Genomic DNA, 268,593 nt, shown 5'->3' with positions numbered 1-268,593 from the left:
AGAGAAGAGAAGAGAAGAGAGAAGAGAAGAGAAGAGAGAAGAGAAGAGAAGAGAAGAGAAGAGAAGAGAAGAGAAGAGAAGAGAAGAGAAGAGAAAGAGAAGAGAAGAGAAGAGAAGAGAAGAGAAGAGAAGAGAGAGAAGAGAAGAGAAGAGAAGAGAAGAGAAGAGGAGAAGAGAATCTCCAGAGGTGGGGTGGCCCTAACGCTCCGAACCTGGAAATAAATCACCTGAAGAAACAGCCTTTGTAAAGAAATCCCCGCGGCCCCAGCGCTTGTTTGCAAACTGGCCAAGTTTCGCCTTCGCCGTGACGTGGTTTCCCAAAGAGGGAGGCGGCGCTGGCACGGCTCCCGCAGCTCAGCCCCTCCACGGCGCGGGCTGGATGTGTGCCCCCCTGCTCACGGGGGGCCACTTCCCATGGCATGGGCATGGCTGGGCTGGAGGAGCAGGAGCCCTGCAGGGCTGCAGCCCCCCCCCGCCTGGACATGCGCTGGGGAAGGGGGTGGGGTGTGGCGGGGATGAGGAAGAGGAGGAGGAAGGGCAGCGTGCCGAGCGTCTCCTTGTGATGGCATTTACGCAGGGGCTGTTGCATTGTGGCTCCCCCCGCCGCAGGGCAAGCCGTGGCCTGCCGGTGCATTGTGCTGGCCGAGCCGCCGGGAACGGCCGCTGGCAACAGCCCACTGACCCGTCCCGGGGCTGCCCGGGGTGCGGAAGAAGGCAGGGAGCTTTGCTGCTTGCACATGGCCTAAAAACACGGCTGAACTGTCGAGGGTGCAGGCACTCTCCCGAAGTGCTGCCCCAACATTACCTTGGGCCGGATAGAGCCCCCGGCAGAGCCCTGCTCCCCATAGAGGGACCTAACCCAGCTGCAGCAGCGTGAGCTGGGGAGCAGGGACCATGGGTTGAGGCACGGGGGATTGTCCAGAGAATGGGAGCTGTCCCTAAGGTGGTACTGCTTTTTTCCACAGGCTACTTTGGGTCAGATAATCAAGTTCTGGTCTGTATCAAATCACTGCCTTGCACATAAGGATGCTGTAAGCCATCCAAGGTCCCAATGGACTCTACTAGCAGTCACTGCTGGAAAAGACAAAAAGGGGCTTCACCCTCTCTGTCCTCAAAGCCACTTTTTCCAGAGCCCCTGAGACCCCACAGAAAGGTGTTTGCCTCCATCCTGATCCCTCCAGGCACATCGGAGTCCAACTCTGGGGCCTGCTCGGGCTTTGCTGTGGCACCTCCACCCTCATAAAGCTGCTAAACATCAGTGTTGCAGGGGCAGGGAGTGCCCGAGCTGTCCCCGAGCTCTGCCCCTCGTTGTAGGGCTAGGCTGCCAACCCCATCCCTGTCCTTCCCTGCCAAGGGACCTGCAGTACCAAGGATGGAAATCCCTGCCCGAGTGCAGTTCCCATAAGACTCCTCATCCATGTGAACTCCTGGAAGCACATTTGGGAACCTGTATTTTTTTTTTCCCCGAACTTTGGAGGTTTGTTCATTGCTATGCAAGGCAAGTCCGTTCCCTACCCTCCTCCATCGTGTCTCCCCCTTTCCCTCCCTCACCACTCCAGCCATCCCAGCCTGGGATGTTCAAACGGGATGGATTTTGCACGATGAGGGGAGTGGGGAAGAAGAAGAAGAAGAAGAAGTAATAAAGAATAAAAAAACAGAGAAATCTGGGGGTGGAGGGAGAACCCAGGGAGCTGTGACCTCCTCCAAACTGCACAGCACCAAATCCACACAGGGAAAACAAAAGGCGGTGAGATTAGCATTTCCATACAGAGCAGAGATGGCCCCAATCTTTGAGCTGTTTATTCTAGGCGTTGATTTTCAATATTTAGGATGATTAGCAAGTGAAAGCCGGCTGTTGCCAGAATGGCTTCGTGCCAGCCCCGCACTCAATGCAGGAGAAAAGAAAGGCACGGCAAGAAAAGGAGAGGAAAAAAAAAGGGCTTATGTGTATATTTTTCTCCCCCTCTGTGAACGGGAGATTGGTTTGAGGTGTCAATGTTTGCCCATCAGAGAGGGATTGATGGATGAAGGGGATGGCTGGAGAGGGAATAGCAGAAATAGATAATGAAGGAATAATTGCCATGTGCTTAATAACCGGCCGGGAGAGGACCTGGATTGGGCTGAGAGGGAGTTTGTGGAGCTGGGTGCTTCCCAGGCCCTCTTTATGTGGGTGCTGGTGGTGCAGTGCCCCAGAACACAACCAGCTCCAGCGGTCTGCATTTTCATTACAATCATAAAATCATTCTGGTAGGAAAAGACCTTTCAGACCACCAAGTCAAAGACCTGTAAGACCATCAAGTCCAAACCAGCACTGCCAGGGCCTAGTTTTACTGTGCAATGATAAAGCAGCTGAGATGTCAGCAGCTCAGAGGTCCACAACCCATCACCGCCCCTGTGCTGGGCGAGCCGGGGCAGCCTGCAGAGCTGGACCAGCCCTAGCCACAAGCTGCCACCCCACTGCCACCGGCAAGCCCGGGCAGGCCAAGCAGTGCCGGGTCCTGACCTCCTTCCTGGCATCACACTTCACCCCGGGCACACACAGGCTTTGTGCGGGGCAGCAGCGGCAGCGCGGCGTCCTGCCTCCGCGCCTGCAGGAACCAATGCTCCACCCCACAGCACCCCCACTGGTGCACCTCCTGGCTGCTTAGAAAACAACTCTCCCCCCCGCCCCAAACCATCTCATTGAAAGGAAAAAAGAAAGAAGAAAATCACGTCCAAGTTGGTTTTGTTGCTTTCAGAAGCTGAACAAAACAAGGTTGTTTCAGGCCTCGCCTGCTGCCTCCTTTATATTCAGCCTTTCTCACTTTAAAGCCCTTGACTGGCTCCAGCAGGCTGGAATATTTTTTTCCTGGCAAGGTTGGGTTTTTTTTCACTCCCCTGGCAGGGTGGAGCTGCTGGGGGCTCCTCTTTTTCCCCGGGGTTCAAAAGCAGAAACTATTTGGCTGTGCCTGGCAAACCAAAATCAGTAAGTGGACCGAGGGACAAGGGGGCTGCCATCTCTTTCCAGCCTTTCCAGTGCCACCACTCTTAGGGGGAAGCAGAGAGCAGCTCCCCCAGTGCTACCAATGGGGAGCTGAGAGGAGGAGAAGACAGGACAAGGAATTCCTTGTTGCTTTTTGGGGTTCGTTGTCCCCAGTGCCCCCAAATTGAAAGGAGAGCCCAGTTCTGCCCCCAAAATTCCCTCCCCCCCAGACATATCAAAGCTGTGCCACTACAGGGACAGCACTACCTCATCCCAAGGGATACATCCTGCTCTCCTAAAAGCACACAGGAGCCAAGGCCAGATTCTGTAGTGAGCCCAGCCCATATTTTGGGTTGAGATTGGCTGGATTGGAAGCAGCTGTGACCAGGCAAACAGGCAATGCTTGCTGCCAGTGGGATCCAGCAGATCACTGGGGGGGTGATAGGGGTGCTCCTTGAGTGCTGCAAAGATCACAGTATCACTGTGAAAGGTATCACAGTATCACTGTGAAAGGTATCACAGTATCACTGAGATGAGAGGGGCTGTCTGTTGTGTAAGAGACATCTTGGAGTGGATCCTTCCAAATCAGCAAGGAGAGTCTGGAGGGGGATCTCTGTCCCTGGAGATGCTCAGATGTGACAAGGGGTGCTGGACAGCCACCAAGCAGAGGCCAGACCAAGCTGTGGGCACAGGGAGGTACCCCCAGTCTGGCTCAGGCCAAACCTGTGACCCCCATGCCCACTGGCCCCCTCCCTGGCTGCTGTGGGCTGGTTGGCAGCTGAGTGTGTGCTGCTGTTCTTCCCTTGCCTGCCTTGGCAGAGCCCAACTGCTCCTCAGCGTAATTGGCCTCGCGAGGGCTCAGCTACCCCTGCAGCTCCTGCGCAGCTCCTCTTGCCACCCTGTACCCAGGAGAGCTCCCAAGCCGCTTGTGTTTCTCAGGGCTTCTCCAGGGCCAGCTGGGGACGTGGCACAAGCAGAGAAGTAGTCCCAGGCACTCACACTATGCTGCCTCCAGGAACTTGTCAGGTGGGCAGGGAAGGATGATCCAGGGGTTGGGAGCAGCTCCCAGAACTTGAAGCATTGGGCTTAGCCACTCTTGTGTGTCCTTCTTTCTCCCTCTCTTTCTTCTTTCCCTCCTTCCCTCCTTTTCAATTTATGGATAATTTTACATGAAAAAGTTTTAATTGCAGATGTAGCTCTAAAGTTCTTCAACATCAGTAGAGGGGCCCTGAACCAGGAAAATATAAGAGAACAACCCCCAAGACAGGTCTGGGAGCACCCCACTTCCCACAGCTCCTCTCCTGCTGGCGCAAATGCCTGGATGCTTAACAGGATTCCTGCCGGAGTCCTCCCTTGCTTGGTCTTGGTTTACAGAGCAGCCAGCACAAGCCTTTGAGCAGTGAAAATTTAAACCAGCTCTGTCCTGGGTTAAGCCTAGCAGCAACTAAACCCCACACAGCCATTCGCTGTCTCCTGCCCACCGGTGGGATGGGGAGGAGAAAAGAGAACCAAAAGCTCATGGGTTGAGACAAGGACAAGGACAAGGAGGGAGCACTCACCAGTTATGGTCATGGGCAGAACAGACTTGCCCTGGGAGGAAGAAAAGGCAATTTATTTTGTTAACAAAAAACCAGAGTAGGGTAATGAGAACTAAAGCTGGATCTTGAAAACATCTTCTCCCCATCCCTGCCTTCTTCCTGGGCTCAGCTCTGCTCCTGATTTCTCCACCTCCTGGCCCCCAGCTCTTCAGGGGGACAGGGAATGGTGGTAGCAGTTAATTCATCACTGCTGCTCCATCTTTTCTGGCCTCCACCTAACCTCTCACTCTCTCTGCTCCAGCATGGGGTCCCTTCCATGGCAGACAGTGCTCCACAAACTTCAGCACAAGTCCTTCTCATGAGCTCTTCATGAACTGCTTCAGCACGAGTCCTCTCCATGGGGTGCAGTCCTTCAGGAGCAGACTGCTCCAGCATGGACTGCTCTCAGAGTCACAGTCTCCATCAGGCACAGCCACCTGCTCCAGTGTGGCATCCTCCATGGGCTGCGAGGGGATATCAGCTCCACCAGTAACCTCCATGGGCTACAAGGAGATATTGACTCCACAGGTAAGTTCATTGGGCTGCAAGGGGGATACCTGCTCCACAAGTAACCTCCATGTGCTGTGGGTGGGACATCTGCCCCACTATTAACCTCCATGGGCTGCAGGGGGCTACCTGCTTCCAACCTTCATGGGCTTCAAGGGCACAGCTTGCCTCACCATGGTCTTCACCAGGGGCTGGAGGGTACTTTCTGCCCTGGCACACCTCCTTCCCTCCCCTCTCCAGTGACTGCACACCTCAGAGGTGTTTCTCTCACATCCCCCTCCCCTCTCCAGTGACTGCACACCTCAGAGGTGTTTCTCTCACATCCCCCTCCCCTCTCCAGTGACTGCACACCTCAGAGGTGTTTCTCTCACATCCCCCTCCCCTCTCCACTGCTGATTTTCCAGCAGTTTCTGGGTTTTTTTGCCCTTCTCAAATAAGTTCTTGCAGAGTGTGTGGCACTAATCATCTTGGCCTTGGAGCTGGGGAAGCTTCTAGCAGCTTCTCACAGGAGCCATCCCTGTAAACCACCCCAAAAGCCCATCACCCAAACCCAGTGCAACTCCCAGAGGGCATTTCCCCTCTCCCCTCAGGATGGGAAAAAAAAAATGCCAGGGCTGAAAACAGAAGGGCTTTAAAATATATAATATTTAATAGATTATATAAAAACATCTAAAGAGGCCAACTTTGTGAATATATATATATAACATTTAACAGATTGTATAAAACCACCTAAAAGAGGCAAATTTTGCATATATAACATTGAACAGAGGATATAAAAACATCTACAAGAGGCAAATTCCAATAGATGGAGCTTAACAAACGAGGTAAAAACAGCTGAAGAGGCAGATCTTAAGAGCCAGCATTGAACAGAGGAGATTAAAAACCATCTAAAAGAGGCAAACTTTCCTAGATAATGTTTAACCAATGAGATAAACACATCTAAAAGAGGCAAACTTTGGATAACACCTAACAGATTATGTGGGGGGGGAAAAAAACCCCATCTGCAGAGGCAAACTTGGAAACAGATAAGGTGGAACAGATCATCTAAAAACCACCTAAAAGAGGCACGCTGACTGAACTTATAAACCTTTCCTTCTTCCCTAGGCACAAATCAGGAGGGAGGGTGAACTCAGAGAAGCCAGAAGGGACTTCTATTTACTTGCTAGCTAATTATCACACTAGACCTACCAACTACCCTAGGCAGAGAAAGAGAGAGAGAAACAGAAAGATGGAGTGAGGAAATTGCACTTAGCCTATCAAGTGCTAAACTACCAGGAAGGAGCATATGCCATGCCCTTTTCCATGGAAAATAAACAACCCCAAATCCCACCCCCCCCCCCCCAGCCCCAAATATTTCACATTTCTTCTTTGAAAAGTAAAAAAATAAGTATTATTATATTTCTGCTCTTGAGTTAAGCTTGTGGTCTAGAGTCTTCTCCTTTAAAGATGTATCAAGCAGTTCTCTTGGTGGTGGTTTGGTTTTTTTCCCTTCCCCCCCTCCCCATCCCCAATGTTTCTGTGAATAGTTTACAGTGAAGCTGGTTAAAAGTCACTGTGGATGTCTCTGTCCTTAGAAAAATCTTGTCCCTTATAAGTCCCAGCAGCAGGAGGGGAACATGCTGCTAAAGTCTGATGAGTGCCTGGCCTCTTACAAGAGGGCTGTCAGATCACTCCAGTTGCTGGCATCCTCTGGCAAGGTGGGGTCGCTGAACTCGAACAGCTGCTCGATGTTGATGCAGTTGGAGAGGTAATCGTTTGTCTCTTCCTCCCAGGGGTGCTGCAGGAAAGAGGTGGCCATCAAGGTTTCCTCAAAGTCCAGGTTGTCCTGGTTGGCTCCAGTGAGGACCTGCTCCTGCTCCAGCTGCTGAGGAGGGTCAGTGTTGTGGCTCTGTGCTGCCAAGTCCAGGTCTTGTGCTGTGGTGCTGATTGGAGGCACAAGCTCCAGGTCCCCGAAAGTGGAGAAGTCACTGTTCAGGTTGGTGTCGAAGATGGCTTCCCAGTCAAAGTCACCTTTCAGGGAGCCCAGCTCAGTCTGCTCTTCCTGGGTCAGCAAGGCACAGCTGGAGAAACGAGGCACCTTGGCTGTTCTCTTGGGCAAGGGCTGCTTGCGCTTCTGCCCTGCTTTGCCCTCCTTTCCTGCTCTGCCCTCCTGCCCTGCTCTGCCCTCCACCGTGTTCCATTTCTGGCTGCCGGTGACTTCTTCAAACTCCTTCAGCAGCCGCTGCGACTCCTTGTTGACGTTGAGGATGCTGGTGGAGGCGGTGCAAGTGGAAGTGGCTAGGCTGGCAGGGCAGGGTGCCTCTTGCTGGTCTCTCTTGGTGAAGGCTGGGTGGATCTGCACTGGGGACACCCTCCGCTTCTTGAAGGCGCCGTTCTTGAGCCGCTCGGCGTACTGGGGGTCGAGCTTCCAAAACCCTCCCTTGCCTGGCTCGCTCTTCTCCCGAGGCACCTTGATGAAGCACTTGTTCAAGGAGAGGTTGTGCCGGATGGAATTCTAGACCCAGAAAGAGAAAAGAGGAGGGAAAAAAAAAAAACCAAAACCCAAGGCTGAATGCTTGTCTGCTGCCACAGCACCTACCTGTGTGAGGCAGCTGGTGGCAAAGCACGTTTTCAGCCAGGGCCTTTGGGAAAAAGAAAGCTGAAACGGTAATGTCAAGACATCCTGGGCTACGTGCCCAGCAGAAACTCCTCTGCCCCAAGCCACCAGCAGAATGTTCTTGGCTCCTGTCTAATCCAGCCAGAGGTGGCAGGAGCCAAGGGGTTCAAGCTACAACTTGCCAGCCCATGGAAAGCTTTTGGGCAACTCTCCTTTGCTGTAAATTGGGACCGTGGGGCCTTGGATCATAGAATGGATCAGAAGGGACCTTTAAAAGTTGTTTAGTCTGAGTCCCCTGCAGTCAGCAGGGACATCTTCAACTAGAGCAGATTGCTCAGGGCCTTACTGAAGCTCTGCTACAGTCTACTAAAAGCATGTCCCCATCTTTCTTATCAGCCCCTTTAAGTACTGAGAGGCTGCAATAAGGTTTCCTTGGAGCCTTCTCTTCTTCAGGCTGAACAGCCCCTGACTCTCACAGCCTGTCCTCATGGCAGAGGCCCTCCATCTTCTGATTGTTTTTGTACTCCTCCTCTAGATCTGCTCCAGCAGGTCCATGTCTTTCTGCATGTCTATCATGCAGACTACTGGGAAAATAATAGCCAGACTCTCTCTAGGTATGGAGCTAAAGTAGACAAGATTGTGTCCTCCTTCGTGGCTCGGAAGGAAGAGAAGGGTCTCTGCATTGAGGTTACTGTGACCCTATTACAAGTGGCAACACATGGCAGCACCATGAGGGAGGGCATCCTCAGGGCCCTCCTTGCACCTCCTTCTGAGCCTATTGCTTAGTGTTGAGGGGAAAATATTTGGCCAATAAGTAGGCACTTTGGCTGGGCTGGCACAAACCAGACAGGCAAAACCAGAGAGACACATGGGCTGTTCCAACACCGCCCTGTGTGTCCCCAGAGGTGCCTCCTGGCCTGGGGAAGCTCGGTGTGGAATTGCTGCATCTTCATCAGCTACTGCAGAAACAAGCTGAAGGGAAAGGCAAGAGGAAAAAAAAAGGGGGGGTGGGAGGAAGAAAGAGGAGTTTCTGCTGCCATCAAGCTGTTTCTGAAACCCTGAATGTGCCTGGAGTGATGTGAATAATCAGAAAGGAAACTCAGTTATGGGGTAAATAACCCAGCGTTGGACTCCACAAAGCCAAGGCTGTATGAAGAGATTGGATATGGTAGAGGGTTGGCTTTTTTTAATGTTGCCTGGATATCTTTATGCTTATTCATCCATAATCCGTGGTGCAGAAAAGGGAAAAACAAGGCTTGAATGCTTGGAGCTGTTGAAAAACACACACATACACACACACACGCACACACACACACACACACACACACCAAAACCCTCGCTGGGCTGAAGCTCCTTGGGTGTGTTGGCTCCTCTCCAAAGCACTCAGCTCCCACAGGAATATATCCATCTCCCCCCTGGAGCACGGGTGGCATGACCTTTCCAGGCTGTCTTCATGTACGGGAATCAGGACGGGGGATGAGAGCACAGGAGAGGAAAGGAAGGGAGAAGGGAGAGGAAAGGAAGGGAGAAGGGAGAGGAAAGGAAGGGAGAAGGGAGAGGAAAGGAAGGGAGAAGGGAGAGGAAAGGAAGGGAGAAGGGAGAGGAAAGGAAGGGAGAAGGGAGAGGAAAGGAAGGGAGAAGGGAGAGGAAAGGAAGGGAGAAGGGAGAGGAAAGGAAGGGAGAAGGGAGAGGAAAAATAAAGGAAAAGAGGGGAAAGGGGGAGAATAAAGAGAGAAAGCAAAAAAAAGAGGGGGAAAAACCAAAGGAAAAGCAAAGGAGCAGCAGGAACACAGCTATCCCTGCAAACATTCCAGGCTGTGGCAGCTCCAGATTTACAGTTTAACGTTTTACAAGGGTCAGAGACTCACCAGCTGAATTCCCTGCTCCCCATCTCCCCAGCCCTCACGCAGCCTGGCTGCCCTGCGTTATTAGCCGGCAGTTAACATATTTATCATTCCTGCCTGCAGCAGTCCCGTGAACCCCCTGCATCTCCACAGAGAGGGCTTGGAAACCTTCTTTCTTTCTTTCTTTCTTTTTTTTTTTTCTTTTTTTAATAAACACATTTTAATTAAAAACGTGATTATCCAGCCGTGAGTTTGCAGCAGAAAGGCAAGCCACAAGCTGGCACGCAGCTCCTCCTCCCAGACTGCTCCCGTAGGCTGTCCCAGCACAGGGGAGGCTGGGGGGGGACAGGCGGCCCTGGAAAGAAACCCTGGGCTGGCTGTTGGAGAGGCACCTGCCTGGAGAGACGCTGGGCAGTGTCTGGGCAGGGGGTTTGAGGTGGGTTTTGCCCAACCCTTCCTGGGATTGCCACTGGGATCTCTGGCACACGGTGGGTTTGGGCTGGGAATAACCTGAGCCCAAGGGACAAGCCACCCAGGTGCCTCCTGCCCTGCCACATCCTTGAAAGCCTCACATGCCAGAGGTCCCCTGGCATGATGGAGGAGGGCAGTGAGCCAAGGTGGCTGGGAAAAGCCCCTGTGCCACATGCTGTCGCCAAAGCTGGTGAACCTGGGGGCTGTCCCCTACCCCCTGGGGACACACTCATGCTAGCTGGGGACAGTAGCCCTATTTGGCCTTCCCTCTGAGGCCTCACCAGCTCATCACAGCAACAAGTGGAATCTCCCTGGGGGTCCTCTCCATCCCACTCCTGTGCCTGGTCCTCAGCACTCAGAGATAATCAGCCTGGTGATTTCATGTGTTTGCAGCTCTAAGGGACTCAGGACCCCACAAGAGCCCCAGAAAGGTGCAGCTGAGGACAGAGTTGTCTTCACCCCAAAGCCAAGAGGAGCTGCAGAGACCAGCAGCCCAACAGGTACCTCCCTGCTCCCAGGATGACCCTGGGCTCTCCCCTGTGAAGGCTTCTTCCCTCTGCTGCCCTCCTGGCCCTGGCATTTCCACACACCCGAGTTCTCTCCTGATCCATCATCCCCAGGACCTTGCCATGCACCGGGAGAGGGCAAGGCAAGAGGTCTGCAGCTCTCCTACCTGCCAGGTGGGATCAGCATGCCGAAAGTAGCAGAAGTTGTCAGTAATCCACTTGTAGATGGCCGAGAGGGTGATTTTGGGCTTGTTGCTGGCTTCCATGGCCATGCAGATGAGGTTGGCGTAGGAGTAGGGCGGCTTGACGTGCGGGTTGGTCTTGTAGTCAATGTCCTCTGCCAGGTGAGGGTGCATGGCCATGGTGTGGTGTATTGTCCTTGAGGTGGAGGAGGAGATGGGCTTGCAGGGGGTGTGGGGAATGCCCATGCATGCTGGGTCAGCGGCCATGGGCGAGCATGGGGCAGCAAAGCTGGTGAGCTTGTCCTGAGGGTCCGGGCCGCTGGGGTAGCAGGAGGCTTCGCCTATGACAGTGTTTTTAATGCAGAAGTCCTGCAGCCATGTGAGGCTGGGCAGGGTGTCATCGATGTCCAGCAAGTCCTTCAGCTTTCGCTGCTGCTGTGCCCACACATGCCACTCTTCAGCCATGCTTTGTGGAGGGAGAGGACGGGGCAGATCCTGCAAGGACAACAGGGAGAGGCTTGAGGCTCCTGGAGGTGCAGCTGCTCTCCATCCAGCACCTGGGCAGGGCTGAGCTTGAGTGCTCCTGGTGCTGCTGGGTGAGACATATCCCAAGGGTGCTGCCCACCAGAACCACCACACCTTCCCCAGGATTCTTTAGCAGCCCTGAACCTCGGGGGCATTCGCTCAGACCACTGTGCCCTGGTGGCACCAAACTTTGGTGTCACCAAATCCTGGTCCTCTAGCAGCCTGAAACCTCGGAGACGTTCCCTCAAGCACCCAAACCCGGGGGGGGGGGGGGAGCCGTGGGCGGTGCTGCCCAGTCAGCCCTTGGCTGAAGAAGGAATTAAAAAACCCCAACAAACAAGCAAACAAAAAAAAACACCACCAAAACCCTCAAACTACCGAAATCCTGCCAGGGCATTTCTCCCCCCAGCTGCTAACAGAATAAAATATCTTAAAATTCCTCCCTCCGGTACCAGTATCTGTCCGTTTCAGGCTGTTTCTGCTCCGCCCATCAGCCGGTGCCCCAAAGCAGCCCGGGGTTGGGGAACGGGACCCACCCCCAGCTCACCCTCACTCAGCCAGCCGGCAGATTCCCGTCTGGGTTATTCTCGGGATAGGGATGCGGCGTCTGGGTTCTCTGCTGGTCTCTAACCCCGCGGGTTTGGCGAGCGGAGAGCCGGCGGCGGGAGTCCCGCACCGGTTGCGCCCCGGGGCTCTGCCGTTTGAACGTCCCCGCGCTCAACAACCCGGGGGCCACGGGTTGGGAGCGATGCAAATACGGACACCAGCTGCCCCGATCGCACAAAACGCGTTGTTATCCCCTCAAAATAAGGCTCAGGACAAGGACAGCTTGGAGAGATGCTTGGTCCCCGTGTCACCAAACCCTGTGCCCGCAGTGAGGGAGAACCCAGCAACGTTCGTTGCAGTGGACGGGGGGAGGGGCGGGGGCAGGAAAGGAATTAAAAAACTAATTAAAATTAAATGACATTAACATCCTCATCCCCCCCTCTCACACACACAGCCTTGAGATCCTGCCGGCCCTGACAGCCAGCCGAGTCCCAGCCCCCCTGCCGAGCTCTCGGCAGTACTGAGCAGGAGCGGGGGCTGTTCCACCGCCCTCCCCATCACCCCACCGCCTTCCCCCCTCCGCTGCCATCCCTTACCCCGTCCCGGCGATGTCCCCCAACTCCCAAAGTTCACGAGAGAGCAGGAAGCTTCTGGAAAAAGATGGTGGAGGAAAAAAATAACAATAAAAAGAGGGAGGAAAAACCCACAACACAGTAAAAGCTCTCGGAACAGCCCGGAGGGGGGCTGTGGAGGTCAGGGGGGATCGATGCTGTGCCCACTGGGGTCAGCGCTGGCCCCCCGAGCCGAGCAGAGCCGCTGTGATTTGCCGCAGCCCCGGCACTGCCGTTAAGTAGCTGCTCCACCGGCTTCGCGCGCTGCCATGACGACGCCCCGCCCCGTCAACAGCTTCCGGCCACGCTATTGGCCAGCGCGCTGCCATGGAGAGCCGCAGGGACCCGCCCCCTTGGGGCTGCCAGTTGACGGCTGGGGACGGCGGCCGCGCAGGTGTGGGGCACGGCCAGCTCCCGGCATGGGGACAACGGCCCCACCGGTATGGGGCACAGCGACCCCCCTGCACAGGGACAGCAAGCCTCAGGCAGGGGCACAGCAAGCGCACAGTATGAGGAAAGCAGCGATCCCCGGCATGGGGCACAGCGGGGTGTGGGAGCTGGGGTTTTGCAAAGAGGAAGCAGAACCACACCAGACACCAAACCCAGCCCCAGCAACTCCTGCAAACCCCAAACCTGTGTCCTTAGAATCAATCACAGAATGCATCAGTTTGGAAGGGCCCCTCGGAGGTCATCTTGTGTAACCTCCCTGCAGTGAGCAGGGACATCTTTCAGTACCTAAAGAGAGGTACAGGAGAGCTGGAGAGGGACAGGGCAAGGGGCAGAGGTTTGAAACTAGAGCAGGGTAGATTTAGTTTGGACATTAGGAAGAAGTTCTTCATTGTGGGGGTGGTGAGACACTAGAACAGGTTGCTTGGAGAAGTTGTGGATGCCTTATCCCCAGAAGTATTTAAGACCAGGCTGGATAAGGCTTTGAGCAACCTGGCCTAGTGGGAGGTGTCCCTGCCCACGACAGAGGGACTGGAACTAGATGATCTTTAAGGTCCTTTCCAACTCAAGTCATTCTATGATCTTTAATTAGATGAGGTTGCTGAGGGCCCCATTAAGCTTGACCTTGAATGTCTCTGCCACCTCTCTGGGAAACCTGTTCCAGTGTTCTACCACCCTCATAGTAAAGAACTTCTTCCTCATGTCCAGTCTAAACCTACCCTGCTCTAGTTTCAAACCATTGCCCCTTGTCCTGTTGCTAAATGTCCTTAGAAAGAGCCCCTCCCCAGCTTTCTTGTAGGACCTCTTTGGATATTGAAAGTGTCTCTTTGCTTGTGCCTGTACCCAGTGGGAGCAGGTGCTGGGACTGGGTGTGGAGAAGGAAGAAGGCAACTCCCAGGGGAACAGAAGTTTCTATCCTGGTTTTCAGCAAGTTGATAGCCAGAAAACAACCCCAAAGATCATTTTTCTGCCCTTCTAACACATCAGCTCCTTCAGAAGTAGGACCTGCCCCTGCAAAAACACACCCAAGAGCAGTGAGAGCTCAAGGGCTTTCCTGAGCAGTCTGGGGCAAAGCACATTTATGTGAGCCTGGGATGAAGTGCTTAGGGACATGGTCCAGCAGTTGTGTACAACTAAATGCTAGGTTATAGGATCAAAGAATGGTTTGGGTTGGAAGGGACCTTGAAGATCATCCACTTCTAACCTGCACCATGTGCAGGGCCACCTTCCACTAAACCAGCTTGCTCAAGGCCCTGCCCAACCTGGCCAGGGAGGGGGCATCCACAACCTACTTGGACAACTTGTTCCAATGTCTCACCACCCTCACTGTGACGAACTCCTTATCGTGGTTGGACTGGATGATCTTAAGTCTTTTCCAGCCAGGCAATTCTATGACTTCAGGCCTCAACTCTTGTTCCTATCACCCTCTTGGCAGGGTCTGGCCATCTGCAAGCCCTCTCCCTGCAGCTGAAAGGTGCTTCCCCCACCTCCATGTAGCAGCCCCCTTTGTTAAATATAAATTATATCCCCCCTTATAGTCCTCCTCACCTTCAGGGTATTGGCTCCCAGCATGAGTTTTCTTCCACAGCACTGGAGGGATTTCTCCTGCATGAGCACCCAACTCCTCAATGCTCTTCCTCCTCTTCAAGAAAAGTCTCCTCTGGCTGTCCTTGTGCATCCCAGCTGTGCCATGAGCCACAAAGCATGGATCATCTGCCTGGCCATGCTGGGGAGGTGCCACTACCTCAGGCCAGACTTGTCCTGCAGAGGTTTTGTTTGCATTTGCACCTTCTCCATCCTGGCAGCATTGAGGGTGGTTGAGCAATAGGGTTTGGAAGGGACCTTTGGGAGAGTTTCAGGAGGTTTGAAAAGCAGCTGGGCTGGTACTGGGGAGGTGCCTGGATGATGGGGGGGATGCTGCCAGCCAGTAAAGGGTTTCAACCCACAGAGCCCCACGCTCTCCCCCTTGTAAGCTCAAAATGACTCTGGACACTTTGTCAAGGTAAGATACCCTTTATTGAACATACTCTGAAAATCCAAAACATGCTCAAAGCAAAGTCATAAGCAGCAATCTGGTTTCCTTCCATAAATCCCTGATGGGTGGAGCTCTGGAACCAGGAGCTGCCCATGAGGCAAGGGGCTGCTGCCTTTCACCCCACGCTGCTGGCATTGGAGGCTTTTGCCTACCCTTTGTCCCTTCTGGGTGGCTCAGGATGGCACTGGTGTCACCCATGCCCAAATTACGTCTCTCTCGTGCCATGGTGGAGGATTTCTTTGCTCACACTCAGGCAACAGCACATCACTCAGCTGCAGCACCCTCCCAGTTCCCATGCTCTGCACCAGCAGCTGTGGTCCCTCTGAGTGAGCAGCAGGTGCCCGCACGCAGCCACCCTGTTCCGCAGCCACCCCATGAGCCTGCTTGGCCATTCCTGCAGCCCTGGGGGAACACAGCTTGGAGCAGCTAGAAAACCTTCCTGGTTGCCTCCCAGAACTCTCCTGAGCAAGGACCTGCCTGTTCTGCCCTGACCTGGTGGAAGCCAGAAGCACAGCCACAGCCATATGCCATGGTGTCTGCCAGGCCTGGAGAGCTCTCATTGTCCCCTTCAGAGCCACAAGGAAGGTTGGACTTTGGTAGATGAACCACCCTGGAACATCAGCTCAGTATTCCCTGCCCCTGCTGGAGGCTGGGGGAGCACCTGGCCTCCTGAGGCCCTCCTGGTTTTCTCAGCTTGACATGACAGTGAACCCCCAAAGCTCTCCCTGTGCCTGGTGCTCCTCAGGGCTGGGACCCCCAAAGCAGGGGCTTACTCCCATGTGGCAGTGTGCCCCTCAGTGGGGCACAAGGCTTGTGGCCACCACTCTGGCTCTCTCTGCTGTCAGGGGATGTCAGTTCACAGATGTCACCCCACATCAAGCACCCATGTTCCCATGGAGAAATCTGGGAGCACTGAGCCGATGGGAGACATGGTAGGGTGGAGGGAGCCATGGGGTGGCCAACACTGACTCCCTCCTCCAACAGGACTCCCACCAGGGCCACCTAGCAAGCAGCTACCATGGCCCTGGCTGTGACCAGGTGGAAGAAACATTCCCTGGCCCAAAAAAGGGCTTTATGCCCCTTTAGGAGCCATGGCCATTGGGGACCTGCTCCTGGCACACACCCCACAGCCACTGTGAGACATTGCTTTCATGGCATGAACTTCTCTTCCTAACATAGCTCTGAAATGTGGTTTTCTCCTGCAAAGAGGAGGTGGCTTTGCTATCACATCTGTGTCAAGGTTATGTCCCTGGGCTCATGCTGGAGAAAACCAAGTAGGGGGAAAAAGGAGGGCTCAGCCCCCACCTCCCTGGGCTGTCCCAAACAGCTACAGAACTTGTTAGGTTAGGACGCTGCTCTGATGCTCCTCAAAGTGGCTTCTGACTGTCCCTGATGGTCTCTCAAGCAGAGTCCAGTCTCTGCCAACAGCCCCAAGGTGTGTGGCTGCATCCCTACCCCCCTGGTGTCCCTGTGTGCCTGTCTCCTGCAGCAAAACCTGCTTACACTGTCAGCCCAGTGCTGGCCAGAGAAATGGGGATGGAGGGGTGGGGATGGAGGGGCTGTGGGCAGCTCCCACACCCTCATCCACCCCCTGCTACAAAGTGCGACGGAGAGGGCAGGGAGGGTGGGACGGGAGGTGACACTTTTGGCACTTGGTCCAGAGAGAGGGCACAGCCCCAAGCCCCAGGCTCGCAGTGGGGCGGAAGACAGCGAGGTTCAATCAGTGATACCCCAGGGACTGGCGGTTTGGGCAGGGGGAGCAAGTCCCCTGCCCACCCCTGCAACCCCATTCCATCCCCTCGAGAAAAGCAACCTCATGGCCTTTCCCAGGGGCCCACTTGCTACCCAGGTGAAGAGCAGAGTGGGGAGGGAATGGGGGGCTATGGGGACACCACCACCAGCAGTGCAGTAATGAGGACACCCCACGGCACGGCAGGGCCATGGGCTAGCAGACCTGGGAAGGCCCAGCACCTATGGAGGCCGCTGGCTTATGCACCAAGGATGCCAATGCCAACACTCAACCCACACCCCTGGCCACCCCCCTCCCATCACTTGCCTCTGGCTATGACCCAGGGTCCCCCTTTGTGGGGCAACCTCATCCTATCTGCTTTGCATGCTGGCGGAAAGGAGCCCAGGAGTGTAAGGGCAGGGGGCCAGAGGAGACCCCAGCCCATCCCTGTGAAGGCTGGAGGATAGGAAGGTGATGATGGGGGGCCTGCAAAGTGACATGGCTTTTGTCCTCCCCCTCTGCACAGGGGGCTGGGGAGGAGGTTACCGTCTTGTCTTTTGAAAATCAGTCCTGTTGCAGCCGAGGGGAGGGGGTGGAGATGCCCACAGTGCCCAGAGACCAGGGTCCCTCCAGGTGGGCAAGGGGGTGTGTACCCCCACCGAGGCTGAGCCCTCACATGGGCAGGGTGGCCGCTGCCCGCTCCAGGACTCAGGTGCTGGGGGGGTGCCGGGGTCAGGGTGCCTGCTGCAGCAGCACGTTGTTGTTGGCTGCCTCTGAGCCTGGGGGGAGAAAATAGGAGGTTAGGGGCTCCCAAAGACCACTGGTGTGCTTGGTTCATCTTTCCACGGGGGTATGCAGTTCAGTCTCCCCACATAATGCCCACCTGCCCAGCCCCACTCGGGGTTTTGGCTGCAGCGAGGGCTGTCAGTACCTGCACTTACCTCTGTGGGGCTGGGGAGCCCCTCAAGAGCCCCAGTCCTTGGGAGTGCCAAGGGGCACCGGGAGCACCGTGCACCAGGGCCGGGTCTCAGTAACTCAGAGGGAAGGGGCTGGCCTCTGCCCCCCATGCCCACCGAGAAGGCACATGCAGATGCCCTGTGTGGGCTGCAGGGATGTCACCCTGGCCAGGACGGCAAGGGGACCACCAGCAGGGCTGGGGCGGGGGGCACCGACCTCCCCCGGGTGACGTGGCGCGAGGCGGGCGCGGGCTCTGGGGGTCTCATACCTATTCCTCAATGTTAATGGGGCAGGAGTCCGGCCTGGCGGCTGCGTGGCAGGAGAGACCAGAAGGCACATGGTGAAGGCAAGAGCAGAGCTGGCACTGGCAGTGGGAGGCATGCACCCGAGTGAGCAAACAGGGGTGGCCGTGGAGGGCTGGGGGGACTCGCCCCCTGCCGATGGGGCCGGGGCGAGGCCGGGGAGCTGCCGGTGGGCTCGGTGAGAGGAGACTGTCATGCGAGGTGCCCCCCAGGGTTTTCAGGGGGGGGCATGCTTGTGGCCGGGGGAAAAATGGGTCCCTGCACGTCTCCAGTTCAGGCAGCGCCCTCCAGCCGGGGCAGGGTGATGGGCAGAGCTCAGGACGTGCCTGCCCGTGGCTTGTGTCCCACCACCCAAACCATCAGAGGCTATGTGGTGCCCCTAGGAAGTGGATGCACCCCTACAGCCGGGCAGCTGCTCCCACCGGTGATGCTAAGCCCCATGTCCAGGCGGGGGGACAGCTCTGAGTGTGGGAGGGTGGGGGGCCATACCAAGGGCACCCCAAGGCCAAGGGCAAAGTACTGAGGCGTCCTCAGAAAGGGAGCAACAAAGCCCTGCTGCCTGCTGATTTACAGGAGCTGACAGCTGCCATTCCAACTGGCTTTGCACGGAGAGCTCAGGCTGGAGAGCAAGGCACGTTTGGTCTGCAGGTCCCCGAGGGAACAGACAATCATCATACACCCCCTTACACATTCCCCCTTCCCCCAAAACCCCACCAAGAGCTCAGTATTGCAGAAGTCACTGCAGTGCCCTGGTGCAGAGACCCAGCACAGCTCAGCACACCTTTGGAGGCTGCCAAAGAGTGGGGCTGGAGGCAGCAGGACACGGTCCAGCCCCGCAGCAGGGACCTGGCCCCGTGTCCACCTGCCTTGTCTCCCCTTGGGCTGCAGGATGGGGCTGCCCACCACTGTTAGCCACCATCGGAGCTGCCCTGCACAGAGCAGCTCCCGGAGAGCACCGTGGTGAAACCCAACCAGCTCGCCCAGCCCACTAGGGTATCACTTACAGCTCCCGTCAGCCACCGGCTGAAACCAGCCAAAGCCCTCGGGGGATTTCAGCTTTTCTGCCACCTCTGACCCTCCCCCACCGTGCTGCCAGCCTTTTTGCAGGTGCCACCCCCCACCCCTCCCGTTTTCTCTTTCCAACGTTACTCTCTTCTTGGCAAACACTGTGGCTGCACCCTGAGGATGCTCTGAGCCCCAGGGTCAGTCCCTGCAACCCGCTGCACACCCTGGGATCCCCTTGAGGACAAGGGTCTGTGGGTTTTATTTAAACATGTGTCCTGAAATCCCTGGGGTGTGAATTCTCAACTCCTCCCAAAGCCCCTTCCCACCAGACTGAATTCTGCACAGATGTCACACCAGCACTGGGGAGGAGAAAACCCTTTCTGCTCTGAGGAACCACATCCTGCACCTTCATCCACTGCAGAGAGGGCAGCACTCAAGCCCTGGGGCTGTTCACAGCAAAACCTCCCCACGAGAGAAATCAAGGGAGGAGGAACAGTTAATATAATGTAACATAATATAATCTAATCTCTGGCTTGCAAGACAACAGCAGCTGGCCCCAAAGAAAAAGTTCAGCCTGTTCTTGCTGGCCCTATGGATGTGATGACATCCAGCCCTGCAAGAAACTCTGCCAAAAGAGGACTTTTTCAGTGCATACAAACCAGCCCTGCCGCTGCCATCCAGCGCCACCAGTGCCAAATGGTCTCCATTGCAAAGTGGCCCAGTCCTGACAGCAGGTGGCTGATGGGGGAGCAGATGGGGCCAGGGAAGGAGGGACCTGCCCTGAGCTCAATGAACAAAACCAACACTGCAAAACACGGAGTGCAACCAAGAAATGACCACCCAGACATTACAGCCCCCTGGGCAGGGCTACCTTCCACCAGCCCAGGCTGCTCAAGGCCTTGTCCAACCTGGCCTTGAACACTTCCAGGGATGGGGCATCCCTAGCCTCCCTGGGCAACCTGTTCCAGTGTCTCACCACCCTCACTGGAAAGAATTTCTTCCTAATCTGCTCTCTTGCAGCTCAAAGCCATTGCCCCTCGTCCTGTCACTGCAAGCCCTCGTAGAGTCGTCCCTCCCCAGCCTTCTCGTAGGCTTCCTTTGGGTACTGGAATTATTCATCCCTGGAGTTACTTCCTCTGGCCCCTCTGTCAGCCCCAAAGCACCACTCTGCACCTCCTTGTCCCCACACAAGCAGCAGCCCTCCACTTCTCCCAGCAGTGCCAGGGCCGGATGCCCCTTTCATGCCCAGGGCTCCAAGCAGTGCAGCCGCAGGACGCAGGGACAGACGTGGTGGCCAAAGGATGCAGAGCACATCCTTGGCTGGGCTTGGCCCAGGAGCCAGATTCTGCACCCCAGCCCAGGCAGGGGACAAGGCCGTGGCACTCTTCACAGCAGAGCAAGGAAGTGACCCCATGCTGGGGGCATTTGGGCTGCAAAGCTCCCCCTTCCTCATCCTCCTCCCGGTACAACCAAGGGGGACACAGTCAGGGATGGCTTTGGCCAGTGTCACAGCCAGGGGATGCTTTGCCAGGACTTCCAGCAAAGGCATGAATGCTGCTAGACACCCCCCAGCCTCCTCCTCAGCCCCCCCAGGGTGGTGGGGCTCTGCCAGCTGCTGCTGGAGGGTGATGGAGGGGACATGGGGCATTTGTGGCAGGTGCCTGTTCCTCCCCAAGAGCCTCAGATGAGTTTCTCCAGTGCAGAAACTGCCAGGAACAGGTGATGCAGCAGGAGGCAAAGCTTTCCTGGAGGGGAAGAGGGGGAAGAAAGGATTTCTCCTACCTCTGGTGGGTTTCACCCACACTCTCCCCTCCAGCACCTGCTGCAGGTCTGGGACCTGCCACAAATTTAGCTGAAGGGACAAGGCAGGGGCAGAGTTGCTTTCAGCTTATCCACAAATGTATTGATGGAGACCTAGACACTCATCTAGCTCATAAAGAGCTTTGTCTTGGCTTTTTGCTGCCTGTTTCCCCCCCCCCCAGGCTGATGAAAGGGAGCCTGCAGCACTGGGCAAAGTCCCCAGCCCACTGCCTCCCTTGCCTGCACAGGGACCAGGGGCCACCAATACATTTGTCACCTTTGGGCAACTCTGGGCAAGGAGGAGGGACGAAAGCACAGGTTGAGAAAACCGTGTTGGCACAGAGTGAACATGAACTTTCACAGGGAGAAAAGAGCCTGGGGGGGAGGAAGAGGTGAAAAAAGGGATGGAGGAAGGGGAAAAAGGGATGGGAGGAACAGAAGTGGAAGGAGGGTGGGACAGAAAGCATGAAGAAATGGGAAAGAGGGATGGACTCTGGGACCCTGCAGAAGGGCAGCTGGACCTGACACACCCCAGCTCCTTGGTCTTGGAGGAAGAGGAGGGGGAGGCAGGCAGCCCCAGCCATAAGGCTGGACTGGCTGGAGCTCACATCCCAATCCAACATACTGCTGTGCCCACCACAAGTCCAGACCAGGCTACGGTCATGCCACACAACAGCCTACAGAGGGAGGGCTGACACCCCAAAGGTGCCAGCAGCCCCCCTGGCCAAGGGACAAACATCCCAGCAAAGCAAGGGACATGCCAGCAGAGACAGGTCACCCTGAGCTACGAGTGACATGCCTGGTGCCCAGCCCCACAGCAGGACGTGTGGTGGGGTGCAGTGAGGGCAGCCTGGTGGTGGGGGGGCTGGGGAGGATGATGATGGGAGCGGAAGGATGGATGCAGGGGGCTGGGGTGATGCAGGGAAGGGTGGCACTGTCCCCGCCCACCCCAAGTTCATGTTCAGCAGACGGCCACTCACCAGGTAAGCAGGCCTCAGAGCACAGCTTATTGTCCAGCGCCCTCACGTGTGCGATGCCCAAGTCATTGTTATTGTCACACCTCAGACCGAGGAGGGCGCCTGTCCTCGGGCCTGGAAGGGAGTTAAGGCAGTTAACGCCGAGGCACCGGGGCTTTGCCTTCTCACTGCTGGCCTGGGGCATTGCTGTGGCTCTGCTCCTCTCTCCCTCCCCCCCCGGCTCCTTCAACAACACCACAAACACCAAACCAAACCAAACCCCCCAAAACCACAGAGATAAAAGCGATGCATCGAGGTGGGGGCGGGTGGAGAGTGGACAATAACGCCTGGGCACAGCCTCCAAGCTGCCCCTGTCCTTGCAAAACAGCAACAATGCAGCGGTGGGCACCGGCACACGTCAACCTGCTCCGCTGCCGCCTGGCCTGGGGCGCAGCCGAGCCTTCCCCCCCGGCACGGCAGAGCTGGCCCCGCTTGGCAGAGCCGGGGCTGGGGTGGGCACCTGCCACCGCCCCACCGCAGCCCCTCCGGAGCGGACAGTGCCTGCCCCAGAGATGTGGGGATGCCAGGAGGAGGCAGCGACTGGATGTGTGGGGGCAAAAGAAGCTGTAGCCAAGCTTTGCAAGGCGGGGATGGAGGCTTTTGGGGCTTGAGAGAGGGAACTCTGCTTCTTAGCATCACCTGTAGGAGAGATCAGCCCCAGGCTGCTCCCTGCGTCCGTCAGACACAGGTGGCTAAACCACAGGAGGGATGCTCCCAGCAGCCCCCCCTGAGAACAGGCACAGGGCTGTGTCCTAAAGAGAAAGGCTGTCCTGCCCCCAGAGTTGTTGGGGTGCCCATGGATGTCCACCACAGCCCCCAGCTGATCCCCAGCTGTCATCCATCAGAAAGAGCCTCCCCACAGGGCACAGATCACGATTTGGGGATGAGTGTTCCTGCTTTCCAGCTTGGCTGAGTGTCCAGATTGGATGGGAGAACAATTTTGACATATTTTTTTGCTAAGCAGAGCCTTGCAAATGTGGGAGTGGCACACTGGGGGCCTCCTGTCACCCAAAAGAAACCCAAAGGGGCTGGTGGCTGACAGCCAAGGAGAGACCTGGTCACCCCTGTGCCTTCTGAGCACCAGAGAGGAGGGGGAGAGCAGCCCTCAATGTGCATATGCTGGCTCGGGAAAGCACATTGAAGAGGGCCCACAACAGTTGAGGGAAGTATCCCAAAGGGAAGAGTTTGGCAGCCCCTTCACATGGGAACCAGCCCAGACAGGAGTGCCTAAGGGAGAGACTTTCACAGACTCAAGGAGAGACCTTCATGGTGAGAGGGAAGCCAGAGAAGAGCCTCTTTCATACTCGACCCATTGGAAACACCATCAGGACCTGCACACCAGCCACTGCTGGCTCTGCTCCCCACTCACTGGGGTCCCCGTGGCTGGTGTCCCCCCACCCACTGCTGTTCAACCCTCCCATGGATGACCCCACTGTGACAGATGCTTTCCTAACCCCAGTGACCACAGAGTCACCCAGAGCTCTCCCTGAGAGCAGCTGGCAGGCAGGGGAGCTGGGGACAGCACAGCATCTGTCACTGGCTCAGCTGCCCACCAGTGACACCAAACTGAGAGCGAGGGGACAGCGACAGCCTGGGGCCTTTTACCGTCTTCCTGCGTGGGAGAGGCGTCCTCATCCTCCAGCACGTCGTTGCCCTGTGGCACAGGTGAGAGGCAGCCAGGGTTAGCACCCCAGCACCGTGCCAGGAGCTGCTCCCACATCCCTTTAGGACAATGTCCGTAGCCCCAGGGGGTGTCCATGGACCAGGAAGTGGATCCTGGATAGGGCACATCCTCACCACCCCATCGGTCCCCAGGGCAGCCCCACAGGGACATGGATGCCTGGGCAGCCTCTTCCCAGCCCAGCCATGGGGGAATGTGGTGCTGGTTCCCTCCAGGCACCTGGAGCTGGTCACAAGAGGGGTGCCCCTGCCAGGCTGGGGGGCAGCAGGTGTGGCAGCCCTGTGGGGTGGGGATGGGTACCTCTGCGTCGCGCTCCTCCGCCGAGATGCTGACAAAGTTCAGGTCTGGGGACTCCACAGGTGTCGACTGCAGGGAGGTGGGAAAGAGGGAAGGGAAATCAAACCAACACAGAGCGGTGCCAGCGGGTTTGGAGCAGCAGCCACAGTCCAGGGGCCACCATCACCAACACCCCCAGTCCCTACCTCTCCATCAGAGGCTGTAGCACTGGCAGCCACAGGTGAAGGGAGCATGTCCCCTTCCTCCTCCTCCTCTGTGCCAGGAGCCACGTAGGAGCCAGACATGGAGGAGACGGTGTCAGTGCTGAGCTGGGAGTGCTGGCTCTGGGAGGAGGCCATGGACATGACGGACTGAGCCAGGCTGCTGCTGACGGGCTCTGGGGGAGAGCAGGGGCTGAGCAGGGCTGCTGGACCCCCCCCAGCCCACCGGGGCCAGTCGCCCTCCCCCAGCACCAGCTGATGGACAGAGGAGCTAAGGAGCAGGGGCAGGGCACAGAGCAAGGACCAGCCACATGCCATGGAGGTGTGCTGGGGGGAAAGCTGCCAGCAGACTCCATCTCTGGGTCGGTGGGGTGATGAGGCAGAGGCCAGTTGTTGCCCCCATGCTCTCATCACCAGGTCTGTGGGGTGATGAAACAGGGCTGCTTGGTGCCCTCATGCTGCCATCTCTGGGTGTATGGGGTGAGGAAGCAGAGGCAGCCAGTGCCTTCACACACACACACCCCCCCCCCTCCAGGTCTCTGGGTGACAAAGCAGAAGTGACACCCGGAGTCTTCATGCAGCATCCATGGCAGAGCAGGAAGGGGCCATGCCAAGCCACTCACCACCCCCTCTGCCACAAGACAAAGACAAGAGCTAGCCCTGCTCTCCTGCCTTGCCAAGGCCAGCAAGCCCCACCATGTTCTACCTTCTGGGGATGAGATGGTGGAGGAGAGAGGAGTCCCAGTGCACGAGGACTGGTCGATGGCTCCCGAGGACGACAGGGTGAGGTTTTCACTCTCTGGTGTCGCACCACATTCCTGGAAGGAGAGCCAAGGGGAGGGATGCATGGGATGAATCCACCTCCCCTGGGTGTCCTTATGGATGGAGGAAGAGCCAAGGAGGGGCAAACACCAGCCAGACCCTCTGGTCCCATGCCTCCCTGCGACGTTGTGCCCCCTCAGCTCCTCAGCAGCACGTTTCAGAGTGCTCACCTCCTCACACCGCCCAGGGGATCTCCTCCTGGAGACCCTCAGCTCCGACTCAGTGCAGGACTTCTCGTCCTCCTCTTCGGGCAGGATGGAGGAGTTCTGTGAGACAGACCTGCCCAGAGGGTGCAAAGCAGAGAGTTTCAACCCTGCCCACAGGCTCCAGCCCTCCATGAACCCCCGTGCCCATCCCAGGACTCACTTGGAGAGGCTCTTCTTCAGCTTGAGCCCCGGAGGACCACAGTCGGGGAGACGCTCGAGGGGTGAGAGGGCCCTCAGGGGGGGCAGGGGACCCTCGCTGCCGTAGGAGGGTAGGGTCCCTGCTCCCGGGGGAGGATCCCCCAGCGCTCGCAGGGGCAGGGCAGCCGGGGAGGGCGTCAGCGGCCCGTTGAGGGCCTCCAGCAGCGACACCACCTCATAACCTGGGGGGATGTTCTCCGAGGACTGGGGAGAAACAGGGTGAGACAGGTCACTCCCAGACCGTTTCCTTGTCCCCCATTCCCACCTCTGCTCCCAAGGGGACCGGGACGCCCCGGGAAGAAGTCGAACCCCAGAGAACAAACTACCTGTGCAAAGGAAAGCCCCAAATCCACCATCTCTCCACCCAGCTGAAAGCCCTCTTGTTTGCAGAGCCAAACTTGCATTTCTTTAGCAAGGTGAATTGGCATCAACTAAATCCCCCCCGGCCCCGGCCCCGGCCCGGGCAGCTCCTCCCCCCGCCCCACACCTCCCTGGCCCAACCCACCGAATGCTCCTCGGAGTCGGAGGTCTGCGAGGCGATGATGGGGTTGAAGCTGGTGGGTGAGAGGGGTCCCAGCTTCTTCCTCATGGCTCGGATTTGAAGCAAGGCTCGGAAAGCTGCGGTAGCAGGGGTGGGGAAGGGAGGGAGGAAAGAAAGGGGTGAAAACTGGGCGCCAAATGGAGACGTGAACCCATAAAACACCACCCTGCTCCCTTGCACCTGGGGCTGGAGGCACCCAAACACCCGAGGAGATGCCAGCCCTTGCCTAGAGATTTCAGTCACTCCCTTAGCAATGCCAGCTCTCTCCCAGAGATGCCAGTCACCCCTTTAGAGATGCCACCCACCCTCCTAGAGGTGCCAGCCCCCTCCTGGAGATGCCATCCACCCTCGCAGCGGTGCCAGCCCCCTCCCGGAGATGCCATCCACCCTCGCAGGGGTGCCAGCCTCCTCCTGGAGATGCCATCCACCCTCCTTGAGGTGCCAGCCCCCTCCCGGAGATGCCATCCACCCTCCTTGAGGTGCCAGCCCCCTCCCGGCGATGCCATCCACCCTCCTTGAGGTGCCAGCCCCCTCCCGGAGATGCCATCCACCCTCCTTGAGGTGCCAGCCCCCTCCCGGAGATGCCATCCACCCTCGCCGGGGTGCCAGCCCCCTCCCCCCGGGGTGAGGCGGTGCCGGTCCTCACGCAGCCTGCAGATGGGGCAGTTGTTGGCCTGGTAGCGCAGGGTGTCGGCGCAAGTGCTGCAGAGGCAGAGGTGGCGGCAGGGCAGGATCAGGGTGTCGCGCACGTCCGACAGGCACACCACGCACTCCGCGCTGTTGTCGCTCACCTCGTCCTCGGCCACCTGACCCCGGGGCACACGGGGGAGCTGCTCAGCCTCGGAGGACCCCAGCCCCCCACGTGGCGCGAGGGTGAGTGCCCTAAAATCCCAGCTGGGCGCCCCGCGGGGTCCTGCCTGTGCCCCTGGGCTGCCTGCGCCCCTGGGCTGCCTGCTCTTGAAATACTTCCCCCCAGGACCTTATCCCTAGGAGAGGGTGGCACCAGGCACCCTCCGGAGGGATGCATCCATCACCCAGCTCTTACTGGGGGTCAGGAGGCAGGGGCCAGGCTCTGCCCAGTTGCAGCCTGTGATAGCACAAGGGGCAGTGGATATAAACCCCAGCACAGGAGGTTCCACCTCAACATGAGGAGAAACTTCTTCTCTGTGAGGGTCACAGAGCACTGGAACAGGCTGCCCAGAGAGGTTGTGGAGTCTCCTTCTCTGGAGACTTTCCAGACCCATCTGGATGTGTTCCTGTGTGACCTGTGCTGGATTCTATGGTCCTGCTCTGGCAGGGGGGTTGGACTCCATCTCCTGAGGTCCCTTTCAACCTCTAATATCCTGTGAGCCTGTGATATACAGAGCTGAGGGAGGCATGTCCCATGCTTCCAGCCTCTGACCCCCTCCCAAGCCAGCAAGATCCATCCCAGGGGACCACAAAGGATTGTTGCAGAGGGAAAGGCTCAATTATTCATCTTTCTGTCTCTGGCAGCTTTGATGCCAAAGCAAAGTCCCCTCCAAATCCATGCATGCCCCTGGCAGCTCTCTGTCGTGCTGCAGACTCTTGTCTTGGACATTTTTTAGTGGCCAGGCCTGTGCTGGGTAGGGGAAGGGGCAAGGGGCTGAGGGAAGGCCTGGGAGATGGAAGCAGATACCTTGGAGTCCTGCGTGTTGTACTTGTTCTCGATGCCATAGATCTCCTGTAGAAGGTAGCTCACACCATCCACCTGCAGCCCCATGGGGAAGGGGTGAGGAGCAGAGACATCCCCCCTCAGTTGTTGTGGCTCCCAGCCCACTCCTTGCCCCAGTGTCCACAGTGCCTCCTTGCATCGATGCACTCAAAACTGCCCTCAAGAAGCTCCCCAGGAGGCAGAGGCAGGACAGGGGCACAGAGGTTTGCTGCTGCTGACCAACAGCCTCTCACCACCCTCCCCTGGCATGTGCAGGGCAGCAGCTGCCACTGCCTCAGGGACACCCAGACACTCACCACTTGCTTCTGCTTGAGGGGCTTCACACAGAAGGTGCCATCACTGTGCTGGAGGGAGAAGAGCACACAGGTGGGCTCCATGGCTGAGCAGCCCAGGGTCTGCCATGCTTGAGCCACCCACCCTGGAGCTGTCACCACTGCCACCTCACTCCCACAGCCCCTATGTCAGCAATTTTGGCTGATCCCCAACACCCCAGAACCAGGCAGGTGCGGGATGTGCACACAACATAAGGCTGGAGACTTGCTGGAGCAAGGAAGGTGGTGGTGAGACCAAACACCTCAAAAGCAGGTGCTGAAAAGTAGGGGATAGTCCCAGAATTTCAGGAGCAGCCCCAAAATAACTCCAGCCCAGCAGCACCATCCTGAGCCCCATGGGGTTGCTGCAGGCTCTTGCACCCCGTGGGTGAGGGGGCAGGAGGGGGAAGGACAGCCCCAGGCTGGCACTTACCTTCTCAAAGGTGGCCAGCAGCACGTGGCAGTGCCCGATGTGCTCTGCAAGACACAAAAGGATGGGCAGGGCTCAGGGGATGGGCAGCAGGAAGCAGCAGACGGCTCTGCCTGGTTGGTGCCAAGAACTAGGCCAGCCCAACCCAGCGAGGAACCCCCTCCTCACCCTCTCCTTCATCCACCACAGCTTGCACCACCATGGGGTACACCTCCCGGTCCATGTCAAAGCCCAGCTGGAGAGAGACAGGAGGAGAGGCTTGGTGAGACAGAGCAACTGTGCAGGCTTCATCCCACATCCCTAACTGTTCCCAGCTCCAGGGCTGATGCCTGGGACCCACCTCCTCCTCGCTCCATTCGGAGGGGTCGACGGTGTGGGAGGGCACACAGAACTGCTGGCACACCCCCCGCTTGTAGTGCACTGTCTCCGACTGCAGGCTGTTGTCCCTGGGAAAGTAGCTGTCCCGTGGAGAGAGGACAGAGTCAGGGTGTCCCCATGCTCCTCCTGGACCCCCTGCCTCATGGCTTGGGAGAGAAGAGGTCACTCCTCCCCTCTCCTCCTGGATGGCTCTTGGGGCTAAAGCAAGAAGTCCTTTAAAGGGCAATAATAACCCCGGGGCAGCCAAGGTGGGACACGAGGTGACAGGGACAACCTCACAGGCAACCTGGTAGGGACCAGGAGGGGCAATGGTTTCTTCTGGTCTCTGCTCTGACCTGGAGGCAATTAAGAGGGAGCAGGATAGGATGGGGAAAGGCAGTGGTGGGGACTGGTAGGGTCTTGGTGGTGGTGCTTTGGGGAGGAAGCCTCCTCCATCCTCAGTTCCACCAGCAGCTGCCTCGTGCCCTGAGGAGAGGCTTCGGGGAAGAGAATTTCCATGTCCAGCAGCGGAGGCCCCACACCCTGGCCAGTGGGACAGACCAGGCTTGGAGGGACACAGGGCAGGCAGGGGCTCCTCACCTTGCCACCCCATTGTGGAACTCCTCGGTGGCTTGGTAGTAGATGGTTATGGCCACGCGGGCGTCCGTGTCGAAGGTGAACTCCACGTTGTAGTGCACCTTGGCTTTGCTGACCTCTTCCCCCGGGGTCTTCACCTCCTCTGAGCACCTGGTGAGCATGGAAGGTCTGGGAGATCAGCAGCCCTCAGGGACAGCTTGAGGCGTCCCAAGACCATCCCCCAGCAGAGGCAGCTCCCGCAGTGCGAGGTTCCTCTCGGCACCCATGGCCCCCGAAAGGGCTGTCCCCACCTCCAGGGGACACTGAGGCATGGCAGGAGCGCCTGGCAGGCTCAAGGTCATGTCTGCAGCCTGGCAAGTGCTGCAGGCAGATTTCAGCCTAAGCCCAAATATCCCAGCCCAGCCACCATCCCCAGCCTCCCTCCAGCAAAGCCTTTGGAAGGTGGGGGAGGAAGAAAAATCCAAAGCACTTCAAAGGCAGCTCTAAGCTCCTTAAATGCCGCAGTGGAGCCGGCGCAGGCGGTGCCAGCACGCCGGCAGGGGCACATCTGGACAGCAGCGGCTCGGCCCCTCTCTCTCCACCCACGCCAAGGCAACAGGATCCCTGTGCTCAGCATCCCCTGGGAGCAACCGGCCCGACCCTTCCCTCGCTCTGGCTCACAGCCATGGGGGGCCTGGCCCCATCTTCTGCCCCCAGGACTCACTTGACGAGGCGCAGGGTGTCCTTGCGGATGTTGATTAAGCTCCTGAGGGTCTTCACAGGTTCCTGAGGAGGTGGAGCAGCGTAAGGGAACTAGGACGAGAGAGACACCAGTGAAGGCAGACGCATGCAGGGGGGTTATGGTGGCCACAGACTTTGTCCCCAGAGCCCCAGTGACCTGCGCTCAACCTGACACCCTATATAATGCAGGGAGCTGGGCCCTGGGCCCTGTCTCCAGATGGGTGCTGAGCATCCACAGCTCACAAGAGCCAAAGGGCTTGGGAGAAGGAAGAGGTTGCCTGGGTCCCTTTGTCCCCCCTGTTCCTAGGGGAGGAACTGGGGGGAATTAGGGATGGAGAGGCACTTGCTGCACCTTGCTACTGAGGGGACAAGATTGAACTGCAGATGGCCCTGGGGGATGCCCTGTGGGGAGCCAGGTGCCCATTTCTCATGTCCCTGGCACCCTCAGGTGGAAAGTCACCACCACCTTCCTTGCCCCCCAGAGCCATCACCACCTTCCTTGCCCCCCAAAGCCATCACCACCTTCCTTGCCCCTAAAACCATTGTAACTTCCCCCTGTGCTCAAAGCCTCCAACACCTCCCCTGTGCCCAAAGCCTCGGTCAGCCAGCACGGCTGGGGGATTCTGAAGATGAATCCACCTTGGAATTGCTTCCCAGTCCCTCTTCCCCGGGAGCAGAAAAGGGCAGCTGAGTCATTAATCTGCTGTTAATAAGCTGTTTAACCAGCAGCACTAAGCTGGCACCTGCAGAATCATCCCTTGCAGCTGGAAAGAAAGCAAGCCAGAAAAGACCTCCGGGCTGGAGCTGAGCCGTGTCACGGCACACCCCATGCTATGTCACGACATGCCACACTGCGCCACATCCTCTGCCGTCCAAATTAACGGAGCAATCCAGCCTGGCTCACTTGCGCCTTGCCCGGCCGAGCCATACCCAAACCAGGCTGTGCTGAGCAGCAGAGCTCACCCCAGCGGGACCCCAGCAACACCCAGGGCTGGGTGGGATGGCAGAGGAGGAAAGGGACACCTGGGGGCCCTGGGGGCAGCCCCGGGGGCCGTTGGGGCTGAGCTGGGGGGAAGCACCGCAGGCAAATGTCTTGCTGCAGAAACAGCTTTGCCGTCTCGGTTGGGCTCTTTTCACACCCACGGCTGGGCCCTTTGCAGGGGAGGGGTTTTGGGGTTTGTTGGGTTTTCTTTTTGAATGAAACTTTGCAAGCCGGATTTGCACATCAGAAAGGAGCTGTTCGAAGGACTTTGGGCAGCCCCTCAGTTTAAATCGAGTTGAAAATCGACAGAAAACAAACAAACAAACAAAGCAACCCTTCCCTGCCACCATTAGCCATGCATCTGCAGTGACATTTAGTCCAGGCTGGCTGCTGCTGCTAAAGTGAAATAAAACCTGTGAATACAAAAAAACCCCACCCCCACCCCCCAAAAAAACCCCAAACTCACCCCAAAAAAACCCCCAAACCTCAAAAAGTCTTTCTTGTGGTTTTTTTTCCCTCCCCTACAAGCAGACCCAGGCAGGTTTGCAAGGGCAGGGAATCCAGGTGGCACAACCCAACAGCCCTTGGCTTCCCCGGAACACCTCACGTTCTCCAGGTGCCCCAAGCAGCTTCTTGGCTCCTTGGCCCCTGCAGAGCTGTTCCAGCACGGTGGCCAACTACTTAAACCTGCACCACCCTTCCCAGCCCCTTGGGAGCCAGTCCCAAGCTGGAAATTCCAGATTATCCCGTATCCGTGGAGGGGAGAGTCTGCACAGCCTCTGGGTGCTTTGCATGTAGCTCAGCCCAGGCACTTGGCTCAGAAAGGACTTGGGACACAGTCTTCCAAGAGCTCCTGGCCCTCAGCACCCTGAGAACCCAAAATAAATCCTCCACCAAGCATCACTGCCCATTCCCAACCTTCCCAGCCCAGCCAGAGCTCTCCCCACGTGCCAAAAACGTCAAACCATTGCAGCCAAGCAGCATCAGGACAGGTCTTGGAGGTAGCATCAGGGATGCCCAAGTGGTGCCTTGGCACCAGCTTGGGCCATGAACAACAGGAGTCCTCCCTGACCCCTCCCTGAGCCCCCCAAAACTGGCCTGACCCAACCCCACACCAGCTCCTGCTCCCCAGGGAGCTGGGGCCTTGCTCACAGCTCTGCAGCCCAGAGCCCAGCAGTGCAGTTTGGTTTGCCATGCTGCACTCCGCAGTTCCCAAGCTGTTCCTTCCCTTCCCTGCTGCTTCTGCTGCCAGAGCTCTGATGGGAACTGCTTGCTGGGCAGTTTAGAAGCTTTTACTGGAATCAGGAGGTCTTGTGAGCTCTCACTGCTGGAGGCAGAACCCCAGCGATGGCTTTTCACTTTCTGGGGGAGCACAGAAGATGCAGGGAAAGGCACTGGCTTTGCCCACCCAAGGTTCACAAGCTCTGGGGCTGCTCCTGGCCCTTAGCTCTGCTAGGATCCCCACTCTGGCACAGCCCAGGATGGCTGGGCAGGGCTAGCCAGGTGCAGGCCAGGGCAGTTCCCTGCTGAAGGACCAGACTGTGCTGCCAAAATGCTGCTGGAGCCAATTCAAGCAGGAAACACAAACTGGGAGGGCAGCAGCCTCACCAGCCCAACACCAAGCAGGTGGCATTGGAGAGCTGAGCTGTTAGCACCAAGCAAGTCCATCTCAGCTCAGTGGAATAAACTGGCCCAGTTTCAACTGAAAAACTTTGGTGCCTTACTTCCTGGCCCCCATCTGGGTTGCACACAGCCCTCACCAACTCCCCTCTTTTTTCCAACACTTTGGGGAGTAATTTTGCCTGCTGCTGTCCAAGCTACTCTGCCCCATACCAGCACTGCTCCCAGCATGGTCTCCATCCCATTCCATCTGGGCTTGGAGATAGCTCCTCACTGGGCTGGGAGATGGCAAGAGGCAAAGCAGCTCTCAGAGAAGGAGCAAGGGAGGAGCACTTGGGCTAGCTCAGCCCATCACCCCAGACCATCTCCATCACCACCTGATGTTTTTAGCTGGTGGGTTTGTGAGCAGCCTTTGCAGGGCAGGAGGTAAGTGCAGGTCTGATGGCCAGCAGCACCCAAATCAGCCCTCACACAGTCACCCAGCTCCTTCCCAACCACCTCTTACAGCCCAAGTTTGGCTGTGAGGTGAGAGATGCAGCAACAACACAGTCTCAGGCTGCACCAGGGGAAGTTTAGGCTCGAGGTGAGGAGAAAGTTCTTCACTGAGAGAGTCATTCACCATTGGAATGTGCTGCCCAGGGAGGTGGTGGAGTCACCATCCCTGGAGGTGTTCAAGAGGGGACTGGATGTGGCACTTGGTGCCATGGTTTAGTCATGAGGTCTGTGGTGATAGGTTGGACTTGATGCTCTTTGAGGTCTCTTCCAACCTTGGTGATACTGTAACACTGAGACCCAGGCTGGTCCCCAGTGGGGGACAGGTTGCAGCAAGCAGTCAACTCTAACATAAGACAGCAGAGAAACTACTCAGACTATCATAGGTGTGCTTGGCTTGCTCTGGCCTTGGGGGGTGACAGCCAGCAGCCTTATACCACAACCCTTTTATACCCCATGACACACAGAATGGTTTTGGTTGAAAGAAGAGACCTTTGGGATCATTGAGTCCAACCACTGACCTACCTCCACCATGGCCATTAAACCATGGCCCAGTGGGCAGTGTCTACACATGCTTTGAACCCCTCCAGGGATGGTGACTCCACCACCTCCCTGGGCAGCCTGCTCCAGTGCCTGACCACTCTTTCAACACAGATTTTTCTCCTAACATCCAACCCAAACCTCCCCTGGCACAACTTGAGGCCATTTCCTCTCATCCTGTCACTTGTCACCAGGGAGATGAGACCAACCCCCACCTCACTCCAGCCTCCCTTCAGGGAGCTGTAGCAACACAAAGCCTCTGCTCAGCCTCCGCTTTGGGAAGGGGCATGCCTGGGACTCAGATCCATCCCTGAGCCCCACGTCCCCTGCAGCCCCGCTCCCCCCAGTGCCCACCACCACGGGCCGGTTCCCCAGGAAGTTGAGGTCGCTGTTCTCGCCGAAGAGGTAACCCTCAGGGTGTGTGGAGTCGAACTTCTCACCGCCCATGATGAAGTGGTTGGCAAAGTAGCTCCCTGGAAAGAAAACAGAGACTGCCTGAGCTGGGGGAGGGGGAGGGCAGGCTGCGAGCGGGTGGTGGAGCGGCACGGAGCCACCGGATCGATGGCTTAGAGGTGGCTTTGTCCCCAGGGTCACCTTGCTGGGAGCCTTTCAGGTTGAGCTCACACCCTGCCAGCCCCCAAGCAAGCAGAGACAAAGGAGGAGCTGGCCAAGAACTGACCCTTCCTGGCTGCCTTCTGTCTGCCTGCCTTGTCCCCTCCGTTTCACGCCCACAGCCCTGGTCCTGCCCGGCCACCACCATGGCCTGGGCAGAGACAGCTGGCACGGGGAGAGGCTGCTGCAGGTGTCCAGCCCCATGGCTGCTGCTCCACCCAGTGGGATTTAACAGGAGCAGACTCACACCTCGGGGCTCCAGCTGCATCGCCTTTTGCCTGCTCCCTATTTCCTGCCTGAAAAATCCCTGCGAGCTGCAGCCCAGCCTGAGCCACCCAAGGTCACCCTGACCTTCAGCCATCTCCACGCTGGCAGGGGGTGGCCAAATCCTCTGTGAGCAGGAAGGGGAGATGGCTCCCAGGGTGGCAGAGCAGGAGAGCAGTGCTGATCGTTTATGGTGCATGAACACCAGAGAATTCCCAGCTGGCTCCTGCACCCCCCAGGACGCTGCTGGGAAGGGGCAGCATGGACCAGGCACACAGCCCTCAGGACAGGCAGGGCTGCTCCTGCCCAAAGTCCTGTGCCATGGACCCTGTGTGCCACTCACAGCACTGTGTCCACAGACAGACACCTGCCCAGACGTGCTGCAGCTGCTCCTGGGAAGGTAGGCAAGGCACAACTGAACTGAGTCCTGACAGTTCTCAGCCTGCAGCCTTCCCTAGGAAGGGCAGAAGGGAAGATGTGGGGAGGCTGCAAACACTTTGGAAGAGCAGCAACCCATCCAGAAATTGCTCCATGTTTCCCTGATGAGCACCAGGCAATCACCAGTGTCCCTTCTTCCCTTGCCGGGAACATTGGCAGGTCCCACCTCCAAGTCCAGGAGCAGCCCCCCGGTCAGGCTCCTCCCAACTACAAGATTTTCCTCCCAGCCCAGACAGGAGCTGAATGGTGCCTGCTCCTTGTCTGTGAGATCTGGGGGCAAGAAGATCAGGACTTCTGGAGGTGGGAAAGTGAAGGGGAAGGAGAGGCAAATGCCAGGGGTGGCCTGGGGTGAACAGAAGCACCAGGAGTCAGGAGAGGCTCCAGATGGACGGTGGACACTGCACCCTGTGTCCTGTTGGCAACAGTGACTGGGTCCAGCGTGTTAAAACCCTAAAGCCACCAGCACAGAGTCATCCACAACCCTTTGGGGACAGCCTGAAACCAAACCCTTGGGATCTGCAGATAAAAGCAGCTCAAGCCTGAGCCGCAGCTCTGCTTGCGGAGACTCAAGTCAGAGCTCGCAGTTACCTCCCTGCAGCTGCAGCGACCGTCCGGGGCCCGATCAGCCCTTAACGCTGCATTTAAAGCCCAAAGCTCAGAGCGGGGAGGGGAGGGGAGGAGCAGGGAGCTAAGAGCCGGGCAGGAGGGCTGAGCAGGGCTGCAGAGCCCCGGGGCTGGCCCTGCCGCGCAGGGATGCCCGGATGCTGCGTGCCCGTTAGCAAACGTCGACCATCAATTATTGATGCCTGCTGCTTTCTGGTCCCATTTTCCATGTACATAATTTATAGGCAGCTCCCCAGCGAAGGACGTGGCCACGTTAGGGGGAAAAAAAACCCAGCCCAAAGTGCCTTCAGAGCTGCCTGCAGCAGCACAGCTCAGGAAGAATGGGGCCACCCAGAGCTTTTCCTGCCTGGCACCAACTTGGGGCAAGAAGCAGGTAAAAAGTGGTCTTTAAACCTGCAGAAATGCTGCCCCCAGCACATGGGAAAAAAAGATAGAGCACAGGCTCTGTGCAGTGGCTCCAGTTGCAGTTTGGTGGCTGCTGTGGGTTTCATAGGATGGGTAGAGCAGGCTAGGACCACGCTGCTGTCAGCCTGTCTCCCTGCTGAAGGTTGGGAGCACCCTTGGGTGCTGCAGGCTCCCAAGGCAACCTGTGCACAGCCCAGGGGCTTCAGCTTCCCCTTTGCAACAGGCAGCACTGTATCTGTTCACCCTCCCGGAGAAGGGCCTCCCTTCCCATTAAAGAAGGGCCTTGAGTTGTGCTGGGCTCTGCCAGGGAAGCACCAGCATGGCAAAGCCCAGGGCACTGGCAGGAGTGTGCCAGACCAACTGAGTGCTGTTGACCCCATGGGCATAGCTGGGTGACAGAGGAGGAAAGCACCTTTCCAGCCACAGCCACCTTATTGTAGGCTAACCTAACACCTACTGCCAGGGAAGGAGTTCCCAGCAAGGATGGTCACATCCCTGAGGGAAAGCTGGGATTAATGAGATCTTAAACTTCAGAGGCCTGGCAAGAGAGTGGGAAGGCTGAGCAGAGCTGCTGCTGCAGAGGAGGAACAACCCAAAACTGCCTGAGGATGCTGGCAAACTGTGTCCTGCACATGGGACATATCCAGCACCAGCCAGTGCTCATGATGCTGTCAGCTCCTTTTCTCCATGAGTGCCAGGGATGCCACCTTGCACAAATATCCTGAGATGGGCAATGACCCTAGGGGCACAAATCCTAGTGTGTGCTGTGGCCATGCACATGGCTCTGGCACATGTTCTGCATCATCTCCTAAGACATCACTGTCTGGCTGGGGCCTGGCTCAGCTCTGGCAATGCAGTCTCTGGCTTTCAAGTGTCAGAGCCTGGATGTTTTGGCAGCATCAGAGCCCTGCTCTCTAAAGCAGATCATTCTCAGCCCATCCACATGCTCCCAGAGAGGGACACCATGGGTTTTGTACAGCCTGAGGTCATCCCACCGGGTGGCCATGGCATGGTGCTGGCACAGGGACACCCCATGGCAGTGGGTGCTGGCACATGGTGCTGCAATGGGTGTGGCACTGTCTGGGACAAGCCTCAGCTGGTTGCAAGGCACTGGGTGCCTCTGCCCTGGGGGTGTCCTGCCTGGTGAGCTGGCACTCTGCAGCTTATTTAATTCTGTGCTCTACAGCAGACAGCCAGAGCCAGCCAGAGGCTAAGCCAAGCCCCAGTCATGATGGTGCTGCTGCGTCAGCCTTCGCCTGCTGCCACCCCAGCAGCCCCCTGGCCTGCTCTCTGTGCCACAGCAGTGCCATCACTGTGGGGTTGTGCCCCCAGGACTGCAGCTGTCACCATCTGGTTAAACCCTTTGCTCCTGTTTCCAAACAGGGCTCCGCTCCTAGTCGCCCCTGCTGTGTGCTCCAGGGGAGCTGGGTACCAGATTCAGCCGGGGACAGGGGCTGGAAGTTGGGGGCTTGCTCCGACAGCCATCCCACTAGCCAGGCAGTGGGGTCCAAAACCAGCCCCCACTTGCTCTCCTTCCCATTGCCTTTGCCAGCATGAGATCAGAGCCACTGAAGTAAATCCCAGCCTGTGCTTCAAAGCCTGGTTTAACTAATCCCATTCACACCCTGCCTGGAGCGGGTGGGACCCCAGGGAGGGAAGGGGAGATGTTCCTTCAGAACATCTGAAGGGGCTGTCCTACCCCCACAGGCTGCAATGGCCATCCCGAGTGAGCCTGCAGCCAAACAGCCAGAGCCACATCTGCAGAGAGAGGGAAATGCCCCAAGGTCCCACAAGAGCCTCCCAGAGCCACGTTTCCAAAGCCAGAGGCTGTTTCCGGGAGGCATTGAAGGAGAGAGAAGTGCTGCTGCCACGGAGGAATCAGCTCTGCTGCCCAGCACGTCATTCCTCCTCTGCTGGCAGCACTGAAGGCAAATCCCCTCTTGGATTAAAAGTAAACCAGCCATAATCTCCCACACTCACCAGCCTGCCCTCATCCCAGTACAGATGGCTGTGTCACCTGGGTACCTCCTGCCCCTCTCCCTAAGGGCAGCACCAGCACCGTCCCCTCCAGCTCTGCCCAGGCCATGCTGGTGGGACCAGCCCAGCCGAGTGCACCCAACCCCCCCCTCAAATTCTCCCTGAAAGCTGGAGTAAAGCATCAGCCTGGAGTCCCCTGCCAGCTGAGTTTGGAATTGCTCAGCTGGGTGCACTTGCTTCTGCAGAGCAGGGCACAGGACTGGCACCTCTTTGTGCCCAGCTATTTCAAAGGCCCCTAAACAAGAAGCGATTGCAAGACAAAAATCCCTCGCTGCACAGCACTGCAGCCCCTGCAGAGCACAAACCCATGGACGAGGCAGTCCAGCTTCAGCTGGCATCAAGGTGACAAAGGCCTTGAAACCCTGTGAAAGGGGGGAGCAGGGGGGAGCCCTGCAGGAGGACAGGCTGCCAAGGACCAGTCACCCCCACCCTGCAGTGCCCCAGGTTGCCACCACCACAGAGGTGCCACGGACTTTAGGTTAAAATCAACAGAATAAAGCCAAGCACAGCTCCTCGGGGCAAGAGCAGGGTTTGTGCTGGCTGTAATTCTTCCTAAGGAGGTCTTTATTTGTAATTAGCAAGTAATTTGTCACAGCACTAACGATCCAGGCGTTTACTTTATCCTATTAGCTACCAAAATAGTTGCCTATTAATAATATTCAGTGCTGCAAGGATCCTGTGGCAATACCCCACGGTGCTCCTGGGGCATCACCCCACAGGGGTATTGCTGCAGCTCTCACCCGCTGCCCACCCGAGGGCTGGGCTCCATCCCCTCTCCCCACCGTGACCACCATATGCCCCCCCCTCCCCCGTCACCACCCCCCCATCCCGGCCCTTTGCAGGGCAGAGCGAGGCGTGGAGGGGAGGGACGGATTTTCCAAGGTCATGCACAAGGTTTGAGTCAGGGCCGGGAAAGGAAACACATCGCCACCGACCTTTGAGCAGGGCGAGGAGCTCGGGAAGGGGGAGAAGTCTCCCTGCGGCAGAAGCTGGGGTGCTGCTGTGGGGCAGGGCCCTGGGAAGGAGGGATCCCCTCCAATCCCTCCCACCCCAGCCTCCCTCATCCTCCCGGGAATTTAAACTCGGGCTTTTCCCAAGCAGACAGCACCGGAGCGACCAGCTGCAGGCTTCCCAGCCTGCCGCTCCCGGCAGGGGTACAAAGAATTGTCATACAAATAATGTTAACAATAAAGTCACATCAACGCGGCCAAGTTTGGGTGCCGGGTTTGGTTGGCAAAGGGGCACCCGGAGAGAGGGCACCGGGAGAAAGGGCAGCCGCAGAGGGGGTACCCAGGGGTGACCCCAGCCCTGCCGCACCACACAGACCCAGGGTGCTATATTTTTAGGATGTTCCCCCCCGCCGCTCCCCGGCTGTGTGCGGTCAAGGTTTGCTTTGGGGTGCGCAGGGACGCTCCCGATTGGAGCAAGGTCGTTCCTGGTCCCCGTCTCCCCCACCCAGCATCCCGGCATGCGGGAACTCCTTCCCGGAGGGCTCACCGGATTTCGGGGGATATCTGTAGACGGAATTCGCGGGGACATCCACTTCCTCCACCCCTGCGTTTTGCCGGCTGGTCAGAGCCCCCATGGCCGGGCCGGGGCTCAGCGGGCGGGATGCGGTGGGGTGTCCCCGCGCCCGGCACCGGGACCAGCTCCGGGACCGGGGCTGGCGGCGGCCCCCGCCCGCAGCATCCTCCGGTCTGCGCCGCGCCCGGTACCGCCCCCGCGCTAGCGCCGGGGCTGCGCCAATGCGGGGCCGGACCTCCCCGCCCCGCACCGCCTCGGTCCGCCCCTCCCGGCACCGCCCGCCGCGGCACCGGTCGGCACGGCGCGGCACGGCTTGGGGGTGCCTCAGGGCTGGGGGACAAGACGCAGCCCTTGTCCCCAGGATCACCCTACCCCGGTGTCCCCCCGTAGCACATTTGTGCCCCCCAATACCACCCTTGTGGCACCCACTTGTCCCCACTGGTCCCCCTTACCATCACCTGCGCTCTGAAGCATTAATCTGAGCCCCGAGTCACACATCCCAGTGACCCCCACCCACCCCATTATCCCCATCTGTGTCACGTTCTTCCCACCCTTGCCCCAGCCCCACCAGCTGGACGACACTGAGCAGCAACCCCACCCCAGGGGCTCCCAGGAACATTCTGGGTCCCCACAAGCTGCCTCATAGCATGGTCCCTGTGTACCCATCCCACCACCACCACCCCCCCCCAGCTGCTGGGGTGTCCCCTGGGACAAGGCCAAGCCCTCGGCTTCTCCCAACATATCACCTGGAGCAGAGGGATGAAGACATAGCTGAGTCCCTCTGGCAGCAACCCAGCGCCGGCAGGGAGGAGTCAGATTAACAAACACCCCCACCCCCCCCCCCCGCCCTACACACACTGCACACCCCCAGTTTCTCCATCCTGCCTTCCCGGCTCTGCTCCGCACCAGGAGCAGCTGCGCTTGCTGGGAGCAGCCTCTGGAGGCAAGGAGCTGTCTATCCGCTCCGGTGCGCACCAGCGCACCTCCAGATTGCCCCAGTTCCCCCCGAGCTAAGCTGCTGGGAGGCACTGGGCACCTTCACGTTTTCCCTTTGGGGAGGAGGGTAAAGGATGCACCCTTTGACCGCTCAATTTGAGACCCCGGTGACTAATTAGTCCTGCAGAGCGAGTTATCGGAGCATCAGCTGATTTTTATTTGAGTTGATAACACGAGCGCTATAAATATCCAAGCGGAGCTGTGCAGGGAGACAGAGCTGCCACCCGATGGCCCCGGCCACCCAGCGGCGACAGCAAAGGCCGTCGCGGGGACTCCCTGCAATGGGACACACTCTCCTCCCTTGCCTTCTGCCAAGGGTGGCTAAGAAAAGCCAACCCAAAATGCAGCCACCAGCACGGTGAGCCCAGGGCCTCCTTTGGACCCCGTTTGTCAGCCCACTGTTGTCACAGCAGCACCCTCAGCCCTGGCAGTGACACCAGGACGCTGCTGGATGTCCCACCTGGGCTGGGTGCCAAGGGGAGCGTTGGCCAAAGAGGATCAGCACCAGGAATCTGCCCCATCTCTCAGCGCTAGAACCCAGCTGGGAGCCACAGGATCGCAGGGGCTGATCCCTGCCGCCCCCAGCGCCCATTCTGGGGATCCCCTTCCTGCGCATGGACCTCTCCCAGACGGAGCCCAGGGCGGGCCGAGCTGCCGCACTGCCCCCCTCCAGCCAGCGCCGGCAGCGAGCATGGAGAGCCTGGCGGAGGCAGCCGGCACATTTCATTACCGGAGCACAGCAGACTGCAGGGTTTTAGTGCAGATAATAATTCAAAGTTATCCCCGTGCAGATCCAGAGCCCAGCAGTCATTCCGTGCAGAGCTGCTGCCTGCCTGCTCGCCGGGTGGGGTGGGCTGGGGCTTTTTTTTCGTTCAGCGATTACTGCAGCAGAGGATTTTGTAGGACAGTGCCGCAGTGGAGCGCGGGAGCCGGGTGACAACGTGGCTTCGAGGGCAGGTTTCCTTCCAGGCCCTGCCTGCCTGCATTCCTGCCAGCACCCAACACATGGAAAGCCAGGAGAAACCCTGCTGGGCCTGACCTGGCAGGGCCATGGGTGGAAGGGAAGCAATGCATACAGAAAAAGCAGTGTCTAACCCCCAAACACACCTGCTGCAGGGCAAGACCCAGGTCTGACACGCTCCTGCTGCCCTGACGTAGGATTTGGTGCTTGCATCCTGCAGGGAAAGGGAATCCTGCTCCTGCCTTGTTGTGCCATGAGGGAAACAGAGGCCCATGAGGGCAGAGTGGTTTGCTGGGAAGTTAAACAGGAGAGTGAGCAGCCCTCCCACAGCAGCAAACGTTCCTCTATATATCCAGTAATCACAGTCCACTCCCAGCTCCTCCAGCAGTCACTGGCAGATGCTGCAGAACCAACAACCTACTCCTTGGTTGGCTTTTCACCTCTGTACAGGGTGACAGTAGTTGGAGAGAAGATAGCCCCTTCATTAGTGGGTGCTGAGCCCTAATGAGGGATGATGCATCATTAGCCACCCAGGCTGGCTCCCAGAGCAACTCCTGGCCAGGAGGGTGCAACAGAGTGGCAGAGCAGTATGGCTTATGAGAGGGTGGGAGAATATCTCAGGCAGAGAGGGCTGATGACAAATCCTACACCCTAAGGTTTGGTTTTTTCCCACCAGCTGGCTGCTGCAGTGGGAAAAGCCAAGGTGTTTGCAGCACCCCTGTGGCTGGGCAGCCAGGTAGGCACAGTGTCACTTTGGAGGGTTGAAGGTCCTGCCTGCTCTCCCAAATGTCACTAGCACTGTGCTTGATGACAGCCTGGGATGCCGGTTTCATGCATGAGCCTGCCGTGGAACCCCAGTGCGGTGGAACGCCACTGCTCACAGGCAGGCACTACCCAAGGCTGGTTGCTCACAGCTTCACTCACCCAGCCCAGAGCCACACTGTGCACACAGATGGGCGTCTCTGGGAGGCAGGAGATCCCCAGCCCACTCTGGAGCTCTGTGTGAAGAGGCTGAATGCAGGAAGCAGGTGGGTTTGGGGGTCCTGGCTTCTGGGATTGCTGCTCTCACTCTTCCACTTACCTTAGGGCTGGTTTTGGTCCAGAAGGATGAAGCTGCCAAAATCTCAGCTGGGCAAGCGAGACCCTCCATATCCACTGCTGCATCCCAGTGAGTGGGACCCCGTGAACACCCTGGGGTGACACCCAGCCCAGGGAAACCACACACTGGCACCACTTTGCCATTGGACTGGGCTGGGGACCACCATCTGCTGCTGCCTGCCAGACCCCACCTCCATGGGACCACCAGGACCTCGCAGAAACCCCAGGCTGGCCCTCACACACCGGCTGCTGCGGGTAACTGGGTGCAGATGCTGCTTCAGATCGCCCTTCCTGTGCTTTATTCCCTCTGGTCACCACCACCACATCCACATCTCCTCTTCTCAGTTCAGTCTATTTCTGTATCATCCATTTGCCACATCTTACTCCTTTGAGTTTCAAACGTCACTTTTCCCTCTTTAAACCCTTCCATGAGTGCTGCACACCAGTCCTGCTTGATTCCCAAACAGAGGAGGGGAACATGTACTAGGGGAGCTTGTACTAGGGGAGCTTGTTTGCTCTTGCAGGCTGGAGCTGAAGCCTGGAGTCACAAAGATTGCAAACATTACCAAAACCCCCACCTCAAGACCCCCAAACCAGGGGCTCTGCCTGCCTACCTCCACCCCCTGCCCCAAATCACCCCAAACCTGTGGGCTCTGTCCCTGCCCCAAAACACCCCATACCTGGGGGCTTTGCCTGGGCCCTCCCAGCCCAAGTCTTGCTCGGGCAGGGGCACAGGGCTGAGTTCAGGCCGGGTCCCCTCTCCCGCCCCCCGCCTGAGGCTGGGGTCCCTCCCTCAGGGCTGCAGGGAGAGCCCTGCTAGGGGTGAGGGTTGAGGACACCCCAGGGACTCGCAGCTCCCCGCCCCGGGCGCCCGCAGCTGCCAAAGCCCCGCCCCATCCCTCGCCTCCTCAATGAACCTCCTCAATGAACGTGACGTCACCCAAAAACCCTCTCAGCGGACCCAATCAGCGGCCGCGCCGCTCCGTCTCCCAGTCGCCCCGCCTTCTCCGGGGTTCAGTGCCCAATAGCTGCGCCGTCTGTAGCCAAAACACAAGCTCTGACCAATGGGGAGGCGGCGGGGCGGGGCGAGGCGCCGGGGCAGCTGGAAGATTCGAAGCGAACGCCCGTTGGGGCGGGCGGTGCGGCGCTGGCCAATCAGGGGGAGGGGGAGGGTCCTGGCCGTGTGTCGGTTCCTGCGCGCCCCCCCCCGCTGTCGGTGTCGGTGTCGGGCGCGCTCCGGGCAGCGCTCGGCGGGGCCGCCCCCGCCATGTCGGTGAACATGGAGGAGCTGCGGCACCAGGTGATGATCAACCAGTTCGTGCTGGCGGCCGGTTGCGCCGCCGACCAGGCCAAGCAGCTGCTGCAGGCGGCCCACTGGCAGTTCGAGGTACGGGCCCGGGCCCTCCGCTCCAAACCGAGACATCCCCCCCAACACCTCAACCGGGACAGCCTCAACCGGGACACTCCACCCACCCAGAAAAAAGGGGACACTTCAAAGCGGGAGACTCTGCAACTCCACTGCCCGCAGATCCACGGGGCGGAAGATGCGGGGGGAGGGAAGGGAAGACCGGCCCAGCCGCGGCCCACCGACACGCGTGGCCAGGCCGCTGGGCACCCTCCCTCCAGCACCCACTCGGGGAGGGGGGAGAAGCGGCTCCGATCTCCCCCCAGTCTATTTATACCGGGCCGTAACCCGAGCTGCGGCCCAGCGCCCTCCCCACGCCAAGCTGGGGGCAGCGGAGCCCACGGGGGGAACCCCGTGTAAACAAGGGGGGGGTGGGCTGTACCACAACTACACCCGTGGGGAGTCCCTACGTGGGGGCGGGACACGATCCCGAGTGGGTCTGGGGAAGGGCAACACCAGGCTCCCTCGGCCTTAGGCCTGAGGGGGATGAGGGTGGGGGGCGCCCATGGCCGTTCCCTCCCGGGTGGTCCCACGGGGAGCGGGGGCGAGGGGGAGGGTGCCGTCTGATGGGCCTGGGGGCGCCGTCTTTGCCTTCCTCTTTTGTGTCGAGCGGGCCGGGGCTGACGGCTTGTCCCCACAGACGGCCCTGAGCGCCTTCTTCCAGGAGACCAACATTCCCAGCAGCCACCACCCCCCCCAGATGGTAAGTGCCTCCTGCACCCCCCCCCCAGACGCCCCCACGCCCCTCGCATGCCCTCCCCAGCACCCCGAGTCCCCAAAACTCACCTTTAACCCCGCCTCAGCAGCTACCAACCGCCCCCGCTCCCCTTTACCCCCTAACCCCTCTACGCCGAGCGCAGGACCCCCCTCGCCCTGCCTTCCCGGGCGGGGGTCGGCAGCCCCCGGCGGCCGCGGAGCTGTCAGCTCCCCTGCCAGCCATATTGCTGGGCGCCCGGAGGAGCACGCAGCCGGCGAATGTAAACACGGAGCTAAAATGTCTGCCAGGAAATAGTTTGTCTCTGCGAGCATCGCGCTGCAACTTGGGGCTCCCCAGGCTGGGGCTTCGCCAGGGGGCCCGGCTGCCGCCCCCCTCCATCCCCGAACACCGTTTGACCTTGGCCGAGGGCACATCCCCTCGGCCGAGGGGAGGCAGCTGCCCCCTCTCCGGGGCTGGGGGTGGTTGTGTTTTGGCTTCTTACCCTCCCCGCCCCCCCCCCCCCCCAATCTTTGTTTGTCTGTTTGTTTATTTCCTCCCCTGTTGAGGGGCAGAACGGTGCCATGCACGGGGGAAGGAAGGAGCCCGTCAGGGATGAGATTCCCCCCCCTACCTCCCCTTTCCCCCTCCCCCCTTTTCCCGTGCCAGGGAATCTCCAGCCAGCCTGGCACTGCCGGCAGCCAGCGGTGCCCGCTCGGAGAAAGTCACTTTGCCGGCCACCCCCCGCTGAAAGCTCCTGGCGTTTTCCTCCCCACCCTGGCATGCTCTCGCTGCCTCGGGGGCCTTGCAGAGGCCCATCTCATGGAAAACCTTCCTCCCCGGTGGGACCGGGGCTGGGAGCCGCCGGCCGGATCCGGGCCTGGCTGTGTTTTCACACCAAAAGCGATCCCTGCCGGGCGGCTGCCGGAAACAGGATGCAAAACAGCTCTGATGAAACCCATCCTGCTCCCTGTCCCTGTGCTCTCCGGGGATGAGCACGACCCACCTCCCACCCCAAGCGCCACAGCAGCCCCACTGCCCCCAGCCGGCAGGCTCCGGCCCCACTGCCCCCACCTAGCCCAGCAGGGAGGCTCCGGCCCCACTGCCCCCACCTAGCCCAGCCGGCAGGCTCCGGCCCCACTGCCCCCACCTAGCCCAGCAGGGAGGCTCCGGCCCCACTGCCCCCACCTAGCCCAGCAGGGAGGCTCCGGCCCCACTGCCCCCACCTAGCCCAGCAGGGAGGCTCCGGCCCCACTGCCCCCACCTAGCCCAGCCGGCAGGCTCCGGCCCCACTGCCCCCACCTAGCCCAGCAGGGAGGCTCCGGCCCCACTGCCCCCACCTAGCCCAGCCGGCAGGCTCCGGCCCCACTGCCCCCACCTAGCCCAGCAGGGAGGCTCCGGCCCCACTGCCCCCACCTAGCCCAGCAGGGAGGCTCCGGCCCCACTGCCCCCACCTAGCCCGGCAGGGAGGCTCCGGCCCCACTGCCCCCACCTAGCCCGGCAGGGAGGCTCCGGCCCCACTGCCCCCACCTAGCCCAGCCGGCAGGCTCCGGCCCCACTGCCCCCACCTAGCCCAGCAGGGAGGCTCCAGCCCCACTGCCCCCACCTAGCCCGGCAGGGAGGCTCCGGCCCCACTGCCCCCACCTAGCCCGGCAGGGAGGCTCCAGCCCCACTGCCCCCACCTAGCCCGGCAGGGAGGCTCCAGCCCCACTGCCCCCACCTAGCCCAGCAGGGAGGCTCCAGATCCAGAGGGCAAGTCCAGAGCTAGACAGCTCTCCCCCTCCCTGTGCTGTTTTCCCAACACCATATTCTCCACCTGGTGACAGAAGCCCTTTCACCCTCTCCCTAAATACACTCACCTCATATTTCTGGCATGTTTTTCCTGCTGCTCCCTCACCTACCCCCAGCATCCTGACTTCTGCAGCTTAAAACCCCCTGCACAGCCTGGGGGGGGGTGTGGGAGGGGTGCAGGATGAGGGGCTTCATGGTCATGGTGGTTTCTGCCTCTTCTCCAAGCAGTGGTGAACAAGGCAGGGAGTGCTGTGCTGTTACACTGTGGGGTGCACATCACCTTCATCCCTGCAATGGGGAGACCCCCAGACACCCCCAGCAACCCCCTGGTGGGTGTGGGCTGTGGGGAAGGGGGCACTGTCCCTGGGGTCACAGTGGGACTGAGCCTCTTGGCAGCCATAACAGAAAGTGCTGGAGGAGAAAAGTGAGAATTCCCCAGCAGTCCTTAGTTTTAATTAATGTTTTAAATGGCCCAGGCAAATTACACCACCCCCCTCCCCCACCCCCTCCAGCAGCTCAGAGCTGTGCCCCCTCCTTCAGCATGGTGGCCAGGCTCAGCCCGAGAGCTGGTGGCTGGCACGTGTGTGTGTGGGGGGGACTGTGGTGCTGCTTGGTTTAACACTGCCACTTGGAAGTTTCCTTCTCTCTTTCAACAAGTATTTGTGCAGATACTACCAAATATAGAGGCTGTTGAAAAGGAGAAAAGAAAAGGCAGATTTACCATGAGCCCTGAACTGAGCTCCCCCAAAGTCTCCCTGCAGCAAGCTGGGGAATATCTCCCACCCCATGCCACAGACCCATTTGCTGCCAGCCTGGCTGTGATGCTGGCTTTGGGGTGCACCAGCTCTGCATGCTGCTGGGAACACATCCATCCCACTGCCAGCATGGCTCTGCTGGCTGCTGCTACCCCCTGGGCTGGGGGAGTCCCCCATCTTCAAACTGGGACCCCCCCAGGTGGGGTTTGGCTGTAGCAGAGGGGAGCAGGGGCCCCCTGCAGCTCCTCTCATCCTGGCAGTCACTAAGGATGGGGATGAGGAGGAGCCTGTAAGTGGGTTTCAGGCATTTGCCTGTGCTGGGGAATATCTGTGGCTGCCTGGTGCAAATGCCAGGGTGAGCCCTGGGAAGGGGGAGATGCAGCAGTTGTGCCCCATCAGAGGCATCTCCCCAGTCCCCCACTGCTGAAGGCAGCAGATGCTGCCCCAGCCCCCCGGCGCTGCTCAGTGTCCCCACGGGCAGGGGGATGTGCTGCTCAGCAGGCTCTGCAGGGAGCTGTGGCTCCACAAAGGTGACAGGGATTCAGCTTGGACTTGACCCAGAGAGCTGGAGCCCCTCTCTGTGTTTGTTCACCCCCCTTGCCCACCCCCTCACCTGTGCACGTGCCCTGTACCCCTTCCCTTTGCATGCACCCCCTGCAGCCTCACGGGAGTTGTACTTGGTGGTTCCAGGGGCTAAGGAGTGCCCCTAAGATTGTTCCTCTCCCCAGTTCTTGGGGCAAAACGCTGCTATTTCTGTCCATACCCCTTCTCCCCCTCCCCCCTTCCCCCCCAGCCACGTGCTCAGAGCAGCCCATGGCACAGCACCACTGCCTGCTGGAGATAAAGGGTGCAGGTGCCCACCCTGCATGGCACCGCTGGGGTGAGCCTTCACCCCCTAACCTGTCCTCTGGGGGGCTTTAGCACCCCCCCATTCTCAGAGTGTAGGCAGAGCTGTGCAGCTCTGGGGCAGCAGGCACTGCCAGCCCCTGAACCCCAGCGTAGGGCCAGGTCCCCCCAGCGGATTTTCCTCTGCGGGCTGTGCAAGGGGCCCGACCCGACCCCGGCCGCGGGGAGGGGAGGGCAAGGTGCTAAATTTAGCTGGGTACACAGAAGGCAGGAGCCTTACCAGGAACCACACAGGGCCCAGCCACTGCCTCTCATCCCCCACACGGCTGCCTTTGGCTGCCCCTGCCCTGACAGAGCGCAGAGGGTCAGGGCTGACAGGGCCGAGTGGGATCCCAACAGCCTCCCCACCGTCCTGCACCCCACTGCATCAGCCCCACCCGGGCTGCTCCCCTCTGTAGGGCATCTGGCATCAGCAGTGTCCCCCTCCACAAACCTGCCTGGGAACTGAGCACGCTGGATGGTCCAAAACATCCTTCCCAGGCCAGGTTGGAGACCCTCCCCCAGCTGCCCTCCCCTTTAGAGAAGCCACCCAGACCAGCAGCAGTGGGAACCCCAGCACCAGCCAGAGCCCTGCTCACAGCCCCCCGTGGGGCTCCTGCTGTCAGATGCAGAATCATTGAGTGGTTTGGGTTGGAAGGGACTTCAATGACCTAGTTCCAGCCCTACTGCCACGGGCAGGGACAGCTCACAGGACAGTACGGGCTGGAAGGCAGCTCTGGAGATACCCACTCCCCCCACCAGCCCATCCAGCCTGGCATGGAGCACCTCCAGGGATGTGGCATCCACAGCTTCTCTGGACCACCCCTGCCAGCCTCACCACCCTCACAGTGAAGAATTTCTTACCCATCTGAACCTGCCCTGTGGCAGCCGAAATCGTTCCCTCTCCTCCTACCACCCCAAGCCCTTCCAAGAAGTCTCACTCCAGCTTTCCTGGAGGCCTCCTTGGCTGGAAGGCTGCCACCAGCTCTCCCCAGGACCCTTTGCCTCGATCTCAATCTTTGCCACTCCATGAGGGCGGTGAGAGCCTGGCACAGGTTGCCCGGGGAGGAGGTGGAAGCCTCCTGCCTGGAGGTGTTTGCAGCCAGGCTGGATGTGGCTGTGAGCAACCTGCTGTGGTGTGAGGTGTCCCTGGCCGTGGCAGGGGGTTGGAACTGGCTGAGCCTTGAGGTCCCTTCCAACCCTGACAAGTCTGTGGTCTGCAGGGGCGGATGGGGAGCCTGTGGGTGGGTGGGGAGCCTGTGGGTGGGTGGGGAGCCTGTGGGTGGGTTGGGCCCCCCCCTAACGAGGCTCTGCTCTGCCCCCACAGATGTGCACCCCCAGCAACACGCCGGCCACGCCGCCCAACTTCCCGGACGCCTTGGCCATGTTCTCCAAGCTGCGCACCTCGGAGAGCCTGCAGAGCAGCAACAGCCCCATCCCCTCCATGGCCTGCTCCCCCCCGGGCAGCTTCAGCCCCTTCTGGGCCTCCTCGCCCCCCAGCCACCAGCCCTCCTGGCTGCCCCCCTCCTCGCCCACCGCTCACGGCCTCCACCACCACCTCCACCACCCGCAGCCCGCCTGGCCCCCGGCCCCCCCGCCCTCAGCCCCCCCACAGAAAGCCATGGCCACCATGGACGGCCAGAGATAAGACTGGGCTGGCACTGGGGGGGGGGGGGGATTGAATGTGGGGAGGGGGGAGGGGCGAGGGCCAGGGCGTGGGGAGCAGGGGCTCCCTGCTGGACGCACTGGAAGCATTTTCTAGGTTTTATTGTTGTTTTTAAGGGGGGAGGGGTGGGGGTGGGACACACACAACACACAGAGACACCCAGGACACCCACGCTGCCAGGGAGGGCACTGACACCCACCAGAGCCTCTGCAAGAGTCACCAGCTGGGCTTTGCTCCCCCTCCCATTGGGTTGGTTTGGGGTTTGGGCTTTTTTTGTTGTTGCTTTTCTTCTGGGTTTGGTTTTTTTTTTTTCTTTTGGGTTTGGTTTTGTTTTGAAATCTATAATATATAAATATATCTAATGTATAGAAATCCAGAGAGGAGGAGCCAGCAGTGCAGAGGTGGCTTCCAGATGGGGGAGGTGGGGAGGGGAGGTGGGGCAGAAGGAAGGGGGAAGTGTTCTAAGGCTCCCCCCCAGCCAGCTCAGCTTCTCTGGGGAAGGGGAGGTGAGGGGGGGGAGAAAGAAGGGGGAAGTGTTCTGTGGCTCCCCCCCGAACCAGCTCAGCTTCTCTGAGGAAGGGGAGGTGAGGTGGGAGAGAAGGAAGGGGGAAGTGTTCTAAGGCTCCCCCCCAGCCAGCTCAGCTTCTCTGGGGAAGAGGAGGTGAGGTGGGGGGAGAAGGAAGGGGAAGTGTCCTATGGCTCCCCCCCTCCCCAACCAGCTCAGCTTCCCTGGGGCAGGGGAGGTGAGGTGGGGGAGAAGGAAGGGGGAAGTGTTCTATGGCTCCCCCCCTCCCCAGCCAGCTCAGCTTCTCTGGGGCAGGGGAGGTGAGGTGGGGGAGAAGGAAGGGGGAAGTGTTCTAAGGCTCCCCTCCCCAACCAGCTCAGCTTCTCTGCAGTGGGGCAGGAGAGGGCAGGGTTGAGGGGGGGGTTGGTAGGTAACCAAATACAAATGGATGGAGGTGGCTGTCAGTGCCCTGGAGCGTGGCCCTGGGGGCACAGAGCCATTGCCCCCCTTCCAGCTCTGGCTTTCCTGGACACTTGGTGCAGTGCCCAGAGCAAAGGTGACTCTCTCCTCTGGCTTCCAAACTTCAGCTTGGCTTCTTGCACAGCCACCCCCCCACACACCCCCTTCCTCCAACCCCCCCCAGCTGACTGCCCCCATCCTCCCTCAGCACCCCCAAGGCCTCAGGGGTGGGGAGGGGAGGTTTTCAAAGTGATATGTGTTCCCCCCCCCGTCTTTTCCTGTCCCTGTGACTGCTGTTCATGGCCCTTCCCCGAGGGAGAGAGGGGGAGCTGGGGGGGGGGGGGGGGGGGGGAGGTGGTTTGGTTTGTTGGTTTTTTATTTTTAGTTTTCAAATTAAACTTGCTAAAAAAAAACCAAAAGAAAAAAGAAAAAAAAAGGAAGAAAAAAAAGGAAGGAAAAAAAGGAAGGAAAAAAAAGGAAGAAAAAAAAAGGAAGGAAAAAAAAAGGAAAAAAAAAAGAGGAAAAAAAAAAGAAGAAAAAAGGAAGAAAAAAAAAAAAGGAAGAAAAAAAAGGAAGAAAAAAAGGAAGAAAAAGAAGGAAGAAAAAGAAGGAAGAAAAAGAAGGAAGAAAAAGAAGGAAGAAAAAGAAGGAAGAAAAGGAAGAAAAAGAAGGAAAAAGGAAGAAAAAGAAGGAAAAAAGGAAGGAAAAATAAAAGGAAGGAAAAAAAGGAAGGAAAAAAAAGGAAGGAAAAAAAAGGAAGGAAAAAAAAAGGAAGGAAAAAAAAGGAAGGAAAAAAAAGGAAGGAAAAAAAAGGAAGGAAAAATAAAAGGAAGGAAAAAGAAGGAAGAAAAAGTAAAAGGAAGAAAAAAAAAAGGAAAAAAAAGGAAGGTTAAAAAAAAAAGGAAAAAAAAAAGGAGGAAAAAACAGAGGAAAAAAAACCCCACAACAAACAAACCAAAACACAACAGGAAGAGGCTGAAGGGTTTGGGGTTTTTTTTAATTAATTTAAAAATGGTAATAATAAAAACAAAACAAAACTAAAAAGAAACCAAGAAAGCAACCAAGCAAAAAAGAAAAAAAACACTTTTTTTAACACCAGCTGTCCCTGGCTTTTCTCTTTGCTGGGAGGACACCACCCCCCCCACCCTGGCAAGGCCTGGAGAACGGGGGGTGACACCCACCCCACCCCCCACATGCCCCACAGGGTCACCAGTGGGGATAGGGAGCAGACCTGAGCCCCCCCTGCATAGCCTGCAGCCCCCAAAGGGGTGGGAGGGGACAGAGGGATCCCCTGGAGCAGCACTGAGCCCCCCCCTGCATAGCCTGCAGCCCCCAAAAGGGGCAGAGGGATCCCCTGGAGCAGCACTGAGCCCCCCCCCCTTGCATAGCCTGCAGCCCCCAAAGAGGGGTGGGAGGGGGCAGAGGGATCCCCTGGAGCTGGAGGGTGTTGTGCCATCCTAACAGGGCCCCCATGTGCCAGGGTGCAGGCAGAACCCCATCCTGCAGCCCCACAAAACACCTTGCAACACCCTCACCCTCAACCCATTCCCAACTCCTGTGAGGAGCCCCCCAGGACTAAGCACCCCCCTCGGTCCCACCTGAGACTGGAGTGCTGCCGGCTCTTAGGGGAGCCCTGTGCTGGGCTTGATGCCTCCTGAGCGTCCCCAGCTGCAGCTGGGGATCAGTCTGGGTGGGGAGGGGTTGCCAGCCCTCCATCCCCTCCCCACAGGACAGGCAGAGCCCAGGCACTGCTCAACCCCCCCAGGCCCTTCCCTGTGCCAGCAGCCTTCTGCTGGCCTCGACCGAGGCACAGTCCCTGCTGCAGCCACAGGGGATGAAAACTGCCACACAGACCCCACTGAGGGAGGTGGTTTGGGGGCTCCCTCCTCTCAGGGAAGGGGAGAAGGCTCACCAGGAGAGCAGGGTCCCTGGGGGTGCTGCTGAGGGGCTGCTCCCCCAACGCCTGGCTTCCCCTCGGGCTCCCCTGGGGTTTCTCAGCCTCCCACTCAAGCTCTCTGTGCCCCACCACCACGTGTCATGGGTTCTGCTCATGGGGCAGCTGGGGCTCTCCCACATCCCCCAGGGCTTCAGTGGGGACAGCCCCAGCTGCCCCCCTGCACACAGCCACGTTTCCAGCTGTGTCAGTCCCAGGTGCTCCCCCGCTGCTGTCAGGGGCTGCAGTTTCCCTGCCCAGTCCCTCTCCTGACTCAGCTTGTGCTGGGCCTCAGAGAATCAGCCATAGGGGGTGGAAGGGATCTCTGGAGACCATCTACTCCACCCCCCTGCCAGAGCAGGTTCACCTAGCAGAGCGGGTCTGAGCAAGCATCTGACAGTGAGGGGATGGGTGGCAGAAGGGGCTGAGGAAAAGCAGCCCCAAACCATGAGGGTGGCACAAAGAAAGGAAGGGACTTGTGTCCCCCAGGCTGGGGACAGGGAAGGGCTGGTCATGCTCTGCTCCAGAGGTGGGAAGAAGTAGCTGCTCTGAGCTGGGCAGCACTGGAAGAGGGACAAGGGGGTGAGAGAGGGAGTTTATCCACCAGGAAACAAGGAAATCAGCCTGGAGATGTTCATCCCTTGGGATCAGCCACAGCAAACCACTGAGCTTAGAGTGGCAGCTGTGTCCTGCTGCTGCCCTTCCCACCCAGGTCCCCATTCCCCACTGCCTTCAGCAGCAGCTGGGCATCATCACCCTCAAGCTGTACCACCCAGCTCCTCCACATCATCTTTGGGGCCACAAGCTCAGTGGCCATTGGTGCCAAGTAGGGCTTGTGGTGGCCAGAGAGGTATCAGGGCTAGCCCAGAGCTAGCCCAGACCCTGGAGGGGTGGGGTGGGGTGCTGGGCAGGGGCCATTTTCAGCTCCTCTGGTGCCAAGCTGCTGCAGGCTGAGGGCTGCTGCTGCTGCTGCTGCAGGCTGAGGGCTGCTGCCACCCCTCCTGCACGATGGGAAGATCCCGACCCAGGGCCACCCCACTCAGGCCAGACAGGCTCTTGTCTGCCTATTGCCCTTTATTGCTACAGGCTGGAGCTGCTTGCTTGCCTGCTTGGTGGCAGGGGCTGGGGTAGTTCCGGGCTGCTGTAGTGCTGGATCCATCCTGTGGGGGCTAGACCTGGGGGAAGAGTCCTGATGCCTGGGAGAGGTGTCCGTGGGACGAGGCTGGGCGCTGCTCCGCTGAGGAGGGGGTGCCTGGGGGCATGGGGCACACGTTAGCCCCCCTGCAGGCAGGCCCTGGTTGTGGGCAGCTCTGCCAGTCCAGCCTGGGGCAGGCAGTGGAGGCAACTGCCCAGCCAGAGGCAGCCAGAGCCAGGCTCCTGGTCCCCAGCCTGAAGCAGCCAGGCTGCTGTCCCACAGCGGCCAGGACCTTCCTCTTGCTCCAGCACAGGGACCAGTTGCCCCATCTGCCAGTGCCACCCCTCCATCCTGATCCACCCCTCCCCATCCCACCCCGGACTCCTATCCCCCCCTGCCCAGCAGCGGGCACAGACCCCCGCGGTGGCAGCAGGTTGCCCTCTCCCAGCCCAGTGCCCTGGCAGGGCCATACCTGCCTGGCCGAGCAAGGGCCCAGCGCTCTGGGGCCGTGAGAGCAGGCGAACGGTGTCCTGGGTGTCCCCCTGCCTCGGGGGCAGCCTGGCCTTGCCCCTCTGGAAGCCTGGCAGGAGAGAGGGCAGAGGGGTCCGAAGTGGGGAGCGCCAGGGGGAGCACAGGTGGGGGTGAAGCTGGCACCCCCTGTGTGCCCTGCCCGCCCCACTGTCCCCTTCACACCCCCCGGGTGCCCTCCCCATGGCCGTACCCTCCTTGCCCTCGGGCAGCGGCGGCTCCTGCTGGCCCCTGTAGATGTGTCCATCCTGCCCCAGCAGCTCCGTCGGGTTGCGCTGGGAAGGAGAGGAGGAGCCGGCTGCAAGGCGGGGCCCGGGCCGGCACCCCCCGCCCCGGCACCCCCCGCCCCGGCACCCCCCGCCCCGGCACCCCCCGCCCCGGCACCCCCCGCCCCGGCACCCCCCGGGGCAGCTGAGGCCGGATCACCCCCGGACGCTCAGCATCCCCTTCCCAGCCTCGCCCCGGCCGCCCTCAGCCGTACCTGGGCGTGCAGCGTGGCGTGGAGCGGCTGTGGGGTGCCAGGGGGCAGGCTGTGGAGCGGCTGGCAGCGCTGCAGGCGCTGGGTGAGGGTGTGCTGGCCCCCGCAGTGCCGTGGCACGGTGGGGTACCTGCCCTCACCCACCTGCTCCCTGCGGGACAGGGCACAGGGATGCTCGGTGCCTGGCACCCTCACACCCCGTGGGAGGGGGCCAGGGGGTGCTCCCCAGTGGGATATGTCCCTCCCAGCTCCCCTCCACAGCTGCAGGGGCCCCATGCCCGGCCAGGCTGGCTGGATCTGCTCTTTCCCCGCCCCCGTGGCCACTGAAGGGCATCAGAAGGGTTTGGCTTGAAGGGCTCTCTAGAGGTCATCCAGGGCAAGCCCTGTGCAGTGAGCAGGGACATCCCCAGCCAGAGCAGGCTGCCCAGAGCCCCAGCAAGCCTGGCCTTGAATGTTTCCGGGGATGGGGCCTCTGAGCAGCCTGTGCCGGTGTTCCACCACCCTCACAGTAAAGAGCTGCTTCCTGCTGTCCAGTCCCAGTCTCCCCTGCTCTGGCTTCAAACCATTGCCCTTGTCCCATCCCCACAGTCCCTCCCCAGCCTTCTTGTAGGTCTCATTCAGGTCCCTGCTCCCTAGGCAAAGGGCAGCAGGAGGCAGGAGCTGTCCCAGCTGCAGGGCTTCCCTTCAAGGACTCATTTCACAGCAGGCATCCAACACCCCACCAAGCCTGGGGTCAGGCTGAGACCAGACACAACTCAGCACATGTTGGCACTGACCTGGGCTAGGCAGGTGGGGCTGGAACACCCCACAGCCCTGGGGCCAGCACGAGTGGCCCTCCACAGCACATCTCTGCCCCCCTGTCCTCCTCAGGCCCCTCTGCCCCCACCCTCAGTGGGGCAGGGCCACCACCTTGCCCTGCCGTGGCTGGGGCTGGGTCCCCGTGTCCCCCACCTGTGGCTGTGCTGCTGTGCTTGCTCCTGCTGAAGGATGGCCTGGAGGTCCCCAGTGAGGCGGGAGGGCAGCGAGGGCATGGAGGGGATGGTGGCTGCCAGCCTGGGGAGGGCAAGGGGGCAGGTGATGAACACCCCACCTTGGCTTGGGGCAGCCCAGGAGCTGGCACCCCCTGAGCTGGCACCCCCTCGCCAGGGAGGGTGCCTGTGCCCTGGCTTGCAGCCAGGACTGCAGAGGGGGCTCGGCAGGGTCAGAGTCCCTAGGCAGGCACCCTAAGGCCTGTGCCTGGCACAGCAGGGCACTGCCAGCACCCACCCCCCGTGCCGCCCAGCGGCGGGTGCTACTCACGGGCCAGGCACCAGCATGTTGAGGGGCCGGTCACAGGACACACAGTGGAAGTGGTTCAGCAGCTGCCTGAGGTAGGTAAAAAAAAGGGCTGGGTGAGCTCTGGGTGGGGCACAGGGCACTGCCAGCATGCAGACAGCTGGTGGGCAGCAGCAAGCTGCTGGGCACTTGGCTGTAGTGAGTTGTGGTGGTCGCAGGGGAGCCGTGGGGGGCTGAGGCTGTTTTGTCCTCCCCACCCCGGCACGGTGCCAGCCTGCTGGCTGCTTACAAAGCACAGGGGCTATGATGGGGGGGAGCAGTTGTTTGTGGGCTCCCACTCAGGACAATCTCCACCTTGTATTAGGCACCAGAGAATCCACAGGAGTGATCACCCCCAAACTCCATCACCACTGTGGGAACTGCTCCCATGGGCACCCACAGCACCCCGGTTCTATGGGAACTGGGAGTGCTGGCAAGGACCAAATGGGGGAGGGGTTCCTCTACCTCTTGCTGGGGTGGGCTGCTCCCAGCCTGGCACCAAATGGCAGGCCTGAGGGATGCAGTATGCCCATGGTTTTGAGGACAAGCTTTGTGGCAGCTGCCCACAGGACTGGGACATGCTCACCTTGGCCCTGCTGGCACCTCCATGGGGGTGCAGGTGCCCATGCCTGCCAGCTGAGCCAGCCCTGGCACTGGTTTATTGCTGTGTCAGCACTCATTAGCCCCTGTGCCTTGCCAGGAGGGCAGGTCACAACCCAGCTCCATGTGGCACCCTTCCCTGGGGGAGGAGCCAGTGTCCCCAACCCTTGCTCCACACCCCAGGTTTGGGTCAGGAGTGCTCTGCCCTGCAGTTGTCCCCTGCTTGTGCCACTGAACCTGCTCCTGGCGGGAGGAGAAAGCACAGCTGCTTTCCCAGCACCCCCACAGGGCAATGACTAGGACTGGCGCAATGCCAGGGCACCCTGTGGGCACCAGCCAGGGTAGCTGGAGGGAAGAGGGTAAGTGCTGTCCCTAAAGCACTCACTTCTTAATCCCAGCCGCATCGTCTGCCTCTGTTCCTGAGCCCTTCCTGATCTTCTCCAGGCTGCTCTTCCAGTGCTCCTCCAGCTGCTGCCGGAATGGGCCCAGCTCCAGGCGGTCCAGCTGTGGGCACACCCCCTCAGGCAGCTGCCCCACCTCAGGACGTGGCACCCCCAGGGCAAAGCCGGGGGGTGGGCATCGATCCTGGCAGGGACGCCGCCTCAGGCTGCTGCCGCCCGAAGGTGCCAGCGTAGCGTGGCAGGCACCAGCCACCCCTCACCTTGGAGCCCAGCTCCTCAGTGAGCTGCTGCTGGACCTGGTGCCAGCCCTGCTCCTGGCCTGTCACCCTGCTGAGCATCTCCTGGATCACCTGGTTCAGCCTCTCCATGCTGGCATCAAACTGGCTGCGATTGACCTTGCTGGCCAGGGCGCTCTTGTCGGCTTTCTAGCCACAGGGAGAGGCAGCAGGAGGGTGGGGAAGGGGTGGAGGCAAGATGGGCAGGGACAGCTCGTGTCAGGAGGAGAGGGACAAGTAGCCACCTGCCCCTGCTCACTCCGCCAGCTGAAGGCACCTGGTGAGGGCCCCATTGTCAGGCTGGAAATCCTCCCTCCACCCAGGCTGGTTCTGCCACTGCCCAGGGCCCCCTTGGCTGGTGCTGGGGTCCCTTGAGGCCTTACCACATCGATCCCCAGCAGCAGGTCCTCCTTGTCCACCTTTTCCTTCTCCAGCCTCTCCAGGGACTGGAACAGAGCCTTCCAACAGAGAAAGCATCTCATGACACCACGGTGGGGTTGGAGCTGCCTCCTCACCAGCCCAGCACCCCCTGCTCCCCCTCCCACCCCCAAATCCTCCAGGAAAGGTACTTTGAGCATCTACAGAGCTGCCAGAATGTGGCCAAGGGGACAAAGGCCTTGTGGTCCCCAGGCTGGGGTCTGCCTGGAAGATGTTCTGACCCCCTGGGGGTTTCAGCCACCTACCTCAATATCTTTCTGCTTCTGGTGATGGTCATCCACAAGGTTCCCTGTGACAGAGCTGAGCTTCTCATAGTCCCCTTGCAGGTGCACAACGGTGGCCTGGATGTGCTTCAGCAGCTCCTCATCCTGCTTCCAGGAGGAAGATGACAAGGTGGTGCCATGCAAGGAGAGTCTGGATGCCCCATGGGGACAGAGCCAGGTTACTCAGCTGGTGGCCACAGGTGCCAGCAGGACATTTGCATTTAGCCTCCTTGCCTGCTGCTGACTTGTACAAGCCAACGTGGGGGCAGTGAGGAGCTCCCCCCTCTTACAGCAAAGAACACCCAGGTGGAGTGGTCCACTAACCCACTTCCAAGCGCCCCACGGCAGCCTCTCCCTACCTGACTCCTCCCTGGCACCTGTTTCATCATCTTGCCCACTGGCTGCTGTGATGTGAAGGAGTCCACCAGCTCCTGGAGCTTCTCATAGCGCTGGAGGAGCTGTGCCACCTGCACGCTGATGTCTGTGCTGCACATGGGGCATGCTGCCTGCTCCTGCCCCATGCCCGCCACCATCTCCCTCAGCTTGTCCAGCTGCAGGAGAGGGCAGAGGAATCAGCTCTGAGATGGGATGGATGTGGCCAACAGACCTGGGTGCTGTGGAAGCTCGATGGTCACATCCAGACGGGAGAGAGAGCTGAGACCTCCACCAGGACCCTCCCACCGGTCTGGGGGGTGGTGGAAGTCTTCCCTCCAGACCTCACCTGCTCCTGCAGCTGCTCAGATGTCTTGGTCACCAACTGCTCCAGCATGGCTTTGGTCATCTCCTGATGCTCTCTCAGCTCCTTCAGCTCCTGCTTTATCTCCTCCAGTGTGGACCTGGCCAGTGAGAGAGGGACAAAGGCAGGCTTAGCCTCTGAGGGGCCGCTCGTGGGAGGTCCCTTGCTCCCCAAACTGGGGTTCTCCCACCCTGCCATGGTCCCTTGCAGCCCAACAGGGTTGGAAACCCTCTCCCATCCTTTTACTCCAGTTTCAGGGTGCTCTGGTCACTGGCATCTGCTCCAGCTGCCTCCATCTTTCCAAGAGCATCCTCCAGCTGCCTGATCTGTGAATGGTGGTGGTGGCAGTCAGGGCACAGTCCCTGTGTCACCCCAGCACAGAGGCTTTCCAGCTGCTCCCTCCTAGTCCAACCCCCTCTGGCATCCTCACAGCCCCCTCAGGGACTGCCACCACTCACCTTCTCCTTCTCATCCTGCAGGTCACTGACCAGGCCCTGCAGGGAGGCCACCTGTCCCTGGAGGCCAGCCAGGATGCTGGTGATGCTCTCTTGGCCTAGAGGGACGCGATCCAAGAGTTCACAGGGTCAGTGAAGGGAGCCCCACCCTTGGGGCCAGGCTGCAGGTGTGATGAGCCCTCGGCAGGCTCCCCCAGGGCTCTCACCTCCCTCTGGGAAGAGCAGGTGCAGCTTCTCAGCCTCGGAGGCTTCCAGCTTGGTGTCCTGCAGGTGGTCCACCTGCTCCTTCAGGGCCGTGTAGAGGTGTGTGAGCTGCCCGATCTGCCGCAGAGCCTCCACCGTCTCTGCGTAGCGCTCGGGGGCGCTGACGGAGCCCGCGCCCCCCCCCTGCACCTCGGGCTCTTGGGCAGGGGGCACGGCCCCGTGATCGGCGCCAAGGAGCTTCTCCACCCCCTGGGCTGGCGGGGAGAGGGTCCCCACCCCTGGGTGGCCTGTCTGGGCGAGCTGTGTGCTGGACGAAGCCTTGCCTCCTGCCTTGAGGCTGGTAGCATCCCTCTGTGTCCCCAGGGCGCCGGGGGTGGCCTCAGCAGGGACTTTCTCAGCACTCGGAAGGCTGGGCTCCGGGGAGGGGGGGCTTGGCTGAACCCCTGCTCCTCCTGCTTCTTGGGTGCCTGCAGGTGCTGGCTGCATCCCTGGGGTGGTGGTCTGGATGTCAGGGGACCCTGGGTGTGTGCCTGGGGTGGTGGTCTTGGTGCCAGGGGACCCTGGGTGCGTGCCTGGGGTGGAGGTCTTGGTGTCAGGAGACCCTGGCTGTGTCCCCGGGGTAGCAGCACTGGCATCAGAAGTCCGTGTCTGATCCGAGGGAGCAGCTGGCTGCTTCTCAGGGGTCACTGGTGCTTTCTGCACCCCTGCTTGCTTCCCCAGGGAGCCAGGCTGTGTTCCTGGAGTCCTCTTGCTGGTGCTTTTGCTGGGCCTGGGTGCAGGCTGTGTCCCTGCTTCCTTTAGCTCCGGGTCTGAGCTTGCCCGCTGCGGGGTGTCCACGTCTGAAGGGATGGGCTCAGCGGGGGCAGCCTGTGCCCCACTGCCCTCCTGGGAATAGGAGGGACAAGGGAGAAGGTTTATGGCAGAAGTGCAGCAGCAAGGGCAGACTCAGGGCCCCCTGCCCTGTCCCCAGACAGCTGAACTCAAAGGCAAAGATTTTGGTGACCCTGTGGAGCCCCCTCAGGAGCCCTTAGCCCTTCAGATAGCTCTGTGTCTGTGGAGTCATTTCAGCAGTGGATCAGCAAACACCCCTCTGATGCCACCTGACACAACAACCAGGCATTTCTTTTCTTCTAGCAATGGGACTCAGAACCTCAGACCTGCTGCACCAGAGCCACTTCCCAACCCAACAGGCTGCACCTGCACTTCAGGAGCAGCAGCCCCAGGTGGAAACCATCTGAAGGTCAGGTGCCAGGATTTGCTCCAAAACATTCCACTCTGGTTCCCTGCTCCTCCCTGACGGACCCAGAGTGACTGGGAGGCCAGGGAACCGTGGTCCTGCCCAACACTGAGCAAGGACATGGAGCTGTGTGGTCACCCCAAGGGTTCTAGGTTCTGGGTTCTGGCTCACTTGCCCCATGGAGAGGCTGTGGTTGGTGGTCAATGGCAGGGATGATGGAGGAGTTCCGTTAACCAGGGGAGGACCTGGCTCTGCCCATCCCAGGTCCTGCCTCCTGGTGGGAGGTGCAGGGAGAGAAGTGCTGAGCAATCTTCCACAGAGGCCCTGGGGTGTGCAGGGGCTGGAGGTGCTGGGGACTTCAGTCCCACTTGGTCCCACTCCTGCAGCTGGGGTGCCCCAGCACTCACCGCTGGCAGCCCTCGGCCTCCTCCTCCTCCTTTTTTTCTGTCTCCTTTCTTTCTTTCTCTTTCTCCATCTCCTTCTCCTTCTCCTCTTTCTCCATCACTTTCTACATCTCCTTCTCCATCTCCTTCTCCACCTCCAGCTTTGCTGCTCACCAGGCAATCCTCCAGCACCTCCCAGCGCACCATGTTGCTCACCTCCTCTGGGGCTGGGTAGAGGCTCAGCCTTTCCTTCAGGTTTTTCTGGGGAAGAAAGGGATCAGGATCAGTCATGGACACAGAGCTGGGAGAATGAAGCTCACAGGAGCTCTGACCTCCCCCAGCATCATTGCCCAGCACTGCTGCAGACCATGCCCTGATATGGAGAACACCAAGAGAATCAGGGACACGGCCTCCTCCTGTCCCCATGCAGGATCCAGCTGTGCTCATGGCCATACCACATCATCATCCAAGGATGTCTGCTCATGAAGGCTGGGCAGCTGGCCAGTCCCATCCTGGAACTTCCCCTGGAGTGGGGCAAGGAGAGGGACAGCAATCAGGACCATCCACAAATTAACTTGGGCACAAGGCAGAGGGATGCTGGGCAGGGCTGTGGCTGTGTTGTGTGGGTAGATCTTTGTGTCCCCTCCTCCCCAGCCCCCACCTTTGTGGTTTCAGGGCTGGTTTGTTACAAAGTGCCCTGGCATCAGCCAGGTACCTCTAGTCTGGCCTGACTGCAGCCAACAGAGCCCACCTCTGACCTCCCCAGGCAGCACTGGGTGGATTGCTCCAGGTGGAGTTTGCCGAGAGCCCTTGGGTCACCCTTCTGACTCTTCCCTCCTGGTGGTCTTCATGCTGAGGGACATGCAGGGCTACCGGGTGGGGTGACAGGGAGAGGGGCAGGGAGGGGGCCCAGCTCCCACCTGGGGGCAGTGGTGGCAGCTCACCAGGCCAAGGGCCTCCTGAATCGTCCGGATGTCCTCTTCCATGTGGGACTGTGCTGCCTTCAGCCCATCGATCTCCTCAAGGAGACCACGGGAGACAGCCATGGCCTAGGAGAAGGAGGTGGCAGGGGTGAGCCCCAGGGGAGGGTCCTTGGTGACCTGGACCTTTATCCCTCTGTGGTCTGCACAGAACAGAGGGGCAGCACAGGGACTGTGGGCAGCATTTACCGTTCATCATGTCTTCAACAGCCAAGAAGGGGCAGAAGCTCCCCAGAGACCCTCAACCCTCCCTTGAAGGGGAGTTATTGCACAGCCTGACTCAGCAGGGATGGATCCAGCCCTGCCTGCCTCCACCAGACTCCATGGCAGACCACTGAAGGGGAGCCAAAGGGCCAAGAGCCACTGCCACCCTCCCAACCACAGTCTGGCCCAGCAGGGCAGCAGTAAGCACTGCTAACAAAGCAGGATGAGTGCTGCCCCAAGCACCTGCCCAGGGCAAAGAGCTGCTGCCACCCTCCCAACCACAGCCTGGCCCAGCAGGGCAGCAGTAAGCACTGCTAACAAAGCAGGATGAGTGCTGCCCCAAGCACCTGCCCAGGGCAAAGAGCTGCTGCCACCCTCCCAACCACAGCCTGGCCCAGCAGGGCAGCAGTAAGCACTGCTAACAAAGCAGGATGAGTGCTGCCCCAAGCAGGATTAGTGCTCCCTGCTCAGCTGCCCAGGGAAACCTCCCTTGTGTCCCAGCTCAACTCTCCTTGTGTCCCAGCCCTGGCAGGAGCCATCCTGAGGCAGCACTGAGGGTGGCCCTCTCCTGGAACCTGAGCTTGTTTCTTCCTCCTGGGGATGCTCAGGTGAAACATGGCCACAAGCAACTCAGTGCTGTGTAGGATGAGGTTCCTCTCCAGTCCCCACCAGAGCTGGGTTTACCCCTCTGGCAAGCCAAGGGATTGTGTGGCAGGAGATGGAGCCCTTAAGGTGCTGACAGAGCCTTTCAGCTGCTTGAGGAGCAGACACAGCACCTGGCTATAGGTCAGGAGTGGGGAAGGGAGGAATGGTGAGGGTGGTAGGACTGGACTTCCTCAGGTGCTGAGCCTCTGGCTGGCAGAGCCAAGGGCACCAAGTGCTGTATCAGATTCACCATGACTTACTGATGGCAATGTGAGGAGGACCCAGAACAACCAGAGCAGCATTTCAGCCCCACCTCTTCCTCCCCAAATCTCCATCCCTTTCCTACAGTCAAGCCCCACATGCCACCATGAGCTTGGCCTTGAACCAGACCTTGGCCTAAGGCCAGCACCACCTTGGTGCAGACCCTGGAGCAAGGGATGTCTCATGGGGGAGCAGCCAGGGGTCGGGGAAGAGCCTCTACCTTGGAGATGCCATTCTCATTTGCTTCAATCTTCTTCTTCATCTGGTCCATGTCAGCGACCTGGGGGCTGCTTGTGGTCTCCTGCAGTGAGTCCTCAGGGGCAAGTGGCCTGTAGCCTGTGCCTCTGCCCTGTCCCCCTTTTTCTCTGGGGGTTGCCTTGGCAGGTTGCTGTTCCCCCACAAGGACCTCCTGGGCAGTCAGGTCCAGCAGGCCCAGGTGCCTCAGTATGGCCTGCAGCAGGCTGTGCAGCGTCGGGAAGTTGACAGCACCGATCTCGGGCGTCCCGATGGCGAGGTCCAGCAGCTGGGACAGGGTGACCTGAGCCATCGCTGCCGCCCTGTCCCAGAGCACTCGAGTCGGACGCCGGCAGGGGTGCAGTCAGGAGACCTTCCACCCACTGTGAGGACGCCTGGGTGGGTGAAAGAGACGGGCAGCTGGCAGCCTTCCTCCTGCTCCTCCATACCCCTTCACCACAGAAAGCATCCAAACCCCACCCAGACCCAAGCAGCGGGAGCAGCGCTGCGTGGCTGGGTGCTCCCCCCGAGGGCAGCGCTTGCTGGGGTCTGCGCCATTTCCTCCTTCCCCGGCCGCCTATAGCCCTACAGCCGGCTCCCCTCGCCCCTGGAGCTGTCCCCATGCAGCTCCCAGCGCCGCTCTCCCAACTCTGAAGCCTCTTCCCGGCCTGAACCCCCTCCCCGGACCCGCACCCGGAGCCCAGCTCCCTCCGGCGCCTCAGCCGCAGCCAGAGACCCGCCCCGCGCTCTGAGCCCGCCCCTTCTTCCTCATTGGTCAGCATCCGCCCTTCCCCGCCGCCCATTGGCCGAGCCCGCTGTGGGCGTGTCCCTGCTTACCGGGGGAACACTTTAGCGTCTCCCGTTGCCAGGCGACAGCCGCCGCCGGTCCCAGCCCCGGCCGCTTCCCGCAGCCTTTTCAGCTTTAACAGCCGAACTGCTCCCGCTGACCACAGCTGCGGCCATGCCCGGGGACCGGCGGCTTCTTCCCAGCCTGAGCTGGCCCTGCCCAGGGCTGAGCCACTCGTAGGGAGGTGCGGAGGATGGACCACGGGGGATGTGGTGATGGGACGAGGGGCAACTTGATTTAGATCAAGTATGAGGGACAAAATCTTCACCGTGAGGGTAGTGAGGCACCGGTGCAGGATGTCCAGAGGAGTGGTGGATGCCCCATCCCTGGAAGCAGTCAAGGCCAGGTTGCCTGGGGCGCTGACCAAGCTGCTCTAGTTGAAGATATCCCTGCTCACTGCAGGGGGGTTGGACAAGATGACCGTCAAGGGTCCCTTCCACTCCAGAGCATTCTGTGACTCTGTGATCTTTAAGATCCTTCCATCCCAAACCAGTCTGTGATTCTGTGATCCCTGCCTGTTGCACAGCCTGGTCCAGTCTGGAAACCTCCGGGGGGGGCAGGCAGGCCCAGCAAGGAAGCACCTCCATTACCTCTCTTGGACCTGGGAATGGTGGAAAGCTGCTGCTGACCAGATCAGCACATAGATTACCAGCATCTCTCTCCCAAGCAGGGAACCATGTAAGCAGGGAAAAAGGAATGCAGACCAACACATGCTTCCAGACAACCCTGGGAAGTCAAGTGCTCAGACACTGGGTAAAAGAAATCTTTGAAGCTGAGAAATCCATGAGACAAACACTTCCAAAAATAATCAACAAGATTCTTCTCCCTTAGAAAGCTCCAGGTCAGACTCTCCCACAGTCACAACACTGAGCTTGAGGCACTCAAAGACAATCTCCAAGGCGGGACAAGCAGGAAACAGAACAGAGATCTTGCTCTTCCAAGAAGTTACAAGATAGCCATTTCCAGGCATTACACCCAAACCACACAGATCTGCTCCCTGGCTGTGTTTTCCAGGCTGGGAGGTTTGAGTTCAAAGAGGGAGTAGAAAGATTAAGACTGGAACAGGACATACTGAGGCAAGAAGCGGACCCTGTGGGAAGGAGCTTGGGCCTTAGCTCTGTTACCTGGCAGAGCTGCAGGCTCAGGAGCTCTTCATCTACACCCAGGGGCTGCTCAAGCTTGCTAAGGCAGCACCCATGACCAGCAGAAAAAGCTGAAAACCCTCCAAGCCAGCACAGCAACAGCAGGGGCAGGATCCTGGGGCAGAAGGTAAGTGCGGAGGTTCCATGCTGAGGTGATGGCAACCTTGGTCCAGGCTGGGTCAGATGGGACAGATGCTGTGTTCTCCTGTACACCAGCTTCAACTCACCATCTCCCCTGACCTAAGGACCCAGTGAACACAGGCTGCCAGCTTCCCTAGAGCAGGTTGGGACCTTGAGATGTAACATCTCCTAGCTTCAGCTTTGCCAACTGCTTTTGCCTTCCAGTCAGGGTAAGGTTTGAAGTGAGGCCTGAGGAGAACTCAGTCTGTGGATGATTTGGGCATGACCCAGGGGACACTGGCAGAAGCCTCTGCTGACCAGTGCCATGGTTCCACAGTTTCTACCCAAACCCAGCCCAGCAAAACCAAGCCTGGATAGGACAACTTCACACAGCCTGACCTTGCTCCTGGAAGGTCTGAAGGAGAGAAAAAAGCAACACTGCACAAAATTTCAGCCCTGGTTTCCAGTGTGAAGAGCATGGCCCAGCAGTGACTTAGAAGGGGGCACACAGACACCTGTGAGCACTTCACACACTTGTCAGCCTGCTCAGGAGCACTTAGAGCACTGTGCTACTCCACCAGGCCAAGGAGCCACACTGTGGTCACAGGGGGCAGCTGAGACTTGATGACATCGCTTGGAAAAGGCAGAGAAACCATCACCAGCCTTGAGGCCTCATCCTGCCTTGCACAGCCCTGGCAGGATCTGGCTTGGAGGTTTTATCTGTGCTGGATACTGGAGATGACTCAACCGCTCTGGGCTTGTGTGCACCCCCACCAGCTACAAGACATGATGCTGCTCTGCAGGAGAACCTCCCCCTGACAAGACATGCTTGTTTGCCTGGTGTTCAAGGCTTGTCCTGCTTACAGAGCCACTGCCTGCCCCTTGGCATCCTGTGCATTCCAGATGCTGAAGAGAAAGATGCAGGCAGAAGCTGAAGGATAAGCAAAACTGAACAACTGCCTGCAAGCCACAGCAGTGCTCTTTTGAGCCTCCAAGCAGAGTTTGTTCTTTACATCAGCAGGCTAGAAAGTGGTAGAGTGTGTTTGTTGGCCTCAGTAAGAGGGAAGACCATGGCAATAGGGCAGGGGGATTGAAACTACACGATCTTTAAGGTCCTTTCCAAACCAAACTATTCTGTGATTCTACAGTCAGATTCTGGGACTTTATTCTTTCACCATCCTGGAGACAGAGCACCTTCTGCAGCTTTCTCAAGCATCCCCCTCCAGGCAAGGATTAGTGTCTCATTCCAGGAAGGAGCAAGCAGTGAGTCCTACCTCCCAATGGAAGGCAGCTGGAGGCTGCCCACGGAGCCCGGTTACAGCAGCACCACCACAGTACTGACAGAGCAGCTGTTGAGGGAGCACAGGGTTGACAGGAGGCACCACCACTGAAAAATCCTATGCTTTTTATTGCAGTGTTAGTGTTTTGGAGAGCACAGCTGCATTAAGAGGCAGATACTGTTCCAACTCCCTCACGAGACTCTGACACAACAACTCCTCAGCCCCAGGCAGCTCCAAACCCTGCGCCTGCTTTGGCAGCGCAGACGAGCGTTCGAGTGAGGACCTAGACCCTCATGTGACTTGCCACTGAAGAGCAAATAATGATCCAAGGCTCCCAAAATGAAAAGGCCAGTACATTAACTAGCACCCCTTGCCCTGCTGGGAGGCACATGCCAGCCAGTTCCCAGCGCCCCAACACCAGGGGGTGAGCCGCCCAGGGAACGGGCTGCCCTAAGCTGCCCTGCCTGGATGTTCCACTAGCTTAGCTCTGATGAAAGTCCTCCCTGTGCCGTGCAGGAGCTGAGAGGACACTCAGCTGGCAGGGAGCTGCTCTGCTGACCGGGTCTGCCAGCAGCAAGCGTCCCAGCCCAGCGCTCCCGTCCGCACGCTCCCCCCACAGGCTGTCTCCTCTGGCTGCCCGCACGCAGCGGTGCGCAGGCTCCAGTCCCCTCTCAGAAGCTGGCAGCTGCTTGGCTTTTCTTTCCCCCAACTACAGGGCAATGGGGAGCACACTATGAAATAAAAATAATAGTATGAAAAGAAAAAAAAACAAAGGCAACTCAAGAATTCCACAGCACCTCACTGCTCCCCCTCTCTCTGTTCAGATGTGATCCTCCCCACTGCCAGCGGCTGCTCCTATTCACCTGTAAAGTGCTGGTCAGGTTGATTTCTACCTATGAGATCTCACGGCTCAAGACTCTGCAAACCCTCATGCCCCTACACGAATAAAGAGTTGTGTTATGCCTCTAATGTATGGTACTGCCTTTTCATGCATATTTCCTTCTCTTGTGGAAGCCAGGAGAGGGGCAGGGCCGGGTCTAGTCGTCGACGGTGATGTTGCGGAAGAGATAGGCCATGGACTCGCCGTTGTGGATCCGTCGGATGGCTTCGGAGAGAATCAAACTGATATCCACAGTCTTTATCTTGGGGCACTGCAGCTTCTGCACCTCGTGAGGAACTGTGTTGGTTACTACCACCTACAGAGTGCCAGGAAGAACAGACCATTAGCTGTGCTGCTGCTAGGCTCCCTCACCCAACACCTACCGCCCCTCGGGTGGTGCGGACTGGCTGTCAGGGCTCAGGGGGGGAAATCCTTCCCCGTTAGAAAACAAAGACTAAAACACATGGTCTACCCCCATGTGACTGTCCATCTGCCCCTCACATGACAGGCCCCTGGCATAACCACTGCCCCACAACAGTCACCTCCACACAGGCTGGTTCATTTATCATAGTATCAGTCAGGGTTGGAAGGGACCACAAGGATCATCTAGTTCCAACCCCCCTGCCATGGACAGGGACACCCCACACTAGATCAGGCTGCCCAGAGCCTCATCCAGCCTGGGCTTAAACACCTCCAGGGATGAGGCCTCAACCACCTCCCTAGACAACCCATTCCAGGGCTTCATGGTAAAGAACTTCCTCCTCACCTCCAGCCTGAATCTCCCCACCTCCAGCATCATTCCATTCCCCCTAGTCCTATCACTACCTGAGATCCTGAGCAGTCCCTCCCCAGCCTTCTTGTAGCCCCCTTCAGATCCTGGAAGGCCACAATGAGGTCACCTCACAGCCTTATTTTCTCCAGACTGAACAGCCCCAACTCTCTCAGTCTGTCCTCATAGGAGAGGGGCTCCAGCCCTCTGCTCATCCTTGTGGCCCTTCTCTGGACACTACAGGACCTGCATGTGCTCCTAAAGGTGAGGTTTGAATCACTCAAGACATTCTGAATGGACCCAACAGCCTCTCACTGGCTGGGGCAGAAGGACAGACAGAAGGTCTGTGCACTCAGAAAGCAGTCACACGCACCCAGCTGTGGTGAGGGAAGTGCCCAGGCAGGGATGACTAATATCTGTGCACTGGGGGAGAAAAGATACAGAGAGGAGCAGATCTGACCTCGAGCACTCATCACACAGGGGTTTTGGGTTAGCTTTTTTCCATGGAGAGCCAGCTAACCAAAAGCATCTGATGCAAGCAGTCACTTCAGAGCTGAGCTGTGGGGCAGGAGAAGCCCATCAGTGTGTGGGGTTTGGTGCCCTCTCTCAAGCCAGAGCCCTTGCCCTGCAGCCCAGGGAGCAGGCTCACCTCATCGATGGAGGACTCCTCTATCAGACGGGGGGCATCTGCTGACAGCAGCCCATGCGTGGCCATCACGAAGATCTTGTAGGCTCCACGCTCCTTCAGAATCTCTGCAGCAGCCACAAAACTCTCCACATCATCAATGATGTCATCCTGAGAAGAAACAGACAGACAGAAAGCAGCTCAAAACCAGAAGCTGAACCAATGCCTGCAGAGCAGGAGCGGACCTGCAAGGTGCTGCAGCTTTGGTCAGCACACAGCTGACTGAAGTACCCCCTGCCTGCTTCAGCTGCATGGACAGCCACATGCATGGCTTACAGCTGTGAAGGACACTGCCCTGATTTACAGACTGTGTCTTGGAGAGAAGGTAGTCCAGGTTGCCCAGGGAGGTGGTAGAAGCCTCATCCCTGGAGGTTTTTAAGGCCAGGGTGGATGTGGCTCTGGGTAACCTGATCCAGTGTGAGGTGTCCCTGCCTGGCAGGGGGGTTGGAACTGGCTGATCCTTGAGGTCCCTTCCAACCCTGACAATTCTATGCCTGTGCACATCCAGAGCTTCTCTTCAGCAAGGTGGCTTTTTCACAGTGACAGTAGCTGTGTGTTGATTACACACACTGCAGCAGGGCACAGCAAGAATGAGAGGCTCAGCAAGCTCCTTTGGTTGGGTGAGGTTGGGTTTTTTAAAGACTCTGGGAGATTTCTCTGCACATCTTTGGTTTCTTGAGTCCTTGCAGGCACATGACATTTGTAGATTTAAAGGAGCAAGGAGATTTCAGGGTTTAAAGTGGCTCCGACCAGCCTGATCTAGTGTGGGGTGTCCCTGCCCATGGCAGGGGGGTTGGAACTAGATGATCCTTGTGGTGCCTTCCAACCCTGACTGATACTGTGATACTATGAAAGTGCTGAAGTGTGAAGGGTTTTTAACTGTAAGCTGAAATAACCACAGCCAGCAGCAGAACTGGAGAGAACAGTGGTAACAACCACGTTCCCCTCACTACCCTGGCAGTCCCTCCCACTCTCTGGGATAAATCATCTCAAGATGCTAGGAGAAAGCCACCCCACCCTCCTCTCCATCACACTCATACCACAATGATGGCAATTCTTCCTCCAACATCTCCAACCACAGTTATTGGTGGCTTCTCCTTGGCCATCATCACTACAGAAGAAGAAAAGAGAAGCTCAAGTCAGTTAGCCTTGAGTCAAACCACAACAGCTCCACCACACGAGAGGCTCAGCCCTTGACTGCGTCTTGCCTTGATGCCCAGATACAGACATGTGCTTTACATTGCCCTGACACCCACACAAGTGGGTAACCATCATCTTCCTCCTCACATGAAGAGTGCTGCTGCTCAAAGATGGAACTCTCAGTTTCTGGGGGGCACTTCAGAGCCCTCCCAGTGCACAAATCCAAACCTCTAACAGATCCCTGTGCGAGGAGAGTCACAAACCAGCAAAGGGCAGTGACTTCCCTCCTGCTCCAGAACAGGACTGGGGAAAAACAAGAGGGATCTCATACTGGGAACAACAAATGGGCTTCTCTGAGCTGCCCCTAACAAAGGCCACATAGCCTTACAAGGTGCAGGTTTTCACCTGCTGGCCTCAGGAGTCCATACCAAGGATTTGAGACCTGCACTGCACTTTGCTTCCTCTCTTATAGATTAGGCCAGACCGGGTTGGAAGAGACCTTCAAGATCATCAAGTCCAACCTATCACCCAACACCACCTAATCAACTAAACCATTCAACCAAGCACCCTATCAAGTCTCCTCCTAAACACCTCCAGTGATGGTGACTCTACCACCGCCCTGGGCAGCACATTCCAAGGGCAATCACTCTCTCTGTGTAGAATTTCTTCCTAACATCCAGCCTGAACCTCCCCTGGCACAGCTTGAGACTGTGTCCTCTTGTTCTGGGGCTGGTTGCCTGGGAGAAGAGACCAACTCCCACCTGGCTACAACCTCCCTTCAGGTAGTTGTAGAGAGCAATAAGGTCTCCCCTGAGCCTCCTCTTCTCCAGGCTGAGCAACCCCAGCTCCCTCAGCCTCTCCTCACAGGGCTTATCACGTTCCACACACACACACACAAAGCTTTCAGAGCATGCAAGAACCTTAACACCACCTGCTCAGGCAAAGAAGGCTTAGAGGAAGCTTGCACAAGGAAATTTGCTGATTTATTTTGAAGTGGATTAACAGAAAGAACAGGACAGAGTCCACAGCTGGAGCTCAGTGCAACCAGCCACTGGAAGCAGAAGGATACCCTGATGAGCTGTGCTGTCTGCCACATGCTGAGGAGATGCACTGGCAAGTGAAGGATCCACTCCTTCCTGACCCAAATTTGCACTGACATGGCTCATGCCAAAGCTTCCTGAGGAGCAGCCTTTATCCTGAAGCATGAAAAAGTCTGAATGTGGATGCACTGACAGCATCCAGATGTAACAGCTTCCAGACCTGCACCAAACTGCAATCAGCCTCCAATGCAGGCCAGAGACTTTGCTGTGTCCATCAGGGGCAAACCTCTCACTTGCCAGAGGGTGCTGGTTTGTAGAGTGAAGGCAGCAAAAGCTCCCAGCAAGGAAAGAACTCAGTGGTGGGCATCCATATGCCACCAGGTGATAACCTGAGCTGCTCTGACCACTGAAGCAGAGAGGAGCATCCAGCATTTTCTAACAGTTTTTTGGCCCACCAAGATTTTATGCTTTCTACAGGGAGCACAGCAAAGTCTCCTACTGAGGTGCCCTGCATCCCTCCTCTTCCTAAGCTCAGGCCTCTCCAGGATTCTGGCCACAGAGGCTTCTCAAGTGTCAAGGAGTTCTGGACACAACTAGGTAGCAAGATTCTTCTCTTTAAGGTAACATACTTCAATAGAATCCTCAAGCAGCACCAAGGCAGAAGTCATTGCTTGTCAAAAAGCCTGTCTGACCCTCCTGGGTCAGGAAAAAAATCCTACCTGAAACTCCCCATCCTGCAGGGCAGGCTGCTCCAGAGCTATCCCCACAACTCCCCAGTGCCTGGGAATGCCCAGAGTGCAAGCCCAGCTGGGCTGAGTGACTCACACCCAGGGAAAGCAATTTTAAGGACCACAGCTCCAAAGATTCCCATGGAGAGCTGCTGCCCAGCTCCACAACCTGCTCCCCAGCCTGCTTTTCTGGAAGCCTGCACAAACTGTACACAGAAAGTGACCAACAGCTCTGCTCTGAGCCAAGCTACACCACTCACCCTTAGGTTTTGCAGCTGGCTTGGAGTGAAGAGCTAACTTCTCCTTGGAGCACAGGCTGCCCAGCCTCCCCTGCACTGTGACTTCTGAGGCTCCTCTCAAATGCAAAGCCACATCTACATCCTGAAGGCAAAATGCTCTCAGGAGAAGGAAGAGGGTTTGTAATAAAGTAAAGATTAAGCATCACAAGAGATAAACAGAGCATAAGTTTCAATTACAGGCACTACCTACCTGCTCAGATTCATTATTAGCTCATTATCTAGCTTGGACAGGAATAAAACTGCTGGTGGGAGCTGTCAAATGCCAGCAGGGTGACATCTGGCTGCCAAGCCCACTCCTTCCAGTGCCCCCCTGCCCCAATCACAACCACTTCTGTTGACAAGAGCCAGTTGGATGATTTCCCTCTGCCATCAGACCTTACACCACTGGGACTGCTGGTGAGGTGCACACAGCAGGAAGAGCTGGTCAAGGGCCTTGGTTCATGTGCCACCTGAGATGGGAAGTCCCAAAGACTGAACTGGACAAGAAAGGAGGCACAGCAGAGAGGCTAAGAACAGAGACTTGCAGCATTGTCATTCCTCACTCTGGCTGCATTTGCACCTCTGCCTGGCAGAGTGCAGCTCCGTGGCAAGAGGCTGTGACACAACCAGGATGCAGTAGAAGCTTGCAGTCTGCTTCCAGACAAATATTACCTTGGTATCCTGCACCTCCAGTAACAGAGCTCAGCTCACTCAAACCCAGCTACCCATCAGAACAGAAAAGGGGAGAGAAAAAACAACTTTCTACTGAGAGTTTTGGACAAGTTTGCCCCCTCACCCACCCCACATCTCACCCACAGCCTGACTGTGCTGCATGTGTGCCTTAGGCATGCAGGAATGTAAGGTCATCAGTCTGCAGGAGATAAAATAGGCAAGTGGTGAGACACAGCAAACCAGTTTGTGTTTGCATAGCTGAGGACTGAGAAGAATTTTCCACTAGGGCAATAACTAAACTGGACAAGGCCACACTTCTGTGTGAGCCACCACTTAGGGAGCTCTCTAGCAGCACAAGCTCCCACAGATGAGCTTCCTTAAAGGTAGGAAATAAACATGCAGTCCTATCAATGCCCTGGTAGCAGATGAATGTCAGCTAGAGATATCTTGGAGGACAGCCTCCTCTTCGGTGTGGGAGGGGAAGGGAAAGGCCAAGAGCAACCAGGCAAATTCCTGGTTTGTTGGAAGGGTGTGAAAAATTCCCCTTGCCAATCAAGATGAAGCCCCAAACTACATTCCCAAACCCCACCTGTCCCCCAAGGCCCAAGCAGAGGCTCACCAGCATTGTTTAACTGGGTGTATTGTAGCAAGTGATGACTGGGGTCATGGAAAACACCTACAGTCTTACTTGCCTCCCCTCACAGCCTGCCCACAAACTGGCTGGATGCTCTCCCTGAACTTCAAAAGAGGCAGGAGACACATAGCAGCAGCCCTCACCACTGCTGGTACCACAAAGCTTGGCTGCATGATGGAGCCATCAGTCCCTACCACACGCAGCAGCACGAGTGCTTCCCACAGCCACTGCACTCAGGTCTGCCCCACCACCATCCTCCCAACAGCTGACATCCTTCCAAGGGGGAGCTGGATTTTGCCTGCACTGTTGTTGTTTGGCTGCTGCTGTTGCAGGAGGGCTGGCAGTTCTCAGAACACAGGTTTCCTCCTCCTTTTCCCCCCGCCTCTTTGCTCTCTTCTCTCAAACCAGCAGCTTTGCAACAGATGGCAAGAACAGAGGAAGGAGCTCAGCACTGCTCTCAGAAAACCTCTTCACTCTAAGCCACATAGACCTCAAGACCTTCTCAAAACAGAGACTGGAACACAACCACCTTGCTGCCAAGGTGAAGAAAATTTCCAGCATTAGGAATGAGTACAGCAAGAGGAGAAGTCAGAGGCAGCCCTCCCCTCCACAGTGGGGGCAGCAGCCTGCCCCAGTGGCTGCTCCCATGGCAGTCACACTCATTTCACACTCACACTCACTTCACACTCATGGAAATCACACTCATTTCTTTCCTGTTTCATTTGCTCCATGAATTTTGCTGCTGAGAGCTACAAAGGCACCACCTTTACCAGAAGGTTGTCACCTGGCACTTGCTGAGTGGGCAGAGCCAAGGAGAACACCACTGGTGCTTCCTCTGTGCCTTCTCCTGCGGCCTTCCCACGAGAGACGTTCCACCGGCCCAACTGCCATCAGCTTGGTTACCCCTACACGGCCAAGCCAACAGCCATTTCCCCCCCAAACCACGTGGCTGGTGCCCACAGAGAAGCTGATTCTTACAGGGCAGCTCCAGGCCAGGGTGCACAGTGGCGTTTTTGACCATGGGAGGGGAGTGTCTTCCATCGTCCATGTCCTGCTCCGTGCACTGCGCCTCGCCGTGGATCACCGCCAGCCCCAGGCGAAGTCTCTCGGCGTAAGACTGAGCCCTGCAGGACGACCACGGCATGTCAGGAAGATGTTGCATTGATGCATCTTCACAGCCCAGTGCAGCAGACCTCTCCCAGACCCAAGAGGGCGAGCAAAGGCTGTTCCCCAGCGTGAAGCTTTGCTGGAAGCAACTTTCCAATCCTCCTCAATATTCCGAAGCCCCCTCGGCCCCTTGGCTCCACCGCAGAGCTCTCCTGGTACTGCTCCACAGGGTGCTTGCTGAGATGGTCAGCCACTGCTGAAACTCATGCAGCAGGTCTGACCCTGGCACCAAGGGAAGAACCCAGCTCTGCAGCTGCACAGACCTCCAGTTTATTCCCACAGGGGTGGGACTGCACAATTCAGCTCCCACCCACACCGTGTCCATCCTGTTCCCATCCACAAAGGACTTAGGGACCATATCACTGAATCATTTTGGTTGGAAAAGACCTTGAAGTTCACTTGAGTCCAACCATTCTCTAACTCTACCAAGGCTGGTGCTAAAGCATGTCCCTCAGCACCACATCTCTGTGTCTTTTGAACTCCTCTGTGGATGGGGATTCAACCACCTCCCTGGGGAGCCTGCTCTGGTCTTTGAGAACCCTTTCAGTGAGGACGTTTCCTCTAGTACCCAACCTAAACCTACCCTGGTGCAACTTCAGGCCATTTCCTCTTGTCCACCACTTGCTCCTAGGGAGGAAAGACCAACCCTCACCCCACTACAACCTCCTTTCAGGGAGTGGAAGAGAGCTGATCCATGTGTGACTCTCCCATATCTTTCCTGGTGCATTTCCCATCACCCCAAACCTTCCCCAAGTTACTTTTAACCAGGCAGTAAAGCATCCATTTACCTTTTAGCTGCATCAGGAGATTTGGCTACAATAACTGCATTTCTGTAATCTGGAATCTGGAAGTGAGAAGGAGTTATTTAAGTCAAGAGCTTTTCACTGGTGAGTACCTGCTTTGACACATGGCTGACCAATCCCACCCCTCCCCAGCCCCAAACCTTTGCTCTGTGGCACCTGCACTCATTTCCAACCCCAGCAGCTTTGTGTTCTGCCCCAAAGGCAACACCACTAAGTTTAGCACAGACAATGCTCCAGGCCCTGCTCTGCACAGGGCTGCAGCCCTCTGTCTCCTTCCCAGCTGGTGCCCACAAGCTGTGGTCTGCAGTGCTGAGTTGAAGACACAGGGCACAGAGCAGGGAAGGAAGGGGAAAGTGTGGTGATGGCATCTGGGGGCCAGAGGTATCAGACCCTGGCACTCATCAGCCTGCTAAGCCCCAGACCCTGTGGCAGAGCAGGCACTGGCCTTGTGTTCAAGATGGGCAAAGGTGAGAACCTTCACAGTGCTCAACCTACCCCACATGGAGCAGCTGCAGGGCAAGGTCTGAACCCAGGGACTGCTCTTCCAGTGTGGGCATAAATCATCATCCTTGGCACATGGAAAATGAAACCTCCCTGCCCTGCCCCCAGCCCCGCTGTGCTCAGCATTCCTACACTCAGCCCAAGACAAAGTCTATCAATAATTCAGAGCAGCCAGACATCCAGTGCTGAACAAAAGGCGAGCAGAGACCCTCTCACAGGACTGAAAAGGTGATTAGAGGCAGGAGCATAAATAACAGAGAGCCAAGCTCCCCTCCCGCTTATGGCCAAGAGCCCAATTCCCATCCAGGTACAATCACACAGCACAACATTTTTCCCCCTTTCCTGTGAAACATGGAATAGGTGTGTGTCCCCCCCCAAAAGTGAAGTAATGCTTGAGCAGAGTGACTGCCTGAGGCAGAGCACAACCTCTGCATGAGCAGAGGCCCAGCACTGCTGCCACACCGAGACAAGTTGATAATGTACAGAGCTAGAGTAACCTCACTTCTTCCTGTATATACTGCAGCAAGAAAGGGGATGCTCTCAGGTTGTCTACTGGGAAGCTGAAGAAGCCTTGGATCTCCTTTTGGTGAAGATCCATAGTGATGATGTGTGTTAAACCTAAGGGGAAAACAAACAGACAACAACAATTCATTGGAGGGGGCCTTGAGCAACAGAAGGAGTAACTGGCCCGTGGAATGTGCTGCCCAGGGAGGTATTGGGGGTCACACTCTCCCTGGAGGTGTCCAAAAAAGGACTGGGGGTGGCACTGGGAGCCATGGTTCAGTTGTCAGGAGGTGTTAGTTATTAGGCAATAAGTTGGACTTGATCATCTCTGAGGTCCTTTCCAACCTGGTTGATTCCATCCTTCCAGTGGAAGGTGTCCCTGCCAAAGCCAGGGGGCTTGGCACTAGCTGATCTTCAAGGTCCCTTCCAACCCATTCTGTGGATCTATGAATCCATTGAGATGACTCCCATGAGGCTGGAGCTGCTCACATATTTCCATGTCCCAGACTGTTTTAGCCATTGCTCAGGCTGCTACACCAGGAGATAAACCAGGCACCAGCAAGAGAAACTGAAGAGTCCCCAAGCCCCCCTGAGGAAGAGGCATGTGACAAACCACAGCACCAGGCTGACACTCTCATTGCAGTGTGACACTTCTAGGCCACCTCCCCAGGTGCAAGTTACAAAGAAGCACAAATCAAGCTGAAGAAAATGGATTCCCCCAAAGGGGCTCAAGGGTTCAGCAGCACATCCCCCACGCCCAGCAGCCAGCCAGCCTGCCTCTGGCGTGCCCAGCAGCATCCCAGCCCTGCCAGGCTGCTGCTGCTCCTGGGACACTCACCTGCTTTGGCAAGCATTGAAGCCAGCAGCTTGCAGACTATAGAGCCTCTCTTCCTCATCTTGCTCTGTTTGCTGTAGGGGAAGTAAGGGATGACCCCGATGATGTTCCTGGCGCAGGAGGTCTTCAGCGCGTAGGCCATGATCAGCAGCTCCATGACAGCAGTGTTCACATCTCTAGGAGAATTGAGAAGCAGCCCAAGTGTGAGCAGGTGTTTTTCCAACCCAACCCCTTGCCCCACACCTCTCCTCAACAGACAAACAGATGGCTGCACCCAAAGAGTGGCTGTCAATGGCTCCATGTCCCGGTGGAGTCCCTCAGGGATCAGTCCTGGGACCTGTCTTGTTCAACATCTTTGGGGGTGCCATGGATAGTGGCATTGAGTGCACCCTCAGCAAGTTTGCTGATGACACCAAGCTGGGTGGTGCAGCAGACATGCTGGAGGGAAGGGAGGCCATCCAGAGGGACCTGGACAGGCTGGAGAGGTGGGCACAGGCCAACCTCATGAGGTTCAATAAGAGCAAGTCCTGCATCTGGGTCGAGGCAATCCCAGGCACAAATACAGGCTGGGCAGTGACTGGCTGGAAAGCAGCCCTGAGGAGAGAGACTTGGGGGTGCTGGTGGAGGAGAAGCTCAACAGGAGCTCTCAGTGTGCACTTGCAGCCCAGAAAGCCAATCAGATCCTGGGCTGCATCAGGAGAAGTGTGGCCAGCAGGTCAAGGGAGGAGATCCTCCCCCTCTACTCAGCCCTGGTAAGACCCCACCTGGAGTACTGCCTCCAGTTCTGGAGCCCCTGTTACAAGAGGGATCTGGAGGTGCTGGAAGGTGTCCAGAGAAGGGCCACGAGGGTGAACAGAGGGCTGGAGCACCTCTCCTGTGAGGACAGACTGAAGGAGTTGGGGCTGTTCAGTCTGGAGAAGAGAAGGCTCTGAGGTGACCTCATTGTGGCCTTCCAGTATCTGAAGGGGGCCTACAGGAAGGCTGGGGAGGGACTTCTCAGGATCTCAGGGAGTGATAGGACTAGGGGGAATGGAATGAAGCTGGAGGTGGGGAGATTCAGGCTGGAGGTGAGGAGGAAGTTCTTCACCATGAGAGTGGTGAAGCCTTGGAAAGGGTTGGGGCACCGTCCCTGGGGGTGTTTAAGCCCAGGCTGGATGAGGCTCTGGCCAGGCTGATCTAGTGTGGGCTGTCCCTGCCCATAGCAGGGGGGTTGGAACTAGATGATCCTTGTGGTCCCTTCCAACCCTGACTGATACTATGATACTATGACCTCCAAGCCAATAATGCTGCATCCTCTGCTAATGCATGCAAGACCCAGGCTGCCGTTGCATGACTCCTGTCATCGTGCCCCAGCACCTCACCCTCAACTGCTAGGTGTGCAGGACATGGCTGCAGCGCTCAGGAGGGGTGGACTGCAGTTTGACTGTGCATCCCAACACAAGGTGCATGACGTTTTCCCTCCATCATCACACCAAACAAACAAAGGGAAGAAATACCACCTCCCACAGTGCACTGTGACATAAACCAGTCTTTTATAGGTTGGACACGATGATCTTGAAGGTCTCTTCCAACCTGGTTTATTCTGTTCTATTCTATTTATGAGAAGGAACACACAGGCAGCCAGCACAGCTCCACCCACCCTGGGTTTATGAGGCTGGGTTTAGTTTGCAACAATACACGGCAGGTTGTTTTTCCTGCCTTTAAGAAACACTGCACTGTGAAACAGGGCAAAGCCCAGACTCATCACCTGGGTAGAGATCAGCATCTCCATGCTGGCCAGAGATCACAGCATCACAGTATAACTAAGGTTGGAAGAGACCTCGAGGATCATTGAGTCCAGCCTGTCACCACAGACCCCATGACTAGACCATGGCACCAAGTGCCACATCCAATCCCCTCTTGAACACCTCCAGGGATGGGGACTCCACCACCTCCCTGGGCAGCACATTCCAATGACGAACGACTCGCTCGGTGATGAACATTCTCCTCACCTCCAGTCTAAACCTCCCCTGGCACAGCTTGAGACTGTGTCCTCTTGTTCTGGTGCTGGTTGCCTGGGAGAAGAGACCAACCCCTTCCCGGTTGGAAGGGATCTCTGGAGTTCTTCTAGTCATAGAATCATAGAGGGGTTTGGGTTGGAAAGGACCTCCAAAGGTCACCAAGTCCAGGAAGGGGTTGGTCTCTTCTCCCGGACAACCAGAACAAGAGGACACAGTCTCAAGCTGTGCCAGGGGAGGTTTAGGTTCAAGGTGAGGAGAAAGGTCTTCACTGAGAGAGTCATTGGAGTGTGCTGCCCAGGGAGGTGGTGGAGTCACCATCCCTGGAGGTGTTCAAGAGGGGATTGGATGTGGCACTTGGTGCCATGGTCTAGTCATGAGGTCTGTGGTGACAGGTTGGACTCGATGATCCTCGAGGTCTCTTCCAACCTTTGTGATACTGTGATGTCCAACTCCCCCTGCACTGAGCAGGGTCATCCCCCACCAGAGCAGGCTGCAGTGACAGAGCAGGAGCTGCCTGAGCCATCCTTCCACACAGCAGCAGAGGACCACACAGCACCGAGCAGACTAAAGCTCTGCAGAGCTTTTGGGATGCCACCCAGACGTGGCTCGAGGATCCGTTTCCCTCCTGACTGCCGCGGACGCCTTCCCCTTCAACGAGCGGGGAAAAAACACTTTCCAAGCCTCCTTCTGTGTGGCCTGTGACAAAGCTCTAACCACTTCCATCCCTCCCCTTTTCCTTCAGAGATTAACCTCCATTTGTGCCTCTTCGTTGGCGAGGGCTGCGGGGCTCCGCGCTGCCGCCGGCCTCGCCAGCCCCCCGCGCACGACGCGGCGTGCACACAAGAAACCTTTGTTAGCTCTGAAGCACCCAAGCCAAGAATTACATAAAACACAGCCCCCTGCCACGTAGGACAACGAGCAAACAAAGAACTGTTTCTTCCCTTTGGTGGTTTTTCTTTTCTCCCCCCTCAGCTGTGCCAGCAGGGCTGGGAGAAGAGCGAAAGATGCTGCTATCGGTGGTGGCTCAAAAAGCAACGTGGCCAAGTTTCAGCCTATTTAAAGTTCATCCCAGAAACTCAGCAGCTCTCCCTCATTAGTTTTCAAATTACTCTTAAAACCACCCTAATAATTACCCACAGAGATCACAGAATGGTTTGGGATGGAAGGGATCTTAAAAAAATCATGTAGTTCATAGAATGGTCTGGGGGACAAAGGACCCTCCAAAGAGCATCCGGTCCAAACCCCCTCCACACCTAGCTCCAACCCTGCTGCCATGGGTAGGGACACCTCCCACTAAACATTCCTATGGGAAGCAGATAGAGAACAAGAGTGCTCCTGGGAGAAAGGGTTATCACTGCTTTCAAAAGGCACCAGCAGTGCCCATGCTGCTGTGGGACGCTGCTGGCCACAGCGATGCAGAGATTACTCAAGGAGGAGCACCTCGCTCAGGGTTCCAGCAGGACCCCACGCTGGGCTCCAGGAAGCTCCTGCAGACCAGCCAGCACAGACACCAGGCAGATGTGGATGCATCTGTCCCACCAGCAGTGCCCAAGGTGGGTGGGCTGGGGGTGCTCATGGAGGCAAGGGGCACCCCCACGGGTGCTTTGTGCTGAGCCAGGTGCCACACTGACCTGACCTGCTCCTCTGCAAGGGGCACTGACACCGTCCCAGGGCCCAGTTTGGGGCAAGGACAAGTTGGGAGGAAAGAACATTTGTGGTGAAACCCCAACCACAGCATCTCCAAAACAGATCCCAGCAGGGCACCCAACCTCCTCCCTGCCCTCCCCACCTCCTGCCCTGAAGCCAGGCTCACAGTCACTGCTGGCAAGCCTGAGCCAAGACCGCACACGGGGCCTGTCAGCTCATTCCCAGGACACTCAGAGCCAGCTCAGCTACCCCCCACACACCACTTACCACCCACCCCACTCCAGCAGCCCAGAGCCTCCCCAGCCCTGCCTGGAGATCCTTGTTCTTGGGGCTGTGCAAATGGTCTGTGTGAAGCTGCCAATGGACTCTGCAGCAGCACTCGGCACTGAAAGACTCCGTTTGCTTTCCCTTTATCACTGAACTCCCAGCCCTTTCACTTTGCCATGCTCTCAGCATGAGTCTTCCCTCTTAGGAATGCTCATCCACACACCAACAGCCTGGGATGATATCCATCTTGCTAATATCTTTAGTTTTGCTGTATGCTTTGTGGACAGGCAGCTTTTATCCAACACTCAGCTCTTTCTGTTCCCTCTCTGTGCATTTCAGATGCAGACTGTGAATTCACACTGCAGCATAACAAGGCTGACTCCCTCTCTGGCTCCCTCCCTCCCATCCCCTAATATTCTGTTTACTTTTCAAACCACCACTGAGTGCAGAAGCCCTATTCTTAGACTATTCCCCACAGGTGGTGTTTTTTTCCCCCCCCTCTCCTGCAGAGCTCCCTCAAACTCACTGCAAAACTGAGATGCCCTTGAACCTGTCCTCTAAAGCAATGCAGCAAGGCACAGCTGCACCTCAGCAGTCTAAGGTGACTTGGCTTGCACAGAGGAGTGCTCCTCACCTGGAGGGCCTTGAAGATATTGGCTACAAAAAAGGGCTCCCAACACTGAATTCTCTCTATGGTAAACAACCAAGGGGATCAACAAGTTGAAAACAAACTCCTGCTGTCCCTAATGCTCTGAGTTACTTCTCTCTGCACACCTGATCTGCTCCACAGCTTCTCAGTTACAAGGGAGGGACAGAGAATGGCAGCATTCACCCAACCCAACCCTGCAGCAGTGGATTTTGGTCTCATGGAGATTTAGTTGCTCCCTGAAGGAGGAAACACTTGGAGCATCTCTCTGAAGAGAGAGGAGCTGTAGGAAGAGTTCAGCCTGCAAGAGGAGCTCCAGAGGTAAGCCTCTGGGCAGAAGGACACAACCTGGAATTCTCCCTGGCCTCTACTTCTTTGGCAAGCAAGGCAAAGCTCCATTTGGAAGGTCTTCTGCTACCTGCTTGAGCTCTGGCACTTATTAGTTCCTTGTGATCTCCAAAACCTGAGCAGAATTAGTCACTTGGGAAGAAGCTCTCAGAGCAGGAACAGCCTTGCTTTGCTAACTGTGCAGAAGGCATCCTACCAGCACCTCCAACAGCAGCTCAGGGCTGGGCATTCTGCAGTCAGAACTGCATGTGGGCTTGCTCCACACCAAACTCTTTGGGGAAGAGCAGACAGAGGAAATCTTCTCAATGCTGATCTAAAGAGCAGGGGTCAAAAGGATGGGGCCAGACTCTTCAGGACAAGGGGCAACAGGCACAAACTGGAACCCAGGAGGTTCCGTCTAAACATGAGGCAAAACCTTCCTGTGAGGATGCCAGAGCCCTGGAGCAGGCTGTGGAGTGCCCTTCTCTGGAGCCTTTCAAAAGGCACATGGACATCATTCACTGCAGCCTGATCTAGGCAAACCTGCTTTAGCAGAGGGGTTGGACTAGATGATCTCCAGAGGTCCTTTGCAACCCCTACCAGTCTGTGATGCCAAAGCTATCTCACTACATTCTTCCTCAGCCAGACAAACTGGGGGTTAGCAGCTGGTTTTCTAGCCCCCTGCTTGCTTGCATGGCTTCTTTTACCTCTTCAAGGCTAGAGCAACCCAAAACAAAACTCAGAAAGGCCTGTAAGAGTACAGGAGGGAAGCTGCAGGCTTCCACCTGAGCTCAGCTTCACATCACTGCAGAGAAAGAGGAACAACCACCCAGCCTGTGATGAAAGCAGGAGCTGCTGCTTATCAATTGGAGGGAGTGACATCCCCAAATGGAAATGCCACTCTGCAATCCCCACACCACTCAGGCTGCAAGGGCACCAGCAGCACACAGAGCAGGGTTGTGCTCCACTTGAAGCCATCAGTCAGGCTTGTTCTGCACCTCAAGTGACACACTGCAGCTATGTGATGGGAAGCTGCTGCAGGGAATTTCAACAGCTTCACACTATGCAAGTGCCTCACAGGGGAGCCAAAGCCAGGACAGCACTTGGGAAAGAGACTGTTGATGGTGAACAGCTCTAGCAGCCAGCCTCCTGAACCAGAAAGCTGCAAGCACATCAGAGCTCTGGGAGGGAGCCAGGTGTGCCTTACCTGGGGATGGTCTGGATGATGAAGATATCCTGGCCCCGGACAGATTCTTTGATTTCAACTCTTGTTTCTGAGAAGGTTGAAAGAGAGAAGTCAGTTTTGTTCCCAAACAGCACATTCACAGGGATTTACATCATGTGTTTCATAGCATCAGTCAGGGTTGGAAGGGACCACAAGGATCATCTAGTTCCAACCCCCCTGCCATGGGCAGGGACACCCCACACTAGATCAGCCTGCCCAGAGCCTCATCCAGCCTGGGCTTAAACACCTCCAGGGACAGCACCCCAACCACCTCCCTGGACAACCCATTCCAGGGCTTCACCACTCTCATGGGGAAGAACTTCCTCCTCACCTCCAGCCTGAATCTCCCCACCTCCAGCTTCATTCCATTCCCCCTAGTCCTATCACTACCTGAGATCCTGAGCAGTCCCTTCCCAGCCATCCTGTAGCCCCCTTCAGATCCTGGAAGGCCACAATTAGGTCACCTGGGAGCCTTCTCTTCTCCAGACTGAACAGCCCCAACTCCTTCAGTCTGTCCTCATAGGAGAGGTGCTCCAGCCCTCTGCTCATCCTCGTGGCCCTTCTCTGGACACCTTCCAGCAGCTCCAGATCCCTCTTGTAATAGGGGCTCCAGAACTGGACACAGTACTCCAGGTGGGGTCTCACCAGGGCTGAGTAGAGGGGGAGAATCACCTCCCTTGACCTGCTGGCCACACCTCTCCTGATGCAGCCCAGGATCTGATTGGCTTTGCGGGCTGCAAGTGCACACTGAGAGCTCCTGTTGAGCTTTTTGTCCACCAGCACCCCCAAGTCTCTCTCCTCAGGGCTGCTTTCCAGCCAGTCACTGCCCAGCCTGGATTTGTGCCTGGGATTGCCTCGACCCAGATGCAGGACCCTGCACTTGCTCTTGCTGAACCTCATGAGGTTGGCTTGTGCCCACCTCTCCAGCCTGTCCAGGTCCCTCTGGATGGCCTCCCTTCCCTCCTGCGTGTCTGCTGCACCACACAGCTTGGTGTCATCAGCAAACTTGCTGAGGGTGCACTCAATGCCACTGTCCATGGCACCCCCAAAGATGTTGAACAAGCCTGCTCCCAGGACTGATCCCTGAGGGACTCCCCTGGGACATGGAGCCATTGACAGCCACTCTTTGGGTGCGGCCATCAAGCCAGTTCCTTATCCATCTAGTGGTCCACCCATCAAACCCATGTGGCACCAGCTTGGAGACCAGGATGTGGTGTGGGACAGTGTCAAAGGCTTTGTCCAGGCCCAGGTAAATTACATCAGTTGCTCACTCCTCATCCATTAATCTGTGTGTGTGGAGTGGCTCCTTCGCCCTTCATACACCCACTCCACACACACACAGAGGTGAGCCAAGGGAACAAAGGTAGGTCCCCAGAAAGAAAGAGCTGTCATGGCACACCAGTGAGTTGCATCTACCATGCAGCACCAGGCTGAACAGGTGTAGAAGACAATCTCCTAGCAAGGAGAGATCCTTTCCCCTTCTTCCTGTCGTTGTTGCCTTCGGCAGCGAACAATGAACCGCCCAAAGCAGAGCAACCTTCAGCACTCACCAAGAAGCTAACTCAGCTCTTTCCCCCAGCTTGCCATGGGGGCAGCTCCACACAGCCCAAGGCAACCCCAGCAGCACAGAGTCCAGAGGGAGAAGTCCCCAGTTTCACTGTCAAGGTCAAAGCATTTCAAGGCTGCCAGGAGCTGCAGGGCTGGGTCTCTGCTGAACACAATTCCTACGGTCCCAGCCTCAAGTGCCAAGAGCTGAGCCCTGAAGCAGGGCACCACACCTCCCAAGGTACCTGTGCTAGCCACTCATTTGCCACAGAGTCATGAACCAGAGGGCAGGAATAAGTGGAAGGAGAAATATCTACCCAGCTACCCAACTCCAAGCCTAATTGCCTGGGCACTGGCAGTACCCTTAAGGGACTCTGCTGAAAGCAGACTGATTTGCTGTGCAGTGATGAGGAACGACTTCAGACCTTGCAGCAAGTGACCTGATTTAAAACTAACCCCAAAGGGCAGTGAGCACTCACTAGCACAACTGCAGCAGCCAACCCAACCTTAACCATGGCAGCCTACACACTGTGTGGCCCCCCCCTTCTGAAGCCTCACACCCAGCCAGCACCATTTCCATCCCTTCCTCTCATCTGTATCAGCTCTCTGGTTCTGCTCTCTCTTGCAAACGTGGTAACTAAGGTCTTGAATGAGTAAGTGACTCTGAGCCACTGAAGCCTGGTAGCCAGAATCCTTGTGTTGTAGCTCAGCATCTGCAAACAGACTCTTGCTATGTTCAAAGAGCTGCAAGCCAGCTCCAAGACACCCACCCCAGACCTGCACTCTTTAAAGCAAGGTCCTTGCCCAGGCAGCTCCACTGCACGTGGCAGGGGAGGGCTGGAAGAAGGACATCATTTAACAGTTTGCATGACAGGCACTTAGAGAGCAGGCCAGCACTTGGAAATCTGGGAGATGTTTTGCTGAGCAGAAGGATTTTTGTAGCTGCTACCAGCCAAGGCAGGACTCCCCTTTAGAGGAGAGTTTGATGGGCAAAGGAACCAGGTCAGAGAGGCAAGCAACAGACACATCCAATCGCCTTGTGCAAGGTCAGGCACAGAGCAGCAACACCACCACCACAGCTGAAGCACTGCACTCAGACAGGTCTGGCTGATGGAGCCACCCAGCACTTGCAAGGTTACCTGCACACAGGAAAGCTTTCCCTTACCTCCATTGGTTTCCTGGTACACCACAGATTTCCCCAGCTCAGCTCCCAGACGCCTGGAGAGGAAAAAAGGGGAAGTGAGGAATGGAGGAACCCAGCAGCTCATGATGCAAAGCAGAGGCTGGACCAGCCATGAGACACCACCACCACACAGCACTGCCTGGCAGGGTGCACAGGCCAGGCTGCAGAACTACATGGCCCCCCCACCTTCCCTGGGGGTTTCTTTCCCTCCCACATCCCTGCTGAGGGCTTTGTGGTGGTTGATAACAGCATCCAAGAGCCAGCCCTTGTCCTCTGGTGGCAAAGGACATCTTGCTAGCCTACACCATGCCAGCCCAGGCAGATCTGCTGTGGAAGTAAACATGAATGATTTACTCAGGCTTGACTAAAGGCAACTGAGTCACACTTGGACTCCCACTTGATATTTCCCCCCCCCCCCTTCTGAAATAACTCAGCTGACTGAAGAGGTTTTTAGCTTCAGCAAAAAGGACTCTGATTGTTTTTCAAGATTACTCCTTCCTCTCCTCAGATGTCAAACCCACAACATCCATCACAACACAGGTTCAAGAGAGGTGGGGACACACACACACACATCTGTAACTTCTTCCTTATATGAAAAGATTCTTCATCACAGAATCACTAAGATTGGAAAATACCTCTAAGATCATCAAGTCTAACCTTCCACCCACAAGCTCCATGCCCCCAGAGTGCCACATTTACTTGTTTGGTTTTTTTGAACACCTCCAGGGATGTGACTCCACCACCTCCCTGGGCAGCCTGTTCCAATGCCTTGCCCACTCTTGCAAAGAAATTGCTCCCAATGTCCAACCTAAAGCTCCTCTGGTGCAGCTTGAGGCCGTTCCCCCCCTGGTCCTGGCAATCTGAAGAGCATTTGAAAAGGCTCTGAAAGGCAGCCTGCTCCCTCAGGTGACACTCCTGCATTTAACTGCCCTGACAAACAAGCCATTAGTAAGATTTAGAGACAAGTGTGCTCTAACTGTGAGCCTTCCTGGGCTAGATGTGCTCTGCTGCTTGGAGCACCAGGCAAGTCCCTCCTCTCCTCTGGGGTCTGCTCAGTGGCCATGCCCACAAGCTGGATCAGGAAACAGCTTATGCCTGAAAAATAGCTTTGTCCCACACCATGATTAGAGCAGGAGCTTCCTGCTTGCACATATTTCCCTGGGCACATGCCAGCATGATGTGAACCAGGACTAACACCAAGCAGTGTCCACATCTGTCACTGCCTTTCCTTCAGCACTCACTCGGTCTCTCCCCAGCTCCTTAGCCACAGACTCAGCCTCAACTTCCACTGCTCCAAGGACAGCCTTCTTTTTAAAGAGAGGTCAGTGAGCAAGGCTGCCCAGCACTGGCCCTCTGCTGGCCCACCAGCCACTGCTGGATTCAGCTCTGAGCCCAGATGCTGGAGGGCTGATCTAGAAGCTGGCCTGGGAAGCATGGCTGTGAGATCAGCCACTCAGGGCACTGCGTTTGCTCAGCTGGCTCCAGAGCACAGACAGAGGGCACTGAGCGTGTGCCTGGCAGCACGTTTTGCAAGGCTTGGGGCTGGGGAGCGAGCTCCTGCAGTGAGAATCATCCCTGTGTGATTGTAACCTGCCTGGCTTGGGGACTGACTGCAGCATCACCCAGGCCAGACGGGGCAAGCCACCCACACCTCTCATTCACCTTCTCCCATCAGCCCTGATGAGTTACAGCTTGCAGTTGTCACACAAAGGCCTCCTCAGTACCTCCAGCACCTTCAGGGCACAGCTGGTCAAGCAAGGGCAAAGCCCAGGGATGGAGGCAGAGCACAGGGAAGCTGTGCAGAGGGGATCCATCGAGCACTTGCTGCCACCCCTGGGGATCCGGTGCCCTCCCGATGCCAGCCAGGCGCTCACAGCCACGCAGCTTTGCCCTCCGAGTCAAAACAAGCTCCAGAGCCAGACACACAGGCACACCAAACCAACTCCTGAGTGTGGGGAGATGTTCAGTGACTCACAGGTTGTTTAATTCCCCAACCCCCAAGTGCACAGCCAGCCCTGCCAGCTCCCGCTGGAGGCACACGTGCCCTGACTTCACTGCAGGCACCACGCTCCCCCCTCACTGCTGCAGAAAGCCTGCATCATAACAAGACTCTGCAAGAGCCCTTACTCAACCCTGCACCTCCTAGCAGGAAGGAATGCTTCAAAACCAGTCCAGCCAGACACACTGCAGCAAAACACCCCTTGGAGGGTGGCACTTTCAAGGCTAAGGGGTGGCAAGGCAAGGCAGCAAAGGTTTGTGGCGCTGCGTGAGGCTGCGGCTGGCGAGAAGAGAGCAGAGCCCAGCGGCTCCCTGCCCAGGTCATACAGCAGCAACACAGCTTCTGTGCTGCTGAAACAAGGCATCAGAAGGGGAAGTCTGCTCCCTGACAGAAAGAGGGACACCACACAGCCCAGCTTGTCAAACCTGGGTGCACAGAGCAGCAGCAGAGGCGGTAAGGAATTCAAAGGAAGGAGCGGCAGTAGATTGCTCTGCTCCCACGGTAAATCCCTGCTCTGCTCCAGCTGTTGACTGCAAACAAACAGCAGGGGCAGCAACGGGAAGGCTCCGAGATAAAAATGCCCATAAAAGTCATACATCAACCCAGCCTGCAGCACTCTGCAGCCCTGGGAGCACTTGCAGCGCTCACACACCGACGGGCAGCTCAGGAACGTTTACCCAAGGGCCACACCTGCCACTGAATCCATTCCTGAAGGCTTCGTGTAAGCTGAGAGACTTCAGCCAGTGAAGAAGGCTGCTAAAACCTTGGTTTATTAGAGAGGAGACTGTACAGGCAGCTGCTGCTGTAAACCCCTTGATTCCACAGGACTTGTGTCAAAAGGGAGATCTGCACACCCAAGTCAAGGGCAGAGCACAGCTTTAGCCACCACACAGCCTGGGAGCAACCACTTGTAATGGAGTTCAAGGAGAGATTCTCCCTGCCTGCTACCTCTCCTTTCCCCCCCTCCATCCCCAGCTCTTTTGTCTCCAAATCCTCTCCATGCAGAAGCTCCCAACTGCTGGTTGCTTTAGGCAACAGAGGAATTAAACTGACAGCAAGAGCTCTGCTTGTGTTGGGCTTCAGGACTAACAGCACAACCCTGTGAAGAGAGGCTTCTGCAGGCACTGGGTGACTGCAGACACAGGCAGATCTACACCAGGAAAGAGAAGGCTGGCACCACAGGTAGCCCAGAGCAGATTCCCCCCTCAGAGAGACACAGCTTCTTCTGGCAGAAGCAATACTTCAGGTCTTGCAGCTAAAGCAAGCACAAGCAGCTCCGTGGACAAAGGGCTGCTGCACGGTGCAGGATGTGGCTGTGGGGCACCACTGGAGGCTTTTGTTGCTGTTTGGAGTGTGGAAGGCTGCAGAATGGTCAGACTGGTTTTACTGTGGCTGCAGAAATCTCACCTGTTAACCAGTGCTGAGCAGGTAGGTATCAGGGCAGGAGTTCACTTCTGGAAGCTCCTTCCTCCATCCCCCAGAGGCAAACTCAGTTTGCTATTGGTTTTGTTTCTAAAAGCAGCAGCCCCCAGACCTGGGAGCTGCTGAAAAAGCTGGGCACACACACACAGGGAATCACAGACTGCTGGAGGCTGCAAGGGACCTCTGGAGACCACCCAGTCTAACCCCCCTGCTAAAGCAGGGTTACCTACAGCAGGCTGTCCAGGGTCACAATGTCCAGGCAGGTTTGGAAGCCCTCCAGAGAAGGAGGCTCCACAACCTCTGGGCAGCCTGCTCCAGGGCTCCAGCACCCTCACAGCAAAGAAGTTTTTCCTCATGCTTAGGAGGAACTTCCTGTGTTGTAGCTTGTGCCCATTGCCCCTTGTCCTATCAGTGGGCACTACTGAAAGAGTCTGGCCCCATCCTCTTGCCCCCTGCCCTCTAAATACTGATCAGCAGTGATAAGATCCCCTCTTAGCTTCTCTTATCCAGGCTAAACAGCCCCAGGTCTCTCTGCCAAGTTCTGAGGGCTGAGCACAGCAGGATCAAGGTACTGCTGCTCCAGGCTGCTCCCAGCTTTGAAAGACTTCAACACCACCTCACAGAATCACAGAGCATTAGGGGTTGGAAGGGACCTCAAAAGGTCATCCAACCCAAGCCCCCTGCCAGAGAAGGATCACCCAGAATGGGTCACATGGAACACATCCAGGTGGGTTTTGAACGTCTCCAGGGAAGACTCTCTGGGCAGCCTGCTCCAGTGCTCTGCCACCCTCACAGTGAAGAAGTCTTTCCTTATGTTTAGGCAGAATGCCCTAAGCTCTCCCTGTGTGACCCCACTGCTGCTGCTGGGGAAAGCCCTGCTCCTTGCACTGCTCTGCTATCCTCACACCAGCACCAAACCTCTGGGGAAGAGAAGGCTTCCAGGAGACCTCCTTGTGGCCTTCCAGTATCTGAAAGGGGGCTACAAGAAAGCTGGGGAGGGACTTTTGAGGGTGTCAGGGAGTGACAGGACTGGGGGGAATGGAGCAAAACTAGAAATGGGCAGATTCAGATTGGATGTTAGGAAGAAGTTGTGCCCTATGAGGGTGGTGAGAGACTGGCACAGGTTGCCCAGGGAGGTGGTGGAAGCCTCATGCCTGGAGGTGTTTGCAGACAGGCTGGGTGTGGCTGTGAGCAACCTGCTGTGGTGTGAGGTGTCCCTGCCCATGGCAGGGGGGATGGAACTGGCTGAGCCTTGAGGTCCCTTCCAACCCTGACAATTCTATGATTCTAAACTCTCTGGAACCTGACAACACCTAAGAGAGGGACTCTCTTTATGCCTTCCAAAACTCCTCCTCAGAGCAACTGGCCAGCAGAAACGTCTATTGATCTGCAGTCCCTCGCTCGCTCTCTGTAAGCACTGCCCAGGAAAGATGACCTCACTTTCTGCAGTCCCAACACATGCCAAGAGGATATTAAGCTGTGGATCCAGGAATGCTTATAAAAACCTGCCTCAGATCCACAGCCTCAGCGTGAGCAGCTCAGGAGTCACCTAAGCTGAAGGGGGAAGTGACACAGCGCAGTGTTTTAGGAAACGCCACGAGGTCCTGTTAGAGTGCACTCTGAAATGCTCCTCTGAGGGCTGTCAAAAACCACTGTAGCAGGCTCTTGAGACAAAGGACAGGCAGTTCAAAGAGCCTTGATGCTTAACTGAATCCAAATTCAGGAGGCAAGTGCACTTGCAGCACTTTCATGCTCTCCAAGCATTTTCGGCGGGGCTGGGAAGGGCTCTCAGCCTGGGCTGCGTTTCCTTCTCCCCTCCCTGTGACAAGCACCTAAAAGCCATTGGCAAAGTTATCTCCAAGGGGAGCTTCCAGCCAGCTCAGAGTGCAGGCACTCCATTTGAAGAGAAATGTGCCCACAGACAAAGCCCTTGACTAAGAGAGGATTTTCCTCTGGCATCACCCTCTTCATTACTGAGACTTTCACTGGTCTCAGCTCTGCAAACACCCAGCTCGCCCCACACACAGCCCTGCAGGCTCCAGAAGGAGCTGGAGCTGACAGCAGAGGATCTGCTTGGTGCTTGGCCACAGCCAGAGCAAGCCACAGCCTGACTTTTGATTGCTTTTCAAACTTGAGCAAACCTTGAAAGCCAAGATCAGTCAGCTGGGTCCAGCCAGCACAGCAGCAGCTCTGTGGTGCATTTCCTCATCTCCCCATGACAAGAACAAGCCAAGAAAGGGAAAGGAAACAGCAGCTTCCTGGATACAAGGCTATAGCCTTGTTCAATTACCCTTGTAACTCTCTGAGCTCTCCTTTCCCTCTCTCCATCTATCCAGCTGGGTGCCTGAAGAACAGCCCCTGCTGCTCCTCTGCCACCCAGCACTTGCAGCACTAATTCCAGCCATGCCAGAGCTGTGAAGCTGAACCACCAGCAAACACCACACAGATTTTCCTCTGCTCCTACCAGTCCACTTCTAGAGAGGCAGCTTCCCATGCATCTGGCACCACACAAAAGCTACCACACAAAGCCAATCTGCTCAGACACGTTGCAGGCTTCTTCTAAGCCACATGGACAACCTCAAACCCCAGCTGCTCCGTGCTGACCCTCTTCCAGCACTGTCCCCTGGGGCCCTCTCCAACTGTGTGGCTTTTGAGCTGGCTGCTCTTTGCCCCTTGCCCAAATCCTTTGATGCAGATTCACCCTGTCATTATCTGACCCCCTTCTGCCACAGGGCTGGATCTTCTGAGATGGGAAGGAGTCGATGCCACCTCCTCTCCGCCCAAAGCATCACGCAAGAGCTCTTTCCAGAAGCCAAGAAGAGGCAGAAGGTCCTTTTCCAGAAGGCAGGAAGGTTTGGAGATGGGAGGAGAGGAGCAACCATGAGGTTCCTGTGAGCTGACTCCCCTATGCCACATGCTGGTACTTGCCCAGATGACCAAACAAGGGAGGCTGAAGTTACTCCTCCTCCCCCCACTCCAAAATGCTCCTTCCTTCAGCCGAGGAAGGTTGCTGGAGGTTCCCCTAACCATCCTCTCTCTTCCAATAGCAGGACTCACTTCCTGCTCACCCACAGAAAGCACCACCCTGGTTTTAGCTGCCAGGTACAGGGCTCCCTGCAGCAGAGATCAGAACACAAGTCCCCTTCCTTTCCTCTTTCCTCCACGCTGTCTATGCTCACAGCAGTGACACGCCTTGAGATCACCAGCGCTTTCGGTCCTGCCAACCACACACACATGGACCTGATGAAGCAGGTCCAGATGGGGGCTGGAGCACCTCTCCTGGAGAGACAGGCTGAGAGAATTGGAGCTGGAGAAGAGAAGGCTCCAGGGATATCTTACAGCTACATTTCAATATCTGAAGGGGACCTGCAGGAAGCCAGCCCCAGGGAGGGACTGTTCAGAGCGATAGCGCAAGAGGCAGTGGTTTGACACTGGAGCAGGGGAGATAGAGCTTGGCCATCAGGAGGAAGCTCTGCACAATGATTGGGGAAACACTGGCTGCCCAGGAATGTCTCTAGGCTGTCCCTAGAGACACTCAAACCCAGACTCAACGTGACCCTGGGCAGCCTGGTCTAGTTGGAGGTGTCCCTGCTAACTGCAGGGAGGTTGGAGAAGATGACCTTTGAGGGTCCCTTCCCACCTGAGGCAATCTGTGACCCCAGAATACCCACACCAGCTCTGCAGTGGCTTTATGCTGGTGTCACATCCCAGGGAACACAGACCTGCAGAAGCACCAGGGAAGCATGGGCAAGCTTCAATCAGCAATCCCTTCCAAGCCAAACACCCTAGTGGGGAGTGGAATTCAGTATTTGGACCTCCTGCACCAAACACTGCAGTCAGAGGAAGATCTAAATGCACCTGAGGGACTTTGGAGGTTAAAAAGATTTGCTGAACCTCCCTCCCCCCAGCAAGAAGCACAAGAGGCCTATTAGGCATCAGCACTGCTCACAGAAATTATCTTCCTGCCCTGTAAATGCAGTTTGCAAGCAAGTGCCAAGTGCCCTAATTCCAAGAGGAGTTTGCTTTCCCTCTGGGAAGGCATTTGAACAAATCATCCCTCTCAGGTTATGAGCTAGAAGTACATCTGGGGGGTTGGTTGTGTTTGGGTGGTCCTGAACTTGAGGAGCAGCTTCACCATCTGAAGTTCCATGAGGTGCTTGGTTCTCCTAAGCCAGCAGCAGCTCCTCTCCCTGGCAGACACCAAGGTAAACAGCTCTGAGAGCTCAAAAGTGAAAGTGAGCACTTTGAGCCCATCCCACCAACAGACACAAAGGCCAAGAGGGAAACTTGCAAGGGGAGGGAGCTGTGCCAGAATGCTACCGCAGAGCCTGAGCCCAACGTCAGTCTGGGAGCTGGGAACAGCTTTCAGATGTCTGCTTTGTGTCACACAGCTCCTCTCCAGGCTGGAGAGCTTAGAAAAGGGTAAGCCAGGACTCCTCAAGTGTTGGGTTTAATAACATCTACTCCAAGCTCCCTGCCACGGGCAGGGATGCCTCTCAGCTAGATGTGATTGCTCAAGGCTTCAGCCAACCCAGCCTTGAACACCTCCAGGGAGGGAGCATGCACAACCTCCCTGGGCAACCAGAGTCTCACCACCCTCCTACTGGAGAACTTCTTCCTAAGGCCCAGCCTAAACCTACTCTCCCTTGTCATAGTATCATAGTACCAGTCAGGGTTGGAGGGGACCACAAGGATCATCTAGTTCCAACCCCCCTGCCATGGGCAGGGACACCCCACACTAGATCAGCCTGGCCAGAGCCTCATCCAGCCTGGGCTTAAACACCTCCAGGGACAGCACCCCAACCACCTCCCTGGACAACCCATTCCAGGGCTTCATGGTGAAGAACTTCCTCCTTACCTCCAGCCTGAATCTCCCCCTCCAGCTTCATTCCATTCCCCCTAGTCCTATCACTCCCTGAGATCCTGAGCAGTCCCTCCCCAGCCTTCCTGTAGGCCCCCTTCAGATACTGGAAGGCCACAATTAGGTCACCTCAGAGCCTTCTCTTCTCCAGACTGAACAGCCCCAACTCCTTCAGTCTGTCCTCACAGGAGAGGTGCTCCAGCCCTCTGATCATCCTTGTGGCCCTTCTCTGGACACCTTCCAGCACCTCCACATCCCTCTTGTAACAGGGGCTCCAGAACTGGAGGCAGTACTGCAGGTGGGGTCTCAGCAGAGCTGAGTAGAGGGGGAGGATCACCTCCCTCAACCTGCCTTAGCTTAAAACCATTCCCCCTTTGTCCTATCATAGCCAGGAGCAAAGAGCACCAGAGCCTGGATGGACAAGTGTCCCAAGGGGCCCTACTCCCAATATTGTGTGTTGGTTTAAAGTTCTTTTACTACAGGCTATGCAAACAGAAAACCACCTTTAAAAGGAACACACAATATTAGAGGCCAGACTCACCCTCCTCTAAGGCTCTAGTAAAAGGCACAACTGACCTTCCCAGCAAAGAGGAGGCTGGGATGTGACACAGGGGGAAAGCCAGCAGCCAGGCATCTTTTGCGACCTGAAAAGACAAGGGACGTGTTACAAAGGTGTTCAAACAGCCCTGAAGGGCAGTGGCTGCAAAACTACTGCACAAGATGCTGCAAACACCTTCATCTGGGGCAGACCCTTTACTCTGGGCAGCTCCCTGCTATGAAAGGTTCCAGATTTTGCATCCTCTTACGTTCACAGGTTCACAGAAGGGTTGGGATGGAGCTGAAAGATCATCTAGCTTCAATCCACCTACCGCAGGCAGGGACACCTCCCACCAGCCCAGGTTGCTCCAGGCCTCATCCAGCCAGGCCTTGAACACCTCCAGGGAAGGGGCACCCACAGCCTCCCCAGGCAGCCTGTTCCAGGGCCTCCCCACCCTCACTGGAAAGAATTTCTTCCTAATCTCCAGTCTGAATCTCCCCTCCTCAAGCCTCAAACCATTCCCTCTTGTCCTGTCACAACACAATCTCATCTGGGTAGTAATGCTTCACACCTTTGCACTTCAGAGTGGTCCCTACCCCTGCTTTACAGACAGTAAAGCTGTGTATCAGTATCATTCAGGGTTGGAAGGGACCACAAGGATCATCTAGTTCCAACGCCCCTGCCATGGGCAGGGACACCCCACACTAGATCAGGCTGGCCAGAGCCTCATCCAGCCTGGGCTTAAACACCTCCAGGGCTGGGGCCTCAACCACCTCCCTGGACAACCCATTCCAGGGCTTCACCACTCTCATGGGGAAGAACTTCCTCCTCACCTCCAGCCTGAATCTCCCCACCTCCAGCTTCATTCCATTCCCCCTAGGATTCCATTCCCCCCCCAGGATCACTCCCTGAGATCCTGAGCAGTCCCTCCCCAGCCTTCCTGTAGCCCCCTTCAGATACTGGAAGGCCACAATTAGGTCACCTCAGAGCCTTCTCTTCTGCAGACTGAACAGCCCCAACTCCTTCAGTCTGTCCTCATAGGAGAGGTGCTCCAGCCCTCTGCTCATCCTCGTGGCCCTTCTCTGGACACCTTCCAGCACCTCCACATCCCTCTTGTAATAGGGGCTCCAGAACTGGAGGCAGTACTCCAGGTGGGGTCTCCCCAGAGCTGAGCAGAGGGGGAGGATCACCTCCCTTGCCCTGCTGGCCACACTTCTCCTGATGCAGCCCAGGATCTGATTGGCTTTGTGGGCTGCAAGTGCATATTGAGACCTCATGTTGAGCTTCTTCTCCCCCAGCACCCCCAAGTCTCTCTCCTCAGGGCTGCTTTCCAGCCAGTCACTGCCCAGCCTGGAGTTGTGCCTGGGATTGCCTCGACCTGTATCAGTGTCCCCAAGTCTCAGTCGAAGCAGTAGCTCTGCATCACACTCTTGTGCTCCTACCACCACCAGAGCACCCAACCTCCTCACTGATGTTGGAGCTGAGGCAAAAAGCTCACATCACCTCTATTGGAAGTTTACTTTGTGAAGGACAGCCAGGAGGTCACTCTGGATCCTGCTGTCACTCCCCCCCCCGCCACCCCAGAGCATCCCTGGGAACGCTTCAGAGGGTCACAGCAGCACATCACACAGGCAGCTGTGTGTGCCATGGCCTGGGGAAGCCTGCTCTGTGTCTCCTCTCATTACAGCTGTTTTTCAAAAGGGAGTTATTTTTAAGACAAAGAGCAGAGAAGAAAGCTTGCCCATTTGCTCTTCCAGTCCTGAGAACTTGGAGCCTGTCCTCAGGGGACTCCTGTTACGTTCTGTGCTGACACAACAGGGCAAGCCTTGTAAAGCCATGTCCCATCTGGTGCAGCAAAAAGTAACTCCCTTAGCTGTAAAGACTTGATTTCCCAGAGTTGTTAGCAGTGAAGGGAAAGTGAGACAGGACTGACCAAGCACAGCAAAAGTCCTTCTCACTTCCAAACAAGGAGTAATCCTTCCCACCTGACACCAAAGAAGTCCATCACTAGTATCCAGCACACATCCCACCACCAGCAGCAGGGATCCCAGTCAGCCAGCCAAGCCAGCCTCATGGAGATAATCTGTGCTAAGGATTGAACACAGTTTACTAAGGTAGCTGGACAAACAAAACATGCTTGCAGGGTAAGATGGCAGCACACCTGTATTCAGTCATGTTCCTGATTCAAGCATGTCCTTGGAGTCAAGAATGGGCCAGCAGCTGCCTAAATGGTAGCAAGGATGCCCTCCATCTCTTGTGGAAGGTGAACAGGCACTGAGCCCTCTCGATTTGGGGGGCAGCTTCCTATGAACTGTAGCTGAGAAGCAGCAGAAAGGAAACTCAAATCCTGCTTCAGGATGGCAGCTCCCCAGTAGACAGATGCCTGCTTTGGAAAAGCCCCCTCAGCTGGGAGGGCCCCAACTGGAGCCAAAGTCATTCAAAACAAAAGATCAAGAGTTGGGGTAAACTCAGGTGCTCCTCTCTGCAGCAAGAGCCCTGTTTTGGAGCCACCCCTCCTTCAGCAGGACCCAGTCCCTGCCAAGCCATGGTCAACCTCTGCCCAAACTGATGGGTTGAAATAACAAACAAAGGGGCAACTCCTGTCCCTGAGCTAAACTCTCCTTTGTTAGCACACTGCTGCCTACCCCCACCAAAATGCAGGCTGATTAATCCACTTTGGTTAGTGTAACTGCTGGGGCTGCACTGAGGTCCACACAGGCGGGGCTCCCAGTGCCCCACGCAGTGAAGCTGCTGAGCACGGTGTCCCCGGGAAAAGGCAGCAGACAAAGTTTGCAGCATCTCCCAAAGCAGCTAAAACGTTTGCTGAGGTTTGTTCAGCTACCTTTCACCTTCTCCCTCCCCAAGAGCAGCAGCCTGCCTTTTGAAGCATTGAAAGGGATGTCAGAGACACAGGAGGCAGAAAGCAGCCGGGTCAGGCTGAGTTCCCGGGAGGGACAAGCTGGAGCCGAGGAGGCGAAGGGCAGAGCTGCTGAACACTCTCAGTGCACAACCTCTGGCGAAAAGGTGCTTACAATGGACACCTTCGGCTTGAGAAGGCAGGAGGTCGCCCAAAGCCTCTGCAGCGACGTTGATGAAAGCCTGGCTGCCGGCAGCAGCTCTGGGCTGGGTGGCGGCGGGGGGAAGAAACTTGAAACAAGAGAGGGAACTTACTCCGTGATCCTCTTTGCCAGCTCGGTGCAGGCTGCCGTGGAGTTGGCCGAGAAGACCCGGTAGCCACTTCTGGCTGCGTTCATCGCCAAAGAGTCATGCAACCCCCGCGGAGCTCGAAAACGAGAAAAAGCAGATTTATAAGGCAACAACAGCTTCCGTGGCATCCTTTTCTTCCTCCCCGCCTCGATCGCCGCCCCCTAAGGGGTGGGGAGGAGGAGGAGAGGAGCACTTCGCTACCTATGGTCGTGCTGGTCCCCTCCGGGGGCAAACTATAAAAGGGGGAGGAGGCAAACATAACTGTGGAAATAAAGTGCTGCTGCAGCAGCAGCCCAAGCGGGGTGCGCCCGTGTGTGCGGGGCGCCCGCGGAACCAGCCTCCCGGGAGCCCAGCCTGCCGTAACCCCCACCCCAACCTGCCCCACGCTTACTCAGAGGCACCTCAGCACCAGGGCGAGGCAGAACTCCAAAGCGAGGAGGGGGAGCCAGACAGAGCGGGGTGGGGTCCTTTGGCTGGGGGAGGCAGACGTGAGCTGAGGGAGGGGGAGCGGAAGGGGGCGCGGGAAGGTTGGAAGCGGGTGAGGTGTTTCCCTAGGAGGCAGCAAAGCGAGAGGGGTCCCTGCGGTGGGGTAGGGGGTATGGTAATGGTAGGGGTCCCTACGAGACCGGGGAGGGTCCTGTCCCCTCACCCAGCCAAGCGCGTCCCGCCAACCGGCAGAGCGCCGCTGCCCTCTGCCGCCATATTCTCCCCGGGGAGAGACCGCCCCCCGCGCCATCTTAGGTGAGGGCACCGCGGCCGCACCGCCTCACCGAGCGAGAAGAAGCTATCCACTACTGCCCGAACAGCCCCGGTGCCTGAGAAGGAGGTGTGAGAACGGCGTCAACTCTCCCTCCGCGGTGGAAGCGCACCGCCCGGCTCCCGGGTGCGGTTAACAGGGCGGCTAGCTTTCCCCTTCTGGCCGGCGGTGAGAAGCACGGCCTCAGTGCGGCGGCTTCAGTGCCCGTACCCAAGATGGCAGCCGGGCCGGCGGAAGCGCTGCGGCGACGCTCTAGCAACGCTCTAGCCGAGCTCTATGGCAGGTGGGGCGGGTCCCGCCCCGTGGGGCTTAACCCTCGGTCCTCCTGGAACCCCGCAGCGGCCGGGCGGCGCTCTGGAGCGGGGGCTCCCCGATGACGGCCCGGACGAGGTGCTGCTGGAGCTAAACTGATGTAGTAGGAGGTGTCTCTGCTCACTGCAGGGGCGTCGGACAGGGTGATCTTTGATGGTCCCTTCCAACCCGCTGCAATCTGTGAATCTGTAAACCTGGTCTCTGCCCCCTTGCCTTAAGGGAACACTCACTGTCAGGCTCTCTTAAGGTCCGAGGTCTTCCAGGCTCCTCGGATGCGAGGACAAAGTCCTGCTGAAGTACAGGCACTACTTGTCTAAGCAGAAGCTTCTCCTCCTGCTTCTCCTCCTCCTTCTGCTATCTGTCAGAGCTCTGCCCAGACCCCAAGAGCATCAATTTCATCACCAGAATCACCCGATGTGGTTTTGTTCACCCTGGAGAGGTCTTTCCTGGCAGTTTTCTCAGCTGCTGTGGGGGGATCATTGTTCTTTGGGCTGGTTTCTCCCAGCTAAGAGGAGGGAGGTCATGGTGGGCTTTGCTCAGGACATGGAGGATCGTAAAATCATAGAATTGTTAGGGTTGGAAGGGACCTCAAGGATCAGCCAGTTCCAACCCCCCTGCCATGGGCAGGAACACTTCCCACTAGGACAGGCTGCTCAGAGCCACATCCAGCCTGGCTGCAAACACCTCCAGGGGTGAGGCTTCCACCACCTCCCTGGGCAACCTGTGCCAGTGTCTCACCACCCTCATGGGGTAGAATTTCTTCCTTCCCAGGCTGTATGCTCAGTTATTTGGTAGCATCTCACCCCACTGCCAGGCTGCTGTGCCGTGTGCCAGCCGCTCGCGGTTGGGTACGTGACAGCGGTGGTGCCTCTGGCGATGATTCTTGTCAGAAACACTTTGTGTTTAGCTGGGAGCTGCGGCATCACCATCAGTCCTCTTCCACTGAACACTTCATTAAAGATTGTCTCCCTCCAGCTTTCATTAAGATGCAGCATCCTCAATGCAAGCATGATACATATGCAGCCCTGTCCCCTCCATGTGCCACTGCTGCGCTGCCCGGGCACCGAGATGGAAACCTCTGCCTGATGGCACATCTCTGTGCCTGCAGTGTGGTTCCACCCCCTCCACGGCCACCCAGGACCACCCCACAGTTATTTACCAGGTGTTACAAGCCATGAGATTCCCCCTCTCACCTCACAAGCCGCTTGGGTTTACTCCTGCAGCAGGATCAGACCACCAGCTGTAGCCCTGCAGGGTCAGCCATAGAATCAGAGGATTGTTAGGGTCGGAAGGGGCCTTAAGGAGCATCCAGTTCCAACCCCCCTGCCATGGGCAGGGACCTCACACTCGGTCAGGTTGGTCAAAACCACATCCAGCCTGGCCACCAGCACAATGAAACCTGCTGCATGGTCGTGTAGGTCAAGGTTTACATCACTGCCTGTGCTTCGGGAGCCATGACACAAGCTGTCACCCCCTTTGCTGGCTGCAGGGGCAGATTCAATGCAGCACCAGATGCCTTTCCCACACACAGCCAGTTTATGGTCCCTGGTCCCTGCCAGGTTGCTGGTGCCTCTCCAAGTCCCCCGTATACTCCGCAGCTCCTTCCTCTATGCCTTGTCCCAGCAGGGGCCCAACGCCCCTGCTTGTTCCCCGACGGCAGTGCAAGGGGAAGCGAGCGCTAGCAGCATCAGCTGCCCGGGCTCCGTGCGAGGCGGCGGCGCAGCCGGGCGTGCCATGCTAATCAGGCCTCCAGGCTGGCACTAACCCCGCGGCCTGGCATCCATCGGCGGCATCCATTCACCAGGCAGCCCACACAACCCCCATCTTGGGCACCCCCAACCCCAGGCTGGCCTCTCCCTCAGCCACACATGCTGGTGCACGTTTAGCAACAGCTGCTGCTGCCCTGCAAGGCGCAGTGCTCTGACAGCAGTCTCAGCAGCCTTCCTGCAGCTTGTCACAAGTTGCTGGCTTTGTCCTCCAAAAGAACAGAGCTGGGGGAAAAAAAACGGAGAGGGCCAGACTATTTTTGGGAGGTAGGAAGTTGGCTGCTTCCCAAGGTCCCTTCTGCACTTATTGGAGAAAGCACAGGTCCTAAGGGAGCAGGAGAACCTCAAGGGATGGGGACTGCAGGGACAAGCTCCTACAGGGGCACCCTGGCAGGCAGGTAGCAGCAGGGACAAGCCCCAAAGCAGCACCCAGGCAAGGGGAAAGCAAGGAGGGAGTGGGAGACCCAGTGCTTCAGGGGCCATGGCACAGCACCTCTGCAGAGTGCTCAGCCTCCCACCAGCTCCCCTGGGACAGGAGCTTATTCTTGCCTTCCTCTTTTAAAGCCTTTCCATCCTTGCTGGCCATGAAGTTCAGGTGTGCCAGAGAAGGAAAGGCTGTTTAACCCTTTCCTACCTGGAGCTTAGCAGCCTCAACACAGCAGCCCAGGGCTGATGTAGCCTCTCTGGGAGTCCTCAGCCTCAGCACTGCCCTCTGGGTTCTCCCAGCTATCACCTTCTGCTCCTCACTCCTGCTGCCTCATGGGATGCTCAGAGCCACCCTGGCCACAGGGGACAGGTCCTGCCTGTGTTGTCACCCTCCCTGGCTTTCCCAGCTGCTGAGGACTCAGATGCAGCAAATTGGTGCAATCTGCTGCAGCGCAGCCACCAGCACAGCAGACCCCGGGTGGCATCTCTGTTACCTTAGAGGGGCTTGACACCACATCCTGCCCCAATCCCACCCTGCTCTGAGATCCCCCACACTTTCCCAGAGTGCCACCAGCTCCATCCCTGTGGGGAAAGGCCCGGCACAGCCTTGCAGGGACAGCTGTTCCCATCTGGATGGTTGGCAGAGCTGTGGGGCTGGCCTTATCTCCTGAGGAGGCTGGGCAGGGCAGTGGGCAGAGATCATGGCTGTTATCACTGCAACGACCAACCTTTCTCCTGGAAAATGCAGCAGCTTTGGTTCCTCTGCTCTGCAGGCTGAGGGTCACACCTGGTTTTACAGCCAGGCAAAGGAGAAGAAAGAAGCAATTCTGTTTACTTAGGGAGTAATTAATATCCCAGCTCCTGGCACGCAGAGAGACAGCAGAAACCTCCCCCACAGCGCAGGGAGAGCAAGGCTGTGCAGCCCTTTATTATTTCATTATCAGCTGGGCAGGATTAGGAGGGCGGGTCAGGGAACAGCACCAGCTTTGAGCAGGTTTAGCTCCTCTGAAAAGGCTTATCCAGGCTCAGCCTCACTTGCTGGCTGCCGTGCAGTTATTTGCTGAGCAGAGGGGTTTGAGTAATGTTGAGGGGGAGGGCAGGCAGGGGGGGGGGGGTCATGTATTTTTAAAGGCAAATATAAAAATGAAATGTTAAAGCCCAGCAGGGAAAGCCTGGGAGGTTTCTTTACAAGCAGCCAGCTTTATATGCTGGATTTCAACAAGCAGGGTGGGCAGTTTCTCAGCTCTGCCCAGCCCTGCATTGCTTCCCCAGAGAAAACCAGGGCCTAGGTGCCACCCTGTGTGTGCTAGGGTGCTTTGGGGGGGGGGTGGGGGGTTGTGCAAGGGGCTGCCGTGATGCAAGGGTGGGACAGCCATTGCAGGCAGCTTCCTGCAGAGCTGGGGGAGCTTTTGCCCTTTTTCCTTTACCCGTTTTCTCCCTGGAGCCCGGGTGGAGCCCACAAAGAAAAAGAAGCCACGGGAAGCGTGGCTGCAAATCCCAATTCTTCTTACCCAGGCCAGAAACGAGAGACTGTGGTGGGGCTAAGTAATCCTGCCCCGGGCACCAAGCATCGCAAGGGGGATGACCCCGGGATGGGCTCCAACCTCCGAGCTCCCGGCCAGGTGGTTCTTATTGCAGCCTCTGACTCACCTCCCAAAAATGCCTGCGCTCACATCATGGCAGGAAACCGCTGCGGGGAAGTGGTGGAAACCCTACAACGGGTCTGAAATGTGGCTTCTCTCAGCAAAGGGGGAGATCAAACGGCAGCACTTTTGCCTCAGCCCCTCTGACGCCAGGGCTTGTCATCGGGGGTGACTTTCGGGCGGAGCCAGCGCGGTGTGTGGTTACTTCGGACTCAGCAACTCCTCGGGGGGCGCTTTGGGAGAGTTTCCCCCGAGGAGGTCTGACCTCAGAAATATTTTTGAGTCAATCATCAGCTGGGAGGAATGAATTCAGCTTCCTGACGAGCCTCATGGTCCTGGGCTGTGCCGGCAGCTCGCTGGAGGAGGATCAGGGGTGGGCAGCAGCCCCCAGCAGGTTGCGTGGCTCGGCTGCGGTGTGGGAGCTGCCGTAACCTCCAGCTCCTCAGAAGCCCAGAACCTCTTGAGTCAAGTCCTGGACTGCTGTGAGGCTGGCATTGGGGGGGATGCCTGCTGCCCACGGGGCATGGAGGCAGAGACCAAGAGTGCAGTCCCTTGGCAGAGCTGTGCAGCACATCAGTGGCAGACCCAAAATCCATGTCCCAGCTCATGCATCTCAGGTGGGCTGTGATCCCAATCTCTGTCCTCCAGGAGATACCTCTGTTACTTCTGTCCTCCCCTGCTCCCTGCTGTGTTGGCACCAGCAGCACCCGGGGAGCCACAGGGTGACCGTTCCCTGCCAGCCCCTGTGGCTGGGGGCTGAGAGACGCCGAGCCGCAGTCCCCGGGCTGACTGCCCCGAAACGACTCCGGCTCTGCACCGGCCGCTTCCGCAGGCACCGGCTGGAAAGTTCCCACTGCTGCAGTCGATGCCTGTCCCCCTGCCAAACCCTGCAGCCCTGCCAGCCCCGATGCAGCGAGGAGCCGCGCTATTTCTGGCTCCACCTTGAGACATGTACCTTCAGCAGCGGGAAGGATGCTGAAAGAGATGGATCCGGGATGAGTGCATCCCCCTCCCCTTCCCGTCCCGGCGGAGGTGGCGGAGCGGGCAGGGGGTCTGGAGGAGCTGCGCGCCCCCAAACGCTGCAGCTGAGCTTGCAGCAGAGCCATGTCTTCTGCATGCCTCCCCCAGGGCTGCCTGCTGCTTGTGCAGGCAGTAGGAGTCCAAAATCTTGGCCCGCCCTGGCTCTGGGAGCTTCTGCTCTGCACTGCAGCCGGAATGCATCAGCTGGAGGGGAGGGGGAAGCCCTCACCCTCTGCTTTCTTCCCCCTGGACAACCTCCCTGGGGAGAGCAGCTCCTCAGGCAGCTGGGGGGCAAGAAGAAGCTGCGGGGCTGTTTAATTGCTAGATTTAACCCTTAGCCTCTTGCACAGCTCAGGGCAAACCTTGTCTGTTGCCTCTGCCTCAGTTTCCCCAGACACAGAGGCTCCATCACCTTCTCCAGCAAGCCTGGGGCATGGCAGTCCAGGCACACAAGCTTTCTGCCCCAGATAACATCTGTGCGTTGGGGTACCCCCCAGGCCCTCCCAGGATAGAGGTTTGTGGGGTGTTTGCTCTTCACAGAATCACAGGACAGGGGCTGGAAGGGACATCTGGAGATCATCTCTTGGAGGGAGCCACGGTCATGGCTCGACCAGGCACTCCATGCTGTGGGCAAGCCCCCTTCGTGATGAGAAGGGAGGTGAGGGGGATCCAGCACTGTCTGTCCCCACCAGCACACCAGCCCCACGCTGCATTCCCACGCCACCTCCCCCCCGCGCTGCCCTCCCACGCACACGGGTGGGAACGGAGCCGATCAGGACAAACCCGACGGGCAGACTCCTGCCCACAGTGCAGGAGTGCTGGCAGCTGAGCACCATTCGGGCTGCTGGCCGGGTCAGGGGAGCTCGTTAAGGCTCTCGTAATTAAGATAGCCCCAAACGACTCTTTATCAGCATCGGGTGGTGACGGAAGCGACCCCAGCTTCCGCGTCAGACGTCGCGGCTGGAGGCAAACGAGCGGCGTCCGTGTGGCGCTGGGTTGAATCAGCCCGCGGCTATGGAGAGCAAAGCGACCTGTATGGGGCCGGCGGTGGGCACGGGGCTGGCTCTGGCATGAAGTGGGAATCTGCCAAGGGTGGCACAGCGTTAGGATGGGCTTATGTGAAGTCCCCATAGATCAGTACCGAGATGGACAAGTTCTACCTGGATGAGATGTGCCACCGTGGAGGTTGAGTTTGTGCTGGTCCTATTTGCCATCTAATAATCTGGCTGCAGCACCCTCATCTTCCAGTCATGGGCATCCCTGCCGTGGGCATCCCTGTGCTAACCCTTCCCATGGATGAGTGCTGTGGCACTGCCAGCTTCAGCAGCTCATGATGAAGAAACTTTCAGCCCCTTTGCCCTGTCTCCTGCATGGCCATGGCCAGTGGAGCCTGGCCACACGTTCAGCTCTTGTGCAGCAGGCAGGGCTGGGGGGTTCCCTGCGGTACGGGGCCATGAGTGGGTGTCACACGGTGAGGACAGAGCCCGAAGCAGCCCCATCGCCCCGTGGCACCTGCCAGGAGCAGCATGACAGATGCTGTCACATCCTCCCACCACGTCTCGTGTCTTCCTGGGCGGAAATCGGGAGCTGGTTAGTCACCGAGAGGGGTGAGGGGCAGGTCAGGACTCTGCACTCCTCAGCATTCAGCTATTTCCTCCTGTGACACCTTGCTGAGCACTTCAGGGCTGTTTACAAACACTGGACTGTGGCATGGCAGCAGCTGCACTCAAACCTCACCCAGAATAAGCTGTGGGAGCTGAGGTTCCCCCATCTGAAATTATCAGCCAGCAAATGGTGGGGAGTGGGTTCAGCTCTACCTCCCCCTCAAAGAAGATTTTTGACCCCCAGAGTGCAGGGAAGGCTTTTTGGAAAGCACCATGATCCAAATCATGCCACCTCAGCTCCTGGTTTAGGTCACTCTGGGAAAGCAAGACTTAACCATGTCAACCAGCTGGGCACCACTTCCAGTTTTGGCCAGTTCCAAGGGGTTTAGGTGAGGACAGAGGGCTGAGGGCTCAGTGCTAATTAACCTGCCCCGAGCATGAAGGGCGATGCCTCCGTGCAGTGTGAGCTCAAGGTTACAGGGTCTCGGGCAGCTGCCAGCCCAGCAGCACAGGGCGAGTGAAACCCACATGAACATTGTCACAGAGGGTGCTGTGAAGGATGAGGAAGGGGTGAGGAAGGTGAGGTGAAGAGAAGCACTGGAGCACCTCTCTGCCTGCCTTACCAGTCCCATGGCGGTTGTCTGAGTACTCATCGCTCATTTCCCTGCGCGGAGCAGCCTCAGGAGAGCAGAAGGCCAGCTGCAGCATGTGGAGCAGAGCAACGTCCTCTGGGAACTGGTTGGCAAACCCCATCATTGCTGGGCTGGGCCAGAACCCCTGGAGCCCAGCAGCGCATCGGGAAGGTGAGCTCAGTCCTGTCACCACCTAAAGCTGCTCTCCGTGGTTTGTTCCAGCTGCTGTGGGCACAGAGAAGCTCCCAGCCACGCTGGCACCTTCCAGGCAGATGCCCTGGGCTCTGTCTCCATCACTCAGTGCCCCGTGGTGGACTGGGGTTCACTGATGGTGAGTGACGGGCAGGACAATGTCCTCCCTCCCAGTCCCCAGTGTCCTCCTCTGCTCTGGCCGTGCCTTGATGTCTCCGGGTGTCCCTTCTTCTTGCGCCGTCCTGGCTGGAAAGGCACAGAAATGGTACAGAAATGGTGCCAAGCACCGCTCAGCCCGGCGCGGGGGCTCGAGGAGCTGGAGCAGTCGGTCCATGTGTCCCTGGACACCATGCCCAGGAACTGGGGCTGGCATGGCCGTCCGGTGCTTGGCTGTTGCTCTCCCCTTGCGAGCCTGGATGGATGCCACGCCAGCCCCAGGGCTGGGAACACCCATACGGGACCCCCTACCCGAGCAGGGCAATCACCCCGCCCTGTGGCTGTGCCCTCGCTGTGTCCCCACCGGGCAGTCGTGGTACCCCGCGTCCAGGGCAGAGCCTGGGAAAACCGAGGCAGGGGAGGGGACTGGGGAGGAGGTGGGGATGGGCTCAGGGCAGCCCCGGGACGGGGTGGGTCGGGGGAGTGGGTTAAGTTTTTATGAATGGTGCGGCCCCGGCTGCCATTGCCGGGCGGCGCGGCGGGTGTCAGCAGCGAGCAAGCGGCGGGCGGCGCTCCCCGGTGCGTCCCGCTCCCGTTCCCGTTCCGCCGCCGATGGCCGCCGGCCGCCGCACTCCCCCGGAGCCCGGGGGGCCCCCGGTGTTACTTCAAGGTGTTTTCGGTGCTGGACCGACTCCCGGTGCTGCCGTTTACTCTCTGGCTTTAACGGCCCAGGAGCTGCAGGTGAGGCGTCCCGGCTCCGGGTCCTCGGCCGGTCCCGACGCCGTGCTCCGCCTGGCCGACTGCGTGGGCTCCACCGCCTTCCCCGCTGCCGTCCCTGCTGCCTGCTTCTCCCTGGTTTGTTACCCGTTCCGGGGGTCGCGCTGGGGCTCGCCCTCCCGCCAGCGCCTGGAGCGGACCTTCCGCGTCTGCCTCGCCCCCGACGCCGAGGGCAACCTGCGCATCGCCCAGGCCTGGAGCCGCCGGATCCGGGAGCTCGCCGTGCCCGCCGTGCCCACGCAGGACGGTGGGTACCGAGACGCCACCCCACGCGAGACTTGAGGGGGGAGGGGGACAGCGACACCCGACCCGTTCCCGTGGAGCAGAGTTGTCTCCGCTCCGCCGCAGGTCCCGAAGGAGAAAGCCCAGGGACGGGGCGGGGGTGTGTGTGCCGGGACCGGGGCCAGCAGCCAGGCGTGGGATGGGGGGTGTGGGATGAGGGATGTGGGATGAAGGCTGTTGGATAGGGAGTGTGGGATGAGGAGCGAGCAACGGGGCGTGGGGGGCTCTCCCTCTCTCCATCGCCGGTTCCCACGCGGGACAGCCAGTCCCAGGGACGCGGCTGAAAGCCGGGAGCGCTGCGCGGGGGTCGGGCTCCGAGCGATAGGTTGGGGACCAGGGCGGGTGACATGGACGAGAAGCGATTCGCATCCCCGCAGGGTCACCCGGATCGCCTTTTCCCCAGCCCTGAGCTTCGTGGGGGACTCCGGGACATCCCCGTGCATAGCCCCGGGAGTGGCTTCTCTCAGATTTCACCCTTATATCCAAGGGGCGGCAGGGATGTGCTGACACCACGGGGACCCTTCGCTGCCCACCCCCATCCTCCCTCCCCCCTCGCCCCATTCCCTCGGGTTCAATAACGAGCGAGGCTCCAAAGGGCAGAATTAACCAAGGAATTAAAAACAAAAAAGGCATGATTGCTGACGCAGGCAGGACGGGAGCCAGGCACTGTCCCCGGCAGGTCCCAGCCATCACTCGGGAGCAGGCAAAGTAGCACAGAGGAGTCTGGGGGGTGCCAGTTCCCTCTTCCTCCTCCCCCCCGGCCCCGGAGCGGCAGCCAGGGCAGGGCAGGCTGGCATGAAGCTGAACATCAGAGCCCAGATTCAATTATATGCACTACTTCGTTTATTTAGCTGTCCAGTCGCGCTGATCAGGCTTGGAAATTAAGAGACATGCGGTTAGAGGGATCCTGTCAACTCACATTTAGCCCAGCTCCCCCTGCCTGCGTTTTAAAATGCAGCTCTTTTCTTTCTTTCTTTTTTTAACATGACCTGCAGCTACAAAACAACTTTCTGCTACTCTTCCTAAAGAATATAAAACCCAGGGGAGAGGGGTGAAGGTAAAACCCCAGCTCCTCAGTCTCTATCTCCAGCCTGAGCTCTGCAGCTGCAGGCGGTTTTAAAACCCCCTCGCCCTTTCAAGCAGGCAGCGTGAGGAGGGTGCTGGGGCGGGAGCAGCTCGTTGCAAGGCTGGAGCCTCGGGGGAGCCCGAGGAAGGAGGACGGGAGAAGGTGGTGTGGGATTTGGCAGTTATTTTTCTAGCCGAGGGCCGGCAGGATTTGCAAACCTCCTCCCCCCCCCAGTTTGGGACAGAGCTAAAAATGCCTCTCGCCACACCCTGCACTCCCCCACCCCCACCCCCTGCCAGCATCGCAGCCTGTGCGGGACAGATAAGGCAGCGCTGGGAAGCTGCGTGTGAGTCCGTGTGGAGCAATCCTGCCACCCCAGCCCCGCAGCCAGGGGACCTGGGGAGCCAGCACTGAGCCCGTCCTGGTGTCATCTCAGCTTCAGCATCCCCTGGGATCAAAGCCCTGCAGAGAGCTACGTCAGGGAGGAAGCTTCCCCCTCCTTATTTCAGCCCAGAGGGGGACACACAGCAGGCATGCCTCAGTCCACCCTAGCCTTGCACCAACCAGGTCACCAGCCCTGTTCCCTGCCAGCCTGGCACTCTTGCTCCTTGTGCCCAGATTGTTTCCAGGACTCAGGGACACAAGGGAGCAGCTGGAGCTGCTGACAGCGGAGCTGTGGCAGCGTGGTCCCTGCCGGAGCGCAGCTAGGACATGTGTCCCATGTGGGTGGAGGGGTGAGAGCAGGGTTTGTGCGCTGGCAGCAGCTGGAGCCCCTTCCTCCTGCTGACTCAGTGTCTGCTCTGCTCAGCCTTTGAGGTTGGAAGTGACCAGAGCGTGCGGGGAAGTGGTCAGAGCCTGGCCACGATGCCAGGGCCTGGCCAGCATTGCGCAAGGCAAAGGGATGCTGCTGACATCTGTGCCCTCTGCTGAGCATCGCTGCTGGCCTGCTCCAGCTCCCAACCACCATCCCCCACTTTGCCATGGGTTGAGCCTGCTGCTGCTGGTGTGATCCCACACCGGGATCACATTCCTGTCCCTCTTCACACCCTGGTACCAGCAGTCTGTTCCCCATGACAGAATCATGGCATCTCTCTGTGCCCTCAGCAGGGTTCACCTTTCCCCTTCCATCCAAGCAGCAGTTCTCCAGGGTTCCAGCTGTACTCTGCAGCCCAGCAGAGGCAGCACCCACAGGGCAGCACCCACGGGCCCAGGCAGGGGCTTCATGCAAGAGCCAGCTGCAGCTCTGTGTGCTTCAGGAGCCAGGTAGCTGGTTAGGAGCACTGAGAGTTTAAAAAACATTTGGGTACCTGAAGTGCTCTGTGCTCTGGCTCTGCATCCTTCAGAGTGGAGAGGAGAAAGAGAGAGAAAAGTCCCCCAGCACCTGCCCCCAGCAGCTGGGGATGCAGCATGAGCCTCTTGTCCTGGAGGCTCTGCTGTATTTGCCGGTAGAGGATTTAGTGCTGGTTGTGACTGGGGAAGGCTCAGGAGTGGGGAGCAGGGTCAGCCCAGCCCTGGGATTGCTGCCTCTTATCCCTGCCCCGAGCTGCTCACACTGCTTCACCACTGTCCCCAAGGGCAGCTTGTCCCTTCACATCTGGTACCCACTGATAAGGAGCTGAGGAAGGCGTGTGGGGGGTGTGCAGGCAGCAGCTTTCCCTGGCCTTGGACAGCAGTGGGGAGTGCTGGCCCAGAGCCAGCACCTGGTCCTGTCTCAGCCCTGGCTGTTGGGGCTCTCACGGGTAGACCTCTGCTGAGGACTCAGTGGCAGGTCCTGAACAGCTGGCAAGGAGGTGGCCCAGAGGGTGACAGCCTCACTAGGTCATCCCCAGGGGCACAAAACCAACCCGATGGTGCCAGAATCAGCAGAGCTCTGTGTGCTCCCCGGGGCAGGGCATGGGGATGGGATGTTCAGGGAGATCTCCCCATGAAGCAGCTCATGGAAGTCTGCCAGCTGCCAGCCAGGGAAGCCCCAGCACAGCCGTGCCCGGTGTGATGACGGCTGTCACCCTGGGGGAGTTCCACCACCCCCAGGCTCCCCCTCTCCATCCCTGCTGTGGCCAGCAGGAGGGTTTGAGCTGGCAAGGAGCTGCCTGTGTGTCCCACCAGCTCAAACCAAAGTATGCAGACAAGGCAGGGACAGGCAGCTGGCCCCAGCCCCCAGTCCCGGGTGAGAGGCAGGGGGTTCCCAGCCCGAGGCAGTGCTGGGAAATGTCATCTGCTTCAGTGACTCAGCTCCTGAGAGCAGCTCTTTCTGCTGAGTCAGCAGGCACAGGCTGTCCTGCAGAACCCACACACTTGAGTGGGCCTCTGCCACCGCCCTCGGGGCAGATTACAGCTTAGGGGGCCCAGAGCTGGTGAGAGCATCCCCCCAGCCCCCAAAACTGCCTTCACCCTGCATGGCCAGGGCTTTCCAGAGGCACTGCAGGCACCTGAGGCACCCTGCCTGCTCATTTCACTGCCCTGCTCCTTTCAGAGCTCAGGGTGCCCAGGCAGCACCCAGGGGTCTTGCCCATGGCAGAGTGCCAGCACTTTGCTGCTCTGCCCTGCACCCCCCTCACAGGGCAGCTGTATGCTCACCCTGCCTCCCCACACAGGCACCACTGGGGTTGGGAGGGCTGGAGGCAGGCAGGGGCACAGAGGGATGCAGACCCCTGCCAGGAGTGTAATTACAGCCCGGCCAAAGCCTTCACACATGAAACCAGAGCTCTGTGGGGAGCAGGGGAAGCAGAGGCGTCCGTCTGCTGGCACAGGTGTCTGTCCTGGCCTGGCTCCAGCTGGAGTGGATGTGGGGAACTGGGAATTCGAGTCCCCCTGGCTCTCGTCCCTCCATGCTTGGCTCCCTGCTCACCGTGGGGCTGAGCCGTGGCTGAGCCGCAGGCGTTCGGCAGGGAAATTCCCAGTGTGTGGGCCTGGCTGCTCCGGGGCAGGCTGGGCTTCAACACCCTCCCACCCCTTTGCTTCCACCTTCCTTTCCTTGGTCTGGCAGCACCCCGTGGCCCTGCGGTGCCCAGGGGTGCCCAGGGATGCTCGGTGCTGCAGAGCCCCGGATCCTCTGCAGCACTGCTGGGCTGCTGCAGGGCTCCAGCCTGGCTGTGAAACATCCCTGCCGATTGTGGGACAGCTCAGGATGAGTCCTCACAAGACCCCTGTGTCCCAGCCTCTGTCACCTCCCCTGCTTTCCCAGCAGGGACCTTCCATCCCTGCTGACCTCCCGTTCCCTCGGGGGAGGGCTGCAGCCCAGGGAGCCGGTGGGGATCAGGGGCTGCTCCGCTTCCTTTGGAGGTGTGGCAAAGGCTAAACTCTCCCAGAGCCACCCCAGCGCCCTGACCCAACCCTGTCCCCCACCCAGGTGACACTTACGGGGTGCTGCCCCGGCCCTGCCGTGCGCTGGTGCTGCTGAACCCCCGGAGCGGGGCTGGCCGCGCCCTCGAGGACTTCCAGGCTGTGGTGCAGCCTATGCTGGCCGAGGCTGACATCGCCACCACCGTCTTCATCACCGGTGAGTCTGCCAGCAGCACCTCTCCTCCTCCCTTCCTGGGCTCCTATCTGGCTGCTGCTGCCTTGGGATGGGCTTCTCTGATGACCTTGTAGCCACAGGTCTGGCTCCTGTGGGGCTGGTTGGGACAATGTGGTGAGAGGGCTGCTGCAGGTGGTGGTGGGAATGGGGGTGAGCAGATGTGGCTGCACTCAGGAAAAGCAGAGAGTCATCTTCACAGAATCACAGAAACATTCAAGTTGGAAAAGACCCTCAGGATCACCAAGACCAACCCAGAACCCTACTCTACAAGGTTCAGCCCTAAACCATATCCCCAAGCACCACATCCAAGCCACCTTCAAACACATCCAGGGCTGGGGACTCAACCAGAGAACTTTCAGATCACCAACTGCTAACCCAGCACTGCCAAGTCCACCACATCACCACTGTCTTTTCAGTCTCTCCAGGGATGGGGACTCCACCACTGCCCTGGGCAGCCTATCTCAGAGCTTGACAACCCTTTGGGGAAGAAATTGTTCCTCATGTCCAACCTAAACCTCCCCTGGTGCAACTTGAGGACCCCTTGACCAATAGGGGTGACTGCTTCATCTCCTACACTCCTGGCTGGGACCCTTGTGGGGACAGTTGGGGCTGGGGTCACTGTGGGGGGGGTGGCAGCAGGAGGGAAGGTGATGCTCAACTCTCTCTGCTTTCCTCTCCAGAGAGGCCTCACCATGCACACGAGAAGGTGAGGGATGAGGACCTGTCGCAGTGGGACACGCTGGTGGTCATGTCCGGGGACGGGCTGTTCTTTGAGGTGAGGGGCACTGCAGGGCATCCCCCTGGCCAGGATGGGCAGAGAACTGGGAGAAGAGGGGTGCCTGGGGCAGGAGCTGAGCCCTGAGATACAAAGGCAGGCAGGGAATGGCAGAGGAGAGCTGGCATCTGGCCTGGAGCAAAGTGAGGCAGCCATGGCCTCAGTTCTGCCCTGACTAGGGGTGCTGTGGGCTCTGCCTCCCCCAGGGCTGGACAGAGCCCACTAGGTTCTATGCCTGGCCCTGCTACCACCAGCTCCCTCCATCCCTGCAGGTGGTGAACGGGCTCATGGAGCGGCCAGACTGGGAGGACACCATGAAGAAGCCTCTGTGCATCCTGCCAGGGGGCTCTGGGAATGCCCTGGCTGCCTCCATCAACTACTATGCAGGGTGAGTCACCTGCTGCTGGCACTGCCCTGGCTGGCACACGGGGCTCTGCTGGCACTGAGGAGGGGGGATGAAGGAAGCAAAAGGAGCACATGGCTCCAGCACAGGAAAAGGTGCTGGGATGCCCAGCACAGGGGTGCCTACATGGGTCCCCAACTCCCCTCAGGCTGATGCTGCCTAGGCCCAGCTGGTCCCTGGGAGCATCAAGTTGTGTCCCCATGTCCCCAGCTCCCCACACAGGCTTTCTCCTCCCCAGGCTCTGAGTCCAGCACAGCTTTACCCTAAAGGATCCACCCTCACCCAGCAGCCCCTGATCAATTCCCTCTTTCAGGAGCTGCTTTATCCTTCCCACCTGTGCACACTCTGTCCCAGCAGCTGACCCTGAGGGACATCATCACCCCACTGGGATACCTCCCAACCATGACACAGGGGCAAGGGTTGCATGGTTTGAAATTAGAGAAGAGGAGATGTAGATTGGATGTTAGGATCAGGTTCTTCACAGTGAGGGTGGTTGAGCACTGGAACAGGTTGCCCAGGGGGGGTGGTTGAGGCCCTATCTCTGGAGATACTGAAGGTGAGGCTCCAGAGGGCTTTGGTCCACCTGATCTAGCTGAGGATGGGTCAGACTACCAACCCGGGTGATTCTGTGAGCCTATTCTATGATCCTGTGTGGATGCCGGGACAGCCCGAGGGGCCCCGAGCTGGGTCCGGCCCGAACTCACCCTTCTGCACTCCTCACAGCAACGATCACGTCGCCAAGAAGAAGCTGCTGCTGAACTGCACCTTCATCCTGTGCAAGGGGCTGCACACGCAGATGGACCTGGTGTCGCTGAGCACGGCCTCGGGCAAGCGATTCTTCTCCTTCCTGGGCTTCGGCTGGGGCTTCATCTCCGACGTGGACATCGACAGCGAGAAGTACCGGCGGATGGGCAACGCCCGCTTCACGCTGGGCACCCTCCAGTGCCTGGCCAAGCTGCGCGTGTACCAGGGCCGCCTCTCCTACCTGCCCTTTGCCCCCGAGCAGGGCACCCCCGCGGCATCCAGAGACCCCCAGGCGCCCATCACCAATGGCCGGGCTGGCCGCGCCGTGCCCCCGGCTGGGACGGAGGCGCCTGGGGCTCTGCCTGCTGACTCGCTGCTGGTGCCGCTCAGCCAGCCGGTGCCGGCGCACTGGACGGTGGTCCCCGAGGAGGAGTTCGTCACTGTCTATGCCATCTACCAGTCCCACCTGGGCACCAACCTGCTGATGGCGCCGGCGGCTCAGCTGCACGACGGCTGCATCCACCTCTTCTACCTGAGGGCTGGCATCAGCCGCGTGGCTCTGCTGAAGATCTTCCTGGCCATGGCCAGGGGCACCCACCTGGACTTGAACTGTCCCCACCTGTGCTACGTCCCCGTCCGGGCTTTCCGCCTGGAGCCGCGGGCGGCCGCGGGCATCATGACGGTGGACGGCGAGGCGCTGGCCTGCGAGCCCGTCCAGGGCCAGATCCACAGCAGGCTCTGCCGCGTCCTCAGCGGCTCCTGAGCGGCCAGGACCACCCCCAGCAGTGCTGAGCTGCCGGCACAGCCCAGTACAAGGGCAGCAGAGCCTTCCTCCCACTCAGGAACCTCCTCTTCCTCTAGCAATAGCTCTTGGGGGCCGCGGGCACTCGTCCCCTCGCTTGCCCCCATGCTTAGCTTTACCCCCTTGGGACCGATGCCGTCCCAAATCTGAGCCCCATCAGGTACTCGGTGCCGGCGAGATGCCAGCGTGGTTGATCCTGGTACGAGGTCCCGGGTGGCTGCGCCGGCACAGCCCCGTCCCCAACGCACAGGGTGGCATCGCTCACGTCCCTGCCGCGGAGCCAGTGCCACCTCCCCAGGGATGGTCAGGACCAAGATCTCTAATACAAGAAATCGACTTTTTTTTTAAAAGAAGAATGTTTGTACCCGAAGCTTCCTGTAGAAGCAGAGTTTATTCTTGTGAGAAATGCAATAAATACCTAGAGTTTGCAAAAAAACACCAAACCCCACCCTAAAAATCCCCTCTGGGTTTTTCCCTCTGAGCCGGGGGCTGTGGGCAGGGGCGGGGCTGTGGGCAGGGGGAGGGCTGTGGGCAGGGGGAGGGCTGTGGTGCTGTCACCCCAGGCTGGGCTCACACACAGCCTGCCCAAGCTGCTGTCAAGATGGGTTTAGCTCAGCGCCGTGGCCTTTGGCTCCCTAGCATCCTGCCCACGCTGCTCGACCACCCTTATGCTGGGGCCAGGAGCAGTGCGGAGCGGCGGCCCCAGGAGCGGTGCTCCCAGGGGGGATGCGTCGGTGGCAGGACACAGGGCATCGCTGGTTTTGGGGTACCTCAGGGCCTCCCTGCTCAGCCTCACAGGGGCTGGTCGCCCAGGGGTGTGGTTGAGGACCCCTGGAGACATTCAAGACCGGACTTGCTGTGGCCCTGGGCAGCCTGATCGAGTTGGAAGTGTCCCTGCTGCCTGCAGGGGGATTGGACGAGGTGGCTTTTGAGGGTCCCGCCCAGTCCAGTGCAATCTGTGAATGCAGGGAGCTCAGCCCCCCCCTCCCCCCCCTCGTGACGTTTTGGGGCATCCTGGGGAAGGTTCCGCGAGTGCCTGCGAGTGAGGGCAGGGAAGGGTCATGGAAGAGGTTCAAAGAGGGGGTCGGTGGAGTTGAGCGTTTGGCTTTGTGCTGGGAGTGGGGGGCCCTATACGGAGCTCAGACATCCCCCTTCCCAGGGCAGCCTGGGGCCAGCTGGAGCCTTGCAACAGGTCCCTGCCAGAGGGTTTGCCTGGAGGGGGATTGCTCAGCCTGTCTGGTATAAAATTGCAGTAATTAAATCTCATTTAGAGTGCTCAAGTACAAGATGAGTAAACAGTGGTGGCTGTTTGCATTTATTCATCTGCAAACTATGCAATTAGGATTGCAGAACCGGGAAAGAAGAGCACGATTGTTCCCCCTCCCTCATGGCCCCACTCGTTCCTGTTCCCCGGCCAGCAAGGCAGCAGCAGCTGGGAAGCACCTCCCAAAATAAGGCTCTTTCCCCAGTGGCATCAGGCCAGGTGCAAAAACGAGCTCAGCGATCCTCCACTGAACTCCACAACCACATCCAAGAGCTGCCACGGCCCCGAGGAGGCTGCAGGGAGAACCCAGGGCAGGGAATGTGCTCAGGGCTCTTGGCTGTCCCTGTCAAGCAGGACAGTTCACCAGAGGCTGAGCCCTTTGGGTCTGAAGCACCTAAAAGGCTCCCTGGAGTCTCCTCCCAGCCTCTCCCAGGGATGGTTGCACTGTTCACAGCTTGGGGTTGGTTGGGATCTCTCTAACCCTTCCTTTCCCAGGTGTTGCTGGGTCTCTGCCCTCACCCAGCCTGCTTCCAAAACCTGCCAGCCTGCAGCCCTGGGGTTTTCCCCAACAACTTCTCCTGTGCAGTCCCTCATTCCCAACACCCAAGGGAGATGCAGCAGCTCCAGAGGTAGATGCTGAATATTTGAACAACTCCAGCAATCCCCCTGACACTGCTGCCCACCTCCTCTGCTTGCAGGCAGAGGAAAGCCTGGAAGGGTATCACAGGGGTTAAACACCCACCCACACCCAGGAGGTCCAAGATGCCTTGGCCACAGCAGCCTGACCATGGCTGTGTTTGTCTCTCATCACACTTACCTGTGCCCCGAGTTGAGGGACTGGGAAGGCACCACCAGGGCAGAGCTGCCTATGGTGGGTGGGTGTGTCTGCAAAGGGTTTTCATAGAATCACAAAATTGGTTAGGTTGGAAGAGACCTTTCAGATCATGAAGTGCAACCATCAACCCAGCACTGCCAGGTCACCACTAAACCCTGGCAGCCTCTTGTTTTTTCCCAGGCTGAACCACCCCAGGTCCCTCAGTTGCTTCTCACAAGACTTATGCTCTAGACCCTTCACCAGCATTGGTGCCCTACTTTGGAGCTGTTCCAGCACCTCAGTGCTCTTCTTGAGGAGGGGACCCCAAAGCCAAACCCAGTATTCAAGGTGCAGCGTCACCAGTGCTTTGCCCTGGCCCCATCTGCCAGCTGAGGCAGCAGCTGTGCTGTGCCCCACACAGGGCAGGCTGCATCCACCACGTGCCAGCAAAAAGCATCAAAAATAAGCCCCAAGCCTGACAGATGCCCTGGGAGTCAGAACTGCAGGGACCTGGAACACCTCTGCTCTGAGGGCAGGCTGGGGGAGCTGGGGTTGTTCAGCCTAGAGAAGGCTCCAGGGGGACCTTAGAGCTGCCTTCCAGTAGCTGAAGAGATGCTGCAGAGGGACTTTTCATAAGGGTGTCTAGAGGCAGGACAAGGGGGAATGGTTTGAAGCTGAGGGAGAATAGGGTTAACCTCAATCTTAGGAAGAAGTTCTTCAGTACAAGGGTGGTGAGACTCTGGAACAGTCTGCCCAGGGATGCTGTGGATACCTCCTCCCTGGGAGTGTTCTAGGCCAGGCTGGATGAGGCCTCGAGCAGCCGAGTCTAGTTGAGAGGCATCCCTGCCCATCGCGGGGCGGTCGGAGGAGTTGATTTCTAAGGTCCCTCCCAACCTAGGCCCCTTGCTGCCAGCCCTGCCTGCCTCCCTCTGGACTCACTGCCCTCTCTCCACATCCCACTCAGCCCACAGCCTGGCAGTGGGACACACAACAGAGCCCCCAGCAAAGCACCAAAGGGGGAGGGGGGGGCCAAAAAAGAGACCAAGAGGCAGAAGCGCTCACGCAGGCAACACAATTTAATGGCAACTCATCTTCCCTCTTTTATTACAACCTCACTTAGCCAAACCAAAAACCAAACACCCCCCCCACCCCCCCCCCAAAAAAAAACCCAACAGAAAAAAAAAACCCAAACCAAACCTTCTGCAGGTAAAAAAAAAAAAGGTTTTAATGGTCACACAGCACTTTATACAGATATTGTATAAGCAACCAAGCATCCACATCTGCACAGGAACAACACACCTCTAAAGCATGGCCTCAACAGTCAGGGTCTGGTTGTGGGGTTGTGGTTTGCCCTTTATTTTTGTTGTTGTTGTTGATTTTCCCCCTCCCCCCCTTCATTTTTTTCCCCCCCTTCATTTTTTCCCTCCTTTCTTATTTTTCCCCTCCTTTCTTATTTTTTCCCCCCTCTTTTTGATGTGGGGTTTGCTTTGTTTTGAAGTGTCATTAAATACTGTACAGGATCCAGGCTACAAACTCATTTTTGTTGTCCTTTTTCCCCCCCCCTTGTGAATGCTTTTTTTCCCCCCCCCCCAACCTCCTCCCCACTCCCTTCCACCCTCCCCTCCCCCCCAACCTCCCCCTCCCACCCCCTCAGCACTTAAAACAGTTACAGGCTGCTCTCATTTGTACATCACACAGTCATGTAGCCAGTTTTAAGGCTAACAATATGCATCATGCTTTGGCTTATTTTTTTTTTTCAGTGTTTTTTTTTAGCAGTATTATTATTAAGTTGGTTTTTTTTTTTAAGCCTTTTAAGTTTCCTTACCCCCTTAAATAGTACATACATACAAGGAAAAAAAAAAAACCCACAACCAAACCCACCCCAACCAACCCTTCCCCCTCCCCCCCTCAAAAAATAAATGAAGAAATGACGCAGCTGCAGTGTGCTCACCACCAACCTCACCACCCAGGAGCTTCACATTATCAAAAGCTTTTAGAAAACAAAATAAAACAAAACAAAGAAAATTAGGGATCTGTAAACCTCTGTGCAGGGCCTGGGTGTGGGACACAGCCAGGGCAGCTGGGGAGCAGCATTCCCACCCTCTCCCCCCCTCCCCTCGCCTTCCAGAAGGCCAAGAGAGGCCTCCCTCGGTGGGGAGCCCCAGGAACCTGTGCAAAAGCTCTTTGATTATATAACCAGAGGAAAGCCAAAGAGGCTTCTTGGGCCGAGGGGAGGACTTGAGCAGCGTGACCGGTCCCTGCCAGCACCTTCCTCGGGAGATGAGAGCTGCAGGGAGTGAAGGGTGGGCAAAGCAGGCGGCCTCTTCCATCCCTCCCAGCCACGGCTCAGCCCTCAAGGGCTCTCCTCTTTTCCTCCCTGGCCACCGGGGCTGAGGACAGCCTGGCACAGGGAACAAGTCAGCATCTGTGGATCACCAGCCATCTGTAGGTCACCATCCAGAGTTTTGTCTGGTGAGTAAGAGGCTTAATCATTTGTGGAACGAGCCTCTCAGCCTGCCCTTCCCCTGCCCCGCAGCAGCAGCCTCACCCCTCTGCCCCAGCCGGCCCCCTGCATTTTGGAGCCACCTCCGCTCCTGGTGCAAAAGGACTCATTCATCCACACCAGCCGCGGCCAGAACGCAGCCCTGAGTGCCATGGGCAGCTCCAGCTGCCCTGCCTGGGGCTCAGAGCATTTCCCTGCACCCCACTGGGGATCTGCCACACTGCCAGACAGGGAAGGCTCCCTGTGCTGGAGCAGGACCAGATCCACCTGCAGACAAGTGCTGGGAGAGCTCTGCAGGCCCAGGTCTTCCTTCACAGCTAAGCTCTGCTTCCTCCGGAGCACCAGGACATGCCTTTCCAAGTGCCAGAAGTGGGTGGTGACACAAAGGGCTTCACAGAGTCACCCCCCAGCTCTGCAACAACGTGGGAGCAGCTGGAGATTGCAGGCACAGAGAGGAGCCAGGCACAGAGGGGAGCCAGGCAGGGGGATGTGGGTGCAGACCCTGGCGTTTCAAGGAGCAGAAAGCACTGTGCAAACCTGCTGAGATTCACCTGCTCTTCTCCCTTCCAAAATGAGGTCCTGGCCTGGCTGCGGGGGAAGGACACAGCCACACTGAGCTAGAGCAAAGGACAGTGTTGGCTCCATCTTTACTTCTGGCAGAGCTGACTGCTCAGCCCAACTCCTCCCTGGGAAGCTTGGCACCACCAGCTCCCTGTGCCAGCTGGAAGGACCAACGGACTCTCCCTGACAGACTGTGCTCCACATGGATGCTAAGCAGGTGCTTCTCCAGTGCCTAAGCTCAGCAGAGCTGGAAGGAAGTCTCCCAGCTCCAGAAGTGAGATAAGTGCACAGAGAAAGAGGCTTCAAGGAGGTGTCTTGACCAGGAGGCTCTGGTCACTGCTTCAAAGTGCTCACAGCTTGGGCAGCTCTCGCTGCTGACACGTGGGCTGACCCCACCAGCCTTGTCTCTGCTGCAGCAATCAGGCATGGCACAGGCTATGCCCATGGCACTGCCAGCCACAGCAGACCCAGACCACCACAGGAAATGGCTGGCAAGGGAAAGACCTGATAAGAGTCCACTCCAGTGTCTGATGTGCTCTAGCTGCTGGTTGAGTAACAGCACAGAACAGTCACCAACTGCTGCTGCTACAAGAGGACCTTGTCAGGACATGGCAATGCCTTGCCCTTGGGTGGCCCTGGCTCAAACAGCTCTGAAATGCCCATCTACAGCCCAGGGACAGAGAAGCAGCAGCTGTGCCAGGTTCACCACCAGACTAGCTGCTAGATTTACACCCCAAGACCCCTTGCTGCCACCTGCCCAGGTGAGGGAGGGATCCAGGTGAGGTGCAGTGCTGTGTGACAGCCCAGCAAGGCTGGGAACGAAGATGTGGATACCTCAGTGAGGAGGGTAGAGCCCTCAATCCTGCGTACTCCTAGACGACAGGCATGTGTGGTGGGGAGAGGGAGGTTTGCCTTACTCTGGAGAAAGAGGTGAGGATGACTGAACTGCATCCAGAAGACTAGCCAGAAGTTGCAGAATTAGATGGAAACCCCACAGCACTACCAGAGCAGCACAAGTGCCAGAGCTGAGCTCTGGTTCTGCCTACCAAGTCCTGATCAGAAGAACTCCGTAGCTATCAGTGAACAACTAAGACTAGAGCAACTCCACGTGGTGTGGACAACTTCCATGCAAACACAACCCAATGTCTAAACACAATAAGCTGGGGCAGACTTCATGAAACCCGTGGTAAGGCAGAGAAAAACGAAAGACCGGGAGGGCATTGCCCTTCGCTTCCAGATACTGCAGCAACCACTTCTCCTGGCTTCAGCCCCACCAGAACTAACCCCTGGGGAGGTAGTGTTGGGTGGGAAGAGTCCTTGTGTGCCCCAAGATGAAAGTGCAGAGGGAATGTGGCTGCAGGACTGCTGCTGTGCAGGTCTCAAATCTTACCGTTGCAGGGTCAAACTGGCAAGAGGAGCACGTGAGGTGGGACAGGGGGAAGGGAGAAGGGCTGGGGGCAAAGAGTTATTCATGCTGAGACAACCTTTCCTCGGAGGAGCAATCAGGCCTACTACCACCTTCTTTGGAACAAACCAAGCTGAGGAAGAAAAGCTGGAAGGAGAAGCTGCTTTCTGGTAACAGCGTTTGCCAATTTCCTTTCTGCGGCTTTCCCTTCTCCCCTGCACCTGCCTGTCCCTAACCCGACCATTTATTTGTCTTCTGTCCACTCTGGGATGTTGGCCCCTGCTAAGGCAGCCCGGTACTGCTGCAAGACACCACGGATGCTTTTGATGAACCCCTTGGAGAGGGGGAAGAGGGGGAAGCCGATGTCGGGGTAGCCGCTCTTCTCCGGGAGGAAGCTGCGGTAGCTCTTTCTCCTTTTCTTTGGTTTCACGCTAGGCTGCGAGGCAGAGTCCTGGGCAGCCTTCCCCTCGTCCGTTCGGTCTCTGGCCGGCTCTGTGCCCCTGGCCTGGCCTGTGCTCTCCGAGTCCGAGTGCTGCTGGGGCTCCCCAGCGCCGGCCACGGAGGAGGCGGCGGCGGCGAGCTCCGCCTCGTCCGGCTCCTCCTTCCCGTCCGGCGCCGAGTCGGAGAGCTCCGCGGCCGCCCCCTGCTCCGCATTGTCCCCGGGGCTGTCGGCCAGGGCGCCGCAGGCGGAGAGCAGGGAGGCCGAATCCGCGCCGTTGGCCTGTTCGTGGCTGCGCTCCACCAGCTCGTTGGTCTCCAGCCAGGACTCGATGCGGGACACCAGGCGCCAGCCGTGGCAGCGGAAGTGCTCCCGGATCTCATGCTCGAAGACCTCCACCGGCCTGCGCAGCAGCTGCATCATGGACTGCACCACCCGGATCAGGGTCATCTCGTTGTAGCAGCGACTGTTCTCGTAGCCCTCCTGCAGGCCCCGGTCGCTGTCGAAGCCTGCCTCGTTGTAGTAGGGCTCGTTCACCAGGATGAGACCTGCCAGCACACGACACCAAGGGGTGACCAGGAGGAATCGTGGAACGGTCAGGGCTGGAAGGGACCTCAAGGATCAGCCAGTCCCAACCCCCTGCCATGGGCAGGGACACCTCACACTGCAGCAGGTTGCTCACAGCCACATCCAGCCTGGCCTTAAAAACCTCCAGGGATGAGGCTTCCACCACCTCCCTGTGCCAGTCTCTCACCACCCTCACAGGAAGAGCTTCCTAATACCCAATCTGAATCTACCCATTTCTAGTTTTGCTCCATCCCCCCCCAGTCCTATCACTCCCTGACACCCTCAGAAGTCCCTCCTCAGCTTTCTTGTAGCCCCCTTCAGATCCTGGAAGGCCACAATAAGGTCTGCTCAGAGCCTTCTCCTGTCCAGACTGAATAACCCCAACTCTGTCTCCATAGCAGAGGAGCTCCAGCCCTCTGCTCATGCTCATGGCCCTTCTCTGGGGACACTCCAGCACCTCCAGATCCTTCCTGTAATAGAGGCTCCAGAACTGGACACAGTACTCCAGGAGGGGTCTCACCAGAGTGGAGTAGAGGAGCTGAACTGTGAATCATCATCAGAGGCTGCCAGGCCCTGATTTCTGCCAGGTTGGTTGAGGTTCAAGGGTTCCACCAGCACTTTGCTGAGGGGACCCCAGCAGTGCCTTGCTGAAGGGGTCCCCAGCAGCTTCACTCATAGCCACACAGCCACTGCAGCTCAAGGCTGGCAGCAGGGGCTGCAGGAGAAGGCACTGCAGGGAAGCCAAGCTCTGGCTTCAAGCGTGTTAGAACTAGGAACCTGCAAGATGCAACGGACTGGTCTGGCAGGGGGAACACTCATGGGAATGGGTCAGTGGGCTGCTTCTAGGACAGGAAGCACCTTGGACACTACCAAGAGGGTCACTCAAGATCCTTGGGAGTGGGATTAGATGACCTTTGGAGGTGCCTTTCAACCCAGACCATTCTATGATTCCTTGGCTGGCAAGAAGAGTCTTCCCCAAGTGTGATGCAGAGGGCATGAACAAGAGGTCAAAAGGGCAGCAAGGGAAGGTTTCAAAGCTCCTTCTCCTTTCCCTTCCCTCCCCCCTCCTAGCAAAAACCCTACAAACACACCCAAAACTTTGTATGCCTTTTCTTCTCCTTTCATAAGCAGTTTCTTCTTCCTCCCTCTTAAACAGAACAAAGGCCAATCCCCAGCAATAGGCTTTGAGCTGGCCAGGCCCTACCCTGTCCAGCACAGTCCCATCAGGCAGTGCAGCTCTGAGACAGAGAACACTGTGACAAGTCACCCAGACCAAGCTTTCCCTTATTTGCTTCTGGTTTAATGTAATTTTATGTATGTAGCAATGGCACTAACACTGCCAGGCTGCTGGCAGCCAGCCACAAGCTGCATTAGAGCTGGTGGAGGTGAGATCATGAGTCCCTGAAAGCCCAGGCAGGAGGGAGGGAAGGGGAGATTTTTCACTAGCACCAAGTTACTCCAGTAAAACATTTAGCATTTCCTTCTCTAAATTTGGAGGCTCATCCTTGTAAATGACAAAAGGCTTTTCATCCACCAGCAAGAGACAGGTGCACTGTGAGACTTCCAAGGAGTAGCAGCAGTTATCTGCAGGAACCCTTGCTCTGTGTCAAGGGTTTCCCAAGTCACATGCCTGCACAGAAAGCTGGCCTTGAGGAACAGATTTGCTTTAGTCTGCCTGCCCTCAAACTAGATGTGGCAGGGCAAAGCCCTGTGGCAGGAAGCCCTGGGGCTGGTCTGGACACACCCTTGATTCTTCTCTGCTTCAGAAGGAGCACAAACACCACCATCATGTGCAAAAATGTGCCCTGTGTAGGCTGGGCAGGTGACTCAGAGGGGAAGAAAAACAGTCCTGAGAGTGAAGCCCAGTTTAGCAACTTCAACTAACTTTGGTAACTGGCTGAGGACGCAGGGCTTCACCTTTGTCAGCTCAGAATAACAAGCAGAACAGCTCTGTGCTCAGCTGCTGCAGTGAGAAGAAGGGAAAGCATTGTGTCAGAGAGCTGGGAGGCAGCCAAGAAGCAGAGCATGAGAAAAGCTTGCACCTGCTTGGACTGCTGAATGGGAGAGATAAGGACACTGCTTTGTCCAGCAAGGTGAGAGCACAAAGCAGCACTAACGCAGCTGGGGTGGCAGATCCCTGGAGGTTTTTAAGGCCAGACTGGATGGGGCTCTGAGCAACCTGATCCAGTGTGAGGTGTCTCTGCCTGAGGCAGGGGGGTTGGAACTGGCTGATCCTTGAGGTCCCTTCCAACCCTGACAATTCTATCTTTCTATGATCCCATTTGCGTGCTCCCCCCAAGCCCCAAACCTGCATCCCCTCCTCTCCTCGTTCCTGCCCCACAGGCTCTGCAGGAACATTTACCTTGGATGGAGATGAGCACTTGAAGCAGGCTGGATTTACTGGTCCACCTTTCTGTTCCCTGAAATGCACACACACATGTATTAAAGGGCTGAAGCACAAACAGTTTGCTCTGTTGGATGAAGCAAGGCCCCAGTTTCTCTGCATTCCTGTCCCTGGGGAACAAGGGACAAGCACATGCTGTGCTGGTGTCCCACTGCTCCAATCCATCTGTTTTTTCTTTCCCCTGCCATCAGGCCAGTTCTGCCTGGAATGGTCTAGCTCTACACACCACTTCCAGCCCCTCCCCAGCTGCCCTCTTGATCTACCCTGCCCAATGCAGCATTTCCCTGGCTCTGCTTATTCCAAGTCTCCAGCTGGACTTGGTGCCACACTCATTAGTCTGGAAGTATAGGGGCAGAGACCCAAATCAGAGGAGAAGCTTCCATGCTGGTGTTGCCATCTCTGCTCTGTCCAAGCTTGACACAGCTCAGCTTGTCTGACCACAGGCCTCTCATCAAGGAAGGGCAAGAGCCAAATATAGTCCCAGAAGAATCTAAACACCACCAGTCACCTGCTCCAGACATCTAAAACAGACCCCAAAAGCCACATCCGCTCCAGCTCAAGCACCAGTCGTGACCGGAAAGTCACTCAGGACTCAGCCTGGCAGGAAGAGGCTTGTTCCCAAAGCAGCCTGGCACCACCACAGGGGGATGGAAGCCTTACCTTGCCTATCCACGTCCCCAGGAGGCTGACGCAGACTTTGCCGTTGTCGTAGAGGTTGGGGTTCAGCCTGCCGCTGCACTGGGAGAGGTAGCGGAAGAGCGGCGGCACCGCAGGGTAGATGTTGGGGAGCTGGATGTCGAAGAGGAAGAGCCCATCCTCGTAGGGCGTGCGTGTGGGGCCTTTGATAAGTGCTGAGAAGAGATCCTGGGGGCAGAGGCAAGAAAAGCCAGGCACTGTGAAACCTCCTCCTGCCTCAGCAGCTTCTCTTCACACAAAAGGGCAGAGGGGATGGGGTTACCTCAGCCCTTGCAAGAGTCAGCTCAAGCAACACAGAATCACCAAGGTTGGAAGAGACCTCGAAGATCATCGAGTCCAACCTGTCACCACAGACCTCATGACTAAACCATGGCACCAAGTGCCACATTCAATCCCCTCTTGAACACCTCCAGGGATGGTGACTCCACGGCCTCCCTGGGCAGCCCATTCCCATGATGAACGTCCCAGGGCACCCTCCCTTTACAAGTTCCACTGCTACTGCAGCTTGAAGGCAGAGAGAACCTTTGGATCTGGGCAGCCAGCAACCCCCAAGCTGTTCTCTGCTTACCCCAGCCCCTTGCTGGCTGCCCTCCTGCCTTTCCTGCTTGGTGAGACAGCCAAAGCACCCAAACCAGGCTTCCTGCACTCAAGAGCAACCTGTTCCTTGCTACCTTGACCTGGGGCAGGCTAAAGCAGCCCTTCACTGTAATTACAGCCATGCCCCACGTGCTGCACACATTCCTGAAGCTCTAATGCAAGGGATTAAGGCCAAGCAGGGGATTCCAGAGGCAGCCCAGCACTGACAGCCAGGCACTTGCCATTCGATCCTCGAAGGTTTTAACCATGATGCCGTCAGGCAGGGAGGTGGCCAGGAGAGCCATCTCCTTCCGCACAGTGCTGAAGAACTTCTTGGCTTCTGGGGGCTGGAATTCCATTTTCTTGAAGGCATGGGTGTCTGTGGGGCAAGGAGGAGACCAGGATTAAAGCCTGCCTTTGGAAACAGCCAGAGGCTCCTTGTGGAGCCAGATCTACCCATGTATTAAACCTGGAATCTGGAAGAGAAGGGTTGACACCGGTGCTGAGCCAGGAAGGCAGCCTGGAGATCAATTTTTCCCCACAGCCTGCACCTCCTGTTCTCATGGTCCCACAAAACACTGTCCCTGTGCCCCTCGAGGAGCCCCAGCCCACAGCTAGGACAATGATACATCACACAAAGTGGAGACACTTCCTGAGCACAGCTCCCCGCCTTGATTTCCACACACCTGCAGGCTCAGAACAGCTTGGCCACCTTTCCTTCTCAGGCCTGGCTCACCAAGCACCTTGGGCTCTGCTGTCACCAATGTTCCACACACAACCAGATGCTCTCTTTTATTTTTGGCTGGTGAACGTTGGCACAAGTGAACAAGGACACTCACCCACTGAGGACACCCGGCACAAGAACACCAGCTGCTCCTGCTCTGCTGCTCTACCAAAAGAGCCTGAGCAAACCCTGGAGCTTTCAAGAATCAATCTGCCATGGGAAGCAACTCATCTCCACAGCCCTCCAAAGTTAGTTGCCAACATGGACAAAGAAGCTGCCCAAACTCGGTGGCTTTAGAAGCTGTGGTAGTGCCTGGTGATGCCATCCAAAAGCCAGGTTTAAGTCCCACAACAGATTGTGCTATAGAAGTTGTCTTAATTCCTCCTCCCCAAGTTAATGTGCTGTGCAAAGGACTAGGAAGGAGGAGAGGACACTCCTTCCAAAAGGCCTACAAGAGAAGATTGTGGAGAAAGAAACTCTGCAGGACAGCAATGAAGGACACAGCATCCTGCCCTGGACTGATGGACACTCACCTGGAGCATACTCCAGCACGGAGAAGACTTCTCCCTTGGCACTGGTGAAGGTGACCCCAGGCTTGCCTCCACTCTGCTGGCAGAGCACTGGTGTCTCACTGGGCCACTCTGACTTCACTGGTGTCTGTGCCTCTGATTTTTCCTCTTTCTTCTCTGTCTCCACCATGGCTTCCATCTTCTCCTCCTCTGCAATAGCCACATTATCCAAGGTCTTCTTCAGATTTTCCTGCAGCTTTTTAATGTCATCCAAGAACTTCTTCTCCCTAGTGGGTTTTTCCAGCTCCACAGTTGGAGAGGTGGGAGAGCCAGTCAGCAGCTGCTCCACAGTCATGTTTTTCAGGCTTTCCAAGATCTTGATGGCCTCCTTCAGTTCCCGGAAGCTCTTTGGGGCTCCGTCCTTGCCAGCTTTCTCTGCGGCAAGATCCACAACCGCCATAGCCACCGCTCCCTGGACTTGCTCCTCTACTTTTTTTACCTCCTCTGCTGCTGGCTCTTCAGGCTCCAGCTCCTCGATTTTTGGGTGGTCATCTTCCATGAGGCCATTGTCTGTCTCCCAGCTGTCGCTTTCATCCTCCCACTCCGAGGACGCTCCGCTGGTGCTGCCGTCCACGGAGTCGTAGTCTGACTCCTCGATTTCTGACTCAATGTTGTACAAGTGCTAGAGGAGAGCAGAGTCACAAAGACACCACAGCAGTTAGGCTGAAGGCACAGTTTTAGTTGTTGTGTTGTGGTTTTTTGTTTCCCCCCAGTGCAGACCATCCCCAGGAAAAGGAAGCTCCCAGCTAGAATCTGTTGGGCTGTTTCAAGCTCTTCCACCTGGTACAGGGTGGATTGTTTGACCCAAAGAACGTGCTCAGCAATGAGCAGCACAGAATATGGATCAGCTGAGCACCCCTATCCTATACCTTTCAAAGCAGGAGCAAATCCTAGGTGGGATCCAGCCACCAAGTAGAGCACACAGGCACCAAACAGCCCCAGGGTTTCTGAATGCAGAGTTAGCTCGGAAGGTGTTGTGTATCATGAGTGGAGTTAAGTGTTTCTGGTCCTGCTTCTGCACCAGCAACTGTGGTGGCCCAGAGCTCTGGTTGGGCTGCCTCCACATTCCATCCTACCACAGAGACAATGCTGGAACCAGGCAAACATTCCCATACCAGCTTTCTTCTCCTGTGGCACACACCACTTGCTGTCAGAGCCTTGCTATGCTGCTTTAGCTGTTGTGTGTCAGCGCTGCTTAAAATTCAGCTGGGACAATGAAGCCAAACCCAAGCTGCTGAATAAGCTCTTATATAAAACCTTCCCTTCTCCCTCACTACTGGAAGCTGAACCCATCCACACACCACCCAGCCTCACATCTTACCATCCTGCTTCTGCACAAGCTAGTATGAGCCCCAGCACAGCAGCAGGGGAGCAACAACAACTTTATAGAGCTGTGTTAGGAGCTACAGGATGAAGCACTTTATCTGCAGGTTTCTGACACTTGAATGACAGCCCAAGAATCCTCTTAATCTTGCAAGATACGACCCCAGAGGCTAAAGCACATGGGCACTGCCTCAGCTTGTCAAAGCCCTGAACTGAACCCAGCACTGGTTAGCCAGTTCTGTGCCACCCAGAGCCAGGCAGCCAGGCAGAGGTTAGCTGGGTTCAACAGCAGTGACTGCAGGCAGGCAGAGCCATCACAACTCACTGCCCTCCAAAGCTAATCCCAATCCCAGCTGGAAAGTTAATTAGCCAGTTATGCCATCTTTATTTTTAGAGCCGAGAAAAAGCACCCAGACAGCTTGTCTCTGGGCACATGGACAGGCATTGATAAATCACAGTTTTACCAACTGATAACTCATGCTTCCTGACATTTCCCCAGCTCCCATCAGGAGGCAGAGGAGCGGAATCGAAGGCCCCGGCGTGACACGGCAGGAGCCGCCGCAGCGCCCCGGCACCGCCGCCTGAGACAGCCCTTTGTGGAGCACACAGCAGACCTCTGATTGTGCCTCTGTGACGACAGGGGGAAGGGAGACAGCAGCCTGCTTTGTGAGGCTCTAGCCCACTGCCATAGTGCAGGCATTGACTGTGCTACTGTAATTAATGCAGAGCTGCTGGCTTGAAAAAGAAATCTTGATGGGAGTAGTTCCTGCTCGCAGAGGCATCGCTGCTGTGGTGCTCTCTGCCTCCGTGATGGAGATGGGACCCTACAGAAGCAGGTCTTCTCTGATCTTTGTGCTGTCTGCCTTAATTTGAGGCAACAAGGAGAGGAGGCATGGGATGAAGCTGCATGTGGAGCAGTGAATGAGGTTACAAGACAGTACAGTAAAACCAGAGCAGTGCAGAAGACAAAGCAAGGGGCTCCAGTGGATTAGCAGCATGGCTATGGCTGCATTTTTAAGCTTGCTCTCAACCCTTTTCTGTCTCTGCTGTGGAAGCTGTTTGGGTCTGACCTCCAGGCTAAGGTGACAATTTGTGGCTGTAGTCCAGCTTCTGGAGGAGCTTCTTTAGCCAACATTATGGTGTCATTCCACAAGCAAGATAGATCAAACCACAGTGTTTCAGCAGTGCCTCAGTTGGGCAATGCAGTGAGCTCATGTTCAAGTCAGAATTGATGATCCCCTCTGCAGCACAGCAGGTGCTGGAGGCCAGGAGCTGGGATGGGGTCAGAACATGCAGAGTAGTGTGTGAGAGGAGCAGCAGTCTGCCCATAGCTCCCTGCTCTCTGTGTTGTAGAGCAGTGATGACCAGTTAGCTGCTCAGTTCTCCTGACAAAGGGAGGGTTTCTTGTGCTGACATACAGGGGAAGCCACCCTGTGACACAGGGAGGCAGCAGTAAGTGGAGCAAGGCTCCCTTGCTCTGGGGACCTCTCTGCACCCAAAATGTAAAGCCAAGACTTTTCACTCAGCTAAGAATCACAGGGCTACCATGAGCTGGAATAGGACCTCACCTGAGGCAGGATGATAGTCTTGGTGTTATCAGCCCACACCACCTCCACTTTGCTGCTGACATCCACTCGAGCCACCTGTCCCACCGACGGCTGTGGAAACAAGAGAGCAGCTTGTCAGTCCTCCTTCCTTCCCAGGCCCTTCAGTGCACAGCCAGGAAGGTTTGGAGAAGCAGACACTCCCCAGGTTAGAGACCCACCTAAAGCAATGCCTACAGCACAAGAGACAGGAGCCTTGAGGTCCCATGGCAAGGGGAAGAAGAATCCTGCACAGAAATCCCACAATACTGCCATGGGGATGGGAAAAAGTCCACCCCTGGAAGAGGAGAGGACCAGGAAGGCTGGGCTGGCAGCAGATCCTGACTTCTGATCAGGATGGAGGCCACTGCAGGGCTGTGGCCTTTCCGCAGGCAGCAGGGCTGGGGCTGTGCCAGTGCCAGGGAGGGGACAGCACTGTCCCTGGAATGGGGGTGCCCTCTAGTGGGGTGCCACTGGCCGGCCTTGTGCTCCCACACTCAGCATCAGAGGCTGCAGGCACGACCAGACAAGTCCCAGCTGGCACAGGGTGTGCAGGTGAGTAGCACCTTACACTGGAGGAAGGTTATTTAGGCCAGCTGGGCAAGCTGGGATGTGTTTCCTGCTGCTGAAACTGGAGCCACACTGCACCTTCTTAACTCTTCTTAGGGCAGCAGGCTCAGGAACTGGGGCTGTTTTCCTGAAAACCTAACAAAGAGTGCTTCCTCTGCACTTTGCTCCCTCTTCCCCCTCAGCTCAACAAAATTAACACATAGAGACCAACTCAGATGGGAACCAGAATCCCAGTCCTCTGTTGCCAAGTGACACTGGTTTCCTGACAAATCCACCTTCACTCTCACTCAGGAGAGCACAAAATATCCTCCTATTAGAAGCTGCTCTGAAATCCTAAGCCCTCAGGCATGTGTTTGATTCTTGTCTCAGCAGGGTTCTTGCTCTGCCACAGAGGCTGTCACCAAGGTCCCCAGATTTCAAGGTTACAACTCCATCAGGCTCAGAGTTGATGTTAGTCACGGCAGCAGAGGATACCGACACAGCCATAGGAAGCTAGGGAGTTTAGGCTGCCCACGTGGTGCTAAGTGACTCTTCCAAGTGTCTGCACTAGGAGCTGGTGACAGTCACACATCTGTGCCCAGAACCCACCTCGTCCTCCTTCGCCGCGGCCCCGTCCGAGTTGCCGATGCGAATGACGATGTCGGTGGTGCGGAAGCGGAAGTCAGGGTGATCAGCAATGTCATAGACACTCACATCCTCCTCCTCCCCGATCAGCTGCAGAGACACAACCAGCACACCTCAGCCCCCAGGATGCTGCTCCCAACTCCATAGCACACCCCAACACTTGCAAGGGCTTCGTCTTATACCCTGTCACTGTTCAGTTGCTCCAGCAGCAGGGAGCTGCTAATGTCCCTTTTGGTCACCTCCTCCTGCAGCACATCAATCAAGGCACAACAAGGAGAGGAAGCAGATACTGTCTCTCATCTGCTCACCCTCACCTTCACTTCAGGTTCCACCTCACTGTGATCATGAGACATGCAAGGAAAAAAAACCCCCTTTTATTCCCTTCTGCACAGCCAGACTCCTCACAGCAGTTCACTAAGGCCCAAAGGGTTAGAGTTGATTTTTGAAAGGAAGTGTTTGACCAAAACCTTGTCAGCTAATGGGAAACATCTTTCCTTTGATTTCTGCTGGAGGAAGAGCTCTAGGAGCCCACAGATAATGAGAGATGGGCACAGTGGAGGGCACAACTCCAGGCCAGGTTGCTGAGTGTAAAGGGCCATGCTCAGTTAGCACAGTGTGGTCTCCCATCCTGAGGCAGAAAGCAGCACACCAGATGTGTGCCTTATGTTCCCCTCTCAGCTCCAGCTCAACCATAGTCTCTGAAGGCTCTGCAAAAGACAATGATGCTACAAGCCCCAGGACAATGTTACTAGGCTGACTGTGCAGAGGAAAGCAGGACAACATGCAGCAGTCTGATTCTCTTTCCAAGAACCAGCAAAGACATGGGAAGGAAAAATTCTTATGGTGAACTGAAAGCACCACTGTCTGTGACAACTTCAGCAGACCATTCATATCAGAGCCTGGATGCTGACTGTGAGATGTAAACCTCTGCTTGGTCCTGACTGCCTTGCAGGCATCTATGAATATGAAGTGACACCACCTCCAGCTAAGCCTCCCAGGCCCAAAAGCACATTGCTGTTCCTATCCTCAAGGACAAACTCTGCTGCAGAGCTGACTCCCAGGTTTAGTTGTGTTTGTCTGTGAAGCTCCTGCTGCTTTGTGGCTGCAGTCCCTTAGCTGGTTCCAACAGTGCCTGGTTCCTGCACTTACCTCCACATCATCTCCACTGGATTTCAGCTTGAACCACTTCACCACGCAGGTACGGCCAATGTGGTCCCCAGACTGCACGACTCCATACAACCCAGGGTCCTGGGAGCTCTGAGCTTTTGGTGGTAGGGAAGAACATAAGACAGGTTAAGTGGAACAGCACAGACATGGCACACTGAGGCTGTCAGCTCCTAAGTTCTCGTGGCTGAAACCTTCCATTTGTCAATGGCAGGAGGGAAAACAGTGCCTCCCACACAGTCAGAGCTGTGCTCCGCTAACGAGGCGCATTTTAATGGGACACAGAGGGATGACAGACTGAACACATTCACTTTGGGATCACTTTTGAGCTCTATCACTGTTGTAACCTCCTCCTACACATCAGCAAGAGCATACACAGTGTCACTTGCTCTGCCCTCCACACCAAGACTGTCAAGAGTTTCTGGACAGGCTGGCCAAGAGCTCCCCGAGAGCAGCCTGGGCTGCCAAGCTCTCCACCTAGGAATGTGCCACCCACAACAGTTCTGCTCCTCTGGAAAAATGGACTGGACAACAAAGGTGGAAGGCAGGCAGGATCCATGTGTGTGTGCATACATCAGGGACTAAGAGCAAAGCTGGGCCTGGCTCTCCCCTCTAGGCCTGGGCTGCAGTCCAGCACACTGCTATCCAGACATCCTTCAGATTTATTTCTGGCAAGGATCCTGGCATGCTTAGAAGGGGGACAGAGGAACTGCAGGGATCCCAGACTGCTTGGAGAGTATGTTTGGCAGAGAGGAATACAGATTCCCAGTGGCCAAGCCAGAATGGCAGAGCTGGAGCTGATGGGTAAGTTTAGTTTCCACAGACTGTGTCTAACCCACAAGACCAGTTGGACTACTACCCAGCAGAAATGGCCACACCAAACAGCATCTTTGATTGGCAAATCAGCTTCCCCTCTCCCCAGCCTGATGACATCCTGTGCTCCCCACTGCTGAGGGTCAAGCCCTGTTAGAAAAGGAGCTGAGAGCCAGATGGTGTGGCATCAATATTTCATATCCAAGAGCTGTACATCTCCTTGAACTCATACTGTGACCCTCAGTAGTGTCACCAATTGGTTTGAGGAAAAAACCCAAACCAACAACAAAGGATGCAAGAAGATGCCTCTGGATCCCAAGACTAAGAAAAAAATCATCATGACAGACAGGCCACAGAGAGAAAGCAGCCTGAGGGGAGCTGGTCATTTCTCCCCTCATGCTGCAAGAGCTGAGTTGTTTGCCCTTTCAAGGAGGAGCTGAGCCACCTCTACTCTACAGAAACACTGAGATTTCTAGCTTTGCTCCTTGCTTTTTGTCCTTTCCACATCTTGCCTGTTGTCACAGCTCAGCTTTGGTATTTGACTGTTGTTTCTCTGCTGTCATCCCTGCTAAGCCAGCTCAGCGCTGTGTGGCCTGTTAGGCTCTCGTGCCTACCTCAGGTGAGGAGCACTAGCAGCTACCTTAAGCAGGCCTACAACACGCATTAGGAGATCCAGCTCGATGGGTACTTTGCAAGCAAGAGCAGGTTTACTCCCTGAAGAGAGCATTGTTTTGACACCCAATACCTCTTTTGTCCACCACAAAGTCCCCAGGGCAGAACTCGTTGTTGTCCAGATGATGGACAGGAATCAGCTCGTTGGAGCGGATGTTGGTCTCCACGGTGCCATCCTGCCACATCACATCAGCTGAAGTCATGGTGGTCACCACTTCCACAGCAACCCTGGGAACACAGAAAAGCAGGGAGCTACCAGAGGGAAGGTGCATGAGCACAGCCAGAACGTGGCGCTGCCGACGCTGAGGATGGAGATGGATCTCAGGTCACTGATGTTCCTCGCTCCGGGTCAGCTGCGGAGGAAGTCAGGGAACCTCATTCAGCCCCAGGAGCAGCAGTGAGGCAGCAGGCTTTGCTGGCAGGTTCCACATCACTGCAATGTGACACTGCTGCATGTCTACCCTGCAGGAGCACTTGCTTTCCTGTGAGCTGATGCTCAACTCAGTTTTGTTCCTTGTAGAGCAAGTCACATCTAGCACTCACTTTCTAGCCCTGGCAGAAGCATGACAGGTTCTTCAAATACTATGAGACTTAAGAGCTTCCTCAGCCAAGCACCTTCTAGCCTGGTGGCTCTGAGGAAGCTTTGAAGCTAGGAGAATGGGTTTGGAAAGGAAAGATAAAGCAGCATCCATCTCAGTCCTTCCTGAAAGGCAAAAAACCCCCAAAGGGAATAAATACACTGAATGTGGGTAAAGCATGAGGATTGTGCCTAAAGGAAAGAAGTCTCTCTCCCAGCTGTCCAAACACACACATGTGTGCCTCTGCAGCTCAGGAATGAGATCCAAACGTGCAACAATGGACCCCACACTGCTTCCTCTGCTGGGGAGCTTGACAGAGTCACTTGAAGAGAGAAGTTGCTTGGGGGCAGGAGGAACAGAGCTGCAGTGTGGCTGGACAGGCTTTTCTGATGAGTCCTCCACCACTTTCATGTCTCCTACAGCACAGAACAAATGGAATGCCATGCTGATTTTAGATGTTGTCTCTCTTTTGCTGGCCAAGCCTTCCAGACATAAACACAAGTGCTGCATTTATGTTGGTTTCAAGTCAAACTACAAAGAAGAGACAAGAGGCAAGTACAACTGCCCCCCTCCAGCAGGGCTTTTGTGAACATCAGACTAATTTTGAAGCAGAACGAATATGAAGTTTCTAGCAGGGCCAGCACTCAACAGCAGAAATCATCAGAGAAAAGAAACCTGTCATAGGTCAATAGGATGAGCAGAGAGCTGATCATGAGGACAGACAGAGAGTTGGGTTTGTTCAGTCTGGAGAGGAGAAGGCTCAGAGGAAACCTCCTTGTGGCCTTCCAGGATCTGAAGGGGGCTACAAGAAAGCTGGGGAGGGACTTTTGAGGGTGTCAGGGAGTGACAGGACTGGGGGGGGTGGAGCAAAAGTAGAAATGGGTGGATTCAGATTGGATGTCAGGAAGAAGTTCTTCCCAGGAGGGTGGTGAGACACTGGCAGAGGTTGCCCAGGGAGGTGGTGGAAGCCTCATGCCTGGAGATGTTTTCAGCCAGGCTGGATGTGGCTGTGAGCAACCTGCTGTAGTGTGAGGTGTCCCTGCCCGTGGCAGGGGGGTTGGAACTGCATGACCTTTGAGTTCCCTTCCAACCCTAACAAGTCTATCATTCTAAGTGTGGTGGGTGACATTCAGCAGATGGTTCCAGGGGGGAAGGAGGGACCTGTGCAGGCTGAGGATAGGAAAGTAGAAGGGCAGTCCAGGCAAGGAAATGATACTGTCCTGCCTGCAGTGCGGTTTATGCTGCTTCACAAACAAGAAGCACAACCTGGCATGAGTCAAAACCCCTGTATGCCCTCACTAAGCAATAACCAGAGGTCTCTGTGCTGCCTGGAGAGCTGCAGCAGGTCAGTAAATGATGGCAAAGCCCCAGACTGAGCTGGCCCCCTGCAGTCAGAGATGCCTGTGAGCTGACACATCAGATCTGGTGACTAACTGCAGCAAGCCCTTCCACTTTGCATTTCTCAGCAGTGCTGGCAGCACACCTACTGATGGTCTCACCAGCTTCATCTGAATATTCAAACAGTGGAGAGCCCTCACACTGAGCTGTGACCAGCTGCCACATATGCCCTCTAAAGTGTCAGCTGGGCTTTCATATTCTGTGCTGACAAAGTCTCTATTTCTTATTCTCTGTGGCCTGGCCATCTCTGCAAAGTGTCCCACAGCATTTCATCTCTGCATTTCCCTCTACAGTGCTGCCCAGATCCAGCACAGCAATCTGTGTGGTCACAGGGATGTCTCCCCACTGCCCTGCAAGGTGCAGAAAGCCAGCAGGTTCACCAGCTAAACTCCCCAAACAAAACCTTCAGCGAGGCAGAGGCACACAGCAGGGGAGTGAGAAGTGCAGAGTGAACTCCCAGGAGCTTTATCACACACTCCCATTTTTATTTCACTTGAACACTGCTCTGCTGAGGTCTGTGACCTTCAAATCCAATTTCTCCAAACCCACAAGGACTAAAGGAAAAGCTCTCTCCTCACAGACAGGCAAAACTGAAACAGCAAAACAAAATGTGAATGAAGTTCATGGCATTCTCAAGCTCCTGCATCCCTTGAATCCTGCTAATGTCACTTGTCTGGGAGGACTCTCTCATTTCCTTGCACTGCTTCACTTCTGATGTAGGCTCTGCATACAACTAAGCAGGGAAGGCAGAAGATAGGCTAGCCAGTTGCCAGATGTCTCTGCATCCTCTGAGAACAGTTTAAACATTCTCAAATCAGGTAAAAGCTGCTGAGATCCAGTTTTAGCTGGAAATGGGCAGACACAAGCAATGCTCCCTCCCCCCAGCCACTCAAATCAATTCCTAAGGCTCTTAAGGGCACTTTGTTTGCTAAAAAAAAAACCCCAATAAAAAGCATATTGCTGGCTAAAGCTGCAGACAGGAGATCACTGCAGCACAAACCCCTGCCAGCACAGCCCTCTGTGCTGGTCTGGAGACAGCTTGCTGAGGAGAAGCTGTCCCTTCCTGCCAGCACGCTCTGCCCTCAGCCCTTCAGCAGAGGACGCCAAGGAGGTAACCAATTAGTGTCATGTTTAAGCTGCACCATCTTCATTCACCTGTCTCTGCAAACAGAGCCTAGTGCAGCACAGATACCCTGGCCATGCCCTGAGGCACAGCAGAAATAGCAGAGCATCAGTGTCACACCACGTGGGCCGTTGGAGCAGAAGCTGGCCTGAGCCCAAGCCTATTTCTCTCGGGCCATCACACAGGGGAATTGCCGCTGCTCGCCAGCCGGCCCCGTCCTGGCAACGAGGGACATCACACCCTCCACCCCGGCTCAGGATGAGGCCACACACCTGAGAAGCTTGATGAGGGAGATTTTGGGGAGAACTTTGGGGAGCCAGCTCACCTGTCTCCTGGCTTAAACTCTCGTGAAATCTTGGTCTTCTTCTTCTTGTGCTTCCGCTTCAAGTTCTTGATGGACAGAGGGATGCTCTTCTTGCGGCCGGCGCCGCTGCCGCTCTGGGAGGAGGCAGTGGAGCTGGCAGAAGAGGTGACAGAGCTTGTGTCATCAGTGTCATCAGCCGCCTCATCGTCGGCATCTTGCTCCATGGACTGGAGCCGGTAGTCGGCCGAGCCTTCGTCTTTCAGCAGGAAGGGAGGTGGCTGCTGCTGCCGCGCTGCTGCCGCCTCTTTCTCCTTCCCCGTTTCCTCGGGCTGCTCCTCCTTCCTCTCCACAGGGCTTGGGGCACTGGTGGAGGAATCATCCAGCTCACACTTTGACCCAGGCTTGAGCTCTTCTGACTTCTGGTCAGCAGCTGCAGCAGACTCTTTGTCGGGGGCTTCGGTGGTACCCTGAGACTCCGGGGAGCAGGACATGATCTTCACTATCTGCTTCTTCAGCAGCCTCCTCACCTAGGCAAAGCAGACTGGGGTCACACAATGTCTGTGCCCTCAGCAGGCTGCCAGCCCCCCAGCTTTGTCCACAGAGGAAAACAGCCCCCCCCAGAGCCCTGTCCATCCCACCTGCACCAGAGCACTCTGTAAACCAGCATCTCACCACTGCTCTGCTCAGGAGCAGCGCTGGACCGGTCCAAGGAATTGGAGCCTGCCTCCTCCAGGCTGTTTTGAGCCTGTTCTGAGCTTTGTTATGGAAGGTCACAAGGAGCTGCAGAACTTAATGTGTGTAACAGACACAGCTCTGCAGGGAGGTCACCATCCACACTGAGGATATCCTGTTGTGCTAGGAACACTGCTGCTCTGCAGCCAGCATGGAGGAACCACAGTGTGACTCATTTGGCCTAGGAGGCAGAGACTGCAGCGAGGACTTCACCAAACAGCTCAGCTCCATGAGAAACCTGAGGTGATGCTAATGAAAATGATGTGTCCACCAGTCCTGGCTGTCAGAGCATGCCAGCTCTGACACAGCTGACCCCCTGCAAGGTGACACCTCTCTGCTCAAGGTCCTGCTCGTGTTCTCATGGCATTAGCTGCGTGCTTCACCCAGTGCAGGCAGACTGCTGCACGAGGTGACTTGGCTGCTGGCAGCAACAAGCCATTACTCTCTACAGCCACCACTCCAGGAGTCACATTTCAGACCACATGACTACCAGGAAGACTGCTTGAAAAGCCACAGTGACCAGAAACAGTTAGAGAAGTCAATGCCTCCCTCAACCCCCTTCAAGCTCACCTTTTTGGCAACTGACCCTTCCCCCAGGACACAGTTCCTCTCAGGGCATTCACAGGTGATTTTTGCAGGTTCCACTTTGTCTGGGAACACATAGAGGCACCTCTCCCCAAGCTGCCTTTGGGCATGGTCAAAGCACCCCAGACGCTTCACCCTGGTGGAAGAGGAAGGCAGCCATGAGCAAAGGGCTAAAGCAGTAATGGAACCTTATCAATCATCTTACCAACATCCAAAGGGCAACTGCCACACTGGTCAGTAGTGTCCTGCAATAGCACCAGAGGCTGTGGGTACAAACTAACACAGGAAGCTCCACCTCAACATAAGGAAACCCCAGGAGGTTCCAGCTGAACAGGAGGACCAAATTCTTTGCTGTGAGGGTGCTGAAGCCCTGGAGCAGGCTGCCCAGAGTGGATGTAGAGTCTCCTTCTCTGGAGAGTTCCAAACCCACCTGGACATTGAGATCCTGGGCAACCTTGCTTTAGCAGGAAGGCTGAACTAGAGCTCCCTTCCAACCCCCAACATGCTGGGATTCTGTGGCTAGGGCCTTCACAAGGCTGGCAGGACTTCATGTCCATGGCACTTCTCCTGGGGTGGCAGAAGCTGACACCACACCAAATCTTTTCCAGGCACACAATTCTAAAGGAGGACTGGGAATGGCACCAGGGACTGGGTGGGGACACAAAGGGTTTTGGTGGGACACCAGTCACTCCTCTCCCTCCAGCTCCCCTCCCAGAGACAACTGCCAAGAGACTTTTGGAGCTGGCATTGTTGGGTTTCTTTTGCTGTCATCTGCAAGCTCCTCTTTTCCAGCTTCCTTATGAACTCCAGGCAGGAGCCAGACTGCATTGTGCTATGCTCAGCTGACTTCTCCTGCAGGGCTGTCCAGCCCACTGCTGCAGCTGCAGCCTGCAGAGGGCACCAGATGCTCCTTCAGCACCAGCCTGGGTCCAGAGCAGAACGCTGCAGGAGCTGCCCACTGCACACAGCTCAGATCTGCTGCCTGCTCCAGACACATGCAGAAGGACAAGGAAAGAAGTGAGCTGCAGCCAGATGTGGCTTTCCTCAACGCACCTGTCAGCTGCAGAGTACTTGGAGAGGGTGGGTGGGATGCTTGCCCCTCTGCTGGTAACTCAGGTGCCTGCTGAACTATTTTTTCCCATTTTGGAAGCTCTGGGCTATACACAGACATACCCCAAGGAGAAAAACCCACTGGGAACACCAGTGTTGTGACCAATTAGGTGGCAGACATGTCACCCACAGTCTGTGCAGGCCCTGGGTGCTGGGACTCAAAAGGGGTTCTCAGCTGATCTCACCTGGACAGGTTCTCCTGGCTGATTACAGAGGGAGGAGGGCTCACACTGTCAGTACCTCCAGGACAGAAGCTTTTAGTGATCCAAGTAACCTTTAGTTCTACCACTTGTACCTGCAATGGAAAGAAAGGGAGAGCAATTTCATCTTCCAGGAGCTTTCCTAGTTCAGAAGCTAGGATCCAAACAGCCACACAGAAGAAAGCTGCAAACCTGCTGCTATCATTTCAGATGGCTAAGTGCAGCTTCACCACATCCAGGACCCCTAGAGGGCTCCCATAGCATGGCTCCTGGCAACACTGAGAGCTTCTACAGCATGACTTCCAGAAAGATGACATCTGCCTTGGGAAGGAAGCTATGGTACCTCCAGAGCAGTGGCCCCAGGTCCCAGAGACATGCTAATGGACTTGGGAGCTGCTGCCTCTTTCAGCAAAGGGTCAGGCATGTCTCCCCCTTTTTGGATAGCATGGAATGTGAAGTTCCAACAGAAAAGGTGCTTCTACTACCCTCACTATCAGCAGAGCTGGTCTCTAAGTGTACTGGCACGAGACCACCTTAAAGGCTGCCAGCAGGGTCCCTGGGGAGGAAAAGCCAAATCCTGCTCAGAGGTCCTGTCAGCTCACAAGGGGCAATTTGTCACCTCAGAAGAACACAGCCACAGTGCATTTGCTCTTGGAAGGTTACCATGGCAAGCTGACTCTGCTCCAAAACACCAGCCAGGGACTGCTCTGTGCAGAAGGTGGCCTTGTGTCAGCTCCTCAGTCCTTACCTCTTCCACCACCACTCTGAACTTGCTCTTTGTGCTCAGCACAGGCTTCACACCCGACAGCCACTGCACACTAGAGAAGACTTTAGAAGGCCCAATGAGGACTTGCCCAGGATAAAAGCCATATGAATCATCAAAGAAGAGACCCTGTTGGGGGAAAGGAAGGAGAAATAAGTAAGCCATCAGAAAGGACTCTTGCTCTTAAGATTCCAGTATTTCTCTTCCCTCATTCATCATCAGGTAAAATTTGCAAGGGGCCATCTCCTAAAGCTCATTCCTCTCCTGAAGCTGCCCAGCAGTTCCTATAGCAACCTGCTCTGTCACACATCCAAATGGGACTGTGACTCAGTGGGGGAGAAGCAAAGGTAAGCACCAAGCAACAGAAGATGGGTAATTCCCTACAAATAGTCTCAGGAACAAGGCAGCCAAGGTGGGCTGAGTGTCCTGGGCAAAGACATCCGTCTCCTGCCCATGCTCTAATTTGGACACCTACAACTTTCAGAGCCAGAGGATGCCTGCTTTTGCTCCTCTGCTCCTCAGATGAAGTCTGTCAGTATTACTCATGCCTTAGGTGGATTAGTGAACGTGACAGTTCTTTGAAAACAAAGCAGGATGGTAAACACAACAACTGCTCTCGTGGAGCTCTTCCCACTGCTAGTCAGAGCGACTTGATGAGCCGAAGATCTGGAGCGTGGGGGCGGACAGAGCAGTTTAGGTTAGGTAAAACCCTGAGCACAAAACTGAATCAAGTCTTGCAATGTGTCAGAAAGGATAAGAGCAGTGTGACAAGATCTAAGTCAGGGAAGTGTCTGTCACACAGCAATTCTGAGCAGGGGATCGAGAGTAGCACCGGAGACAAGTCGTGCTCTGGCCCAAGCCGCAGACCTCCAGAGGGCTACACACACTTTGAAGGCAGCCATGACTCAAAACAAGGGATCATTAAATTGAGTAACTAAAAGCTGGATACTGTTACATCCATTTAGCAAGGGGAAAAGCAACTGCACAACCCCAAAGAGCAGAGACTAAGAGACTGGAGGGTATCTAGCGAGGGACCACTCCCATTCTGCTCAGAAGCAGAAAACCAGAACAGCACAGCCCTAACAAACTGACAGTCCATTTACTCTTCAAAAAACACAGGCATCAAATTTTAACAGATGTGCAGTTTTAGATCAAAGGGGACCTTTGCTTTCAAAGCTGGGAAGGAAAAAGGGCTGAGTGTGCTGCTGGTTTCTAAGAACTACACACCACCCTCAGTCAACTCCCAGTGACGCTGCCAGAGCGCAGCGAGGCCCCGCTGATGCTCTTTGGAAGAACGAGGAAGCTGCCACCAGCCTCTGAGGATGAGAGGTTAGATGCCATCAGCATCACACTGCTTCACCCCAAAAGCTAACAAAATTGTGTGATTTGGAAAGTGGTGGCATGGGAGGTCATTGTGCCCCTGTACTGGTTAGGCCACACCTTGAGTCCTGTCTCCAGTTCTGGGCCCCTCAGTTTAAGCAGGACATTGAGAGACTTGAAGGTGTCCAGAGAAGGGCAACGAGGCTGGGGAGGGGTCTGGAGCACAGCCCTGTGAGGAGAGGCTGGGGGTGTTTAGCCTGGAGAAGAGGAGGCTCAGGGGAGACCCTTTACTCTCTAAAGCTACCTGAAAGCCTGGCTGTAGCCAGGTGGGGCTTGGTCTCATCTCCCAGGCACCCAGCACCAGAATAAGAGAACACAGTCCCAAGCTATGCCAGTGGAGATTTAGGCTGGAGGTGAGGAGAAAGTTCTTCCCAGAAAGAGTAATTGGCCACTGGAATGTGCTGCCCAGGGAGGTGGTGGAGTCCCTGTCCCTGGAGGTGTTCAAAAAAGGCTTGGCTGTGGCACTTGGAGCCATGGTTTAGCTGTCAGGAGGTGTTAGGTATTAGGTAAGAGGTTGGACTTGATGATCTCTGAAGTCTTTTCCAACCTAGCTGATTCTATGATTCTATCTCCACTGAGAGAATGTGATGGACCAGAACAAGAGAGAAAAATGTTTTACATGATCTGGAAAGGTGCTCTGAGCAGAACACCTTTGAATCTGAGTGCCCTTTTCTAGAAGGGGAATGATTCTGAAAGCATTAAATGGTGTAAGAGCCTTTTCAAGCACACACAGCTATAATGAGCAGTGAACTGCCTTGCCATCAGCCATCTGATGCATCTTCTGCCAGTTGTTTGCAGGGCAAGCAGTTGGATTCACTAATTGCAGCACCTCCTCCAAACCTGCTCATTACCAACAGTGCCTTGAAGCTACATCCTGTTAGACTCGCTTCAAGTGTAGACCTGGTGAAGTGGTTTGCAGTTTAATTGTTAGGATTATTAAGTGCTAGGATTAATGAGTTTTGCCTTCTCTCTCCCTGCTACACAAAAAAAAACCCTTACAAGATGAAGTGGGTCAAAGACACTCCCAGGACAAGCAGAAGCTCACCGAGTCGCTGACGTGAGGACAAACATCATAGAGCTTGGCTCCATCTTCTGTGCTCATAGAACACCTGGAAAACAGACAGGAGACATGGATGCAGTTCCACAGCCACCCAACCCAAAAGCATCAAATTAACTGATGCTGTCTTGAGTGGCTCTGACCACACGGCCAGCAATGCGTCACAGACTGCATCGGGTTGGAAGGGAGCCTCAAAGGTCATCTGAAGTGAGCAGGGACAGCTCCACCCAGGGCCACACTGAACTTTTATGATCCAGAGCAAGACTGGCTAAAAACCTGCTGTAAAAGCACAGCCTGATACCTAAAGGTTGCAATCAGCATGTAAAAAATCCTTGAATACTGCATCCAGTTCTGGAGCCTCTATTACAGGAAGGATCTGGAGGTGCTGGAGTCTGTCCAGAGAAGGGCCAGGAGGATGAGCAGAGGGCTGGAGCTGCTCTGCTATGGAGACAGACTGAGGGAGTTGGGGTTGTTCAGTCTGGAGAAGAGAAGGCTCAGAGGAGACCTTTTTGTGGCCTTCCAGGATCTGAAGGGGGCTACAAGAAAGCTGGGGAGGGACCTTTTAGGGTGTCAGGGAGTGATAGGACTGGGGGAAATGGAGCAAAGCTAGAAATGGGTAGATTGGATGTTAGGAAGTTCTCCCCCATGAGGGTGGTGAGAGACTGGCACAGGTTGCCCAGGGAGGTGGTGGAAGCCTCATGCCTGGAGGTGTTTGCAGCCAGGCTGGATGTGGCTGTGAGCAACCTGCTGTGGTGTGAGGTGTCCCTGCCCATGGCAGGGGGGTTGAATTGGATGACTTTTGAGTTCCCTTCCAACCCTGACAACTCTGTGATTAAGTAATATGCAGGGTGCTGGGCAAGACTGCTTTGCTGCAAGGCCCCATTTATTATGCACACTGCTGCTGGAACTTAAAGGCAAGTTGAGTCTACTTGCTTCACTAGCAGTTTCACATCCAGAGGGAATTCTGGTAGGATTTCAAATGATTCATTAGGGGAGAGTTTGAAAATGGTTACCTCATCTTCCATAGCTGTGCATCAACTGCTAACAGACACCAAGCAAGGTTTTAAACTGCAGGCAATACAGATAGAGAAGTGCAGCTATTTTTCACTCCCAGCTGAACACAGGCAGTAAGAGCCTTCCAGACTGGGGAAACTGAGTGCTGCACCACTCAGCAGCACAGATGCATCCACCAGTCTTCCTTGATTGCTTCTCTTAAAAGACTCAGAGCTGGCTGCAGGACTGTGGCTTTGTTTTGGGATTCCCCCCCATCCCCCCCAAAATCAATGTCAACACTCAATTTACAACACAGATGGGATATTCCCCAGCTGCCAGGCCCAGAAGCCTCTCTTGGCCTCCACTGGTTCCTTCCTCCCCTTGCATCAATAAAACAAGGGGGAAAAAAAAAAGGTTTGTTGGACAAGACAGGCTCAGTGAGAGAGTGAATGCAGAGAATTCACAAGGGTTTAGCTCACAGCTAACTGCCTGACATGAACAAGGAACAGAATCAGATCCTTCTGCTGGCTTTGAACAAAATGAAGCAAGCCAGCATTTCTTTCAGTCTCTCTGGTTAAATGTCTCTCTGGAGGTGGAACTTTGGATTATGTCTGCATTAAAAAAAGCCAGCATTCCTAATACAGCTGGCAAATACCAGTGAGAAAGCAAAGCTGCTCAGTCCTGGGCTGCTTTTTCAGCTTTGAGAAAATCCACTAGCCTGCAAGTTTCTACACTTTCCCAGACCTTTAAGGTAAGGCCTTTCCCTACATCTCAGGGAAGTCAGTTAGGCTCTCCCACTGGGAAAAGGTCTGGAATAGCAATCTGCCTTAAGCAGCTCCTTGTGCAGGGGAGAAGCACAGTTTGAAGGCCAATGTGCTTTGGTTCAGGAGCACTCTCAGTCCCATCAGATCAAAAATGGTCACCAGCAGCTTCTCCAGAGGGTGACCAACCAACCTCAGTGTTTTCAGAGAGGGATGTATCCTTGCTGTACATCCAAAGGTAATGCAAGCAGGTTGCATCAGTATGTGACTGAAGCTCAGCCTGTTTCTAGCTCTCCTAAAGCAGGGCAGGATTCTGAAAGGCAAGCAGGACAGCCTTCTGCAGATAGAAGTACCTGGCTCCATTGGAAAGCTTGAGGATGACCTGGTTCTTCAAATCATAGACCTTGCCCAGCCAGCAGTCATAGGCTATGTAGTCACCATACATGAAAGGCTATGAGGAAAACAGGAGAGAAAAACCTTGTAAATATCATCAGCCCCTGTACTCTGAGCCATCGAGGAAGTCCTCACACCATGCAGACTAGAGAGCTGTCTCAAAGGGACCTCGCAGCAACTGCTGAGCTCACTGTAAACAGGAATTAAATAACACTGAAGTCTGCCTGACAGGCAGCCCACAGCCTGCATTCTCCAGTTACACAGCTCAGGCTCTCTCTGGGAATTTCTCTTCCCCCCTCAGATCTTCAGGCATGCTGCCCTGCTCAGGAGCTGCTCTGCCAAGCAGGGGCACCCTCACACTTGGCTTCAGTGGATATTAACCATTAATTTCTATCACTGAGACTGAATTCCCATCCCAGAGAAGCTTGCATCTCACTGCCTCTCCACAGGCTGTTTCCTGAGAGGGGTGGCTTGTGACATTTTCCCCCCCTCTTCACTCCCAAATTATCTTTTTCTCAGAGGAAAAAGGATGATGAAATCCTAGTCCCTGGTGGTCTCTGGCAATCGTTCCCCCACTCAAACTGGGAGAAGCAGTTTCAGATCATTCCAGCTCAACAGAAAGATGCCCAACTCACCTCAGCACTTTCCCAGCCTGTGTAAGCAGTAATGATACTGCAGCTCCACCACTCTGTGCCACTGGGCTGCTCCCCAGCCCATCCTCAGCACAGTCCTCCTCACACTGTAGTCTCAGCCCAGCCTTTCAAGTCAATTTGGACTCAGCAATGTGATCAGAAACACACAACAGATGGGCAGATGAAGGAATGCTACATCATCCTCTTCCAGGGAGGATGCTGGTGGTGAGTTTAAAATAAACCCAAATTGCAGATGCATCTAAGCACAACATGGATGCTCCCCCCCTGGCTCTGGTACCTGAAGTACAGCAGCACCCTCCAAACCACCAAGCCAAGTGCATTTTGGCTGTGCTCTCACCCAGATATGTTGCAGGTCTTTGCTGTTGACAGGGTAGAGGATGCAGTTGGTTCCCACCAGCTTCACAGCACACTCTATGTTGACATCAATTACAGTTCCACATTGGCTGTCCTGAAAAGACAAAAGAGAAGAAGGGTTTGCCACTTAGGGCAGGTTCCACACATATTGGTGTGCTCTGTGTATGAGCTGGATGTGCAGAGGCAAGCTTTCAAGATTAAACCCCCACTTCCCCTTCAGCCCTTTGCTCTGAAGAGCCATTGCATAGAATCACACAATAGTTAGGGCTGGGAGGGACCTCAAGGAGCAGCCACTTCCAACCCCCCTGCCATGGGCACAGTATCATAGTATCAGTCAGGGTTGGAAGGGACTGCAAGCATCATCTAGTTCCAACCCCCCTGCCATGGGCAGGGACACCCCACACTAGATCAGGCTGGACAGAGCCTCATCCAGCCTGGTCTGGTGCCATAGGCAAGGACACCTCACACTGGATCAGGTTGCTCAGAGCCACATCCAGCCTGGGATGAGACTTCACATGATCCTGGGACCACACAAAAGAGGAGATCACTATTGAAGACCTGAAGTGTTTCCTTCCCACTTAAAATCTGCTGGTAAAGCCTCAGCCCAGAGACTTGTCCATCTGGGCAAATCAGATCACTCTCTCTCAGATGTTTAGTATTTACTGCCTTGAAAACCTGCCTCCTTGAGGCAGAGCTCTGCAAACCCTCAAGACCATGCTGCAGGTACTGCCTTGAGTCACCCAAGGCAGGGGGAGGTCCTCAACCCCAGAACAAAAGCAAAGCCCTTGGAAGCTGCCTGCAATGCTTGATTCTGCAGGACACTATCAGTCAGTGCTGCCACACTTCTGGGCAGATTTGAAGGTTTCAAGGCAGATAATGTACAGTTGGTCCACTGAGGAGATAGCTGTCATTATCTCCCTCACTTTGGCAGCAAAGTTTGAATGATTTCCCTGTGTGTCCCCAGGAAAGCAGCTCATGCTGTCAAGAGCCTTCTGGGGCCACTTTGGCAGGGAGCACACAGTGTGCATGTTGCTCACACATATGGTGGAGGCCTGCAAGGAAGGGCTGCTAACCCAAACACTGTCAAGTGTGACAGCTGCCCTGGCCTCCTGACAGCTGGGACAATCAATGCTCTGATTCACTGAAGACCACAAGTCCATCAGAAAAGCTGACTGAGGGCCAGCATCACACATGCCCTGGGAGCAGCAACTTCTGAAGCTGTCCTTATCTCAAACACCAAGGTCTCTGCTCCAGCAGGACTTGAGCACAACACTTACAGGGTTTCTGCCCTCTGAGAGGTGGATTTGTTTGCTCAGCCCACTTACAAACATGCTGTCCTTCCCACCATGCTAAATATTGATTCAAGGCTTTCACTCAGCCCTGGGCAGCTCTTCTGGGACTTGAGGGGTTTTTGCTGGGGCTCAACTCATCCAATCTCCTCTTAGGGACTCTTTGCAGACACCCACAGTCCAGGATAATTCCTGGACAGACTGCTCAGCCCATTTGCTTGGCTTGCTTTGCACCTGCCTGCTGCATGGCCTCTTCCTGCTTGGGCAGGGAGGTTGGAGCCAGGCATCTCCAGAGGTCCCTTCCAACCCCTCCCATTCTGTGATTCGTCACATCACACAACCACTGCCCTGCAGGCCCCCACCTCCCAAGGAGACAGTGATGAGGAATGTCAGTCCTGCTCCACATACTGCCCATGCAGAGCTGTGTCAGCATGGCCAGGAGGGGCTGGAAGAGCTGGGCTGGAGAGCACAAAGCAGTAGGGGCTCCAGCTGCTCCATACAGAAGCATAGAACCCACTGGGTTGGAAGGGACCTCTAGAGGTGCTCTAGTCCAAGCCCTGTGCAGTGAGCAGGGACATCCCCAACTCGATCAGGTTGCTCAGAGCCCCATCAAACCTGACCTTGAATGTCTCCAGAGACTGGGAATTGCCACCTCCCTGGGCAACCTGCTCCAGTGTCTCATCACCCTGATGGTAAAGAACTTCTTCCTAATGTCCAGTCTAAATCTCCCCTGCTCTAGATTCAAACCAGTGTCCCTTGTCCTGGTGCTACAAGCCCTTGGGAACAGCCCCTCCCTGGCCTTCCTATAGGCCCCTTTCAGGTACTGGAAGGTTGCTATTACATCTCCCTGGAGCCTTCTCTTCTCCAAGCTGAACAACCCCAACTCTCTCAGCTTGTCTTCACAGAAGAGGAACTCCAGCACTCTGATCATCTTTGTGGCCTCCTCTGGACCCTCTCCACACATACAGAACACTCCCATTTCTTTCTAGAAAGACTGGGAAGCAAAAGGAGCCTTTTACCCAGCTCTAGCTCCATCATGCAGACAGCAGCAGGCTGCCAGGAAGGAGCCCAGCAGAGCTGTGCTGGATCTCTCACCTGAGAAGGGTTTGCCAGAACTACCCCAGCTCCACAACAGCTGCTGCCAGCATGACTCAAGCCATCAGATGAGCAAGACCTGCTCAGACATGGCACCTGCTCAACAAACCCACAGCTCTGCAGGCCACTGCACAGCCACTGATCCTGCTTCTCCTCCAAATTAAGCTAAATTAAGCATGCTCAGCCCATCCTCTGTCCATGCTTTGCAGTTCTGGCCCTGTGTTTTAGATTGCTTAGTAGGCAGAACCAAAAAAAAACCACCCCTCAAGAAACAAATTCCTTTCCCTGCACTGAGCATTTCAGCACTAATTTCTCCTTTATCAGCAGCCAACACAACAGCAGCTCTGAGACATGATCTGACCCAACACCTGTGGGTTCTGTGGATCATCTTGTCTCTGGACCTAAACCCTCTCTTCTGCTGATGGGGAAAGACTAACAAGCAATAAAACTAGGACTGGGGTGCCTGAGGTACACCAACACCCCCTGCCCATTCTCTAAGTGATGGTTTCCCCATGGAGAGGGGGCCTGCACCACCCTCCCAGCCCAGCTCCCATCTAACACAGCTGGGTGCCTCTAGACATGGGCAGGAGCACCACATTTAGTTCAGCTTGGTTCTCCATCCAGCTGCTGAACACTTGGGTAAGCACAGAGCATCATCTGTGGTTAAGGAAGCAGAGGTCAACCCTGTGAGCAGCCCTAGAAGCTCCTGGGCTGTGGAGCTGCAGCTCTTCTTCATCTGCCACCAAACCCTTGTTTATTATGAGTTTCTTTGGTTGTCACATGAAACATTAGCTTGCCACAGGGGAAGCAGACCTGCAGGCTGAGGGGTTCTGCTGAATCACTCCATGAGATTACAGCAGGCTCAGCAGAGCCGTCCTGGAGTGGGAAGTCGCCAACTTGTCTCTTGTCTGCCAGGGCAGCTCTGCAGCCAGAGCACAGCTCCCCAGCAGCCTGCTCAAACACAGCTGTCCTGCTCATTAGATGCTCCTGCTGAAGAAGGGGCCAGATGACATGAGCTGATGTTTCACAGTTGGGTCACAGCAATTAATTCCCATCAAGCCCAACAGCAGAACCGGAGAAGGGAGGTGACTGATCTTCATTAGAAGGGTTGATGGGTTCAAGCCCCACTCACACCAGAATGGGGCTCCCTAGATCTTTTTCCTGCTTCTTCTGGTACCCTGTGTCTTCACAAGAAGATACTGGGTATTTAGGCAGTGAATGGACTGAGAAGCAACTCTCCTGCCCCATCATAGCCACGGCTCTAAGCAGACCAGCAAACTCCCATCTGAGAGAACAGCAGCTCAGCATGCACAGGCTTGAGCCTCACATCTTCCACCTCCTATTCCTCTCTTTCCTAACAAAGGGATCTCTGCACCACCTTCTTATTCCTTTATTTAAGCAGCTACACAGGCCAGCACCCTTTGAAGCAACCAAATCCAGGTGTTTGATGGATTAGAGACCAGCTTCTAATCTTTCCCCTGAATTAGCATCTCCACCTGGCAAAATGAACTCTGCCACTTTCACTGCCTCTCATCCAGCTGGCTTTGGCTTCCAGGCCCAAGTGCACTCTGAAAATGAGCTCATTTCATGCATTACCCCCTGAAGCAGTCTTTCCCCACACGCAGTGCTTGATGAGAAGCACATGAACTTGAGTCAGCTCTCTTCTCTGGAGGAACAGAGGACTGAGTCCTTCTCCTTCAAGGTTAAAAACAAGCCCTAAGAGAGCGTGGTGAATACAGAGCGAGTTCCACACCTTGTGCCTTTGCCAGGCCAACTGGTGCAGAGCAGCCATCCCACAGCCTGGATTTGGCAGGCTGGCACTTGCAGATTTTCTATTTTAAATGCTCTTGCAATTTTTGGAATCTGATTGACAAGCAAAGGGTTTTCTTTGGGAGAAAGAAAATCAGACATTCAAATCAGCCTCGAGGGGAAGGTGAAGTGTGAGCTCTTCAGGTTTGCTGTGCTTTTGGACAGAGATCAGATGAAATGATGCCCTCACCACTCCACCAATTAAACCAAAGTTACCAGCCCCTGGTACAAATGGGCAAGCACAGTTCAGTGTTTACACAGGCAGAGAGTAAATGAGTGTGCAGGCCAACTGCTGGGTAATCTATCTACTGATAGATGTGCAGCAAGGCAGGGAAGCCAATTTCTGCTCAGGATGGGTATGGAAATTGCAAACAAAAGCAGCACACCCATGGTTGCCAAGAGGAGAGCAACTTGCTGTCCTGAAAGCATAGAGCAACTTGAAGAAGCACTGGAGAACAAAGAGTTGAGAGGCAGGACTCAAAGCATCCCTCTGAGCCAGAAGGATACACTACAGAATCCAGCTGTGCCAGGTAGAGCAGCAAGAAGCACTGATAGTTCCAGTGGCTAGCTGCTCAGTGTGGTGGATTGAAACACTTCCATGAAGCTGCAGCTTTAGCAAGAGAGGTTGACTCCTAATTTCCATTTCTTCAAAGCAGTATTGTGGTGGAGTGCTGTGCAAATTACCCTTCAAGTTCTGCTTCTCTTTGGGACACTCTGTGCAAATGGGGGGAGGTTGCTCTTTTTTGATTAGATAAAAGAAAGGTTTGAATGAAGGGGAAAAAAAAATAGCCCAAAACAAAACACCACCCCCCAAAAAAACCCCAAGCCCAAACAACAACAAACAAACCCAAACCAAACCACCCTCAAAAAAGAGCAAACCCCTCAAAAAACCCAAACCAAACAACAAACAAACCCAAACCAAACCACCCTCAAAAAAGAGCAAACCCCTCAAAAAACCCAAACCAAACAACAAACAAACCCAAACCAAACCACCCTCAAAAAAGAGCAAACCCCTCAAACCCAAACCAAACAACAAAAACCAAACCCAAACCAATCAACCTTCAAAAAAGAGCAAACCCCTCAAAAAAGCCCAAACCAACCAACAAAAATTAAACCCAAACCAAACCACCCTCAAAAAAGAGCAAACCCCTCAATAAAAACCTAACCCAACCAACCAAAACCAAACCCAAACCAAACCACCCTCAAAAAAGAGCAAACCCCTCAAACCCAAACCAACAAAAACCAAACCCAACCCAACCCACCCTCAAAAAAGAGCAAACCCCTCAAACAAACCCAACCAACAAAAACCAAACCACCCTCAAAAAAGAGCAAACCCCTCAAAAAACCCAAACCAAACAACAAACAAACCCAAACCAAACAACCCTCAAAAAAGAGCAAACCCCTCAAACAAACCCAACCCAACCAACAAAAACCAAACCCAAACCAAACAACCCTCAAAAAAGAGCAAACCCCTCAAAAAAAACCCAAACCAAACAACAAAAACCCAACCCAAACCACCCTCAAAAAAGAGCAAACCCCTCAATAAAAACCCAACCCAACCAACAAAAACCAAACCCAAACCAAACCACCCTCAAAAAAGAACAAACCCTTCAAACAAACCCAAACTAAACAAAACAAAGCCCTCAATCAAAACCTCTCCTGTGGTGACAGGCTGAGAGACTTGGGGTTGTTCAGCCTGGAGAAGAACAGGCTATGGGGAGACCTTAGAGCAGCCTTCCAGCACCTGAAGGGGGCTACAGGAGAGCTGGGGAGAGACTTTTTACAAGGTCTTGTGGTGCTAGGATGAGAGGGAATGGCTTCAAGCTGTTAAGAGGGGAGATTTAGGCTGGGGATTAGGGAAGAAATTCTTTCCAGTGAGGGTGATGAGACACTGGCACAGGTTGCCCAGGGAGGTGGTGGATGCCCCCTCCCTGAAGGTGTCCAAGGTCAGGCTGGATGAGGCTTTGAGCAACTTGCTCTAGTGTGGGGTGTCCCTGCCCATGGCAGGGGGGTTGGAACTAGATGATCTTTGAGGTCCCTTCCAACCCAAACCATTCTGGGATTCTGTGAGAACACCAAAACCAAATAACCTCCCCCAAAACAACAACAAAACCCCACCACCAAAACCAACCAAAAAAAACCCAACCAAAAAACCCCCACCAAAACCAACCCCCCAAAAAAAAACCCAACCAAAAAACCCCCACCATAACCAACCAAACCCCCCCAAAAAAAAACCAAAAAAAATGCCACCAAACCCAAAAGGCCAAACCAAGCAACCAAAAACCCCTCAGCAAACCCAAACCAAAACACCCAGCTCAGAGAATGGCCTTCCCCATCCCTGCAGCAGGCTGCACACCATGTGGTGCAAGTGCAGCAGCCTGTGGCCAGCTGCCTGCTTCATCACAGCCTTGGTGGCCACATGGCTGGAAGGGAGTCAAGGGGAGCTACAGGCGTGCACATGGCAGGCCAGATGGCTTGGGGTTAGAGGTTAGGCATGAGCAGCAGCAAGGAATTGCCAGCCCAGCTAAGCTCCTGAAGAGACCACGTCTCAGGCTGTAACCTGCACTGAACGGCGTTCCCGGTGTGCCCTACACCTGGCCTGCATTAGGAATAGTGTGGCCAGCAGGAGCAGGGAAGTCATTGTGCCCCTGGACTCTGCTTTGGTTAGGCCACACCTTGAGCACTGTGTCCAGTTCTGGGCCCCTCAGTTTAAGAAGGACATTGAGACACTTGAAGGTGTCCAGAGAAGGGCAACAAGGCTGGAGAGAGGCCTTGAACACAAGCCCTATGAGGAGAGGCTAAGGGAGCTGGGATTGTTTAGCCTGGAGAAGAGGAGGCTCAGGGGTGACCTCATTGCCCTCTACAACTACCTGAAGGGTGGTTATAGCCAGGAAGGGGTTGGTCTCTTCTCCCAGGCAACCAGCACCAGAACAAGAGGACACAGTCTCAAGCTGTGCCAGGGGAGATTTAGACTCAAGGTGAGGAGAAAGTTCTTCACCGAGCGAGTCATTCACCATTGGAATGTGCTGCCCAAGGAGGTGGTGGAGTCCCTGTCCCTGGAAGCATTCAAGAGGAGATTGGACGTGGCACTTGGTGCCATGGTCTAGTCATGAGGTCTGTGTTGATAGGTTGAACTCGATGATCCTTGAGGTCTCTTCCAACCTTAGTGATACTGTGATACATGAGCACCAAGTCCACACACCTCTGGTAAGCACAAATGCTGCACACCTACGGTGCTGACTAGCACCAGGGTCCAGCAGCAGTATCCACAAAGAGTAAAGCTTAAGAGAGCTGGGGCTGCTCAGCCTGCAGAAGAGAAGGCTCTTGTAGCAGCCTTCCAGCTAACAAGGGCTAACAAGAAAGCTGGGAAGGACTTTTTACACGGGGTGGTAGTGATAGGATGAGAGAGAATGGATTGAAGCTTGAGGAGGACAGATTTAGACTGGGTGTCAGGAAGAAACTCTTTCCAGTGAGGGTGGTGAGACAGTGGAGCAGGTTGTCCAGGGTGGTCATGGATACCTCCCCCCTGGAGGTGTTCAAAGCCAGGTTGAGTGAGGCCTTGCCCAACCTGGGCTAGAGGGAGGTGCCTGTGCCCATGGCAGGGGGCTTGCAACTGCCTGATCTTCAGTGTCCCTTCCAACCCAAGCCATTCTATATATCTATAATGACTGTAGGCTGCTGACTGAGGCCCAGCTTGCTTGCTGCTGACCTAACTGTATGAGATGCTTCAGCAGGGTTGGGATTTGCTGTATTTCTGGAAGAAACTGCACAGGGTGGTGCTCACTGCAGATTGAGAGGGCTCCCCTGAAAATATGTTCTCCAAACTCTTTACCCAAAGCACACCCAAAGGCATGCAGCAATGTGATCTGCCTTCACTTCAGCTTCCCTATTAGGCCCAGGAGAGCACATCCACATTCCCCACATCTCAGAATAGATTCAATTTGTAGCTTAGAAGATGGCAGGAGAGACCAGCTTCTTGTCTCATTACCTGACACTATCAGGCTTGCTTGTTCAGAAGACCTTTGCAGATATGAAACAGTAGAGAGGCAGCCCTATCAGCATTTCATTTTCAAAGGATGCAGCCAGATCTATCAAACACTAAAAATAGCTCAAAGCATTACTGCTCAGCTCCATTCAGGCAATTTGGCAAGTCTCAGAAATCCATGCAGCAGTAACACAATCAAAAAGGCACAAAGGAGAACAAAAAGCAGCACTTACACTGGAGCTCATGTGTCTGACCACATCTCGAGGGACCACAGAGCGATCTTCAAGCTTCAGCTAAGGGGAGAGACAGACAGACTGAATTTAGTGACCTCAGATGATGCTCAGGCAGAAAGAGCACAGCAAATACAAATGCACAGCACCCCAATCTTCCAGAGGGAGAAGGTGCTCAGCAGAGGATGCTGAGGCACTTCCACAAGCAGAGTTGGGTCCCTGAGCACATTCACAAAATGCAGTTGACAGACCTGAACCACAGCAACTGGGCGACCCATCTGTGACTGTGCTCTAAGTCAGCAGACATCAAAGAGAGAGCAGACATTCTGACTCCTTCACCACTCCCAAGGTTCTTCCTCCTCTTCCTCCATCTGCAGCACACACCTTTTTCTACCCACATCCAGACTATGCAGCAGAGAAGACAGAGGAAGCAGCACATCACCACTGTTCTGTGTCTCATCCTGCGTGCTTTTCACTCAAGAGCTCCCCAAATAGCTGTGGAAATCCTGTTTGGCCTGCAACATTTTAAGCAAGGCACTGTACAGTGGGAAGTCTGAGTGGGAGGGGGAACTGGTGCCCAATTTGCTGCAGCAAGCACTTGCCTTGGGGGGAAAAAAAAGAAGGAAAAGAAGTGGCTGCAAGTGCACTCAGTAGCCCTCATGGCCATGCAGGTCACACAAGGCATTGATAAGAACATGGATAAAGTGAAAGCTCTGCCCATGCTCCAGCTTCTGCTTGTTGCCAAAGAGCTAGTGCTGGCAGCATCAGATGGGGCTGGACCATCACCCCGTGTTCCACAGTAGTTCCCAAGGGAGCTGTGGGCACCAGGAACCGTTGCTGGAACAAGGAGGTATCACCTGATCAATCTCCAGGCATTACTGGTCAGTAATCAAGGGATGTCCTTCAGCAAGCTCTTTGGGTGATCTCAAGGCTGCTTGCAACCTGCTTCACCAACAAGCTCAAACCCCTAAAGCACAGTTGCCATCAAATACACCAACACCAAAATGCTCCAGGAGGGATCATGGCCTAAGCACAGCAGCAAGGAAGCCAGCAGCCTGAACTCCCATGCCAGGCTTGCCCAGTCTCACTCAGCACGGTCCTCCCCCCACTTTTGAGAGGGACAGGTGGTTCAGTTGGTAGTGCACAAGACCCTTAATGGGAAGGTCGTGGGTTCAAGCCTGCAGTGGGCAGTGGTGTCCTCCCTACTCTAGTCATGAGGTCTGTGGTGACAGGTTGGACTTGATCTTTGAGGTCCCTTCCAACCTTAGGAGTACTGAATACTGAATCAGTTAAGGTTCCTTCTGCTGCACAGGGAGAAGCCTCAGCCACATTCCTGGTCAAGCACATGTTTGTATTGGTACATGCCTGAGCCCTGCAAACACACTAATTACACCCCACACTAATTACACCCCTCTTGTGAGCACAGCATCAGGGACAGAGCCTCTTTCATACCTCCCTTTCAGCATCCACCTCTCCACGCCTGCTGCGTTCGCTGCTTTCCCTTGTCAACCCCAGCCCCAAATCCAGGGTGCTTTGTCAGCAGCTCAACCCTGGCCTCCAGGCCTCTTCATTAAATGAACCATAAATCTATAGCCCAAGTCCAGGAGCTGGACTCAACCCCAAGTACCTGAGTATTTATTGCCCTCTTGATGGTGTGTTTCAGTAAAAGAGGAGGAGAGCCAGCCAGCTAGGCTTTCAAACCCAGCTTCTGGAGTCACAGCTCCACCAGAGAGGCTGTGGGAGGCTTCAGGTTTCCCAATCTCCAGCCTGTGGAATTGTTTTCATTGCCTCCTACATCCCACTGGGGTAACACAGATGGACATCAATTTTCATGCAGCTTTCTCCAGCTCTTTTGTTAAAGCAAGCAGTGCACAGCCAGCCTCTCAGCATCCAGAACTGGGCAGCAGCCTTCCCCTTCCAGTAAGTGCTCACACATGAGCAGCAGTTGGGGTATTTTAACTGGAGTTCTCTTGCTGCAGAGCTCCAAGTGTATGATGATAGCTTCCTTTCAATGTGCATTAGGCCAATTCCACCTGAGACACAGTGTTTAAATTGCTGCATTATGTTTCACCATACCGCTCCAGCCTGCATTAAATGGCATCTGAAGAAGCCAAGGTGGTTCAGTGCTACCTGGCAACAGCAAGATTTTCCTGTTAGTCAGACCTGGTAAATCACAGAAGTTGTCAGTGAGTGGCTCTCCCATTCTGTGATCCTTCCTGAGCAAAATAAGCACACAAATTCCTCCCAAAGCAAGGCATAAAGCTTTCTCTGCAGGGGGATTCCATGTAACCTGTTCTCAAGATTTTTAAAGGCAGCAGCACAACTATTTCCAGCTCCATGTGCCAGACCCACCTGTCCCTGTTGCTAGGATGAGCATGCAGAGGAGTGGGCAGAATGCCAGCACCAGCAATAGATCCTCAGCAGGTCTGTCATCACACAAAAGAGTGTCAAACCCCAGAAGCAGCCTGACCAGAGGAAGCCAGAGTGGCTGCTGCTGAACACAGGACACAGCCATTCCTCCTCCTCCTCCTCTCTGTGATGTGGTCACCAGCAGCAGGTCAGCCCCCTCCCTCAGCAGGGAGGGAGCTCAACACTGGAGATGCACTTTCCAAACAGACACTTAGAGCTCAGCTGCTGTATGCCAGCATGGATTTAGGAAGGGCAGGTCCTGCCTCGCCAACCTGATCTCCTTCTGTGATCAGGTGACTGCCTGGTGGATGTGGGGCAGGCTGTGGATGTGGTCTACCTGGACTTCAGCAAGGCCTTTGACACTGTACCCCGCAGCAAACTCCTGGCCAAGCTCTCAGCCCCTAGCTTGGACAGCAGCACTCTGTGCTGGGTTAGGAACTGGCTGGAGGCTGAGCCTGGAGAGTGGTAGTGAATGGTGCCACATCCAGCTGGCAGCCAGGCACCAGTGGCGTCCCCCAGGGATTAGTGCTGGGCCCCGTCCTCTTCAACATCTTCATTGATGATCTGGGTGAGGGGATTGAGTCAGTCATCAGCAAGTTTGCAGATGACACCAAGTTGGGAGCAGATGTTGGTCAGTTAGAGGGTAGAAAGGCTCTGCAGCGGGACCTCGACCGACTGGACAGATGGGCAGAGTCCAATGGGATGGCACTCAACAAGTCCAAGTGCCAGGTGCTGCACTTTGGCCACAACAACCCCATGCAGAGCTACAGGCTGGGGTCAGAGTGGCTGGAGAGCTGCCAAACAGAGAGAGACCTGGGGGTGCTGATTGACAGCTGCCTAAACATGAGCCAGCAGTGTGCCCAGGTGGCCAAGAAGGCCAATGGCATCCTGGCCTGCATTAGGAATAGCATGGCCAGCAGGAGCAGGGAGGTCATTGTGCCCCTGGAGTCTGTATTGGTTAGGTCACACCTTGAGTCCTGTGCCCAGTTCTGGGCCCCTCAGTTTAAGAAGGATATTGAGAGACTTGAAGGTGTCCAGAGAAGGGCAACAAGGCTGGGGAGAGGCCTTGAGCCCTGTGAGGAGAGGCTGAGGGAGCTGGGGTTGCTTAGCTTGGAGAAGAGGAGGCTCAGGGGAGACCTTCTTGCTCTCTACAACTACCTGAAGGGAGGTTGTAGCCAGGAAGGGGTTGGTCTCTTCTCCCAGGCAACCAGCACCAGAACAAGAGGACACAGTCTCAAGCTGCACCAGGGGAGGTTTAGGCTGGAGGTGAGGAGAAAGTTCTTCACTGAGAGAGTCATTGGTCATTGGGATGTGCTGCCCAGGGATGTGGTGGAGTCACCATCCCTGGAGGTGTTCAAGAGGGGATTGGACATGGCACTTGGTGCCATGGTTTAGTCACGAGGTCTGTGGTGACAGGTTGGACTCTATCTTTGAGGTCTCTTCCAACCTTGGTGATACTGTGATTTAGCTCCATGGAAGTCAGCACTAACATGACTGGTTCTGTGCTCTAGCCAGGTGCCTCGAGAGCAGCCCCAAGGAGGAGAACATTTGAGAGGAAGTGGTCTCAAGTTGTGCCAGGGGAGGTTTAGGTTGGATGTTAGGAACAATTTATTTCCTGCAGGAAGGGCCAAGCACTGGAACAGGCTGGAGGTGTTGGAAAAACTAAGCAGATGCAGCACTTTGGGACATGTTCTGGCGGTCATGGGGTGTTGGGGACTTGATGATCCCAGAGATCTTTTCCAATCTTAATGATTCTATGGTTCTATGAGTGCTCAGCAGCCAGGTAGAAATGTCTCTTCTAGCTACACAATTTCATGTCCAAGCTGTGATGGCCACCATATTTAATGGGGGGGTGAGAATAGAATAGAATTAACCAGGTTGGAAGAGACCTTTGAGATCATTGAGTCCAACCTATCATCCAACACCATCTCATCAACTAAACCATGGCACCAAGCACCCCATGAAGTCTCTTCCTAAACACCTCCAGGGATGATGACTCCACCACCTCCCTGAGCAGCACATTCCCATGGCCAATCTCTCTTTCTGGGAAGAACTTCTTCCTACCATCCAGCCTAAACCTCCCCTGAGAAGAGGAAGATGCTCCTGTTGGTGCTTTTGTTGCTTTGGTTTGGGCTTTTTTCTTCTTTGTTTTGGGGTGGGTGGTTGTTTTGGGGTTTTAGGTTGTTTTGGCGTTTTAGGTTGTTTGGGGGTTTTTTTAGGTTGTTTTGTTTGGCTTTTAGTTAAGAGCAGCAGCTGGGAGATGTGTCTGTGTCAGTGAACTGGATCCTCACTTCAGCAAACCCCTTCAGCAGTGAGGTGGAAGCACCCTTGGGCAGGGGGGTGCTGAAGACAAACTGCTTAACCTCTCAACTCCCTAAAGCAAATGGGAGACAAGGGGCCAGTTCTGCCCCCCAACAGCTACCTCTGAGAAGGGATCAAAGGCCCAGAGCAATTAATTTTGGTGGTCTGGACTGACCACCAGGGCCCAGACTTGGGGCAGGTAACTAAGCAGCAATCACTTCTGAGGTTTAGTGGTGCTCATGGAGGTGGGAAGGCAGAGAGCAGAGCTGGCAGCAGCCAGCCCAAGTCAGCATCTCCCAATTGTGTTCATGTATTTTTAACTCTAAGGTCTGCTTATGCACCCAGACTTCAACAGCAGTGCTGAAATCATCTCAACACAAGCTGTTTTTATTTGGATCCAAATGAGGTGTCTCAAACAGCAACTCAGCTGTCCAAAGATAGCATGGAGCCAGATGACAAAGGGTTCAGAACTGCAAAGACCCAGAAGATCAGAAGCCAAGCCATTTTTCCTCTCATTTCACTATCAACACATTCCCAGTGGCACCACATACAAAGCTCTCTTCCCCTGCAAGCCTTTGGTTCCATTGTCCATACTGCACCGCACGTGAGCTGTCTGAAAGAGCAGGAGCAGAGAGCACAAAGCAGCAAGAGGAGAGCCTCTGGAAGCTCAGAGTTGGCTCACACCAGCATCTGAAGCAGCACATCTTACTTCACTCCTGACAGCTGGAGATTTCCAAGCCTGCTGGCTTTTATGGGGGAAGAGATGGGAGAATGGGGCAGAAGAAAACTGCTAGAAACTTAAGACTCCTGAGAACTGAAATTCTACTACCCAGAGGAGCTGAACAATGAGCCAGACAATGCAGAGGGGTTTAAAACCAACCCCTTGAGGCATGCAGCTGCAAAGCTACAAGAATAAATCTTCTGCACTGACTGGCAGGGAAGTTCTGCCTGTGACAGCTCCTGGCTGCTCCCACCAGGCAAGCAGATGTGGTCTGTGGTTCTTGCAGACACAAAGTTCACATTGTCTTTGGGACAGAAAGTTGTGGAGACTCCTGCATTACTTACAGAGGAATTAGGTCCTCCCAGGATAAGGCCTAAGCTTCTGCCTGACCAAGGAGCAGATGCCACAGTGGTTTGTAGCTCCCAGCACTCCTACACAACAGTCAATCACTGCTCTGCCACCTAATGCCTTGAGGTGAACTTGGGATTGCAGCCATTCTGCTTTATAAGCTCATTCTGCATCTTCCTGACACCAGGATATCACTGGCAGCTCACAGCATTCACAGAATCACAAAGGAGAACATATTCAGAGTCACTCTGGAGCTGCATCAGGAGATTAAGGAAACAACAAACTTATTCAAGGTGGTCTGTATTTAACTCTCAAACCCTTGCAGTGGTTCAGGAACACACAGTTCCCTGCTTGGATTGCTCAAAGCAGGGCAAGGGCAGTGAGCAGGAGCTGGAACAGGCTGCCCAGGGCAGTGGATGAACCTGTTCCTATGTTTAAAAGCCATCCAGATATGGTGCTCAAGGGTACCAGTGGTGCCCTGGGAGAGCTGGAGAATCACAGAACAGCAGTAGATGGAAGGGACTTTAGAGATCATCTACTCCAACCTTCCTGCCATGGACAGGGATCTCTCTTAACTAGACTTGGCTGCTCAAGGCCTCATCCAGCCTGGCCTTGAACATCCCCAAGGAGGAGGCATCCACAGCCTCCCTGAGCAGCCTATTCCAGGGTCTCACTACCCTAGTACTGAAGAACTTCTTCCTAAGATCCAGTCTAACCCTACTCTCCCCCAGCTTAAAACCATTCCCTCTTGTCCTATTGCCAGACACCCTCAGGAAAAGTCCCTCTGGAGTCTTCCTGTAGGATCCCTTCAGGTACTAGAAGGCAGCTACAAGACTGGACTTGATGCTTAGAGGTCTTCCCCAACCATGGGGATTCTGTAATTCTATATTCAGGGCAAAACAGTCCAAAAGCTGCTTCCAGAGGCTGCTCTGAGCAGTGCAAAAGCACTCTCTGCAAAAGGTCAGGCTGATGATTAGCTTCAGCTGCAGGATTAACAGAACAGGGGCAGGCAGGGGGTGCTAAAATATTCCCCAAAACTGAAGCAAAGGCTTTAAAGGACTTCACAGGAGCCAAGATGAAATCAAGACAGCTCTGAGTCGCATGCAGCTCTACCTGCAGGCAGTCAGCTGACAACGTAGCACTGTTCTTTCTGTTCATTCACAAGCAGACAAGAACCTGCCACTCAGCCCACATTCAGCACCTTCACAACCAAGATTCACCACTAAGCCTGCCCCAAGTAGTGCCTGTTCCCAGCAAGCTCCTCTGGATTTCCTTGTGCAGTGACCAAGAAGGCCAAAGGTACATTCTGGGGTGCAGTAAGAAGAGTGTGGCCAGCAGGTCAAGAGAGGTTAGAATAGAACAGAATGAACCAGGTTGGAAAAGACCTTTGAGATAGAGCCCAACCTATCACCCATCATCATCTAATCAACTAAACCATGGCACCAAGTGCCTCATCCAGCCTCTTTCTAAACACCTCCAGTGATGCTGACTCCACCACCTCCCTGGGCAGCACATTCCAATGGCCAATCTCTCTTTCTGGGAAGAGCCTAAGCCTCCCTTGGCACAGCTTGAGACTGTGTCCTCTTGTTCTGCTGCTGGTTGCCTGGGAGAAGAAACCAACCCCCACCTGGCTACAACCTCCCTTCAGGTAGTTGTAGAGAGCAAGAAGGTCTCCCCTGAGCCTCCTCTTCTCCAGGCTAAGCAACCCCAGCTCCCTCAGCCTCTCCTCATAGGGCTGTGCTCCCAACCCCCTTCTCCCCGCCTTCTACTCTCTCCTAGTGAGGCTGTACCTAGAGTCCTGTGTCCAGTTCTAGGCTGCCCAGCTCAAGAGAGAAATGGAACTACTGGAAGGAGTCCAAGGGAGGGCTATGAGGATGATTAGGGGACTGAAGCATCTTTCTTACAAGGAGAGGCTGAGAGACCTGGAGCTGTTTAGCCTAGAGAAGACTGGGAAGGGATTTTCTCAATGCTGGGTGGAAGTCATGATAATGGAGCTGGGCTCTTCTCAGTGGTGGTCACTGATAGGACAAATGCAACAGATACAGACTAGAATGCAGGAGGTTTCCCTTGAGCTTAAGGAGAAGCTTCTTTCCTGTGAGGGTGCCAGAGCCCTGGCGCAGGCTGCCTGGAGAGGTTGTGGAGTCTCCTTCCCTGGAGACTTCCAAAAGCCACCTGGACATGTTCCTGTGCCACCTGATCTCAGACTGGACTAGACCTCCAGAGGTCCCTTCCAACCCTACCATTCTATGATTCCACAAAGTAGGATTTCCTACCTTAGCTCACCAAGATCCCATGGCTGGTAGGGATGAGCACAGCAGCTTCCAGTCCCAGGCCATCACACACTGCTCTGAAATAAACTTGCCTTCACCAGCTGAACACCTCCAACAGCTTCAAAGGCTAAGTGGAAATGAATCTTTATCAAATTACAGACACCAATTGTTTACTGGACTGTCAGAGCCAGGCAGAACCTACAGTCATTGATGAGACACCTGGGAGATGGCAGCATGGAAGGCAGCAGAGGATGGAAGCCTCTGCAACACCCGCAGGAAATCAGGCCAGACAATCTGAACAGCGAGAAGCCAATCATCAGCTCCACATCACTGTTTGCTTTCAACACTGCCAGCGTGGTGGGAAGGTTTCTTACACAGGCAGCCTCAAAATCCAGCTGTGCCATTAGTTCTTCTCACCTCCCAGCAGAGCCAGGCTCCCCGGGGACCTGCAGCGCTCGCAAGACAAACTGACAGCTCTTTAATTTGTCTTGATGACATGTTATGGAGACACAGAAACCTGAGCTGGTGCTGCTCAGCTGAGTTCCTTCCAGCTTCAGGAGGAACCTCCCTGAGCCTCCACTATTTATGCATCTACATTGGAGGCCAGGCTGGACAAGGGGAAGTGTTCAAGGCCAGGCTGGATGAGGCCTTGAGCAACCTGGGTTAGTGGAAGGTGTCCCTGCCCATGGTAGGGGGGTGGAACTAGATAATCTTTAAGATCCCCTTGAGCCTAAACCATTCTGTGGATCTATGAATTGGAAGAAGAACCGGATAGAATAAACCAGGTTGGAAAAGACCTTGGAGATCGAGTCCAACCTATCACCCAACACCATCTCATCAACTAAACCATGGCACCAAGTGTCTCATCCAGGCTCTTCCTAAACACCTCCAGTGATGGGGACTCCACCACCCCCCTGGGCAGCACATTCCAATGGCCGATCTCTCTTTCTGGGAAGAACTTCTTCCTGACATCCAGCCTAAACTATCCCCAGCACAGCTTGAGACTGTGTCCTCTTGTTCTGCTGCTGGTTGCCTGGGAGAAGAGACCAACCCCCACCTGGCTACAACCTCCCTTCAGGTAGTTGTAGAGAGCAAGAAGGTCTCCCCTGAGCCTCCTCTTCTCCAATCTAAGCAACCCCAGCTCCCTCAGCCTCTCCTCACAGGGCTGTGCTCCAAACCCCTCCCCAGCTTTGTTGCCCTTCTCTGGGCACCTTCCAGCAAGTCAACCTCCTTCCTAAACTGAGGGGCCCAGAACTGGACACAGGACTCAAGGTGTGGTCTAACCAGTGCTGAGTACAGGGCAGAATGCCCTCCCTGCTCCTGCTGGCCACACTGTTCCTGATGCAGGCCAGGATGCCATTGGCCTTCTTGGCCACCTGGGCACACTGCTGGCTCATGTTTAAGGTCTCTGCCACCCCAACCCATTCTGAGAGTCTACCTGGAATGGACTTGTAGCTACTTCTGTTCCTGTTTCTAATCATCCTACTTGTTGATGTATTTTCCCCTCCTCAGTTATTTTTGGGTAGTAAACTTGTTTGGTGGAAACAGAGTAGCTTCCCATCCTCTGTAGGTACAAAACTTCTCCTGCAGCACACTTCTGCTCCTTCATTTACAGCCATGTGCTGCAGCATCTTCCTCCCCTCCCATCAGGTATCACCTTTGAGCCTTCTGGCAGAAAGGCACTGAGAGGCTTTTCCAAAGAGTGGATTTGGGCTACAAAGCCTGAAGCAACCACTGGATGCAACCACAGTTCTGTTCCATTACAACGTGGGTGAGCACTCTGCTCTGGAGCTGAGGAATTTGGCTTCCACATAAATCAGTTGCTTAAGAAAAGTAAATCTTTGACTCGAATTTCCCTTGCCCAAGACTGCCAGGCATTATTTATTAGGCTGGCAACAAATCACTGCTGCAGCTCTGTGAATTTACATGACACTCTGGAAAACACTGCAAGACAGACTCCCTGGCCTGGTGAGTGCACCAGTCTGAGAACAAAGACAAAGTGCAAGGCAGTGAGTCAAGGGGAAGGAGACAAGCTAACAGGAAGGCTACTGGCTTCTTATTTAAAGGCAAAAAGAGTAGGCTTGGGAACATTTCCCACCAGAGGCAACAATGTGGTTGGGAGAGCGAAGGATCCTGGAAGTGGAGCAAGCAGAGGTGCACAAATCTTGCTTTGCTTGGAAGGTGAATCCCACCCATAACCAGCAACAGCAGCTCTCAGCTTTCCAGCCAGCTTGGTCTCACAGCTGTGTCTCATGGGTGCAAACACTGAGTACCACCACTCACCACAGCAGGGCTGTGGCAGCAGGGAACCCATTCATGTGACACTGTTAGATGCCTGAAGCAGCAGCCAAGGCAACCTGGTCCCTGAAGTGCTGACTCTGGCTTGAGGGAAGAGGACCTGAGCAGCCTGCTGAACTTTGTAGGTTCAGCAGGTGAGAATAATCTTCAGTATGATGAGGAGGGGGAAAAAAAGAGTCATCAAGTGCTGCTAAATTGTGTGTTCAAACAGGCTTACACCCTGTGCACTCTCTGCCATCAACCAGCAGCCAGGGCCTTTCCACCTGGGAATGCAAAGTAAACCCTCTGAGTGCACAGAGGGTCACTGTGGTGGGTTTGAGAGAGAAGGCCTAGCCACAGCCTCAAATGGTCACAGTCACAAAACCCAGAGGAGGCCAGAGAAGTAATTCAGAGGGGATGAACACCATAATGGTGCTCAACAGAAAGACAGGGGAAGCTATAAAATAGGGAAAGACCTTGCAAGAGAAGATTTAGTGACTGGTGAGTCTAGCAGTAAGCCACTTCAGAATCCTATGGGGCACCTTTCAAAGATGTCCCCAGTTACAGGATTTGATCTAAACCCAGCATTTTTTCCCCCCCTCAACAGCAGTTTACAGCAAAAGATATGATCCCCTGGCCCAGTGTTTGTACTCCTTGCTTCATTATCCAGTCTTCTGGGTACAGCAGTTGTGAGAAAAGGAGCTGCTGAATAGAAAAGAGAAGCAAAAGGGTCTCCTCTGGCAGCACAGATGACTACAGGGCAGCCCTCCTCACAGATCCCTACAGCAAGATGGCTGATGAAAAGCAACACTGTCCTGAGTGGCTCTGCCTAAGGACTTGTCAAAAGCTTGCTCAAGAGCAGAGCTCTAGCACCAGATGGCACTGTTACCTGACAAACCCGCAGCAGACCCGGCTGAAGACACGTGAGAAGCTGCTGGTTGGAAGCAGTAAGCAGAGAAGTAGACAACACTTTGCCTGTCCAGCAGCCAACACTTCTCACAGCCAGCCTGTCTCCCGCAGCAAAGCCTCGGCTGAAGCACAGGTCAGAGCTGGCAATCCTCACCCAAAGGCAAACAGCCATGAGGAGCACAGCACCTCAACAGACACCCACACCAGGAGATGCCCAAGTCCAGACAGGACCTAAGGGGATGGCTGTGGTGACCTTGGTGAAACCTCAAGCTCCCAGGATGAGAGCAAGGGCTGTGTTGATATTTTTGGCAGTATCTAACAAGTTCCAAGTGAGATGCATTTGACTTCTATAAGAGAATCTCTCCTAAGGAGGAGTTCACCAGGATGCTGGCACCAACCAGTGTGTGGCAGGGAGAGAGCAGGAGCCCATTTCAGCCTCCAGTCCAGATTCCTGGGATTCCCAACAGCCCTGTTTTACCTTACCAATTGAGCTGTGTTCCATTCTGTATGCAAAGAGCCTGTCCAGCAGCTCTTTCATCTACCTGAAGCAAAAGCATGTCTCAAACTGTTGCCTTGGGAGTGGGATGGCAGCTGTTATGCCACAGGTTGTCCACCTTCTTGCTGAACTGTGCTGGGGTTGCCATCTGGACAGCATCAATGATGGAGAAATGAGTCACCTGCCACTCTGAGCAGCATCTGAGGCTCGCTGCCAGGCATGGAGGAAAAGAGTGGGGCTGCTCAAACCTCCTCCTGCCTTTCCAGAGGATACAAAGGATGCTGTGAGGAAAGCTGTGTGACTATTGCTGACCAGCTCACTCAGTGCATCACACCTTTGGGAGGGGGAATAGTGTATCCATGACAAATACCCCTTTGCTCCATTCCTGGAGCAAACAGGCAGGGCTCCTCTGCTGGATTCTACTAGGTTGGTGGTGACTCTGTGCTAGGGAATGAAGCACCTCCTCTTCCCTTGCAATCAGGTCAGCAGCATGCAGGAGGGACTCCTCATTAGCCCACAGCAAAAAAAAACCCAAACCATCCACCTTGCAAAAAACTGCCAGGGAACAACAAGAGGGAGACAGATCAACAGAAAATCACCATGTCTGCTTTCCAGCTGGGTTAGCTCATATGCTGCTGCTGTGAATACAAGCCAGCCATCTAAATTAGCTTCTAATTGTTCACAATTATTCAGAGACAGCATAACCTGCAAGCAGCTTTAAGGCAGCAGGCAAGCAGGAGAGAAAAGGAAATGATTTCAGATGCCTTAACAAGATTCATGTATTCGTGCTCTGCCAGTCTCAAGCCTGCAGTCCCCAGGGGGGCTGCCTTCAGAGCAGCCCTCCCCAGCTGTGTGCTTTGCATTGCAGAGGAAGATAACCCATGGGTGTTTTTTCCTACCCCCCTTCACCTCTCTGCTCTTTCTTGCTCCAGTGTTGTTTTGGGTTGGGTGGGTTTTTTTTTGGGCTGGTTCAAAAATGAAGCCAGTGATGTTTTGGTCTCTCCCCAGTTGTTCACAGTCTCTGCACACACAGGCAGTTGGAGCAACACTATTTATAGAGCTGCTTAGAATTCTGGACACAGGCAGAGCTCTTTGATAGGATGTCAGCCACGAGACACCCCAAGGTAGGAGGTTGATACAGGATGGTTAGTGTATTACAGCCCACTCTCCTTTCCCTTTCTCTCACCCAGAGCCTCCTCCTCCACCACCCCCCCCCTCACAGGAGTCCCTTCCCCCAAACACACACAGTAAGGTTTCACAATTGCTGCAATTTTCTCTCCCAGGAGAGAGGGAAGGTGTTAGCCTATTAGCTTTCAATTCCTGGTGTGTGAACCACACAAGGCCTAAGGCAAGTCCAGTCTGCAGTCAAACTGCTTTAGGGGACTGCATCCAGGTGTATCTTAACAACGCAAGTCCCTCACATGCAGCCACCTTTGGACCCAAAGGCACAGCCCCTGCCACAGAGCCAAACCACTCAGCTAAGGTCTAGGAACAGCAGCATGTTTAATATGCTTAAGCAGGATTATTTTATCACGTAGAGAATCTCCTTGAGGAGACAGCACTGAAAAGTGATGTATAAATAGCTGTGGCTGAAAGCACAGCAAATGCTGTGTCATGCTACATTCCCAAGCCAGTCCTGGGCAGAAAGGGATTGAAGCTCACCAGACTCTTGTAGCTTCTCCAAGTTTCCTGCCTGCTCTGAAACAGGAGCAACCCCCCCCGGAGAAACAGCCTTTCTTGGTCTCCCCAAAGCCACTGCAGTGCCTCACTGCTCTGCTACACACCAAGAATGCTGCATGCACAGAGGAGCAGCCTGAAGCCCATGAAGAAGAGAGAGAGCAGGGAATTCAAGGAAGCAGCTCAAGACCTGAGTCCATTCACTGAGGGGGAAATACAGGATGCAGAGACTGGAGATGGAGGCAGTTTCCACAGGCAGTGATGATGAGCACTCAGGGGGAGCTCTGAAGTTTAGCTCACAAGGAAACCATTATCACTGCCTCCCCACCTCAGGCCAGGCCAGAGCTCTAGGGTCACCTCTCCAGTCCCTTCTTGGACAGAGCAAAGGCAAGTGCTGTTCCAAGAGGTGCACTGGCTGCAGGGGGTTCTGCAAAGGCTGTTAAATAACAGTGGCTACAGCTGGTTCAGAAGGCATGTTAAGTCAGGTATTGGTTTAAAAAAACCCAAACAAACATCATCATCAAGCCTTTACAGCCAGCTCCTGCAGCCTCTGGAACGTTACAGAGAACCCACCCAAAATTCAGTGCCAGTGTGGGCTCTCTGTGCATGCATTTGTTTCTGCTCACCAGCAAAGCCACTCCCCCAGCTCACACTGCAGAAGAGAGAGTGAGAGTGCTGCTGGGACAATGCAGCACAATTGCATCACTGCCCAAAACACCTCAGCTGCATTTTCTATTCACTGAAAGAGGCTCAGTTATCCCTGCCCTACACAAATGCTGTATTGGCCACCACAAAAAGAAGGCACAGCCCCTGCTGAACCCACAGGCCCAGGCTGCAGCAGCTCAGTCAGCTGAAGACAGAATTTCTGCCACCCCTGCACTGTTACCCACGTTTGTATTCAAGGGGTGGTGGATTCACCACTTGTGGAATGGCTGCAGGAAGATTAAAACATCCTCCAGCCAGGGCAGGTTGAATTCATTGCCTCCTGTTTGTGTATCCTAGAGCACAAAAGCAAGCACTCTTCAGTTGCCCGCAGTAACTATTGTACTCTACAACTAGCCAGAAGGAGGGTGCAGGGAGGCTGGTGTTGATTTCTTCTCCCAGGTAACTGGGGATAGGAGGAGAGGAAATGGGCTAAAGCTGTGCCAGGGGAGGTTTAGGTCAGGTACTAGCAGTCTTTCCTGCAAGAGTGGTCAGGCATTGGGGACAGGCAGCCCAGGGAGGTGGAGGAGTTGCCATCCCTGGATGTTGTAGATGTGGTACTTCAGGATATAGTTTAGTGGCTCTGGCAGTTGGGTTATGGTTGGGACTTAATGATCTTAAAGGTCTTTTCCAGTCTTAATGCTCCTGTGACCAGTGACAGCAATGATGCAATAGCAGCAGATGTGTAGAGGCCTTCCTGAGTCTGACTTGAGTCCAGTGGACCGACCTTTTCTTCAGCACCACCTCAGCCAGAGCTTTCAACATCCTATTTAAAACCCATCAGGGTGGTCTCTCACTACTCTGCCATTTTCCTTTCAGGTGTTTTCCAGGCTGACTTCCACACCATTTATTCACAAGCTCTCCAGATAGCTGCCAGCAACTTAAGAACCCAGCATTCCCCCCAGCAGAAGAGGCAATCACAGCAACACCACTCTCCTCCCTGGATCACTCCTCAGGTATCCATTCAGCTGTTCAGCAACACATTTGGTGTGACAATAATTCCAGATGATGGCTCAGGGAATTTTATTTCCTCCCCTTGTCCCTTCCTTGGCAACAGAGCAACCCAAAAGCACATCTAGAGATGTCTCACAGAAGTCACTGAGCCAGTGGTAGAAGGAAACACTTAAAGCAATGGCATGGAAAGCAGCAGAGCAAGAAAGCCAGATGCTCCCTGCTTTTGTATGAGGCACAGTTCCCATGCTAAAAGTGCTGAAGTCAGATTAAATACCTCCCAGGACACAGGTTTTAAGGGCAAAATCAGTTGTACCTACACTAATCCTTGCCAGCCTGGTTTTCCTGTGGACCTCACACAGGCACCAGTAACTTCTGGCAGGGATACATCTTTGTGCTCACCTCTGCACATGCTCTACAGCTCAACACAGCCCAAGAGCTCTACAGTGCTCACAAATTACTGGGAAAGGCTATGTCCCAGGATGCTCAATGCCAGTTCTGAAGAGCATCACAGCAGCAGCACACACTCTAGGTCCCCCAGGAAGCCATGAAATCTTCCATTTGTCATGGGAGGAGTGTCCCAGAGAAACCTGCAACTACCTCTTCTCTGACAACAGTTCTAAAAGGTGACCTCTTACAGGCAAGCAAGAGGAGAGAGATTCACTGCTCTCAGAACTCACCTCAGAGCTGACTCTCTTCCCATACATGACACAGACTAAAGTCTCCACGTTTTCCCCACTGGGGTTAAAGCCAGTCTCAAGGGCTGCTCTGCTGCATCCCACACCTCTGTGGCTAAAGCAGCAGGCTGCCTCTAAGTAGAGCTTTTAAAAAGCCTTCTCCGACTTTGTACACCTTCATCAGCAACACAGGAACATGTCCCCATCCTCTTCCTGGCCTGGTATGATAAACTTGGGGCAGCAACATCACCTGTAAGGTACTTCAAAGTAGACCCAGTTAATAAAGATGCTAGAATGGTACTGGGGGAAGTCATGTATTCCTCAGCAGCCTTGCCCAATGCTGCACAAAGTTCCTTTGTTCCTTTCCTGTTCTTCCTACCCCTCCTTCACACCTGTGCTAGTTCAGCCTAAGGTCTGAGAGGAGCTGAGGTCTTTCATCTTGAGCATCTTCACTGCTTCTCTGGACTCTCCCAGGTGTAACCTGACCGGCTGAGGACGCCCCCAGAGAACAAGTGCTCGCTCCAGACAGTGCAAGCAAAGAGCAGTCAAAGCCTGCTTGCCTGAAGTCAGCAGTTCTGCCTCCAAACACACAGCCAGGCAGCAAGAGGCTTTTGCTTCTTTACCCACCCCCCATCTTTAAACGCAGCACTTGCCTTTCAGAGCAGAAAGCCACTTAGAGCTCCTAACACAGGCGTAACGCTCAGCCTCGCAGTCTACCTGTGCTGACAGCCTCCTGGGAGGATTTTAAACAAGAATCAAAAAAAAAAACCCAACAACCAAACCAAGGACAAATGATGCAGCTAATCAATTGCACAGCCACTGATCCCTGTCCCTCTGGTGGCACCTCTCCAAACGCCTGCTTTGTACATCTGGATGCCCGAGTATCCGCACGCCGGAGAACAACAACAGCCTGGTGAACAACTAATCGATGGCCCCGTCTGCCAAACACATCTCCCTTCCCTCAGCCACCTCACTCAGCCTTGACAGGGAGCTCCATGTTTCCTGGAGCTGTAAGTCACTTGATGCCTACTTCCTAAAAAGAAAAAACCCACCTCTTTTATTTTTCTGGAGGATCTATTACCCTGCACATCTACAGCAGGGAAGAGTTATTTTGCTCTGCCTCCAGACTCTGTTATGTGCCATATACATAACGTGCTCTTTGCTTTAATGACTTCAGGTGCAACAGAGGGATTTCAGCCCATCACCACTCTGGTGAAACATTGAGCCATAAACACAGTTAGAGCAGATTTGCAAGCACTATAAAAATACCCTGGCAAGATGATTTAGAGAGCTCTGCTCCCCTGACAGCTGGAGCGGCGCGCTGCCTCCTCCCTGCTTCCAGCAAAATGGAGGTGAGCTGAACTCTGCCTCTGCAAGCACTGCCCAAGTGCTGCAAACCTCAAAAGGGTGACAAAGCTGCAGGGCTGTGACTGCAGAAAGCAATGACTGGACAGCAGGACTCAGAGCCAGGAAACACCACGTGGCACGGACCGTACAGCATCAGCACGACCGCAGGCGGAACTGCTCCCAGCTGCTGAGCTCCAGCCATGTTCTGGGAAAGGTCCTTGGGTTGAGAAAGCCTTGGGCTGCATTGCCTGGCTTGTCATTCCTAATTAAACACACAAACCAGGTCCTGCCTTAGAACTGCCCCTCCTCATTAATTGTCACTGCACCCTCCTCAGCTTTGGCAGGCTCCTGAAGACGACATGTGACCCCTAGCAGCAACTCCAAGCCAGTCAGCCCGGACACCACCAGGACACTTCTGCTTACAAGAGGGAGCTTTACTTGGAAAAGACTCCCCAGCCCAGCTCTGCAGGCTGTGCCTGTGTAAAGGTACTGTGCCATAAGTTTAAGAAGGACATTGAGATACTTGAACATGTCCAGAGAAGGGCAACAAGGCTGGGGAGGGGTCTGGAGCACAGCCCTGTGAGGAGAGGCTGAGGGGTTGCTTAGCCTGGAGAAGAGGAGGCTCAGGGGAGACCTCAGTGCTCTCTACAACTACCTGAAAGGAGACTGTAGCCAGGAGGGGGTTGGTCTCTTCTCCTAGGCAACCAGCACCAGAACAAGAGGACACAGTCTCAAGCTGCACCAGGGGAAGTTTAGGCTCAAGGTGAAGAGAAAGTTCTTCACAGAGAGAGTTGTTAGCCATTGGAATGTGTTGCCCAGGGAGATGGTGGAGTCACCATCCCTGGAGGTGTTCAAAAAAGGCTTGGCTGTAGCACTTGGAGCCATGGTTCAGCTGTCAGGAGGTATTAGGTAATAGGTTGGACTTGGTGATCTCTGAGGTCTTTTGCAGCCTGGTTGATTCCATGATTCTATGACCAGCCACTGGTATGCAGTCAGTGCTGCAGCTGGACAAGGGAGCTATGCAGAATCAGGTGCACTGTTCACGAGTGGACAGCAAGAAGCCAGGAACATGGCACTTCTCCACTTGAGGGTGCACACTCAAGCACTCAAGGCACTGTCAAGATTAGAAAGTATGCTGAGTGTACAGAAAGAACAGCAGAGGGGATGCTTGTGCTCTGAGCACGAAATGACACACTTGTGTTCTCACCACAAACTACAAACCCCAGGAAGCACCTGAGGCAGCAGAATCCTCTAGTGGAAGGTCCTCAAGGGTGAACATCTGCATAACACAGCCACCAGCCTCAGACTCATTGCCAACAGGCATCCATTGTCTGGCTGTCAGAGCTTTTGTTGGAGACAGCTCCCATCAGGTGTGGCAGGAGATTTCCTGCACGTTACAACAGGCTCCTGTGCAACAGCTCCACGCAAGGAAGACAGAGCATCCCCTCCTCCACACAGCCAGCTTCCACCCCTCCCCATCTGCCCAGATTCATTTCTCACTGCTCCTGGGTATGTTGCCTGGGTTGGATGGCCATGCCTGCAGCATCCTCTTTATCCCTCAGCTATGCCTGCAGCATCCCCTTTATCCCTCAGCCACGTCTGCAACAGGCAGTGCCCGGAGCACATGGTTTATGAGGAGTGGCTGAGGGAACTAGGGCTGTTCAGTCTGGAGGAGAGGAAGCTAAAGGGAGACCTCGTGGCTCTCTACAACTACCTGAAGGAGGTTAGAATGAGGAGGGGGGCAGCCTCTCCTTGATGACAAGTGACAGGAGCAGAGGAAATGGCCACAAGCTGTGCTAGGAGAGGTTTAGGCTGCATGTTAGTATTTCTTCATTGAAAGGGCTCTCAACCATTGGAATGGGCTGCCCAGGGCAGTGGTGGAGTCACCATCCCTGAAGGAGTTCAGGCAGTGTGTGGACCTGGTGCTTAAGGAGATGGCTTAGCACTGACCCTTCAGGGCTGGGTTGGAGATTGGACTGGCTGATCTTTGAGGTCTCTTCCAACCAGCTGTAGTCTGTGACTCCCTTTAGCCTATCAGGAACTGAACAGAGGCTCACACCTTGCTGCTTTCCCCCTGAGGCACCAAAGGCTGAGAGCATCAATTTGGAGAGAGAAAAGATGCCAGACAGGAGGACACACTGGTCAGGGTGCCAGTCATAAAGCCTTTCACAGCCATGTGTGCCATGGCATTTAGCAGGGCTGGAGCTGCTACTCAATTAAGTTTGCTTAATGAGTCATATTGAATAGCACATATGAAAGAACAGGTTTGCTATTAGTGTGAGGAGCTCTCACTGGATTATCCAGGTGAAAAGCTGCCATCACAATGCAGTCTTCTTCATTTTATATACTCAGCCATGACCTACATTCCTTCACTTGGAGGAGGAGGCCCATATCCAGAGGGAAAGTGCCTCTTTAATCTGCTCCAGCACTTTTTCAGGCTTCAGCAGGGATGGATGGAATGGCCTCATGTCTCTTCAGATAACACACAGCTTGCAGAAGCTGCAGGAGAAAGTGCTGGTAAAAAAGCCATCAAGCTCAAGCAAGTGCAGGCAGTATCTCCAGCCACATCTGATGGGAACCCTCCAACACTGGGGTCATGGACACCTGGCCAGCTGCTCTACCCTCTTGTGCAAGGGGGTGTCTCCTGATGGAACTGCAGCCAAGATCAGGGTTGAGGAGGAAGACAAAACCAGGAGAAGTCTTTGGGGCAGTCAATAACCTTAACCCTTGTTTCCACATGAAAGGAGCTACAAAGACAGGCTGAGGGAGCTGGGGTTGTTCAGCCTGGAGAAGAGAAGGCTCCAGGGAGGCCTAATAGCAGCCTTCCAGTACCTGAAGGGAGCCTACAAGGAGGATGAATAGAGACTGTTTACAAAGGCCTGCAGTGATAGGACAAGGGACAATGGCTTCAAACTAGAGCAGAGCAGATTTAGATTGGATGGTAGGAACAAGTTCTTTACCATGAGGGTAGTGGAACACTGGAACAGGTTGCCCAGGGAAGTGGTTGGGCTCCAACCCTGGAGATACTCAAGGTGAGGCTTGACAGGGCTCTGGGCAGCCTGATCTGGTTGAGGATGTCCCTGCTGACTGCAGAGGGGGTTGGACTGGATGAGCTTCAGAGATCCCTTCCACCCCAGACCATCAGAGCCATCAGTGAAGAGAACACCCAGACAAGGACAGTCACTGGCTGCATGAAAATACAAAAAGGGAGAAGCAACTCCCAGGGGAGGATTACACCTTGCCCCTGTTGCCCAAAACTCTGGCTAAACTGCTTCCAAGGTTCACCTTTTCCTCTCCACTAAGGCATTCAGCGAAAAAACAAACAGCTCCCAAACCCCAACCCCTCCCACCCCTCAAACCTAGCCAAGAAAACAGAAAGGAATCCCTGGAAGATCAAAAGAAGGAATTTGGGCACAGTTGCTCTGGGAGAGCATGCCCAGGGAGCCAGGCCCATCTCTCAGGGCTTCTCCCAGGCACACCATGCTGCAGGGCATCAGGCTACAGGGACAAACAGCTCACTCTGAGGGCAGCAGGGCTGCATGAGGAACAGAGATCCCTTCTTGGCAGGCTGTGGTGGGCTGCCATAGAGAGGTTCAAAATGGCAATTCAGCAGTACTGCTTTGTGCAGGAGTCTGCAGGTTTGGGACTTTTTTTTAGAGTTTTGGGTTATGGATATCTTTTCCCCTCCACTCAAGTGCACCAACTTCTCCATCCCCATCTCATGCCTTTTTGGCTGCCCACCTGAGCAGGAGGTGAAGGCAGCCACAGCCTCCTTTGGTGCCTTGCTGGGAGACTGGAGGTGGACAGCCCCTTTGGTTTCATCCTTCATTGGCTTTTCCCAACTCCTTCAGCAGGAAACAACATCCCTACAGATGGGAGTAGAGAAATGATGACTGTGCTTATCCCAAGAAAGGTTGGGCCAGATGACCCTTGAGGTGCCTTTCCAAGCTGTCTTCAAGGAGTCTGAGATTCTGCACGGGCCGGAAGCAGCAGAGACAACACCCCAGAGCCTCATCCTTTGGAGAACACTGATCTGGTCAGCACATCCCCACATCAGGGTGCCTTTCAGACTTACACTTTTCCCACTCCCACATCAATTTCAGGTATTTAACCCCCCCCAGCAGTTCCTACCAGCCCAACCCCATCCTTTTTGTGCCCTCCCCATCAGCAGCAGCAATAAAGATCCTGGACAGCGCCGAAGGCTGATAGCTTTGCTGATGCAGAACAGGATACGCCCAAGGCTGCAAAGCTCAGCTGCACTGACAGCAGCAAGAATCACTCCTGCTTTGGCAGATGAAGCAGTTAAGATCAGGAGATGCACAGGGAACGTGCACACAATAAGCTGTCACTAAATGACAAGGATTAGGCTGCGCAGAAATAGATCTGAGATGTGAAGAGAGATGAGCTCACCAGGGGCGTGGTGAGCAAGCCACAGAGGAAAAAAAGTAAGGAAAATCCAACCATCTCCCCTTTTGTTCACATCATTTCAATGAGGACTAAGTGTGCCCAGGTGGCCAAGAAGGCCAATGGCATCCTGGCCTGGATCAGGAGCAGCATGGCCAGCAGGAGCAGGGAAGTCATTCTGTCCCTGTGCTCAGCGCTGGTTAGGCCACACCTTGAGCAGAATCATGGAATCAGTCAGGGTTGGAAGGGACCACAAGGGTCATCTAGTTCCAACCCCCCCTGCCATGGGCAGGGACACCACACACTAGATCAGCCTGGCCAGAGCCTCATCCAGCCTGGGCTTAAACACCTCCAGGGATGGGGCCTCAACCACCTCCCTGGACAACCCATTCCAGGGCTTCACCACTCTCATGGTGAAGAACTTCCTCCTCATATCCAGCCTGAGTCCTGTGTCCAGCTCTGAGCCCCTCAGTTTAGGAAAGAAGTTGACTTGCTGGAAGGTGTCCAGAGAAGGGCAACAAAGCTGGGGAGGGGCTTGGAGCACAGCCCTGTGAGGAGAGGCTGAGGGAGCTGGGGTTGCTTAGATTGGAGAAGAGGAGGCTCAGGGGAGACCTTCTTGCTGTCTACAACTACCTAAAGGGAGGTTGTAGCCAGGTGGGGGTTGGTCTCTTCTCCCAGGCAACCAGCACCAGAACAAGAGGACACAGTCTCAAGCTGTGCCAGGGGAGGTTTAGACTGGATGTCAGGAAGAAGTTCTTCCCAGAAAGAGAGATTGGCCTTTGGAATGTGCTGCCCAGGAAGGTGGTGGAGTCACCATCACTGGAGGTGTTTAGGAAGGGGCTGGATGAGGCACTTAGTGACATGGTTTAGTTGACTGGATGGTGCTGAGTGATAGGTTGGACTCGATCTCCAAGGTCTTTTCCAACCTGGTTAATTCTATTCTATTGGAATAGAATTCTTTTCCAAGCTGGTTATTCTATTAGAATAGAATTCAACAGAATGTTCAGGAAACAATTAACCAGGTTGGAAAAGAAACCAGGCTTAAAGCTCCCTGAAACTGGAAGGCAACGAGCACACCCTCTCCCTTTGTTATGGTACAAGCTCCTCTCCTTGAGTACTAGGTTCAGTTTTGGGCACCACAGTAGTAAGAGAGATGCTGAGGTGCTGGAGAGGTACCAGAAAGCTGCTCTGAGGTCCCCTTGGAGCCTTCTCTTCTCTAGGCTGAGATCATAAGTTCAGAAGATCCGAAGCTGACTGGCAAGTCAAACCTCTGTAATTCAGATATCCCAGCTCTATTGCATCAAGCAAGGATGATTTTGAAACAGCAGCTTAAGAAAGAAAAAATAAATCATTTAAAGAGGAGCAGAGATGCTAATGAAGTTCAAGAAGAAGCTGCTGCTCTCCTCTCTCAGCAGTGAGGATCGGTGGAGTTCATCACCTCAGCAAGTGACTGCGCTAAAGGCAAGTGCAATTTGCAATCGAATCTTCCTCCTCTTCTGCCACAGGCACCGCTCTCAGGCCTCTCCACAAAGTTCAAGTAACACTCCAGGGCTGAATGGATGAAGACAAACTGCAATTTTCCTCTTGCAGCCAAGTTCAGCACGGAGAGGCCGGGTCCCACGGCAACGCTGCAGCGACGGCAGGCGGGGGATAAACAATTCAGGAGGGGAAGCTGCCGCAGATTACTCTTCCCAAAGACAATTATAAACAGGGAACTGTAAAGACACTTGAACACTGCACCAAAAAGCATATTGCTAGATGTTACCAACAGTCTGGGCACTCCAACAACACTTCATTTCATAATAATGGGGAGAGGGAGGGAGGGAGGGGGATATGACACCCTCATGATGTGCCCGAACGTAGGGAACTGAAAATGCGCCGAGCTCCCCGAAATAAAATCACTTGTGGTGGGGGAGGAGGGTGGGATAAAACCAATCCAGATCTGTCAGCCTGACATCAACAACAACAGCAGCTTTTGTGAATGGAGCACTGAGATGATTCAAGAAAATATTAGAGTTTCCAAACACTTCAAAGAGAAGCTCTGCTACATCTCTCTCTCTCTCTCTGCCCATGACGACATCTCTTGGCAGAGATGTGCAGCTCGCCATAAATCCCAGGAAGCAAGACAAAGCCTCTCTCTGCTCAGAGGCATGCACTCACCACAATGCTCAGGTTTCACCCCACTGACACTCCAGTAGCATCTGCCCCCAGTTCAGAACAGCTACTCCTAGCAAGGGGGGGTGTCCAGAAGGGTAATTTCACCCATTGCTTGAGGCCTGGGTGCAAGTCCTGGCCCACATGTTGACACTGATGATTAAAAAGCTTTTCCCCCTTCCCAGGCTCTAATGGAGATTTGCCACTTTGCTAGATCACAGGTGCCTGCTCTTCCTGAAAGCACAAGACAAACCCAAAGGCAAGGTCTGGGCAAGGCTAAGCTGGAAGCAGCTGTGCCCAGAGCACACACAAACCTTGCAGTCATCCTACCAGAGCCTCATTCCACACGGGAACATAACAAACCTTCTTTGTTTTACTCCTCTCTTAGCACAGATAATCCTGCTTCCTTTCAAAAACCTTGAAGCAATTTAGTGAGGGGGGGGGGGGAATGGGGAAAAAGCCCAGTGAGTGGGGGGGGGAAAGCCCTTTTAGCTCACACATCAGCGCTGTTCATTAGCAAACCTACAGACCCAGCTCTACACCACCCCTCCATTCAGGTGCAAGACTCCCAGCCTAGGTCACACTGAGCCAACTAAGCCTCTTGAGAACATCCAAGGATTATTTTTGTTTGCCTGCCTGATGAAAATGGAAAAGTGAGAGGGCAAACAGATGCCCTGGCCAGGCAGAAAGGCAAAGCCTGGACAGGTGTGTCACCATGCAGAATGGGCTGGGTAGTGACAGGACAAGAAGGAATGGCCTCAAGCTGCAACTGGGTAGGTTTAGACTGGACATTAGGAAACATTTTTTCATGGAAAGAGAAGTCAAGCATTGGAATGTGCTGCCCAGGGAGGTGGTTGAGAACCCAATCCTGGATGTGTTTAAAGGTGGTTTGGATGTGGTGCTTGGGGATGTGGTTTAGGGGTGCACCTTGCAGAGCAGGGTTCTGGGTGGGACTTGGTGATCCCGAGGGTCTGTTCCAACCTGACTGTTTCTGTGACCCTGGGATACCTAACAGCATAGGTAGGTTTGCTGCTCTTAAGGGCAGCAGCATGCTAGTGCTCTGAATAACTTGCAGAGTAAAATGAAAATGGCAAAAGTAAGGGATAGGAGGATAAATGGAAGGGATAGGAGGATAAATGGGGGGGGGGGGGGGGGTGAGGGTCTTTGAGGCTCCAGAAGTCCTGGTGTGGGGAGAAAACTAAGCCTAATCCAAGGCCATGAATGCTTCAGGGCCTCTGAAGCAGAAAAATGGTATAAAAATGAAAGGAAGCTATGGGAAAGGAAAAAAGGAAAGCTCTGTGACCACAAGGAACGATTGTCTGCAGCAGCAGTTAACACACCTGATCCTCTTACAGCACAGCAGGGATCAGCTGAGCTAAGAGCCAAGCCAGCAAACACTTCAGGACTGCAGTTTGGTGCCGCTCCTACCACACTCAGTAGCACACACGAGTTGGACAACGAGATGCTGTGAACGCTCTTCTGTGCCTAATCCTTGATCTTTTGTTTTAAGCCTTCATTCAGGCACTGCCAGCACTGAAGGGCAGAGGCAGGCAGGCTGAACTCTGCTGCACCTGAGCTAAGTTAGCAGCGTGAACCAGAACAAACAGCATTTCATAATGATTCATTTGATTGCTTTCCAGAACACATATCACAGACTCTCCAGCTCCTGTGGTGTTTGGTGGCATCCTCCAGCAGCAAGGAGATATAGAGAGGAGCCACAGAGAAAGCTCATAAATGCCTCTACAAACCAGCCTGCTGGCCCAGGCAATAACTTGGTCAGGCACTGGAATAGGCTGCTCAGGGAGGTGGTGGAGTCACCAGCCCTGGAAGAGTTCACACTATGTATCACAGTATAACCAAGGTTGGAAGAGACCTCGAGGATCATTGAGTCCAACCTATCAACACAGACCCCATGACTAGACCATGGCACCAAGTGCCACGTCCAATCTCCTCTTGAACACCTCCAGGGATGGTGACTCCACCACCTCCCTGGGCAGCACATTGCAATGGCTAACAACTCTCTCTGTGAAGAACTTTCTCCTCACCTTGAGCCTAAACTTCCCCTGGTGCAGCTTGAGACTGTGTCCTCTTGTTCTGGTGCTGGTTGCCTAGGAGAAGAGACTAACCCCCTCCTGGCTACAGTCTCCTTTCAGGTAGTTGTAGAGAGCACTGAGGTCTCCCCTGAGCCTCCTCTTCTCCAGGCTAAGCAACCCCAGCTCCCTCAGCCTCTCTTCACAGGGCTGTGCTCCAGACCCCTCCCCAGCCTTGTTGCCCTTCTCTGGACACCTTCAAGTGTTTCGATGTCCTTCTTAAACTGAGGGGCCCAGAACTGGACACAGTATGTGTACATGTGTACTTGGGGACATGGTTTTAAGCCATGGTGGTGTTGGGTCAATGGTTGGACTTGATCTTAGAGGTCTCTTCCAACCAACTTGATTCAAAGATCTGAGGTCTGGAAAGCAGGAGCTTTCCACTCTTGAGTTTGTTGTTCCCTCCATGCACTCGCTCTCAGCAGCACAAGACCACAACCTTTGCTTAGAGAAGCAGGTAGAGGAGCACAGGCTCTGCCCTACATCTGCTCCACCTTTAAAAGCTGATCTTTTCAGTCCATTTCTCATCACAGCTCTCCTGACAGCAAACACTTATCAATGCCAGCTTAGAAGAGATTAATTATCACAAGATAAAGTTAAGGTTCATGTCAATCACCATAGGTGAAGTGCCTTGAACAGTAACTATCAAGGGTAGGGTGGGTGATGAGACCAGGGTACCTGACTGACTATGGCAAAGAATCACAGAATGGTAGAGGCTGGAAGGCACCTCTAGAGATCACCCAGTCCAGATCATCCAGATCCTGTCAAAGCAGGATCACCCAGGGCAGGCCACACAGGAACACATCCAGGAGGTTTCTGAAGCTTTCCAGAGAAGGAGACACCACAACCTCTCTGGGCAGCCTGCTCCAGGCCTCTGTCACCCTCAGCATAAAGAAGTTTCTCCTCATGTCAAGGGGGAAACTTGCTGTGTTCCCACTCAAGAAGGTCGAATGCAGTTGGTCAAACCCAACATCCCCATCCCTGGCAGTGTTCAGTGGCAGGCAGGGCCTTGAGCAACCTGGTCTAGTAGGGGGTGTCCAGGCCCATGACAGGAGGGTTGGAACTGGATCATCTTTAAGATCCTTTCCAACCCAAACTGTTCTGTGAACAGGCAGGGCTCAGCGGCAGCTTCCAACCATCTCCACAAGCACTAAAGGGAAAGCAAAAGGCTTTTTCAGCAAGTGCTCAACTTTACAGCGATATGCCAGCCAGGAGAGCTCTCAGAGAAGAGCATTTTCTCCACAGCCCTGCCTTGTTTGCTCGGCTGCACATATGCTAATCAGAAGGGCTGCAATCTGAAGAGAAAGCAACTGTGTGGGGCAGAAACAAAAGACATCAAAGCACCCCTGAGACAGAGACAGCTTTAGGTGCGAATACACACTGTGGGGTGTGGAGCTGAATGCCAATTAAACGGTAGGATACACAGGAATTAGTGCAACACACAGGCAGCTTTCTCTAGGCTAACAAACCTAATTCAACTCACCATTATCTGAACCACTGTGCAAGAGCAGATAGATCCTAAGCAGTATCTGTGGATGGTGAAGTGGTGCTCAACTGTGTTATTGAGGAGAGGAGGGGGGGAAAAAAAATACACAGGACAGACAGCATGATTAAAAGGAAGCCAGGAACTTAGCCTGGCTTTTTTCCAGAGTTCAAAGTGTCAACACAGGAGCAAAACAGAAAGCCTCCTCCAGACAAAGAATTCACACATGCCTTACAGGGAGCAGCTCAGTTATATGGGTGGCATTTTGTTTTCTGGGTATTATTACTCTTCCTCCAAGATCCCCAACACAAGGAACAAGAGAGAAGATCACATAACTCCCATGAAATACAAAGAGTGCTTGATAAGGGAAGTGTTAGGTTTTCATCTGTGGATCCAGCTCAGATAAAGCAGCCTCAAGAAGGAAATATTAATCACAGAATCAGTCAGGGTTAGAAGGGACCACAAGGATCATCTAGTTCCACCCCCCCTGCCACGGGCAGGGACACCCCACACTACATCAGGCTGGCCAGAGGCTCATCCAGCCTGGGCTTAAACACCTCCAGGGACGGAGCCTCAACCACCTCCCTGGACAACCCATTCCAGGGCTTCACCACTCTCATGGGGAAGAACTTCCTCCTCACCTCCAGCCTGAATCTCCCCACCTCCAGCTTCATTCCATTCAGCAAGGTACTCCAGGCTGAACAGGGCAGCCAGAGCCAATTCTGGTCAAGAAAGAGTGCAGGCTGGAGGAGGTGTGGACAACGGCACCGAGAGGACAGGGAAAGCCTGTCTGTCAGGGGAGTTAGTGCTACACAGACAGAGTGAAGAGGGAGAAAATAATCATGCCTCACCACATAATAGCACAGCTAGAAGGACAAGAAGCTACTTAGGAGCCAGTTGTTGCTTTTTCCAAGGAGAGATGGGTGCAAGCTGCTTGCCCATTTCTGCTAGGAACCACAGATTTTTCTCATCAAGCTTGGGAGAGCTTTTTAACTTGAGAAAAATCAAAGCAAACTTCTAATGCCAGACCTTCCCTAAAGGACACAAGAGCAGGCAGCTTGGGAGAGCAGGAACTGGCTCAGAATGTCTTTACCAGTAGCAGCCCCAGCGCTCCCCACAGTCACAGGGAGTTCCTGGCCAGCACACATGTCATTGCAGTAAAGCCACCCTGGACTTAGTGCTCTGCTTATCGGTACAGGGCAGACTGTCTTTGTGAACCAAATGAGACATTTCTCTGTCCTCTACCAGCACAATCCCCAGCACCACACAAAACTAAACACAGGAAGTTTCTAGCCCCAGAGTGCCAAGTCAGCTACGTGGGTCAGATGCTGTGGGTGGCAAAGTAGACACTGAACCTCTAACAGCCTGAGTAGAACTGCCTGATTTTGACACCAAGTGAGATGAGACCTCAAAGCACTGACAGCTGGCACATGAGGATGATAAAAACACTAATTAACGTATTAAAACATGGTCCTAAAGTCTCTTTCTCATCTAAGCAGCCAGGAATGCTGCTATTTGCTCTGCAGTGTCACCTTCCCTGCAGGGTCATTCTGCACTCTTGTGTTTCAGGAGTATCCAGAGGTCTGCACTCTTGGAAGCAAACTCCTTTCACCCTCTGGAGTTTCCTCCAGCTCAGAAAATGTCCACAGTCAGAATAATTCAGATCTATGCTCATCAAGCCCAAGCTGCATAAATCACACCCCAAGGAGGAAATAATATTACACCTCCTTCAAAGGAGCCTCCCAAGCTCTTTGGACTACACATGAAACCTTGGCCAGTCCACCTCTCACAGGAAGCAAATGAATCAGCCACATCTGCAGGGCATAAAAAAACCAACCCAAAACCCAAACAAAAAAAGTCAAGCCAACCAAACCCTGAAGTTTTCCTGCAAGGACAGAGACTCCTCTCCCTCTCCCCCCCCTCTCATTTGCTGCCCACAAACTATTCAGGTTTTATACTTCAGCTTGGGGAAGCAGAGAGACTTTTACAGCCTGTGGCACAAGGACAGAGAAAAGGCTCCTGGCAGAAGTGTGAAGGATGGAACAAATATGAAGAGGTGGTTTATTACCCACAATTTCCAGCCAGCTACACAACTGTGTAGTAGCTCTAAATTTAGAAACTCTGGCTGTTTTGCCTCAGAACTAATGCTCTTTCAAGGAACTTGGACTCAGTCACTGAACAGAAGCATGGAGACTTCTTGCAACAGTAATGAGAATTATTCATTGGAATTCAACACACAATCCACCTCCCCAGGCAAACAACAAGAATCCCAGTTTCATCTTCACCACTGAACAGAAGGGCAAAGCTGAAAGAGTGGCCAGGCTTTGCAACAGGCTGCCCAGGGAGGCGGTGGAGTCACCATCCCAGGAGGAGCTCAAGAAACATGTGGCCATGGTGGTGTTGGGTTGATGGTTGGGCTTGATGACCTTAGAGGTCTTTTCCAACTGAAACAATTCTATGATTCCATGATCTGATCAACTCTGAATTACTCAGCAGTGCTCCATGCACACCCAACTCAAAGACTTCAAAGCAAAGGTGTGAAGGCAGAGGCCAGCAGCAGCATGGACCACTTGAGAGGGGCAGCAGCCAGGACAGGCAGCTGAGCCTCATGCCACAGGGTCTGAGACCCCCCCCAGCCACAGGCAAGGCTGAAGTGGCCATTTTAGTGTCATGTGGAATACATCTAGATGAAGGAAATGATAAAAGCTCCTTGGTGATCAGAGTGATATTCAAGCTCCAACTGTTTCAGCATAGCTGCTGCCAAGGATTTGGCTGAGGACAGTATCTAGGATCAGTTATTTAACAATATAGCTGGAGCTGGGAGGCCTGGAACACCCACTTGATTCTAGAAACACCACTAGAAAGCAAGTTGAGATGCCTACATCTAGGCTGCTCTTCACCAACCACACTTCTGACCCAGCCTTGCAGAACCCACACCTCACTAGATTTATAACTAAGCTATCTTTTCACATGTGAGGTTCCTCAGTTTAGCTACTCATGTGAGTGAAATCATAGAATCAACAAGCTTGGAAAAGACCTCAAAGGTCAGCAAGTCCAACCTGCCACCCAACACCTCATGATTACTAAACCATGGCACCAAGTACCACGTCCAATCCCCTCTTGAACACCTCCAGGGATGGTGACTCCACCACCTCCCTGGGCAGCACATTGCAATGGCTAACAACTCTCTGTGAAGAACTTCCTCCTCACCTCCAGCCTAAACTTCCCCTGGCACAGCTTGAGACTGTGTCCTCTTGTTCTGCTGCTGGTTGCCTGGGAGAAGAGACCAACCCCCTCCTGGCTACAACCTCCCTTCAGGTAGTTGTAGACAGCAATAACAAAGGTTGCTGAACACCTCCAAGATCAGCAAGTCCAGCCATCAACACACCACCACCATACCCACTAAACCATGTCCTGAAGTCCACACATCTCTGGAACCCCTCCAGGGATGGTGACTCCAGTGCCTCCCTGGGCAGCCTGTTCCAATCCCTGACCACTCTTCCAGGAAAGGCTTTATTTTTGTAATATCCAACCCAAACCTCCCCTGGAGCAACTTGAGGCCATTTCTCCTTCTCCTATTGCTAACTACTTGAGAGAAGAGACCAACACCCACAATTAAAACCAAACTCAAGTTCCTCCATATCCAAAGACACAACAAGCCAGCTAGGCTCCAAGCACTCCATTTGACACTCATGCTGAATAACCAACATCTTATGGTGCTGAGCAACCTATGTACCATGGTTTGGTGCCCAGTAACCAAGGCACCATGGTTTGGGGGTGAGAATATTTGCCCAGACAGACATCACTGTGCTGAGGCAAGCCAAGTGTTCCCACCAAGCAGACAGCTCATACTCTGCAGCTGTGATCAGAAGGGGTCAGAGAAGGCACCAGGAAAACAGCACCATTGCCTGGCAGCACTGATGCCACCTGTCCAACCAGAGTCATCTGAGAGAAGTTTCTGTCAGCTTTCCAAGAGGCACTGCCACATCAGAGATCAGAAACCACTTTGAAGATGAAAAGTGCTACTTACTGGCTAAGTGCCCTTATCAGCAGACAAGCAGCACCATTTCTTGCAACCAGAATGATTCACACACAAAATTCTTTTATTCTCCAAAGAAGTTCTATCCTTCCAAAAGTAGGTAAGAACTAAATCAGTCATGATGGAACTAATTCCAGCTCACCCAGCATTAGTGGATTTCTCTCACCAGAAGGTTTGTCATCCACTGACAAGTGAAAACTGGACCCAGTCACTTCAAGAGACATGATGCACCAGGACTTCCCAGCTTTGGGATAAGAAACAGGTCAAAGCTTTAAGCTCCTGATCTTTTCTCAGCTGGTGGTTCAATAGCCCTCTTCACTTGCCAGTCTCCAACCCCCTCCCTCACAGGCAGAAAAGCTTTACAGGCAGAGCAAACAACCCAGGCTGTTTGCTGTGTGCTGAGTACACAGTACCACTGGTGCAATTTTACTGTACAAAATGAATGCTGCTTAATGGACCAAGGGCACAGCTACCTAGCTTCTCTTCAACTCAAGAGCCTGTAACCAGAGGCTGTGAAGTGATACCACAGCAAATGCAAGCTGAGCAGGGCTTCCTTGTTTCAAGTGTACTCCTGTGAATTAAGTTTTCCTTCCAGGCCTGGAAGCTACACAGTAAGATACCAAGAGCTCCTACCCTCTCCTCACCTGCCTTGCTGCAAGTCCTTGGCCTCACCTCCTGCCAACTGCTTTCACACTGCCCATTCCCTTCACAAAGTTACAGCATCAGCTGTTGAGGAAAGAAACAGAGGTCATGATTTTAAAGACAGATGCAAAAGCATGTGGAAAATTCAGCTTTGTGATCACAAGGAAGCCTGTCTGTCTGCCTGCCTGCCTGCCCACCCAGAGCATTCAACACACATCCAGATCAGGGAGCTGGCTGCCCAAACCCTTTGAAAAACACTGAGCACATTTTTCAAGATGGAGCTGGCTGTGTCCCACTTTCAAGATCTCTGCATATGTGCAGGAAAAGCATTCTGTACCTTGGCTTCAATACATCCAAGCCATCTTTTTAACCCCATGCTACAGCAAGCCCTCCCCAAAGCTACAGTTTCCCTGCACTGCAGACCACTTCCACACATCTCTGCTCAGTTGGGACCATTTAGGGCAGCAGGGTAGCAGATACCTGGTGCACACACTAAGCTGAGAGCACACAGGCATCACTGCTGGTTAAGTCTAAGCACTGCAATCCCCTCCACAGTCACAGAGCTTCTCCAGTGCAACACACACCAGACAGAGGAGGAACAAAGCAAAGGGATGATGTCATTTACTAGAGAAAACCAACCCCAAAAGCACAGTGTGCAGCAGCACAGATCTCTTGGTCTTAAAATCTGACCACTCCCAAGCTCTGCTTTTGGCCTTCATCAATAGATCACTCTGCAAAAGGGAGGAATTCCTCTCACAGGTGCTTACTGGAATCCATCTCTCCATTAAGATGCCTCAACCCCAACAGAAGACAAATGTGGCATCACCTGTACCTTCCCTCTACCTCTCCCCACCACCCTACAGCTATCAAGCTCACCTCCACCACCAATAGGTTTGTTTCCATCTATACCACAACCTGAGGATGTCAGCCCAGTAAACATTCTCTGCTTCCACTTGGGCCACTTGCACAGCCTGGCTCAAGCACTCCCCAAAGGCTGGGGCAGAAGGCACGGCAAACATCTCCACCACCTTCCTCTTGGCCAGCTGGACAGTCAAATGCATGAGGTAGGTATGGATAATGCTGAAATGCACAGGAAGAGAGGCTCACCCACGCTGCAGGTGGAGGACTCCATATCAGTTCATTCAGCACAGACCAAAAAAGGGGAAACAAACCCCAAAGGACGCCTGGCAGCTGGAAACTTAGGCACACCTCAAAGCACTGCAGCTCTTCAACTTAGCAGTAACCTGACCACTTCTACTGCCCAAACCACAAGTTTTTCCTAGCATTTGATGTCTCTAAGCGCCCTTTATGATTGCTACCCTCTACCCAGGCCCTTAGCTCCCCACAGGAACTCAGAATAGAACAGAATAAACCAGGTTGGAAGAGACCTTCAAGATCATCGTGTCCAACCTAGCATCCAACACCACCCAACCAACTAAACCATGCAACCAAGTACCCTGTCAAGTCTCCTCCTGAACACCTCCAGTGATGGTGACCCCACCACCTCCTCAGGCAGCCCATTCCAATGGGCAATCACTCTCTCTGTGTAAAACATCCTCCTAACCTCCAGCCAAACCCTCCCCTGGTGCAGCCAGAACTGTGTCCTCTTGTTCTGGTACTGGTTGCCTGGGAAAAGAATGAAACAAACCACCTCCACCTGTCACAAGTAAAGCCCCCACCCAATTCCAGGGACTTGCCATTAAGACAAACTGGGTTTTGCTGATGTTTTAATTTCTCCAAGTTAGAAGGATGCTTTGCTTCCAGACACAAACATGCACACATCTACTTGGCAGCCTAACAGCCAGCGGGGGAAAAGCCCAAACATTACCACAGAGTCTCTCCAGGTGTTTTTTCTTCTCCTGTTCCTGAAGATGAAGTTAGCATTCTCCTACCTCGACACAGGTCTCAAGATCTCAGGAGTGGGATACACCAGCTAAGCAAGGTAGAGCTTGAACTGAGTTACAGACCAGGTGCTCCAGAGCACCACAGAACAAGCAGAAAGCTGAGCCATCACCTCCCATCTCTCAGGTCCAGGAGACTCAGGACTGACTACCTCAACAGCAAGTGCAAGCATTTCAGATTGAAGTACCAGCTCCTGTGCTTGCAACGACCCATTTGGGCAAATCCTCAACACATGGTGGGAGGTAACAGCAGAACGGAAACAATGAGGTAGGTTTTTCCTAAGTAGCATTTAGGAAGGTGTCATCACCTCCCGAGCCTTTGAAATCCCCCAAGTAATTAAACAGTCAAACAACTGAAGGAGAAGAGGCTTTTAGCTTCCCAAACACCAATTACTTCCCAGCACAAACACAGATGCTGAACATTAAAAATAGTCTTTCCTCTAAGAGAGGAGAGGAGCTGGGGACAGCTGCCATAAGCAAGCAAGGCCTTGCCCCAAAAAGCACCTGTCAAAGCTTCTGCAGTGAAGAACCTCGGGTCACAAAGGTAACTTGATAAAATGGCTCAAAGCTGCCTCTGTGCAGCAGCCTCATTGGAGCTGCATCACATCAGCAAGGGAAGAACGAACTTGCATCAGAAAGCAGCAGCAAAATGCCTCACTCAGGTATTACAAAGCCTGTCACGGGCTTTGATTGATTCCTCCTAAAGCTTCTAAAGCTTTTAGTGCACATTAGTTTGTTGACTAGTCCTGAGAGCATTACTAATTTAGTTGGAGGGTTTTTTTTAAGCCACACCAGCACCATTTAATGTGAGTGCACCTTGGAAAAGAGCACATCACAACCCCCCCGCCCCTTGCTTGGGGAAAGGTTTCATCCCTTTTAAAAACAACTGTTCCAAGCCTAGACAGCAGGGTTATAATTAATTGCTTCACCCAGGTGGCCACTTCCAGCTCCTGAATTACCAATTCACTCCTCGTGCTCTACACAAAACAAGTCTCCATGCTACACTACTGAGCACTCCTGAGATTTCCACACTGAGAGTTGGGCAGGATCCCACTTTTGCAGTAAAATATTAATGATGACTGACCCACCAAGTCTATAAACAAATGAAAGGAAAATAGGGAACTGACTGGAGGGGACAGAACCCTGTGATGGATGCTCACAGGAGGGAAAGGTCACCCATTAAAGCGGTTCCAGTTTACAGAGAACTGCAGCAATTCCAGTAAGCCTTTTCTCTAACAGCTACAAGCATCAGATGGTTTCAAAGAATACTCCTGGGAGACTAAACTGAAATGGCAAAAGCAAGAAAAGGGTTAGATAGAGCTTCCTTGTGCAAGGAAATCGTTTATGGGCATGGAATTTGCATGCAGCGACAAAACCAGGGCTCTGGATTGTGACCAGCATTTCCTCAGAGCTGCTTGGAAGGACCCTGCCCATGCAAGGTACAGCTCTCCTCACCTGCTGCAACCTACCCATGCAGCCAGACAGCAAATGCTTTGCCAAGGTGGGAGATGGGAGGGTTTTTTTTACGGCTCTCACTAGCTAGAATTAACATCTGAAAAGCACAGGCTGGGATCCCAGCAGTAAGAGCCCAGAGGGGCTGCAAAGGGACAGAGAGAGAAAACACAGAACTTCAGCAGGAGGAAGTATTTCCTTTACCTCTTAAAGCACAAAGATTGCAACTTAAAAGGTTAGGTCACAGCAGTAACTGCAGGGCAGAATTCAGACAAGAAGTAGTTATTAAAACCTCGGGATGATTCAAGCAGAGCACCTCCAGAAACTTCTCCTGCAACTTCTAGTCATGACTCAGTATTTGAGGTCAAGAACTTACAGCAGTGAAGGGCAAAAGAGAATGGAAGGGCCGTGTGGGATGAAGCAAGCTGAATTCACAGAGAGGCTTGTGGAGATAGCATCAGATAATTTCCAGCCAATAAGCTCATCAGCCACTGGATTATGTCTGAGGAGCCCTGATAGTTTGAATCCATTTCCAGAGCAAAGCTGAACACAGTCAGAGAGCCACCTAAACCAAGTGGGGTTCAGGGCCTTACAAAACAGAAGATTGCGAAGACTTCAGCTGCATCTTGAGTCTTGTGGCAGTCCTGGGGCTCTGTGGGGTCCTTGCATGTCAATCAGTTGGCATTGTGTGTATCCCACAGCCTCACACCGAGCATCTGCTCCCTGAGGCAAGACACCCAGAGACCTGGCCTGCTGAAACACAACACCTGCACTTTCCATTTCCCCAGCTGCAGGGGAGGCATTTGTCAAAATGAAAGGCGGCAGAGAGCTCTGAGGCTTTCGGGTGAGGGGCAGGAGGAAGGGCAGCAGCATTTCAAAGCACCCTGCGAGCCTCTCTAATGTGCTCAAGCACTTGTGTAAAGTTCCCAACGGCAGCTTAAGAGTGCAGCAGGAATGCTGACCTCCAGCTAAGAAATCCTGAAATTCAAACTCAGCCGGGTCTCAAGCACCCCTGCTAATGTGTTACAACCAGCGCCTAGAGCTCACATCGGCTCCCACTGCTTCCACAATGCAAGGTGCAAAATGCATTCGGATGACACCATGAAGACAAGAGACAAGACTTCAGCCGACCAGAGGAGCTGCTCTTCAGATTTGTTGGGTCAGGCAAGACATGGCTGGCAAGCAGTTGGAAAGGGAAGCTTGCTCCTGCCAGGGTTTTACAATGCTCAGCAACGACTTCCCAGTGCTTTACATGGAGAGAGTGGTCTTGGAAAGCAGGAAAGGAGCACCCAGAGTAGGAAACCCTGGCTCTTCTTTTATCTACATCACTGTTGTGACACTGCTAATGGCTGCCAACACGGGTGTCAAAGGCAGGTCAGATGTACGACTTGGTGCTGGAGGAGTGAGTGGGGCTTTGTACCAACTGCTTAGCTCTATGTCAAGAGAAAGTTTCTATTACTTATTAATATCAGTAACACTGTGCTTGGATTCAGGTGGCAGCCTGCCTACCATTTCCAAGAAGAAAGAGCAACAGCAAGAGTTCAACTTCTAGAAGCAAGACCAGAAGTGATTAACTTTCCTATTCCCTAGATGAGAAGACCCAACTTTTTCACTGCCTGTAGTTTGAAGGCAAGAAAGCTTTAGGATTACAACTGGGTACAGAAAGCTGCTTTTGACCTTTACACTGGGAGCTGAAAGTGCTGGTTTACTGTCCTATAAGCTTCCAGCAATTTTATTTCCCCCTCAGTTACAACACACTTTATTCAACTCATGCACCAGGGTTCATGGATCTTAAAGTGCCTGACAAAGAGGAGACAGACAGGCACCCAGCCTGCCATGGGAAAGCAGGATCTAAGGGTTGGACTCCATGATCTGAAAGATCTTCTCCAACTGAAACAATTCTACAGCTCTATGATTTAACACACAAAATAGGCACTTGGTGGCACAAGATGGGGCTGGTGAAAGTCCTGACGCCAGGAGCACCTTAACTCTTTGCCCATGGCATCCCCAGTGCTTGGGGACAGGGTTTAGGGGTTGTAGCGGGTTGAGAGAGAAGTCACAGGGGTGAACCTTGAAGAGTAGGGTTATTGGTGGTCCTGAGGGTCTTTTCCAACCTGAATGTTTCTCTGATTCTGTGAATTAAGAGCTCAGAGAAATAAAAGGTAGTAAAAGGAAATGAAAATGTGCAACAATGTCTGTGACCTGAGCTAGATTGTATGGCCCTGCTCTGGGGGCTGGACTTGATGATCTCTTTGGGTCCCTTCCAACCCCTGACATGCTGTGAACAAGCACTCTTGTATCCATGGTTCAGCTGTGGACAAGACCACTTAACACTAAGGACACTGAACAAGAATCTCACAGCCAAAGATGCTGGAGAGTCAGAGCCAAAGGATGTCTCTGCAGCAATCACCAGCACCCCAAAGCCAGCACACTTTAGGCCCAGGACAATCATGTGGGGCCCAAATTGCAGCCCTCCCAGTGTGGACAATGACAAGCACATCAGGCTGACCTGGCTGGTACTCACACATCCCTGCAACCCCAGAAGGGCTGGGTAAGCAGACAGCTAAAAAGCCTGATTCTAACCACAAAATGCCAAGTCCCACAGCATGTTTCCAGCAGCATCCAATTTGCTTTTAGCAGCCCTGAGCTGCAGCACCGATCATAGGCAACGCTTCTCAATTTTGTCAGCGGGCAGCTCCTCAAATGGAAAAATCAATCCCAGTACACCTGAATTCCTCAAGCACTTAGGAAACCTCTCCCCAGGGTCTGTTCTGCGAGGGGGAAAGACGCCTCCGCCAGAGAAAGACCTCAAAAAGCAAAGGCACAGACTGTTTATTTACATAACCACCTTTGATTTCGGATCCTCCCCAGCCTGGCTTTTTCTGCCGTTGCACAGGGGACAGTTATCAAGTGACTACAGTCAGGGCTGACACTTCTGGATTTGAGGGACCCAGTAACTCCTCCTCAGTCCACATTTACTCACCCAAATGGGAGCAGCTTTGGTTCAGGTGCTGAAAAAAAAAATCACACTCAACTTGGGCCAATGTTTTTGCTGCAACAGCAGACAGGGATGTTATTGGAAGGCTGCAGTGGCTGAATTGAGGTGCTTTAGAGCAGGCAAGATGGGCTTTTTAAGGCAGAAACACATCTCATGGCCCTATCTTTTCTGAATACCTGTTTTCATTTCCCTTATCTCCAACCAGTCAGTCACGTGTGTAATGACACTACCACCTAAATTTAGCACCTTCTGTTAGCACTTGCAATCCCACCGATGCCTGTAGGACTACAGCACACCTTTCTTTCCCTCAGCCTCCCCTCTCTCCCCCAGCGTTGGGGGCCATTTGTGACACAGCAAAGCAGACAGCACACCGGCAGCCTCCTGCTGTCACCAGTCACCCCACTGGAGCTCTGGGAACCCGCTCTGGCTGGAGAGACAGCTCAGCACAACGCCCGTCCTGGCAGGCCCCTTTGTGCTCTATCACAGTGCCCCTGCGCTGCTTTTGTCTCCGTGCTGTCAGCCAGGCTGAGCAGAGCCCCACGCCAACTTTGGGATGTGGGAACGTTCCACGGCAGACCTCCACCTTGGGGCTGCTCAGGAGTAATTAAGAGGTCAGGGATTTGCGTGTGCCTCGTCAGTGCGGGGTGAGCACTCACGTATGCAAGGGCAGAGCCAAACCGTGGTTGCTGGCCGCTGGAATCGTCACCCAGTGGAGGTTTCCCTCCTCGGCTGCGGATCCCCTAAAGCAGGCAATGGCGACACTGCCCAGTAAAGGCAGACGCTGGCCCACAGCTCCAGTAAGCAAGAGGGGGCTGGAAGCTCACAGAAATCACCCTCACAGGCCGCTCCTTGTGCCATTAGACCCCAGTGCCCCTGCACAGCTGCGCTCTGCCACCAGCGGCACCTGCCCCGGCTGTCCACAAGAGTGGGCTGAGCGCAGGGGAAGGGATTTCAGCCTCCGGAGGACACCGAGCACCTTCCCCACACTCAGGGCGAGGGGGCAACAGGGGAAAAGGCGCCGTAAGCCCCTTCAGGAGCGCCTCCAGAGCTGGCAAACAGCACAGAGGGGGGAGGCAGGGAGCCAGCCGGCAGACCGGCCAGCACCGCAGGCCCCTGCCCCCAGAGGCATCCAAGGAGGAGCCCCGGCCCCGCGGCCGGAGCCAGGCCACCCCCCGGGGACACACACAGGGAAGCAAAGGCCGAGCCAGACCCCTCCACCTCTCTCCTCGTGGGGAGCCGGTGGAGCCCGCGGCCGTCCCGGTTACCTTGGTCTCCTTGACGTGCTGCTTGATGCCCTCCGGGTACCACTGCACCCGCACGTAGCCCCGCCGCAGCGGGCTGGAGCGGCCCTCCTCCGTCCCGCCGCCCCCGGGACCTCCCGACTCGGAGCCCCCCGAGCTGGCGGCTCCTCCACCGCCGGTGCCTCGTCCTCCGCCGCCGCCGCCTTCCTCCGAGTCCGACTCCGAGTCCTCGCCGTGGATGAGGCGCACCAGGCCGAACCGCACCGAGCCGCGGTAGCGGCCCGACACTAGGTCGTGAGAGAAGAGGAGGCGCTGGGAGCCGCCCGGCGGGGTCTGCAGCGGCAGGGCGGAGGGGGGTGTCGGGGCGGCGGCGGGCAGCGGGGCGGCGGGGGCCGGGGCCGCCTCAGCGGGCTGTTCCGCCATGGCGCCGGGAGAGCCGAGAGCGCGCGGCCGCGGCGCGGGCTGGGGGAGGGGAGAGGCGGGGCCGCGCGGGCCGCGCGCAAGTAACGGCGCGGGGGCGGGGCCGGGGGACACGCCCAGCCGGGGGGACACGCCCACGGGGCGGGAGGGGACCGGCCTGGGTGGGGGTGAGCTGCTGCCTCCCCGTGTCCCCGGAGCGTGGGGGCCTGCGCTGTCCTTGTATCCCCTAACCACGGGGGGCTGCCCTGCGGCATCCCGATGTGCCTTAACCGTGGGGGTTGTGCTACACTGTCCTTGTGTCCCCTAAACGTGGAGGGGGGGAGCTGCGCTGCATCATGCCTTGGGTTCCTTAAACATGCTGGGGCTACACTGGACCATCCCAGGGTACCCTCTATATAGGGTTTGTGCTGCATCATCCCCCATTCCCCTAATCATGGGGTGTTGTGCTGTGCCATCCTTGAGTCCCTGGTCACTAGTGGGTCAGACATGACCCCAGCCCCTGTGCCCAGCTGGAGTGGCTGCTGGGTCTTGCCCCAGAAGTGTATGAACCTCTACTATAAAAAGCCCCAATATTGCAACCCATATTGGGGGATCTGCACGGGGAGGGGATGCAGAGCCCACCCTCTTCCACCTTGACCCCAACAAGTCACCACCCTGATCAGGAGTTGGAGTCCACCCTGGCTCTGGGCTTTGCCCTTTGCTGGGAGGTGCTCTCCAGCTGACAGCAAAGCCCAGTCTTGTTCTATTTTTCAACTCCTGGAAGCCAAAAGCATCCAAACTGGCCTTTACTAACTGTTCCTCACCCAAAGATACCTTGTCCTGCCACTTCACCCCCCTATGTATCCCTACCTGTGCAGCACTGGCTGGAATATCAGGAAAAGGCCTGAAATCCTCCTTCTGAGTTGTTTTGTATCAGGAAAGACCCCTGGAGTATCAGAACAGGGTTTTCCTCTTGCCCTTTCCCCCACTAATGCAAGGGTGCTCTACCTTGGTTGGATCAACCTGCTGGCCATCAGTTCTGCTTCCAAGGTTTCCTCTTTTAGGAAGAACAACTGGGATAAAGGTCTGGCCACGCTCACCTCCAAGATTCATCACCACACAAGAGAGCAGGCACTCTCTGCTCATCCCTCCTGGGATTTTCCAACCTTGCCAATGGCTCTAAAACCCTGGGAAGCAGCTGGGAAGAGGCTGAGGCAGATGGGTGGGTGGGGGATATGCTGGGTGCCAGCTGGCATTTCAGTTCTGCCCTGCTCCTTGGTTATCTCATGATGTGGGCAATGCCCTGAGTGATGCTGAAGTACAATTCCCATCTTGCCTCCAAAGCAGGGAGCTGCTGGCAGTGAAGCCCTCTCAGCACCTGCCATCCCTGTGGTCAGCCTGACCTCCACCCCAGCATTTAATTGCTCACCACAACATCATTTCAAGCAGAAGGGCGTCATCTTCATGTTCCCTGCTGGAGCACTTCTCAGCATCTCCCCATGAGACAAGGATGAAAACAGAGCTAAGAGGGACCATTGGATGGGAAACTCAGAGCTACCCTTGGGGAGAGGCAGTTTAAATGCCCATTCAGTGCTGCCTGGTTACCCAGCTTTTCCAGGGATCTGCTGGCTCCAGCCCCTGTCTGTGAGCTGTGATCTCTGGAAAAGGGAGGAGGTGAGGAGTGCCACCAGCAAGAGGATTTCATCCTCTGACTGTGGCTGTGCTGGAGCAGAGAGTGCAGCACAGGGGTTTGGGTGTTCTTTGTAGCACAGGTGGGTTTTGCACATTTTTTTCTGGCACAGTATTTTCTGCAGCACAGATTTTTTACACTGAGGGTGGTGAGACACTGACCCAGGTTGCCCAGAGAGTTGGTAGATGACTCATCCCTGGAACCATTCCAGGTCAGGTTGTTTGGAGCTCTGAGTAACCTGCTCTAGTTGATGTTCCTGCTTTAGTGCTAGACTGAGCAAATTGGGTTACATGACCTTTAGAGGTCCCTTCCAACCCAATGATGTGGCTCTATGACAGTCACACTCTTGCCTCCGCCAAAGCCACTTTTGGGGCAAGCTGTGCTCCATGCTCATAGGAAGTCTACATCTCCCCAGGACATAAAGCCAGGTCACCTCAAACCTGGAGCTCAGTGCTGGCCTCCCTCTCTCTGAAGTTAGAGGGAGTTGTACCTTTTGGGGAGCAGGATCAGACCTTTGGGATGGGGAGAGGGTGCCCTCTGGCTCCACTGGAAGTGGTGCCACATTCCTCTCCAGGTTTCAAAGCACATCTTTCTCCAGCGTGGTGATACTGCTCATCAGCTCCTTAATGCACACCCTAACAGCCACTAATAAAATATAGATGCACCTAATGGGCCTAATCCTGCCTGTGGATGGTGATTGTCCATCCTCAGAGCAATTACACACTGGAGAGCAGCGCTGGGGTTTCAGGTGGCCACAAACAGCCACACCAACCATCACAGCATACAACAGCAGACTCATGGCAGGGGGATTTTAATGGGGACAAGTCTGGGCTGTTGGCTGTTTGGCAGCTGAGCTGGGTGTGGTTTTGCCCTGTGATCCCAGCTGGGGCTCTGATGTGCTTCCAAGGGGAAGTGGCTGTGAAGAGCTCACGGCTTTTTCAGGGCACAACAGCCCAGGGCCTGGACTGCCACAATACTGCTGTGCTTCAGGCATGTTACAGTCCCTGGCTGTCAAAAAAGCATCTCCCATTCAACAGACCAGGCTGTCAGGATCTCCACGGAGGGACCTCAAGCAAAGGCAAACCCCAGAAGTATATTACCTGCATTTTTCCCCCTGCTTTTGTTTTGCTTGTTTTGTTTTGTTTGTGTTTTTCCCGAGAGGGAGACTGATTCAGCAGGAGGTCCTGAACACATGGGACTTCTGCAAAGTGACACACAGCAAGAAGTTTCCACCTCTCTTTAGAGACAAAACTTTTATTTGTGTTTATTTCTGCTTTGGGAAGCATTGCTCTTTGCTGTCTTCGCAGGAGAACATTCTCCCTGCAAGCAAGCTGCCCTTGTGATCTAACCACATTACCTGCCTCTGGCCAAGACTGGTGAAAAGCACGACCTGACCTTCCTCCCACCTCTTGGGGCATCATGTCCTCACAGGGCAACTTTGTGTGAGACTTGGGAGGGGTTAAGGGCCAGGTGTTGGGATGCCTAAAGTGTAGCAGGTTGCCTGCAGGGTACTGGGATGCCTGGAGGGTGCTGGGGATGCCCTTAGGGTACCAAGATGCTTAAAGAGTGCTGAGATGTCCTTAAGGATGCCCAAAGGGTGATGAGTCCTGCAGGGTGCTGGGGATGCCCTTAGGTTACAGGGATGCTCAGAGGCTGACAGGATGTCCTCAGGGTGCTGGTGATACCTGGAGGGTGTCAGGGATGCCCAGAAGGTACTGGAATGCTCTCAGGATGATGGATCTCCACAGGGTACCGCGATACTCACAGGGTGCCATGATGCCCACAAGGTGCCGGGTCCCCGCAGGGTATCGTGATGCCCGCAGGGTATCGTGATGCCCGCAGGGTACCGTGATACTCACAGGGTGCCGTGATGCCCACAGGGCGCCGGGTCCTCGCAGGGCGCTGGTGCCCGAGCTGCGGCAGGGCTCTGGTGCCACCTCGTGGGCTGCCGCCTCCCGCCTCCGCGCAGGGCCGGGCACGGTGGCTCCTGGTCCAGCGGGAGGCATCTGCCGGTACCGGTTTGCTGGCCCAGAGGAGCAGAGGCTTTGCTGGGCAGCCCTGGGCTGGGTGGCTGGGGGGAGCCCTTGGTTCAGAGGCAAGGAGCTCTGCACCCCCTGCTCTGCGGCTCCTCCTTGGCCAGTATTGACTTCTACTGCTTCCCAGAGGCACACTGGTCCTGGTACCAGTCCTGCTTGGAGATGGTGCCTTTGGGAAAGGTGCTTCAGGATAGAGCTGGCTGCTTGGGTCCTGGGGCATGTCTCCAGACCCTCGTCCAGGGACAGCAGCTTCAAGTTGCAGCAGGGGAGGTTTAGGTTGGATGTTAGGAAAAATTTCTTCCCCCAAAGGGTTGTCAAGCCCTAGAACAGGCTGCCCAGGAATGGGGTTTGGTGGTGACCTGGTGGTGCTGGGTTAGTAGTTGGACTTCATGATCTGAAATGGTCTTTTCTGACCTAAACAACTCTATGGTTCTATGATGTATTGCTGTCACACAGACAAACATCTTGGCAGGAATCACTGTGTCCTGATCCCAGAAACATCAGCAAGTGACACTGCATACAGCAATACTTTGTCCCATCACAGTGAGCCCAGCAAATCTTCTGAGGCTGGCTGGACAGGGGGAAGCAGAACAAGAGGACACAGTCTCAAGCTGTGCCAGGGGAGGTTCAGGCTGGATGTTAGGAAGAAGTTCTTCCCAGAAAGAGAGATTGGCCGTTGGAATGTGCTGCCCAGGGAGGTGGTGGAGTCACCATCACTGGAGGTGTTTAGGATGAAAGTGGATGAGGCACTTGGTGCCATGGTTTAGTTGATTAGATGGTGCTGGGTCATAGGTTGGTGATCTTCAAGGTCTTTTCCAACCTGGTTAATTCTGTTCTAAGCCTCTACTCTTCAAGAGGGGTCTCTCCATTACCCAGTGCCACCATCCTACATGGGATTCCCCAGCCCTTCCCTCCATGCTTGTCCTGTCTCCATCAAACGTTTCTGTTCCTCCCCACAAACGGCCTCAGTGTGGCATCACTGTATTTATGGATAACTTCGTGCCTGTGGATTTCTCCTCCACTCCCTCTCCTCCTCTTTGCTGAAACCAAGACCTGATCCAGGCCCAGCCTTTCCCTGAAGGATTATGGAGGACATTTTTTACACTGGGGGTGGTGAGACACTGCCCCAGGTTGCCCAGCGATGCCCCATTCCTGGAAACATTCCAGGTGAGGCTGGATGGGGCTCTGAGCAGTCTGAGCTAGTTGAAGATGACCCTGCTGACTGCAAAGGGGTTGGACTGGATGACAGAATACAGAATTAACCAGGTTGGAAAAGACCTTTGAGATCATTGAGTCCAACCTATCACCCATCACTATCTAATCAACTAAACCATGGCACTAGGTGCCTCATCCAGTCTCTTCTTAAACACTTCCAGTGATGGTGAAGGTGTTTTAAAAGAGACCTTTAATGACCTGTTCCAACTCAAAACATTCAGTGACTCTGTGATTTGGTTTTCCTGTAGGTGTCACCTGACTTCCACTAGCAGTGTGCTGGGGCTGGATCAGGGGCAGAAGAGCTCCTGAAAGAAGCAGGATGCTCCAAGAGCAATCATGTCTCCAAGTCAGAACTGGATCTAAACTGCCTGGAGGTCTGGGACTGAAGGGTGGGGGCTGCTTATGCCAGACTTCTGCCCTCTTGCCTGAGCCCCTCCTCCTAGAGGAGCTCCTGCAGCCCTCATGGAACCCCACCTTCTCTCCCCCCAGGGATTGTGTTGTGAGTGACCTAGTTAGGAAGTGCCAGAGCCCAGCAGAGAGAAGGAAAGGAGGCTAATCACCACTGGTGCTTGTGCTCTAGGGAGGGGATAAAAGAGGTCCCAAGCCAGGTCCTGGTCCCCCACCTCCTGCTTTTGGCAGAGATTGCCATGACGAAGCAGGTGTGAGTGAACCTGACCTCCAGGCTCTTTGTACTCTTTCCTCAAAGACTCATATAGAGGTATAACAAAGATTCATCAGCCCTGCAAATGCTGTGTTGATCTAGAGCAGGTCAAAGCCAGAGCTCAATGCCTGCATCCCCTGATGATCCCTGGGATCCCAAATAATCTGTGAAGCAGCATCCCTGTATCCCTTCATCTCTTCTCCATCTCCCTGTGACTGTCTATGGAGGGAGTCCTGTGCCCTCAGGGAAGGACCTCAGCTGCCAAAGGAATATGCACAAAGGAAGTTCTGCACAGAGTGGTAAACTACTGGAACAGGTTGCTCAGGGATGTGGCTAAGGCCCTGTCCCTGGAGACACTCAAGATCAGACTCAATGTGGCCCTGAGCAGCCTGATCAAGCTGGGACTGTCCCTGCTGACTGCAGGGGGATGGACAAGATGGATTTTGAGGGTCCCTTCCAACCCTGTGCAATCTGTGAATCTATGGCCATGCCACACAGGGGAGCACCCTGATGCCACCTGCATCCCCTGTGATGGCAGACCCTGGCCTTTGAGGCCAAGGGACTGCAAAGGCTACAGTCACCAAAAGCAACTTCACCTCCCTGCCTTCCATGTGTAACCCTCGCTGCAAATCCTACCCAGAGATAATTGTCCTCCTGAGCTGGCAGCCCAGCAGAGAGACCAGCCTGGCTGCAGGGACACAGTGCCAGCCTGGGGCTCTTTGAAGATGCTGAGAGAGCTGCTAAATATGCAAATCTCAGGATGCTGCTGTGGCTCTTGTCTAATGGAGTTTTTGACCTCTCTGCAGGGAGAGGCAGACTCAGCTAAACCCACCAAGGGCAGCATCCTTGCTTGACTATTCCAGCCACAGGCCAGGCTCTGCTCCGCTGGGCTTAGTGTTAGTGGCTGGGAGTTGCTCTGAAATGCCATTTATGAAGAGTAGAAAGCTAGTGGGTTGTATTCTTCCTCTGATTCCATGAAAAAAAAATCCCCAACAATTAACCAGAGAGAGATAAGGGTGTAGCCCCAGGTCACTTTCCCATGGCTGGAAACTAAAACAGGTCCTGAGCCGCCCTGGAAATATCTTCAGTGGAGCAAAACCAGCTCTGCCTCCTCTTCCTGGCTTCTTTCTTAGCTGCATCTGTTTCACACTGATAATGATGATGCCAACATCATGCTCATGCCTGGGATAATCCCCCTTTTGTTACACATGTCCTGACAGGGACAAATATTGCCAGCTTGGCCTATCCAGTTGCATACATAAGAGCTCCCAGGGGCCAAGGGAGAGTGGGGGAGAGGTTCTTGGTCTTTGGAGTAACCTCTTTGGAGGGGAAAAAAGCTTAGGTCTGGCTCCCCATCCTGCAAAGAGTCAGTTAATTCCCCTGAGATGCTCTCAACCATGCAAGCCCAAGTGATGATCATGCTTGGCACGAGCAGCAGCCTCCTCATCCTTGGCACAACAAAAGCTCATCCTCTCTCAGCAGCTTCCTACAGGCTCTCGATGCCGTCAGAGAAGTCTGGATCAGGCACAACACATTGCTCTCCTTCCCCACCTAAGTCCTCTTTGCTCTCCCTGCCCAGTCTGCAGCAGGAACTTGGTGCAGAGCAATCAGCTAAATGCTTTATCCCTCTACAGGCAGCCCTGCCAGGGCAAGGAAAAAAAGAAAAGCCTGATGGGATCTCTTGCTGGCCTGTCACGTTAAAGCCTCTCACCTCTCCCTGTCTTTCATCAGGGTTATAAACTACTTAGGATGTCATCACGTGCTCCATAAATAGCAAATGTATATAAGCAGGGGCTGTGGAGGGTGAGGCAGACAGGGGAGAGGAGACAAAGCCCCAGGTTCTCCTCTCCTGCCAGCTGCGAGAAGTCACCACCGAGGAGCAACCTGAGGTCCCTGTCTGGTAAGCACTCACCTTTCCTATGCATCCCAGTGGCACCAGCAGCCTTGGGGACAGCTGGTGGTCCTGAGACCCCTGTCACTTACCAGCCCCAGCATCCCAGGATGGGGGGAGTTGCTCCAGAGAGTAGGGAGGTTGGTGCATGGAGCTCAGCTTGCCTGAAAATTGGCTTTGGTGAAGGTAAAAATGTGACTGTTATAGAATGGTTGGGGCTGGAAGGGACCTTTAAAGGTCACCTAGTCAAACCCCCCCTGCAGTGAGCAACTGAATCAGGTTGCTAAGAGCTCCTTCCAACCTGACCTGGAATGGTTCCAGGCATGGAGCTAATCACAGTCACTGTCCCATCCCTACACATCCAACCCCAGAACCTGGGGTTAGGGATTCTTCTCACTGAAACTCTCATGGTTGGGGCATGGGAGGAAGCCAGGCTCTTTTGCAAGGAATATTTGGCTTCAGAACAGGGTGAGTAACTCCTTACTACCAACTCAGCTCAAAATTCAAGCTCCAAATCCAGGCAGATGTTTATAATATGCTGAGATGGTGTTCTTAGGGGGGTACTGTGGACCTGCCTGTTTGTTGACACGTGAGCATTCCTCTGTCCCATGCAGATGCTCTGATCTCTAGTGCACAAACATGAGTGGGGGCAAAAATGCACAGAGTGGGCTTTTGGTATGCTGCTACCTACACACAAGCCTGTGGGGCTCATCTCAGGCAGGTGTGGCAAGAAGCTGCAGCCCAAAATTAAGCCTGGGATATGTGGCTTGAACAATATATGGGGGAATATATGGGAAGGCAGAGCCAGGAAGAGAGAATTTGCCTACTCAATCACCTAGGGTTAATTTCCTTCACCTCTGCTGTTACCCAGGTGCTACAGCAGTGCTGGTACCCAGCAGGACCTCCCCATGGGTCACTTCCAGGGGTGGGAGTAGGAAGGCTGGCTGGTTCTTTTGTGCTCTGCAGGCTCTGTGTATTTCCCCCCCACGCCCCAGGAGACCTTTGTGTCTGTGGGGAGCTGAGAAGCAAAGCAAAAAGTTAATTTCCAGAAAACAAACAGAAATACATCAGCCCTGCAGCTGTCTAACTTGAGTTGCCAGGAATGAAGTGCCAGAAGGGAAAGAAAATATGAGGAAAACAAGCCAAGGAGCAGCCTTTCCCCACCATCAACTTCTGCTCCAGGCTGTTCCTGGCTGAGGTCTCAAGAAATTTCTGAAGCCAGCTTGAGTGATCTGCTTCCCCATCCTTGGTTCTCTCTGAGGGGATCAGAGCAGCCACTTGCCCAAGAGGTTTTGATCCACTCAGCTCTGTAGAGACTTCCCACTGTTCAATCCTTTCCAGCTTTTATGTGAGCTGGTATAAAGACTTGCTCTTGGACAGTGAACAATTTAACAGTAGCTCTTGGGGAGCAAACAGCCCTGAGCAACCTGATCCTCTTGAAGATGTCCCTGGTCATTGCAGAGAGTTTGGACTAGATGACCTTTAATGGTCCCTTCCAACCCAAATCTTTCTGGGATTCCATGATCCTGCTCCACAATTCCCATGGAAGCTGTAACACCAGCCCTAACCTGCTCTGCTCTGCCATCCCTGGGTCTGATCCAGCAGTACCCTCGGTACCTGCCCCAGGCACTCAGCACTGCCCAGGATCAAACCACCATTGTGTTTTCCGTGTGCCCAGGACCTACCCTCTTGCCTTCTCTGGGATTTATCTAGGTGGATGAGCTCCTAATCCAATCAGCAGGATGAGGAGTTCCAGAGGATTTGATAATAAGGTCTACAAACACTACAACCCCCCAGCACCCTGCTCTCCCCCAGAGCTCACCTACCCCTCTACTTCTCTCCTACATGGTCTCTGGGAGCATGAACTACCCATTTCCAGCACCAGTCCTTGGTGACTAGAATGAGCTTTGGGGATGCTGCAACAGGCTGCCCAGAGATGTGGTGGAGGCCCCATCCCTGGAGACATTCAAGGTCAAACTTGATGGCACTCTGATCTAGTTGGGGATGTCCCTGCCCATTGCAGGGGAGTTGGACAAGATGACCTTCAAGGGTCCTTTCCAGCCTGATGCATTCTGTGATTCTAATGAATTCCCCCACCAAAGCAAGCCCCTCTCTGCCTGACAGACCCCAACCCTCAGATACACATCCACTGCCAAACCAGTAATTCATGGAAAATAAATCACACCAGCACCCTGTCCTCACCTCAGGCTGGACAAAACAGGCATCTGAGGCACCCAGCCCTTGGCATTTCAGGATGGAAAATTCCCAGCTTGTGTGCTGGTGATGCTTTTGTTTCTGTAAATCCTATTAGCTGGAGGCAAGTCTGTAATTAGCAGGGGAAGCCGGCACCTCTCAAACAATAATCAGAAGTGACCTGGCTTCACACTGCCCTGGCTGCAAATTGCTTCAATACTGGGCTGAGCAGGGACAGATGGAGGGATGGCTCCGAGAGCAATTCCTCCTCTTTCTGCCTGTGGGATGTGTGTGCTTTGCAAAGTTGCTTACTCAGTTTGTGGTTCTCTCTGAATTTATTAGCTTGCTTTGCTCACATGTGAAACTAGAGGCAGATTGGAGCTACAGGCTCTGCTCCAGGTGGAGGGATTTGGCTGGGTTGGGCAGGAGGGAGGCTGCTGGGTGGGCTTGGCTGCTGGTGAGCCTCCTGGGGGAACTGAGGGGTTGGGAGTACTGTGTCACAGGTGGTGTGTCCCAGGATGGGCTGGGTGGAATCACACTGCCCAGAGTGCCTCACCTAGAGGCACCTCACCTAGATGGGATGTGTGGGGCTTGCAGCTCCAGGCACCTGCTTGTCCTGCCATGAACCCACCCCAGCCATGTCTGTGAACATGGACTCGACCCACCAGGGTCTAAGCTGTGTCAGTTACCCACCGAGCAAGGTGGAGAAGGGAATAAATCCCGGCAGCTAGAGCTGTCTCTGGGAGGCAGCACTGGCTGCCTGATGTATCCATGCCAGGGCACCACAGTGTGTGTATGGTGGCCCAGCACTGACCTTTTTATCATCTAGAGGAGCTTTCACCCAGAGATGCTTATGCTGCAGTCACATCACACCCTGCCTCCCCCAGGGCAGGGGCTGGGTTTGCCCTAAGGCTCTCTTGTCTGGTTTTGCTGGGTGATGGGGCAGGAGATGTAGGGCAGAATGCTCAGCCCCATGCCTGCTCTCTAGCTCTACCAGCCCCTGTCTCTGCCCTGTCCCAGTGCCTGGATGCTGGCAGTTACTCACTGGGCTTTCATCCCCAGCATCCTTGGGGCCACACATTGGCCACAGCCCATGGCTGGTGCCAGGCTCCTGTACTGTGGGTGGGTATTTGCTCCTTCTGTGTTATATATACACACACAGACACATATGTATAAGAAAAGGATGACAAGCACCTGTTCACACTGTGCATGATCTGCAGGCTAAGAGTGCTTGGAGAAGACTGACTGAAACACAGGGTGCGGTGCTGTGCCGTGCCAGGGCTGGCGGTTGGCAGAGGCTGCCCCGGACACAGGGAGCAGTGAGAAACCAGTCAGAAGGAGGAGAAGGAGCAGAAGGATGTCGGTGCTCAGCGCGCTGCCTTTCCTGAAGCCTGTTCACCTGCGGTCCCCCCGCAGCTCCCCCGGGGGCCAGCGCCGGCACACGCTGCCTGCCAGCGAGTTCCGCTGCCTCAGCCCCGAGGACGCCGTCAGCGTCTTCGAGATCGAGCGGGAAGGTAAGAGGCTGCCCGGGGACGTCCTGCCTGGTGGTATCAGCCAAAGATGCCCGGCCCTTTTAACCTGCTCCTTGGGGCACACTGTGGTGGCAAACCCCCCTGCACGCCCTCATAGATGATGACAGAGGGAGCCACTGGGCTAGGCAGCTTGGAGTGATCTCAGAGCAGGACAAGGTGAGAAGGGAGCAGCTCTTCCAAACTGCCCTGTAGGAGCCAGTGAGTAGGAGAGGGAGAAGATGAGAGGAAGAAGCTCTGCTGCACGGGGGCCTTTTGAGATACACCTCCAGCAACTTCCCCCCTTCCTTCCACCCCAACTCCCACTTCCCAGCTTCCCTCATCCAGACTCACTGCCCTATTTCTCCCTCCTCTCCAAAGGGCAAAGCCAGGGAGATGCCAGAAGGGAGAGCTCATCTCAGCACCTGCTGCTGTAGCCCTGGAATCAGCAATGAGAACAGGGAACCAGGCCATGGGCTGTCTCTGGGGGTGCAGAGCTGCTCCCTAGAGCCACCCCTGTCCCTTAGAGCTCCTTCGGCCCAGGCAGGCAGCAGGACAAGTGCCATCTCTCCCCCTTACATCCTGCTTTCTCTGCCTACATCACTGCTGAGGAGGTTTTCTGGGTCTGGGTGGTGTGGTGCCCCTTGCTAAGCTCACTACCATCCCCCTCCAGCCTTTATCTCTGTCTCTGGGGACTGTCCCCTGCACCTGGACGAGATTCGCCACTTTCTGAACCTCTGCCCGGAGCTCTCCCTCGGCTGGTTTGAGGAAGGGCGGCTGGTGGCCTTCATCATCGGCTCCCTCTGGGACCAGGAGAGGCTCAGGCAGGTAAGAGCCAGACCCTGCTTTTCCCAGTATAGGCACTAGAAGCAGCACTGCCAGAGCCTGGTGACCAGGAGCAGCTTCCTGGAGCTGCTCGCTGAATCTTTTCCCCAGACCCTACTTGCCCCAGGGCAGCTCTGGGGGAAAGGAACTTCCTCATTCATTAATTTTACTGATGCTGTTAAAACATATGCCACATAATGCCACCCCACAATCATTTTAAAATGCCAGAGGATGATGGGGGGAGGTGAAGAAAGAGAGCACCAGGACCCTTCTCCCTTTGGGGTAGGATGATTAATGTTGAGAGGGGAAGGGTGAGAGGAGATCTTATCAACATCTATAAATACCTGAGGGGTGGGTGGCAAGATGAAGGAGTGGCACCCAGTTATAGGACCAGGAACAACAGGTACAAACTGAAACACAGAAGGTTCCACCTCAACAGGAGGAGGAGCTTCTTTACTGTGAGGGTGACAGAGCCCTGGAGTAGGCTGCCCAGAGAGGTTGTGGAGTCTCCTTCTCTGCAGTCTTTCAAAACCCACCCAGATGCCTTCCTGTGTGCCCTAGGTGTGTGCCCTGCCCTGGCAGGGGGAGTTGGAATCAACGATCTCTTAGAGGTCTCTTCCAACCCCTAACATTCTGTGTGGACCTTGATTTACTGGTGGGAGAGGGAGCCACCAAGACACACAGAGGATGGGACCTCCTGGTGCCACTAACCCCTGCTCTCCCCTGGCAGGAGGCCCTGACCCTGCACAAGCCGCAGGGCACGGCTGTGCACATCCATGTGCTGGCCGTGCACCGCACCTTCCGGCAGCAGGGCAAGGGCTCCATCCTGATGTGGAGGTACCTGCAGTACCTGCGCTGCCTGCCCTGCGCCCGCCGCGCCCTGCTCATGTGCGAAGAGTTCCTGGTGCCCTTCTACCAGAAGTGTGGCTTCGAGGCGCTGGGCCCCTGCCAGGTGACGGTGGGGGGCATGGCCTTCGTGGAGATGCAGCACTCGGTGAGGGGACACGCCTTCATGCGCAGGAACAGCGGCTGCTGAGCGCCCTCCGCGCCAGCCCCGCTCAGGAGGGGCTGCGGAGGGGCTGGGGAGGTGACTAAGAGCCTATGACCCCTCTCCACCCCCACCACGGCTGCACATCGTCCCTGGCTGGCCCTGGCCACAGCCGCTCCTCCTCTGCCGCATCTGCCTTCAGCCAGGAGCTCAGCCTGGTCCCGTCCCAGCCCCGCAGGGATGGGGATAGGAATCTCCTGCCTGACCCCACTGGAAGCACTGACCTCACCCCCCACCACCCTGGCCTTGGCTTTAACCAGGGCTGTGCCAAAGCCTGGGTGGGCTCAAGGCTGTGTGCCCACCCTGGGAGGGAAGGCACTGCCCTAGGAGCAGCTGCATGGGGGGTTTGCTGAGTTAGGGGCACCCACAGCCACCTTCTGCTGAGACCCCCAGCAAAGGCTGTACATAACCTGCACCCCTCCCACCTCCAACATCACCACCATGAGCAAAGGCCACCACAGCCAAACCTTGAACAGCCTCCAGACCAGTGGTCCCAGCAGCTACTTCCCTGCCTGCAGACATCATTCCAGACCCCCTTGGACCATACCCCCAAGTCCATGGCCACCCCCAGCAGCACAATGCAGAGCCTCCTGGAGGGGAGAGGTCAAAGGCTCCCCTGCAACACAACACCCACAAGTGGCCCAGGACAAGCTCTCTGGAAATGCCTTAGGCTGTTATGAAGCAGCAAATAAAGACTTGATGATGGTTTTTAGCACAGCCTCTGTGTGTTCCTGTCCCACTCTGATCATCAATGGCCAGAGAAAGGGCACCAGTCAGCATGAGGGGAGCCAGCTGACCCTCCTTGGAGCATCCCAGCTTTGGGGGAGACAGGGCAAATCCAGCCCTGGGTCAGTTGACAGAGGGTGGGATAGAGGCAAGGGTGATATTGCCCTTGGGCATGGTCAGAAGGTGCTGTGGCTCTTTTTGCTCCAGATAGTTGGCTGCTGCTTCTGCTTGAGATGCTCCAAACCCTGCCTCCCTCCCAGGGAGAGGCACTAGGGGACAGACTGAGGAGTGCTAGGGGACACTACAGCCCTGCACATCAGGACATCGGCACCAGGCGCTCCCAGCCACACCAACCAACACCAAAACAACCAGAACCCTCTAAATGTGCCATGTCCCAAGGCCCAGGAAGGCAGAAGAGGCTTTGTGCACCTCATTAAATACAGGTAGAAATTTATTAGGAGGGGGGGAAACCCACAGCTTTAAAAAAAAGTATCAAAAAGAGACCAAATGAGGTGAAGTGGCTGTCTTTGGCTGGAGCAGCACCAGAGGGACAGAGCAGGGCTGAAAACTGGCCCATGGCAGAGGGAAGCATGGAGGGACAGATGCAAGCAGGGATGCAGGTGCCACAGATCTCCTGGGGTCACCTGGAGAGTGGTTGTGGATAGAGGGAGCCAAGCTCCCAGCCCTTGAATACTCCTCCCAGGACATCCCCACGTTGCCCCATTTAACAGGGCTGAGACCCACCACTGCCAGGGTAACACATACCAAGGGACAGACAGCCTGGCACCAGTCTGCCTCCAAACCAGCCCAGAGGAGTCACCTGGACCCCAGGAAGGACCTGCCTTCACAGCATGGCTGGTGGGAGGGAGGAGGAAACGCTGGGGAGGAGGGCTGGGGGCAGGCAGGGGCAGGGGAAGGTGACTGCCCCAGCCTGGCAGCACCGTTTGTGGCAGGGTGGGGGTCACCTGGGTGTCTATGCTTTGAAAAAGGACAAAGGGTAACAGTAGAGACACAAGGCAGAAGAGAAAGGGGTCTGTGGGCTCCAGGGACAACCACACAAGCCCCCCCAGGGGTGTTTTTCCTCTACATTTGCCTCCCAACATGATACTAGAAACACTCCACGTGTTGCTTCTCCACTTCCAAAAAGAGAAGTTCACTGAAATAAGAGAAAAAGAAGCCCCCAGTGCCCCACGTCCTGCCTCTCCATCCAGTGAGGAACCCAAGTGAGGAAGCACTAGCCCTGGCCTCGGGGAACATCAGGTGTGAGAGAAGGACTGAAAAAATACCTTGGAAGCTCAGCTCTGAATGCCCTGGGGCTATGGCAGGGGCCACGAGGAGCCCAAGGTGTGGGAAACCCTTGGTTCAAAGAGCTGTGGATAAAAACAGGTACCCCTGCAAAAAGGGGGTCATGTTCACAGTATGAGCTGCAGCACCCAGGGCACAGAGGCAGGACGGAGCCCAAGGCAGGCAGAAGACCTCGGTAACTTCATTCCCAGGTGCTTTTGAGGCCCAGGGCCGGGAGCCCAGCCTGGCTGTGGACGTACAGAAGCCCCAGTCTCTCAGCCCTTGCTCCAGGCAGGCAGAAGCCGAGGTCGGTCCCCAGACTGGTTATGGCTTTTCAGCACCAAGAGGCAGTCCCATGGGGGTGCAAGGCAGAGTAGCTCCAGCCCTGCTCCCCACCACATCCCAACGATCCACAGGGGTGAGCCCAAACCCACCCAGCCCCGGGGATGCAGCTGTGCCCGGAGCAGCCACCACCTCCTGGGGGGACGTGGTGAAGACCCACCCCAGGGAAAGCATCACCACCGGCACCTCTCCCAGCCCCGTCCCCGCCGGCAGGGTCAGTGCAGGACCTGCTCCAGCTCGTACTTCTCGCAGAACTTGCTGGTGAAGGGCAGGCAGGTGAGGTACTCCACCCAGCGCCAGTTCACGGGGTAGACGTAGAGCCAGACCACCAGCGAGGCGAAGAGCCCCAGGAAGACCAGCAAGGAGATGATGATCATGGCTCGCTTGCGGTACTTGTCCACCGTGCCGAAGGTGATGTAGGGCAGGAAGGCGAAGGAGAGCAGGAGGCCGCTGAGGAAGCCGAAGAGGTGAGCGATGTTATCGATCCACGGCAAGAGGCCGCAGACGAAGAGGAAGAGGACGATGCCGAAGAGGTTGAGGAAGGCTTTCCAAGGTTTCTCCAGCACTTGCCAGCTCTGGAAGAGCTCCACGAAGAGGCAGGCCAGCAAGCCAAACTGGGATCCAGCAGGGCCCACCTGCAGAGAGAGGGGAGCCAGGAAAGTGATGAAGGGAGTGGAACATCTTCCCTACAAGGACAGACTGAGGGAGCTGAGGGCTCTTCAGCCTGGAGAAGAGAACACTAAGAGGTGACCTCATTCATGCTTATAAATATGCAAAGGGTGAGTGCCAAGAGGCTGGAGCCAGGCTCTGCTCAGCAATGCCCAATGACAGCACAAGAGGCAATGATGGAAGTTGAGGCATAGGAAGCTCCATGGAAACAGGAGGAAGAATTATTTCACAGTGAGGGTGACAGAACACTGGAGCAGGCTGCCCAGGGCGGTTGTGGAGTCTCCCTCTCTGGAAATATTCAAGACCTGCCTGGATGTGTTCCTGTGTGATCTGGTATAGGTGATCCTGCTCTGGCAGGGGGTTGGACTGGATAATCTCTCAAGGTCCCTTTCAGCCCCTAACATTCTGTGATGTCACAGCTGGACCCTGTGCATGTCACCCCACCTGGTCCCCCTGTGTCCCCAGGGACCAGCTTCTCCTTTGCAACGCACATTTGGCTCCTGCAGCCCTCCAAGGGTTGCAGTCACACTGGTGTAGGGCTCAGGGGTGGGAGCTCTGGCACAGGAGGCAGAGGAGGGGAGCATGCCGATGCCGTTTGGGCAGAGGTGGTACTTTCCATGACTCAGCAGCCAGGCAGCATCACCTCCTCCCAGGTCACAGCCCCTGCGGCCCTGTCCTGACGCAGCCCTGAGGGGATTAGGGCTCTGGGTGTGATCTCATTTAAAGCCTGGCATGGTTTTGTTGCCAGCAGATTAGCCATCTGCCCGCCTGGGGACCCTGCACACACAGCGACACGTGGTGACGCGTGACCCGATGGCATGTGCGAACCCAACACATGGGGCAGGGATCACCCCGTGCCATGGGGACACCAGCCTGCCACAGGCACCCCTGCCAAATCCTGCCAGGGGCCGAGAGCTCTGTGCTGCAGCCCCCAACCCAAAGCTCTGCCGAGGTGGGGGTGTCCTTTGGTCCCTGGGGAGCCGGCGGGGTCTGGGGTGATATGGATAGAGTCCCTGCTCTCACCTCTGCCCGGTATGGCAGGAAGATGGCACTGGCCAGGTTGCCCGTGATGCCACTGAGGATAAAAATGATGGAGATGCGATGCCAGCCTGCCAGCTTTTCCAGGTCCCTCAGCACTGTCATCTGGAAAGTCACTGACACCAGGCAGTGGATGATGCTGGGGGGAGAGACCCTTCATTAGAGACCCCTGCCCAGACAGAGCCCCTGCCCAGTCCTCCCACCCACTGCCCTGGGCACGAGACACCTTCCTGACACCCTCCACCATGTGCTCCTGTAATCTGGAGGGGTCCTCTCCTGTTATCTTACGGATCAGAGACCATCCCAATGGACTCTCAGGCCCCCATCCCCACAGCTCACCCAGCATGCAGGAACAGGGACAGCCACAGCCGGTAGAACTGGTCAGGGACCTCCGGGTTGAGGAAAGGCAGGAGGCCACAGACCTCGTCCAGGCAGTGCACCTACAAAGGTGGGGGAGGCAGGGGGTAACCAGGGCTCAGCCCACACCCCAGAACCACAGAGAGCAAAAGATGGGTCACAGGGACACGTGGCTGGAGATGCTACGTGTCAGTTGTGGAGGGGACTCTGGGTTTGTGTGTGGCATCCACACTGTCTGGTCCTGGGGAAGTAGTGACTGAGCATCCCCAAGATGTGCTGAAGGGTCATTTTCCTGCCCAGGAAGTGCCTTTCCCAAGGACACTGCTGCTGCCCAGGGGAGGCTGGCTTGAGCCCTGCATTTCCCCTTGCCCCACAGCAACAAGGCAGGCAGGCAGCATAGACTCATAGAATCGTTTTGGTTGGAAATGCCCCCTAAGATAAAGTCCAGCCATCAACCCAACACCATCATGGCCATTAAACCATGTCCCCAGGTGCCATGTCCACATGTTTACTTGAACATCTCCAGAGATGGTGACTCGATCACCTCCCTGGGCAGACTGTTCCAATATAAAACTTTTTCCTCATATCCAAGCTAAACCTCCCCTGGCACAACTTGAAGCCATTTCCTCTCGCCCCGCACTATGCATCCTCCTTGCTCACACCCATCCCAGGATACTATGAAACCCTTTGACATCAGCAGGACGAGGTGTGACCCAGCTGCTGGCATCGTGTCCCAGGTCCCCAGCCCTGCCCACCTGTGAGCAGAGCGTGGCCTCCTCGTGGAAGTAGCCGTGCATGAACTCGCAGTACTCCCGCGTGGTGATCTCACAGCTGGGCAGAGGGCAGGCAGAGGGCTTGCTTGGGGCAGGGCTCACTCCCTGCTCCCCCAAGCATCCCCCTCTGCTCCCCCTCAGCCTCCACGTTTCACCCCCAGCCAAGGCACTGTAACCACTCTCTCCCCACTGGCTCAGCTTCAGACACAGCTCAAGAGAGTCAAGTCAAGCCCAGGCCAGGTGCCTCCATCACTGTGACCCACCTGCCCTTAGTGCCAATGCAGCAGGGTCTGCCCTTGATCTGGCAGTCCAGGTGGGCAAAGCCTGTGTGGTTGGTTTTGGTCTCATAGGTGCAGATCTACAAGCAGGAGAGAGAAGAGCTAGATCAGGGTCCAGCCCCAGGCTCTCCCCGCAGCCCCCTGCCTGTTGTGCTTCCCATGGAGCCACCCAGATTGTGATGGTGCCAGGCTCCTACCGGCCACTTGGTGATGTCATCTGGCCACACATGAGGTGGGTTGGATGCTGGTTCCTCACAGGTTCTGTCAGAGGGATGTGAGTGGGGAGTCAGGACAGGTCTCACTCAGCACATGCCTCCTCCCAAACTAGTAACTGCACTTGGGGACAGCCCCAAGATCTGGCCCTTCCCCTGGCTAGGGAGGGATCCTGCAGCCTGGTGTCCTGCAAGACCCCTACAATCCCTACAACAATGTCCTGCAACATCACAGCTGAACCCCACAGCACTCATCTCTCTCTGACAACCCCATCAATGCCCCCTTGCAGCATCACCCACCTCAGTGGAGCAGGGCGGGTGGGGACCAGTGCCAGACAACAGCACTCCTCAGCCGTGTATCCAGCTCACCCATTGCTGTCTGCATTCAGGACAGACTCCACTTCAGTTCCCCACTGTTTCTCTCTTATCACCCTCCTGTGGTGTTTAAGAGCCCCCAGCCCCTTGAACAACAGAATTCCAGGCATCCAATCTGGAAATAGCCTCAGAAAGCACCTCCACCATGTCCCATACAGTTGGGTGACAACAGTGCCTGCATCCAGTGCCAGGCCCCAGCTGTCACAGAATCATAGAATTGTCAGGGCTGGAAGGGACCTCAAGGCTCAGCCAGTTCCAACCCCCCTGCCATGGCCAGGGACACCTCACACCACAGCAGCTTGCTCACAGCCACACCCAGCCTGGCCTTAAAAACCTCCAGGGATGAGGCTTCCACCACCTCCCTGGGCAACCTGTGCCTCCTACCTGGGGTCCTGGTGACACACAGCCCCTGATGTCCTCTTCTCCCCCGAGCCCATGGCTGGTGCGTTGGTGCCTGGCCACTTGATGAACGTCGCCAGAGTCTCCTGGGGAGGACAAAGAGGCAGAGGAGGATGTTGGCAGTGAGCACACGGCTCCGGCCCTGCACGCACCCTGCCCTGGTGCTGCTGAGGGCAGAGATGGTTTCCCTTTCTCCCCGGTGAGCCCGGCGCTCGCCGCGGCGGCAGCACGCACCGAGCAGTCCTGCGGCAGGGTCTGGATGCAGCCGGAGTTGTCGTTCTGGACGCAGCAGCCGGAGCCGCGCTCCCGGTCCCGCTCCCGCTGGATCAGCCGCTCCACCTGCCGGTCCTTCCGGATGCAGGGGGAGAACTTGGCTCCCAGGTGAATCAGGTCGATCTGACAGGGAGAGGTCAGTCCAGGGGATGCCGTGTGCTCTCCCCTGCCCCGTCACCCCGTACCTCCCCTCCCTCCAGCTGCCCCCAGGGAGAGTTCAGCAGGGCCACAGGGTCCCCACAGGTGACAGCCTCAAGTCTCTGTTACCCCAGTGGGGGGAAGGTGGATGGGAAGGGGACAGGGTCTCTTCTGAGCATCCCACTGTGATGGGATGCAGCTCTGGGAAGTGCTGCTGAGTCTCCAGCCTGGGGTGGGACTGGGCAGCAGAGCCCAGAGGGATGGGGCCACTGAGGGCTGTAGGGTAGCAGGCTGGGACCAAGGGTTGAGCTGGGAGCACCCCAGGAGCCTCCTCAGTCAAGGCAGAAGTAGAGGGCAGTGGAGGGCAGTGTTGGGCAAGGGGGTGTGATGGCAGAGCCCTTACCGAGCTGGGCCCAATCCAGAAGTTTTCCTGCTGGATGTACTTGACGCTCTCGTAGACACCCTTGTTCCTCAGCACCTACAGAGCCAGGGTGGGATCACCTTCTACCAGGAGTGAGGGTGCAGCCCTCTCTCCTTCCATTCATGGAGGCCTAAGCAGACCCCTTGGCCACAAGGACCCCATCAGCAACATGGGAGGGAGAGCAGCTCTGCCCCCAGCACCCACGGCACTGCATCATGCCATGGACCTCCTGCCCCAGCCACTTAATGGAGCTTCTCCCACAGCACAAGCCAGCAGCACCCTAAGATGCTCCCAGCCCTAAGTAGGGACCACAACAGCATGGGACACTGGTGGCCACGTCCCCCTAGGAAGATAGATGCCTGCTCTTTTCTCCAGCCTGTGTGCTGAGGAAGCAGCACAACCAGCTGCAGGTTCCCAGGATTAAGCCCAGAGGGAGCATCACCCCTCCAAAGTGTTGAAGGCACCACCCAAGACACCAGCCTGGCTTTTCCTCAAGCAGCTGGTTGCCATTTCAGAGCCAGACACATGTCACTGAAGAGCTGACAGGGGACAGTCCTGGCTGGTAGCTCTCAAACTTAGCTTAGAGAAGAGGAGATTGAGAGGTGAGCTCATCAATGTTTACAAGTATGTAAAGGGTGAGTCCCGAGAGGCTGGAGCCAGGCTCTGCTCAGCGGTGCCCAATGACAGCACAAGGGGCAGTGGTGGAAGCTGAGGCATAGGAAGCTCCATGGAAACAGGAGGAAAAAATTTTTCCCTGTGAGGATGATGGAGCACTGGAGCAGGCTGCCCAGGGGAGCTGTGGAGTCTCCCTCTCTGGTGATATTTAAAACCTGCCTGGATGTGTTCCTGCGTGATCTGGTGTAGGTGATCCTGCTCTGGCAGGGGGTTGGACTGGATGATCTCTCGAGGTCCCTTCCAGCCCCTGAAATTCTGTGAAGTTCTGGGGACTTACTAACTCTGTCGTCACGTGCTGGGCGAAGCCGATGGGAGCGATGCCGTAGGTGCCAATGACCAGCAAGGTGATGAGGATGTGGACAAAGGTGATCCAGTAGGTGAAATATGGCCTGAGGAGGAAAGGACCCCAGGCTGGAGCAGCTCAAGGACGGCTGGGCAAAGGGACCCTCTGCAGGCCCCCAAGCATCGAGGGACACACACACACACACATCCCAAATACATCTGGGGAAGCCTCAGGGAGCTCTGTGGCGGTCCCAGCGGTCCCCCCCTCACCGGTGGCTGTCGGTCATCTCCAGCTGGGACTGCACGATGCTGCTGAGGCTGCGGCGGTAGGTCCTGTTCAGCCACTTGCCCACCACCCCCAGCCCGTAGTAGCGTTTCTTGCGGTCGAAGGCAAAGTGCTTGACCTTGGAGGCGATGCGCCGGCCGCGCCGTGGCGCCGTGCCGCTGCAGGTCGCTGGCAGCCGGACACCCTCCTGCCTGCAGAGACAGCACAGGAGGTTCCACCTCAACGCAAGGAGGAACTTCTCTCTGAGGGTCACAGAGCACTGTCCAGAGAGGTTGTGGCATCTCCTTCTCTGGAGACTTTCAAGACCCGTCTGGATGTGTTCCTGTGCGACCTGTGCTGGATTCTATAGTCCTGCTCTGAGAGTGAGGTTGGACTCAATGAGCTCCAGAGGTCCCCTGCCAACCCCTAACATCCTGTGATCCTATGAAACCACCATGGCTGCTGACAGGGGCCAGTGGAGAAATGCCACCACATACAACCCCACGGCTGCACCGAGCCAGAGGGTGGTGGAATGAGGGTTAGAGGCACCTCTTGAGGAGTGAGCTGGAAGTGCCCAGTGCCACACAGCAGGGATGAATGGGGACACTGTCCTGACTGCAGCAGGGGACCTGGCTAACCACTGAGAGCTGGTACTCACGGGGTGGGCTGCTCCACCTCAGGGGACACCCTGGCATCATCCCCCACCGGGTGCATGCGGAGGTACGTGGCTGACAGGGGCGGCGACTCGAAGACGTCATCGGGCATGGAGTACGTTTCGTCGTGCATGTCCATCTGGAAGGAGGATGGAGACCTCCAGGATGTGTATGATGAGTGAGAAACCACCTCCTGCTTGAGTGTGCCCAACACCAGGGCATCCTGGCTCCAGAGTCAAGGGAGGGGGAATCCCCACTGACATCCTGCACGCCACAGGGTGTGAAGTGTGCACACACTGGTGGTGCCACTCACTGCCACCCCTAAGGAGCATCACCAAGACTAGGAGGGGGCTCCACAGCACTGGGCACAGTGGCCACTGATGCCCCTGCTCCTAGGGCAGGGTGAAGCACTGGCATGAGGGTCCCTGCCAGAGCTCTGCTCTGCATCCAGCCCCTGTGCAGAGGCACCAGGACCCCTCCCTGGCATGGAACAGCACTTGCCTTGCTGAAGAAGGAAGAGTCCAGGGTATCAGCGGCATCCACCATGTCCTCATCCATGAAGCTGGGGAACAAGAAGCTCCTCTTGTTGCTCCTCTGCTTGGGAGCCAGCGGCTCCAGGACGGAGCGGCCCTTTTGCAGGGGAGGCAAATGAGGGTCAGCAACCAGAAGCCCCCAGGTTTAGCAGCACTAAGGGTTTCTCATGGCCTCCCTCCCCAGAGCAGAGTGCCAAGCATGACATCCTGACAGGCTGCCATATCCCCCTGCATGGGAAGGGCAGGCAGCAGGAGCTGGCAGCAGATGCTGCCTTTAGCTCCTCAGAGCCAGCATTGGACCATGACCATGTTAGTCACCATGACAGGTGAACTCCAAATCCCCTGTTTGGTACTGCTCCCAGAAACTTGACCCTGAGGCTTGCCCAGGGCTCCCCAGGGGCTGCACAGTCACTGGAGAAACTAACCGTGGCAGAAGGGCTCCCGACTCCTCAGCAAGGAAACCCAGAAGCTGCTTTTTTCTAGGGATGTCATGCAAGGTAGTTCCACTTTGGTGGCTCAGTTTCAGCCAAACTTCTCTTTCTAAGCAGAACTTGGGTTAAAAACCACCAACCTCCCACCTCAAACCCATCCTGGAGACACAGCGAGCTCTGGGCAAAGCAAAAAGCCACGAGGCAGAGACGGTTGCTGAGGGACAGGGCTGAAACCTGACTTGGGTAGAAAATTCCAGCATCTTAAGGGGGCTACAAGAAGGCTGGGGAGGGACTCTTTAGGGTGTCAGGTAATGATAGGACTGGGGGAAACAGAGCAAAACTAGAAATGGGTAAATTCAGGTTGGATGTTAGGAAGAAGTTCTTCCCCATGAGGGTGGTGAGAGCCTGGCACAGGTTGCCCAGGGAGGTGGTGGAAGCCTCATCCCTGGAGGTTTTGTAGCCAGGCTGGATGTGGGTGTGAGCAACCTGCTGTAGTGTGAGGTGTCCCTGGCCATGGCAGGGGGGTTGGAACTGGCTGAGCCTTGAGGTCCCTTCCAGCCCTAACGATTCTATGATTCTGTGATCCCCCAGGTCTCCAAAACTCACACGGAGAAGGGCTGCAGCCGCCTTGAAGCTCATGTGGGCGACAGATTCCCTCTTCCTGCGCGGCAGGCGGCCGTGGCCGGAGCGGATGCTGTTGAAGGATGCCAAGGAGACGACGCCAGGGGTGAGCGGGGGCAGGACGTGGTGGGGGGTGTGGGGACGGTCGGTCTCATCGGGGTGGCGGAAGGGACGGCCCCTGGCCAGCGGGTCCACGATCTGGAGGAGGCAAGAGAGGGCTCAGCGCTGCCAGAGCAAGGCTGGGAGCTGGACCCCACACCCCGAGCTCTACCTTGGGCATCTTGGCGGGCTTGGGTGACTCGGTGCCTTGGAAGGAGGGCACCTCCTGGCTGGGCAGCTCCATGTCGCGATAGGCAGGCTTCAGCTTCCCGTACCTCAGGCTGCAGTGCTGCAGGCTCTTGCGCTGCCACTGCTGCCGCTTCCCCTCCCAGTCGCCGCTGATGCCGAACCATTGCGCCGTGCCCCTGCACACACCATGGGCAAGCTTGGCACCCAGCTGGCCCCTTCACCCCAGGTACTGCCATCCCACCCTGGCATCCCCTCCAGCAGATGGGTTGAGTTGTCTCAGCTCAGCCTGCAGCAGGGTGGTTTTGACCTGGCTATGGGTCAGGAGAAAGGAAGGAAAGAAGCAGGGGAAAGGATGCTGCAGAGGCTTGCTGGCCTTTAGGTCTCCCTGGAGCTGTAACTCCACTGAGACTTGCACCTTGCACAGGACACTGCATCAGCTCTGGACTGCAGTAGACATCCAGCTCAAGGTGCTTGTGAAGGTCCTACATAAACAGGGCAGAAAAACATCCCCAGTATACAAAAAACCAATGCTGTGAACTAGCACTGAGCAGCCCTGCTGCAGGACTCAGGGCTGAGCTTCACCATCTTAAAGGTCTTCTCTGACCCAAACAATTTAGTGATTCCATAATCTTCCCCTGGCAGACACCAGCGGCTCAGAGCAGATCCACACAAAACCTTCCACGGTGTTCCCTTCCAAGTTCCAGCTTTCCATCTCAATCCCAAGTCCCCTGCCCCTACCCACAGCACCCCAGTGGGCACCAAGGGAGCCCCGTGGCAGTGACCCAGCCGCCGCCCACCCCCAGGGCCGCTGGCAGCTCTCACTTGCGGATGCTCTGGGACAGGGAGGTCTGCCGGCGGAAGCCAGGCCGCCGCTCCCAGCGGGGCTCCTGCAGGCTCTTGCTCTTGCGGTAGATGGGGACCCTGGAGGGCTGGAAGGCAGAGCAGGGCGTTAGGGAGGAGAGGGCACAGGGAGGCCCTCTGGGGACGGCAGCTCCCCGAGGCCAGCGTGGGATGGATGCAGGTTCCCATCACTCACCTCCTTCTGGGCGCCCTCCTCCTCTGCCTCCCGAGGTGGGATGACGATGGAGAGGTTTGGGGGCTTCTTGCTCTGCAGGCGGCTGCTGCTGGAGTGGCTGCCCCCATTCTTGTCACCGGCTGACATCTTGGGCCGGCGGGGGCTGGCAGGCTGGGAGGGTGCAAGGAGTCAGCCAGAGAGGAAGAAATATCTCCTCAGGAGCTTGTGCATGGAGTGCTAGTCACACATGAGGCCTCACTGGTGGGATCTCACCACCTGCAGCTCCCTGAGCTGCTGGCCATGCAGCTGAGACCTTGCCAGCATCAAAGTGTGTCCCCAAAACCTGCACCCCTTTGCCAGTTTGAGTGGACAGGAGGGCTTCCATCACCCACCTGCTCCCAGTCCCCCAGGACCACCAGCATGAGCCCTTCACCTGCTGGAAGCAGAGCAAGGGATGGCAGAAGGGATGGGGTCAAAGCATCCTCATCATGTTCCTTGGGGACCCTTGGGTTTCAGACCCTGTCAGGATGTACCTGACCAGCTCAGCATGTATGGGAGATACAGGAGGATCCCTGCCAGCCCTGGCCAGGCTCATGGCACACAGCTGTGGCTCTCCCCTGGGTTTGGCACAGCAAGAAAGCTGAGGAGAGATCACAGGCAACCTTGGGGGGGTCTGCAAAGATCTCACCTTGCCCATGCAGGTGGGAAGGGAGAGGATAGAGCCAGGCAAGGGACATGCAAAGCCTGAAAATACACAAATCACCTGCCCACCCCTGCACGTGGGGAAAGGCTCCTGCCGCAGTGAGAGGGGCTGGAGCAGCCTGTGCCACCACTGGCCACAGAGCTGGGGCCTGCCATGTGCTGGGGTTCCCCGTGGGAGGGAAGATGTGGGATGCGCCCCTCCAGCACGTGCTTGCAGCCATCAGGCTGGGAGATGGAATCCTCCCTGGCAGCTTGTGCAAGGAAGGGGAAGCTTAACAGCCAAGAGGTGGTTATAATTCCTTGGTCAATCCCCTCCTGGGGGTCCTGGCAGCTCAAAGGAAAGGTAATTCCATCCGAGCACAAGGAAGCAAATCCCAGATCCTATTAGGGTCTGTGAAGGATCTCAAAGGGAAGCTCAGTCTCCTCCGCCTTCTTGTTGTCCCCCCCAGCCACATGCCAGTGCCCAGGGGACCCACACAGGTCTTGTGAGCATCCCTCCTCCCTGCACAGCCATGGCCATGGGGATGGTGCCACCTGCTGCACTCACTGCATGCAAAGAGCACCAAGCTCTGCTGCGGGCTGGCCACAAGGACCAGCATCCCCATGGAACCTGCTCTCAAGGGGAGCTGGGAGCTGGCCATCCAAGGGGGACAGCAGAGTTCCTGGGGGGACTAGGTGTCCCTCTGGGGCTCCCCTGCTGCTGCTCATTGAGCTCAGAGCTCAGCAGTGCTGGGCAGAGCTCAGCACATGGTCTGGCCCTTCTCTTTGCCCAGGACCACAGTAACCAGCCCAATTGCACGGCCTCATACCCCACTTTGCTCTGGTCAGGTAAGAGTGCTCCAGCAGTCAGAAGGGCAATTGAGACCTCCCTGGGCCCCTCTGCAACAGAGCAGGCAGAGGCACACTTTGGTAGTTCCCCCAGCACAACCCTCTCCTCAGACCCCACAGCAAGCAAAGTCTGGCTTTAAGGGTGTGGGGTCCCTGTGGGACCAGTTCCTGGGGAAAGGAGGTGGACGGGGTTGGCAAGAGAGCCCAGGACAATCTGGGCTGCCTCCTGTGGCACTGGTTGAGGAGCCAGAGATCAGGGATGGGGTGAGACACTGGAGGCATGTGGCAGGGGGAACAACAAATGCAACCCAAGTGGTTGTTTCACAGAGATCCCTCTCATAAAGGGGAACCAGCAGGGTCCTCATTCCTGAAGTAACCACACTCTGCTCCAGCCTTGGCAATACATCAGTTCTTGGTCAGGATGCAGACAGGAGGGTGCAAGGAAGCCCTCACATAAATGGTGCTAGAACCAGGCAGGATGCTGCTGCAGGCAGGCTATGATCTCAGACAGCATCCCAGCACCTTGCCTGTCCCCCATCTCCCAAAGACACCAAAGCAGCACCCAAAGCTCAGCTGCTGCCTCACCCCTCACTGCCCTAAAACACCAAAACTGGGAGCAAGCAGCCCCCAAAACTCTCCTGAGGTCTCAGCCAGTGCCAGTCTCTGACAGGGTCTCCCTACCTCATAAGAGTGGCAGGGATCCCTCGCAGTATGTCCTGACAGCAAACACCGGTGGTGGCCTTCCTCTTCCTCCTCTGTCCTTCAGGCACGAGGGCCCTGGAGCATGAGCTTCAAACTCCTCCTGCTGGGGAGAGAGGATGGAATGAAAAACCAGGTGAGGAAACACAGGAAGATCTCAGGTGAAGGGAGAGCAAAGCTCACCAGCTTCCCAGGCTATGGAGATCGGGCTGCTGGTGGCTGGACATCAGTGACACAGGTGAGCCACAGGCCCAGGGCAGCAGGAGGAGGAACTGTTTGGAGCAATGCACCTTGCTCTGGTGGGACAGGCAGGGGGTTTGCACCTGCTGCTGCCTGGTGAAGCTCTCGGGAAGCCAGGCAGGAAGAGCAGGCGTGGAAGGCAGTGCCTGGCTGAGGTATTTAAGAGCTGCTGGGCTGGGAGAAGGCCAGCCAGGCGGTCCAGCCCCAGTAAGCAAAACTTTCCATCTCACTGGTGCGCTGGAGACACTGTTTGTTTTTGTCCCTGGGCAGCCAGCGATGAGCACAAGATGCCAGCTGCTCTGGAGAGAGCGGGATGGGAACGGAGCAGGGTCAGAGCGAGTCCCAGGACACCCTCATCCTTCTCCAACCCCGGGGAACCGCTCTCTGTGGTAGGGTCTGACCCAGCCAGAGGCAGAGAAATTGGAACCAATTCAGAGGTGCAAGAGAACATGGTGCTCTTGCATGGCCCTGCTGTTACACCCCTAGCTCAAAATCCTACCCTGAACTGCTCCCATCGCAGCCCAGGCAGCCCTTGGCAAGAGCCTCCATGCTTACTGGGGAAGCAGCTCTGCAGCCCACTTGAAAGCCTGATCCCATTCCTCACCAGCTCCCCAGGCAGTGTGGGTGGAGGGATGGATCTGGCCTCCCCTGAGGCGATGCAGCTCCCAGGGGAGCTGGCACGACCCAGTGGGCACCTGCCATGGTGGGCACCTGCCACCCCCGTCACACGGTGCAGCTGGAGCAGCTTCCACAGCTTTGTGTGGCAACGCAATGTTTGGCACTGGGAGAGAGAGGAGGGGAGGGGGAGGAGGAGCAGGGGAGCAGCCCCTGTGGGCTGAAGTCCCCTTGGCCACATGGGTTGATGGCACAACCACCCCTGAGCATGGATCCTGACCCATAAAAGGTTTTACCTCATGCCAGCCATAGAAATCCCCCAGGGATGGTGCTGGGAAGGTGTTTTCCAGCTCCCCACGTGTTTGGTGCTGGCACCCAACCCCTCCAGTGCTGGCACCACTCTCGCCCAGCACCAGAGCTCAGCTCGTTCTCAGCATGAGAACAAGTGAGTGAGCTGGCACCTCCACACAGAGCAAGCCCATGATGACCTCAGCCCTCTGAGGTCAGCTCCTCTCAGCTCCTCTTCATCCCTGGGTCCCCTTCACCCTTCTAGCCTCTGGACAAAGGACTATGCCACCAGGAACATTGCTCCGCCCAGCAGCACCAGCACCAACTGCCTCATCTGCAGGGCACAGCCTTGTCCCCAGGGAGCTTCAGCCTCATCTCCAGGCACTCAGGGTGGATATGGTGGTGGGACAGGAAAGAGAAGTGAGAAGCAGCATGCTGGTGTGGTGGAAAGGCCTGTGTGAATGTCCTGATGTGGGGACAAAGCAGCGACAGCAGCAGGAAGGTGATGGACAAGGGACTTGACACTCAGCACACCCTCAGCTTGGTTGGAGCTGTGCCTGCAGCTGGGAGAAGTGTCCCTGGAAAGCAATGTCACTACAGTCTGGAAAAGACCTCCAGGGAGAGAGAAAAATGCACTGGGGACACTGCCATCACCTGCAGCAGTGCAATAAATGGGCAGAGGGGTGGCAAGGAGAAACCTGATGTGGCCAACAATAAGAAGAAATCCCCTGCCACCACCACCTTCCCTCCCAAAACCATCTACTGAAGCTCACCAGAGGCTGATGCCCAGCAGCAAGGGATGTGACCCTCACTCCAGCAGGGGAGGAGCCTCCATCTCCTCCCGGGAAGGCAGGTATGTTGAGGCCACTGGTGAGCAACTGGAACGGGTTTTAGTCTTCAACCAGGCAAGACACAGGGAGGGCAACCAGGGCTGGCTCCTAGCCCTGGGGTGAATCATGCCAGACGCTGACCCAAGGAAGCACGCCCAAGGAGGAAAGTGATGGAAAAAGTGACATGGCTTGTCCAAGGCCTCGCTGTGGGACATGCTGGGATGCTCTGAGCTACTGAAAAGGACCATCAGCAAGGCCAAGCAGCAACCTGCAGAGCAGAGCTGGGGACAGCCAAGCACAAGCACCATACGAGACACCAAAGACAGCCCTGCAGAGCAGCCCTGGTGGGAGGGGGATGCATGCAGGGCACAGCAGGTGCAGGAAGGCTCAGAGAAGGATCAGGATCACTCTTCCCAAGCCTGTTGGTGCTGGGGGAGGCAACATTACCAGTGCTGGAGCAAAAGTGCATCAGGCTGGAGCAATTAAGCTGGGAGGAGAAGGTGGCTCTGAGCCACCCGATGGTGTGGAGCCGGGAGCAGGACCCCTGTGAGCACCTGAGCACCCATCACACCCATCACCCTGAGCACACCAAGCCCCTGCTCTTCCCTCTCCATCTCTGTAGGGGTGAGAAAGGGGTCAGTGATGGCAGGGAGCCCCCAAAAGCCCCTGCGGCCACCAGCACTGCTGGCAGTCAGGGCTCCATTAGGCAGGGAGCCACTGCTGCATGCCCATAAATGATTCACGAGCAAGTTAAAGACCTCTCAAGGCTGGAGCCTCGTTAAAAAGTGCTCCTAGTTATTAAGAGGCTGGGATAGGAGTGTCAACGGGTCCAATGCTGCGGAGCACTGAGCCCCTGCAGACTCACACCCCAGGAGAGAGCCCCGAGCAGCCGCCCAGCGCCGTCCCCACTTCTGCTTCCTTTCAAGCAGCTTTTCACAGTCTCGAGTTTCAGGTCGGAGAGCAGCAGCCCAGCACAAACAGCTCTTGAAATGAGACTGGGAAAAAGGAAAAGCACAGAAAACTTCTGGCATGGGGATCTACATGTCTCCATCTTTTTCTTTCTTCTCAGGAAGCCCAGACCTGCGAGTGCCTCAGATCCTCGTGGACCCACTGAAATGGGGAGACCTGGACAGCAGTGACCCCCAAGCTGAGGAGCAGCCAGGCGCTGTCTGCTGCCTGCCTCCTCTCCACCTCTGCTTATTTTTGGTGCTTTGTGCATGTAGGTTATTTTTTAAGGGACAAAATACACTTTATGGCACCACTGCAGGAGCCCTTCTGTCACTAAGGGACTTTATGCCCCTGTACAGCCCCACACCAGAGCACAGAACCACCCCCAGCCCATGCACAGCCATTTCACACAGCCTGAATTGTTTTCTCCTTCCAACACAGAGAAGGTAGCTCCATCTTCTCCCTGCATGTGCCAACCCCACTGCAACAGGGGCTGGTCAGCAAACCCTCAAGGTTTTTTCCCTCTGAGCCTCGAGAGAGCACTGCTGTGTTTCAGGGAGTATTTTAAGCTGCTCACTGCCTCTCCTGCATTACTGAGGCACATGGTCAGCACTGAACACCTGCAGAATCATCAAATTGTGTAGGCTGGAAGAGACCTTTAAGACCCATCCAGCCCAATCGTTAACCCAGCACTGCCATGTCCCTCAGCACCACATCTACACAGCTTTGAAACCCCTCCACGGGCAGGGACTCCACCACTGTCCTGGGCAGCCTTTTGGGGAAGAAATTTGTCCCTAATGTCCAACCTAAACCTCCCCTGCTGCAACTTGAGGCCATTTCCTCTTGCCCTGCTGCTTGTTAACCGGGGAGAGGAGACTGACTCCCACCTGGCTCCAGCCTCTTGTCAGGGAGGTGTAGAGAGTGAGGTCTCTCCTCAGCCTGCTTTTCTCCAGGCTAGACAAGCCCAGCTCCCTCAGCTGCTCCTCACAGGACCTGTGCTCTTCACCAGCCTTGCTGCCCTTCTCTAGACACCTTCCAGCACCTCAACCTCCTTTAATCCTGCTCTCCAGCACGGCCGCTGGGATAGCAAGATGGGGACACAGATGCTGAGTGGGTGACAAGGACCTGGCCAGTCCCCAGGTGTGCAGGCAGCCAGCACACAGCTCGCTGCCCTCAGGAAACCCTCTCCTGGTTTCCACGGCAGGCAGGACATTGATTGAGCAACTCTGCAGCAGGTTTGCTCAGCCTGGGCAAGCTTGGAGCTCACGGCACACCCTGGAAGGAAGCAAAGCTGCTGGGGAGATAGAGCGGTGCTGGCCGGCGGGGGGGCACGCTGGGCGCTGCTGATAAGGGCAGTGCCCTGCCCGCCGAGGGGAGGGGAGGAAGGGCAAGGGGAGCCAGGGGAGGGGGAGGGCAGGGGGAGCCAGGGGAGGGTGTGCGGCTGCCCGCACCGCTGCACCAGGCAGCCATGTGCCAGGGTTCGATCACCGGCAGCCTGCGTGGCTCCAGTCCCTCCGGCAGCCCCGGGGGGTGCTGCTGCGGTCCGCACGGACTGGGAAGGATTCGCCTGCAAGAGCTGGGAGCGGGTGGAAAGAGCCACACGGAGGAATTCCTCCACTGTTTCCCAGCCTCGTTAACTGTGACCAGCACGACAGCCTCACAGTCCCGGCAGAGCAAGTGCCAGCACCCGAAGGTTCTCAGGCACTGGAATGGGCTTCAGGCATCAGAATGTGCTGCCCAGTGGTTGAGTCCCCAGCCCTGGATGTGTTTAAAGGTGGTTTGGATGTGGTGCTTGGGGATGTGGTTTAGGGGTGAACTTTGCAGAGTAGGGTTCTGGGTGGGACTTGGAGATCCTGAGGGTCTGTTCCAACCTGAATGTTTCTGTGATTCCCAGACCTGCTGGGATGGGTGGCAAGCTCCAGGGAGCCAGGGTCCCTCTGCACCACTGACCATCCTCCCCACTCCTCTTTTCCAGGGGGTCATAGAATCACAGAATGGTTTGGGTTGGAAGGCATCTCTCAAAGTCATCTAGTCCAACCCCCCCTGCAACTAGAGCAGGTTGCTCAGGGCCACAAACAGCCTGGCCTGGAATGGTTCCAGGGATGGGGCATCTACCACCTCTCTGGACAACCTGGGCCAGGGTCTCTCCACCCTCAGTGTAGAAAACCTCTTCCTTCTATCTAGTCTATCCATACACCCCCTCCACAGAACCTCTAGCATGTGGCACTGCACAAAGCCACCCCCTGCTTCCTGCAGAGGAGATGCACTGGCCAGGGCAGTGGGTGCTGCTAGTGGGGTCCATGGCTGCACAGGAGGACCCCCAGTCCACCAACCTGCTCCTTGGGCTCGAGCCCAGGCCAAGTGGGGACCAAGCACATGGAGGCTCTGAGCCACTCCAATGGTTTTGGAAAGAGCAAAGGGCAAAATCTCTGCTAGCAGCGAGGGAAGTGAGGGCAGCTCCACCAGTAAGACACTGGGGGGGAGGGGGTCAGCTGCTCCCCAGCAGCAGCACAGGCAGGGCTGCAGCACGCTGCAGACCCAAGGGAAGCTCTTTTCTGGGCACCACACAGATTCCCCAGGCCACCACGACTGATTTAACTTGGTTTTATCTGAGAACTGAGTCATTACTCAGAGCTGCTCTGACTCCTTCTTATCTTGGCTTAAACATAGGGTGCACAGGCACCATGGTTTGAGTGCTTTGGCCCTGGCTATGCCTTTTGGAGGGGTCCCAGGTTGTTGTTTACCCAAGCCAAGGAGGTCAGCCTGTCTGCAGGTCATCTCTCTGCAATCCCCACACCACAGGTCATTACTGAGTTCATTCTCACTTCCCTCTGCAAGAGGACAGTGGGGATGGGGGGGGGGGGGGGGTGTAATTTCTTCCTCCAGTTCTGCAAAACTCATTCTGACAGCAGCTCTTGGTGCAAGTGCTCAGGCTGGACTTGCAGACTTCCCCAGCCCCATGCTGCCTGTTTCAGAGAGCACCAGGCTGGGATGAAACAGCCCAGGTTAGAGAAAAGGTCCCCTTGCCATGAGCTCTGAGCATCCCTCCAGCATGAGGGCTGCAGCAGCAGGAGGTGGTGCCCAGCTCTGCCCATGAATTGAGCTCATCCCAGCCAGAAGATGAGCCCTGGGCCCCCTCAGCTGAAGCTATCTCTGGGGACAGGCTCCTTATCTCAGTAGGGCCATTTCAAGGCACTCACAACATGGTTGCTCACCCTGCTGCCCCCCCCTGCAAAAGGAGAGGCCCAGATGGACAGCAGCAGCCTCCTTCAAACCTTCCCTGGGGCAAATAGCCTTACAAAGAGGGAAGGAGGACCTTAGGGTGTCCCTTTATAGATGAAGGTGTCACCTCTGCTGGCAGGAGGCTGGGGGCTGCCCCTTGGACATCCCATTCAGCTTCACTGCTCCCTTGGCCCCCAGGCTGCTCCCACTCCTCTGCATAGTAACTGAACAGGACTCAGTCCTCAGCCGCATTTGCTTTGCTCCAAATTGCCACCAGACCAGAAGCACCCAGGTCCATACCCTGTCAAGGAAGGCCCAACTGGGAGCAGCTCATCCCCATCCAGCATGGGGAACCCTACATTCACTGCTGCCTGTGGAAACCATGTGATGCTCTTCCTGCACCACAGCATCACCATGGACCCCTGCCAGCAACACTCTTTGCAGCCTCTTGGCTGCCCAGAGCTGGTGGTGGGGTCTTCCCCATCCTCCTGCCCACCATCCCAAGCCAGGGGGGCTGCACCCACAGGGAAGCCACACAGCTGGCTGCAGGTGCTGGGTTTTAAGGAGCCATTTCTAAGTCTTCCCCAGCAGTGCTCGACCTGGGTTGAGCCACCAGGTGCATAAGCCAACTTCACCCATGGAAGAGCCTTCTGCCAGAAGTATGGTGCCAGTCCTGGCAGGACTTCCCTGCTCAGGCCATGGAGGAGCTGAGGAAGGGGCAGGACACAGCAATGTAGAGCCTCAGGGGTTTGCCCTGGCTGCCCTAGAGCATGGCATCCAGCCTTCGGGCTCACATGTAGCAGGAGGTCACTCCCAGCCCTGCCCTGGCATTCCTGCAGGCTGGAGAATTACAGGGGATAACCAGGGCAAATCCAAGGCACAAGCTGCCACGTGATGCATGGGAAGTGAAGGCAGCTCCACAATGCCAGCAGCAGCCCAGTGGCATGGGAGGGGCAGAGGCACATTAAGCATCTCAGAGGGAACCAGCCACATCTCTCCTGCCATGAGCAAGTCCATCAGCCCAGATAAGTACAAAGAGTCAGCCCCAGGATGGGAGCAGAGGGCAGGAGCATCCCATCAAGGAGTGACTGGTCACTGCACAGCTGGACATCCAGGATGGAGACCATGTCACCCCTGCACCAGCTGATTTCTCCCTCCCATCTGACAGCAGCAGCCTGGGAAAAGGTTGAGGAGCATTGATGGGCATCGCCCTGCTCCCTCCCTGCCCCCTGCCCTGCTACAGCCCCTAGCACCACAGGCATGGAGTGAGTCATTTGCACCCACACTCCCCCACCTTGGGGTAAGGCCACAGACCTTCACACTTTCTGACTCCTTTGTAGCACTTCAGAGGAGAGGAAGCTGAGGCACTGTGGCACAACAAGACTCACTGCCTCCCACTGCCCTGGCAGGCAGGGAGCTGGTCCTTTCCTTGGGCAGTTGGTAAGGGCTTCCATCTGGGTAACTCTAAGGAGCTCATTAAAGTTACTGGAGAGGAGAAACCCTCACTTGCAAACCCCATGGGGATTTGAGTTCCACAGTGAGTGCAGGATGCTCCTCTGCCCTCCCAAAACAGTTATTTGAGAGTTGCCCCTGCCTCATCCTCAGCTACTGTGACCAGCACCCCATGATGCCAGCCCTTGGGATGCAGGTCTCCAAGGACAAGGGGGACACAGGAGTCCCATGTGGGGGTCAAGCAGAGGGCAGGGCTAGTTCTGGAGCCAGCCAATATGTAGGGCTTCTGCAAGGCATCCTCTCTGGGTCTATCCTCCATTGCAAGAGCAAGGAGTTGGGGCTGTTCAGTCTGCAGAAGAGAAGGCTCCGAGGTGACCTAATTGTGGCCTTCCAGTATCTGAAGGGGGCCTCCAGGAAGGCTGGGGAAGGACTTCCCAGGATCTCAGGTAGTGATAGGACTAGGGGGAATGGAATGAAGCTGGAGGTGGGGAGATTCAGGCTAGATGTGAGGAGGAAGTTCTTCACCATGAGAGTGGTGAAACCCTGGAATGGGTTGTCCAGGGAGGTGGTCGAGGCCCCGTCCCTGGAGGTGTTTAAGAGCAGGCTGGATGAGGCTCTGGCCAGCCTGATCTAGTGTGGGGTGTCCCTGCCCATGGCAGGGGGGTTGGAACTAGATGATCCTTGTGGTCCCTTCCAACCCTGAATGAAACTATGAAACCACCAGCCAAGAGGGGGTTATTTTTTTAAGGAACAGGGATTAAGCAAGGAGAAGTCCACCAGCACCAAGGGTTTCCTCCACACTCACAAGGTCAGCCTTCAGTGATCCCTCAGGGGCTGGGAAATGACCATAATCCAAAGCACCACATGCTCCCAAACAACCACATCTCCTGGATCCTTGTAATTAAAAGCGATCATACTCAGTCCTGCTGGGGCTCATCACAGTACCAGACATCTCCTGGCCCAGCAGGACAGCAGGGACCAGTGGTCATTAGACTTTATGGTCCCATCACTTGTGGGCTCATACAGATTGCAACAATTAGTTTTCAGCCTCCACTAACTGACTCCTTTGGTGCAGAGCACCTGCCAGCACCAAGCCCATGATCACTTCTCAGGGCTCAGGACCCTGCAGAGCTCCAATGACTGTAGGAAAGGTGGCAAAGTCTTGGGAACCCCATGCTCACCTGGGCAGCTCCCAGACAGGGGTGCCCATAAAACAGGCAAGTAACAGCAGGAGAAGGTCAAGTCTTCTCCCTGCAGAGTGTGACACACTGGCACAAATGCTTTAGGACAATGGGACCAGGGCTCCCACTCTCCTCACAACCCCCTCACTGATTGGCTTTCCATCACCTGTCTCCCACTTTTTTGGCCATGAGCCCTGGTTTGACTGCCAGCTCATCCCAAGAAGAAGAGTAGGGTGCATTTGCTCTGCTCCACTGAAACAGTTAGGAGAAGTAAACAAAACTCAGGCCCAGAAGACAGCCATGTGCTTGTCTTTCAGCTCAGTTCAACCAACCACTACCTGAACTCCCCATCTCCCCCAGTGCATCCCAAGGAGCACAGCCTCACAAAGCAGCATGGAGTCTCCTTCTCTGGAGATGTTCAAAACCTGCCTGGTTATGTTCATGTGTGGCCTGCCCTAGGAGAACCTGCTTTGGCAGTGGGGTTGGACTACATCATCTCCAGAGGTCCCTTCCACCCCTCCCATTCTGTAATTCTGTGACCCAGCCAGACCAGATTCACAGCCCCACACTCCACATCCCCATTCCCCAAGCCGCTCTCCCAGCATCTGCTGGCATCTATTGTTCCTCCTGCCAGCATCCACGCTCCACCAAGCACTCACACGTGCAGCTGAGAGCAACACCACGCTCAGCTTCATCTTGCAGAATCTGTTCTGAGGTGGCTGTCTCAGCACCAAACCCCACTGCCCCCAAACTGTGGTTTACCCTTTCCCACCCCGGGGCTCGCAGCACCTGCAGGTGCAGTTTCCAGCGCAGCTGCAGCGGTGCTGGTGCAGCAGGGCTGCTGAGGCTTGCTTTGGTCACCCACTTAGCAGCAGGCAGGAGCGAACCAGACAAAGGCCACCCTCCAGAGGACCAACCAACAATAGGTGTTGATCACCCTGCTAACTGCAAAGGAGTTGGGAAGGGCAGAGCCCAGGCGAGGCAGGTGAGGAGCCCAGGGAGACACTTGTGAAACCACTAGTGCCAGAGCATGCTGAGGCAGCTCTGGATTCTCCCAGGCAGGCACGGCTGCAGTTGAACCTTCCAGCTTGTTTCAGAGGTGGGTCATTCCCAAGCTGGTTATTTCCCACTTGGAAAACAGGCAGGAGCCAAAGGACATTCCTTCAGAAGGCACAATGGAGTGAGCAGAGCCAAGTGGCATTTCTCCACTCAGGACAGCCCCGGTACCGGGGCAGGGTGTACTCACTCTGGAAATCCCCAGGACTGACCCCTCCGGGACCTGGTGCACACAGGCAGGACAATGTCCCAGCTCCCCGTGGCCTCTCGGCGGGAAGGATGACGCCAGGCTGGGGAGGAGGGCAGGCACTTCCTCTTGCCGCAGGGACACAGTGGCAACAACCTAGCCTCCCGGGTCCCCTTTCCCCGACAGAGCCTGGGCACGGGGAGCTAGCTCAGAGCGCCGTGGGCACCGTGAGCTGGCTATGGGAAAGCCTGGAGGGACAGCCTGGTCCTGCTGACTGGCAGCAAGGCAGGGCCGGACTGGGATGAAGCTCAGCCTCACCCCTCTGCTCCAAAACTGTTGAGCACCAGCAGCATAAACCCCAGCTGGCTAAAACATTCATGCCCAGCATCCCAGGATGCAGGGACGGATGCAGGATGCCTGGACCCTCCTGCTCTGGAAGGGCTTTGTTTGCTTGCAGAGGGCTGGTGGCAGCATCCATCACTTCAGGCACCACGTGCAAGCCTTTAAACCAAACCTCAAACCAGCAACAACAACAAAGCCCCGGCGTCGGCAGGCGGCCAGCGGGAGGAGGATGCTCGGCTTCGATAGAGCTGGAGCGGGCAGGGATGCAGGCACCCTCACCTGCCCTCATGCCTGGCTTCGAGGTTGCTGCCACTTCTGAAGGGCTCTGCCAGCCCCACTAGCCTGGCACGGGGAAAACCCACCGAACAAAACCACACGCCTGCTTGCTATCAGCCCATCGGCTCCAGAAAGTGGGTTAGGGCTTTCCACCCCAGACTGGACAAGGGGAGAAGGCAGAGGAGTGGGCAGGGCCCCCATCTCCCGCCCTACAGTTTCCCTTTTGCACAGTTGGGTCATCCCGCTGGGACATGCACCCACTTGCACCCCAGGAGGAAGAGGAGGAAGAGGAAGGTCCCCCCACGAATTCGTCCGGGCTGCTCGCCCTAGAGGCACCAAGGGGGGTGAGGGGCACGACCGCAGCCTGGGCAGGGGTCTCCGTGCCGCCCGCAAAGGCCCCGGGGGCAGGGGCAGGTGCTCACCCCGGCGGGGCCAGTACTCAGCGCCCGCAGCCGGGAACGGGCCGGGCGGGAGGCACGGGGCGGAGGAGGAAGCTGTCGGGACGCGGCCGGTCACAAAGCAGCGACAAATCAGGCGGCGGCGAAGCAGCGCGGAGGTACCGGCACCCCCCTGCCCCGATCCCACCCTCGGCCCCGCTCACCTCGGCACGGCCACAGCCCCGAACCCCAACCCCGGGTCCAGGAGTCCCGCTCCTGAGTCCCGCCGGCACCGGCCGCCACTCGCCGTCGCCGCCTCCACCTGGGCCGGGCGGGACCGGGGGCGGGGAGCGGGGAGGGGGAGTGGCTTACGGGGCGGGGCTTGCTGGGGACGGCGCCTCATTGGGGCGGGGACGTACTGGGCGGGGCTTAACGGGGCGGGGATCGCGGGGGCGGAGCCTTCTCCCGCGGCCGCCCGGGACAGCGCCCGCCCGTGGCGTCAGCCGTGGGTGCTCAAGTGTTTCCTCACCCGGTCACCGAGAACCGTCACACCGGGCCTGAGCCCTTCGGCCTCCCACAGCCCTCTGCACCTGGGGCACTGGGAATGAGGAGCTGGGAACAGGCGCTGCTGGCACAGGGCGCTGTTGGAGCCGGGCACTGCTAGGACCAGTCGCTACTAGTACCAGTCACCAGCAGGACCAGTTAGCATCAGGACCAGCCATCACTGGGACCACCCACTACTAGGACTGTCCACTATTAGGACTGCTGATAATTAGGAATGATGATATTAAGAATGACAATAATTAGGACCAGTCCCCATTAAGACTGATTAGGACGGGGCACTACTGCGACTGATCACTTTCTGGACTGGCCACCATTAGGACCAATCACAGTTAAGACTAATCACTGTTAGGACTGGGCACTACCAGGACTGGGCATGACTAGGACTGGTCACTATCACAAGTGAGACTCTTGAACGTGTCCAGAGAAGGGCAACAAGGCTGGTGAGAGACCTTGAGCACAAGCACTATGAGGAGAGGCTGAGGGAGCTGGGATTGTTTAGCCTGGAGAAGAGGAGGCTCAGGGGAGACCTTATTGCTCTCTACAACTACCTGAAGGGAGGTTGTGGCCAGGAAGTGGTTGTGGTTTATGGTCATGAGGTGTTGGGTGACAGGTTGGACTTGATGATCTTTGAGGACTTTTCCAACCTTGTTGATTCTGTGATTCTAAGTGCCCACCTTTGGGACCAAGTCACCATTCAAAGCAGTCCCTGTTAGGACTGGGCACTATTAAACTCCAGGACATGACCCTCTTAACCCTCTCCCACTCAGCGGGGACCCAGCATGCCCAACGTGGGGCAGGCTGGCACAGTGCAGAGAGCATTGCGGGCACAGGCCTGTCCCGCTGGCTGGGCTGGATCTGGGTGACACATGGTGGGGCCAGGGCAGTGGGCAGCGGCCGCAGAGCCGGTCCTGTTGGCTTCAGCAGCAGTGAGTCACCAAGGGCTGGCAGAGCTGAACCCAGGGGAACTGCCCCAGCTGCCACCACCCCCAGCACTGTGTCCCTCTTCAGTCACAACGGCCTCACCTCCAGCTTCCTCCTATCCCTGCAGAGAAGATGGGAGGCCAGCAGGATTTGGGGGGCTGAGGAGAGACCTTCATAGGCTGGGTGTGGCATGGCTGTGCAGTGCTGAGGTGGTTGTGTGGCAAACACACCCTGGGCTTGCCACAGACTCAATCCTGGCCCATGGCTTGCTGGGGGTCTCAGCTGAGCTTGGACTGACCCCACAGCCAGGACCAGGCTGTAACTTTGCCTCATCTTCATTAATATTGATATTGCCTTCATATTAGCACATCTGCTGTGCTAAAATTGTCCCTGGGTGCTGCAGCTTGGGTCTACCTTGGATTCACTGACATCTAGCAGGGCGTTCAGCTTGCAGGGTCCCTCCACCTGCCACCTCTGTGGGTTCTTGCTCAGCAAACCTACTTCTGCTTCATGGTAGAAAAAAGGTGGGAAAAGCTTTTGGTTCCCCCCAGAGCCTTTGAAGTTGTGTTCTGAAGCAGGTGGAGAAAGGGGAGAGCCCAGCCAGTGCTGGGATGTGTGGCTGGTCATGGATGTCCCAATGTGGGCAGTGCCGTGGGGCAGGTGGCAGCTCCCTGCCCATGACTCAGAGGTGAGGTAGGGGTGAGGTTGGGGGTGTCCCCAGCTGCAATCTGGGGCTGATGGCAAGCAGAGACCTGTGCCAAGATGCCAGGCACAAAACCCCTGTGTCTGGGAGAGGATGGATCAGCCCATCTTTGTCTGGGACAAACAATGGCAAACAAAACCGTTGCTGCCATGGCCCCACCTGCATCTCGCTCCAGTGCTTGGACCTGTGGGACGTGTCCTTCTGTGGAGGAGCTAGGCAGAGCTCCATGCAGGCTGGAGAGGCCCACAGAGGGAAGGAGAGAACAGTGGCTGCCACCTGTGCCAACCCCGTGGAGCGTTGGGCAATAAGGAAGCGAAAGAAATGACCGAAAAACCCCCAAGGCAGCAACGTCAGGGAGTTGTGTCAGCATGCTGGGGAGATGCTCTGCACAGCACTTCCCTCTCTGGGGCAAACCACCCCATAGCCTGACCCAGCCAGCAACGTCCTCACTGGCGTGTCCCCAGAGGAAAGCAGGGAGGGGACACAGTGCTGTGCACCCTGGCACCGAGAGACCTGTCTCAAGCAGGGTGAACCCTGGAGCCATGCTAGTGGGTGACCTGCTGGGAGCCCCTACTACCCCTACTGGTGCCAGCACCAGGGCTGGGGCATCTGAGCAGATGCTCTGGGACAGGGAGGGTACATGCCTTGCCCCAGCCCTCCCCCCAGGTCACCACTCTCATTCTATCTGATCTCTCTGGGGGTTAAAAAAACATGCCTGTCCCTGGTGCCACCAATACTTCGGGCCGCTGCCAGCCGGCACAGCCCCGTGGCGGGCAGGTGCCCGCTGTGCCAGCCCGGGGCCGTGGTTGGCTGCCTACAGCGGTGCCGTTCCCGGTGCGAACGGCAGAGGCCAGGCCACGGCCACGCTCAGCAGCGCTGGGAGCGGTCTGGGAGCTGCTCCCACCAGCAGCAGAGGATGCTCAGCCCCTGCCATCCCTCAGCTCTCCTTTCCCTCTCACCTCCATCTCGCTAGCATCCAGTGCCCCTCTGCCCCTTCCCCACTGGTGCCAGTGGTTAGGGCAGGGGTGCCCAGCCCCTGAGGAGCACGGAGCACACTGAGACCTCTTGGATTTTGGTGCTTCATGCAAAGATGGGACTAGTTTTTCCTGTTAGGTAAACTGGGAACCCAGGTCTGGCTCTGTGAGGGCAGAGTGGAAGGGAAAGCCCCTCTCAAGTCTTTCCTGCCATACCACAGTGCTGGTGACAGCGATGCCACCAGGCTCTGTGACAAACAGAGCTTTTCACCAGTCCTCACCAGCCTGTCCCTGCTGCCTCAGCTATCAAGAGGATGGGAGATGGGGTGCAGCACCCATCACCTACCTATGCCATACTCTGTGGCTGCCTCGTGCTCTGTCACCTTTGCAATGGCAGGGATGCTCCTGCTCACCTCCAGGTCCACAGCCTGAGGAGCTGGGGGACCCCAGCTCCTGTCCTCAGAGGTGCTGTCACCCCCAGATCCTGACCAAGCCACCCCAGCAGCACACAGACCCTTCCAGACAGATGTTAGTGCAAAATCTGTATTTTTTGCCCCCTTGAAGCTCTGGTTCCTCCTGCCCTCCCTTCCTCCTTGCCCAGCCTGTGGTGGGAAAGCAGTAAGGAATAAATCAGTATCAGATGGAATCAAAGGCAGGCTGGTGGGAGTTTGTCTTTTGGGGTTTCCTTCTCTTTTATTGCCTTCCCAGAGAATACAGATCTGGGAGGGCTCTGAGGTGACTTAGTGGAGCAGGCAAGGGCAGATCTCCTGGGATACTGGTCCAGCTTTCGGGAAGGCTGGGAATAGCCTGGCTTGGTGGGGAGGCTGCTTTGACCCCCAGCAGTGGGGCTGGGGTCAGTGGGAGCTAGTGGGATAGGGGCTAGGGAAGAGGATGCTGCCCTGGAGAGGAGGAGGGGTTGAAGCAGGAGAATTCACAGTTGTGCAGAGGAGGCAATGACCTTTGAGCAGCAATCTTTTTCACTCACTGCTATTTATCCAGCCTTCCCAGTGGCTCCTTCTGCCAAGCCCAGCCTTATGCATACAGGCTGGGCTGGGAGATGCTGGGCTGCCCTGGTGCTGAGCCGTGGCTGTCTCCTCTCCAGGGGTGGCTCTGGTTCATGGAGCTGAATGTGATGTTTACTGCTGGAACAGCATCTCTGCAAGAGGCTGAACCTTCCTGCCTGCCAAGTGTCCTTGGGCAGGTGAGTTGGAAGGAGAAGCTGTCTTTTTTTGTCCACCTCCCCACTGCCTCTGCTTGGACCACAGGACCTGGGCTCAGTAGATCCCTGCTCAGCCAACCAAAGGCTGCAGCACACATTATTTTTCCCTCTACCAAGAGAATGACACACAAAAAGAAAAATCACTGAAAATATTTGTCATTATTAACTGAAATAGCTGAAGAAAGTAAATGCAAATCACACAGTTGCTTAGAGAAGGATCAGCAAAGCAAACCCCCTCTGCTCTCTGGGTACGAAACCAGCACAACGCAGCAGAGCCTGGTGATCGTTTTATTTCAGGAGCTGCTTGGAACATCAGCCTCAAAACTGACCAAACATACAAACAGCAGCTGGCAAGGGGCAGTTTTCTGAAGCTTTCCCTCAAAGCAAGCAGCCCTTGTCAGTTAATCAAAAGGATTTGTGACGAACAGCAGCAGCCATCCCGGCAGGGTGGGGACAGGAACCTTCCCAGCAGCAAAGCTGGTCTGGGTTGTCCCTTGTGTTCAATGTGCCAAGCAATGGGAATGTGTGGTTTGCTCCCCGAAGCAAAGGGAGCTGGAGCTGGTCAGTGTGGGCATGGCAATTGCCCCCCCAGTAATATACATCAATGAGGGCAAGCAGAGGGAGCTCCTCTCTGGGGCACGATGCCAGCTGTCAGGTGTCTGGGAGCACCTTGGTGCCTTCAGCGCTGCTTCCTCCACCCTGGGAGTCCTGCAAAACCAGAGGGTGGTTTGGCTGGGCTGTGGACTGGGGGTCATGCCCACAACACCCTCCAAGGCCCTGGCAGTGGGGCCAAGCGCTTTGGGGCACCACAGGGCCAGCTCCTGTCCTTGGGTCAAGAGTGGCTTCCCAATCAAGCCCACTCCCCCAGCTCCCAGAGGGGAGGAGAGGCAGGGAGCCATCCTCCTCCTCCCGATCCTCTCCCTCACCCTCCCTCTGCCCTTGGCTCTGCTCTCTCTCAAAAGTGCCTGGGAGAAGTGAAACCTGGCTGTAAATTAGCTGAGAGGGTTTTTCAGTCTGAGATGTGTGCACTTCCCCCCTCCCAGCTCTGTTATTTCATCTCCCGGCTGCCAAACTCCCGGGAATTAATCCCGGACGGCGCTGACAGCGTTTACATTCAGCTCTGCTCAGATAAACCATATCAGCCCGCACAGCTGAAGAGGAGCCTGCCACGGAAGGAAGGGCCAGCTCCTGCTCAGTGTCAGCCCCACTGGCCTGGGATGATTCTTTCCTGCCTTTTTTTTTCCCTCCAGGGGCTTTGCTCTGAGCAAGGAGCCACCAAAAACCCTGCACTGGTGAGGGTGGTTCCTACAACAAAGCCTGGAGCCCCTGGCTCTTATCTCAGTGTAGATAATGCAGAAGGGAGGTGTCCTCTGAGCTGGTGGGAACATTTGGCCTTGACCTCTGGAGGCTCCTTGCCCTGTGCCACACAAGGGAGGATTCTCCTCATCACCAGGGGAGGTATTTGTGCAGTGTGGTTATTGCTTGTTGTCTTTAACCTCCTCCTTGCAGGTGGGTTTCCTTCTGTCCTTCACAATAACCTCCTGGCTGTCACTTGGATGTCACCAGGTGCCAGTGGAAGATGGACACATGACAGAGATGTGCCACCTCTGAGCCAAATCTGCACTGGGCTCATGGAGCTGCAGTTTCTCCATCATGTGCTGGGCAGGGAGCACTGGAGCTCCACATCCCATGGTGAGGGCCAGGTGGCCTTTCCCAGGGCTGGAGCATGAAGACAGTCTGGGTGCACACCCCATGCCATGTCTTAGCTATTAAATTCCCTCCTCCCTCTGTTTCCCCACCCATGAATCATCACCGGGGCCACCAAGGTGGTTTCTAAGAGCTGGATCACCATCAGCTCCTTTGTCTGAGTGGTGCCTCCTGGAAAGCAGCAGCAGCAGCACCCCCAGGCTGCACCACTTGGAAACAAGGTGGATTTAGACTCCCTGGGCACAGGGAAGCAGGAGGGTGTGAGCTCATCACCCCAGCACCTGGGCCAATGTGCCAGGGAACCTCATCCTCCCACCCCATCTGCTTTTCCAGCAGTGTTTGCAGAGCACTGGCCTGGCCCTGGGGTCCAGGTCACGCTGTGATCATCACAGCCACCCCGAAGCAACAGGATCTGGGGGTAAATATTAGTACAAAGTGAAGGGCTGTGTACATATTTTCTCCCTGCAAGGTAATGCTGCAGTCCCCAGCTCTTTCTCAACAACTCATTGGAAAATCCAGCCCTGTGTCAGCATCCTCTGGTCACCCTTTGTTCTGGCTGGTCTCAGCCCAGCGTGCAAAGGTCTAAGAGGTTCAGGTCGTCTTTGGAACCTCCCTGTTCCCGAGCTGGGTGGCTCTTTCCCTCGTGGTTTCCAAGCCAATGTTTCCCATCTGGAGCGCAGCAGCGTGTGGGCTCTGCTGACCGTTTGCTTCCGCCTGGAAGAGCATCCAGGATGTGGTGCAGGCTCCCAGGATGGCTTACTGATCACATTGACAGCACCAAGAGGTTCCCCCCCTCCTCAAAAAAGGATGCAGCAGAAGGTAGACAGAAGCAGGCAGTTATTCTCCTCCCCACATGGACTGACCCTTGGTTCCCACCTCTGTAAGCAGTAAGGGAAGAAACAGGCTCCCTCTGCACAGCCACCCCAGCCCCTGGAGCTTGGGGATTCCAGACTAGCTCAAGAGCCTGCCCACGCAGGAGCTACTCAATCATGTGCAGGGCTGGAAAACATCAGTGTTGCTCTCAATCCAGCAGGAGTCAAGCCAGCAGCAGGCTCCTAAAAACCCTGGGCAGCCTCCAAGGCACTGATCTCTGAACTCCTCCTTCTCAGACCCCACTGAGCCTCCCCTCAAGCCTCAGACTGGGATCCTGAACTGGAATTGCACACCTTAAAATTGCTTGTGGCCAGGTGCTGGTGGTTTCCAGCAGCCTGGTGGGATGAGCTATCCCTTCCCTGAAAGCCCCTGCTAATGTGTGCTGCTGCTTTGGCATCAGTAGAGAGGAGCACAATAAAAGGCATTGCTCAGGTTTCTTTTCCAAGCCTTGCATGCCATGGAAATGGAGCTTATGGGACCACAACATGGGTCTGTCTGTTCCTCCATCCTCTGCCAGTAACTTTGGAAAGGTTGGCCAGCACCAACCAAATGGGTCAGAGGTCTCAAGTACACCATGGATCTGTTTTGCTAAAGAAGGAGCTGGAGAGACCCATGGGAGAAAACCACAGCATGACCCAACCACACTGGGACTCATCCCACTGCAATGTGATCCAGCCACAGTGAGAGGCACAGGAGGAGCAGCAAGGGATAGTGCCATGGAAAACTTGGCTTCTGCTACTCAGGGAGCTGCTGGGTGTTTGTAGAGGCTGGGAACTGTCTCACAGTCCTTGTTGGCCCTGGCTACTGCATCTTGTGGCCACCACCACTGCAGGTTTCACACCCAGCTCTGCCTTGCTGCCTCCCACAGCGGAGATGAGCCTTTGTCTTGGTGCCTGCCTGGGTTCATGTGCCATGGGGGCTGCACATCAGCCTTAGGACATCTGTGAGGGAAAGCCCTTGGCTGATACCAAGCTTATCCTACCTGGGGAAGGCACAGGAACAGCTCCTGGTTCAGGGAGAGCCCCCAGAGGTTTGCACAACATACCTGAATGCCAAGCAAAGAGCCTGGAGTAGGAGCAGACCTTCCCCTTCTCACTTGACCCTGTTAGTAAGGTGCCTCCAACCACCTCTACCAGCCTTGGAAGAGAAGGTCAGTGAAGGGCACATCTGCTTTTCACCTCCAAAGCTCCCTCTCCAGTGCCCTGGGAGCAAACAGGAACCCCCCAGACCATTCTGCTCACGATCCCCTTGCAGCAACACCCCCAACCCCCCCACCAGAAAGAAAGCAAGAAGAGCTGGGGGGGGGCAGGTTGTGGTTTGATTGGTTTATCCACTGAAGATACAGGTTTGGGTTTAATAACACCATTGTTGTCTGGTTACAAACATACTAAAAACCTACAAAAGGAAACAAAGGAGAATGATCAACCAACAAGGTACAGCCAATGGTACACGGAACGGCACGTGGAAAACCAGCACGGAAGCGCCGAGAAACACCAACAGGAACAGGATCTGCAGTCAACAGGAAAGACATGGAGCTACACCAGGCCCCCCCAGGCCACACCTGTGGGTCCTGGTGGGGCTGCTTGAGACATACCAACGGTTAGAGACAGCTTCAGCTATGGAAGATAATCAGCGTCGCAGTCTGTTAAATAGGGTCAGCCCCAGGGAGTTTTAGCCTTCCCTCGCCGTGAGCTGGAACCAGGGCAGCTCCTGGGTTCCCCTTCCACCCATCTGCCTGGCAGGGCTGGTGCTGGTCCCAGCAGCATCCCCGCGGCAAGGGGCAGGGGAGGCTGAGCTCTGGTCCAGCCAGCCCAGGTCTGGTCCCCACTGAAGTCCCCAGAGAGAGTGGGGAGGTGCTAGGACCTCCTTTCCTAGGGCAAACTGGAGGAAGCTGGCAGAGATGGAAGAGGATTCCCCGAGGACAGCCTGTGGCATGGCTGCCTGAGGGGTGTGTCTCGCCATAAGAGAAGATGAAGGTGGTGGCACAAGGTTCTTAAGGGTTCCCTGTCCCTCTGGTGCTGTTGGGGTGTCTCTTGAACTGGCTGAGTGGCTGTAATTGCCACGGGTGTTGGCCACAGGGAGGGGAGAACAGGATCTGTGTCCTGTCCCAACCTACCGCTTCCCCTTCCCTCCAACAAGGAGCTTGGTCTGGCCAAAGGCAGTGCTGAACATGGGGTGGGAAGACAGAAGCTGTGTGTGGGGAGCCAGGACAAGGTACTTGAAGAGGAACCTTGCCCCAGGGACACCAAACACCCCTCATCACTCAGCATTCATCTGCTGTGGGCAGGGGCACAAAGACCTTCCCAGCCCTGATACGAACACAGAGGCAGTGGCTGAGCCAGAGGCCAGATCCTGCCCTGGTTCCAGGATCTGGGCTGGCAGGTACAGGGCAGCCACAATGGCACAGCCATCAGCGAGGAGCAGAGTGAGCAGGAGCAGCCTGACAGCATCCTTGGGGAATGCAAATGGGGGCGAGGGGACACGGGTGGTTCCCCAGGGAAGGAGAGAGACTGGCTGGTCCCCAGCATGTGCCAGTGCCATGACCTACCTGAGCTCCCAGCTTCCGACCCATGAATTCTAGGGGAACAACTCTGCAAGTTGGTCCCTCCCTGCCACCACCAAGGAGAGCAAAGCTGAGCCCGTGGCCAACACCCTTATCTCAGCCTAGGCGTGCCAGGAAGTGAGATGTGGAGCCCCAGTGAGCAGGGCCTGGAGGCAATGGGGGCTAAGGGGGTCCCCATCTGTCTGTGGTGGGTTTGGGGAGGGGACTGAAGGGGCTCCAGTAACAGAGAGCAGCAATGCAGATGCGTGCATGCACCGGAGAGCCTTGCTCACAGCCAGGACTCAGCTTCCCTTTCTGCTCTTCCTCAGGGTATTTCTCCACCCTGTCACTGCAGAATGGTATTTTTAACCTTTTTTTTGGGGGGGGGTGGTTCATTTTCATCCCTCCCCAGATGAGAATTCCCCTCCCCCCCTCTCCCCCCCCAGTTTCAGCAAGGCTCTGTTGTGCTGCAGGCCACAGAGAGAGAGGGGGCGTTCACTTCAGCTCCTTCTCTTCCCCCTGTGAGCCCTGCCCTGGCCACCCTCCCTGCTTCAGCTTCCATCCTACAGAGCTGGTAAAAATAAACAGGGATTTATCATTAGTGGGGCTTTTTTTTTGCTTGCATATATTTGACTGGCCAGCAAATGGAAGTGTGTGTGGGGGGAAGCTCCTCGAGGGACAGCAGCTGCACACATCTGGATTTGCTTTTTGCTGGAAAACTTGCCAAGCCCAGCACATGGAGGCCTGGGTGCAGGAGGCTGGGGGGTGGGAGGGTGAGCTTTTTCTGGAGGTGCAAGAGAAACCCACCAAAACAACAATGGGGAAAAAACCCCAACACAAACACACCAAAGAGAAGGAAAAAGAAACCAAACCCCAAGCCCCATGCAAAGGTGAGTTAGGGGCAGGGAGGGAATCTTGCTGCTGCTCCCCCAAAGCCAAGGCACTCAGGGTGGGTTGGCTATGAGACTTTCCAGCCAGCCCACAAATGACTTCCCTGCTGACCTCAACCAAGCCTGATTTTGGGTTGGGGGAAGGGAGGGGAAGAATTTGTACTGACAGATGAAATTCCCACCTGGAGAACATAAACCTCAGAGGTTAATGTGTGAATTTTTCCTGAAGGTGCAGCATCCCTGGAGGGAAACATCCCTGGCCCAGCATCCACAGGGCATGGGGACCACAGGAACCCAGCAGAAGTGTGCAGGGCTCTGGCAGGGACTGCTGGGGAGAGCTCCACCGTGCACACCACAAAACATCCAACAGTTGTGCCCCGAGGAGTTCCTCCCCAGCCTTGCACTGGAGCAAAGTCAATGACCAGCCAGGCCTTCTCTCATCCTGACCCTGGCCAGCAGCTGCCTCTGCCAACTGTGCAAAGGATCAGCAGCTGCTCTGCCACTGAGTCGTGGGCTGGAGGCAGCAGCTGCTGGCACCTTCACACGTGCAGGCTGGTGGCTGGATTTCAGGGGTGCCAACTCTGACACCTCACCAGCATCATTTGTCAGCCTGTGCCCATCCCTTCCTTCCATGGAGCCTGTGACCTTGCACGCTGCCAAGGTCAGCTGTGCCTGAGCAGTTGTTCCCTCCCAACAAACTGTGTTGGGACGTGCCTTTGCTCCCAGCTCCATCACCCCTCTCCACCTGTCTTGTGGTGGGACAGAGGGAGGAAAGAACTACAAGGCAGCTGCAGCGCCATTAGTGGAATCCTGGGGCTATTTTGGGACTACTCCTCGTCCTAGGCTCTGCAGAAAGATGAGGAAGAGCTGAAGAACACAGCCAAGAGGCTTAGAGACCTCCCCAAATCACTTTTTGCCCAGGGCCAAGGCACTGGGCAATGGTACAAACTCCTGGCTGCTTCTAACCGAGCCCAGAGGAGCAGGAGAAGACATTTCCCCCCAGGTTAACCTCCCCTGCTGCTTTGGGGGTCACTACCTGGGCTGTGCCAGTACCATGGCATGAGCAATACCAAGGGCAGGACTGGGAGTTTGCCCCTAATGGGCTCCCACAGATTCTGAGCAGGAGGAGGAGAGGGAAAAACCCCACTGAGACCTTTTCTGGGAGTGGGCACCCAGTGCTGGCCACCCCCCTACCCAGCAGGGCCAAGGCATGGGAGCAAAACACCAGGAAGAGGAAAATGCCCTGTGCCCTGGGGATGGTTGAAAGCACAGATGAACTGGGTGGAGGTGAGCAAGGCAAGAGCTTCTGGCTGGCTGCTCCAGAGGAGGGAGGTCAGCCTCAGGGGGAGTTACTGCTGTCTCCTTCAGTGGTGTCCCCATGGCAGGGTGAGGGATGTCCCCAAGGTGGCTGTGGAGACCCCAGCCCAGGACCATGGGCTCAGTGCCTGTCAAGCCAACATCTAGGAGAGGAGCTGGGCTCACTAGGGAAGCTGCTGGCCCTCCAGGGCAGTGGTGGAATGAGGCCAGGGGGAATCTCAGAAGGGGACCCCCTCCCACTTCAACAGCTAACACTGCCCTTAAGGCTGGAGCTCTAGAAATAACAGACATTTGGAGAAATACTGGGTGACAAGGGTGCCAAAGCTTCCCTGCACACCTGATGCTGTACCTCAAGTCCTCTGGGTTTCAGTCCCCAGAGCATCATCATCTAAATCCAGGCTCATGTGTGCAGGAGGCCACGGGGCTGCTCCTCCTCCCATTGGAACCAAAGGGGAAACTGAGGCAGGAAGCAAACAGACTCACCCACAGCTTCAGGAGGGCTTGGAGGCAGGATGAGTGCTGTGAACCCTACAGCCACATCTCGTTCTGGGGGGAGATCCCTTTGCCAGGCACAGGTGGGAGCTCTGCCAGTCCCAAGGAGGAACCTAGCTTCTGCATGGGCTGATTTCTACCAGGCACTTTGTTTGAAGAATCCCAGTTTCACCAAGAGGGAGGAAGATGATCTATGTAAGGAGTAACTTACTCATTTTAACACAGCAGGGACCTTCCTTCACACCCAGGCATCCCTACTGCTATGTCCACTTCATCTTTCCCCTCCTGATCACAGCCTGAAACTTCCTTCTTACTGACCAGGGTAGAGCCACCCCAGTCCCACACTGCCCTGGCTGCTGGCCAGACAGACACATGCCAGCTCTCAGGGCAATGGCACAACGTGTGCCACCTGAGCCCATCCTCATGCACATCCCTCTTGCCCACGGAGCTGAAGGGAAGCGAGTGGGCTCACAGCATCCTGCCTCTGGCACAGAGAACCCACCCACACACCATGCTCTGAGCCACCAGGGAAGGCAGCCCAAAGCCCTCCCCCCACCTCCTTTCCCACTCTTTCACGCTGTGGGGGACGTCTCTCCCACCCCCTCGCTCCCTCCGGCACCAGGAGGGTTTGCAGCAGCCAGCCAAGGAGAGGGACTGACAGGGGCGGTGAGGGCTGCTGCCAGCCCACGGTGCAGGCTAATGGACAACCAAGGCTGACTCTGGTGGCAGCCACCAGCCCTGCCGCCCTGCCAGGGGAATGGAGAAAGTGCAAAGCAAAGTGCAAAGCAAAGTGCCAGCCCTGCGGCTGGCGGTCCCCATGAGCATGGTGTCCCCAAAAGCAAGGAGCTGCGTTGCCCCAGGGGTTTAGCACGGAACAGAAGAGTCGTGTGGTTTGACAGCGAGCAGGGCTGCACGGCGCTGCTGCCGGCAGAGCTTCTGCAAGGGACTTGGGGATGGTGCAAGCAAGCTGCGGGATTTGAGGGTGGTGGTGATGGAAGGGCCAGGACAGTAAGATGGAGCCAACAACCAACGCTCTACCCCTCACGTTCTGCATCCCCTTCCAGCGTCCCCTGCAAGCGCTTCACCCCGACCCACCCACACCCTTCGCGGTCCTACTGGTTTGGCTTATTTAGTTTGTTTGGAAACCCCGTGGAGATCTAATTGTGACTTGGCAGCTTACGGAGCTGGCCCTGCCGGGCTCCCCAGACTGAGCGAAGATCTTGAGAAGAGACCAGAGTGAAGTCCTGGGGTGAGCAGAGCCCTCCCTGCCCCTCGCCTGGCCCCGCTGGGCGCTCACAGGGTGGCGGAGGGGTACTGCGCCCAGCCCACCTCCTTGTATGCCGCCGTCACATGGGTGTAGATGAGGGTCCTCATCTTGGTCCAGGCTCCGTGAGCCTCCGGGGTGAAGTCGTTGGCATATTCTTCGGCAATCACCTCCAGCATGACGCCGGTGAGTTTCTGGAGGGAGCAAAAGGGTTAACGACTCCCCAGGGAGCAGCTGACAGCGAACGCAGCTGTGTGCTACCCAAACGCTTTAATCCCGACGCCGAGTTTGGGAGTGACAGTGCCCTGTGGGACAAACAGACGTGCAGGAGGTCTGCTGACACCCCGGGGGACAGACAGGGCAGGTAACCATCCTGCTTGGGTCCTGGGGAGGCTGAGCCCTGACTGTGATGGGGTGCTGCTTGAAGGCCCAAGCATCTCTGGAGGTGTTCAAGAAGGGATTGGATGTGGCACGTGGTGCCATGGTTTAGTAGTCACGAGGTCTTGGGTGTCAGGTTGGACTTGATGATCTTTGAGGTCTTTTCCAACCTTATTGATTCTATGATCTCCCTATTTGGGCAGCTCAGATTATTCAGACCCTTCTATCATGCTCGAGCTCTACAAGAGGGGACACAAGAAGCCACAGCCATGCTGGAGAGGCTGCAGGCAGGTGGGGTGCCCTTCGCAGGGGTGCTCCAGCATGGGCTGCATTTGGGGATGGTGATCTGTGTGGGACATCATCGCAGCAGGATGCTGCAGCCACGTAGGGAGCAACCCCCAGGACCAGCCAACACAGACTCACACAGAATCATCCAGGTTGGAAGAGACCTACAGGATCAAGTCTAACCTATCACCCAACCCCATCTAATCAACTTCAAGAGAGGACAGGCAGCTCCAGCTCACCACAGCTCCCTCTCCCTAACTTCTGAAGCAACACAGAACAAGAGGACACAGTCTCAAGCTGTGCCAGGGGAGGTTTAGGCTGGATGTTAGGAAGAAGTTCTTCATAGAAAGAATAATTGGCCATTGGAATGTGCTGCCCAGGGAGGTGGTGGAGTCACCATCACTGGAGGTGTTTAGAGAGAGCCTGGATGAGGCACTTGATGCCATGGTTTAGTTGATTAGATGGTGCTGGGTGATAGGTTGGACTTGATGACCTTATAGGTCTTTTCCTACTTGGTTAATTCTATTCTATCCCTTTTATGCTTTACCTTGAAGTAAATGGGCTCCACTTTGTGCTTGAGGGCATGGGCCTTGCCCACCAAGGCCAGCACAGAGGAGACCTTTTCGGAGTCGTTGATGTTCTCCACCACGGTGTTAATGGCACCCATGACCCGCCGGGCGTGCTTACGCAGCTGCAAGCTCCTCTCCATCTCCAGGGGGTCCTCCATGTGCTTGAACTGGCTGAAGTACTGCTTGGCCGAGGGGAAGTTGACAAAAAACCTGCAAGAAACACGAGAAAAATACCATCAGGAGAGTGAGGGCAGGCTGAGAGGGTAAGGCAAAGCAGGGAGTGGTGGAGAAGCTGGGAGCCACCCTCTTGCGTGCAGCACAGCCAGAGCTGGTGTGGTAGTTTCAGGTTGTGCCTAGAAATTTTTCCACAGACACAGAATTAACCAGGTTGGAAAAGACCTTTGAGATCATCAAGTCCAACCTATCACCCAACACCATCTGATCAACTAAACCATGGCACCAAGTGCCTCATCAAATCTCTTCCTAAAACACCTCCAGTGATGGGGACTCTACCACATCCCTGGGCAGCCCTTTCCAATGGCCAATTACTCTTTCTATGAAGAACTTCTTTCTAACATCCAGCCTGAACCTCCCCTGGTGCAGCTTGAGACTGTGTCCTCTTGTTCTGGTTGCCTGGGAGAAGAGACCAACCCCCACCTGGCTACAACTCCCCTTCAGGTAGTTGTAGACAGCAATAAGGTCTCCTCTGAGCCTCCTCTTCCCCAGGCTAAGCAACCCCAGCTCCCTCAGGTCTTGAGCAGAAGTGGTGGAATGTAAATGAATTACTGTTGGATGGAAAGAGGAAAACAATGATAAGGTCTAAATAATCCCACTGGGCAGATACCTAACATGAAAGTTAGTTTTGCACACTAATAACTTCCTCTCTTTTTGGCCTCTAGCAGACACCAGCTCTGGCTTCTGCTGGCTTGGCTGACCTTGGCTGCATCGCTTTGTGGTGGCTAAGTACTAACAGGCAGCTCTCTGCTCTTCCCTCCTTCCCTGTACACAGTAAAGGGGAGAGAAGGGAGCAGGGAGGGGGAAGCTCTTAGCAGCCCCCTGGTTTTGTCCAGGGGGGTTCTTGTGCTGTTTATAAACGTGTAAATATTGTGGGGGTTTTTTGGTACATATTCATTGCATTCCATGTTTTAGACTGTAGTTTTGCTTGTGAGCACAGCTTGCTTTGCTTCCCAGCTGAGCTGCTCTGGCAGTTTCATGTTGGGGGGCAATTTTCAGCCCTCCCCAGCTGATTTTCTCATGGAGTTCTCCAGGAGCTGTGGGATTCAGCTGCCTAAAAAAAATCAGCAGCTTACTGCCTTTCATCCTCGACCTTCCCTATCTGCTGCAAGGACATCACAGCTGGATATTCACCTACAAAGGAGAGGCAAGACTGAGATCTTCATACCCAGAGACTCCACCCAGGTGTGCCAGATGCTGTGGACATGCCCACAATACACCACAACATCTGTCCTACAGAGCTGGGGATGGGCATGAAGCCTCTCCCTGCCCCTCTTCCCCAGGCACCCAGCAGCTTCTCAGCCCAATGGGCTGCATTCCTGCATTGCCACCCAAAATACCTTCTTCCTGCCCAGGGTGTCTCCACCTCTCACAGACCATCCCCATTAGACTCTCCAGCAAGATCTCAGCCCTGACCTCAAGCCACTGCACATCTATGCCAAGAGCTGATCCCCCCCCAGCAAGGATGCCCCAGACACCCTGCTCTGAGGAGCCTCTTTCTGCAAGGTTAGACCCCTCTGAAGTGCAGCTGAAGCAAATTAACTGGGCTGCAGCTGATGTCCTGAGGTCCCCAGAAGGTTGTAGGGCTCGGAGGGGTTTGAAGAGCACAAGGCAACAGGGTGCAGGGCTGAGGATACCAATGCCAGCACCACAGGTATTTGCTCTCAGCATTCAGGGTTGACACTGGAGTCACATTAACCATCCCCTGCCACATGATTTACACAGCAGAGAACCACAGCAGTGTTTGCTCCCCACTTTCACTCATCTCTCTCCCTCCTCTCCTGGACTCCCATCTTTACCAGTGAAGGCTGCTCAGGCAGCTCCCAGGTCTGTCTCACAGCCTCCCCACAGAGATGACCTCCTCCCCAAGCATGTCCCAATCATGTGAACCCATCCCAACCATCACTACCTTCCTCCAGGACCAGGTGTGATCCTCTTTCTTCACTCACCTCTCCACAAATGATGGCAGTACTGAGGACCAGGCTCATTTAGCACTCAGTTATCCTTCTTTTCCCTGCTCCCCTCCTTCCCCCTCTCCCTTGGCTTGCAGAAGCTTGTGGGCATTGCCAAGGAAGCGGTGTGAAGCAGCTCCTGGAGCTCACCACCACTTCTGTTGCTTCCCTGAGGCATCTGGGATTCATCAGATGGCCCAAAATAGGTTTAGGAGGTGTGAAGAGTGTGCAGTGGAAAGGGTGGAGGAGGAAGGAAGGTGGAATGGGGAGACAAGGTGCTGCTTTGACAGCCTGGAGGGGACCCATGGCAAAACTCCTCTCGTTACTGTGCAGCCTGCCCCCAGCACAGCTCCTCCCCACACATCTGGTCTCTCTCAGGAGAAACCATTCCCAGGCCTGGCTGTCCCCAGCTCCTCTCACCACAGAGATGCTCAGTCCCTACCCTTCACCTCAGAGGTGGTCAGGAATGGACACTGGTCCCCTGACCAGGGGACAGAGCCACCCAGGACCATACAGATGGCACCAGATTCAAGACTTCTGTCCCAGGCATTTCCCAACAGAGGGACAACTGTTTCTCTCTGGTTTAATGGGACCATTTTTTGCCATCCAGCCCCAACACCCTTCTCATCCCTTCCACCCTCCATCTCTGCACAGCCTGTGGCAACCCTAAGCCTGTGGCTCCAGCCAGCCCTGGAGATCAATGCTGTCCAGCTATCAACACCTTGCTGAGGTCAGAGCTAAGGGGTCTGCCATCCCTGCTAGTGGATCCTTTCCTCCCCTCACCCTCCAGCTCTGGCAGCAATTCCCTCAGGCACTGGCAGCAGGGCATGTGGCTGGAAGGGGAGCCTGCTGCCCACACACTACCCCGATGCAGGTGACGGAGTCTGACAGCTGTCAACACCTGCCTAAGCCTCTGAATCCCAAACCATCAGAAGTTCTCTGAAAAGCCCTGTTTGGTTTTCAGCCTAAGGGCTTGATGTTGTGAAGGTACAGGCAATGAGCTGAGGAAAAGACTCCTGGCCTGAGCCAGGCTCTTTCAGCAGAAGCATAGAGCTAGGGAGGACTGAGCTCCGCACTACCAGGAATTACAGCTTCTCCCTGCCTAGAGAAGGACCTCAAGGAGCTTGTGCCCTTCAGGAGCTGAAGAGTCATCTCCATGCCTCTCCCACACCACCATCTCCACCTCTCTGCTGCATTTGGCTGTCTACTCCAGGGGCAAAAATTGATCAGACTGCCTGAAGTCCCCATCCTGGGTGAGACCAGGCCAGTGAAGGACCCATGGCACTCGGTGCTGTGGTTGAGTCGATGAGATGGTGCTGGGTGAGAGGTTGGACTCGATGCTCTCGAAGGTCTTTTCCAACCTGGTTAATTCTGTATTTGTACTTCTAACTTTTCACAGAATCACTAAGGTTGGAAGAGACCTCAAAGTTCATCAAGTCCAACCTGTCCCCCCCACACCTCATGACTACTAAACCATGGCACCAAGTGCCACATCCAATCCCCTCTGGAACACCTCCAGGGATGGTGACTCCACCACCTCCCTGGGCAGCACATCCCAATGGCTAACAACTCTCTCTGGGAAGAACTTTCTCCTCACCTCCAGCCTAAACTTCCCCTGACACAGCTTGAGACTGTGTCCTCTTGTTCTGGTGCTGATTGCCTGGGAGAAGAGACCAACCCCCACCTGTCTACAACCACCCTTCAGGTAGCTGCAGACAGCATTGTCCTCACTCTACAGACCCTCGGGGTGGTGTCCTCATGGGAAATGAGCTCAGCAGCTTCCCTAAGGGACCTGCAAGGAGGACATCCCTGGTGCTGGAGTGATATGAAACCAGCTTAACCCCTGCTTGCTTTCATCAAAGGAGAGCTGAAACAGGAGAGCCCAAACCATCTTTGCTTCAAGCTGAAAAGCAACTCCACGTCTTGCCAGTGAGCTGCAGCCACCTTTCCTCGGCCAGTGCCTCTCTGCAGGGCTGGAGGAAGGCAGGTGCCTGCAGCAAGGACTTCTGGCCTGGTGCAAACACTTGAGCTGTGGAACCAAGAGGAAAAAAATAAAAAGAAGAGGGGAGGAGACTCACCCCGGGGTGGTTGTTAATAAACAGAGAAGATTAATTGAACACAAAGGTTAAATATAACCAGAGGAAAGGGGGGGGAGAGAGAGGGGTGGGGGAAAAAAGGAAGAACTAACATAAGTCAAACAATAGAGAAGTGCAAGAGGTGTCACTTGGGGTTTTTCCATCTCCAGAACATCTCTCCAGAGTTCAGACCTCTCAGGCTCTGGAATTCTGTTGGCTCGCTGTGTCTGTGTGCATGCCTGGAGCTCTTTTTTCTTCCCCCCCCCCCCCCCTTCCTCAGAGTCATTAAAAGCTGATATTTCCCATTGCACAGCACACAGAATGATGATTGATAGAAAGCAGATGCCTGCATACCCATCTCATTAACTCTCTTTTTAAGCGGTTCCATTCTGCAGCTGCTAATTTGTACTCTGGAAGCTGCATCTGGACCCCACGGACAGGATGTCAGCTTTGCTGTTCCTCCCTCTCCTGCCCTTTTTAACAACTTTAAAGGACACAGCCAGCAGCAGAGCCAAAGGAAATAGAATCACAGAATCAGCCAGCCTGGAAAAGACCTCAGTGATCACCAAGTCCAACCTCTTACCTAACACCTCAACCATGGCTCCAAGTGCCACAGCCAAGCCTTCTTTGAACACCTCCTGGGATGGGGACTCCACCACCTCCCTGGGCAGCACATCCCAAGGGCCAATTACTCCTTCTGTGAAGAACTTTCTTCTCACCTCAGCCTAAACTTCCCCTGGGGCAGCTTGAGACTGTGTCCTCTTGTTCTGGTGCTGGTTGCCTGGGAGAAGAGACCAACCCCCACCTGGCTACAACCTCTCTTCTGGTAGTTGTAGAGAGCACTGAGGTCTCCCCTGAGCCTCCTCTTCTCCAGGCTAATAATTCAAGTGCAAAGCCCCTGCAGTCCCTGGGAAGCTGTTCTCTGCTCAAGGGGAGATACCACAGTCACCATCCCTGGAGGTGTTTAGGAGGAGACTGGCTGGGGTGCTTGGTGCCATGGTTTAGTTGATTAGGTGGTGTTGGATGATGGGTTGGACTCGATGATCTTGAAGGTCCCTTCCAACCTGATCTATTCTATTCTCCTCCTGTCTGCCCCCATAGAACTGGTTCAGTGGGAGAAGACCTTTATGGTCACCAAGTCCAACCATTAGCACTGCCAGCTCACCACTAAACCATAGCCCTCAGCACCACATCTATGCAGCTTGGACTCCATCCAGGGATGGGGTCTCCACCACTGCCCTGGGCAGCCTGTCCCAGGGCTTGACAACCTTTTTGGGGAAGTAACTGTTCCTCATGCCCAACCTAAACCTCCTCTAGCACAACCTGAGGTCACTTCCTACTGTCCTATCACTTGTTACTCCCACAGCAACATCTGATAGCAACATCTTCCCTTTCCCCAGACCTTGCAGAGCAAACCCCACATGGGAACCCTCAAGCCCAGCCATGTCCTTCCTTCCCCAAGAGGAAAGAGGACAGCTGGGTGCTGCTTGCTGGGTGCTCTTGAGCCCCTAAACCCTTGAAGCTTTACTCACCATTTGCAAGCTGGGGGAGGAAATAGATGGAAGCAAGGCCTTGAAGCCCCTGGGAGGCTCCAGCTGAGCCCCCAGCCAGCACTTGTAGACTCTTTTTCTGGCAAGATTTTCCTACCAATGCCTTCATGTTTTCTCTTGCCTCATCCCTCTATGTGGGAAGAAACTCTCTCTAATGTGGGAATCTCTCCCCAGCCTTTCTCAGACCTCTCCTTCCAGCTCTTTTACTGCTGGGGTGACTACAAAACAGCTGATAAGGGGGAGGCAGGTGGTGTGTGGTGCTGCTATTTATTGTGGAGAGGGCTGGCTCACTGCTTCTCCTGCACCTTCCCCCTGCTCCTCTCAGCCACCTGTAATCCATCATCTTGTTTCCAGGCTGGGGCCAAGCCCTCAGTCCACACACTGATGCTAAATTGCTTCTACAGCTGAGAGAGAAGAGGTGTAGCTGGCCCCCCTCCAGCTGAAGCACCACAGAGCCCCAGGGCAGAGGGACCAGGACACAATGGTGAAGCTGGGAGAGGACCCAGCAGCAAAGATATAGCCAAACACGTTTGGCCATGAGCAAACCACCTCCAGGGGCATGCCCTGCTCTCTCGTGTGTGCTCAGTCCCACCTCCAGGTCCTCAGTGCTGTTACTTTCCCCCTACCACGTGTGTGGGTTCAAGCCAAAGCCTCTTGGCTGCAGAGATGGACCTCTGGGCTAGGGATAAGGCCAGCTTTCCTCAGCATCAGAGTGGCTTTTCTATGGCTCTTGCAATCCCTTTTGCTCAGTGCCTCCATCCACAGCATCATCCTCATCATTCACATGGTTGTTCCTGCTCCTCTCCACCGCCACACCTCTTTCCCTGTCTGTGTCCCTGCCCACTGGGTGCAGGTAGCATGCAGGGATGGCCACATCTGCCCCTCCACCCCAGCACCAGCATCTCCCCCTGCACCAGACACCCTTCCTGCAGCCCTGCCAGGCAGGGACAGCACGGCCCAGCAGCATCCAGGGGTAGGACATGATGTCTAAGCGTGACTCTTGCCTCTGAGGCAGATGCAGGGTGAGGATGGAGCTTGCTGGAGCCTGGATGTGTGTCCACAACACCCAGGGACAGTGGAAGAGGTTGGAAGTGGGAGGCAACATGAGGCTGAGCAGAGGAGTAACCCAGATTCACAAGGATGAAGTCCCTGTGCCGGGACCTGCCATCCATGCAGCAAACCCAGGAACCTGGTTTTTGATGTCCACCACCTCACCTCCTCCCCAGTGCTCCCTTGCTGCTTTCCAGCAGCCCCAGCCTGGTGTTGCCAGCACCTCCACCAATGCTGTGCTCCAGGGAGATTGCCAGTCACCCCACTGCCAGCCACCCATTGCCCAGCCACCCCACTGCCAGCCACCCACTGCCAGCCACCCCACTGCCAGCCACCCCACTGCCAGCCACTCACTGCCAGCCACCTCATTGCCAGCCACCCCACTGCCAGCCACCCCACTGCCAGCCACCCCATTGCCCAGCCACCCCACTGCCAGCCACCCCACTGCCAGTCACCCCACTGCCAGCCACCCCACTGCCAGCCACCCACTGCCAGCCACCCCACTGCCAGCCACTCACTGCCAGCCACCTCATTGCCAGCCACCCCACTGCCAGCCACCCCACTGCCAGCCACCCCATTGCCCAGCCACCCCACTGCCAGCCATCCCACTGCCAGCCACCCACTGCCAGCCACCCCACTGCCAGCCACCCCACTGCCAGCCACCCATTGCCAGCCACCCCACTGCCAGCCACTCACTGCCAGCCACCCCACTGCCAGCCACCCCACTGCCAGCCACCCCACTGCCAGCCACCCACTGCCAGCCACCCCCACTGCCAGTCACCCCACTGCCAGCCACCCCACTGCCAGCCACCCACTGCCAGCCACCCCACTGCCAGCCACCCCACTGCCAGCCACCCCATTGCCAGCCACCCATTGCCAGTCACCCCATTGCCAGTCACCCCATTGCCAGGCACACTCAGTACCTGCCAGCCCAGGCAGGGCTGTCCTGACATCTTTCTGCCTTTCCTGAGCTCTGGGAGCCCCCAGACAGAGCCACCCCAGAGGTCCAGCCCTGCTCTGCTGCAGCAGCCTCACCAGTGGAGCCTGTCAGCAGAGCAGAGACTTGGCCCTCCTGGTGAGGCATTTCTGGGGCTGGTACCAACACACCCAGCATGTCCTCAGCCATAGCCAGGGAAACCAGCCAGGGGCAGTGTTTGGCCTCCCTGTGCCTTTGCTTCCCTTGGCCAGGCACATCCTTGAAGCACAGGCTGTCCTGTGGGATCTCTCCAGCCCTGTGTGTCTTGCAAGGGACGCAAGGGCAGTGCTGGGTGAAGGGACGTGGGGAAAACTCTTCTTGGGTCACCCTGAGCGCTGCTGGCAGCCCCGAGGCTGTGCCTGGTGGAGGATATACCACAGGGATCCCTGTGGCAGCAGCCACCTCAGCCAGGGAGCAGCTGAAAGGGCTGGCTCCAGGTGCTCCAGCCAGAGGGGAAAAGCAGCTGTGCAACGAGAGCTTACTGAACCCACACTCATCCTCCTCACGGATTGTGGAGGGGGCTGCTGTCTTGGGAAATGTCCCCTGTGTGTTTCCCTCTCAGCAGAGCAGAGTCCTGCTGCTCTCCCCAGAAAAACATCTCTCCAGCTAGACCACAGTGATCAGCAGGCGTGTGACAAGCTGTGGGACAGGGACATGACCACACTGAGGAGTTGGAATTTTCAGAGGAGCCCTTTCCAAAGCGAGATACTGTGGCAGGAGGTTCTCTGTGAGCTTCCGTGCTCTGAACTTTGCCTGTCAGCAACCGGGATCTGACACCTTCCCTAGAGACACCTCCAGAGGTACCTTTTCCTTATAGACAGCTCCACACAGACCCCTTCCTTATGGACCCCTCCACACAGACCCCTTCCTTATGGACCCCTCCACACAGACCCCTTCCTTATCATCTCCTCCATACAGACCCCTTCCTTATGGACCCCTCCACACAGATCCCTTCCTTATGGACCCCTCCACACAGACCCCTTCCTTATAGACCCCACCACACAGACCCCTTCCTCATAGACCCTTCCATACAGACCACTTCCTCATAGACCCCTCCACACAGACCCCTTCCTTATAGACCCCTCCATACAGACCACTTCCTCACAGACCCCTCCACACAGACCCCTTCCTTATAGACAGCTCCACACAGACCCCTTCCTTATGGACTCCTCCACACGGACCCCTTCCTCATAGACCCCTCCACACAGACCCCTTCCTTATAGACCCCTCCATACAGACCCCTTCCTTATAGACCCCTCCATGCAGACCCCTTCCTTATAGACCCCTCCATACAGACCCCTTCCTTATGGACTCCTCCACACAGATCCCTTCCTTATAGACAGCTCCACACAGACCCCTTCCTCATAGACCCCTCCACACAGACCCCTTCCTCATAGACAGCTCCACGCAGACCCCTTCCTTATAGACAGCTCCCTACAGACCCCTTCCTTATAGACAGCTCCACACAGACCCCTTCCTTATGGACTCCTCCACACAGACTCCTTCCTTATGGACCCCTCCATGCAGACCCCTTCCTTATGGACCCCTCCACACAGACCCCTTCCTTATAGACAGCTCCATAGGGACCCTTTCCTTATAGACAGCTCCATGCAGACCCCTTCCTTATAGACAGCTCCCTACAGACCCCTTCCTTATAGACAGCTCCCTACAGACCCCTTCCTTATAGACCCCTCCATGCAGACCCCTTCCTTATAGACAGCTCCACACAGACCCCTTCCTTATAGAGCCCTCCACACAGACCCCTTCCTTATAGACCCCTCCATGCAGACCCCTTCCATAAGGAAGACCTCCATGCAGACCCCTTCCTTATAGACCCCTCCATAGAGCCCTCTTTCCTACAGACACCTCCACATGGACCCCTTCCCTATGGGCACCTCCACAGGGCACGTGCTGGCTTTGGGGTTAGCTGCAAAATCCTTGCTTTAATTGCAATTTTGGGGTGGATTCAGCTAATTTAAATGTATATATATAATTATTTCTTTTCGATTCAGCTGAAAGCAAAAAAGGGGTTTCTTCATTGCCAGACTCATTACTCAGGCTCTTTGCTATTTTAACCTACAACTTGCAGTAATGTCTGGCATCCAGGGAGTGCTTTTATATTTCAAAGCTCTCTGCAAACTGCCTGAGCACAGGTGTGTTAGCTCAGAGGAAGGAGCTGTCGAAATCTAGGGGTCTGAGTCTGCGCTGGCAATCCTTTGGCTTCCCCTCCTACACCTCCTGGGAGGGGAAGGACACATTGGGAGCAATGGAGAAGGTCACAAGTGTGGAAATTTGGAAAGCTGATGGGTTTGGAGCAGAGCAGGAGGGAACAGTGATGGAGAAACCCCCCCCGTGGGGGTGGCACAGTGTGGGGTGGCTGTGGCAGGCTGCACTGACTGTGCTTGGCATGGCAAGAACATTTGGTGTGGACCTGGGACCTGGGAGCTAAAAGAAGCTATCCCTGGGTTTCATCCCTGCTGGAGTCTGTGGTTTTGTGGCCCCACATCTGTGGCCATGGTACGTGTGTGTGGGTGTGGGAGCAAATGTCCATGGTGGTCAGGACAGGCTGTGGGTTTAGCTCTGGTGTCCCAGGCTTTAGCTGGGGTCTGCAAAGGAGCGAGGGTGCTGAGCCCCTGCTGCTGCTAACCCCTGAGTGCCCACAGCCCCAGCATGCTGTGGAGAGTGGGCTGAGCCCCCTGGGTGCTCTCATCCCTCAGTGAACCCTTGGAGTGTGGGGTATTGGCAATAAGCCATTGGGAAGGTGGATGAGAAAGGGGGATGCTGGGGGGGCACTGCTTGTGTGCTTGAAGGGTTCCTGCACCACACAGGGAAGGCTGTGGAGATGCCAGAGCTGCTGCAGGCTGCCCAGATCTCCCCACATGCCTGGGCTCCCCTGCTCTGAGCTCTCTAGTGAGGGATGGGTACCCAAAAAAGACCAAATCCGAAATTACAGATGGGTAAACTGAGGCACAGCAACAAGCCCAAGGGCATGGGGAGCCTATGGGTGAGCTGCAGCCCAGGCTTCCAGCTCTGCTGGCCAGTGTGCCCGCTTGGGAGTGGCCCAGCTGATACACACAGCTGCAAACACGCAGCTCCAGCTTCAGTCCCAGCTCCAGCAAGGGTTAAGGCAGTGGCTGTGAGCTGGAGCCTGCAGAGGCCCCTGAGCTCCCAAGGAGGAGGAAGATGAGCAGATGAGCATGGTGAGGAAGCTCTGTGTTTCCTCCAGCTCGAGGCTCCCCCACCGAGGAAACTGTCAATTAGTGACATAGTTTTAACCACACAGCTCAGATTCCCATGATCCGGTGGCTGCTCAGCCACAAGTCCCCATTATTCCTCTTTGTGTCCCCTGAGAGCCCAGAGGCCCTGCAGGGCCAGGACCCCACTGTGCTGCTGGCAGGACCATGGGGGTTTGCCATGCTTTCATGCACCACCAGCAGCTGTAAGGGCTGGGACCATGGTGCCCAGCTATGTGCCTCAGTTTCTCCATCTGCAGAGCATGGGAAGGCTGAGGGTGGAGGAGGAGGTTGGGCAGGGGCTGAAGGAGAGCAGAGGGAGCTGGAGTGAGTTCCTAGCGGACACTGACACTGTAGCCCTCCCCACTGCTGCCTTTTGGGTGGGCATTGCTGCCTTTTGGGTAGACATTGTTGCCTCCCAGCCTTGGGGCACAGGATCAGGCCCCAGATTCACTGCAACCTTCTATCTCCAGGGGTGCTGCAAACCATCAGTTGGGAAAAGTCATTCCCTGCCCTTAACATCTCTGAAGGCACAGAGGAGGGATGGAGCAGGAGAGCATGGAGAGACCTCTGCTACCAGACACAGGCAACTCCCTGGTCCCAACCCTGACAAGAGAAATGTGGCTGGTGATGGATGTACCTGCTGTTACCACTCTGCACAGCAGGGCTGCACCAGAGGGGGGCCCACAGCTGTGCATCCCCCTTCCCTCTCCTTGTCCACCCTTGTGCACATCACTTTCTGCCTCAGTTTCCCCAGCAGGGCGCTGAGCAACACCAGTGCTGTACTGGTGAAGCTCAGGGGCTGGCTGGGGCAGCTCTCAGCCCCCAGCACACTGGGGTTGTTGCAACCAGAAGCATGCTGGGCAGGTCTGCTCATACCACACCAGCCCCCACTCACCAGCCCCTCCCCAGCCCCAACCTCTGGAGCTGCTGAATCACGTCTGGGGCTGCAGCTGCCCGCGCCGGCCAGGCTGCAGGTGGCCTCCAGGCAGTGACCCACTTCTGCCAGCGGCTGATGCCAGCTGGGAACTGCAGCTGGGAAAGCGGCAGCCAGCGGTGCTCCCAGCCCAGGCCAGGGCTGCCCTGCTTTCACCAGGCACCAGCATCCCCAGGGAGCTCAGGATGAGCTCCTCAGAGGGCTCTTTGGGGATGGGGCTTTGCTGCAGGGGAGGGCATCTCAGCCACTGGAGCCATGGCACCTGGCTCCAACAGCAGCACTGCTCCAGCTGGGATGGTGGCTCTCCCAAACGAGACCACTGACCCTGGGGACGTGCACTGAAAGTCCAGACCTCACTTGAAGCACCCCAGAGGAGTTCTGGCTGAGGCAGTGGGTGCTGGGTTTAGCTGGGATGTGCCAGGGCATGTGCCAAGGCCAAGTGCAGCCAGGGTACCAAGGAGCTGCGGCTCACTCTAGAAGCCAGCTCAGTCCTGCCCTGTTGGCACAGTGAGGGCCAGCTCCTCACCACGGTGCCACAACTGTCCCTGGAAAAAACAAAACTGGACCAGAAACTTCAACTGAGAAAGTCTGAGCTGGGACTAGAGCTCAGCCATGTGGTCCCTGCCAGGCTGTCCCCAGTCCTGGTCCAAGCCACATCATTGCACACAGGGACACCGAAAACAATGAGCTGCCCTGGGCATTGCCCTGAGTCCCTTGGTGCCAGCTGTGGGCACCCAGCCACCCTTCTTGTGCTCATGGGCCCCCCTGCACCTGGCTGCACCTGCAGATGGGGTCATGGAATGAGCTGGGTGCCAGGCAAGGAGCTGGCTGCTGGCCAAGCCCTGTGCTGAAGCTCGTGGGATGGGAATTTTGCATCCCTCAGACCTCTGCCATGTGCAGGCTTCAAACTCAGCCCAGGTGGGTTGGGTGTCCCAGCAGTGGGGCTAGCACACCCCCAGATCACCCTGGCTGCTACATGGAGCGGAGCCATGAGGGAGTGAGCTCAGCCATCAGCTGGCTCTGAGAGGAGGAAATGTTTGAGAAGGAGGAGGTGAGGTGACTCAAATGTCATTTTGGATTCTCTTGCCTAGGGGTCTTGCTAGGAAAATCCCATTGCAGTGCTGGCTGTGAGCCTGGAGGGGAACTGGAGCTGCTCACCAGCATGGCTGGGGAGCCTCTGCTCTCTGCAGATCCCGTGGGCTCAAGGCATCAGCTCTCAGCTGCTTGGAAAACTTTTGGACGATTATTAATAAACAGCATGTCCACCCAAGGGGTTCTCTGAGCACTCCCAGGCCCCTGCTGCAGGAGGGGACACAGCCCAGGCTCCTGTCTCCGGTCTGGGTTGGATCCAGGCAGGAGCCTGAGCAGGGATATCCCTGTGGTGCTGCTCCCTGGGATGGGTGCTGGGAGCTTTGGCTCTCCAGAGAGCATCCTTGCTGTTTGCTAACAGGTCACAGCAGGCATCTCACCTGCCCCTCTCCTTGCCGTGCCCATCCTCCTCTCCCCTCTTCAGTAAGGACAATGGCCTGCTGGTGCTGCACCCCACCGAGCCCCTCGACCCCCAGCATCCACGGGATCCTGCGGGATTCCCACTTGGTCCTTCCCCAGCGTACCCAGACAAGGGTCACAGCCCCGGACAGCACAACAACCCCCACCTGCCTCCCCACCCGCAGAGCATCTCCCCATGGCTGGTGAGCTGCCCCTTGTCCCTGCCACACGGCCCCACGCTGCCGGCCGACGCTCCGCACCCCACTCCCAGGGCAGCGGGGCACCTGCCCCCCGCACCGCCGCCCCCCAAGCCCCTTCCCTCACCAACTCCAGCGCTCTCCTTCCCGCCGACGCCGACGCCGGAGGGACAGATGGTGCCCTCCGAGACACACCTGCTTGGGTTTTATCTTGGCTCCCAACTTGCATTATTTCACCCGCCAGCCTGCCACGCACCGATGCCACCCGCTAACGGAGCTGGGGGGCTTAGAATAACATCCCCCCCGCTCCCCGCAACCCACCCAAGCCCGGCACCGCTCTCCTCCTCGCCTCTGCCACCCTCCCCTCCTCGCCCCGACCGCCCCCAGCTCCGTCCCTGGGCTAAGGTGACCTTTGCAAGCCGAGCAGCTTCCCCCCGAAGTCCCCAGCAAGGCTTCCCCCCCAACCCTCCCCCCCCTCGCCGCTGCCACCCAGCTCCAAGGTGTGGAAATCAGAGGAGTGCTGTGAAACCCTCCCTGCTCCCAGCCAGCGAATACACCCCAGCCAGCTCCCCACTCGCTGTCATTCATCTCCACTTGGGTTATATATATTGTTCTGCCTCTTTCTCAGCTATAAAGAGCTTTAGGTGCATTTGCTGGCTCCCTGTTTTGTTTTGTTTGGGGTTTGTTTTGGGCTTTTGTTGTTGTTCTTGTTGTTGGGTTTGGGTTTGTTTTTAAATACCTGATGAGTATGGAGACCCCAACGTCCTCGCAGTTTGCATATACTCTGCTCCACGTCTCTTGGATCACCTTTTTTTCCGCGTCTGAAATCTCTTCACTTCTTTCCCATCTCTCAATCTCCATTTCTCCCTGGACTTTCTCCATGAAAAACAGCCGGCACGCTCCTGCGGGAAGCCAGGAGGAGATAAAAGAGAGAGATGTGTGGGGATAGGGGCGGGGGGGGGAATAATATATCCTGGGAGGAGAGACAAGGTGTTTGGCGTGCGGGTGCTGGCGGCTCTGCCGACGTGTGGATGTCTGTGTGTGTGTGTGTGTGTGTGTGAGTGAGAGAGAGAGAGCGAGCGAGAGGAGAGAGAGAGCTGCTGCTGCTGCCGGCCCCTTCCTTCGATAGGGAATTTAAAAAAATATCCCGCAGGAATGCTGCATGCGATTAGATTTCAGAGCTCCCAGGGCTGCCCATGGCTGGAGTGAGCTTCAGCTCGGCTCGGCTCGGCTGCGTGCGGCTGACTGCTGGGGAACTGCCTGAAAGTGAAATATTCCAAGGCATTGCAAAGACCAGCCTCTTTACCAATGTGTGAACGTGAGCTCACTTTCTCCCTCTCTCTCCTCCTCTCTCCCACTCCTCCCTCCTGCCCTTTTTTTATTTTTTTTCCCCCCTTTTCTTTTTTTTTTCTCCTCTCTCCCTGAAAGGGAGGGATGAGGGAGATGTTCTGAGCAACATCAGGACCGTGCTGGGTAGCTGGGGCGGGAGGGGAGGTAGGGATGGAAGTTTGGGTTGGTTTTGGTTGTTTTTTTTTTTCCCCAGCCCTTGTAAACGGTTCCGAGGAAATTCAGGATCCAGAGTGCTGAGTTAAAGTTATCCCAAGCGCTGGCTGCGCCGGGCTCTGCCTCCACTCGCCTCCTTGCTTTTCCTGATTGTTTTTCAGCCAGCTGGGCTTTGAAGGACAGACCCTTGCTCACCTCTGGTTCCTGGGCTGCGTGGAGAGTCAGGGAGAGAGGGGAGCATGAGGAACCCCCACTCGGTGCATCTCTCTGCCACCCAAGAAAGGTCATGGTCTGTCCCACAGGGACTTTTTAAGGATGAGTATTTGCTCTCCCTCCTCACGGCATCCCCCAATAGTGGAGGGCTGGCGGATTGTAGAGGGACCCGGAGCTAAGGCACTGAAATGAACACATTAGTGTTGTTGTGTGGTTGCCTCACTCCTGGCAGCATCTTGGCAGGGACAAGGAACACGGGAACACCTCCACGCCAGGCTTCCCACTGCCTTCGTGCGTGTGTGCTTTTGGGTTGGTTTCTACCCAAATGCCGTTTCCAGCTCCCTGACGATCCGGCATATTGAACCCGCAGCACAGCCCCTCCGCACAGAGAGCAGAGAGATGCTACCGAGCCCTGTAATAACCGAGAATCCCCCAGAGGGGGATCGGAGACAAGAGAACAGCCTGGTGTGCACAGCCGCCTCCCGCACCCGCTGCGCACCCTCGCCGGGCAGGCAGACAGACAAACGGACAGACAGGCTGAAGGTGCAGCTCGGACACTCGGGCACACAGGATCAGGCTGAGCCCCTTTGGGGGTTGGAGCTTTGTCATTGCAGATCGGTTGAGGCTTTCTGCTGGGTTTCCCCCCCGAAGCAGCCTCGGTCACCTCCCCGTTAACAGCAGCAGCCAGAGCGGCGGTGTCAGCAAATCTGCTCTTGCAGATCGAACGAGAGCTGCTGGAGAAGATGCTGCCCACAGGTGCCCCAGTGTAGGTCCCCCCCACCAGAAGCCCCACCGGAAGCCCCATGCATTCAGGAATCCCTCTGCTGAGGGACACAAAGCTTGGCTCACCTGGGAGCTGCCAAACCCAGCACTGTGGCCAGCCCGCACCAGGTGACCCCTCCCCTGCCTTCCAAACCACATTTTCACCAGCGATCTTAAAGTTTGTCTTTGCCTCCCATCCATTAACCACTGGGGTTAGCCTCCATAAGCCATTAACTACAATGTCCCAAGGTGACCACCACCCAGTAGAGAAACCCTCTGGTCCCTGGGTGGCATGGCCAAGCTTATCAGCCTCCTTTAAAAACACAGGGGAAGAGGTTCTGAGCTTAGACCCAGCTCCAAACCTGAGCAAAACTGCAATGTAGTGGTAGAGCTTTCAAAAAGGGGGAACCCCCAACTCAGACAAATATGAAGGCTGGGGTGATAATCCAGGTGGAGCATTGGTTAAGTTATTACTTGCTGGTGCTTCAAAGGAAAGGATTCTTCAAAGCTCTCCCACCTTGGGTCTTGATACTGGGCTCACAGGCTGGTACCTGGTTTCATGGTGAGCTTGGCTGCAGTGGGTACTTCCTCTTGCTCCCCAACACCAGAAGTCAAAGAGTCTTAATTCAAAAGCCTCCAGTTAGAAACATTAGGCAAGTACTTGACAAATCCCCCAGCCTTTTCCAGGCTTCTGGCCCTCTCTTTAAGGGGGGACATCACATCTGGTGCAGCCCCAGCCCTGTTCCCACGTGCCACCCTGCTCCACAACCAGGAAAGCAGCCTCAAAATGCCAAACCAACCCAAACAGCCCTGAACTTCTGCCACTCCTCCCAGATGTGGGACATACCTCAGGGGCAGGAGCACAGGCACAGGCTGGCATGTGCCAGCTTCCCGTTTCCATGGCTCCCCATGACTACTGCTCTCGAGGGCTCAGGGTTAGGATGCAACTTCTTCCAGAAGGGAAAAGATGCTGCCTGGACACTATTGCTGCAGAACCCTGCTAGGGATTGCACTGGCACTGCCTGCCAGCCTCTGTGGCCCCATAGCTATGTGGGTGACCCCCAGTCCCCTTGGTGCAAGGTGTGCTGTGGAGGGCTGGGTTGGGATTTGCTTGCCCTGCCGGTGGTTGCTGCCAGTTGTCCCAGAGGGGAGCTCAGCACAGTGCCTGCTGCTGTGGGAGGGTGGCTCAGGGGCATGGGGCTCAGGACAGATGACTTGGTCCCCACAGGCAGCAGCCAGGCTGAGATGGGATCAGCCTGCATGATCCCTATAGGAGGAATGGCTCCATCTCCTTCAGCTCCCAGTTCATTTTAGCACCCTGGTCCTGATCCCATTCCCATCCCCAGTCATGCACCACAGCCCTCCTGCTCTCCACCTCCTTCCCATGGGCCTGTCCCCACAGTGCCAGCCCTGCCAGCAGGGCCTCATCCCTGCTGAGCCCCAGCCTGCTCCTCCTGCAGCTTCTGCACTGCAGGGAGAGATCAAGCTCCTGCTCAAGCTGTCCTCCATTTGCAGGGCTGCAGGGGGTGAGGATGGGTTTCCAGGCCCTCCCAGCCTCTGCTCACAGCAAGCCATGTTCCTGTGGGGTCCATACCCCCTGCCCACAGCTTCTCCCACTCTCCCCGTGCCCTCCCACATTGCCTCTCCTCCTCCCAGTGCGCTGGGTGCAATGAGAAATGTACTTGGCTCCCGATCCTCGAGTGGGAGGTGAAGGCAAAAAAACCTGAGACATCAGCTCCACAGTGTGTGGGATGCAGATGATGGCAGATCCCCACCCTTGACTCCTCCATTGTCACTGGGGTGAAGGCAGAGACCCCAGCTCCAGACCCTCAGGGCTGAGCCCACCATGCCGTGTGTGTGGGGACAGCCTTGTTCTTCAGCTCCTGGAGAAAAGCTGCTGACTTCTTGTGTCCACTGCAAAATCAGCTCCTGGGACCTTCTGACAAACACAAATAGTTGGGTTGGTCCTGAGAAGAGTCTCTCATGATCTTCCTTGGGAAGTGCTTTGGGAAGGAGCTGCAGGAACTGCTCTGAGCCCTTGGTGCTGGTGTGACACCAGGAGTCCAATGAGGACTCCTTCACACTCTTGAGACACCAGCCTGGCCAGAACAGGAGCAGGTCTGGAATTTGAAGTGAAATAAGGTTGAAGGCATCAGTGTGGTGAAGCCCAAGAAGAGCAGCTCTGACCTTGCCCCTTTTCCGCTTGAGCTGGACAAGGTGAGGGTGGAAGATGCCGATAGGGCTTGTTGTCACTTTTGCTCCCAGCAAGGTGGCTGAAGGCTATTGCAGGATGTGTGTGCCAGGTTGGGTGTTCCTCCTTTGTCCTCCTCTTGGAGCCACTCAGGCTGCTGCTCTACCTCACCCAGAGATGTTGGACACTGGTGAAGCATAGCCCTTGGTTTCCAGCCCAGCTCACCCAGCGCTGCCCCCAGCACACAAACCCTCTCTCCCCTTTCCTAATCCAGCCCTGCTGCCAACTGCAAAGTCCTGGCCTGAAAAGGAATAACAAGACTTTAGGAAACAGCTTTGTAGTGGCTGCTGCTTGAGAAGGGAAGGATTTAGCCTAAAGCCTGGATAAATGTTCTCTACTTCCTACAGGTTTCCTTCCCTGGCTCCTCTGATCCCAGGAGCCCTGTGTGCAGTCCTGATTCTCCAGCCCTGTGCCAGCAGTGCCTGTGGTCTGCAAGTTGGTACTGCAGGAACAGGCTGGAGGACAAGTTGTGGATGCTCCCCACCAAAGTGTTCGAGGCCAGGTTGGATGGGGCCTTGAGCAACCTGGTCTGGTGGAAGGTGTCCCTGTCCATGGCCGTGGGATTGGAACTAAATGATCTTTAAGGTCTCTTCCAACCCAAATCATTCTATGACTCTATGCCAGTGTGCCAAGGGGGTTAAAAGAGGCTACAGCCAACAGGACCCCTCCCAGATCCAGCTGGTGTTGCAGCACTCCCTGTGTTTTCCTCACAGGGGGTGCCAAGACAATGTGGGATGTTATGAGATCCCAGTTTAATGTCACAGCCCTTGTCCACATTGCTTGGCACTCTTGGCCACTGATTTACTTGTAAAGACCAGGAATACGGACAGACTGGGATTCCCCCAGTTCCACATCCTCAGTGTGGCTGGGAAGAGCTGGGCTAGGGAGGTGACAGTGTGGGGAGCTGCTGTCCCCCACCTCCAAGACCTGGGAAGCCCTGGAGAAGTGAAACCTGCTTGCACAGGGCAAAGCCAGGAGCAGACATTCCTCCTCTGATTGAAACCAGACCTCAGGCAGTGAAGTCGGCGCTGCTGGGGAATGCACTTACACCAAGCCAGCCCAGGCTCTCCTTCATGCATGGAAACAGAGTTCCCCTGCTCAGGGCTCAAAGTCCAGCAGATGTGGCTTTGTGCAGAGACCACAATCTCTGGTGCCATGAGAGCAAAACCCCCAGTGTGACCCTGTCCCAAGCTCTCAGCTCCCAGAGAGGACCCCAATCCCTGAGGCCACCCTCACCTCCATCTCACTACCTCCTGCTCCACGTGGGGGCAAGATGATGCGGGATGCCAGGGACATTGGCTTGTGGACCAGGTAGCAGCAGCAGCACTGCTCCAGGAAGGGACCATGGGATGAAGATACTCAAGCAGGAGCCTAGGGGCAAAGCAGAGGTGGGTGGGAGAGACAGGGACAATGCAACCTCCCCATGATCTTCTCAAACCTCCCTCCCCAGAAAATCCCTACCAGCTCTTGCCATCTGGAAAACCAAAAGGTTAGGAAATCCAAAGGAGCAAAAGGAACCAGAGAGGGGCCCTGGGAGCAGGGCTTGGTGCTCACAGGCAGGGTAGCGTAGGGCAAGAAGCTCCTAAGGCAGCCCTGAAGAACACTTCCCACCCAGACCAACCTGATCTTGACCTGGAAACTCTTGCAAAAAACTCCAGTCCTGCCCTGGGACTTGAGGAAACTCAAACTCTGCGATGCAACCAGCAGCAGAAGTGCTTGCTCAGGAAGCAGGTGACGGATCCAGCACCACGGAGCTGCGCAGGCAAGGTACCAGCCAGCTGATAGACTTCCTTACGCCCTGAACAGCCTCCGGTGTCATCAGCTTCCCCTTCAGCCCCCACCCTGAGCTCTCCCACCGGCAGGAACTGGCCACCCCCCAGGGGCACAGCCCCTGTCACAGCCTGACCCTGCAGCAGCAAGCGAGTCTGACAGGAGTGTTGGGAAACAACTCAGCACTTCCAAAGAGGTTCTCTTTGCTGCTCTTTGGCTTCCTGAAGCTGGTCTGAGCATAGCAGGGGTTGCTCAGGAAGGCCAGCAAGCTAATATATTCGTGTCAGCTTGCATTTGGTGCCAGGACATGAAGTAAACACCGTCAGGGACCTCGCTGTGGTTCAAAGCAAGCCCTGCTTCTTATTCTGAGCACATGATCCATGCTCCCTGTATGGCTCCATCGATTCATATCTCGAAAAGAAAAGCCTTCAAAACCCATTAAGGCTCCTTGCCATTCCAGCCTGGCTCTCGAGGGCTAAGGCAAGAGGCATAAACTAATTT

General features: G+C 55.8%; 11 protein-coding genes across 24 annotated transcripts; 3 read left to right on the top strand and 8 right to left on the bottom strand.

Annotated features, from left to right (window-relative positions):
- Nucleotides 1–6,397: 6,397 nt before the first annotated feature.
- Nucleotides 6,398–12,483, bottom strand: FOXJ1 (forkhead box J1). The gene is made up of 3 exons (XM_068151716.1): nucleotides 12,313–12,483; nucleotides 10,631–11,140; nucleotides 6,398–7,540 (listed from the first exon to the last, which is right to left on the bottom strand). The coding sequence occupies exons 2-3, from the start codon at nucleotides 11,108–11,110 to the stop codon at nucleotides 6,695–6,697; spliced, it is 1,326 nt and encodes a 441-aa protein (XP_068007817.1). The 5' UTR covers nucleotides 11,111–11,140; nucleotides 12,313–12,483; the 3' UTR covers nucleotides 6,398–6,694.
- Nucleotides 12,484–14,773: 2,290 nt separating this feature from the next.
- RNF157 (ring finger protein 157) lies at nucleotides 14,774–39,391 on the bottom strand. 2 transcript variants are annotated; one of them, XM_068151470.1, is made up of 20 exons: nucleotides 39,183–39,391; nucleotides 33,660–33,778; nucleotides 29,655–29,743; nucleotides 28,955–29,101; nucleotides 28,338–28,455; nucleotides 28,166–28,232; nucleotides 28,001–28,044; nucleotides 27,553–27,600; nucleotides 27,221–27,292; nucleotides 26,210–26,369; nucleotides 25,528–25,640; nucleotides 24,985–25,226; nucleotides 24,789–24,897; nucleotides 24,503–24,614; nucleotides 23,782–23,972; nucleotides 23,600–23,665; nucleotides 23,224–23,272; nucleotides 21,583–21,693; nucleotides 17,764–17,804; nucleotides 14,774–17,317 (listed from the first exon to the last, which is right to left on the bottom strand). In XM_068151470.1, exons 1-19 carry the CDS (start codon nucleotides 39,268–39,270, stop codon nucleotides 17,764–17,766), a joined length of 1,986 nt encoding a protein of 661 aa, XP_068007571.1. In that variant the 5' UTR covers nucleotides 39,271–39,391; the 3' UTR covers nucleotides 14,774–17,317. The 2 variants fall into 2 exon arrangements, with proteins under 2 accessions (XP_068007571.1, XP_068007570.1); XM_068151469.1 differs by lacking the exon at nucleotides 17,764–17,804.
- LOC137447782 (uncharacterized) lies at nucleotides 18,937–21,561 on the bottom strand. Its single transcript, XM_068151679.1, is given in 4 exon segments — nucleotides 18,937–20,744; nucleotides 20,746–20,910; nucleotides 20,913–21,195; nucleotides 21,551–21,561. Coding segments are annotated over 4 exon segments (1,290 nt in total). The 3' UTR covers nucleotides 18,937–19,913.
- A 4,037-nt stretch (nucleotides 39,392–43,428) lies between the features above and the next one.
- UBALD2 (UBA like domain containing 2) lies at nucleotides 43,429–51,340 on the top strand. The gene is made up of 3 exons (XM_068151467.1): nucleotides 43,429–43,651; nucleotides 44,310–44,372; nucleotides 49,122–51,340. The coding sequence occupies exons 1-3, from the start codon at nucleotides 43,532–43,534 to the stop codon at nucleotides 49,440–49,442; spliced, it is 504 nt and encodes a 167-aa protein (XP_068007568.1). The 5' UTR covers nucleotides 43,429–43,531; the 3' UTR covers nucleotides 49,443–51,340.
- Nucleotides 51,341–53,425: 2,085 nt separating this feature from the next.
- QRICH2 (glutamine rich 2) lies at nucleotides 53,426–64,113 on the bottom strand. 3 transcript variants are annotated; one of them, XM_068151464.1, is made up of 20 exons: nucleotides 63,966–64,113; nucleotides 63,115–63,523; nucleotides 61,749–61,853; nucleotides 61,260–61,328; nucleotides 60,829–61,065; nucleotides 59,187–60,069; nucleotides 58,984–59,078; nucleotides 58,772–58,851; nucleotides 58,511–58,625; nucleotides 58,149–58,340; nucleotides 57,772–57,897; nucleotides 57,472–57,546; nucleotides 57,074–57,238; nucleotides 56,798–56,916; nucleotides 55,798–55,863; nucleotides 55,450–55,551; nucleotides 54,502–54,649; nucleotides 54,214–54,295; nucleotides 53,965–54,072; nucleotides 53,426–53,609 (listed from the first exon to the last, which is right to left on the bottom strand). In XM_068151464.1, the coding sequence occupies exons 2-20, from the start codon at nucleotides 63,439–63,441 to the stop codon at nucleotides 53,527–53,529; spliced, it is 3,177 nt and encodes a 1,058-aa protein (XP_068007565.1). In that variant the 5' UTR covers nucleotides 63,442–63,523; nucleotides 63,966–64,113; the 3' UTR covers nucleotides 53,426–53,526. The 3 variants fall into 3 exon arrangements, with proteins under 3 accessions (XP_068007565.1, XP_068007566.1, XP_068007567.1); XM_068151465.1 differs by having other exon boundaries at nucleotides 57,772–57,894; XM_068151466.1 differs by having other exon boundaries at nucleotides 57,772–57,894; nucleotides 58,167–58,340.
- A 2,509-nt stretch (nucleotides 64,114–66,622) lies between these two features.
- Nucleotides 66,623–100,293, bottom strand: PRPSAP1 (phosphoribosyl pyrophosphate synthetase associated protein 1). Of its 7 annotated transcripts, none has more exons than XM_068151462.1 (11): nucleotides 100,283–100,293; nucleotides 97,985–98,096; nucleotides 85,976–86,028; nucleotides 83,248–83,314; nucleotides 77,157–77,329; nucleotides 76,317–76,432; nucleotides 75,299–75,354; nucleotides 74,322–74,467; nucleotides 69,892–69,962; nucleotides 68,816–68,962; nucleotides 66,623–67,713 (listed from the first exon to the last, which is right to left on the bottom strand). In XM_068151462.1, exons 2-11 carry the CDS (start codon nucleotides 98,065–98,067, stop codon nucleotides 67,555–67,557), a joined length of 1,071 nt encoding a protein of 356 aa, XP_068007563.1. In that variant the 5' UTR covers nucleotides 98,068–98,096; nucleotides 100,283–100,293; the 3' UTR covers nucleotides 66,623–67,554. The 7 variants fall into 7 exon arrangements, with proteins under 7 accessions (XP_068007563.1, XP_068007561.1, XP_068007558.1 ...); XM_068151460.1 differs by lacking the exon at nucleotides 100,283–100,293 and adding an exon at nucleotides 98,791–98,955; XM_068151457.1 differs by lacking the exon at nucleotides 100,283–100,293 and adding an exon at nucleotides 98,670–98,722.
- Nucleotides 100,294–107,053: 6,760 nt separating this feature from the next.
- On the top strand, nucleotides 107,054–115,363 carry SPHK1 (sphingosine kinase 1). The gene is made up of 5 exons (XM_068151455.1): nucleotides 107,054–107,552; nucleotides 112,003–112,152; nucleotides 112,851–112,945; nucleotides 113,218–113,333; nucleotides 114,072–115,363. Exons 1-5 carry the CDS (start codon nucleotides 107,141–107,143, stop codon nucleotides 114,853–114,855), a joined length of 1,557 nt encoding a protein of 518 aa, XP_068007556.1. The 5' UTR covers nucleotides 107,054–107,140; the 3' UTR covers nucleotides 114,856–115,363.
- A 3,256-nt stretch (nucleotides 115,364–118,619) lies between these two features.
- UBE2O (ubiquitin conjugating enzyme E2 O) lies at nucleotides 118,620–194,879 on the bottom strand. 2 transcript variants are annotated; one of them, XM_068151453.1, is made up of 18 exons: nucleotides 194,471–194,879; nucleotides 154,961–155,020; nucleotides 146,533–146,643; nucleotides 145,503–145,600; nucleotides 143,384–143,447; nucleotides 140,944–141,087; nucleotides 140,181–140,290; nucleotides 138,871–139,021; nucleotides 137,590–138,095; nucleotides 134,239–134,393; nucleotides 132,666–132,778; nucleotides 131,481–131,606; nucleotides 130,308–130,397; nucleotides 127,381–128,038; nucleotides 126,366–126,502; nucleotides 125,512–125,715; nucleotides 124,810–124,867; nucleotides 118,620–122,428 (listed from the first exon to the last, which is right to left on the bottom strand). In XM_068151453.1, exons 1-18 carry the CDS (start codon nucleotides 194,867–194,869, stop codon nucleotides 121,686–121,688), a joined length of 3,927 nt encoding a protein of 1,308 aa, XP_068007554.1. In that variant the 5' UTR covers nucleotides 194,870–194,879; the 3' UTR covers nucleotides 118,620–121,685. The 2 variants fall into 2 exon arrangements, with proteins under 2 accessions (XP_068007554.1, XP_068007555.1); XM_068151454.1 differs by lacking the exon at nucleotides 154,961–155,020.
- An 11,009-nt stretch (nucleotides 194,880–205,888) lies between these two features.
- Nucleotides 205,889–208,548, top strand: AANAT (aralkylamine N-acetyltransferase). The gene is made up of 3 exons (XM_068151715.1): nucleotides 205,889–206,045; nucleotides 206,713–206,867; nucleotides 207,595–208,548. The coding sequence occupies exons 1-3, from the start codon at nucleotides 205,889–205,891 to the stop codon at nucleotides 207,898–207,900; spliced, it is 618 nt and encodes a 205-aa protein (XP_068007816.1). The 3' UTR covers nucleotides 207,901–208,548.
- A 523-nt stretch (nucleotides 208,549–209,071) lies between these two features.
- RHBDF2 (rhomboid 5 homolog 2) lies at nucleotides 209,072–233,526 on the bottom strand. 2 transcript variants are annotated; one of them, XM_068151451.1, is made up of 19 exons: nucleotides 233,428–233,526; nucleotides 222,172–222,295; nucleotides 219,982–220,131; nucleotides 219,768–219,874; nucleotides 218,929–219,121; nucleotides 218,643–218,855; nucleotides 217,574–217,702; nucleotides 217,078–217,211; nucleotides 216,425–216,631; nucleotides 216,150–216,261; nucleotides 215,180–215,254; nucleotides 214,600–214,761; nucleotides 214,351–214,451; nucleotides 213,577–213,640; nucleotides 213,365–213,459; nucleotides 213,084–213,159; nucleotides 212,311–212,411; nucleotides 211,957–212,110; nucleotides 209,072–210,899 (listed from the first exon to the last, which is right to left on the bottom strand). In XM_068151451.1, exons 3-19 carry the CDS (start codon nucleotides 220,105–220,107, stop codon nucleotides 210,480–210,482), a joined length of 2,469 nt encoding a protein of 822 aa, XP_068007552.1. In that variant the 5' UTR covers nucleotides 220,108–220,131; nucleotides 222,172–222,295; nucleotides 233,428–233,526; the 3' UTR covers nucleotides 209,072–210,479. The 2 variants fall into 2 exon arrangements, with proteins under 2 accessions (XP_068007552.1, XP_068007553.1); XM_068151452.1 differs by lacking the exon at nucleotides 212,311–212,411 and having other exon boundaries at nucleotides 210,652–210,899.
- Nucleotides 233,527–237,734: 4,208 nt separating this feature from the next.
- On the bottom strand, nucleotides 237,735–263,486 carry CYGB (cytoglobin). Of its 3 annotated transcripts, XM_068151448.1 has the most exons (5): nucleotides 262,900–263,486; nucleotides 262,333–262,495; nucleotides 247,880–248,111; nucleotides 246,735–246,863; nucleotides 237,735–238,292 (listed from the first exon to the last, which is right to left on the bottom strand). In XM_068151448.1, the coding sequence occupies exons 2-5, from the start codon at nucleotides 262,473–262,475 to the stop codon at nucleotides 238,236–238,238; spliced, it is 561 nt and encodes a 186-aa protein (XP_068007549.1). In that variant the 5' UTR covers nucleotides 262,476–262,495; nucleotides 262,900–263,486; the 3' UTR covers nucleotides 237,735–238,235. The 3 variants fall into 3 exon arrangements, with proteins under 3 accessions (XP_068007549.1, XP_068007548.1, XP_068007550.1); XM_068151447.1 differs by lacking the exon at nucleotides 262,900–263,486 and having other exon boundaries at nucleotides 262,333–262,889; XM_068151449.1 differs by lacking the exons at nucleotides 237,735–238,292; nucleotides 262,900–263,486 and having other exon boundaries at nucleotides 241,475–246,863; nucleotides 262,333–262,889.
- Between the last annotated feature and the right edge of the window lie 5,107 nt (nucleotides 263,487–268,593).

This window comes from Melanerpes formicivorus, unplaced genomic scaffold (assembly GCF_026170545.1).
Source record: "Melanerpes formicivorus ecotype bairdi unplaced genomic scaffold, bMelFor1.0.p_v2 SCAF_21, whole genome shotgun sequence".
Taxonomy (NCBI): Eukaryota; Metazoa; Chordata; class Aves; order Piciformes; family Picidae; genus Melanerpes; species Melanerpes formicivorus.
Note: the sequence above shows the minus strand (reverse complement) of the source record. Positions and strands in the feature narration are given on the sequence as shown.

What these genes read in the sequence shown, in the direction of transcription:
- QRICH2 (XM_068151464.1), bottom strand. Translation starts at nt 63,441, where the DNA reads ATGGCTCAGGTCACCCTGTCCCAGCTGCTGGACCTCGCCATCGGGACG. An exon ending in AACATGCTGGTGCCTGGCCC is followed by an intron (nt 55,552 to 55,797) that starts GTGAGTAGCACC and finishes TGCCCTCCCCAG; the next exon opens with GCTGGCAGCCACCATCCCCT. An exon ending in GCACAGCAGCACAGCCACAG is followed by an intron (nt 54,650 to 55,449) that starts GTGGGGGACACG and finishes CCTGTCCCGCAG; the next exon opens with GGAGCAGGTGGGTGAGGGCA.
- UBE2O (XM_068151453.1), bottom strand. Translation starts at nt 194,869, where the DNA reads ATGGCGGAACAGCCCGCTGAGGCGGCCCCGGCCCCCGCCGCCCCGCTG. An exon ending in GAGTTTAAGCCAGGAGACAG is followed by an intron (nt 134,394 to 137,589) that starts GTGAGCTGGCTC and finishes CTGTGTTCCCAG; the next exon opens with GGTTGCTGTGGAAGTGGTGA. An exon ending in CTTTGTGGTGGACAAAAGAG is followed by an intron (nt 132,779 to 134,238) that starts GTATTGGGTGTC and finishes TACCACCAAAAG; the next exon opens with CTCAGAGCTCCCAGGACCCT.
- AANAT (XM_068151715.1), top strand. Translation starts at nt 205,889, where the DNA reads ATGTCGGTGCTCAGCGCGCTGCCTTTCCTGAAGCCTGTTCACCTGCGG. An exon ending in CTTCGAGATCGAGCGGGAAG is followed by an intron (nt 206,046 to 206,712) that starts GTAAGAGGCTGC and finishes ATCCCCCTCCAG; the next exon opens with CCTTTATCTCTGTCTCTGGG. An exon ending in ACCAGGAGAGGCTCAGGCAG is followed by an intron (nt 206,868 to 207,594) that starts GTAAGAGCCAGA and finishes CTCCCCTGGCAG; the next exon opens with GAGGCCCTGACCCTGCACAA.
- RHBDF2 (XM_068151451.1), bottom strand. Translation starts at nt 220,107, where the DNA reads ATGTCAGCCGGTGACAAGAATGGGGGCAGCCACTCCAGCAGCAGCCGC. An exon ending in CCCTGCCGCAGGACTGCTCG is followed by an intron (nt 214,452 to 214,599) that starts GTGCGTGCTGCC and finishes TGTCCTCCCCAG; the next exon opens with GAGACTCTGGCGACGTTCAT. An exon ending in ATGACATCACCAAGTGGCCG is followed by an intron (nt 213,460 to 213,576) that starts GTAGGAGCCTGG and finishes TCCTGCTTGTAG; the next exon opens with ATCTGCACCTATGAGACCAA.
- UBALD2 (XM_068151467.1), top strand. Translation starts at nt 43,532, where the DNA reads ATGTCGGTGAACATGGAGGAGCTGCGGCACCAGGTGATGATCAACCAG. An exon ending in CGGCCCACTGGCAGTTCGAG is followed by an intron (nt 43,652 to 44,309) that starts GTACGGGCCCGG and finishes TTGTCCCCACAG; the next exon opens with ACGGCCCTGAGCGCCTTCTT. An exon ending in GCCACCACCCCCCCCAGATG is followed by an intron (nt 44,373 to 49,121) that starts GTAAGTGCCTCC and finishes CTGCCCCCACAG; the next exon opens with ATGTGCACCCCCAGCAACAC.
- RNF157 (XM_068151469.1), bottom strand. Translation starts at nt 39,270, where the DNA reads ATGGGGGCTCTGACCAGCCGGCAAAACGCAGGGGTGGAGGAAGTGGAT. An exon ending in TGCTGGCCACCTTTGAGAAG is followed by an intron (nt 27,601 to 28,000) that starts GTAAGTGCCAGC and finishes TTCTCCCTCCAG; the next exon opens with CACAGTGATGGCACCTTCTG. An exon ending in CTCTCCCACGCAGGAAGACG is followed by an intron (nt 21,694 to 23,223) that starts GTAAAAGGCCCC and finishes ACTCCCTTCCAG; the next exon opens with GCCCGAGGACAGGCGCCCTC.
- CYGB (XM_068151448.1), bottom strand. Translation starts at nt 262,475, where the DNA reads ATGGAGAAAGTCCAGGGAGAAATGGAGATTGAGAGATGGGAAAGAAGT. An exon ending in TGGAGCCCATTTACTTCAAG is followed by an intron (nt 246,864 to 247,879) that starts GTAAAGCATAAA and finishes TGCTCCCTCCAG; the next exon opens with AAACTCACCGGCGTCATGCT. An exon ending in TGACGGCGGCATACAAGGAG is followed by an intron (nt 238,293 to 246,734) that starts GTGGGCTGGGCG and finishes CTGGTTTTGCAG; the next exon opens with GACTCCCAGGGTGGAGGAAG.
- PRPSAP1 (XM_068151456.1), bottom strand. Translation starts at nt 98,148, where the DNA reads ATGCCACGGAAGCTGTTGTTGCCTTATAAATCTGCTTTTTCTCGTTTT. An exon ending in CTGGCAAAGAGGATCACGGA is followed by an intron (nt 86,029 to 97,984) that starts GTAAGTTCCCTC and finishes TTTCCTCTCCAG; the next exon opens with GCGTCTGGGAGCTGAGCTGG. An exon ending in TCTCCTGATGCAGCTAAAAG is followed by an intron (nt 74,468 to 75,298) that starts GTAAATGGATGC and finishes GTCGTCCTGCAG; the next exon opens with GGCTCAGTCTTACGCCGAGA.
- FOXJ1 (XM_068151716.1), bottom strand. Translation starts at nt 11,110, where the DNA reads ATGGCTGAAGAGTGGCATGTGTGGGCACAGCAGCAGCGAAAGCTGAAG. An exon ending in ATGCTGATCCCACCTGGCAG is followed by an intron (nt 7,541 to 10,630) that starts GTAGGAGAGCTG and finishes TTCTGGGTCTAG; the next exon opens with AATTCCATCCGGCACAACCT.
- SPHK1 (XM_068151455.1), top strand. Translation starts at nt 107,141, where the DNA reads ATGGCCGCCGGCCGCCGCACTCCCCCGGAGCCCGGGGGGCCCCCGGTG. An exon ending in CACCACCGTCTTCATCACCG is followed by an intron (nt 112,153 to 112,850) that starts GTGAGTCTGCCA and finishes TTTCCTCTCCAG; the next exon opens with AGAGGCCTCACCATGCACAC. An exon ending in GGGACGGGCTGTTCTTTGAG is followed by an intron (nt 112,946 to 113,217) that starts GTGAGGGGCACT and finishes CCATCCCTGCAG; the next exon opens with GTGGTGAACGGGCTCATGGA.